Below are 243,793 nucleotides of genomic sequence, written 5' to 3' on the forward strand. Positions count from 1 at the left end.
CCACACCCATTTTGACACACTTTACTCAAACACAAAAAAAAAGTAATGGCAGTGAAAAATAAAAGCACTTTACCCTTCTTACCCCTTCTGTACATTGATTTATTGTCTCATTGTCTCTTGTCAGGTCCACATTGTTATAGTCACTGTCAGTCACTTTTTAGTATGGTAAATACTATAGTATTAAAGGGTTTTCTACAGGTTTTTAAAATTAGTACTAAAGGAACTCTGCTCAAATTGGAAAGGACAATCTCCTGTCCATCTGCCACCTCAACACTGTCTGCTCCACCTAATTTCTGGCCTCAGCAGCCAACGGCCAAATATGTGTGGAATACCACCATACTGTGACCAGACCACATATTGCCACAGATAGTGACTGAATAATATCACATTCAAGGGAGAAATAAGAAAAACGTGACATAGAGCCTTCTCAGACAGTAACCGGAACTCCCTTTTGTTCCCCCCATGGAAAACAGTAGCCTCAAAAGTAAAATATATTATGGCAGTGATATTGTCTACTAATTGGCCCCTACAGTAATTATGTCCCCCACTTGCCACTATAAAGCAATAATCCTTGTTCCTCATTCTAGACCCCATATAGTGATTATGTCACCCATCCAGGTCCCTTCCTGTAATAATTTCCTCAATTCTAGCCCCCTTCTTTAATAATGTCCCCTATCATGTAACAATTTGTTCCATTCTGGCCCCTTCTATAATAATGACCCCCATCATTTAACTACTTCCTACTTTCTGGCCCTCTTCTGTAATAATGATCCCCATCCTATAATATTCTTCATCTTGGATCACTTCCTGTAATGTCATCCATCCTGATCATTTTATGTTGTAATCTCCCTCATCCTAGTCCCCATATATCATCTATCCTGGTCCCCATATAATCCCCCATCATAGTCCCCACATAATTCTCCAGTCTGTGCCCCATATGCCCTCCTTTCTGCTCCCCATTAAATTTCCCATCCTTGTCCTCAATCCTGGTCCCCATTTAGTCTCCCATTATGGCCCGAATATATCCCCCATCCTGGTCCCCATACAATCCTCCATCCTGGTCCCAATATGTCCTCCTTGCGGGTCACCATATAATCTTCCATCCTTGTCCTCATATGTCCTCAATCCAGTCTCTATATGTCATCCATCATTGTCCCCCTACAATCCCCCATCCTGTTTTTCATATGTCCTCCAACCTGTTCCCCATATAATCCCCTTTCATGGTCCTCATATGTCCTCCATCCTGATCTCTAAGCATCCATGCTTGTCTCCATATAATCCCCCATCCCAATCCACATACAATCCTCCATCCTGGTCCCAATATGTCCTCCTTGTGGGTCCCCATATAATCTCCCATCCTTGTCCTTATATGCCCTCAATCCAGTCTCTATATGTCATCTATCCTTGTGTGACGCCCTGGGCAAGCCAGGGGTCACAGGTCATTGCACCAACACACCCTACACCCCAGTTAGGCACATCAAAGCTAACCAAAAATCCTTGTTGCCTTCCTCCAGAGGCTGATGTTCACACCAGGCGGTGGGCCAGGCGGTTGGCTCCGCCCACCGAGGAGTTCACAGCTCTGGAGGCGGGAAAACCCAGCAGTTGAGTAGAGGAGGTGAAAGTGAAAGGAAGTGAAGTGGAAGTGGTAAAGGAGGAGTAGGAGAAGTTGAAGGAAGGTGAAAGGTGACAGAAAGAAAGCCTGAAGAGAGTCCAGCTGTGTGCAGGACAGGGTCAGCAAGGTCAGCAACGGCGGTGACTGTCTGGAGGGGGACCGTTTGGAAGTTCCTGGAAGGACGGGTAGTGGCCCGGCGGTCTGGAGCAGTGTACCAAAGGACAGTCAGCACCAGGGCAGGGGCCTCTCGGACCCCGGCAAGGCTAGGAGTCGCCATAATTTGCCAAATCCGTCAGTGAAGGGGACGTAGATCCCCCAACAACCAAGTCCCGATTGAAGGCAACAGCCCAACCATTGTAGCAGAAACACCGCCACCGCCAGGGCACCAGTTTCTCAGGGCCAGCGCCTGCGGGCAAAGAGTAGAGCTCCTCCGGTCCAGCTTGAAGCCGGGGAGCGGGTTACCGGTGGGGACCCATCGCTACCAACACAGAAACAAAGGTGCAAGGAAAAGGGACATCACCGTCACCTACTGGGAGAGCAAGTGCAGCCTTCCGTGGGAACCGTCTTTCCAGCCGTGTGGTTTACCGTAAAACTGTGTCAACGTCTCAGGCTGAGTGAGTACCACAGTGCCGCAAGGCACAGCGCTGCCCCCGCGTCCCTGCGCCCACCAGGCCCTGCATCTCCCATCTCATCACCGGGCCCCGGGATCACCAACCCCTACCCACGGAGGGGCAACACAACACCTGGCTGCTCCGCATCACCATCCCCGGGATCCCCATATTGAGCAGCGGTGGTGAAATCACCACAACCGTGGGTGGCGTCACGGACAATAAACAATCCCCACACCCAACAAACCCCTTTCACTCACGGGCGAGGAGTGCCGCTCGAGAACCCCCGGGATCCGGCCTACAGCTCGAGCCACCACTGAGCAGCGGCCGCCGGACCCGAGCAGAAGGGGGTGAGCGTAGTGTGCTGACACCCTCCTCCCCGCCCGCGACAACTTGGCGTCACGAACAGGATCTTACCGCTCTGCCGTTTGGTAGAGGTGCGCCTTGTTACCGCCGGAGGTATCCGGCTGAAAAATTTCAGAAGTCGCCATCTTTGGCGCGAAAAGTTCCCGCTTGAGCGTCTTTTCGAGTAGCAGAGGCGCGAAGGCCAAAACCCCGCCCCGAGAGAGGAGTGGCCGGAAAGAGCTAAGGGGGACGCGATGGCGGCTGGCTGCATGTAGCTGCAGCTATAAAAGCAGGGACGCCAGGACTCTGCAGACATACCATTCCTGGAAGAAGAAGTCACCATGTGGATGCCGTCCCGCGACACCGTAGCCCCCGCGCCTGGAACCGTGGCGTGGGTGGAAATCCGGACCGCGCAGCTCTACCAACGGCTGCAGGTGAAGATGCAGCTCCTCATGGAGGAGTGGGAGGCCGATATGGCGGATGTTATAGCCACCATGCGGAGACGCGAGGAGGAAGTGGAGAAAGGGAGGGTGAGTGACCCACGCCCCTATGTCCCCGAGGGACCGGTCGCTGCGGCTGAGGGACCCGGTCCAAGCCCTCTCCCCCCGCTGCCTCCCTCGCCACCCGTCCCGGGGGCCGTGACCCTGCCATTAGGCCTGCTACCACCGCAACCGGTAGCAACACCCAGCGTCCCCGCCCAGGCGGGCCAACCTGTAGCCGGAGCCCGCAGTAAACCGGAGGTGTTGCCGTGGAAGATTCCGAAGGTTGAACCGGAGGCATCCCCTGAAACGTCCCCCGAGCCGGAGCCGATGACCCGCTCCGAGCCGAAGGCCCAGCAGCGGAAAGCCCCTATGCCCATCCCCCACACCTCGGCTGAGGTAGCGCCGGGTTGTTGCTGTAAGGCAGCGCCCAAGGCCAAGACACCGCGGGACACGCCGCCCAGATTCCTGACAGTGGGCAACGTCCAGAATGTCCCGCGGGGCCCGACCCGTGCACCGGAGCTCGCAGCAGCGCCGTATTGGGATAGGGAGCCGGTACCGCTGGGCCTGGAGATCGCTGAGAGGGAACGGAAGAAGGCCGAGCTGGTGGCCCGAGCTATCCGGGAGAAGGAGAATCTCCGCCAGGCCACGTTCCGTGTCCGAGGTCCGCTGTACGAGGGGCAGGTGAGGCGGTTTGATGTCCGCCGGGGCTACGGGTTTATCTATGAGCCGGGCCTAGAGGCCAAAGTGTTTGTAGCATGGCGGGATGTGAATGCCCACCTGCCTGAAGAGCATCCCGGCCGCAACCTAATGCCGGGAGACATCGTTCAGTATACCCGACACTGCGGAGAGAGGGGGTGGTTTGCCCTGGATGTGAAACTGCGGGGCAGCCAGGAGAGCAGAGTGAGTCCTGCACCCCCTCCCTCGGATGAAGCTGAAGGCCTGGAGTAGGGCAGCGGAGCACCGTTGTCCAGTCCCCGTTGGGACCACCAGGGAGTTTGTGTGAATTCCTGTTTAAAAGTTTGAAAAGTTGAAAATGATGAAAAATGATGATACCGAGTACTTGACCTGATTGACAAAAGTGATTTGCAACCGGCCGGAGTCGGCACCGTTGTCCCTGTGGGGACCGTTTAAAAAGTTTGCATGGGAACTATCCATGGACAAGCCCGTGAACTTGCAGGGCACCCACAAACGTTAAGTGGCTTGTAAATATGTTGTTTGCCGTTACCGTTTCCGCAATGCCGCCTCCGGAGAGGCAGGTTGGAGGGAGGGCCCTCAGCAGAGCAGGCTGGGGCCCAGCCACCAAAGGAACCGGTGGCTACCCTCTGGAGGGGAAAGACAGATCCCGCTCGGGTACCGTGTGCTGGACTGTGGGTCAAGGGGTGCTTCCTGGGCTTTAGGGGCAGCATCAGGGCCAGGTTGCTTGGGTGGGAGAGAGCGGAAACCGTAACCGTAAACCGTTATGAAACGTTAAAGTAATGTGCCTCCCGTTATGGGAAGAATTATTAAAAATGTATATATGTTACCGTTTACAATGTTATATTTTGCAGAAAAATAAAACCGGTGTTGGACGGGCAGCCCGCAGACGGTCTGCATTTTGCTAAGGGGGAATGTGACGCCCTGGGCAAGCCAGGGGTCACAGGTCATTGCACCAACACACCCTACGCCCCAGTTAGGCACATCAAAGCTAACCAAAAATCCTTGTTGCCTTCCTCCAGAGGCTGATGTTCACACCAGGGGGTGGGCCAGGCGGTTGGCTCCGCCCACCGAGGAGTTCACAGCTCTGGAGGCGGGAAAACCCAGCAGTTGAGTAGAGGAGGTGAAAGTGAAAGGAAGTGAAGTGGAAGTGGTAAAGGAGGAGTAGGAGAAGTTGAAGGAAGGTGAAAGGTGACAGAAAGAAAGCCTGAAGAGAGTCCAGCTGTGTGCAGGACAGGGTCAGCAAGGTCAGCAACGGCGGTGACTGTCTGGAGGGGGACCGTTTGGAAGTTCCTGGAAGGACCGCGGACGGGTAGTGGCCCGGCGGTCTGGAGCAGTGTACCAAAGGACAGTCAGCACCAGGGCAGGGGCCTCTCAGACCCCGGCAAGGCTAGGAGTCGCCATAATTTGCCAAATCCGTCAGTGAAGGGGACGTAGATCCCCCAACAACCAAGTCCCGATTGAAGGCAACAGCCCAACCATTGTAGCAGAAACACCGCCACCGCCAGGGCACCAGTTTCTCAGGGCCAGCGCCTGCGGGCAAAGAGTAGAGCTCCTCCGGTCCAGCTTGAAGCCGGGGAGCGGGTTACCGGTGGGGACCCATCGCTACCAACACAGAAACAAAGGTGCAAGGAAAAGGGACATCACCGTCACCTACTGGGAGAGCAAGTGCAGCCGTCCGTGGGAACCGTCTTTCCAGCCGTGTGGTTTACCGTAAAACTGTGTCAACGTCTCAGGCTGAGTGAGTACCACAGTGCCGCAAGGCACAGCGCTGCCCCCGCGTCCCTGCGCCCACCAGGCCCTGCATCTCCCATCTCATCACCGGGCCCCGGGATCACCAACCCCTACCCACGGAGGGGCAACACAACACCTGGCTGCTCCGCATCACCATCCCCGGGATCCCCATATTGCGCAGCGGTGGTGAAATCACCACAACCGTGGGTGGCGTCACGGACAATAAACAATCCCCACACCCAACAAACCCCTTTCACTCACGGGCGAGGAGTGCCGCTCGAGAACCCCCGTGATCCGGCCTACAGCTCGAGCCACCACTGAGCAGCGGCCGCCGGACCCGAGCAGAAGGGGGTGAGCGTAGTGTGCTGACACCCTCCTCCCCGCCCGCGACACTTGTCCCCATACAATCCCCCATCCTGGTCTTCATATGTCCTTTCAACCTGGTCCCCATATAAATCCCTTTTCTGGTCCTCATGTCTTCCATCCTGGTCCCCATGTAATCATCTAAATGTCATCCATCCTGGTCCACATATAATCCCCTTCCTGGTCATAACAAGTTATCCATCCTGGTCCCAATATAATCCCCCATATGTCATCTATCCTCTTCCCCATATAATCCCACATCCTGGTTGCCATATGTCATACCCCCTGGTCCCTGTTTAATCTCCCATCATAGTCCCCATATGTCAGCCTATCCTATACCCATTTGGCTGCTATTTTGTAAAAAAAATATATAAAAAAAGATTTATCTGACCTGTCCATGGTCCAGCAGCATCCTCTTTTTAATTTGGTAGTGCAGATGGGCTGACACGTGACAGTGATGTCATACGCCAGTTACGTGGGCACTGACGTCAGTTGCCGGCCTCTGACAGGCCAGCAGCTGACAACAGAGGCATGCATGGTGATGTCACCCTGTGAAAGGCCAGTGGCTATTTTAACTATTTAAGTGCAGGAAGTGTTTCCCTCACCACAATATATTTCAACTGAATGTGCCTCTGAGGACACACATTCAGTTGAAACTAGTGGGTGTCGAGAACCAGGTTAAGGTGCTGCTTCTTGCCGGTTCGGGAAACCAGCTGCAATTTTAACAATCCATTTTCCTGGACAGAACTGGGTGAATCCCACTCCTGCCTCTGTGGTGACTTAAAGCTGGTTACTCGATCTCCAGGATGAATAGACACACTTTCTGTGTGAGTGGGATAATTGTGCAAAAGAATATCACTACAATAAGAGACCGGTCTCTCCGCCGTTCACTTCAGCCAAGGAGTAAAATGTCCTGCATCCAGCACTGGTTGATGCACATAAGATTTTGTTACCACCAGTGTATATTAAATTGGGCCTTTTCGAAAAACTATGTAAAGACAATGGATAAAAATTCAAAAACATATAAGTATCTGTGTGATAAATTCCCAAGGCTGAGTGAAGAAAAGATAAGGAAGGAGCCTATATCAGACCTCGGATTCTTAAGCTTATTCATGATGAGGAGTTTCTCCGTTTGTTGCAGGGCAAAAAAAAAGGTTCCATGGGTAGCTTTCACATTAAAGTAACTAGTTTTTTGGGAAACTCAAGAGCAGATAACTATGAAGAGTTGGTGTAAAATTTCCTGAAAACATAAAAGGATCTTGGCTGTAACATGTCCTTAAAAATGAATTTCTTACATTCACATCTAGACTTATTTCCACCAAACTGTGAGCAGTGAGCGACGAGCACGATGAGAGATTTCCCCAAGATATTGCTGATATGGAGGAAAGATATGAAGGAAAATGGAACCACCAATGCTTGCAGATTACTGTTGGACAATTGAAAAAGGTGATCCTATGCAGTAGTAGAGCAATTTCTGTAACTTTATAATTTGCAATAGTGTTAAGACATGTTTTAGTTATTTGAATTCTTGCTGAGTTTCCTCTAAATAAATATCAGAAAATTGGCATAACAAAATATTCTGCATCTTTATATTTGCAAAAATAATAATGTTTCAAAGTACTGAAACTTTTATGCATTTATTATATGTATATAGAAAAAGGAAAACTCTTTGATATCTTAGCAACAAGAGCCAACTAAATATTTTCATTGTCAGATTTGAATTCACGAGGTCAAAATCAGTAAAAAGGTTTTCCATGAATAAAGGTCATTTTAGAGTTGATTTTAATCAATAGATCTTAAAATTATAATAATTTCCACAATTGGATATGTTAAAAAAAATGTTCCTGTACTGAGATACTCTTATAAATGTGTCCCACTCCCTGCTCTGTGCTGTGTAATGACCGTGTCTGACCATACAGGGACATGGTCTAATCATACCACAGCTCCTGGGCAGGGGAGGAAGCAAAAAAGTATAAAGATATTACAGCAGGGGATCATAGATGATTCTTTTTGTGACTTAAAACATTTCCATGCCTGTATTTAAAAATGTTTTACCTCAAAGAAAAAATAATCTGTGATCCCATGCTGTAATATCTGTATACTTTTTTTTACTTCTTCCCTTGTCCAGGAGATGTGGTAAGATCAGACCATGTTCCGTGCACAGTCAGACACGGCCATTACACAGTACATAGCAGAGACAGATATACAGTAACAAGCAAAAGGTTAACAATGTTTTTACCTTTTGACTTTCAGGCTTTATATCTCACCATCCACTATAGGTTTAAGCATGAAACTACCTTAATTTTATAGACAATCATCTTGCCTATCTGATACATAAATTTGACTTGCAACTATTTAGCATAAGATTAATTATTAAGATTCTTGTCATGTCACTGCATTGTTATTGTTTTGCTCCTGGAGTTTGAAAAATCTTTTCTTCCTGTATACTACAAATTACAACATGTTCTCACATTCCCTAATAGCTCAGTGTGTTATCAGGTTGATTCCTAAGCAAAAAGTCACTGATTTGAATCGAGGTGCAGCCATGAAGAAGATTTTGCAAGAAAAGAGGAATAGCATCATCCAGCTCATCGATAGCAGCCTCTTTGCTACGAAAATTGACAAACTGCATCACGTGGAAGCTATAACACAATACGAAATGAAGTCCGTCCATCCATTTAAAAGCAAAGACGTGAATGAACAGGCAAAATATTGGAGTCAACAAGTTGGCTCATCAGAAGGTCTATCAGTTCTAGAGCAACAAATATAGTAGTGGAGGTGGCCCATATGCTTCGTAATAGTAAGATCACAGATGTCCATGCAAGAACTATGTGATGCACAGTACAGAAGTCTGTAATGGTGGTCTGAAATAAGGTGAAGAAGCCTCAACATTAATATCATCATAAGAAGTATCTGTTCAAGGTTGCAAAAAAGTACGAAAAGTGGACAGTAGAAGATTGAAAATGGGTGATTTGGAGCGATGAGAAGAATGTCAATAGACTAAGCTCTGATGGGTACAAATAGGTTTGGAAAAAAAAAGGGGAGAAGGGGCTAACGGTTCAAGAAATTATATTTCAAGTTCAGTGGAGGAAGCCGGATGATATGGAGTTGTTTCAAAGGCGTTGGATACTTGACAGGGATCATTGGTTGTCTCCATGAGACCAGTTACTTTGTATACTCAAGTACTATGGGTATGAAAAAGACGACATAGTGTTCCAGTAGGACAATGACTCGAAGCATACGTCATGATTGACAAAGAAATGGTTCAATAACAATGAAATAGAGGTGCTGGATTGGCTCCCACAGTCTCTAGACCTCAACCCAATCAAAACTTGTGGGTAGAGTTGAATAAAAAGCTGAATACCCAAGTGAGTCAACCAGTATGCACCAACATTGGGATCATGTAGAAAGGACCTGGGATCAGATTTCGGTCGAGACATGCTTGAATGTGATTTAGAACATGCCCAAAAAGATTCAGGCAGTGTTGAAAGCCAAAGGTGGATTTACAAAATTCTAACAAAATAATAAAAACTAAAATTTAGATTTTTGGAAGCAAAACAGTAACAATGCAGTGACATTAACAAAATCTGCATAATTAATCATATGCAAATTAGTTGGAAATAAAATTTATGTATGAGATAGCCAAGGAGATTGTCTACAAAATGAAGGTAGTCTCACACTCAAAGTAGTAATAGGTGGTGAGATATGGAGTCTGAAAGTCAAACCCTTTTCCTTGTCACTGTATAAGATTACTTCAGCATAGGAACATTTTTTAACACATCCATTTGTGGAAATTATTACTATTGCCAGATCTCTTGATTATAATGAACATTGTTAATGGGATAACCCCTTTAAGAAATGGCTCATTTCATAACGAACCTGACAACTTTTGAGGTCACAGAGTCGACCGAAATTGCTTCAGAAAATGAAGTATTTATCCCCAAAAAGTACTGTAATTACACATTTTGTTATACACATGTTTATTTTCTTTTGTGTGTATTGAAAGAATACAAAAAAAGCAGAGGAAAAAAAGGCAAAGTTGACATAATTTCACATAAAACCCCCAAATGGACTGGACAACATTTTTGGCACCTTTCCAAAATTCTAGGTAATAACTTTGTTTCATGCATGTGATGCTCGGTTAAACTCACCTGTAGCAGGTAAGAGGTATGGGCAATATGAAAATCACACCTAAAGCCAGATAAAAAGAGGAGTTGACTCAATCTTTGCATTGTTTGTCTATGTGTGCCACACTAAGCATGGAGAACAGAAAGAGGAGAGGAGAACTGTCTGAGGAGTGGAGAGCAAAAATTGTTGAAAAATATCAAATATCAACAATCTCAAGGTCCATCTCCAGAGATCTTGATATTATTTTGTCCACTGTGTGCAACATAATAAAGACGTTTCCAACCCATGGCATTGTAGCTAATCTCCCTGGATGTGGACGACAGAGAAAAATTAATGAAAGGTTGCAGCGCAGGACAATCCAGATAGTGTATAAGCAGCCCCAATCAAGTTCCAAAGAAATTCAAGCTGTCTTGCAGACTCAGGGAGCATAAGTGTCAGTGCAAACTATCCATTGATATTTGAATGAAATGAAAGGAGACCCAGGAGGACCTCACTGCTGACACAAAGACATAAAAAAGCTAGATTGCAGTGTGCTAAAATGTACGTAAGTCAAAATCTTTCTGGGAAAGCATCTTATTGACAGATGAGACCAGGATAGAGCACATCATTCTACTGTTTACCGAAAATTGAATGAGGTCTAAAAAGAAGAGAACAGTACCTACAGTCAAATATGGTGGAAGTTCATTGATATTTTGGGGATGTTTTGCTGCCTCTGGCACTTGGTGCCTTGACCGTGTGCAAGGCATAATGAAATCTGAAAATGATTTTTGGTTGCAATGTAGTGCCCAGTGTCAGAAAGCTGTTATTGACTGGATGGAAACAAAGTGCTGGAGAGTTCTGAAGTGGCAGCAATGAGTTCTGAAATGGCGCCCTTCAAATATGAGAGACCTAGAGCAGTTTTGCAAAATTTCAGTTGAGAGGTGTAAGAAGCTTGTTAATGATTGTAGAAAGTGTTTAATTGCAGTTATTTATTCCAAAGGGTGTGCGACCATATATTAAGTTGAGGATACCAACAATTTTTGCCAGTCCACTTTTGGGGTTTTGTATGAAATTATGTCCAATTTGCCTTTTTTCCCCTCTGTTTTTTTGTTGCGTTTGTTTTGTTTTGTTTCTTGTTCCAGTACACACAAAGGAAATAAAGATTTGTATAACAAAAAAATGTGTAATTGCAATAATTTTCTCTGAGAAATACTTCATTTTCTAGAACAATTTAAAGGGCACCATCACTTTGGGTCATGACTGTATATAGAACAGTGATCAGCTGCTACAACTGATAGGAGGGCTGGCATTAGTGGGCTGGTGTTGGTAGTCGGAGGTCTAACCACTCTCCCAGGGCCCCCTTCCACAAAGAGGGCCGTCTGCTTCTGCTGTCTTACCCATGTATAAAATGAGCGAGTGAGCAGCTGCTTGTCAAACTGTGTCTTCAGTCTGCAGAATCAGGGAACGTACTGCGAGTGAAAGGCCAGTGCTGCACTAGTAGTGCGATGCCCATGCACGAGTATAGACAAAGGTACACTGCGGACCTATGCTACATCCCTGCTGATGATTGATGGAACTACAGTGTATTTGTGTAAACTGCATTGTACTAATGTGTATATATTCCCCCCTGTGTAGAACGGCCGGCTGCCACCAGAGGTCATGGGTCCCGGGTCCCTCAGAGAGAAGGGATGGGCTGGGAGATAACAGGGCAGGAAGAATTAATCAGGGTGGGACATCCCCAAGATAAGAGGAGATATAAGGATGGAGCTTTCCAGGCCAGGGCAGATAGGGAGATGCTGGTATAGACTGCAGAACAGAAAAGAGAGGTCCAGGAGGATCAGAAGAGCAGAGTGGAGTGCAAAAGGGTGAAGGTGAGAAAAGCAGGACAGAGACAAATCAGAAGGGAAAGAAAGAAAAGCAGCAAAGATACCAGAAGGGGCTCTTCTGCAGTGGGACGTAAGTCCAGTGTGTCATGGAGATGTAAAGGAGAAATTGGGGCGCCCCTTCCTTAGGCTGGCACCTGTTAGTACGTTTAGGAACGCAGTTGCAGAGGGAGGGCATAGGATCCGTCCGTCCAGCGCACCAGGACGCACGATCCACAGCTATGTTGAGGGAGTGGGTCCGAAATTTAAGGTTAAGTCGCCCAATTTTGTCCGTCCCTGCAGAGCCAAGCTGGATACTGAAGTTGACGTACCGGAAAGATGATGATGATGATGACAAGTCTGCTGTAAAGAGATGGAAATTGTCTGCCGGCAGGTTGCTAAGTAAATTTATGCAAGTATTACCGGGTGTCTGTCTCCTTCCTGACCGAGCGGGGCACAAGGCCCATAGAAGTGAACAGGACCCAGATGAACGGCAGCTGAAAGGTATCACCTCCACACCACTTACCACCCACACCACTCTGTTCCCCTTGTCTGTACTGTGTCAGGGTGGGTTGGGGTCCACTGCCCTTGCCCATGACTGCCCTTCTCCAGCACTTTACACTACTCTCAACCCGCAGATTTGATGTGCAGGGGTGAGGAGCACATCTCAGGCTCTTCTCATGGTATTGCATGGGTGCCGCACTGCCAGTGTTAGGCTGCCTGTACGTGATGCAGTTATGTGCATTCTTTTACATTTTTCTTTTCAATAATTGTGCAAAAACGATGTGGTTTTACTGGAAAAAAAATGAACCGCGGCTGCAACGTGTAATTACTGCATTAAACTCTGGTGTGCTTTCTGGTGTCTGATCACATTAAGCAGTACAACCACAATTTATGGTGGCCACAAAATGAAAAAAACCCTCCCATAAATAATAGTAATAAAAGCTCAAATTCATTGAAGGTCTTCTCCAGGCTAAATTTGCTGTTGCCAAGTGGATTGGATCCATTAAAAAACAAAACAAAATAAATCATAATCATCAGATGCCATCCATCTCAATCTAACGTGGACTGCTTTGTGATCTGCATTGGCACTGGAAGTGATTCACCATGGGCTGCAGCACTCATATGACCTGAAGACCTGACCGCTGCCGGCCATCACAGGCTACAGCAACACTGCGACTGGTCAACAGTGACACCATAATGTCTGGTGCCGCCACATTCCACAGAGTGAGTTGATACACACGGCACTTCTGGGGTGGTGCACAAGTAGAGTGGTACAAAACCATCTCAAGTAGACGTAGAAACTTGGCACTCAAGATCAATATGAACAGTGTTTTTTATTGTGAAGAACTTGTAGGACCAGCACAAGCACAAACATTTCAGTCAAAGACCTTAATCAGTGTGTGTGCAGACGGTCCTCAGAACGTATTGTAACGTTATAAGTTGGGTATGCTGCGGTATCCACTACTGTCTATGTGGCAGTTACGCCATTTGCCAAGTGCTATACTTTCTGAGGACCCCCTGCATGCACACCGATGAAGGTCTTTGACTGAAACGTCTGTGCTTGTGCTGGTCCTACAACTTCTTCACGATAAAAACCACTATTCACATTTATCTTGAGTGCCAAGTTTCTACATCTACATACCACAGAGTGACGTCCGTTGGATGCAGGTGGGTGACGGCAGATGTTAATAATTGATTTTGTTGTGTTTATTAACAAACATATTTAGCATGCGGGTTATAATGCAGTCCAAGGTTTGGGCCACGCTTTGCATTTTGCCTAGGGTCACAATTTACCTAAAACGTGCCTAATGCAAAAGAAGCAATGCACATGTCAACAGAGCTATGGCCATATACATTTTGGTGAAAATGTATTACTGAATGACTGCACAGACAACATGAAGTAGTTCTTTATAGATGTGTTGTCCTATTCCTTCCAAACCAAAACTGCTCACTTGCAAATCAGCACTGGCAGAAGACCAAGACTTTGTGCAACGTGCAGCTCCGGTCACTCCTCCCTGCTAGATACAATTAATAAAAAAATGTCTTTGGAGCTTTGTCTCTCTTTAAGAATTCATTCTGTATCTTGATCGTCATTCTGAATTTAATTACATTTTAAGTTTTAATGTGCTCCAAGATTTATTAAATTTAAATGCAGCAGGCATGTGTTCTGCAAGGCCTTGGTGGTGGTGTGTTGCCTTGCAGCTGTCAGATCTTGGCTTTGACTTTTGACCATGGGTAACATCTATAGATGAGTAGACCCGTGGATATTCAGGTTCCCCGAATTTGCATGCACTTGAAAAAAAATTGGTTTGGGAATGAAATTTAACCCCGGACAACGAACCCCATACAAGTCAATGGGGACCCAAATTTATTTGCTGAAAAATGGCCATAAAATGATAGTAGTAAAGGATAGGGGGCTGCAAAAGGAAGCAAAATGGGGATAACAGCATGCCAACTGCCCTGCAAACAAATGTGGTTAGGTAAATCACTTAAAGGGCTTCTGTCACCATTGCAAGTAAATGAAGGAATTACAAATTTTAAGTCACCACATACAGTAGAGATCAATTTCAGAGACAAGCAATTTTAAAAAAGGCCCTCACAGACTCTGTATTCCCAGTTCACCCACAGAGTCAAGACTGCCAGACTTCCACCACAGAGCAACAAGTTTACATTTTCCCTATGTAGTCTGCATTCCAGGTTCACCCACAGTCAAGATAGCCATAGTATAACCACAGAGCATACATTTAACATCTAGGCCCCAGCAGAGCCTCTTTACACAGTTGGCCCACACAGCCAAGATTGCCAGACTTCTGCCAGAGAAGGTTAACAAATAGCCCCTATGTAGCCTGTATTCCCAGGTCACCCACACACTCAAGATTGGAAAAGTTTAACCACAGAGTGTAAATTTAAAATCTAGGCCTCAACAGAGCCTCTTTAAACAGTTGCCCCACACCGGCACGATTGCCAGAATTTCTCCACAGAGCAACATGTTTAACCAATTTACTCAGTCCACCAACTAGACTTGCTACTGCCAGTCCCAGCCATTTAACCTTTAGGCACCTCCCCGATACTATTCACTGAGTGTCTAAGGGGCCCCAAACCATTTATTTTGAAAAAAAATCTTGTTCAAAGCAGGCAGACATACAACATCGGCAGAGTTTACCCATAAAGCAAAAATGTAACAAATAATGTCTCCTATATAGCCTGTATTCCCAGTTCACCCACACATTTACCCACACAGCCCAGATTGACAGCCACCAAATTTTATAAAAGACCCATAAACAGCCTCTTTAGGTTGACCCTCACAGCCAAGATTGCCTGAGATATACCCAGTGTTTAATGAGCCATGGAACTCCATCCAATGGAGTGGTCAAAAAACAAGTGATAGGTGCCTGACTTGTTGGGGTTCACATTGCTTTGTTTATTTTTAAGGTGGCGATGTGGAAAAAAGATGCTCATGGTTCTCTAGTGCCTAGTCTGCGCTTTCAGCAGGGCACCAATTCTGATACTGCATGTTTTACCCCACTGGACCAAATTTTCAGCTCCAATAGTGAATATTATAGCTGTTGCATTTAAAAAGCTCGTAGTTGAATTTGAGGTCGAGATGGCTGTCTGACGCAAGTCATCAGAAATGGCCATGTTTGTGGAATATTACTAGCAGTGCAAGAAGGCACACACGTCCCCACAGCCTTTATTAACAGAGTTGCCCCAGAGAGCATCAATTTTCAAAAAGGCCCTTACAAAGCCACAGGTGACCAACAGAGGCAAGATTGGAAGAGTTCCCCTACAGAGCAAGAATTTAAAAAAAAAAAAAAAAAAGCCGCAAGTTCCCCCTACGGAGCCTAATTTTCAGCTTCGGTTGCGTACAGTATATCTGCTGCAGTTAAAAAGCTCGAAGTTATATTTGGGATAAACTTGGAGGTACGCTAGCTAGACTTGCTACCACCTGTCCCAGCCACATAGCCTTTAGGCACCTCCCCGATACTATTCACTGATTGTCTTGGGGTCCCAAACCGTTTATTTTGAAAAAAGTATTGTTCAAATCAGGCAGACATCGAACATTGGCAGAGTTTACCTACAGAGCAACAACTTTTACAAGTAATGTCCCCTAAAGAGCCTGTATTCCCAGTTACTCACAGAGCCAAGATTGCCACCATGTTGGATAAATGCTGCCTCCTTGTAAGACGCACCATGGTGGGGTGACATGCTGCTGATGAATTGGTGCCCCATTGTGGCCATGATAACACTCTCTTTTAGTGTGGTGTTGGTGCAACAGCTGTGTTAACCACTTCCTCCTCTTCCAGTGCTTTGTTTTTCCACTGAGCCCTGCAATCTGCTGTAAACGTCATAAGTAGAACCTCTAACAGTGTGCACTTATATTCATGCATTTAACCATCCCGTTCTATTGGCTAAGGTAATGATGATACGTTGTCTTTGTAGCGTAGATCCGGCATGATAGGCACCTCCTAATCAGCACTGGTCAGGGTCCTGGCAACTTGCCGGTCATTTTGCAGGCACAAAAGCATGTATAGGCTCATGTGTGCGAGGCTGCCCAGAGGCAATGACAATCTGTCATCAATCACAGATGTGTAGACTGGGTCCTCTGTGTTTCTTCAGCTACATTGCAGTGATGCCACTGAGTACATTTCATTACCGCCCTGCATTGCAGACAGTTCCTCCTCCTCCGAAACTGTTCCCTGGCTGGAAAGTTGGGGAAATACCTGCTGTCGGGGTCAGGAACCCTATGTGGATGAGAGCCCTTATAAAGATGTCAATGTTACCTGTTCCTTCTGTCCCACTACCTTATCCATCATAGCCTGAAGTGTTTTTTAACCTCATAACGACGGCCGTACGACTTAAAGCGGCGGCAAAACAGGGTACTTATTCTGTTCCGCTGCTTTAAAGTGGCGGCCCAAAAAAACCCTGTAGCGCCCCCCAGCGATCGAAAATCTCGGTGGTTTCAGCTACCGGGGGTAGCTGAGACCCCCCCAGATTATGAATCGGGGTGTTTTTTTTGGACCCCGATCATGTGATCGGCGGTATACACCGTATACCGACAGTCACATAAAAAAAAAAGAAATGGCCGGTAAAACTGATTTCTTTTTCATCTGACATGATCAAACATGTCAGATGAGAAAGAAATCTAAATCCCTAGTGCCCCCAAAGCCCCCGGTACCAGAGAGTCCCCCCCCCACCCCTACCCCCCCTCCGGAGCAGTCAAAATGGCGCCGAAGCGCACAGAAAACTGCCGCCGCCGGCGGCTCTGCATTCATTTCCCTCCGATCTGAAATGATCAAACATTTCAGATCGAAGGGAAATGTCCTCCCCCTGACCCCTCCTCCGGTCCACCGGAGCCCTCTGGTCACCGGAGCCCCCTCCGGTTCTCCAGAGCCACCCCACCCTCCCCCCTCCGGAGCGTGGAAGATGGCGGCGTGCAGCGCACAGTGCGCTGCCGCATTCATTCTGCTATTTCTGCCGCATGTGACACGTCACATGCGACAGAAAGGTGTCCCCAGGTCCCGCTAGGTCACCCCCCCGTCACCCCACCCCCCCAGCCCCCGGTCTTACGTTACCTGTCTGGTGATCCGTCCCGCGATCACGCCGCCTCCTTCTTGAATGCTGGCGGCGCATGCGCAGACAGCGGCTGTCAGTTGGATCCCTGCAAGCAGGGACGCTGACGTCGCTGCTGCACAGGCTGCTCCACTGTGGACCGGGGAGAGTGAGTGAAGTAATCTGCAGCCACACTCCTCACATGGAGAGACTGCTGTTCCAGAAAATGGGGGGTACGTTCTGTGAGCGTGCCCCTCATATTCTGGAATGAGGTTACTGCAGGTCACTCTGCCCTAAGTTGGACCGGGGCAGTGTGAGTGCAGTATTCTCAGATTACTGCACCCACACTGCTCATGGAGAGCTTGCTCTTCCAGAAAATGGGGGATACATTCCCTGAACATGCCCCCCATATTCTAGAAGATCCAGAGTCGGCGTGGGACGTCCAAAATGGATTGCAGCGACCGGATTTCTTTATTTTCAATAAATTGGGGAAAGAGGAATGTTTCGGGGAGTGTTTTTTCAAATAAATTTTTTTTTTGTCTTTATTTTTTTCTATTACTGACTGGGTTAGTGATGTCGGGTATCTGTTCAGATGCCGTGACATCACTAACCCCAGGGCTTGATGCCAGGTGACATTACAGCTGGTATCAACCCCATATATTACCCCGTCTGCCACCGCACCAGGGCGCGGGATGAGCTGGGGCGAAGCGCCAGGATTGGCGCATCTAATGGATGCGCCACTTCTGGGGTGGCTGCGGCCTGCTATTTTTAGGCTGGGAAGAGTCCAATAACCATGGCTCTTCCCACCCTGAGAATACCAGACCTCAGCTGTCCGCTTCACCTTGGCTGGTGATCTAATTTGGGGGGGACCCCACGGTTTTTTTTTTTAAAAAAAACGCCTGGGGAGCCCTCCAAATTGATCACCAGACAAGGTGAAGCTGTCAGCTGTGGTTTGCAGGCTACAGCTGTCTGCTTTACCCTAGCTGGCTATCAAAAATAGGGGGGACCCCACGTCGTTTATTTTAATTATTAATTTTTTGGGGGGCTAAATACAAGGCTAGGCACTCTTTAGTGCCACATCAAAGGCACTAAAGGGCGCCAGCTTAGAATATGCAGGGGGTGGGACGTTATATATGTTTGACATCTATCCATTCATCCATTGTAGCATTTTAGGCTGTGCGCCCACAATCGGGATTTGCAGCATTTTGGGCGCAGAGTGTTTTCCCTGTATCCATAATGCTGCGTTGTGCAGTAGAAGCACAGTGGAAGGATTTTTAGAAATCCCATACCCAATGTGCTTGCCCAATGTGCTTCTTTTCTCCGCAGCACCTGTGGTGCAGCTTCCTGAGCCTCAGCATGTCAATTTATGCTGCGGAGACAAGAGTGTTCTCTGCAGGTGTTAGGGCCAGGTGGACGGGCAGACCCAGGAGGTGGATCCACTGGGCCGAACTCCTTGATGAAGGTAAGGGGTCCGGTAGCTGGAGCACTACGGGTAGCAGGACAGACCGTGCACAAGAGTAGAATGGAGAAGTCCCTGGGACCACGGAGTCACTGATGATAGTCCGGGTGACGGAGCTCAGGTTCGGAAGCCGAGATGTTGTCAGGCGGAGTCCGGAACCGATGGAGCGAGAGGACGGGTCACCACAGGGATCAGAGATGGAACGGACTGTCAGGATGGCAGATAGTCAGCGTTCGGGGTTCGAGATTCGGCAGGACCGGATGGCGAGGCAGGATCGGCTCTAGAAGAGAGAGAGGTGAGTATATCACAGGAACACAAGGAGACCTGACTCCTAGCTTGGGAAACACGAAGAACAGGCCCCGCCCACTTGGACACTAACCCCTTTTATACCCTGTACCTGTGTGCTCAATTTCCTGTCAGTGGACGCTGGCCCTTTAAGAAAGGGTCAATGACCGCGCGCGCGCCCTAACGCGCATGCGCGAGGCCCGGGTGCCAGAAGCCAGGGCAGGGAGCCGTGAGGAGAAAGCAGGAGAGCCGGGCTGGGGCTGAGTAGCCGACGGGCGCCGGGAGCGGGGACCAGGACGCCTGGGGACCGCAGGCAATGGAGGCTGGAGACCGGGGAGCGGCGGACGCCGGACAGAGGAACCGGGGAGCGACGCAGGGAAGCCGGGGAGCGTGGCAGGTGAGCCGGGAAGCAGAGCAGGGGACCCGGGGAGCGTGACAGTAGGTAGCATAGAGCTCCACAGCGGCCTGAACCCAAATCGTGGGCATGGGCAGCTGCGTTCTCCCATGGACAACACTCACATCTCTGCAGGAGGCTGACACTGTGTACTAGACGCCGTGTCGCTGGATCATGGCCACATAGCCTAAAAGTGAGACATTTGTTGCTACAGCAACATTTTTGTGAAGTACCTGTGGATTCAAACTGCTCACTATACACCTAGATAAAAGCCTTGAGGTGTCTTGTTTCCAGAATGGAGTCACTTGTGGGGGACCTCCACTGTTTAGGCACCTCAGGGGCTCTCCAAATGCAACCTGGTGTCCGCTATTGATTCCAGCCAATTTTGCAGTCCAATGGCACTCCTTCCCTTCCGAGCCCTGCCATGCGCCCAAACAGTTGATTTCCACCACATATAAGGTATCGCCAAACTCAGGAGAAATTGCACAATAAATGTTATGCTAAATTTTTTCCTTTTACTCTTGTAAAAAAAAAGCTACCTGGTTGAAATAACAATTTTGTGGTAAAATTGTATTTTTTTTTTTCATGGCTCAACGTTATAAACATCTGTGAAGCACCTGGGGGTTCAGGGTACTCACCAAACATCTAGATAAATTCCTTGAGGGGCCTAGTTTCCAAAATGGGGTCACTTGTGCGGGGTTTCTGCTGTTTAGGTACCTTAGGGGTCCTCCAAATGTGACATGGTGCCCGCAATCTTTTTCAGCCAAATTTCCTTTCCAAAATTCAAATATTGCTCCTTTCGTTCCAAGCCCTCCCATTTGTCAAAACAAAGGTTTCAGACCACATGATAGGTATCACCGCACTCATAAAAAAGTGGTTAACAAACCTTGAGGTCAAATTTTTGGAATTACCTCCTGAAAATGTGAGAAAATTGATGCTAAAGCAACATTTTTGAGAAAATTATTAAAATTTTCAATATGACAACGTAACGTTAACAAAATCTGTGAAGTACCTGTGGATCTAAAATGCTCACTATACCTTTAGATAGAAGCCTTGAGGGGTCTAGTTTCCAAAATGGTGTCACTTGTGAGGGGTTTCCTCTGTTTAGGTACCTTAGCGGACCTGTAAATGCAACATGGTGCCTGCAATCTATTTCAGCCAAATTTGCTTTCCAAAATTCAAATATTGCTCCTTCTGTTCCGAGCCCTCCCATTTGTCCAAACAGAGGTTTCTGACCAAATGTGGGGTATCAGCGCGCTCATAAGAAAGTGGGGAACAAGTTTTGGGGTCCATTTTGTTGTGTTATTTCTTCTAAAAGTGAATAAATTTGGGTTAGAGCAACATTTTTAGGTAAAATTTTATTTTTGCTTTTTTTCATTCTACATTGCTTTTATTCATGTGAAGCACCTGAAGGGTTAATAAACTTCTTGAATGTGGTTTTGAGTACTTTGGGGGGTGCAGTTTTTAGAATGGTGTCACTTTTGGGTATTTTCTGTCATCTAGGCCTATTGAAGTCACTTCAAATGTGATGTGGTCCCTAAAAAAATGGTTTTGTAAATTTTGATGTAAAAATGAGAAATCGCTGATAAACTTTGAACCCCTCTAACTTCCTAACAAAAAAAAATGTTGTTTCCAAAATTGTGCTGATGTAAAGTAAACAAGTGGGAAATGTTATTTATTAACTATTTTGTGTCACAGAAATCTCTGGTTTAACGGTATAAAAATTCAAAAGTTGAAAATTGCTAAATTTTCAAAATTTTTGCCAATATTCAATTTTTTTTCATAAATAAACACAAAAAATATTGTCCTAAATTTCGTACTAACATGAAGTCCAATATGTGACGAAAAAACAATCTCAGAATCACTGGGATCCGTTAAAGCGTTCCAGAGTTATAACCTCATGAAGTGACACTGGTCAGAATTGCAAAATTTGGTCTGGTCATTAAGGTGAAAATTAGCTCCGTCACTAAAGGGTTAAAGCAGGCACAAAAGCGGAATAGTAACTCTGATGATGGCGTTATCAGTGCTAGACATGTTGGTTGAGTATTCATAGCAGTGCAACATGGAATAGGTCATGCATGGAGGACCACTCAGTAATAGTGAAGGGATGTTCTTCTGAATTGTGAATCTGCAGTGTGTACTATCGCTAAAACTCCATTATTGCCTGCTGCTGACTGCACAGTCTCTCCAGCATATGTAAGGGGGAATTCTACCTTGTTGGTACGTTGTACATGAGGTGGTAAGAGGGAATGCAGAAGTGACTTTGTAGCGCAGATAGGCGAGTAGCAGCAGGGTGTGAATGACAAAAGTGCGCAGAGTTTGCCTGCACTTTCACCAGCAGCTCTGGCATATGTGGGTAATTTTTGAGGATGCTCTGCACCCACAAATTCGACACATGCGCTAGGCAAGAGATGTGCGTTAAAATGCCTGGGCCCAGAGCTCTGACAAAATTTCGCCCATTATTGCACACTACCAGGCCAGGCTTCAGGTTTAATGGCAACAGCCACTCACCTGTCTGTTGCTTGATCCTGGTTCACAGCTCCTGCACAGTATGGGATATGTCCCCCAGACAGATGACTTTCAGAGGAGCCTGCTGTTGTTTCCCCCAGGCTGTGCTGAAGTTGGTGGTACAGTTCTTGCTCTGACTTGATGAGGAGAAGGTGGAGGAAGAAGAGTAGGAGGAGGAGGCAACACTGACACAAACGTTTCCAGCAATCCTAAGTGCTGGTAGGACATGCGATGGAATGCCATCCACCTCTGGCCCAGCCGCCCCTTCATTTACATAGTGGACAGTTAGGGAGATATATAGTCCCTGCCCATGCTTACTAGTCCACGTATCTGTAATTATGTGGACCTTTCCACTGAAGGCATTGCGCGGTGCACAACGGATTTTGTCCACAACATGTGTGTGCAGGGCAAGGATGGAACACCTGGAAAAGTAGTGGTGGCTGAGAACAACGTATTGCTGAACAGCCACCGCCATCAGTTTTTTAAAACTGTCAGTCTCCCCCAGTTGAAATGGCAGCATTTCAAAGGCAAGCAATTTTGAAATTCTGTCATTCAGGGCCAGGGTAGGGAAGTATTTTCTCTTTCTATCAAGGGTTTCAGGGATGGAGAGCTGAACACTTCTATGGAACGGTGTGGAGATGGTAGGTGACGCTGGTGGTGGTGCTGTTGCTAGCATATCATGTGTTTGCGGGGGGCAGGTGGTCCTGGTGAATGTGAACAGGACGAAGAGGCTACTGCTGCAGCCGAATAGGGAACAGGAGGAGCCTCAGTTCTTTCCTGATTTCTCAGGAAACTACTCCACTGCTGCTTGTGCTTGGAAGCCAGATGACACATCATGCAGGTGGTGTTTTGGGTCAGAATCTGACAGCACATGATGCAAAGCACCCACCACTTGTCATCAGCATACTCCAGGAAGAAATGCCACGCCAGGGTGCTTTTTTGAACTGACTTAGGTATGAGGTTTTCTATGTGGCCAGTAACAGCTGACGTACTGGCTATGAGGCGGCTGCTGGGAACTTCGCTCCCTGATCCTTCTTTTGCTGTGGTGCTGTTTGGTCTGCATGAGCACCTACTCTTCCTCCAAACAGCTTATGTCAATAGCATGGCCTTTGCTCCAAGTGGGGACTAGCACCTCGTCATTCATGACATCATCTTCCACCCACTCCTTACCCGTGACCTCCTTGCCGGTCTGCACACTGCAGAAAGTTGCAGCAGATGGCACCTGTGTGTCATCATCCTCCCAATGTGGTCGGCTGACTATCAGTAGTAGCCCTCCCATGGACTCATCCTCCAACACAATAATAATAATACCTCCCTTCTATGAAGAACCACTGTACTCTCAGTAATCCCCAAACTCTGACAATGCTGATGGATATCCGTTATCAGGCGATCAACATAAAGGTTCTTCCAATTGACACAGAAATTAACCTCAGGACCATAACCGTTCCACTTAACCAGACATGCAGATGGCCCCTGGCATGCCTGGATCACAGAACTCACTCCACTTCACAAAACTTCTCCAGATCTACCTCAAGTCTGTCATGAGGACCAGGCATCCCCATAAAAAAATCTCTTCAGAAGGGAATAATGGAACGAGTTGTTGATTTTACAAACTACAGAAAGTTGAAGCTAAACCACTACTGGATTCTAAAGCTTAGTAATCCAGTAAGGACATACAAATTTGAGAGCAAATTTCATACAGGCCACTTTGAGTCGTAAATTTTTAGAGGACAACAACACAAACTCCTCCACCCTAAAGACAGGAGCCATTCTGTGTCTGTGACTAGCTTCTTTTTTGGGCCGATCACTAGGAATCAAAAGACCCTTTTTGACCTTCCAGGCTTTTATAACATGGGAAGAAAATTGTACCTCCTCTGGCACAGAAAACTGCAGACCACAAAAATTCACAAACACTGGACGAAAACTCCCATAATAAAAAAGGCGAGGTTACTGTAGCAGTGGAAATATGATTACCGTATTTAAAGCAAATTCAGCAACGGGTAAAAATTCCACCCAGTCTTTCTGATTAGATGAAATCTATCATCAACACCTCAAATATTGCTCTCTTTGTTCATCCTCTCAGTCTGCCCATTATTCTCGGACTGGTATCCTGAGAAAAATTACAACTTGATACCCTATCTAGAACAAAAGCTAGCCAAGAGCTGAACCTCTGTATCGGAAATAATATTTTTGGGAACATCATGCAGTCTAACAATATGAAAAATAAACAATGTAGCTAAACCCTTAGTAGTAGGCAATTTAGGAAGTGGGACCAAATTCATTTTCTTGCTAAAACAGTCCATTACCACCGGCACAATAGTATTACAGCAGGAACAAGATAAATCAGTGACAAAATCTATCGACAAGTGAGTCCAATGCTATGAATAAAGGCTATACAGAATCTCGTAAGGCAGGAGGTAACCCACTGGGACCTGACGAGAAGCTTTAGATCTGGCACAAACCCTGCATTTCTAAACATACTCATCTACGTCCTTACAAGCATTCTGCTACCAAAAGTACCCAGAAAAAGATCTCCAAGTGGCAGAAGAACTGTGATGCCCAGCCAAAATGGAATCATGCACCTCCTCAAGGTGATCCATTTGTAAAGATGGCAGAACATACAGTTTATTTACAAGTAAACCCTACGAGGCACTGTCCTATGCATCCTGAATGTGCTGTCTGATATCAATCCCCAGAGCACTCACCACCCCCTCACTAAGAATTTTAACAAGATTTTCATCCCTCAACTTTTGAACAAAATTGTGAGAGAAAGTGTGAGCTTTCATATTCTTAGATCTGGGCAATAGGTCACTGGGAAATCAAATTGAGCATAGAATTGAGCCCACCGGGTCTGTCTTGTGTTTAGACACTTAGCAGCATCATACTAGGTTTTTATGATCAGTAAAGACTGTTACCGTATGCCTAGCCCCCTAAAACCATTCCTTCAAGGTTCTCTTAGAACAGCAATAGCAATGTCTCAGTAAGAAAACCTTAACCAAGGAGCTGGGGCTCCAGACAAGCATCCATCCAGAAATATAGCCAGCATCGAGGCTGTGAGTAATGAGTATAAATCGTCCCTCCCAAAATGTGATTGGGCAAACCAAACAAGAAAGTGCACACACCTGAATAGAAGTGAAACACGAAGATAGAGAATAAGAAATAAGTACAAGAGGTTCTTCAACAGTTGGACAAACACAAAATAAGCTGTGGGAAACCGACCAACAGCCAGAAATCACCAGTACGAACCCCGGAGTGGAGACATGACAATTATCACTTATACGCTACATACGATTACTAACAGTTATCACACTCTACATCACAATACCAGGCATGACACAATACTTAAAAAAGATGTAGGATATTGTTCACATTACATGACAATAATGCAAGTGGGTAGGAACTCGACAGCCATAGTCCACCATTCTTACCCATCCATCGGGACAGAATAAATTGCGAAGAGTGTCTGTATATTTCTTCACCATAGCTCAACAATATTTTGGCCTTCACAGAATATTTAAACAAAGACAGTATTTCTAAATTACTGTGAGAGAATGCAGGACAAGGTCAGATTATTATTGTGGATTAATGTTAAAAAGTGGGAATATTTTTTTTATTTAAGGGGTCAGAACCATGTCGTTGCCAACCTATATCACGAAGAGACTATTGCCCTAATTCATTAAGACTGGTGTTTTACAGTACAAGCCAGTCTTGATTAAGGGGATTGAGGGAGTAAGAGGCACCTGATTCTTGAGGAGGTGCATGCCCCTTAATTAATTAGGCGCATCTTACAAGTAGTGTTTGCCAGAAATCTTACTCTATTCAGAGGTGAGGTTTGGATCGTCTCATCATGAATTAGATGGTTGGTGGCCCACCCATGGTTTTTCCTACTTTGACAGAGCTGGCCAGGACTGTAAATGCCAAAAGTTGCAACATATTTGTACAATTTAGCCACTTTTCAAACTGTACTAAGACCAGCTTTCTGGCATAAACACTTTATGAATCCTACCTATATTTCTGTCTCCCCAAACCTATTGGATATCAGCAAATGGGTGGGCCGTTAAAGTATGGTAGAAAACGTCAGATGGTGGTATACCTTTACTTGTTATTTGGCTAACTGGATCTCAGTGATACGTGTACAGTGGCATGCAAAAGTTTGAGCACCCCTGGTCAAGTTTACTGATATTCTGAACAATTAAGCAAGTTGAAGATGAAATTATCTGTAAAAGCCATAAAGTTAAGGATAACACATATTCTCTGCATTTTAGACAAAAAAAATATATATATATATATATATATATATATATATATATATATATATATATATATATATATATATATATATATATATACACATATATATATTTTACATTTTTAGATTCTCAACAAAAAATGAACTTGGCCAATGCAAAATATTGGGTACCCTGCATGGTTAGTACCCTGCAGCACCCCCTTTGGCAAGTATCAAAGCTTGTAAATGTTTTTTGTAGCCAGCCAAGAGTCTTTCAATTCTTGTTTGAGGGATTTTAATGCTTTCTTCCTTGGAAAAGTCTTCTTGTTCTGTAAGATTCCTGGGTCCTCTTGCATGCACTGCTCTTTTGCGGTCTAGCCACGGATTTTCAATGATGTTCAGATCAGGGGACTGTAAGGGCCATTTTAAAACCTTCAGCTTATACCTTTTGACATAGGCTAATGTGGATTTTGAATTGTGTTTAGGATCCCTATCCATTTGTAAAAGTCATCCTCTTTTCAACTTCAGCTTTTTTACAGATGGTGTTATGTTTGCTTGAAGAATTTGTTAAACTTTAATTGAATCCATTCTTCCCTCTACCCGTGAAATGTTCCCAGTGCCATTGGATAGAACACAACCCAAAGCATGATTAATCCACCCCCATGCTTAATGGTTGGCGAGATGTTCTTGTCATGACATTCTGTCTCCTTTATTTCCCAAACATTTGGTTTGATCATTGTGGCTAAGGAGTTCTATTTTAACCTCATTTAACACGACTTGTTTCCAAAATACATCACTCTTGTTTAGATGTTATTTTGCATACTTCTGATGCTAGATATTATCGGTTAGGACGCAGGAGAGGAATTCTTCAGATGACTCTTCCATGAAGGCCATTTTTCTGTAGGTGTCTCTGAACAGTAGAACAATGTACCACAACTCCAGAGTCGGCTAAATATTCCTGAAGGACTTTTGCAGTGAAGTGAAGGTTCTGATTTGCCACTCTAGCAATCCTATGAGCAGCTCTCACAGATATTTTGCTTGGTTTTCTAGACCTTATCCTGACCTCCACTGTTTCTGTAAGTGCCATTTCTGAATTACTTATCAAACTGAGGAAAGGGCAACTTGAAAACGCTTTGCTATTTTTTTCTAGCTTTCTTCTGCTTTGTGGGCCTTCACCATTTTGATTTTCAGAGTGCTAGGCAGCTGCTTTGAAAAACCCATGGCTGTTGTTTTATTTGCACAAGGTTAGAGGAAGATGGCTTTTTATAAAGCTGTGAAATTTGCATCACCTGCCCTTTCCTAACTATGAAAATGAACAAGCCACAAAGCTAACAGGCTAATTAAGGTCTGAAATAATAGTCAAAGTTATCTGAGCACACAAATCTCCAAGGGTGTTCACATTTTTGCATTGGCCCATTTTCATTTTTGTAGTTTTTAAAATGTTAAAGATGAAAATATTTTTTTTCGTTCTTACCTAAAATATAAAGGAAATGTGTCATCTTTAACTTTATGCCTTTTAGAGATCATTTCATTTTCAACTTGATTAACTGTTCACAATAACAGTAATTTTGACCAGTGGTGCTCAAACTTCTGCAAAGCGATGTATTTGGAGGAGATGTTTTTGACATTCTTTAAGAGTAGAATAGTTAAAAACAATGGCTTAGCAGATAACTGCTATGCAGTGGCATCTTCTTCTCTTTACGTCTACATTCGATTTTTTTCCATGAGTTCTATTATTGCCATTCCACTTTTAGGATGAATTACAGGTTTTTTTTGGATTATTCAAATGTAAGGAAACACTTCTGTAATATATATGACAATTAGCTCTCATATTTTAGCAATGGATCTCAGAGTTATTTGATGAGTGAACAAATTAACCTGCTGTCATCATCATCTATGGTATTAAACTGAAGGACAAATCTACCCCAGACCTTCATCTCTGCCCTGGGGCTGGAGGATACACTACTGAATATTATATAACCTGGATGGGAATGGCTTTAAATTATGAACACAGTAAATGTATAAAATTCATAAGTGAATGATATACAATGTCTTCAGCTTTAACTATGTGAATCGTTAATGTTTCTCCCTGTAATTTAAATGTCCCGACCTTTATAAATATTGTATACTATATGTATGGTATAATAGGAGGCATCATTGGCTATGCTCTTAATCATTCACTTATACATTGCAGCTCAATATTTTGCATTATATAAATAATATATAATATAATATTGGTCAGTACTTAGGTAATGGGCAGAGTAATGCCAATGTAGACATCAGCCAGTACAGGAATGCTGCTGACAAGTCTATATACTAGATACATATTTACACTCTTTAAATTCTCTGCTGTCAAAATGATTTAGATACCACTTCACAATAATCGACACAGCTGTAGGAAAACGCAAGGTCTTCTAATGCTGCAATACTGTCGCAAGCAGGTTTTTTGCAAGCATCGCCAACTGTCATGGTGGCGTCAGGATCTGTGGAAAGTACAGATCCTTGCACTCTGGATTCTAACTTCTCTGATGTCTGTGATTAGTGCAGGGAGACCAAGGCGTTGACCCACATACTTGTAGTTCATAAGCAGGCTAGCAAGAGTTAATCTCTGCTGGGCTGCTTGTTAATCTTCTTTGGTCACATGTTATGGGAGAGCCAGTCACATTGGCTCCCCTCCTATATATGCTGGCTTGACACATCCAGTAGAGCCAGCTATAGTTTATCTATAATAGTCTGGAGAGGTCTTTTGATCCAGACTTACTGGTGGTTTTAGTGCTTTATTGCTCTGAGGTTGTGGTGTTAACCTTTGTTGTCCTCTTGTTGCTGCCTTACTTCTCTTGCTTTTCTCCTTAGTTTCTTACTGTTTGTTCCTGTGAGTTTGCAATGTGACATAATTTTGGTTTTCCCCTATATGTCTAAATCTGTGTTGTCACACTCTTGCCCCTTCCTTCCCTTGGGGTGGGGGGGACAGAATATATCTGGTCAGGAGAATAACCAGACATGGGACTCAGGCATCTCCACCATTATGGCTAACCCTGAGGTTAGGGATAACCTAGGGTCCTCAAGCGTGAGGGACAGCATAGGAGCTCCTGTCCCTCACTATCCTGCAGTCACATTGTGACTCATCTCAATACTTGTTTTTACACTTTATACCCAAATTGGCTATAGATCCAAGAAATGTATTAATTTTTTTCACTTATATAGCGCCATTAATTCCACACTGCTTTACCTATCATCACTATCCTCACTTGGGCTCACAATTTAAATTACCTATCACTATAACTCCTTGCAGATGTTGTCCTTGGTGAGGTTTGAACCCAGGACATATTGATATAATAGATTATAAACTCATATTAACAAGACTTGTATGATATATATATATATATATATATATATATATATATATGCACAATTCACATGCACAATTCATTGGAACAATTTTGGCTTTTGGAAAAGTATCTTAACCCCTTCACAACCCATGACGGATCTATCCGTCATGGATCGTGTGAGGTTAATCCCTGCCCCCTGCCGTGGGCAGGTCGCAGCGATCCGCACACATATCAGCTGTTTCTAACAGCTGACATGTGCGCCTGCAAGTTGCAAGTGGAATCGCTTCCACCTGCAACTTTTAACCCCTTACATCTTGCTGCCAAAGTCTGGCAGCGAGATCTATATGCGCGCGGCCATTACTTTCACTTACTTCCGCCCCCACCGGAAGTCACGTGCGTGATCACGTGACTTTCGGTGGTTGCCATGGTATCACAGGGTCATGTGATGACGCCTGTAGGTAACATGAGTCACTTTCGGTTTTACTCAGCCAGGAGCTGAGTGAAGCAGAAAGTGAGCATATCTGCTGTTTACAGCTGTGTAGCTGTGATCAGCACATAGGGCAGAGCGATTGGATTGTTGATCCATATAGCCCCCTAGGTGGACCAGTAAAATAAAAAAAAGTAAAAAAAAGTTTTAAAAAATAAAAAAAACCCCTAAAAGTTCATATCACCCCCCTTCCACCCAATTGAAAATTAAAGGGTTAAAAAAAAATAATTATACACATATTTGGTATCGCCGTGTTCAGAAATGCCTGATCTATCAATATATAAAATCAATTAATCTTATTGGTAAATGGCGTAGCGGCTAAAATTACGTTTTTTGGTCGCCGCAAGTTTTACGCAAAATGCAATAACAGGCGATAAAAACGTAGCATCTGCGCAAAAATTGTACCGATTCGGGTTTCGGAAAATGGAGCAAAACGAACGCCACTTTTATTGGACAAGCTTGTGATTTTTTTTAAACCTCTTAGATACAAGTAAACCTATATATGTATGGTGTCTACAAACGCTCACCATATAATATAGAGAAAGCCTGGCTCTACTGCTATAAATATAGGTGTCAGTGTTCCGGGAATTCCAGTTTGCTTTTGAAGGATCTTGCCCTTTGGTAACATGGAGTTTTCTGTTCTGTTGCCCTACTTCCTGTTCATCTGTTTAAAAGCTCGCCCCTAAGCTTAGTCTAGTTGCTTGAGTATACTGCTTCCTGTCTACTCCTGCCCTGCTGCTCTTGGTTCCTGATTGTATTTGGATCCTGTTGAAAATACCCGACATCGGCTCTGGATTCCACCTGGTCTCATCAAGCTGTGCCCTCGCTGGTCACGGATTCCGTCTGCAGTCACTGGTCGGCGCTTCTGCCCGGTCCCTTCCAGTTCATATCCGCTCTAGGACTCACGTTCCACATCACGTACAGACATTTTTGGACTATAACCTGTTGCCCTTTCGTGTCCCGGCTGCTGCGCATTTAGGCCTTCTGGGGTGATCGCCAGACAGCCCCTGTATAGGGGTTCGCTCCTGGTGGCCTCCCTGGGGGAGTCCGGTGCGCGGTCCGAGGAGTTCCCCTTGCTCTGAACCTGGCAGGTATATACCGTGTTTATGTTCTTTTCTGTGTACATATTTATTGGTTGCATACTATAAAACTTGTTTGCACCAAGAACCTGTCTCTGGTTGTCATTGCCCTAACGCTATCAAAATCCTCAGTTCATACAATAGTATTACAATAGGTACTGTGGGGTAAATAAATATATCACAAAGAGCAAAACCCAAGCACTCAGAAAGAAAGGAGAATAATTTTTTGATGCAAGTGTTTTATTAACAACCGACAAACTGCAAAAGAGTGAACCCTGACATATAGCAACAACCAACGTATCGGTTATGACGCCTTTATCAAGGTAGTTGCTTAATATAGAGATGCCATGTCATACAGGTCAACTCGGATAACCGTCTTCATTGACGGTTGTCCGCGTTGACCCGTACGACATAGCATCTCTATATTAAGCAACTACCTTGATAAAGGTGTCATAACTAGAGATGAGCAAGCCTCTAAAGGCTCGAGTTTGGTTCGGTTTGTCGAACGGAGGCTGCGTTCAGGTTCGGCTCGACGAAACCGTTCGACGAACCTCTCGAACCCCATTGAAAACAATGGAAGGCAAACATAAACACATAAAAACACTTAGAAAACACCTTCAAAGGTGTCCAAAAGGTGAAAAACAACTCCCGAGACACCACAAATACATGGGAAAGTGACAAGGACATATACTCATGCGAAAACAAAACAGCTGGATGAGGAAATAGAGGAGGAGACACAGATATAGGCATGTCATGCCCTTCTAAAATCATGTAAAACACATCAAGGGTACTCCAAGCTGAGTCTCCCTTTTTTCCAAAAATTTGGCCCCACAGACACCACTTCAGTGGCATCACTTGTGCCCCAGTTGTACACTTCACAGGTAGATTTGCATCAAGCACATTCCAAAATACATCAGCCTTAACTGTCCCCAGGATGACACCGGGGTAGGTAGCAAAGTCTTTGCTGAACCATGACTTGTTCATCTTGGCTCATTTTTAAAAACACAGCAAGGGAACTCCAAGCAGAGTCTCCCTTTTTTCCAAAAATTGGGCCCCACAAACACTCACCCCTTCAGTGGCATCACTTGTGCCACAGTTGCAAACTGGATGTGTTGATTATTCCAAAATATGCCAGCCTTAACTGTCCCCAGGATGACACCGGGTTAGGTAGCAAAGTCTTTGCTGAACCATGACTTGTTCACCTTGGCTCATTTTTAAAAACCCAAAAAGGGGACTGGAAGCAGAATCTCCTTTTTTTTCCAAAAATTGGGCCCCATAGACACCCCTTCAGTGGCATCACTTGTGCCCCAGTTGCAAACTTGACAGGTAGATTTGCATCAAGCAAATTCCAAAATACGCGAGCCTTAACTGTCCCCAGGATGACACTGGGGTAGGTAGCAAAGTTTTTGCTGAACCATTACTTGTTCATCTTGGCTTGTTTTTAAAAACACAGTAAGGGAACTCCAAGCAGAGTCTACCTTTTTTCCAAAATTTGGGCCCCACAGACACCCCTTTAGTGGCATCACTTGTGCCCCAGTTGCAAACTTGACAGGTAGATTTGCATCAAGCACATTCCAAAATACGCCAGCCTTTACTCTACCCAGGATGACACAGGGGTAGTAAAGTCCTTGCGGATCCATGACTTGTTCATCTTGATGAACGTTAGTCTGTCCACATTGTCACTGCACAGACGCATGCGCTTATCTGTCAGCACACACCCAGCAGCACTGAAGACACGTTGTGAGACAACACTGGCTGCGGGACACGACAAGATCTCCAAGGCGTAAGTGGCGAGCTCAGGTCATTTTTCAAGATTGGAAGCCCAAAATGAGCAAGGCTCCAGTTGCAAACTCATGGCATCGATGGTCATTTGGAGATACTCCTGTATTATCCTCTCCAGTCATTGACTATGTGTCAGACTTCTTGTCTCTTGTGGCCTTGCATTGGATGGTCTAAAAAAAATTATGAAACGATTCCATAAAATTGCTGTTACCAGCACCAGATACGGTGTTGCTGTTACGGTTTGACTGATAATGACGAGACAGTCCCATGTTTGGCAAGTTACAACTGGGAGATTCACTCCGTGCACCACTGGTGTTTGGTGGAAAAGCCGAGCTAAGATTGAGTAACAGCGTCTGCTGATACTCCTGCATACGTGCGTCCCTTTCTATGGCTGGAATTATTTCTCCAAATTTGGATTTGTACCGGGGATCTAATAGTGTGGCAACCCAGTAGTCATCATCACTTCTAATTCGGTCAATCCGAGGGTCATGTTGTAGGTAGTGCAGCAAGAAGGCTCTCATCTGTCTTGCGTATCCATGCGGACCAAGTCCTCGCTGTGTTTGTGGCGGTGAGGTGATAACCGTGCTTTCTTCCTCTGACATGTCCCCCCAACCTCGTTCAACCGAAATTTGACCAAGGTCTCCCTCATCTGCTGAGTCTTCCTTGTCCATCGAGAGTTCGTCCTCCATTTCTTCCTGGGCTCCTGCACCTTCCTCAACAGTTTGGCTGCTAACATGTGCCCTTGTTAATCCCTATCCCCCACCGTCCCATGCCTGCCGCCTTGGTGATGCTGAACCTCTGGACTTTGTAGAAGTTGGTATCCCTTGCACATATGACTCCTCCTGTACTTCCTCCCCTTCCTCTTGTCCCACCACCTGACTCCTAATAGTGTTTAGCGTGTGCTCCAGCATGTAAATGACTGGAATTGTCATGCTGATAATGGCATTTTCAGTGCTAAACATATTCGTCGCCATGTCGAAACTGTGCAGAAGGGTGCATAGGTCCTTGATCTGAGACCACTCTAGCAGTGTGATCTGCCCCACCTCTGCATCTCGTTGGCCCAGGCTATACGTCATAACGTATTGAAGCAGGGCTCGGCGGTGCTGCCACAGTCGCTGCAACATGTGGAGAGTCGAATTCCAGCGTGTCGGCACATCGCATTTCAGGTGATGAACCGGCAGGCCAAAAGACTTCTGAAGCGATGCAAGTCGGTCAGCTGCGATGGTTGAACGGCGGAAGTGAGCAGAGAGTGACCATGCCCTGTGCAGAAGCCCATCTAGGCCGGGATAGTGGGTTAAAAATTGTTGGACAACAAGGTTCAACACGTGAGCCATACAAGGCATGTGTGTCATGTTGCTCCGGCAAAGGGCCGCACCCAGGTTTGCAGCATTGTTGCACACGGCCTTCCCTGGCTGCAGGTTGAATGGAGACAACCATTTACAAAACTCGCTCGCAAGAGCTGACCACAACTCCTCAGCTGTGTGACTCTTATTTCCAAGACATTTCAAGGTAAAGACCACCTGATGCCGTTGAGGTCTGCTGCCAGCATAATAAGGAGGTGTGCGGGATTCCTTGTGCGCAGTTACAATGCAGGTGGCCTGACCAGGCAGGCTTGGGGCGGAGGTGGAGGACCCAGACGAGGTTGAGGAGGCAGAAGCAGTGGAGGAACTGCTACATACAGAGGATTGACGCACAAGTCGTGGGGACGGCAAGACTTGTTCAGCAGACCCTTCTCCATCTCTCACCATAGTTACCCAGTGCCCAGTCAGCGACATGTAACGCCCCTGTCCATGCTTACTGGTCCAAGTATCGGTGGTGAAATGCACCCTGTCACACACTGAGTTTCTCAAGGAAGCGGTGATGTTCTCTGCGACATGCTGGTGTAGCGCAGGCACACCTTTCTTGGAGAAGTAGTGGCGACTGGGCATCTGGTACTGGGGCACTGCGACTGATATAAGGTCTAGAAAATCCTCTGTGTCCACCAGGCGGAAAGGCAGCATTTCGGTAGCCAATAGCTTACAGAGGGTGAAAGTCAACCTCTTAGCTTTGTCATGGCTCGGAGGAAATGGCCTTTTATTTGTCCACATCTAAGGGACAAGATATGGCTGGTGTTTGGAGTCGGTGTGGAGTAGGGTGTCCCTGGAAAACTGCAGGTCTGTGAGGAAAGTGCAGGCGGAGACATGATGTTGCCTTCATCCAAAGTTGGTGCTCTTGATGTCTGAGAGAGCTGTACACCGACACTTGTTTCACCTTCCAAAACAACTGACGACCTACCAAGAAAACTGCCTGTTGCGGTTAAAGAGGTGGAAGGTCTGCGTGGAAAAACATGTGTGACAGCTGTCCCCACAGTCATAGAGGATGAAGAGCGCGCGGATGCACTTGAAGGGGCAGACGGTGGTTGGCCCGCTCCGCTAGCCCGCATTGCATCACGGTGAGCTTCCCACTGGGACTTATGCTTGTTATTCATGTGACGATTCATGGAAGAAGTTGTTAAACTGGTGAGGTTATGGCCTCTACTTAAAGATTGGCTACAAATCTTACAGATCACATGATTTGGGAGATCCTTTGCGATGTCAAAAAAGGACCAGGCTAGGCAAGGCTTAGAGCCCATGCGACCTGCAGAGCCACCCCGACTTGTGGTCAGAGGCAGAGTTGTGGCTGAGGATGCAGTTGTTGACGTGCTTCCAGTACTTCGACTCTGTCCAGGAAGGCGCAAGGTAACTTCGTCGTCAGTCGCATCCTCCTCCACCGCCTCTGGTGACCTCCTCGAGTGCCTGACTGTGGGTTGACAGTAAGTGGGATCTAGAAATTCATCATCAAGCGTTGTGTTTGCACTCCCCTTGCCCTCAGACCAAACCTCAGTATGTTCCTCATTGTCTCCACTAACAGGTGTTACAGTTTGTGAATGAGGGTCTACATTATGCTCAGAAACTTGGTCATCAGGGCCTGAATCTAACTCACAAAGCTTCTGGGCATCAATGCAGACCATTTCCTGGTCTGTACTCACTGTAGCTTGGGAGCAGATCTCTGATTCTCAGGGTATAGTGTGACTGAACAGCTCTGCAGACTCAGCCATCTTTGTTGCACCATACTCTGCAGGGCGGGTGGAGACTTCAGAGCTGGGAGAAAGCAAGTGTGATTGGGGTGAGAACTCAGAGGACTGTTGTTTTTTATATGTTGAAGTTGAGGTGGAGGAGAGGCCACTTGTTGGAGTACTTGAGATTCATTCTAGCATGTTCTTTTTTTGTGCATCATCTACCTTTGTTACAGTTGTTCGGTTCCGTAAAAAAGGTAGCACATCTAATTGTCCATGGAAAGTAGTATACATCTTAGTTTTCCTGGAAGATGGCCTTTCTTCAGCAGATGTTACTGTAGCTTTGCCACCTCCCCCATGGACACAAACTTTTTTTCTTTTTCCAACACGCCTGTTCCCCTTTCCACCAGCATCTGTCCTTTTGAAACTCATTTTATTAGCAACAAGATTGGACACTTAAAATGTGGTAGCAAAAATGGAGAGGTGGTGTACAATGCAGAAGTGATCTAGCTTTATTGACAGCTGAAGAACCAACACTGAGTATCCCAGTCAATTTTAGTATGCCCCTAACAGTGGCAGCACAGTTTGCAATTAGAATTGCATAGCAAAAATGGACAGGTGTGTACCATGCACAGGTGCTGAACCGTGATTGCCAGCAAAAGAACACTGAGTTAGTATCCCAGTGAATTTTAGTATGCCCCTAACAGTGGCAGCACAGTTTGCAATTAGAATTGCGTAGCAAAAATGGACAGGTGTGTATCATGCAGAGGTGGTCTAGGTTTATTGACAGCTGAATAACCAACACTGAGTATCCCAGTCAATTTTAGTATGCCCCTAACAGTGGCAGCACAGTTTGCAATTAGAATTGCGTAGCAAAAATGGACAGGTGTGTACCATGCACAGGTGCTGTACCGTGATTGGCAGCAATGAACACTAAGGTAGTATCCCAGTCAATTTTAGTATGCCCCTAACAGTGGCAGCATAGTTTGCAATTAGAATTGCGTGGCAAAAATGGACAGGTGTGTACCATGCAGAGGTGGTCTAGCTTTATTGACAGCTGAATAACCAACACTGAGTATACCAGTAAATTTTAGTATGCCCCTAACAGTGGCAGCACAGCTTGCAATTAGAATTGCGTAGCAAAAATGGACAGGTGTGTACCATGCACAGGTGCTGTACCGTGATTGGCAGCAAAGGAACACTAAGGTAGTATCCCAGTCAATTTTAGTATGCCCCTAACAGTGGCAGCACAGTTTGCAATTAGAATAGCGTGGCAAAAATGGGCAGGTGGGTAGAATACACGGGTGCTGTGGGTCAGTGGACAGCAAAGGAACACTAAGTTAGTATTCCAGACACTTTTAGGATGGCAGAAAAAGTGTCAGCTCTTTGGGGAAATAAAATAGCGTGGCAAAAATGGGCAGGTGGGTAGAATGCACGGGTGCTGTGGGTCAGTGGACAGCAAAGGAAGCCTCACTTTCTATCCCTGCTAATGAAAAAATGGAGCAAGGAATTGCTTGAGCTGAGGTAGTCAGACGCTGTTATCTACAGCCCTACACAGCGTTTGCACGGACCTGCCTAGCAGCTATGGCTATGAACGCCTGTAAATCAGCCCTGAAAAGGGATGAAATAACCAGTAGTCCCTATTCCCTAAATCGCTGTTGCACTGTATCTCTATAGCGCACACAGCAGCAGCAGCAGCGGGAGCGGTGACTGTCACCCACATGAAGCAGACAGATAATGGCAGCAGCGTAGAAAATGGCCGTGTCTTATAAGGCAAGGACATGTGACATGCACAGCCTTGTCTGGAAAAAATCCACTTTGTAGTGTGTGTCTCTGTGATTTGCTGACAGCTTGGCCCGCCCCACTGAACGCACGGTTAGGAAAAAAAAAATGGCGATCGGCATTCTCTCAGCGCTCAGCAGCAATACTGATCTAAACCTCGTCTTTCCCGCACACTATACGCTGAATTTTGATAATAGCGTGATTCACACTATTACAGTGAAAAGCCAGCTAGTAACTAGCTAGGCTTTTTGTTGATCGAACCGTTCTGGAACGCTACTCGAACTGTCGAGCTTTTAGCAAAAGGCCCGAGTTCGTCGAGCCTCTCGAACACCCCCCAAAATTACTCGAACATGAAATTGGCGAACCTCGAGCCTCGAACATCGCTCATCTCTAGTCATAACCGAAACGTTGGTTGTTGCTATATGTCAGGGTTCACACTTTTGCAGATGGTCGGTTGTTAATAAAACACTTGCATCAAAAAATTATTCTCCTTTCTTTCTGAGTGCTTGGGTTTTGCTATTTGTGTTGTACAAACTCGCACCAACCTCAGGCATCACAACAACACATCAGTTTTACCATATAGTGAACATGGTGAATAAAATATCCCAAAAACTATTGTGTGATCACACTTTTTTTGCAATTCTTCCGCACTTGGAATTTTTTTGCTGTTTTCCAGTACAATATATGGTAAAACTTATGGTTTCATTTAAAAGTACAACTTGTCCTGCAAAAAACAAGCCCTTATATGGCAAGATTGACAGAAAAATAACAAAGTTACGACTCTCGGAAGAAGGGGAGCAAAAAAAAACGGAAAAACTTAAAGCGCCCGGGGCCGGAGGGGTAAAAGGGGTTGTCCCATAATTACAATTTACAGTGTCACCTATCCATAATGTAGGCAGCAAGTATGTTATAGCTGGCTGCACTGTGTACCATGTATAAATACAACATCATAATTCATAGTTTTAATGGGAACCTATCATGTAAAAAAAATGCTTTGAACCTCCAGATCATGGGGTTAATCTGCATATTAATTGCATTCTGATGCTGTGCTGGGAAGAAATGAACATAATTCCTTCTGGCAGTCATGGGCTTTCAGACATAGAGGTGCAACTTTAGTCACCACTGGGTACATAGTGAGCGACAGCTGTAACTGCTGACTGACAGCCGGCTCTGTACTGATGCAATTCTGGGTCGTCTGTCAGTCAGTGCCGGGGAGCGGTTACAGCTGCAGCTCACAATATACTGAGTTTTAAAGGAAACCACGGTGGCCATTGAAAGCCCGAGGTTTCCCGTAGGGATAAAGTTCATTTCCTCCCAGCAGCGAGGCTCTCAGTGCGGCGGCTGCACAACATCAGAGTGCAACTCACTTGCAGATTAAAACCATATCTGCAGGTTAAGGCTGCTTTCACACATGCGGCTTGAGCTGTGCGGCTCAATCCGGCTGTGCAAGCTATGCAACGGATGCGGTGAAAACACCGCATCCTTTGCATAAGTTTTTCCCATGCGGCCCGTCCGGTTTTTGCCGCTTGCGGCATGCTACTGAGCATGCGCAGTGGCAAAAATCGCATGTGGCGGCTGGATGCGGTATTTGCCGCATCGCGCCGCATCCGGCCGCCATAGGCATGCATTGAAAACTGCGCCGCATCGGTCGGATGCGGCGCGATGAGGTTTTTTTTGCTGCACGAAAAAACGTGCCAGGCAACGTTCCATCCGGCCGCCGCATCGGCTAAATCTGCCGCATGTGGCAAAAACCGGATGGAACGCAAGGCCATGCAGCACAATGCGGCACTAATTAAAGTCTATGCAGGAAAATCGCAACCGGCAGCAAAAAAAAAACGGTTGCGATTTTCCTGCAAAGTGCCGGAGTGTGCCGCATTGCAGAAACCGGAGGTGTGAAAGCAGCCTAACATTGCTCTTTTACATGATAGCTACCTTTTAAAGAGTTACCGTTTTCTTTTTTTATTTCCTAAATCAATAGTACACATGGAAATAAGTTACTGTAATAAATACACCTTGTCAGAGAAATCTGCTTGGTTTTTTGTTTTGGACTTATTCATTCTCAAATTTACAATTCCACTGGTAAAATCCATCTTCAATGAAAGCAGATTGTTACATTATTGAGATAAGGGACGGCAGTTGGTGCTCATAAAGCTCTATCTAGAGAGGAAGGGTGATGAGGGGCGGAGTTCTGCTTACAGCTCCTCCCTCTTCATTCCCCTTCCCTTTTGATAGAGCTTTATGAGCAGCAACTGGCCGCCGTCCCTTATCTCAGTAATGTTACAATATTCTGTCACTGAATATAGATTTTACCTATGAATTATAAATTCATGAGAACGAATGATCAGTCCAGGAAGAGAAAGAAGTAGATTTTTTTAATGAGATATATCCCACCATATATATATATATATATATATATATATATATATATATATATATATATATATATATATATATGTGTGTGTGTGTACTATTAATTTGTGAAATAAAAATTAAAATGACGATTATGCTTTCAGGTAGGAAGTCTACACAAGTCCATCCAGTCCAACCTATAACCCTAATGTGTTGATTTAGAGAAAGGCAAAAACCCCAGGAGGCAGATGCTAATTGCCCCCATATTAAGTGGAAATTTCCTTTCTGACTTCACATACGGCACTTAGGCTAGTTTCTATATTAACATGATTGTGTGGCGCCCCTAACCTGGTCAGGCACCACTGAGTACTGCACACATGCTGGGGCAGTACTTCCAGGTAATCCTAAAGGCTGGAATAGGGTGTGTACGCACAAACAGATAGTGACCAGGTCTCCCATACCTTGAAAGGGGACCCTTGGGCAGACTCAAGAGGGGGCTTGCCTCCACATCTCATCAAAGGGTGTAGTGGAGGGGCTGAGAGATAAGATTGCAGAGGCTGTCAGGAAAGAAGGGGAGTGAGCCAGTCTGGTAGCAGTGAGCGGCGGTTGCTAGGAGACGCAGGCGCGCGCACCACGCTAGTCAGACCCTGTACGTGTAGTAAATAAATAGGAATAACGTTTGGAACACCATTCTAAGTCCGAACTGGGTGAAAAAACGTGTAGTAGCTGTTAGCGGGGGAGAACAGTTACCAGCCAGTCAGTCAGAAAGACGCTGAGGGAGTCAGTCGGTCGAGTACAGGGACTACTGGTGACTAGGCACGCACGGGGAACAGGTCCCTAGAGTAGACGTCCATTTATTGATCTGCTAAACCTGCCGGTGAGGGGAACTACAAGTCCCTCACCAACCATCTAGAGTCCGAGCCTCAGCAGCAACGAGGGGGCCCATAAGGGGAATCGAGCCTGGAACCATCTCACTTGGTCCACGCTGCTGGCAAACGGGCTAAAAAGGGGAGAAAAGGCAGTAGCGGTACTTCAAGTCAGGGGTTATCCTAAACAAGAAGTGCTAGGAAGGCGAGTTAATGGTTACCCTTAGACCAGCCTAAAATATACCTGGTTTCACCTGGTTTAATCTCAGCATCGCCCGGGTACCTCACAAAACATCTAACAGTGAGTAAAGATCAGTTGCAAGACATTTTGGACTGAGACTGAGTTATTCTAGGACCTGTTGTTCTACACACCTGAGCCCCTGGGGCCAGCCTCACTCACGGGAGGCCACACCATCCGACTGCAGACCCCATCAGCCCCAAACGCTCGTTAAACCTGCAGTGGCGTCACCCATAACCCTGACCGCAAACCGTGAGTGGTGTCCCGATTATAATAAAAACAAACTTACCTGTTGCCAGAAATACCAAAGTGAAGACCCTGTGGCGTCCCTGAAGGTGAAGTGATGTCCCTGAGGCGACTACTGCAGGTGGGCTTCACATCTGGCATCACGAACAGGATCAAGGACTAGACCTGTGTAGACAGGTGACAGTGCGCCTCAGCGGTCCGATCGAAATATTTGAACCGCCGCCATTTTGTCACCGTTAAAAGCACGCGATTTTAAAAGCTGCAGTCCGTGCAGAAGAAAAGGTAACCGCCCACGAAGAGGAGTGGCTGACCCAGCATGGGAGGAACGCTCTGACACAGTGAAAGGAGAAGATGGGGGCGGATCTGTCCCTGGACTGCGGGGACGTCCCAGTCCTGTGGGAGGAAAACAACCAAAAACGAAACTAAGACAAAAGCGTGACCAGAACCTGATGAGCAACGTCAGAGACAAGATGGCGTCAGCGGAAGGTGACAACAAGGAGCCGGGATGGCCCAGGCCCATGACTGCAGAGGAGCTGGAGGAAGAAGTGGAAAGAATTGCTGACGGTATGGAAGAGCGGGGCAGGCGAGAGGTAGCCGCTTGGAAGAAGAAAATGATAATGGCAATTAGAAACCTGTGGTTGTTGGTGCAGCGAGGCCCGCCTGGAGGCGCTGCCCACGCTCAACTGGAGTCATCATCAGCAATAGCGACCCTGCTACGGGATGTCTCCAGCATGAATCTGAGTGAGTGCAAAACCACCCCTGTTCCACCTGGTATGCTGACCCCACCGTCATTGTCATCAGAAGCCGGTGTGATGCCTGATGCGATGTCTGATGCGATGTCTAGTGCGATGTCCGGTGCGATGCCCGATGCGATGTCTGGTGCGATGTCCGGTGCAATGCCCGATGCGATGTCTGGTGTGACCCCGATGCAACACCAGATGCGACACCCACAGCCAAACCAGACCAGGCCGCAACGCCTCCTGTCCCAGTTGCCCGACCAGAGGTGGTCACAGCGCCCCAGTCGCTGACTGGGGATCCAGCTCCTGCTCCCAGACCAGAGGTGGTCACAGCGCCCCAGTCGCTGACTGGGGATCCAGCTCCTACCCCCAGACCAGAGGTGGTCACAGCGCCCCGGTCGCTGACTGGGGAACCAGCACCTGCGCTCCGACCTGAAGCAGACAAAGAACTGGCTCGGCTAAAGAGAGAACTGAATGCTCTGTACCCAGCACACCTGGTGGAGAGATACCTGATCCACAAGCTGCCATCCCGACCTGAAGCAGTCACAGCACCCTCTCCGCTGGAGAGGGATTCATCGTCCTGCCTGGCTGCTGAAAGCTCATCCCCAGAGCTGCTACCCAGCTGACCGGAGGAGGATGCAGCACCCTCTGAGAGAGAGGGAAGCTAGGAGGCCGCGCTGCTGTTCCCCCAATGACCGGAAGAGGTTGCAGCACCTTCGACCAGGGAGGGAGAAGAGGTTCAGCCACCATCACTGCTGTTCCCCAGCCGACCGGAGGAGGTCGCAGCTCCCTCCGAGAGAGAGGGAGGCCAGGAGGCCACACTGTTGTTCCTCCATCGATCGGAGGGGGTCACAGCACCCCCTGCCAGGGAGGAAGAACAGGTTGCCTTATAGTCCTGGCATGTATGTTACCTGGTTGCCTGCTGATGACCAGGTGATGGTAATGCGGAGACCAGCCCGTAGAGAGCGTCGGCGAGTAAGAGCTATCTAAAATGTCTTTATAGAAAAAGTTTAGTTTAAAAATGTCTTTGTAATGACCAGTTGAGTAACGTTCAAGAGATTGTGCCCGCAAAAACTTTTGCGCGAAATGTTTGAGTATTTATTTCTTTAGCACCTGGTTATGTGCACTTTAAAAAAATGGACCACAGGCTATGAACTGGCTATAGCCACAAACTCTCGCATTGTAAAAAGTTACCTCAGTGGTACCAACCCTCAGAATGTGCCTGTTTATGGGGCATGGCTCTGCACCACCAGGGAGCACGCCTGTTTATGGGGCCTGCTCTCCAACACTAGGGGGCACGCCTGTTTATGGGGCCTGCTCTCCAACACAAGTAAGCTGGTACACCTGTTTATGGGGCCTACCCTACACCACCATCCTCAGGAGAGGAAGATTGGAGGAAAGGTCTGGGATACAGATGGCCCAGACCTGGTCACCAAAGGGACTGGTGACCTGCCTCCTGGAAGTTTCTGGGTGGGTCCAGGACTCGTGGGTGGTGGGTGGTGATGGAATGGTACCTGGTATGTTTTAAATGTAAATAACTCCCCTGTGTGGGAAAAGTTGTACTTAATTTTCTTGTCTTTGCAGCCCGAGGATGTGATGTTGATAACCAAGGGGGAATGTGGCACCCCTAACCTGGTCAGGCACCACTGAGTACTGCACACATGCTGGGGCAGTACTTCCAGGTAATCCTAAAGGCTGGAATAGGGTGTGTACGCAGAGACAAATAGCGACCAGGTCTCCCACACCTTGAGAGGGGACCCTTGGGCAGACTCAAGAGGGCGCTTGCCTCCACATCTCATCAAAGGGTGTAGTGGAGGGGCTGGGAGCTAAGATTGCAGAGGCTGTCAAGAAAGAAGGGGAGTGAGCCAGTCTGGTAGCAGTGAGCGGCAGTTGCTAGGAGACGCAGGCGCGCGCACACGCTAGTCAGACCCTGCATGTGTAGTTGCTGGTAGCGGGGGAGAACGGTTACCAGCCAGTCAGTCAGAAAGACGCTGAGGGAGTCAGTCGGTCGAGTGCGGGGACTCCTGGTGACTAGGCACGCATGGGGAACAGGGCCCTAGAGTAGACGTCCATTTATTAATCTTCTAAACCTGCCGGTGAAGGGAACTACAAGTCCCTCACCAACCATCTAGAATCCGAGCCTCAGCAGCAACGAGGGGGCCCATAAGGGGTATCGAGCCTGGAGCCATCTCCCTTGGTCCACGCTGCCGGCAAACGGGCCAAAAAGGGGAGAAAAGGCAGTAGCGACTTCCCTGGATGAATCCCACGGTAATTCAAGTCAGGGGTTATCCTAAACAAGAAGTGCTAGGAAGGCGAGTTAATGGTTACCCTTAGACCGGCCTAAAGGATACCTGGTTTCACCTGGTTTAATCTCAGCATCGCCCGGGTACCTCACAAAACATCTAACAGTGAGTAAAGATCAGTTGCAAGACATTTTGGACTGAGACTGAGTTATTCTGGGACCTTTTGTTCTACACACCCGAGCCCCTGGGGCCAGCCTCACTCACGGGAGGCCACACTATCCGACTGCAGACCCCATCAGCCCCAGACGCTCGTTAAACCTGCAGTGGCGGTCACCCATAACCCTGACCGCAAACTGTGAGTGGCATCACGATTATAATAAAAACTAACTTACCTGTTGCCAGAAATACCAAAGTGAAGACCCTGTGGCGTCCGTGAAGGTGGAGTGATGTCCCTGAGGCGACTACTGCAGGTGGGCTTCACAATTGCACTCTAGATAATTTTCTAAGCATGGCCATACAGTATGTAGAAGTTCATATCGCATTGGTTCATCAACACTAGAGTTACTTACACCAGTCTAGATGAAAAGTCCACTGGAATAAAATGGCATCTTTCAGTCTGCCCCATGTGCCAAAACCAAAAATCTGCCATCATTTCTGTTATAGTTTATGCCATTTTCTGACATAAACTTTAATGAGTTTGTAGGACCGTGCTTGACCACACTTCGTATAGGGAAGTGGTGTGGTGAGCACAAAAATGTGCAACTTTTATATGGTAGAAAACTGGAATAAATTACGTGACAAATTTCCCCCGTAATGTGTATTGTGATTCCTCTTTATATATAATACGGGTCATTATCTCGTTTTCTTGGTGGGTGTGATGGTTGTTATGATTCAGGGACCGGGGAGGATCAAATAATATGGAATCCCAAAAGGTAACAGAGTGGCTGGAAACTTAACGGACTGCAGACCTAAACCTGACACACAATTAACAGTAACCGTGGGGAGTGCCTACGATGACCTGGACACCTCGTCAAAGCTGTAGAACTAAATAATCTCACAGTTAGAAATTTAAGAAAGCTATTCTGCCTTGGAGTAGTCCCCAAATATAGATAGATAGCCCCCCACATGTAAAGGCTACGGGGATATAGAAAAACACAATACAAGGCCAGAAAAGACAGATTTCAGCAAAGGTGAGGCCCAAACTATCTTTATAGAAAAGGATAGGAAAGAGCAACTGTCTACAGCTGTAAAAACCCTAATAAATACCAGCACTACTGATATGGAAAAATCCTGAGGTCACACAACCTCTCCCCCACTGTACCAGCACTCAGATGTTACTGGAATCCAAAAAACACTAATACAGATGAGGGACTGAATAATACCAAGCATGACAAACACAAACCTTGCAGAATCATGGAGCTAAGTATACAGACACTCCCAGTAGGGAATGATCCCATTCCACCACAACTCCACACAGATAAATTAGGAATCATGCATAGTATCAAAGCAGAACAACAACAAAAGGTGGTAAACAAATAACAGAGGTACAAGACCACTTATCTGAGGGAAGTTCTGTAAGTGAGCAGAGCTGGTTGCAGACTGTCCTGGACAAACAGGAGCAATTGACCACTGGCATGTAACAAGAGAAAGCTACTAAGTTAAATAGTCATAGTGCGCATGTCAGGAGAGGTCTGGGCTGCGGCTTCCACCCGGCGGCAGAAATTGACCACGTGCTGTTTTCGTTGTCATGTGACAAGTGGAGCGCAGTGTGCGTCTCATAGCCGCCGGGCGGAAGTCACTTTTACACCTGACAGTTCCGGCCTCCCGACGAGGCACCGTATAGCACGGTCAGTGCAATTTACTCAATTAGGCAGCACTCTATTTAAAGACCATGGCCCTCCACCCTAACACACACCCCCTGAAGAAGTGGCAAAACACGTGTTGGGGTTGTAGGACGTGGATACCAGGTCTCTAGTAAGTAATATACTAGCAGTTTATCTATTGTGGTAGACATGTGGGCTTATAATTACCTAAGCAACTACCGTACTTTGCTATACCTAATGAACAAATGTAATAATGTTTTGCCACATGTCTATAGTACAATAGATATAACTGAGGAACCACAAGACCCATATTAGCACATAGCTCATAATATATAGCACTCTAAATCTGCTCTTTTGGTACACCCTTGTATGATGCATAAAAAATAGATGGAGGAATCGACAGACATGTGAATTGTTATGCAGATTTAAGTGAGGAACTACAAGTCCCACATTACCCTGCAATATAAGTATTCTAATTAGCGATTTGCTCCAATGATGAAATATGCACTATTAACATATTGTATGACTTGCAGCTATGATAATTGTTTATATTAACATCACAAATATACTTTGAAAAACTGTATAGAGGAGATTTAATACCTGTTTTATACTAGAAATTCATAGCCGCTATGATATGTACCCTATATATTTTATGAAGTGTTCTGAGACTAAATATTATGATGGGATAACAATTGTATGACCTTTTCTCCATGTCCTTGGGTACTATACTGTGGAATTATAATCAATTTTTAAAAATATTTTCAATAAAAAGTATTTTTTACTATTTTGATTTCTTGAGCTTCTATACCAACATCAGATTTTGGGTGATAAGTTAAATAGCCCAATCTGACCCTCATTGCCAGTCCTCTGCAGGTGTGTCGCTTCCATTCCACACATGAACTGCACTGCCAGCACTGACCACAAGAGGGAGCTCCAAACTGGAATACGTATTCACAACAGATGGTGTAACGTGGGGGGTTGTATATAATTTTATGTAGGTTTGTATTCTAGGTGTGGTGCTCTGTCCATTCTGTGTATGCCTTGTGTGTACCTTGTCCTGTTTGCAGATTAATCACCCCCTGCTGAACTTGTGTCCCTAAGTCTGGGGGAGGGGGGCCTGAGATCCACCTAAACTCTCTGCTTATCTGGGGGATTATTCTCTCTGGCTGAGAAAGACAAGAGAGAAGGAGTAAGATTGATCCTTTGAGGGAGAAGCTGCAGCTACAGGCAGCACCCCAGAGAGACTGTGAGAAACCCCAATTTCCCTGGAAAAGGACTGCTTGAGGATAGTCACTAACCTCTCGGGACATTTATTCCATTACTGCACTACTTTACCCTCTTTGTGGTGAATTATTTTATGGACCTTCTATTTTGCGTGGAATAAAGGCTTTTTGGATTATTCATCCATCTCTCGCCCTCTTGATTATGTGATATCGGAGAAGGACTCCGTGTCAGTGGGTATAATGCGTGCAATATTCCTGAGATGTAATATTAGCACTGCCACAATCTTCTATTTGTTAGCTTACAGTACATCAGCCGCTTCCTTACAAACACTTTCCATGTGGTGCTCTGCCAGACCACATACCTAATTATGTAGAGAACATCGGTTATTGGCATGTAATGTAATAAAGGGCATAATAATAGGTCTCACAAACCCATACAGTTCATTTCATGTGCATCATCCCATTATTGCTACGGTATTAGAGTATGAAATTGTAATTCCTTTGCAAGAAAAGAAAAAAATGAAGATCAACCCATGGCTATTAACCAGTTAAATCCTGCTGTCAATCTCTGACAGCAAGATTTAACAGGAGCAGTGGAGAGCGCATCATTCCCCTCTCCCATTGGTGTGCTCATGAAGTGATCGCGGGGAGCTGATGACTTGTCATGACTGTCTTTCATGATTGCCGTGACTGTTGTGATTTCTGCTATACATAGCAGTGCTGATGCACTGCACTGTATAGCAAAAGCGATCAAGTAATCTAAAGGAACAAGTAAATGCAAAGTGGAAAAAAAAGTTTTAAACATATGAAAAAAACCTTAAAATTTCATATAACCCCCCTTTTGCCCCATTGAAAATAAAACAATGAAAAAAACAAAACACATATTTTGTATCATTGCTTTCAGAAATGTCCAATCTATCAAAATATAAAATAAAAATTAATACAACTGGTAAACAGTGTAATGAAAAAGAAATTCAAAATACTAGAATTACATTTTTTGGTAGCTGCAACATTGCAATAAAATACAATAAGAGGTGATTAAATTAAAACTTCGCATCTATCCAAAAATGGTATCAGTAAAAACATCAGCTCAGTGCATAAAATATAAGCCCCAGCCGGAAAATAGAAAACATTACAGGTCTCGGAAAATGATGACAAAAGCAGACATTTTTGTATTTACAAATTTTCAGAATTCTTTTCACCACTTAATTAAAAAAAACAAACAACTATATACCGTATGTTTGGTATCTATGTGCTCCTACTGACCTTGAGAATCATTTTTCCGGCTTAGTTTTACTATATAGGGAACATGGTTAATAAAAAACCCGAACTTTTCTGGCAAAAAAACAAGTCCTCATCCAGCTATATGGGTTGAAAAATAAATAATGTTATGAATCTTGAAGGAAGGGGAGGAAGAAACAAAAATGGAAAAAAAAAAAAAACGGAAAATTGCGAGTTCACGAAGGGGTAAAAAAAGTATTTTATCTCAAAGAAATAATAATTTGCAATCACCGGGCTGTAATGTTTGTACACTCTTTTTCTCTTCCTCCCCAGCCAAAAGATGTGGTATGATCAGACCTTGTCCCTGTACAGTCAGACACAGCCATTACACAGTACACAGCAGGGGCACATATATAAGATTATCTCAGCATAGGAAAAAAAAATTAAACACATTCAATTGTGAAAATTATTATTATTACAAGATCTATTAATTAAAATGAACTTTGTTAATGGGACAAACCCTTTAAAACAGACGGTGAGGGAAGGGGTTAAAGAAAAATGGTATGTACATGCCATCAGAGTATAGTTAAGCAAATTAATGTGTTTCTTTGTTTATGAAGTTGGAAAACCCCTTTAATTTCTAGTATATTAGCATTGGTATAATTGCTACTTTCTCCTATTCCATCTGTTTGCTTTATTAGTCAGAGAAGGAGATCGTGACATAATCTCTTAATATTGTATTCCATTTTTCAGTACTTTTGTTAGTTTGGTTTTGTTGTAAATTTCTGATTGTGTTCATCTATGTTGTAATATACAGTAAATAAGTGCATCTGATCTTTATAATACACCTGTATATGTGGGGTAATATAAAAGTCAGAGAATTTGTTTTTCATAAAGTTACTAAAACTCATGGAAAGATATTTATAGTGAATAGTATTATTTACACAGGTCTTAAAAATGAACTTCACAAATCAGTAAATAATATCGATATATTTTGTATTTATATAAAGAAAATTCAAGTTAATACAAATTTAGCACTTAAATTATTTGCATAATGGCACCTAAAAAACCCTACAAGTCGATTGGCAAAAAAAAACTATCACAAGGAGGTTTTCACAAACATCGCTGACTGTCATGACATGACTGTTCTGACTACCCATCTGTTCCCCTCCTATATATGCTGGCTAGATCCTTTCTTCTATGCCAGCTATACTTTATCTAAGCTGGTCTGGTGGGGTGTTTTGATCCAGACAGAATCAGATTACCTCTGGTCAGGAGCATAGCCAGGTACGAGACTCAGGCATCTCTACCATTAGGGAATAATCCTGAGGTTAGGGATAGCCTAGGGGGACAGCATAGGCCCCTGTCTCTCACTATCCTATAGTCACATTGTGACAAAAACAATAAATATCTAATTTAGTAAACCTTACATGAAAATATAATAAACTGTTAAAAGTATGAATAAGGAAAGGCAAAAACAAAAAAGTATTCTGGCTGTCTTAAGAAGTGCATCAGAAAAAAAGTAATGGGGGGGCGTGGCCTAACTGCCGACAATGTAAGACATACGGTGCATCAGCTCCTGCTTTAAGATCCCCAAAAGCGACGATATTAGATGAATTCTACAAAACTTTTCTTCAAAAAAGAAGAAATGTGTACAATAGAAACAATTTATATAGTCTTTTTGTGAATTTTAGATTTTTTTTTTTACCCATCTTCAACTTCAGCTTCTAAAGAGAACTGTCATCTCTGCCATCTCCTCAGCAGTGAAACTCTGGGCCAAAAGATAAGTAAAACTTGTTAAACTACAAAAAGAAAACATCTGGACAATTAAATTTTCACTTTGAACATAATTAATCTCCTGAGCTAACCTATTTTGAAGTGGAGAAGTTTTCATATAATTTAGCGGCGGCCATATTGGGACTGTACTGCAATCTGTGGTGCTGAGTTTGTGAGTTTTAATTACAAATATTCCTATGCCTTCTCTGAATAAACTCTTCCCTGCCATATTTTATTACTAAGCTTGAAAATCTGATAACAAATCCGCCATTTTCACTACAGATCAGCAATTGCTCTATTGACAGGATTTATGTGGAGAAGGCATCTTCTTTATTAATATCAACACTATATATAAATCATCTGTAAACCAAGCACTTCAGAAGTTCTGTTAATCTCACACAGTTTATTAAATAAAACTAAATTTTACAGCATACAATGGCACAGATACCATGAGTAATCATTTAGTTGATATGGCAACCGAAGCTGTGTGAGAGGTTGGCGGCCATTTTGGATTCATTCCTGTCAGTAAAATAAATGAAATTATAAAGCGCCTAATATCTATGAAATAAATAGTAAATACTCTTACTAAGCAATTCACCTGGCTAATGAAAACATTCAGCCTTTTGTTCTACCTTGCGGATCTGCCCTGTACACACTGCTCCTGTTTCTGAAGAAGTCTACAACTTATAAAATACTTTATTAGTGATCTTTGCATTACTAGTCATTACCCAAATAGCGTAACCACGACTACACTACAGAGAGAGGTGAAGTGTAACCATCTAATCAGAGCCTTCATACAGGATTTCTAACAAAGCTGCTTTCTCTCAATTCAGAAATCACATTGCTTTCAATACAGCGGACTGTGTATACTATTAAATTTAAAAGGACACTTATATGTCTGAGTCTTTATTCTTATAATCTGCAGAGGACGAGAATTACAATTACATTAATGCCTATTTAAAGGAAAACCAGTTTTTTTTTGGTTTTTTTTTAAATACATATCATTTATACCAATCTTTTACCTGTTATAACTAGCTGAAGCATTGCTATACTATACTATATATGCTATGCTCTGGAGATTCAATTACTGACCAATAAGACTCGCAGATTATAAAATCTTATATTGTCACAACAAACAAGCAAGAAAGAATAAAGAGTCTACCCTTGAAAGAGACGTATATAAATGGAAATCAATCTTCCAACTAAACAGAAAAGAAAAGGTGAAAGGCAAATGAAAAACTCTGAATGGGATAACCCAATATTGCAACAGGGTCAGAACTACGAGACAGACTCTTCCTGCTCTAACGACAGCCCAGACAAACAAAGAATGAAATGGGACAACAGTGCTTCTCCCGAACCTTCAATTTTAGATACTGGATTCATCAATAGAGATAACCCAAACAACATGGATATAAACACACTTCAGAGTTTTTTTGAGAAATCATTTGCAAGCTTTAGAATTCAACTTAACAAGGATATGCATAAAGAGTTTACAGAAATAAAACAGACAATGGAACATTTCAATGCAAGGGTTGAAAAAAACGAATCAGACATAGCTGAATTAACAAAAGAAAACAAAGCAATTTCCAAAGAACAACTGGACATGAAAAGTCAGATCAAATATCTCAAAATAAAAATGGCGGATTTGGAGGACCGGAATAGAAGGAATAATTTTAAGATCAGAGGGATTCCAGAGAGTGTTAAACAAGAGGATCTGATGACCTATATTAAAAAAATCCTTCAGGCTACCTTACCCACAATTACAGATGCAGAGTTAACAATTGACAGGGCACACAGACTACCAAAACCGAAATTCTTATCAACAGAGGTACCAAGAGACACAATCTTAAGAGTCCACTTCTTCCACGTGAAAGAAGGTCTATTCAACTATTTAAAAGTCAATAAAACCTTACCTTCTCCCTACGAAAGACTGAGGTTATTTGCTGACCTTTCAAAGGAGACTTTAATTCAGAGGAAAAAATTTTCAGCAGTTACCCAGGCACTGAGAGAACTTAAAGTCCAATACAGATGGGGATTTCCAACAAAAGTGCTAATTTTTCATCAAAACAAGAATATCCCCATCAGTTCAGTAGAAGATGGATTAAATTTCATAAAGGAATTGAAGAAAAACCCGACTTAGTGATAGACTACTTTACGACTCGATGTTCAACAAAGAGGATCTTAATAGTCAGGAAGTTGCAGTTGACTTTCCCCCATAGGAGTAGCCTCTTGCAAGCCAAGAAGCAATACACTCCTTTAGTAATTTACTGTTCAAGAATACTTTGAATCCTACTGTTATTTTTTAGCGTTTAAGTTATTGGTTATGTACAACGATACCCATGACATTTTTATTTTTAACTCCTTTTTTCTCCCTACAGGAACATATGATTACAAAAAAGTTGGCTGTAAAATAATCAGATTGCAAGCCGTGTCTAAATGCATGTACGGAGTTTATACCCCAGCTTTTCATCTTATTAATGACACTTAAATTTGTTACTTACAATGTTAAAGGATTGAACTCACCCCAAAGGAGATTCTGGCTATGGAAATTCATTCAGGAAAACAATGTGGACGTAGTAGGCGTACAAGAAACAAAATTTGCCAAAGAGAATATTCCCAAACTTAATTTTAAAAACTATCCGCATTTATTTTTGTCTAGCAATGATAGGAAAAAAGCTGGCGTGTTAATTCTTATTAGAAACAGTGTCTCTTTTGAACTAATAGAACAAATTACAGGGAAGGATGGGAGATACATTATTTTAATTTGCAAGATTAATGATGTGACCTACACTCTTGTAAATTTGTACGCTCCAAACAAAAATCAGTTTCCTTTTTTAGACAAATTGTCTGTTGTGATAAGAGAAAAGCAACAAGGAGAACTATTGGTGTTTGGAGACTTTAATATGATTCCTAATGGTGTATTAGATACAACATCTAAGACTAGAATACTCCAGCCAACATTAGATAAATGGTTAGATAAAGAAGAACTAATGGACATCTTCAGGTGTATCAACACTTCTTCCAAGGAATTCACTTTCTACTCACATTCACATAAAACATACTCTAGAATAGACTTGATTTTATCCACTCTACATACTCTTAAAAAATTTACATCGATAGAAATTGGCGTTAGATCTTGGTCAGATCACGCACCAGTTTTCTTTGAGATTACTGAAAAATTCCCTTTTAACAACAACAGAATTTGGAGATGTAATTCTCACATATTTAGAAATCTTGAGTATAAGAAAGAGATAGAATCATCCTTAAAGCATTTTTTCTTAGATAACAATACCAATGATATTTCCACAAATACCTTGTGGACTGCTCACAAAGCATTTATTAGAGGTATTCTAATACAAATAAGCAAAAGAGAACGAAAGAAAAATTTAGAAAAGTTAAAAAATCTAACTGAAGAAATAAAACATCTTGAGCAAAGACAAATAAGAAAACCTAACACCATCTTGGAATCTAAACTCTTAGAATTGAGGATTAAGCTTAAATCCTGTTTAATTGAGGATTATAACAGAGTTATAAACTTCAGTAAAACTAATATGTATCATTCAAACAATAAGCCAACTAAATTTATGATGTCAAGGATAAAACAGCAAAGAGTTAGAAACAGAATTATAGCTGTAAACAATAAGCATGGTCAGCTATGCAAACATCCAAAAGATATTGCAGAGGCATTCGCTGACTACTACCATGACTTATATAATCTAAAAGACTGTACTTTACAAACGCAACCTTCGCAATCGTTAATTAATTCTTTTCTAGATAAAGTTAATTTACCTAAAATTGAAGAAAATGATTTAGAGGTTCTGAACAGGCCCATCACAAATAAAGAAATAGAGACCATTATTAAAAATTTAAAAAATGAAAAATCTCCTGGCCCCGATGGCCTAAATAATGAATATTACACAACATTTCAAAACATTTTAATACCCCACCTAACCAATCTTAATAATTATATATTATCATCAAATGATATTCCCGAGGAAATGTTAGGGGCAAATATAATTATGCTGTTGAAATCAAAGAAAGATCCTATGGACGTTTCGAACTATAGGCCAATTTCGCTTATAAATACGGACACGAAAATTATTTCAAAATTAATTGCAAATAGAATCCAAAATATAATCCCAGAAATAATTAATATGGACCAAGTTGGGTTTATCAAAAAGAGACAGGCTTCGGATGCTACTAGAAAACTGATCAATCTAATTGACCATATTAACAAAGAAAAAGTTCCTTCTCTGTTTCTTGCATTAGATGCAGAGAAGGCATTTGATAGAATCCATTGGGGCTACTTGGATGCAACTTTGGAAAAATTTGGATTCATAGGGCAAATTAAAAATCTCATATCCCTTCTTTACTCCAAACCCTCAGCTCAAATTTACGTTAATAATTATATTTCGAGAAAATTTCCTATTACTAATGGTACAAGACAGGGCTGCCCACTATCGCCACTTCTGTTCGCCTTACTTATGGAGCCTCTAGCAGAGTATATTAGAATGGAAAATAGAATTAAGGGAATTAATACTAATTGGAAACAGTATAAACTGACCCTTTATGCGGATGATATTATTTTATCAATCACAGATCCGTTAGAATCTCTAAGAAATATTGAAAAGGCCTTACAGGAATTTAATAATATCTCCTACTACAAAATTAATAAACTTAAGTCACAAATTCTTAGTTTCAATTTAGATGACAGCCTAAAAGATGCTATCAATAAAGAATTTAACTATTCCTGGGGGGAAGGTAGTGTACCTTATTTAGGTATATTGCTTTCTGATAATTTAAATAAAATTATACCCTCTAACATGAAACACCTTCTTGCTGCTCTGGACAATGTCCTGAAAGCTTTAAAAATAGAAAAGACCTCATGGTTTGGGAAAATATCATCATACAAAAGTATTATTTTGCCAAAAATTCTATATACCTTTAGATGTTTACCCCTTAATATCCCCAATAAGTGGTTAGGAAAAATTCAATCTCAATTACAAAAGTTTGTCTGGCAAAGCAAAAAGCCTAGAACCTCTAAAACCATACTATTTAAACACAAACTGAAAGGTGGCCTGGGTGTGCCTAATATACAATCCTATTACCTAAGCAACCTAGTAAAACAAACTCAGTTTACACTATTAGAGAACCTTGACAACAGTTGGATGTCTCTTGAAAAATCCACCACCTGGAATAAAAATAAAAAAGACTTACTCTTAGCTTATCTGCTTAGAACAAATAAAAAATTGCCAAGAAACCCAACTAATAATGCAGAGATAAAAGCTTGGAGAACTCTGCTAAACTGTTTATTAGCACAAAAGGTCTCGATGACAAGTTTAAAAAACATCTCGATAGATACTGTGGAACTGATGATACCAAGAATTAAATTATTAAATTGGAAAAGATGTGGTATACTTTTCCTTGACGATATTGTAAGTAATAAAGATATTATTCCTTTTGACATATTACTTATAAAATACAATCTACCAATATCAGAGAAATATAAATGGACTCGTATATGGGAGTTTCTGCAAGAAACACATCTTTTATCAAAAAAATTACCCACCATCATCATAGACTTACTAAACAACCCATTAAACATAGGTTTATGGAATACCAGAAACATATATTCAATTTTTAATGATGACTATACATTTAAGAAATTGAAATATATGGAATCTTGGGAAAAACAATTGAATACAACATTTCAATCTAACAAATGGAAATCTGCATTAACCTATACATACTCGATGTCTACCTGTATATCCATACAAGAATCTTATTATAAGATTCTGGTTGAGTGGTATTATACCCCACAAAAACTACATAGATTCTCTTCTCAAAATTCTGATTTGTGTTGGAGAGAATGTGGAGAGAGAGGTACTACCAGTCATATTTTTTGGAGTTGTCCAAAACTAAAGGAATTGTGGAGAGATACAGAAATTCTCCTCCATAATGTAACCTCATCTGAAATTAGTCTCTCTGCGGAATTAGTTCTGCTATCAATCGGGATAGATGAACTTAACTTAAATTATAGACATATTACCTGTCATATCATACAAGTGATTAAAAATCTCCTCGCTGCCAACTGGAGAAATACTAATATTCCATCTATACATGAAGTAATAGAAAGAATTTCCTCTCACAATCTTTACGAATTTAAGTTTGCTTTGAAAGATAGATTATATGATAAGTACTCGGTGAGATGGAATCTTTGGTCAAAGAAGTTCAATCCCAATCTTATTATATTAAATCCTTGAGTTAGTGTAGCTACTAGCTGTAAAAATGATTTAATTATATTCTCCGTCTTTTTATTCTAATAGTTACGTTTAGCAATTTATGTGTTAAGAGATTCAGTTTAAATTTTCAGCCAAAACTCTACTATAACTCTAGTTTACTTTTTTTTTTTTTTTTTTTTTTTTTTTTTTTTTTTTTTTTTTCTTTAATCATATAACCTTTCACTTTCCCCCCCCCTCTTTTTTTTTTTGTTTCCCCCCTTTCCCGTGCTCCACTTTTTCTATTTCAAAAATTGAATGTTAATTTAACTTTAGATTGTAATTTGACTAATTGTTGTTAAGTTTTACTGTGTGAACAATTTGTTTTGTTTGAACCAAAATTTTTTTAAAATAAAAAATGTAAACAGAAAAAAAGTAATTGTGTATAAGCATGTTTTATGTGCTTATGTTATATATGCTTCTGGATGTATGTGCTATGTATATGCATGTGTAAGTGTATATGATCATGCAATGTATTAAGGCTCAATTAGATGAGCTAATAATCAGAGAATAAGCTAATTGCCTGTCGACTATGAGCTCATCTAAACAGGCCAGCAACATTCGACAAGCAAGCCAATCAGTCATTCATCAGATGTGATGATTTTTAAGAAAGCTTATTATTGTTATCGGCAGCACAATTCCCTAATACAGTATGTGTGTATATGTAGAGGGTAGAGTTGCCCCTGTACTGTTTATGTTATGTATTTTATGTGTTATACCAATTGTATATGTTAATGTGTTAATTTGCTAGCTGGTGCAGGTTCCACTTGGTGTTTGGGCTGAGATACCAGCAAGATGGAAGAGCTAGGGTTAAAGGAGAAGTGACAGAATTGGAATTATTGTATACTTTTGCAGCTGCTGCATTGAAGGAAGTAATGAGGGTAGATACAATAATTTTGCCTTTTTCTAGACTAAATAACATTCATGAGTGTTTTTGCTTAGACATACTTGTGCAACACAGTACAGAAAATGTATTTGTGTCACCCAGGGAATAGGGTAATCTGTCCCGGCCAGTGTATAACTGGGGAAAGTCACTTTGGTGGCCGCTGCCTGGTCCCGTGTCTTGGGTGCTTTTTAATGGGGAGTATTTAGAGGGGAGATTAAAGTCATTTGTGTGACGTCATCTGCGGGTTGCCGTTAGGATTGTGGAACTGCCGCTGCTGAGTTGATTAGGCCCCAGGGCTGGTGGTGATGGCAGCTGTAGTGGTGGGCCATCCACACGTAGGGCTGAACCTGGGAGATGTATGATGGAGTAATAAGGGAGGCCACACCGTGGGTTGTAGTTAACAGTCTCTGCTCACTCTGGACCCTAGGACAGCTGGTTCATGGCCCTGTATTTCCAGTGCCAGTTGATGACTCGGTTGCTCTTTCCTCGGCACCCTCAGTGTGGTTGGGTCCCCATAGTGTGCAGCGTTTGGGGCCCGACTGTCCTTTTTTGTGGCAGTCTCCTTGTCTGTACGGTGGGCAGTGTGGACCCTGTAGGGCTGGTCTTTGTCCCGAACCCTGATCCTTGCTTTACTGCTGGTGCCCCCGGATCTGTGGGTCAGTGAGGTCTGTGAAGGTCCCCTCACTGTGCAGGTATTTGCCAGGCCATCTGAGACTGTTCCCTGACCTAGGGCCCTGTGACCCGTCGGTGCACTGGTCCCAGCGGTACTCAAGTGTACCTGCCCTGGCGACAACTCTCCTTTGCCCCTGGGCCACTGTTACACGACCCAGCTTTAGGCACGTCTTTCCACTTTCACTCACTACTACTGAACTGACGTCTGTAGACTGACTGCTGTCCCCTCCCCCCAGGTTGTCTAGTCCCCTGATCTGGCTCCGCCCTCTAGGTGGCCTCCCCTTGGGTCTGACTAACCAATTACCCCAGGTGTGGAGTGGTAACTAGGATTTTGGTGTGTCTAGGTGTTGCTGGCACTGGTGTTCCAGGTCCCTGGGGGGTAGGCCCTGCATCCTGGTGAGGATGTAGTTCCTAGTAGTGCCCTGAGTGGCTCAGGGGCGCTACATATTCACACCCAGCCCTAATGGAAATGTAAAAGTGCTTCCTGTTTACTGGTACGTGTACACACTGCAATTGTCATCCATGATTTTCATGGTAAAATAGGGCACCGCACCACACAAATTGAAGATGACATGTTTTTTGTGATTTTACCTTTTCTCCAAATTTCTGAAAGAATAAATTAAGTAAACATTGTGTGTACTGGGTTTAAAGAGGACCTGTCAGTTGCTCAAAACAATTGAGTTAATTACCTTATAAAAAAATCTGTGAGCTCCCCTGATTCTGCTGCTTTTTCAGTTTTGTGCTGTGTCGCTTTACTGCAGAAAAATTATAAGTTTTTTCTTCTGGAACACTCTGTGTGAAATCTCTGTTTGAGGTCCAACTGGGCGTTTCTTTAGAGTTTTTTTTGTGGGCATCCTCTCCCAGATGCTTTTATACATACCAGAATCACGGACATCCGCAGACCCATTATAATTAATGGGTCTGCGCACACAGTGATATTTCACTGACCATGTCTCCATGCGTCATACACGCATGTCTGTGATTGCCGCACAGAGACAAGTCAGTTTTTTTCTGGCATCACTGATGTCCCATAGACAACACTATGGTGTGATCCGAGAAACACGTACCAGAAAAAGACGGAGATTGAAAATAAAAAGCATTTTCAACTCACCCGGCTCCAGCGATGCTCTGTTCTGCCTCTGCTCTTTGCTTCTTCCTGTCCGGCTCATTATGGCATGCATATTCATGTATGCAGCCACAGCCAACCAAGAAGTAGCTGCAGAAGTGAGAGACTGCGGCAGCCGGATGCTGCAGAGCCAGAGATTTCAGCATCACACTTCAGCACCACGGACATCAGGAACTGGGACAGATGAGTATACGTCCATATGCAATCATGGAGTACTGATCACGTATCACGGACTGCACATGGACAACCCACGTGTGCTGTGAATCATGGCATTTGGAGGGACATAGGCGTTTTTAACACGTCAATGAAAAATGTCTGTTTTCCACTGACGTGTGAAACAGGCCTAAAAGTGGCTTTACACGCTACGATATCGCTAAAGCGATCTCGTTCGGGTCATGGAATTTGTGACGCACATCCGGCTACTTTAGCGATGTCGTTGTGTCTGACACCTATGAGCGATTTTGAATCGTCACAAAAACGTTCAAAATCGCTCATCGTGACATCACCGCCCCTTCCCAATTATCGTTGCTGCTGCTTGGACGATGTAGTTCGTCGTTCCTGCAGCAGCACACATCGCTACGTGTGACCGCGCAGGAACCAGGAACCTCACCTTACCTGCGGCTGCCGCCAATGAGGAAGGAAGGAGGTGGGCGAGATGTTACGTCCCGCTCATCTCCGCCCCTCCGCTTTGATTGGGCGGCCGCTTAGTGACGTCGCTGTGACGCCGAACGAACCGCCCCCTTAGAAAGGAGGCGGTTCGCCGGTCACAGTGACGTCGCTAGGCAGGTAAGTAGTGTGACGGGTCCGTGTGATTTTGTGCGCCACGGGCAACGATTTGCCTGTGTCGCACAAACGATGGGGGCTACGCACGCTAGCGATCTCGCTAGCGAGATCACAGCGTGTAAAGCCACCCTTAAGCCAGCTTTACACATTACGATTCTGCATACGATATCGGATGCGATCGTAACCGCCCCCATCGTATGTGCGGCACGTTCAATTTGGTGAATGTGCCGCACAGACGATTCACTCCCGTCACACATACTTACCCGTCCATATGACCTCGATGTGGGCGGCGAATGTCCACTTCCTGGAGTGGGAGGGACGTTTGGCATCACATCGACGTCACGCGGCAGCAGGCCAATAGAAGCGGAGGGGTGGAGATGAGCGGGACGTAAACATCCCACCCACTTCCTTCCTTCTGCATTGCTGGCCGGGTGCAACAGGATGCAGGTAAGATCTGTTCATCGTTCCCGGGGTGTCACACACTGCGATGTGTGCTACCCCGGGTACGATGAAAAACCCGAAGTGCAATTCATGAGGAATGAACGACGTGCGTGCGATGAACGTTTTACCGTTCATTCGCAATCGCACGTAGCTGTTACACACTACAATGTACCTTACGATGCCGGATGTGCGTCACTTACGACGTGACCCCGCCGACACATCGTAAGATATATTGTAGTGTGTAAAGCGGGCTTAAGACTGCTAGATCATCTGTCATGTTGTGACTGATAGTGTTTGAAAGGGAGGGTTAAAAGCACCTGCCCCTAAAGAAGACTCTGAAAAATGCCCAGTTGGACTGCAAACAGAGATTTCACATGCTGCACTCCAAATGCAACAATTGTGAATATCTCTGAAATGGAGCTAGGCATGTCAAAACTGAAAAGAGCAGCAGAATCAGGGGAGGTCATGGATTTTTACAAGGTTTTTGATTATTTTTTTTGAACATGTGACAGGTCCTCATTAACTGTGGTAATAAGTGTGCTAAACCAGTGGTTGTGAGACTCTTCTTTTGCATTTGTCTTTTAAGAAAACTAAGTGATAATTGGAGTGAGACAACTATGTGTGGGAAGTAAAATGATCAAAGCGACAGCACAATTTATATTTTTTTGTCATCAGCGACAAAGCTCCAGCTTAGATAATTTTCATTTTGCTTTTCTAAATCTACCCCACAGTCCAAGTGACAAATAACAGTGCTAATGTGCCGTACTCTCGGTCACAGAGTAGCTGTTTTCCTTCTTGAGTTGAAGAGCATTCAGCCATTTTCTGACACATGTGGTAAATGCAAGTAAAAGATGGAACATTTATTAATAATGGGGAAAATAATGAAACCTGAGATAAGCAGGTGAGCAAACGCAGCCGAAGAATAGTAATTAGTGATACATAGAAAAAGGATGAGAACTGCAATGTCGGTCATATGACAATTGTCTTTTGTTTCACATTTACACAGTCTGACAAACAGAAATTAATTCTATTTTTACTCTGATGCAGTAATCTTTAAATACAGCCCTGCCTTTATGTTCAAGCATCTGTATATAACAGCATAGTAGTGCTTAAAGAGACATGTCTGTAATGACATAACCACCCTACACACAGAATGGGACTCTAGATAGATGAAGGTAATGGAGGAGAGAATAACTTTCTCTTTCTCTCCGTACTGGACACCTAGTGTCTGTGCATGGACCACGAACATGGAGTTCTCAGGGAACTCGGTGTAACTGTTTGGAATTGGCCACCCGGAAAATTAAAGAAAGGAAAAAGAAAGAAAATAAGGAATAAAGTAGGAGCGATTTACTTACCGAGTCTCCCGCGTGGCTGTAACACTACTTCCAGGTCCGCTCATTAACCCTCATAGATATTCACTGCTTCCCCATGCCCACCGGCAATCCTAGTATCTGTGATTGGTTGCAGTCAGATCGCGCCCCCACCCTGTGAGACAGCATCTGTGATTGGTTGGAATCACACACGCTGTTTGCGTATCTAAAGTGGTGTAAAATAAATACAAAAAATTGTCATAGGGTGCACCCATACTAAAGCAGACGGCTACAGGCTGCAGCCCCCAGCCGTGTGCTTATCTTGTATGTGTATCAAATAAGAGGGATACTATTCGGCTTTTTTTTTTTTTTTTTTTAATGACTTAAATAGTTTTAAAAAGCAGCACGCGGTCCCCCCCAATTTTGGTACCCAGCCATGATAAAACCGACAGCTGTGGGCTGGTATTCTATATGCCACTGTATGTGTGTGTGTATATATATATATATATATATATATATATACACACACACACACACACACACACACATACAGTGGCATGTAGAATACCAGCTTACATTTTAAGTTGACATTTTCTGAGACTTTATTTTTCTATCCAAGAAGCTGTGTGAGGGATTAATTGTTGCACACTGAGATATATTTTTTAATTATACTATTTTGGGGTATACACAACATTTTGATTGCTATTTGTTGCATTTTTTAGTGACCAAAGAACACCAATTCTGGCACTTTGAGTTTTCTTTTTTTTTTTGCATTTAACTAATGATTTAAATAATTTTACATTTTGATAGAATGAACACTTTGAGGACATGACGACAAAAAATCTGTTTATTTTTTAAATGATTTATTTTTGAATGGGGAAAGGGGGTAATTTAAACTTTTCTACATTTTTTTAAACTTTAGTTTTCGTTTTAATTTGGCAGCCATGGGAGCCTTCAATGGGCCATCGGCTGCTACTGTAGCTCCCCGCGATCACTCCTGAGCCGGCTTCACACACTCTACAGCGACTGGACAAAATTATACGTCAAATGTCACTAAGATGTGTTTTAAAATGTGTTTATTGGTGCATTGTTTTAATTTTTTTTTTATTCATTACTGTTATGTGATTCATTTATCATGTGATTACAAGATTTCTCATATAATCACAAATTCTAATTAAAAAAATGCAAAATAACACACTTTTTTGCCAGTTATGAAATTAATGAATAGGTTATGTTTTTCTATTATGGAAAACAGCACTTATTAAGAGAAAAAAATATACCGTATCTACAGCATCTGCATTGCGTTAGTTGAAATTCCATATTCTCATATTGACCGCCATCACACACTTGTGACCTTCACTCACCCCCACCCCAAAAAACCCCACAAAAATGTGTTGCCGTTTTTTCTCCATAGAACGTTGTGTGTTAAAGCATTCTCAATTATTTAACACCTTCAATAAAAAAATAATAGCACAAACATGGGCTGGAGTTTACCTTTAGGCTTTTATTAAACAATTGTATAAAAAAAGGAACCTTTGGGGAGAATTATGTAAAATGCCCAAACTACCATAACCAGAACTTTAAAATATACATAATTTATTGCATACCCATTATAATAAATCATAGACCATAATGAAATGCTATATTATGGTAAATACAGTGGGGCACATTTAATTTAGAGGACTTTACAAGAATATATTATCAAGAAATTGGATATTTTTGAAATTAAGTTTTAATGTTAAATGCATTTTCTTTAAAGGGGCTGTCAACTACTTGGACAACTCTTTCTCATTCTCCCAAGTAAAATAATGACACCTTTTCTCACTTCCAGTGCCAGTCCCGCTCCAGCGATGATGGCAATGGCTCTCCTGGGACTCGCATGATTTTGTTATGTTAGGTAATCCCTGAGGCTACTACACTACACTATCCCCTCCTTCTGACATAATTGACATCTGAAGGAGATGACAATTGCAGCTTCTCTCTCAGTTCCTCCAGATGTCTGACTTGTCTGAAGGAGGGGGGCAGTGAAGTGGCCACTGATTGCCCTGGAAGAGTCAATGTCGATACCACTGAAACGACACCAGAGATAAGCATACGTGTTATTGTTTTACTTAAGAGAAACATAGTGATTGAGAGCGGGTTAGCAGAGTACTGGATACCCCTTTAAATCTTGGGCCATACTATTTTTTTTTCTTTTTATATCACACTCTATGTAAAAAATAAATAATAGAAATCTTGCTTTTTCACATTGGCCACTGGGGCTTTTTTTTAGATTCTAACTTCCTTTTGTTTCAGGAAACAACACATGTACATAGCAACAATGGTTAGAATCCAAAACTATCTTTTGCATTGAAGCATTTTATTAGCCTATGCAAAGATCATTGTGAATAGCAGAAGAGAAGTCATCTGTAATATCACCTATTGTGGATGGTGGATACTGTGTTATCAGCTGATTATAGAGGTGTTGCCTATCACAGTAATCCTTGCCTCTGATGATAAGGAGCCTGCTGAAAACTGTTTCTGAAAGGACAGGAAGTGTAAGTCTAAAAATGTAGTAGTGGCCAATGTAAAAATTAAAAGTCTACTCATTTTGAGTTTTTTTTAAATTAATATGGTGATATACTGTATATAATTTAAACAATATAATTTAAATAACAAAAATATTGCCAAAATAAAAAAAACCCACAAAAATCTGAATTAAACAATAAGTTATTTTCTCCTGTTTTCATTCGACCAGGCAGGAAAATGATCATTTAAATTTGTTCCACTGGCGCACATATTGTGATACATTTAGTGGATTTTCATAGAAATTGTAGACACTTTTGCCTTTATGACACCTATTGATTGTTTTACCCCTTTACTTCTGAGCAATTTTTTTGTGTGCACTTCCTCTTCTTACAAGACTATGGTAGATCAGAAACCTCTGTCACTTCAGCTCTATGCTCCACCACTCCCTCCTGCTTGACTAATGATAACTCCTTTGCCTTAAGCCACAGAGCATAGAGGTTGTCAATCAAGCAGGAGGAGGTGGTGGTGGGTGGAGAATAGAGCTGGAGTGACGGAGGCTTTGAATCTTCAACCTCATTTGCATATAAAATCAAAGTAGCGGAGTAATGGACTGGACTTGGAAAAATATTACAGGACTTGTTTTTGAAAAAGCTACATGCACATATAAATCGTTTGGGATCTGAAGTCCTCTGTCAAGTTGACTTTCTTATCATTATCTGTTATTAACAGATTGATTGTATTTTATTGCAATTTTTTTAGGCAACAAAAAAAATACAATTCTGGTGTTTTGATTTTTTTTCACATTAAGGCAATTAGCATTTAGATTAATCAATTTTATTTTTTGATAGATCTGAATTTTATTTACCAAATATCATTTTTTTATTTCTTTATTATTAAGGAAAAGGAGGTGATTCAATTTTTGATATATATTTTTAGTTTTGAAACTTTTATTATTCACTTAAATTTTTAGTCCCTTTAGGGCACTGGAACCTGCAATCTATATTTTACTGCTTGTTCTATATACTGCACTATCACTGTATTGCAGTATATATAAAAAAAGATGCTCTCCTATGAAGCCAAATTTTCATTTTATAAAAGTTTTATTTGATAGCACTATTAGTTGATAGAATTCTAAAAAAAAGCCAGCAATTTATTGTATTTAAAATGTGTTTATAATTATAATCATTAGAGGTATTTTTCTAAAAGACAGGATAATGTTAATAAAGATCTTAAGCCTGCTTTACACCTTACAATATCACATACGATATCGTATGCGATCGCACCCGCCCCCATCGTATGTGTGGCACTTTCAATTTGTTGACCGTGTCGCACAAACGATTAATTGCCGTCACACGTACTTACCTACCATACGACCTCGATGTGGGCGGCGAACATCCACTTCCTGGAGTGGGAGGGATGTTCGGCGTCACAGCAACGTCACACGGCAGCCGGCCAATAGAAGCGGAGGGGCGGAGATGAGCGGGACGTAAACATCCCGCCCACCTCCTTCCTTCCGCATAGCCGGCGGGAGCCACGCGACGCAGGTAAGCTGCAGTTCATCATTCCCGGGGTGTCACACACTGCGATATGTGCTGCCTCAGGAACATTGAACAACCAGACGTTCAATTTTTAGGTTTTGAACGACGTGTATGCGATCAACGTTTATTCGTTCAATCGCAATCGCACGTAGGTTTCACATACTACAATATCACTAACGATGCCGGATGTGCGTCACTTACGACATGACCCCGCCGACACATTGTTATATATATTGTAGCATGTAAAGCCCGCTTTAGTTATTTGAAACATACGTTCACGTGATATTTGAGAAGCACTGGTGTATATCCAAATTGAAAAACACCTTCGTAGGTTGTAGAGTCATAGCTTTTGACAACAACTTTTCCTTCCAACCATCGCAGATCCAGCAGGAATTTGGGGAGCGGACCTGCTGTCCTGGGACATCGAGGTTATTTCTTGTCTTCAACTGCATCTCTGTCCTCAAGAAACCGATACAGTAAACTACAGGGTGGGACATTTATATGGATACACCTAAATAAAATGGAAATCGTTGGTGATATCAACTTTCTGTTTGTGGCTCATTAGTATATGGGAGGGGGAAACGTTTCAAAAAGGGTGGTGACCATGGTGGCCATTTTGAAGTCAGCCATTTTGGATCCAATTTTATTTTTTCAAATGGGAAGAGGGTCATGTAACACATCAAACTTATTGAGAATTTCAGCAGAAAAAGAATGGTGTGCTTGGTTTTAACATAACTTTATTTGTTCATTAGTTATTTATAATTTTATGACACACTGATAGCAACACTGCAGAAGAAATGCTAGCACAGGCTTCTAGTATCCCTTGTTTCAGATGCTGAACATCTTGTATCTTCCCAGCACCACCACATTATGGGTGTCAGGTCCGAGCATTCTTACATGAACAATGTCCTGGAAAGTGGATTGGTCATCGTGGGCCAGTTGAATGGCCACCAAGGTTTCCCGATCTGACCCACTTAGACTTTTATCTTTGGGGTCATCTGAAGGCAATTGTCTATGCTGTGAAGATACAAGATGTGCAGCATCTGAAACAACAGATACTGGAAGTTGATATCACCAACCATTCCCATTTTATTTAGCTACATCAATATAAATTACCAACCCTGTATAATAGAGGGGCAAGGAGCCAACAAGTTCTTGCTTCCCCATACTTTCTAAGTAGTGCATGAAGATCCTGTAATTGCCTTTGGTTATGTTACCTGATAAAGGCATGTAACCTAAAGGTAGGTCTTTCAGAGAAAAGTTCAGTAACCCAGGATCAGAAAGCAGAGATTTGGTAGACAAGGGTGAAACTTGGGTGAGGAGTTACACATCATACTGTGTGTAAGGGGGGCTGTGAGGACATCATACTGTGTGTAAGGGGGGCTGTGGTGACATATGCCTGTGTGTCGTGATAGTTTACTATGGGGGTATTTTTTTTTGTAGGGAGCATTTTGGGGTCACCAAACTTCGTGGGTGGAATTTAGTGTGTGCATGGGACATCATATTGTGTATGGGGAATATACTGTGGGTATCATTGTACTATGTATGAAGGGTACTGTGGAGGCCATGAAAAAGGTACTATACTGAGTGGGAACACTAATGGGGTTCACTAGGAGCAATATTTCTGTGTGGGATCACATAAAAGACTGGGTAACGTTAGAGAAGTGGCTTAGCATAAAGCAGAGAGTTCCATGGTGCACTACACAGCATGTGTTCCTCGTTCCTGTCTTTCAAAGTTGGGAGTCATGCTCAACAGTGCCTTGACAGCCATGACAGTACCGTTACCAAATGGATCCCAAGGTATCCTGACAGACCACTGTATAATATAATTGTTATGTCAACGGTCAAGTATTTTAAATGTAGCACTGCAAAATTGTTAATGTAATCACAACTTTAAATGGATTTAGAAATAGAGAGACTGTAATCAATATTATTTTTTTCATTTATACACTTTCACAAGTTTTTAATTTTCATTTTTTTATTAAATAAATTTCCCCCATTCAGATCAAAATAGACTTTTGGGATACATTAATTTTAGATCAGTTTACTTCCTTGTGTAAGAGAGCTAAACAGCTAAAGGGGATATTCAAACCTAACATTTTTTATTTCCTTCACAAGCTATTTGGGGTCCTTCTTGATGAGTCACAGGCAAAATGTGGCCCGCAAACCACATGTGGTCCTTTGGCTGTTGTGGTGCAGTTTGTGAACCAGGACAGCTAAGGGCTTATGCAGGTCCCACTCCATGCGGTCATCCACCGCCCTGGCATTTCATACTGTGCATGGGGGCAGTGTGGGAACATCATACTGTGCATGGGGGCTGTGTGGGGACATCATACTGTGCATGGGGCTGTGTGGGGACATCACACTGTGCATTGGGGCTGTGTGGGGACATCACACTGTGCATGGGGCTGTGTGGGGACATCATACTGTGCATGTGGCCTGTGTGTGGACATCATACTGTGCATGGGGGCTGTGTGGGGACATCACACTGTGCATGGGGCTGTGTGGGGACATCATACTGTGCATGTGGCCTGTGTGTGGACATCATACTGTGCATGGGGGCTGTGTGGGGACATCATACTGTGCATGGGGGCTGTGTGGGGACATCATACTGTGCATGTGGCCTGTGTGTGGACATCATACTGTGCATGGGGGCTGTGTGGGGACATCATACTGTGCATGGGGGCTGTGTGGGGACATCATACTGTGCATGGGGGCTGTGTGGGGACATCATACTGTGCACGGGGGCAGTGTGGGGACATCATACTGTGCATGGGGTCTGTGTGGGGACATCATACTGTGCATGGGGCCCGTGTGGGGACATCATACTGTGCATGGGGCCTGTGTGGGGACATCATACTGTGCATGGGGGCTGTGTGGGGACATCATACTGTGCATGGGGCTTGTGTGGGGTAAAATCATAGTACGCATGAGGCCTGTGTGGTAACATCATTGTGAGTGGGAGCTGTGTAAGGACATTATTTTGAATGGGGGCTGTGTGGGGACATCATTCTGAACAGGGGCTGTGTGGGGACATCGTTTTGAATGGGGACATCATTCTGCATTGTGGATGTGTGAGGACATCATACCATGTATGGGGGCTGTATGGGGGACATCATACTGTGAATAGGGCCTGTGTCGGGACATCATTCTGCATGGGAGCTGTGTGGGGACATTATACTGTATAGGGAGATTTGTGGGAGGACCATACTGTTTGAGCGAACATCTTACTGTTTGAAGGGCTGTATGGTGATGTCATACTATGTGAGGACATTATACTGTATGGGGGACTATGGGGGTATCATATTGTGTTGGGATCAGTTGATCAAGATACAAGGACTGTATACCTGGAGGTAGGTGATTCACTGCTTTATATAAACTTCATAAAAAGCCATAAATGATATGGTTTTGATTCACTGTTGCAGATAAAAATAGAAGTTGCTATATGACTTATCATAACATGTATTAATAGTGGGAGTGAGTCACCATACTTAATTTGGCTCCATATTAAGAAAAATAAATATCATACGATAGTAATAAGCTGAATTAAGTTCATCCGGTTGGTGCGGCTCTCCATAACAGTCACAGGCTCTCATTTGGCCCTTAGAAAATGTAATTGCCCACCATTGTTCTAGACCCATTGACCCTCATTTCTAAACCCTTGACTAATCACATGATTAACAGTGTCACAGTGATCACAACATGGGTTACATTGTAAGATATCAAAGTACAATTACTTAGAGTGTGACCGTTGTTTTAATTTTTACTTCATAAATCAATAGTGCACATGAAAATAAGCAACCGTGTAATATTTCTTATCAGACAAATCTGCTTCTTTTTCTGCCAGAATTGATCAGTCATTATCAAAATTCTCAATTCTTGGGTAAAATCTGTTTTCAGTGAAGACTTTCCCATTACTGAGATAGGAGACGATAGCTGTTACTAATGACATGCTATGATGATGGGAGAAGGGAGGGGTTAGAGGCAGAGGGAGGCGCTAGAGCCAAAGGGAGGAGCTAATGATACGGGGAGGAGTTAGATGGATGAGCCAGAGTCAAAGGGAGGAGCTAGAGACAGAGGAAAGAGCTAGAGACAAGTGGAGGAGCTAGAGACAGAGGAAGGAGCTAGAGACAAGGGGAGGAGCTAGAGACAGAGGAAGGAGCTAGAGACAAGGGGAGGAGCTAGAGACAGAGGAAGGAGCTAGAGACAAGTGGAGGAGCTAGAGACAGAGGAAGGAGCTAGAGACAAGGGAAGGAGCTAGAGACAGAGCTCCGCCTTGTATTCTCTTTACATAGAATCTCATCAGTAACAGCCGTCATCTCCTATCTCAGTAATGGGAAAATCTTCACTGAAAACAGATTTTATCTCAGAATTGAAAATTGTGATAATGACAGATCAGAAGCAAATTTCCCTGATAAGATATATTACAAAGTAGCTTATTTTCATATGTCCTAATGATTTATGAATAAAAATTAAAATGATGCTTACACTTTAAGTAATGTATTTATCACTGAGTTAAGGACTGGCATTATAAATATTGTAGAATTGATAGTGGTGGCCACTATGGTTACATCTCAGATTTATTACAAGGTCTATTCCACGAGTAACTATTGATGGTTCACTGTGTCATTAGTCCCAATGATTTCTCCATTAGATTCTTGTTAAATGGCATCTGGAAATTTTCAAAGTCAACTTCATATGTAAATCGCTCCCTTTGTTGCACTCTCTTCCTTATCCGATCTGAAGTTGAGGGCTCAGTAATCCAAACCTTGATAGATATAACATTGTGTTAAGGAATAGCAGAGAGCAGAGATATATATATTCATCACATAGATAAGTTATCCAAAAATATACAAACAACATATTTTTAATTTTTGGACCCATCCAAGTAAAGGGGTTTTCTGAATCGAGGAAACCCGTCTTCCCCTGCTGTAGTTTGTTTTAAAGGGGTGGTTCACCCATATTTTTTATTTTCTAGATCGATATTATGTTGAGAAACAATGTTTCTCTCAAATACCTTAAATTGGCAATAGTGCCTGTGAGAGGCGCTATTGCAGACCACTGTTCCCCATTCCAGGCTTGGAACACGGCCCCCAACCCGATGCCACAACTTCAGCAAGTTCCGGAAAAACATTAAGGAACCAGAAAAAGTGGGGATATACGCCCAAGACAAATTAAAGGTAATTAATTTATCTGATACAATTCTTACCACACACCAGATAAATGTCTTGGAAAAAGGATTAACATTTGCTCCTACAGCTAAAATTGACCACTTTACACTGGTCAAAGATTTAGAACTATTTGCCAGAAAACTTAGATTTAAAAAATTCTTTTCATGTAATGATGATAAACACTTCTCCACTTTTAGGGAACAACAAGCATTGTCAGACCTTGAAACTCTGTTGGATGAACAGCAAGAACCAGATGATAGTATTGGAGCACGCTTTCCTACACATCTGCATGGTCGATCACAAGTGTTTCCCCCTCATGGCTTGAGTCCAAATGTGGACATTTTTGTCGAATTGGTAAGAAAAGATTTATGTTTGATTCCGGATAAAGTAATAAATCACAATTTGACATATAAGGAAAGAGTAGCAATCAAGGAATTAAAAAATATGAAAAATATAGTAATAAAACCAGCCGACAAAGGGGGAAACCTTGTGATTTGGCCTGTAGACATGTATGAGGGTGAGGCCATGCGGCAATTAAAGTCATCAGTTTGCTATAAAAAACTAGACAGTAACCCCACTGTACAATATAAAAAGATATTGGACGACATTATTGAAAGAGGCTTTAGGAATGGGACTATTTCAGCCAAGATGAGGGATGGGCTCATGACAGAATCTCCAAGAATACCAACCTTTTACATTACCCCAAAAGTCCATAAGAATAGAGACAACCCCCCGGGACGCCCTATAATATCTGGGATTGGGGGGTTAAATGAAAAAGTATGCAGATTTATAGACTTTTACCTCCAGGGATGTGTCGGGACCCTGCCTTCACATATCAGAGACACCACAGATATACTTAAGCGCCTCGACAGCATTCAATTAGATCCAGATATGATATTGGTTACATGTGATGTCGAGGCGCTATATACATCTATTGCCCACAACCATGGAACCACTGCATGTAAAACCTTTCTGCGGATGACAAATATGGACAATGAACTTATAGAATTTGTTATGGAATTGTTAAACTTTGTTTTGACCCATAACTATTTTATTTTTAAAGACCGTTACTACCTACAGCTCCGGGGAGTGGCAATGGGGGCGACTTGTGCGCCCTCATATGCCAACCTCTTCCTGGGGCTGTGGGAACGTGATGTGGTTCAGTCCGTAGAGGGGTTTGATGCAGTGGTTTCATGGTATAGATATATAGACGATGTCCTGTTTGTATGGCAGGGCTCTGAGGCATCCCTGGAGATGTTTTTGCAAAATTTGAATAGGAATGATTTAAATATTAAATTAACATCGAAATATGATTATTGGAGGGTGGAATTCTTGGATGTTCAAATCATGAGAAATGAGGAGGGACATATCATTACGGATGTATTTAGAAAGATGACGGCTACAAACACACTGCTGCATGCATCCTCTTCCCATCACCCTCAGACTATAAAAGCAGTACCCACAGGGCAATTTCTGCGGATGCGGAGAATATGCTCCAGAACAGGAGACTTTGAAAATCAAGCCTCACTTTTGAGTAGAAACTTGGCTGAAAGAGGATATAAACCCAAAAACATCAGAATGGAGTATATTAGAGCAGCCAAAAGTAATCGTGAAGTCCTTTTGACAACCCGACACAAAAACAGGGAGTTGCAACCTGTGAGATTTATCACAGAATTTAATAGCCGATGGCGTGATATCCAAACAGTTTTTCAAAAACATTGGCAGATACTTCTGGCGGATAATGATCTGGCCAGGCATTTGACATTGCATCCGTCAATGACCTGGCGCAGATCAAAAAATCTAAAAGACATATTGACCCGTAGTCACTATGTCCCTTCAATTAGCAACCCATTTAGCCAAAAGGGACCTAAGTGGGGATGTTTTAAATGTGGGAATTGCTCGGCATGTAGATATGTGCAAAGATGCACTACCTTTGAGAATACGGGAAATACAAAAAGCTATTCTATCACATTTAATATAACCTGTAAAACCGAAATGGTGATTTACCATGTAAGTTGTTCATGCAATATGATATATATTGGCATGACTACGAGACAGCTGAAGGTACGCACTCTGGAGCACATCCGAGACATTATTAATGCTAAAGGATGCAAAGATATAAAAGAACTAAAAACTATACCAAGGCATTTTTTTACCCACCATAAATGCAACCCCACTAGCTTTAAAGTAAAAGGTATCGATCATGTGAGTTTGGGAGCTAGGGGTGGAAACTATAAAAATGAACTTTTGAAAAAAGAAACTAAATGGATAGTGGTGCTTGACACTATGACCCCAAAGGGGCTGAACGAATCCTTGAGCTATAAGCCCTTCTTGCCTGTATAGCGCGAATTTTAGTAATATACACCTATTTCATTATACAGAATTTTAATTTTCCCTGTTCTTTTCCCTTTCTGTTTGCGTTCTAGTTTATAGCACGATAATGACAATGGACATTGACAATGAATAATTATTATTCGGAATACATGGATTCATCATATATGAAATATGAACAATAATATAACAATACAAGTTCTACATGAATGAAGAAAATTATGAAACAGCAATATCTGAGATAACTGTATTTATTACTTCATGAATGTTTTTCAGAATATGAGAACTTATATCTGCCTGTATATATGTATGATGCATACGAGGAGGATTTATGTGTTACAAGTAATATCATGTTCTGATATGAACAATGTTACTGTTCATATGAAAAAATATATGTTGATGATCCTTGCACAGAGTGTATATTTGTATGCAAAGATTTCTAAGTAAATGTTTAATGTTATTATTCAATGTCCATTATTATAACATAGGATTTATTATACATGATCCGATCCAGATACTAACCGTTCCGGAGGGACGCAATGGCTGGGTGCGCTGTGCAAATCCTGTGCGTGACTCGCTGACAGAGAGGGTTGACATGGAGACCGGATGATACATCCGGTCTTCCATGCCGGCTCCGTGTTATGCGTTCACTGGCCACATAACCGCGGTCATGTGACTGATGACGCGCTCGACTAGTGACTCGCGCGCATGATGCACATCACGCAGTCACGTGCGCCCAGATACCGGATGGGGATGGTGCACTTGGATGGCTCATCCGGCTTCCCATATGGATTTTATGTTACGCTGCATAACTCGCGGTCATGTGACGCATGACGCGCTTGAGGTGCGGCGTGCGCACAGGATGCGCGTCACCTAATTACATGTGTTGAGATGCCGGATGAGCTAAACCTGCACCTGGATCGAATTATGGGTGCTATATTAAGCAACTATAGCAAGCTTGGCACATACCTCCTGATGAAACCGGCAGTGCGGTGAAACGCGCGTCGAGGTTGGGGCAAGTGCAATCGGTGTTACTATACAGGACCTTCACTGTTCAATATGACTACAGGTAAATAGATCTATCCATGGGGGTTAAACTGTAGGTGGAGGCTATTGATGTGGGTAACTATGTCCATACATATCATATGATTAACTAGGTGGTATGGACTGACCTTTGATCATTGTGGCTACGAGGTGCATTTCCACTTAATGTAATAGATTCTATGGTAACCTATTCAATAGCAGCCATCAGAAAAATCTTTATATATACCCCAGGCCCTAGGTATTGATATTTCTATGTTGTCAGAAATACCTATTTATATATGTCCATTTATACATAGGACATTATTGTAGGCTAACTGGTCCAGTAAGTATAGTTATCACCGGATTTGCACTATCCCTTTTAGTGCGGTTATACATCCCTCCCAATATCCCAAATGTCATCCTAAAGTATAATGAATTTTATGTAATTTGCACGAGCACTATTTTGTAATAATAAATTTCTACTTGTTGAATATCAATATTTAGATTCCAGAGTCTTTTTATAGGTTGTCACTGTTCCCCATTGCCTGACCCCCGGGCTCAGTGACCTCGGGGATCCGGTGATGTGATGTCAAGTTTCAGATAACGTAACATCACCGCGGCCGGGCCCAGTCTTCCTGAGTCACTGGATTGTGGGTGGTGTGTCACCGCTTGTCACAGCCAAGCGTGTTTCCTGCTTGCAGTGCTCTGCTGTGAGGGAGGAGGGAGCAGATGGGCTGTGACGAGCGGTGAAACACCAAATCTGCAAGCAAAAAAAAAGTTACATGTTCACAGCTCTTCAGAGATCTCATAGATTGTGTTGGTTTCAGGATAGGCATGCAAATTTCTCAAAATGCATAAAGAAACGCACTGTGTGCACAGGCCCTAAAGCACAGTTTGCTTTAAAAAAAGCAAAACACAAACAAAAAAACAAACTATCAATTCACAAAGACCATAGGACATTTTGTCCAATTTTGTGTAAACCTAGTTTCTACTGGAAAAAAAAGTGGTCAGCAACATCATTGGGAATAAGGGGGACAAAATTGCCCTAGCTGTTGTTCACACTCATACCCAAGTGGGGCAACACTGGAAACTGGGAACCTTCATGAAATATGGATCCAAAAATGATAAAATGCAAAGTTCTCATACAAGACCTCATGGTGCAGTATCATTGTAAAAACTAGAAAATTCATTAGGGGCATGATCTTCCAACTTCTTAAAAAAATGATCGTTTGTATCACCGTAAGCCCTTACATCTGCAGGGAAATCTAAGGAGGATCCAGAATGATTTTCTATCAAGCAACCACTTGTATTTCTTGCAAAGTAACTACGAGAATCAAAGCATTGGTCTTTTCATACCGATGTTTGTCAGGTGGTATCCGGCCAACACTCAAAATCAATATATTGAAAATTTCCCAAATTCTACTCAATATAAAATACTCCAAAGTTCTAGGATTGTACCAGACCTCTTCCTCCTTCAGTAAAATAAATCAGGACCCTAACATACATATGGTTCAGTAGTTGAGCATTATAAAAACATAGATGTGTATGTTCACATGAAGTTTTTTTCAAGTGGAAACATTTGATATGGCTTTAACTTATACATTTTTTGGAAAGTTTTTTTGGTTTTTTTTAGACCTGATGTGGCTTGTCCATTTTATTCAATTTTCAAACCCTTTCTCCCCATAGTTTTTTTTAATGTTGCCTTTTAACTTGACAGTGTCAACTTTAGGGCATGCTCACACAAGCGTGAAAAACGGACGAGTGCAATGCGAGAAAATCTCACATTGCACTCGGACCAATGCTGTTCAGTGAAGGAGAGCAGACAGTCAGTTTTTCTCGCATTCAGATTCTGGATGCGAGAAAAGTCACAACATTCTGCGATTTTCTGCGAGAGCCGTATCACTCGCACCCATTCAAGTCAATGGGTGCGAGAGAAACATCGGACTGCACTCAGATGTTATCCCAGTGCAGTTTTATCTGGATTTTAGAGCAGATTGGCTTAACAATTCATGGAAAAAAACTTTTCTGAATATATTTTTTTGATTGCTTTTATATAGAGATTCTTGTCAGCCAAAATTAGGAGTAGGGCATAAATAGAGAAAAATATAATAGAATGTTCTACACCTTTCGTGTTTTGGGCCCAATTCTAGAATTGTTTCTAAGTAAATCTGATCTAGATGAGAAGGTTGTTTAATAGATATATATAAAGAAATGGTTTCAAAATGGCTTACCGTTTTTGGAACAAATGTTATGTCAACTTTATTGGTTTCTCCCAAAGTTATCAGATTATTTAGTTGAGAAATGGCACTCTTCTCCTTTCTTGGGAGTAGAAGCTCTGCCGGTGGAGTTGTCTGGCAATGATATAAAAATATTAGAATCAGATATAACTTATTTTAACACTAAAACTTTCACAAAACAAAATGCTTATCACTATGAATGGATCTTTATTCTCAAATATATGGAAGGTTTACTAGTAGTGTTGGGACTTACAAGACAATGAGGACCCTTGACGTGGGTTGCGAGCTTGTGTATTTTGGCCAACATAATAGCCAATACTTCATGTACTTTATACATCTTTTTATTTTTTTTTTGTTGCATATTCTTCATATTTTGCAGGTTGCCACTTGGTCAATTCGAGTTGGCTCTGGGTATGGGGTGTCTATACAGGGCTTCACACCTGATCTAATAGTATGGGCGTCACTAATAGGGTATAAGTTAGACACTGTGCACTATACTCATCTGTGCGACTGGCGCCCCATATTTATAATACTAGATAATCACCCCCTCCATGTATGTGTACACCCCCTCCTGCAGTGCATTAATATTATATCTTTTTGCTGATAAATACGGCTATCCTTTTTCTGTGATGTTTTTTGGATGACTACTTTACTAATGTGTACCAATTTGATCCATAGAGATGTATATGCCCTTATAACTTTATAGATCAATCTATCTGTATGAAATTATTTTATTTCTTGTCTGACTATTCGGTTTCGGAGTTGTCGCTGCACATTTCTGCTCCCTGGTTATGACTACTATTGGAACAGCAGTGCAGTTGCTATATGGAGACAGGATTCTCCTGTATCGGGGGCATTTTTCTTTTGTACTTCACTTATATTACCCATTGATCCCAATTTAGCAACTACAGAGACCTGTTGTTGGCAAACATGACAATATAATGGGGATAATACATGCAAAGAAAATCAATTTTCCGTTAATTAATTTACATTTTATTAATTATAGTAAAGTATCCGACAAATTAAAGGGAGTTTGTCAGCCAGCAGACCGTTCACACCAAATACAGCATCATGTAGAGGAAAAACTGTAATACAAATTGTACCTTTATGTCATGCAATGTTCGGTTCCAGACTCATTAGGTGTCACAGCGGCGTGAGGCTCTGTTCACACTGCAGAGCCTGACAGGCTACCTGATGTCTCCTAGTTGTTCAGCCAAAGCTGGGCGTCGGCTGTTTCATGTGCACTGCTCCTAGTCCTGCAGGAGTTAATTCCTGCTGACCTGGGAAACTCTGCTAGGAGCTCAGGGTGCTTATTACCAATCATAGCTGTCTCTTTCCTAAATAAGATTCTGGACCTTGCTACTCAGAGATGATAATAGCTTCAGCATAGCACCAGCAATTCTGGTCTTTGTGGAGATCCAGTCTGTAGTTGCTGATTTTGAGCGGTGTGGAAATTTTCCTGTTGCGTTTACTTCCTTCCATTGTCTTCGTTCTACCTTGTCCACATCGTTTGCGTGGGGTTGCGTTTCTGCCACACTCCAGGGGTGGAGGAGAGGGGAAATAGGTCAGGACTCAGACAGGAGTCAGGTTCACGCTGAGGGTTCAGACCTAGCTACCACCAAGCCTACCTCTGAGATAAGGGACAGTGCAGGGTCTCAAGTCTGAGGTTCAGCCCAGTGGCCCCTGTTCTGTCATTTCATACCCTGTGACACTTCAGTTTCCAAATCTGTTGCTGCATTTTCCAGATATTATTCTTTACTTAGGTATGCTAAATAGATGCTCAGTGCACCCTTGGCATGGTCAAGGAGTTCAGTGCTGCTTACTTGGCTTCAATCTATCACCACCCTCTTGTGCCTCCTGTAAGGCCAGAGCTGTAAACCAAGGTATAGTGGGCAGAAACAGACACAAAACAAGCAGATGGGGGAGGTACAACGAACTGCTTGGCCACACCCAGTTTGCACTGAATAAATCATTAGCTTATTTCAATAAAAAAATCATTTGTGGCAGACACAGCAACAGATTTGGACACTAAGGACCTGATTCCTCAAGGCTTTTTTGTCAGAAAATTTTGTAAAAAAATTTTTGGTTTGGTTGTGCAAAAATGTTCTGCCTTTTGGTATTTTTATTACATTTTCACCCAGCTCCGACAAAGCAGGTGGGATGGGGGCATGAGAACCCCAATTGTCAAATTCATGACTAGTTGTACTGTTCGCTACTCTATAAACCTTACGCACCCAGGGTAAGATTTGTGGCATGGCATACACAGTGGCACACTTCACATTGTGCCTTTTCTGATTGCCTCTTAATGAAATCAGGATCTGCGCTCTCCACTCTGCCCCTTCATGAAGATCCGCGTGAAAAACACCGTTTTTGATTAATTGGGCCTAAAAGTATAAATTGTTTTTAGTGCTTTGCCCCCTACAGGAGGTAGTGCTTGGTGTGAACAATCATTTTGCACTGACAGACTCCCTTTAAATTAAGTTGACCATCTAAAGCATGTAGAGACCTCCACCTCCTCACTTTCCCTCAAGAGATAATGTCGTGGAAGAAAACGATCGGGCACTATTAATTATGACTCTCAATCATTTTGTTTAAGCTACTAACAGGGATGTCTAGGAATTTTTATTCTAGCAGTAACACATTTTGCTCTCCCTACTGAATATGCTGGTATGCTCGGCCTAGCTGAGCATGAAGGTGTGTACGGGACTTACATAAGATACTGGTAGCTGTAAGAACTACAGAAAATAAACACAAGAACTATCCAAAAGGGTTCAAAATGTAACTGATTAAACATTAGTTTCTACCTCTTTCTTTGCGGATCCGACCTCTGGGGTTACGGGGGTTTGTGGCTTAGATATCGCTTTGGATTTGCCTTCCATTCTACCTTTTTTCTTGCCTCCTTTCTTGTCTTTTGGTTTTGGCAAGCTCTCCAGTTTGGCTTCAATCAAGTCAATGAGTCTATAATCGGCATACGCTTTTGCTACATCAAGAACATTTTGTCCTATGAACATGAAAGTATCACGTCGGGGATTATTACTAACTTATTACATGGTGAAGCTACTTATTCTTCATTTAGTCAGCACTCACAAAATATATGACATTTATAACCGCAAAATATATTATACAAAAAATTGCCCAAAAATTGTAGATGATGCTTTATTTTCTTAGAGCGATATTGTAATTTTCTACTGCAACTGAAAATTTCCAAAACAAAAAAATAATTTTGTCTGTCACTCGAATTTCTGATTTATGAACATTTGCCAAAGATTATGGAATTCCCCTTTGGACTCTTGGATATGCAGCCATTTTTATTTTTTTGTAATCACATCAATAAAAAGAATAAAAAGCTAAAACCAACAAAAAATGCTTGTCTCAGCATTTTCTGGGATTCATCAATTTTATTTTGTTTGTGTCAGGGCTTGTTTTTTGCTTGGCAAACCGTTCGTTTTTATTATTATCATTTTGAGGTACATACGACTTTCTAATATTGTCATCCACTTTTTTGATAAAATTGATCAAAAAATAGTGTTTTTACTATTATAAAGAGTGAAAAATGGGACAGAATTTTTTTTTTCAAAAATGGCTGTGTCCTGAAGGCCTGGACTCAAAACAGAAATATTTTAGCTACACTGATACATCCTACCAGGCAGGACAGCAAAGAGATCTGATGAATGTAGCTCACATATAAGACAACTGCAGAAAAGTCACTTTCAGACTAGTATAGTTTTTAGGCCAAGGCCACACGGTAATTACTGCGAGTGCTCGCATGACACTTGGCACACGATCGCAGCACAGCGGGAGCCGAGTGTCATGTGAATATCATGCGACTGTGGTCTGATCGTGCCATCAGAACATAGTTGCGGAGGGTAGGGCCAGCACTGCGGAGGGGAGGGATTTAGCTCCCTTTCTCCTCCATTGGCGGCTGATGCGAGAATAGCACTGCTCTCGCATTACACTGATGTAACGCAAGAGCAATGTAATGTTTCTCTCGCCCCATAGACTTGAATGGGTGCGAGTGGAACGGGATCGCATTCTACCTGCAGCATGCTGCAACTGTTTTCTTGGTCTGATTAAGGCTGAGAAAATAATCGTTCATGGGAGCTGCCCCATAGAGTAATATTGGTCCGAGTGGAATGCAATATTTTATGGCATTCCACTAGCACCGTTTTTCTCGCCGTGTGTCCAAGGCCTTAAGGCCGCTTTACACGCAACGACATCGCTAACGAGATGTCGTTTGTCGTTGGGGTCACGGATTTCGTGACGCACATCCTGCCTCGTTAGCGACGTCATTGCGTGTGAAACGCACGAACGACCGTTAACGATCAAAATTACTTACCTTATCGTTGATCGTTGACGCGTCATTCCATTCCCGATTATCGTTGCTGTTGCAGGACGCAGGTTGTTCGTCGTTCCTGCAGCAGCACACATTGCTACGTGTGACACCACAGGAACGAGGAACAACCTTGTACCTGCGGCCGCCCGCAATGAGGAAGGAAGGAAGTGGGCGGGATGTTCGTCCCGCTCATCTCCGCCCCTCCACTTCTATTGGGCGGCCGCTTAGTGACGTCATTGTGACGCCGAACGAACCGCTCCCTTAGAAAGGAGGCGGTTCGCCGGCCACAGCGTCGTCGCTAGGCAGGTAAGTATGTGTGATGGGTGTTAGTGATGTTGTGCGCCACAGGCAGCGATTTGCCCGTGATGCACAACCGACGGGGGCGGGTACGCTCGCTAGCGATATCGATAGCGATATCACAGTGTGTAAAGTGCCCTTTAGTCTCAGGATTTCCAGGGTCAACTTTTTTTAGTCTACAATCATGCAATATTTAAGAATACAAAAATCAGCCATGAAACCAGTGCAGTGCTACTGGTCTTTGTGATATGGCAGAAGCAGTGACTAAAGGCCGCTTTACACGCGGCGATTTATCGTGCGATTGCATGTGCGATCGCACCCGCTTCCATCGTTTGTGCTATACGGGCAATTTGTTGCCCGTGTCGCACAAAGTCGCTAAATCCCGTCACACGTACTTACCTTCCAAACGACCTTGCTGTGGGCGGCGAACATCCTCTTCCTGGAGGGGGAAGGACGTTCGGCGTCACCACGATGCCACACAGCAGCCGCCCAATAGAAGCAGAGGGGCGGAGATGAGTAGGACATAAACATTCCGCCCACCTCCTTCCTTCCACATTGCCGGCGGGACGCAGGTAAGCTGCAGTTCATCGTTCCCAGGGAGTCACACGTAGCGATGTGTGCTGCCTCGGGAACGATGAACAACCGGCGCGCAGAAGGACGTTCAATTTTTTGAATATTAGCGACATGTCAACGAGCAACGATAAGGTGAGTATTTTTGCTCATTCACAGTCACTCGTAGCTGTCACACGCTACGATATGTCAAACGATGCCGGATGTGCATCACTAACGACGTGACCCCGACGACATATCGTTTGATATATCGTAGCGTGTAACGGGCCCTTTAGTGGATACAGCACCACTGCAGCAATCATGGGAAAATGAAATTCTGTGCTATCAGCATGGTGGCTCAGTGGTTAGCACCGTTGCTTTGCAGCACTGGGGTCCTGAGTTCAAATCCAAATTGAGTTTGTATGTTTGTATGTTCTACCTGTGTTTGCGTGGGTTTCCTCCCACACTCTAAAGACATACAGATAGGGAATAGAGATATTGAGTCCCTGTGGGGACAATGATGATCATGTCTGTAAGGCTGTGCAATTAATAGCGCTATATAAGTGAGTAAAATAAATAAATAAATAAAACATTGCAATCCCAACTGAACACAGTGATTGGCTGCAGCAGTGATGTTGTCGTGACATCACCTTTGCTGCAGCACTAAAAACTTACCAAAAACTCATGTATTAAAACTAACTGTGCTCTCTGGTCCCTACTCCAAACACAAAGAGCTGATTGTTAGTGTTTTTGGGCCTCATCACAACTTTCTGCTTACTTGGGGCTGTAGTCTTGCGTATCGGCATCTTACTAAACCTTATCTACAGGCGTCTTCTCCCATTTACCTTTCTTGTTCACTGTCTGCACCCTTGCTCCGGATTTCATTAACATCTGAACGCAGTCCAGGCTTGCACTTTCCACTGCTCTCATGAGTGGCGTGGATCCATTCATGGCAACGGCATCTATCTTGGCTCCATATTGTAGCAGCAGTTGAGCAATGTCACTCTGGCCAGCATGACAAGCATGATGAAGCGGTGTCCACATGAAATTATCTCTTGTATTGACGTCAGCACTGGAAATACAAGAAAGATTTGTAGAATTTTATTGGAAGATATTACTTCTATTCAACAACAGAGATCTTCAAAACCATGGTGAACTAGTATATTAATAAATCGAAGTTTATCAATGTAAAATGAATAAGTTATAAGTTGCCAAAACCAAGACTTTGATAGAAGTCAATGGATAGAGAGCACATGCCCGGCGCCAGCCGCCTCTCCATTCCCAGTATGACATGGGGCCTTATTCTCTACAAGTGTGGGTCTCAGAGGTGGAGCCGAATGTGTATATGTGGGGAGCAGTCCGGTGAGATACATGTAGGCTGTACAAGCTACAGCAAATAAATATAGGAGTAATCAGGCCTAAAAACGTAAATTACAAAATGTCTTCTTTATCTTAGTTTGCAGGGGTTTGTGTATCAAGGCTATCGTCCATATACAGTGCCTACAAATAGTCTTCAACCCCCTGCAGATTTAGCAGGTTTGATAAGATGCAAATAAGTTAGAGCCTGCAAACTTCAAACAAGAGCAGGATTTATTAACAGATGCATAAATCTTACAAACCAACAAGTTATGTTAAATTAAATAAATTTTCAACATAAAAGTGTGGGTCAATTATTATTCAACCCCTAGGTTTAATATTTTGTGGAATAACCCTTGTTTGCAATTACAGCTAATAATCGTCTTTTATAAGACCTGATCAGGCCGGCACAGGTCTCTGGAGTTATCTTGGCCCACTCCTTCATGCAGATCTTCTCCAAGTTATCTAGGTTCTTTGGGTGTCTCATGTGGACTTTAATCTTGAGCTCCTTCCACAAGTTTTCAATTGGGTTAAGGTCAGGAGACTGACTAGGCCACTGCAACACCTTGATTTTTTCCCTCTTGAACCAGGCCTTGGTTTTCTTGGCTGTGTGCTTTGGGTCGTTGTCTTGTTGGAAGATGAAATGACGACCCATCTTAAGATCCTTGATGGAGGAGCGGAGGTTCTTGGCCAAAATCTCCAGGTAGGCCATGCTATCCATCTTCCCATGGATGCGGACCAGATGGCCAGGCCCCTTGGCTGAGAAACAGCCCCACAGCATGATGCTGCCACCACCATGCTTGACTGTAGGGATGGTATTCTTGGGGTCGTATGCAGTGCCATCCATTCTCCAAACGTCACGTGTGTGGTTGGCACCAAAGATCTCGATCTTGGTCTCATCAGACCAGAGAACCTTGAACCAGTCTGTCTCAGAGTCCTCCAAGTGATCATGAGCAAACTGTAGATGAGCCTTGACATGACGCTTTGAAAGTAAAGGTACCTTACGGGCTCGTCTGGAACGGAGACCATTGCGGTGGAGTACGTTACTTATGGTATTGACTGAAACCAATGTCCCCACTGCCATGAGATCTTCCCGGAGCTCCTTCCTTGTTGTCCTTGGGTTAGCCTTGACTCTTCGGACAAGCCTGGCCTCGGCACGGGTGGAAACTTTCAAAGGCTGTCCAGGCCGTGGAAGGATAACAGTAGTTCCATAAGCCTTCCACTTCCGGATGATGCTCCCAACAGTGGAGACAGGTAGGCCCAACTCCTTGGAAAGAGTTTGGTACCCCTTGCCAGCCTTGTGACCCTCCACGATCTTGTCTCTGATGGCCTTGGAATGCTCCTTTGTCTTTTGCATGTTGACCAAGTATGAGTGCTGTTCACAAGTTTGGGGAGGGTCTTAATTAGTCAGAAAAGGCTGGAAAAAGAGATAATTAATCCAAACATGTGAAGCTCATTGTTCTCTGTGTCTGAAATACTTCTTAATACTTTAGGGGAACCAAACAGAATTCTGGTGGTTTGAGGGGTTGAATAATAAATGACCCTCTGAATAAACTTTTCACAATTTAAAAAAAAAAAATAAAAAAAGAAATAACATTCTTTTTTGCTGCAGTGCATTTCCCACTTCCAGGCTGATCTACAGTCCAAATGTCACAATGCCAAGTTAATTCCGAATGTGTAAACCTGCTAAATCAGCAGGGGGGTTGAATACTACTTGTAGGCACTGTATATTAGATAGAAGATGGCCAAACTGTCACAAGCAGGTTTTTGCGGGCTTCACCAACTGTCAAGGTGGCGTCAGGATTTGTGGAGACTACAGATTCCTGGCACTCTGCTAACTTCCCTGATGTCTGTGATCAGTGCAGGGCACATTATCTGTATAGAGTTCTTGCAGCTTTCGCAATGACCATTAGAGCTGTGAAGACTCACACTTCCTGCTATTTACAAAACAATTTTCAACAGTTTCATTATCATCAGAGGCAGGATTAGACATTAGCTGTGTATAGACATAGTTATCACATCTATACACAGCTGATGATACAGGATCCACCATACAAAACAGGCAATGCAATATCTCTGCCTGATCTCCCTTCCTTCACAATCAGATTCCTATCACTGCAAAGGAGGAGGCCAGAGTCATTTTATTGCTGTTAATGTATGTTAAAATTCCCTGAAAAAACAGGAACTGTGAGGGTTAAATAGCCTCAGTGGCCAGTGTGAAGTTGCAAGATTATATAAATTAAAATTATATATATATATATATATATATATATATATAATTTTTTATTTCTTATTATTTTACATAAAAAAGCCTTTTTTAACACTAGGTAATTTTTTGCCAGTAGGATCAAACCTCCTAAGCTGCCTTTAATGACATACGAGCCATGGAACATCGAATAAAATGTTACCTTGATATCTGGGATCTGATGTCTTATTGTAAAGAAATCAACATTTTTATTAATATGTAAATAAGCTGTTCAGATCTATGGGTCGGACATAGATCTCCCTGAAAATCAATCTGAATCCAGAGCTTATTGTAAGTGAAAGGAGGAGTTACCAGTGTGTGACATGTAGATTAGAAAAGGAGACTGTCAGTCATTACATGTCTCACACTGATAATGTCATCTTTTATTTAAAATAAGTTCTTGTGGCAGATTATCAGCTCATTGATATATAAGCAGAACATGGATTTCTCTGGATTTTGGGTACCTTCACACTTAGCGATGCAGCAGCGATCCGACCAGCGATCTGACCTGGTCAGGATCGCTGCTGCATCGCTACATGGTCGCTGGTGAGCTGTCAAACAGGCAGATCTCACCAGCGACCAGTGAACAGCCCCCAGCCAGCAGCGACGTGCAAGCGACGCTGCGCTTGCACGGAGCCGCCGTCTGGAAGCTGCGGAGACTGGTAACTAAGGTAAACATCGGGTATGGTTACCCGATGTTTACATTAGTTACCAGTGTGAGCAGGGAGCAGGGAGCCGCGCACACTGAGCGCTGGCTCCTTGCTCTCCTAGCTACAGTACACATCGGGTTAATTAACCCGATGTGTAATGCAGCTACATGTGCAGAGAGCAGGGAGCCGCGCACACTGCTTAGCGCTGGCTCCTTGCTCTCCTAGCTGCTGTACACATCGGGTTAATTAACCCGATGTGTACAGCAGCTACATGTGCAGAGAGCCGGAGCCGGCAGCACAGGCAGCGTGAGAGCTGCAGAGGCTGGTAACTAAGGTAAATATCGGGTAACCACCTTGGTTACCCGATGTTTATCTTGGATACAGCTTACCTCAGCTGTCAGACGCCGGCTCCTGCTCCCTGCTCGCTTCATTTGTCGCTCTCTCGCTGTCACACACAGCGATCTGTGTGTCACAGCAGGAGAGCGGCTTTGAAGAAAACGAACCAGGGCTGTGTGTAACGAGCAGCGATCTCGCAGCAGGGGCCAGATCGCTGCTCAGTGTCACACACAGCGAGATCGCTAATGAGGTCACTGCTGCGTCACAAAAAGCGTGACTCAGCAGCGATCTCGGCAGCGAGCTCGCTGTGTGTGAAGCACCCCTAAGACATCGGATCGCAGATATCAAGATATGATTATATTCCACTTCCTATGACCTGCATGCCTATAGTGATGGCTTAGCAGGGCTGATCCTACTGATAGAATCTATTTAATACATTTAGGTAAGTCATGGAGCTCTCAAGAGACTTCTTAAAGATTTAGATTTCTAGTCATCATTAATTGATAGGAAATCTGCAGAATCTGACTTGTGAATTTTGTCTTTTAGCAGTAAGCTGGAATATAGAAATGCAGCTGCTCAGGAATCTCTTTCTTTAAGAGACTGTGAGAACATGTCAATCAAAATTGAAATAAGGTTGGAAAAGGAAATAATCGTCCTGAAAAAAGTTACCAGTAATATTCTGACTGTGCAGGAAGAGGTTAACAGCGCCTGTATAGGACCACGGATCTGTGTATAATTGTCAGGTTCTGACATCAGAACATCACCTTTATATAAATACTAGCTGTACTACCCGGCTTCGCCCAGGTTAATAACTGCTGTTAACAAAATAGAATGTATTAACATTCCCGGGATAGAATGTATAAATAGAATATATTAACGCCCGGGATAGTAACGGTCTCTCTGTTTCTCTCCCGTTCTCTGTCTGTTTCCCCCTCTGTATATATCTCTCTGTCTCTCTATCTTTGTCTGTCTGTCTCTTTCCCTGTCTGTCTCAATCTCTTTCCCTGTCTGTCTGTCTCTTTCCCTCTCTTTCCCTGTCTGTCTCTTTCCCTCTCTTTCCCTGTCTGTCTGTTTCCCTGTGTCTGTCTCTTTACCTGTCTGTGTCTGTCTCTTAACCTGTCTCTCTCTTTCCCTCTCTTTCCTTGTCAGTCTGTCTCTTTGTCTGTGTCTGTCTCTTTGTGTCTGTTTCTTACCCTGTCTATGTCTGTTTCTTACCCTGTCTATGTCTGTTTCTTACCCTGTCTGTGTCTGTCTCTTTCCCTGTCTGTGTCTGTCTCTTTCCCTGTCTGTGTCTGCCTCTTTCCCTGGCTGCATTGTGACACGGCAACATTCCATATAAGAGCGTGGCTGCGCATTCTTCTGAAGTTCTGGCTGTACTGTGGCTCCCAGCTCAATTCGCTTTATTGGAGGCAGGTTTTTTGGCGAATAACTGTAAAGAGCGGGGTTAAAATTTCCCCTCGAAACATAGCCTATGACGCTCTCGGGGTCCAGAAGTGTGAGTGTGCAAAATTTTGTGGCTGTATCTGCGACGGTGCGGATGCCAATCCCGGACATACACACACACACACACACACACACACACACACACACACACACACACACACACACACACACACACACACACACACACACACACACACATTCAGCTTTATATATTAGATTATTTACAGAAATGTCAGAGACAAACTTTCCATGGACAAATATAATAATTAAGATAAGGAATAAAAAATTTAATAAGACAATTAAAGCTGACACCTCTATATTAAAAGGGTGTTCTAACAAGAAGAGGTTATCACCTATCCACAGGACAGATAGTGGATATGAGCAAAACGATTCACAGGACGCTGGTCTGGCACCCATGTTGGTAGTGTGGACCGAAATCCTGCAACCTTCCTTTACCACGCTCAGTTGTCAGCATCCTGGGCACCTTTGCCATTTTCAAGGCCCTGCGACATTGTTATGGGCATTGTGCTACAAGTACCGACAAAGCAAGATCAGGGTCCTGTCAATCTATATTGCCAAACACTTAATAGGTGGTATCTTCTGTACCAGTGGGGGTCTGATTGCTAAGTCCCCAAATGATTGCCAAAACGGGGCACCTCTGTACTCCATGGAGCTGCAGAGCACATGCTTGACTGCTACCCCATTCATTCTCTATGGCACTGCCGGTGATAGTGTGACGCCCCTGACTATATCAGGGTGCCACAGGGGACTGCATCCTCTCTTTCTATGATGCAGGATCTACCCCCCCCATTGTTCCAGGTTCCTGAAAACTGGTATCACTCCGATCAGCACCACAAATCCCAACCACACCTCACATCATGACCATGTCAGACACACCAGTGGGTTGGTCTAGCTGGAAAAGGGCCACCCACCTAGGGGTCAGGCAAACTGGTGAGAGGGAAGGAAATCAGTTTGAGTTTGGAGTTGAGTAGTAGCCCTCCAAGAGTGAGGAGCTGGGAGTTGTAGCTCCCTGGAATGACCTAGGTTACGTTGCAGACAGTGGTCCGGGACCAGAGTAGTTGGAGACCCGGTCGCAGGGTATTGGAAAGGGGTGCCCTGACTTAGTTTTGGAGAACGGTCGGCACCAGAAAGTCCAGTAACTGGACCGCTACCAAGCACAGCGGGGTACAGGACCCTAGATCAGGGAAAAGCTTGAAGCACCTTGATAATTAACCTGGAGGACAGTCTATTTATGAACTTCCCCAAGAGCTCAGAGATCGAAGGCATCAGCACAACGAGGGGGATAGGGTTTTCCAGCTTATGCGACCCACTGAGATCCCAAGTGACAGCCATCGAGAGCATAGCTCCCCTACACATAGGGAGCGGGACCCTGACAGCTTCAGGCCAAAGGGTCACAAGAAGAACTAAAATTGTGCACGGAGGCAGGCTCCAGATGATTAAAGTGATACCGGTGGGAGCGGACACCTGGACGGGCTCCCCGCAGGTGCAGTGGTACCCAGAGACTTTGGTTTACTACAGTGTGTGAGTCTGCTTTATTGGCTGCATCTAACACCACAACAACCTGAGTGAGTACACTGCCCCCCTCCCTGCATCTTGCCTGTCCTGCAATCCTGCACAGCACCATCCACCATCCCTGCAGAGTCCCGGGGCCTCCCTACCTGCGGAGTTAACTGTCACCTAGCTGCCCCCACATCGTCTGCCCGGTACTCCCCTCGGCAGCGACGGTACTCCCTTATTACCGCACCCCGCAGGTGGCGTCATGTCACGAACTAATTCCCTGTAAATATCCCCTTTTCAATTGAGTGGACGCTGAGCCCCGGGTCCAGGGACCCTCGAGTTACAGCAACCCCGGATCCGAGCAGCTCGTCTGCTTAGGGGTGGTACAATAGCTGAGCAGAGCGCATCATCTCTGGCAGTCTCATGGAGAATGAATGGAGTGCCAGTCATACCTGCTTAGTGCCACTCTATTGAAATAAGTGACAGAAATCCCCGGTTCTGCCAATTACTGGCCGTCTATCTGCACAGTCACCAACCGATTGCCAGAATGGGGGACTAACAGAATATATCACTTATCTTGGAAATCGGTGATCATTTCTTACTGGAATGCTCCTGTGGAGGTGATCACATTGTCTTAGTAAAATACCTCTTTAAGGGTACTTTCACACTTGCGTTGTTTTGTTTTTGGCGCAATCCGCTGTCTTGGGAAACAGCGGAATCCGTTAACGGATTCCGCTGTTTCCCATAGACTTGCATTGATGACGGATTGTGCCAATAGTACCTGCGTTGCTCCCGTTGGCCGACGCTCCGTTGCTTCCGCCGAGCGGAAGCAACGCTGAATGTAACGTTAAATGCTTGCGTCAAAATGATGCCGACCAGCCGATTCCGTTGCTTCCGTTAAAATTTTCAATGTTTCCCTATGGTAGCGGATTCCGTTGCTAAGTGCTTAACAACGGAATCCGCTGCTGGATTCCGCTAATTTCTACTGCGCATGCTCAGAATGAATAAAATGAAAAAAGAAAAAAAACAGAGCCGACGCATTCCGTTAGACGGACGCCTAACGGACGCCAAACGGATGCAACGGTCCGTTATTTCACAGGAATCAGCTAACGGATTACTGTGAAATAACGGATCCGTTGCATCCGTTGACACCACAAAAATAACGGATGCGTCAAAACGACGCAGCAACGGACCCAGCGGATTTCGCCCAACGCAAGTATGAAACTAGCCTAAGGCAAAGCATATACATACGGTTCTATAAACCTAGAATGTGCTGTTTTGTGGGACAATGATAATAACCCTCTGAATATATTCAGTATAAGGGCAGAAAAATGCAAGAACCCAGAAGTCTCGAGGAAAGTCTGAAGGAACAATGATGAGCTGCTGAGCTGTCCCTTCTGCACACTGCAGCTGCCGGGGAGGTGCGGCTCTGCAGATGAATGATGCTCCACAGACTCAGCACAGCAGTGGTGCGCCCTCTGCTGGTAGCATATGTAATAGGACACAATTATGCCACATTTCTGCCATTGCCAAATACTTAGATATTATATACCGTATATAGATGTACACATACACATATATATATATATACAGTTAGGTCCAGAAATATTTGGACAGTGACACAAGTTTTGTTATTTTAGCTGTTTACAAAAACATGTTCAGAAATACAATTATATATATAATATGGGCTGAAAGTGCACACTCCCAGCTGCAATATGAGAGTTTTCACATCCAAATCGGAGAAAGGGTTTAGGAATCATAGCTCTGTAATGCATTGCCTCCTCTTTTTCAAGGGACCAAAAGTAATTGGACAAGGGACTCTAAGGGCTGCAATTAACTCTGAAGGCGTCTCCCTCATTAACCTGTAATCAATGAAGTAGTTAAAAGGTCTGGGGTTGATTACAGGTGTGTGGTTTTGCATTTGGAAGCTGTTGCTGTGACCAGACAACATGCGGTCTAAGGAACTCTCAATTGAGGTGAAGCAGAACATCCTGAGGCTGAAAAAAAGAAAAAATCCATCAGAGAGATAGCAGACATGCTTGGAGTAGCAAAATCAACAGTCGGGTACATTCTGAGAAAAAAGGAATTGACTTGTGAGCTCGGGAACTCAAAAAGGCCTGGGCGTCCACGGATGACAACAGTGGTGGATGATCGCCGCATACTTTCTTTGGTGAAGAAGAACCCGTTCACAACATCAACTGAAGTCCAGAACAGTCTCAGTGAAGTAGGTGTATCTGTCTCTAAGTCAACAGTAAAGAGAAGACTCCATGAAAGTAAATACAAAGGGTTCACATCTAGATGCAAACCATTCATCAATTCCAAAAATAGACAGGCCAGAGTTAAATTTGCTGAAAAACACCTCATGAAGCCAGCTCAGTTCTGGAAAAGTATTCTATGGACAGATGAGACCAAGATCAACCTGTACCAGAATGATGGGAAGAAAAAAGTTTGGAGAAGAAAGGGAACGGCACATGATCCAAGGCACACCACATCCTCTGTAAAACATGGTGGAGGCAACGTGATGGCATGGGCATGCATGGCTTTCAATGGCACTGGGTCACTTGTGTTTATTGATGACATAACAGCAGACAAGAGTAGCCGGATGAATTCTGAAGTGTACCGGGATATACTTTCAGCCCAGATTCAGCCAAATGCCGCAAAGTTGATCGGACGGCGCTTCATAGTACAGATGGACAATGACCCCAAGCATACAGCCAAAGCTACCCAGGAGTTCATGAGTGCAAATAAGTGGAACATTCTGCAATGGCCAAGTCAATCACCAGATCTTAACCCAATTGAGCATGCATTTCACTTGCTCAAATCCAGACTTAAGACGGAAAGACCCACAAACAAGCAAGACCTGAAGGCTGCGGCTGTAAAGGCCTGGCAAAGCATTAAGAAGGAGGAAACCCAGCGTTTGGTGATGTCCATGGGTTCCAGACTTAAGGCAGTGATTGCCTCCAAAGGATTCGCAACAAAATATTGAAAATAAAAATATTTTGTTTGGGTTTGGTTTATTTGTCCAATTACTTTTGACCTCCTAAAATGTGGAGTGTTTGTAAAGAAATGTGTACAATTCCTACAATTTCTATCAGATATTTTTGTTCAAACCTTCAAATTAAACGTTACAATCTGCACTTGAATTCTGTTGTAGAGATTTCATTTCAAATCCAATGTGGTGGCATGCAGAACCCAACTCGCGAAAATTGTGTCACTGTCCAAATATTTCTGGACCTAACTATATATATATATATATATATATATATATATATATATATATATATATATATATACACATGGTCAAGATTGTTGGTACCCCTCGTTTAATGAAAGAAAAACCCACAATGGTCACAGAAATAACTTGAATCTGACAAAAGTAATAATAAATAAAAAAAATCTATGAAAATGAACAAATGACAGTCAGACATTGCTTTTCTGCTTCCACAGAATTAAAAAAAAATAAAATTCATGAAACAGGCCTGGACAAAAATGATGGTACCCCTGAAAATAATGTGACAAAAGGAACATGTTAAATCAAGGTATGTTCACTAACTAGCATCACAGGTGTCTATAATCTTGTAATCAGTCAGTGGGCCTGTATATAGGGCTACAGACACTTACTGTGCTGTTTGGTGACATGATGTGTACCACACTCAATATGGACCGGAGGAAGCAAAGGAAAGAGTTGTCTCAGGAGATCAGAAAGAAAATTATAGACAAGCATGTTAAAGGTAAAGGTTAGAAGACCATCTCCAAGCAGCTTGATGTTCCTGTGACTACCGTTGCACATATTATTCAGAAATGTAAGGTCCATGGGACTGTAGCCAATATCCCTGGACCTGGCTGCAGGAGGAAAATTGATGACAAATGAAAGAGATGGATAATACGAATGGTAACAAAAGAGCCCAGAAAAACGTCTAAGGAGATTAAAGGTGAACTTCAAGCTCAAGAAACATCTGTGTTAGATAGCACCATCCGTCGTTGTTTGAGCCAAAGTGGATTTCATGGGAGACGACCAAGGAGGACACCATTGTTGAAAAAAAAAATCATAAAAAAGACACTGGATTTTGCCAAACTACATGTTGACAAGCCACAAAGCTTCTGGGAGAATGTCCTATGGACAGATGAGACAAAAATTTAACTTTTTGGCAAGGAACATCAGCTCTATGTTCACAGATGGAAAAATTAAGCATATCAAGAAAAGAATACTGTCCATACTGTGCAACAAGAAGGAAGCTCGGTTATGTTCTGGGGATGCTTTGCTGCATCAGGCACAGAGTTGTCATGCCGGCATACTAGAGATGTCGGCGTACTTCTGTACCTTGTGCAGTGTACCTGCTTCCCTCTTCTCTGCCGCCGCGTATAAGTGCAGTCCCAGGCTGTGTTTGTCAGTGAATGCCCATGTGAGGTGGTCGGCTCTACTTCCACCTAGGCTGCAGGCTCTTCACATGTTGTATGGGGTTTCCTGCTCTCCAGCCTAGGGACACACTTCCTCATCTTTTATAAGGAGATGTGCACACCTTGCTAAGGTGTTCCGAGCCTATTGCTGGGAGGCACCAGCTATTTAAGGCTACTCCCCCTGATAGGAGGTGGAGAGCATTTTGTATCATTTTGTTTGTGTTTTTGTATGTGTTCCTGAAGGGTTGGGGTCTTTTGCTCCTGAGTCCAGTATACTGGCAATCCCCCTGGACTCCTGCCTGGTCCTGTGTTTCTGAAGGGCTGGTGTCTTCTGATCCTGAGTCCAGTATACTGGCAATCCCCCTGGACTCCAGCCTATTCCTTTGTCCTGTTTTTGTGTTCCTGCCATGTGATGTACCCTGATATCATGCTGTGTGATGTACCTTGATATCCTGCTGTGATCTACCCTGATATCCTGCTGTGTTATGCTGTGTGATGTATCCGAAGTCCTTCCGTGGCCTGTGAATAAAGCCATGTTTTATTTAACCTGAAGTCTCCTGTAGTCCATGCCCGCGCCTGCACTTCCTTGTTGCAGTCCGTTCTTGCTGTACTCGATGTCCAGTGTCTGATGACCTCTGCTCGATGTCTGGAGCCTTACCCAATGTCTGGTGTTTGATGACTTCTGCTCAATGTCTGGAGCCTGACCCGATGTCCATGATCAATGCCTGTGGACGCATGCCTGACGTCCAACTCCTGGTCTCTTGTGGCTGATGTTTGCTCGTACTTACCTTACTCGTTCCTGTTCAGGTCCCTGCTCTGTGTTCTGCTTCCCCAGTCTGGCTGTCACCCTGGCCCGCTCAGCTGCCACAGTCCCAGTCTCTTGCCCTGGGAGTGGCACCTGCCGTCCCGCCATGTGGCGGGCGCTTAGTCAAGCCCTCCATCTGCTAAAGGGAAAGTCCAGATTCCCCCTGTGGTCCAGTGGGTTCATTCTAACCTTGGAAACTCGGTGTCTCCCCTGAATCCACTGGAGGTGAGGTCTTGACAAGGGTGTCTTGAATCTGTGCAGGGTACAATGAAATCTCAAGACTATCAAGGGATTCTAGAGAGAAATGTGCTGCCCAGTGTCAGAAAGCTTGGTCTGTCTCAGGTCATGGGTCTTGTAACAGGATAATGACCCAAAACACACAGCTAAAAACACCCAAGAATGGCTACAAAGAGTCCATATATTTCTCTTGCACAGGGACCCTTATCTGTCTGTGTCCCCCAATATATTGATCTCATAATATTAGATTCAAAATATGACTGTTGTGAATGAATGGTATAGAGAAGATATTAGAGAAGATACCCTAGTTCTCAGTAGGATCAACGTTACCCCTATGCTGGCTTCACATGATGTGTCTGCAGTGTAGCTTTGCATTGATTTTCTGAAATGAAAAGTGTTTTGTATTTTGGCAAAAAAAACAAGCAACTTTACAATTTACTTGTTATAATATATCTTCCCCATTGTCAAGAACAGGTTTTAAATTCTATTCTGTGCTGCTGATTGCCTTGGTTACCAGGCACCGCTGCAGTCCATCAACAGTGGCCGATTTTCTAAGCAACACAGTGCCCCTCTGATGCAAAGCTGCCTCGTATAGAAGCATTAGAAAGGGCAGAGTTCGGGCCAGTAGAGCAACCATGCTCTACATGCAAATTGAAAATCAATGAAGCGTACACCCCCACTCCCAGACACCAGGAAACCAGCTATCTTCCAAAAAACAGCTCTACTCTTGTCTAAAGGTTGTGTGTGGTACTGCAACTCAATTTACTTTAATACAGTCGAACTGTAATACTAGCCACAACCAATGGGCAGGTGTGGTACTGTTTGAGAAAGAAAAATGCCACTTTTTTTAACCCTGTACAGTCCCCATGATGGTCATTTGCAGTTTCTACTACATTTTGTGCTCTCAGCCTGATGTCTGTGGCTGTTGTATACATTGGCTTAACAGTACATATTACTAAAATAGTCCGGATCAGCCTATTACGTGCAGATAAATATTCATTTTTTTGGGCCACAGTTGAGCAAAATAAGATTATATGGACCCTGGCCCAGTAGCCACGTTGGTAATCAGTCAACACCAAACCAGAGCAGTGTGAACCTTCTCCTACCTGGCGGCATCCCCGGTGCCACTTCTGATTAGTAGACCCAACGACATGTCATCATTGTAGCATAACACACACATGACATCACATAAGACCTACTAATCAAACACAGGTATGTGATGAAGGATCAACTCCGAAATGTATTGTCAAATAAAGTAAGGTTTCCTCTCACACCTTGATCTGCAACTACTTGGGCATTTTTGTTCCAGAGGCGGCACCATTTTTGTGTCTGGTACTGCAACTCATCTATATTCAAGTAAATGTGGATAGGCTACAATGCCAAGCAGATCTTGTTGTCTAGGATCGTGCTTGTTTTGGAAAAATAAATTCTAATATAATTTTAATAAAATTCTAGACAACCCCTTTAATTAACATATTCCTAAATACAGTCATGTTAGTTTCTTTTGTACAAATATCTATCATGTAGCTGACAGATATGAATAAATCAAAATGGTGAAAAGCGAATTCTATTAAAATTTGTTAGCTGTGCGGAAATTATTTGTTAATCTGATTTACAACAAATCAATTCATTGCAAAGCCTTCAATTGCCCTGAAAAGATGTGTATTACAGTAAGAGGTCTCTTACGACTGTTTCCAACCACTTCTGTGCTCTTGAATGCAAACGTAGCCTCAGTAATGTCAAAGTGACCTTAACACATATGGCTACAAAAGGACGAATGGTTACTGTTTTTTACTGTAATGATTATTTACTGTTTTATGATTTTCTTTAACTTTATTTGTTGCAAAGTTGTGAGGTTCTTTCATTCAGATTCACCACAAAATGGCTGTTGCGTTCCCTAGCTAGGCTTTAATACTGGCTATGATAGTTCCTCCTGATTGGTTGTGCTATACTATGTGATAATGTGGCGCCCCAGCGGCTTCAGGCACCACAGGGTACAGCACCTCACCAGAGGTGCAGTATTCATCTTGGATACGGAGGAGGTCATCACCGGTAAACCACCAACAACACACCAACCAACACATAACACGGGACCTCTTCCATTGGGACTGGGCTAGGGTAGGTTCTGGGGTGGTCATCACGAAGTATGGGACCTTTCGCCCACTAGTTCAGGAACCCGGGAGGCGGGGCACCAAGAGGGGTAGTTGGGAGCCATCTCTCACATTAGTCAGTCGGTTCCAGACGCAGCAAGTACCAATTCGCACTCAGAAAAAGATAAGCAAAGACACAGAGATCAGGACCCGTGGTCTGGCGTTGGAGGCTCGACCCGGGTTCATAGGAAAGAAGGGGGATCCCAGGGTTCGCGGGGAATGCAGAAGGCACCCGTGACCCATTCCACGGCCCAGGAGCTGGAGGTGGAGGGACACCGACGAAAGGAGACGCGCCGAGGGAAACATCGGTCTCGACCTCCGAAGTATCCGGGTTCGGCTGAAGCCCATCTCAGCGTAGCTCGGTGCTCCAACGGCAAAGTGCTTCCAGTGAGTAAAGACCTTGAACCTCTGTATCGTCCCGTTACTGCCGACACTTCCAACATCGCGCCCCTTTGTCATAGGTGACTACTACTACCCCTTTCATCCTCCCTGGGGCACCTAGCTCTACCTGTGGAGAGCTGTAACACCCGAGCTGTGTCACGATCCACCCCAGCAAAGAGCGACTTCCCGCAGCGGCAGCTTATTGGCCGCACACCACAGGTGGCATCACGATCAACTACGCCCAACATCCCCGTCCCTAGCTTTATTGACACCGCTGGGGTCACGGAACCGGGCAAGGCCAGCGTGGGGACCCAGGAGAAGCACCGCGGCCCGGTGACGAGTAGCCCCCGACCCCGTGGGCGTGTCAATAAGATACCTGGAAGACATTATAATTATATCATAATGACTTTCGACTAATCTCCACACTAATCCGAACCTTCCACTCCCAGCTTTAAGACTTGTCCCGAGCTGCACAAATCCTCTGGAATACTCTACCCCAAGAAACTAGGATGAACTACAACTTACTCAGCTTCAGACGCTCCCTAAAAACACATCTTTTTAGGATGGCCTATCATACTCCCTAATCGAATTCAATTTACCTAGTTCCTCCACTATATCTCAGCACATAACTATCCATCAAACTTCATTGCACCCAAAGGCATCACAAAGATTGGCTGGTGACGGCTCATGCAGCCTTTATCTATCCCCCATTTCATTGAGATGACTGGATTGTCATTGTAAATAAGCACTTGTACCTTATCCTCCCCCCACCTCATTGTAGATTGTAAGGGAAGTCTTTATTTTTGCCCTAATTATTGTATTTTCAACTGTTAAGGCCATTTTACACACTGAGACTTTCTAGCGATCCCACCAGCGATCCCAACCTGGCCGGGATCGCTACAAAGTCTCTGGTGAGTCGCTGGTGAGCTGTCAAACAGGCATACCTGGCCAACGACGCAGCAGCGATAAGGACCTGCAGAACGACCTAGCTGGTCATTGGGGATGTGTCAAAGCAGCTATTTGAAAGGGAAGCCGCTAACGAAGTCGTTGTAACGGTGTCAAACACACCAATGCATGCTGTACAGCGGGAAACAAAGGACCAAAAAATGGTCCTGAAAGATTTGTAGCGATCAGCGACCTCACAGTGGGGGCCAGGTCGCTGATGCATTTCACACACTGCAATGTCGCTGGGGAGGTCGCTATTGTCACAAAACCAGTGACGTTACAGCAATGTCGTTAGCGATGTTGCAGTGTGTAAAGGGGCCTTTACTTGATTGTATATGAACCTCTGATTTGTAAAGCGGTGCAGAATATGTTGTGCTATAGAAATAAAGATTATTGTTGTTATTATTCTATAAAATTAATTCACTAATCTCTTGTGGGTTTTTTTTATTTTCATTAGCTTAAAAGAACAGAAATCTTACCCTTTTTCTAGAAGGAATTTGACAGCATCCATATTCCCGTAAGCACATGCAGATATTAGGGGGGTTTTATAAAAGATATCTTTCACATTCACTGATACACCCTCTTCAAAGGCTCTCTTCAGGGACTCAAAGTCTCCGGATTTTGCAGCAAAGTTTATATGAGTATACGCGTTTTCCAGGTCATCAATATACCAGCCAGTATCATCCGTCAGTGGGTTTTGGGGTGGGTGATCAGAATCAAATCGGTTGACATCAGTAACATTATGGAAAGATTTAATCATAAAATTAGGTGGTCCACCATCTTCTCTGCGGGAGATTAGGTGACTTGGCATTGTACATATTGGCATAGGTAATGTACGCTTCCCTTTTTTCCCTTTCTTCCCTTTCTTTCCTTTTTTCTTTTTTGGTCCATAGGAAGATAGTAAAAAAGCTTTTTGTAGGTACTTGGACCCCTTCAAAAACTCCTCCAGAATGATGTTCCCACTTCTACCTTTTTCGTGAAGGTGAACAATATTCTCCATTTGTTCTGTGGTCACTGGAGCCCCATTCTTTGTAAGGACTTCAACAAAATCTGCCTTAGAGATAGTTTCTTCACCTTTGTCCAAGGTGGCAAAAGATTCTCGAAGAGCCAACTGGTGCTCAAATGACCAATCGTGTAATGTAATGGCCCATGATGGGTTGGGATTTTTTACACTTGGCTTGGAGTATTTTTTAAATAGACGCATTGCTTTTCCTAGTTCCTTCATGGCAGCTTTGAATCCACCTTCTTTGGCAATGGCTTTAGGTGTTAAAGTTTTAATATTTTTCCAAGTAGGATCACAACCTGTTAAAAATATAATTAATGATTTATGAGCAAATTTTCAATGTTAGTTTTATTTTTTTATTATACATGAATATTGGATATCAAAAGCTTAAACTCTGTAGATGAAATGTTCCTCTATCATAATTACTCCTGTCCTAAATTTAGCGATTGAGTGTAAACGTAGATTAGAAAGACTGAAAATGTGCCAAAATGATCAAGGTAGCTTGAGCTGGATTATAAATATGGCTCACTTTTCTCTAACTTCACATCACCTCTTGGTTAGCTTTCTTTTCACCACTTTTTTACACCTAAATTTTGGAACAAATTGGACCATGCTGTTACTTTTTAAGCCATGCTCATTTCCAGGCAAGCCATGTCACTCCTCATAAACCCATGTCCCGTTATAGTAAAGCATAAACAGAAGTTTAAACACTGAATATATGTCTAAAGATAGATGTAACAATTTGTGAAAAAATGCTGCAAAATTTGGAAAGTTTTTCACAAAAGTGGAGGCACATTCAAAATAACAAATCTGTATTTTGTAAATGCTGTGCTCATTCTGAAACTCTATTAGTGTTGTGTGAAAAATATTACAATCTGAGAATCCTCAGTGGTTGATACCTTTCAACAGCTAGCTGAATAGATGAAAGGTATTAACCACTGAGGACTGAGAATTTTAATATTTTTCCCATCTACACTGTGATCTGGATAACGCCTTATTGCACTTGTTTGTCCCCACAGCTTTTTTCTCAGCATAAGAATAAAAGCAAACGCTCCAAAAAAGTGACTTTAACCCCTTCAGCCCCCAGCCTGTTTTCACCTTAAAGACCCGGCCATTTTTTGCAATTCTGACCAGTGTCACTTTGACAGGTTATAACTCTGGAACGCTTCAACGGATCCTGGCGATTCTGAGATTGTTTTTTCGTGACATATTGTACTTCATGTCAATGGTAAATTTAGGCCGATATTTTTTGCGTTTATGTGTGAAAAGTTTGGAAATTTGGCGAACATTTTGAAAATTTCGCAATTTTCAAAATTTGAAATTTTATGCCCATAAATCTGTGAGATATGTCACACAAAATAGTTACTACGTAACATTTCCCACTTGTCTACTTTACACCAGCGCAATTTTCGAAACAAATTTTTTTTCCGTTAGGAAGTTAGAAGGGGTCAAAGTTCATCAGCAATTTTTCATTTTTCCAACAAAATTTACAAAAAAAATATTTTAGGTACCACATCACATTTGGAGTGACTTTGAGAGGCCGAGGTGACAGAAAATACCCAAAAGTGACCCCATTCTAAAATCTGCACTCCTCACACTGCTCAAAACCACATCTAAGAAGTTTATTAACCCTTTAGGAGCTTTACAGCAACCAAAGCAATGTGGAAGGAAAAAATGAAAATTTTACTTTTTTACACAAAAATGTTACTTTAGCCATAAAATTTAGCATTTTCACAAGGGTATCAGGAAAAATGCACCATAAACTTAATTGTGCAATTTCTCCTGAGTACACCGATATCTCATATGTGGGGGAAATCAATTGTTTTGGCGCACGGCAAGGCTCGGAAGAGGAGCATCATTTGAATTTTTGAAAGCAAAATTGTCTGGAATAATTAGCAGATGTGATGTTGCGTTTGGAGACCCCCTGAGGTTCCTAAACAATGGAGCTCCCCCACAAGTGACCCCATTTTGGAAACTAGACCCCTCATGGAATTTATCTAGATGTTTATTGAGCACTTTGAACCTCTGGGGGCTTCACAAAAGTTAATAACTTTGAGCAATGAAAATAAAAAAAAAAAAAAAATTACCACGAAATTGTTACTTCAACCAGGTAGCTTTTTTTTTCACAAGGGTATCAGGAAAAATTGCAACATAAAATGTATTGTGCATTTTCTCCTGAGTACACAGATACCTCATATGTGGTGGAAATCAAATGTTTGGGCGCACAGCAGGGCTCGGAAGGCAAGGTGCGACAATTGACTTTTCAAACGCAAAATTGTCTGGAATCGTTAGTGGATGCCATGTTGTGTTTGGAGACCCCCTGAGGTGCCTAAACAATGGAGCTCCCCCACAAGTGACCCCATTTTGGAAACTAGACCCCTCATTGAATTTATCTAGATGTTTACTGAATACTTTGAACCCCTGGAGGCTTCACAAAAGTTAAGAACGTTCAGCCGTGAAAATATATATATTTTTTTTTTACCATGAAATTGTTATTTCAACCAGGTAGCTTTTTTTTCCACAAGGGTATCAGGAAAAAATGCACCATACAATGTATTGTGCAATTTCTCCTGAGTACACAGGTACCTCATATGTGGTGGAAAGTAATTGTCTGGGCACACAGCGTGGCTCAGAAGAGAAGGAGCGCCATTTCACAGCAAAATTGGTTGGAATTATTAGCGTACGCCATGTTGCGTTTGGAGACCCCCTGAGGTGCCTAAACAATGGAGCTCCCCCACAAGTGACCTCATTTTGGAAACTAAACCCCCATGGCATAAATCTACATGGGTAATGAGCACTTTGAACCCTCACGTGCTTCATACATTGAGGCATAAAAACAAAAAAGTACTTTTTTTTCCCACAAAATGTTATTTTAGGCTCCATTTTTTAATTTGTACAGGGGTAACAGGATAAAGTGGACTGCAAAATTTGTTGGGCAATTTGTTCTGAGTACGCTGATACCTCATATGTGGCAGAAAAACACTGTTTGGGCGCACGGCAGAACTCCAGAGGGAAGGAGCGTCATTTGACTTTTTAAATGGAAAATTAGCTGGAATCGTTAGCCGCACCATGTCGCGTTTGGAGATCCAACTGATATGCCCAAACAGTGGAGCTCCCCCACATGTGACCCCATGTTGGAAACTAGACCCCCCCCCCCCCCAATACAAAGAAATATTAGTTTGGCATAATAAAAAATAGAGACGTCAGTAAAAAAAAAAATATATATGCACCTGCAACTGACACTAAGGCAAGTGCCACACGTGAGAGCAATGCACAAATCTCGCATCGCATCACCCGACACAGCCGCACACTCCTGTCTGGAAGAGAGCGACCGTGCCGGATGATGCGGTGTGAGACTCGAGCATCGCTCTCATGTGTGGCACTGGGCTGACCCTTACAATATTCAGTAAAAAATACTGTAGTTGATGATTACTACAGTATAATTTTACTGGCCCTAAACTAAGTTTATTTGTATTTCTTTCTTAGTTTACAGAAAAAAAAATTAGGACGAACGCACAGATGTACTGCAAAAAGGGGGGGACTAGGTGGGATGGAAAAAAGATGGATGGAGGATAGAAGAGGGCGCAACGGATGCAGGAGCGGCGGAGGATGGGTGAGGGGCCACGGCGGAGGATTGGTGAGGGGGCACGTCGGAGGATGGGAGGGCGTGGCGGATGGAGGAGCGGTTGAGGATGGGTGCGGGCACAATGGATGCAGGAGTGGCGGAGGAAGGGGGGGGCGAGGGGAAGGGTGGAAGGGGAGTGGGAGGTGAGATTGGGGATAGCTACCTTACAGAATGGATCTAGGCAGCAGGATTGCAGCAGATCCGGGAGGGGGGAAGAGGGGGCAGAGGATTAAGGGGATGAGAGAGAGCAGGCAGCAGATAAGGGAGGGGGCAGAGGCTGATGGGGGAGTGAGGTGGCAGATGCAAGGGCGCAGAGGCTGATTGGGGAATGAGGTGGCAGATGCAGGGGCGCAGAGGCTGATGGGGGAGTGAGGTGGCTGATGCAGGGGCGGTGGAGCGGCAGATGCTGGGGCGGTGGAGCGGCAGATGGGGAGAGAGCAGTGACTGATGGGGAGAGGGGAGCGGCAGATGCTGGGGCGGTGGAGCGGCAGATGGGGAGAGAGCAGTGACTGATGGGGAGAGGGGAGCGGCAGATGCTGGGCGGTGGAGCAGCAGATGGGGCGAGAGCAGTGACTGATGGGGAGAGGGGAGCGGCAGATGCTGGGGCGGTGGAGCAGCAGATGGGGCGAGAGCAGTGACTGATGGGGAGGGGAGCGGCAGATGCTGGGGCGGTGGAGCAGCAGATGGGGCGACAGCAGTGACTGATGGGGAGAGGGGACGGCAGATGCTGGGCGGTGGAGCAGCAGATGGGGCGACAGCAGTGACTGATGGGGAGAGGGGACGGCAGATGCTGCGGCGGTGGAGCAGCAGATGGGGCGACAGCAGTGACTGATGGGGAGAGGGGACGGCAGATGCTGGGCGGTGGAGCAGCAGATGGGGCGACAGCAGTGACTGATGGGGAGAGGGGACGGCAGATGCTGGGCGGTGAGCAGCAGATGGGGCGACAGCAGTGACTGATGGGGAGAGGGGACGGCAGATGCTGGGGCGGTGGAGCGGCTGATGGGGAGACAGCAGTGACTGATGGGGAGAGGGGACGGCAGATGCTGGGCGGTGGAGCAGCAGATGGGGCGACAGCAGTGACTGATGGGGAGAGGGGACGGCAGATGCTGGGCGGTGAGCAGCAGATGGGGCGACAGCAGTGACTGATGGGGAGAGGGGACGGCAGATGCTGGGGCGGTGGAGCGGCTGATGGGGAGACAGCAGTGACTGATGGGGAGAGGGGACGGCAGATGCTGGGGCGGTGGAGCGGCTGATGGGGAGACAGCAGTGACTGATGGGGAGAGGGGACGGCAGATGCTGGGGCGGTGGAGCGGCTGATGGGGAGAGTGCAGCGGCCGCCGTGACGCTCTCCTCCTGCTGCGCCACCCCCTGCATCTGACGCCGCTTGCTCTTACTGCTGAGTAGCGGCGTCACATGCAGGGGCGCAGTGGGAGAGCAGGGGCGAAGCACATGGAGCAGGGCAGCGGTGGATCGGGGGCTGTGACTCACAGATGGGCGCCTGCAGGGATCGCTCTCCTCAGATTCCACGGAGGGAGAAGCTAAGGAGAGCGATCTCCTACAGCAAGCTCACCCGGTTCCAGAGGCACGGTGCTGCTTGGAGAAATCGGTCACAAGGCCGATCTCTCCAATCAGAGCTGGGGGCGGGTGCAGTAAAGCTCACTGAGCTCCAGCCAATGGCCAGTGCTGCAGCTGCACTGACATAGCTGGATTTCAATGCTTCAGCCATTTTCAATGGCTGAAACATAACACTGGCTGTGATTGGCTGACGAACGCCGTTCAGCCAATCACAGCCTCCGTAGGTCCGGGAAGGAGACACCACCCCTCCTGAGGTCAGGTACAAGTCCTCTCCTTCCCGAATCTACAGTTTTTTAAAACCGATCGCGGTGCCCGGTGCTCTGGTGCCGCGATTCCGCCATGACGGATCTAGCCGTCATGGGTCTTTAAGTACCAGGGCACCATGACGGCTAGATCCGTCAAAGGTCGTGAAGGGGTTAAACTTCCTCTGATTGTACCCTTTCAGGGTATAATTTATCAAAAGTTGTCGCTAATCCCCTTGCCTTCTACTGTCCACCATATGTCTACTTTACTAAATTCACAATTTTGCATGAAAACTGGAGAGTGCGGTCAACTTTTTATTGTATTCTAAAATAAAAGAGATCAGCATTCATATTTTTAATCTGCTCTGGCAAAATGAAAGCTGTGCTGTGATTAGTTTGATAACATATCTGGAGAAAAAGACATGATCTTCACATGCAAAATTCATACTTTGATCTAATGCCACTAGGAAGAAATATACAGTGACTTGCAAAACTATTCGACCCCTTTGAATTTTTCAATCTTTTCCCACATTTCAGACTTCAAACGTAAAGATAAAAAATGTTAATGTTATGGTTAAGAATCAACAACAAGTGGGACATAATTGTGAGGTTGAATGACATTTATTGCTTATTTTAAACTTTTCTAAAAAATAATAAACTGAAAAGTGGGGCGTGCAATATTATTCATCTCTTTTAAGTTAATACTTTGTAGCGCCACCTTTTGCTGCGATTACAGCTGCAAGTCGCTTGGGGTATATGTCTATCAGTTTTGCACATTGAGAGACTGAAATTCTCACCCATTCTTCTTTGTAAACAGCTGGAGCTGAGTGAGGTTGGATGGAGAGCGTTTGTGAACAGCAGTTTTCAGCTCTTTCCACAGATTCTCGATTGGATTCAGGTCTGGACTTTGAGTTGGCCATTCTAACACCTGGATACGTTTATTTGTGAACCATTCCATTGTAGATTTTGCTTTATGTTTGGGATCATTGTCTTGTTGGAAGACAAATCTCCGTCCCAGTCTCAGGTCTTTTGCAGACTCCAACAGGTTTTCTTCAAGAATGGTCCTGTATTTGACTCCATCCATCTTCCCATCAATTTTAACCATCTTCCCTGTCCCTACTGAAGAAAAGCAGGCCCAAACCATGATGCTGCCACCACCATGGTTGACAGTGGGGATGGTGTGTTGGTTTTGCGCCAAACATATCGTATGACATTGTGCCCAAAAGTTCGATTTTGGTTTCTTCTAACCAGACCACCTTCTTCCACATGTTTGGTGTGTCTCCCAGGTGGCTTGTGGCAAACTTTAAACAACACTTTTTATGGATAGCTTTGAGAAATGGCTTTCTTGTTGCCACTCTTCCATAAAGGCCAGATTTGTGCAGTGTACGACTGATTGTTGTCCTATGGACAGACTCTCCTACCTCAGCTGTAGATCTCTGCGGTTCATCCAGAGTGATCATGGGCCTCTTGGCTGCATCTCTGATCAGTCTTCACCTTGTTTGAGATGACATTTTTGAGGGACGGCCGGGTCTTGGTAGATTTGCAGTGGTATGATACTCCTTCCATTTCAATATGATCGCTTGCCCAGTGCTTCTTGGGATGTTTAAAGTTTTGGAGATCTTTTTGTAACCAAATCCGGTTTTATACTTCTCCACAACAGTATCACAGACCTGCCTGTTGTGTTCTTTCATTATATCATAATTTCTATATATGTATTATTCATTATTTTTACAATTTTATGTACACTACTGTATGTTAATGTCTTTTTATTTCACATTTATTCATCGTTCCTATAGATGTTTTTTATTATATCTAAATTTACAGGTACCTTTTTTTTGATGATATTAAGTTATTCATTATATTCATGATAGTACCATTTTATTTCCTTGTGGCTTTGTATTGTTGTTGATGTTTATGTGAATTTATACTATACCACTATATATTCATTACAAAACAAATCAATGATCTCAGGGAGACCAGCCAGAGAAAACACTGCCGGCAGCCAGCGAAGGCGCTCAACACAGTGAAATCCTAGGTGAATTGCCCCCTGAGAAGTATACAAATCAAAAAGGTTCGTGGAGCCTCTGTTAGGAGTCTCAACACAGAAAATAGCCAGATATCCCTGCAGGAAGGACCTAGCCAAGACCTTGGCTAGGTCCTTCCCGGAGGGATATCTGGCTATTTTCCTTGTTGAGACTCCTAGCAGAGGCTCCACGGACCTTCTTGATTTGCACACTATATATTCATTAGCTCAGTGTCAATACATACATTTGGTTTGTCATTCTCCTTTAAATTGCTGCCTAGCTATATCTATGACCGAGTGTAAGTGTGTGCTGAGCTTGTGCTGTCTTGCTGTGGTAGGGGTGAGGTGCTGCATCTCCAGGATTACTGGCACCATGACCCACAGTGGTCATATAACTGTATGTTGTAGCACTCTGCGCTGACACCTTCGTGCTGCATCATCCTAACAATGTCGTACTCAGCATCACCCAGTCTTCTGAGTGGAAGTAACAATGGAGCAGGTTTTCACTTCCCAAATGATGACGCACATAACATACCACATGCCCCCAATAACCTGTATCCATTTGTCTTCAATCAACTGGTCATTAAGCTAGCTAAAAACGTTCAGGTTATGCTTCCCCACACAAGGAGTAGGCTGTCCCTAGGTATTCATTGTAATTAATTTTCCACCTTGTTGCTCCTATCTACAATATGGTTATTTTGTCCCTTTAAATCTACATCATATTTGCATGATATTCAGCCATTTATCCTTTTTTTCATGTGCACTGACAATAGCCGCCAATCTGTTTGTTCTGGTATTCCATTACTCCAATGTATATTGCCTCTTTGTGTATATACTTACCAATATATATTTCTATGATTATTTTTTACTTTCCTTGTGAGTAGAGTTGAGCGGATTGCTAATAATCCGGGTCCGGCGGATCCGTCGCGGGTTGTCATAGAAGTCCGGATCCGATCCGGAATCCGGCCCATTGTAAGTCAATGGGGAGCGGATCCGGTGAGAGAGAGAGAGAGAGAGAGAGAGAGAGGGAGAGAGAGGGAGAGAGAGGGAGAGAGAGGGAGAGAGAGGGAGAGAGAGGGAGAGAGAGAGAGGAAAAAAAAAAACAACCCGAACCCGGATCGTGCAGCCGGATTTCCGGGTTCAGGTCGGACCCGGATCGGACGCTGAAGCCGCGCGGATCCGGGCTTTTACAGTAGTCAACACTACTTGTGAGGCATATGTTTTCTGTGGTGAAGAGCTTAGCCAGCCTTCTTTTAGCCCCTTTCTCTGTGCACTGTATATTATAATGTATTTAATATTAAAGGGAACCTGTCAGCAGAAATTTCCCCTAAAACCTAACAGATTCCCCCTCTGCAGCTCCTGGGCTGCATTCTAGAAAGGTCCCTGTTATTATTGGGCCCCCTTTCTGACCAAAAAAAAGAGTTTATAAAGAGGTACCTTTTTGGCTTCGGATTCTATAAATGGGACACGGGGGCGGGCAGCCTGATGGCCGTTATTCTGCCCCCTGGTCCTGTATGCCGCCCCCATCGCTGATTTCCATACTTTTGGACGCCGCCCACTGCTCCAGCCATCCCCGCGCATGCCCAGTGCCAGTCTCACGGGACTGAGCAGTGTGACCGCTGGTGACGTGTGCGCAGACAAGTGATTATGGGCGGGACTGTGACTGTTATCAGCAAGTAGCCGCCCATAATCTCGTGAGCGCGCAAACCTCTCCAGCGGTCACACTGTGCTCAGTGTAGATGCTAGACTGTATGGGCTACTTCCAGGGATGACGTCCCTTTGTCACGTGATAGTATTTTGAACACGCCCCTATCACGTGACAAAGGGACGTCATCCCTGGAAGCAGCCCATACAGTCTAGCATCTACACTGAGCACAGTGTGACCGCTGGAGAGGTTTGCGCGCTCACGAGATTATGGGCGGGTACTTGCTGATAACAGTCACAGTCCCGTCCATAATCACTTGTCTTCGCACACGTCACCAGCGGTCACACTGCTCAGTCCCGTGAGACTGGCACTGGGCATGCGCGGGGATGGCTGGAGCAGTGGGCGGCGTCCAAAAGTATGGAAATCAGCGATGGGGGCGGCATACAGGACCAGGGGGCAGAATAACGGCCATCAGGCTGCCCGCCCCCGTGTCCCATTTATAGAATCCGAAGCCAAAAAGGTACCGCTTTATAAACTCTTTTTTTTGGTCAGAAAGGGGGCACAATAATAATAGGGACCTTTCTAGAATGCAGCCCAGGAGCTGCAGAGGGGGAATCTGTTAGGTTTTAGGGGAAATTTCTGCTGACAGGTTCCCTTTAATTAGGTAATTCTAATTGTTATTACACATTTATATTTTCATTTATCAGTCCGGATAGTCCCTTATATTTAGTATAGGTGTACACACATTTGTAGCGTTGTCGGAGCATCTGTCCCTAGCCCATAATAAATTACTGATACATGCATAATGCATGTGGAAGGTTTTAGTATACTACTTATCAGCATGAATCTTGTTTAGTCATCGTGTAAGTATACCATGAATGTTCCCTTGTATATTATGTATAGAATACATTAGCTGGGAGAGTTTTCCAATATTTTGCGGAAAATAATACTTTCGATAATAACATTTTATTAATTACAACTCTGAGTATTAACCTCTATAGTACATGAAAAGTGACCTCTCATTCTATATTTTTGGTTTCGAATATATTTACTTTTCAAACTGATGTAAAACGGACACTACACATAATCTTCCATCACATGCATTGAATATAATCATACACACGGTGTTTAAATCAGAAAATTGAAATATAGTGGAAAATGTAATACAGGATTTGAAGTGGTATTCCCATCTCCAAGATCCCATCCCAATATGTAGTAGGTGTAATAATATTAGAAAATATCTCCAATTAGAAATATAGTATAGTTCTCCTGATATAGCCATGCCTCTTACCTCATGTGCAGGGCATTATAGTTTAAGTATCTATGGTTACGTCCATGCATATGTGAAGCCCCACAGGTGTTGTATCGGTGCATACCTTCAGGGACTCCACGTAGCTGGTGCTGGTCACAGGTAGGGAATCTTCAGTTTTGATCGTGACGCCACTCTCAGTATTGCGGTCAGTGGGGACCGCCACTGCAGGTTAGGGGACGCCTGGGGCTGATGGTGGGTGCAGTCGGATATAGTAGCCTCCTGAGAGTGAGGCAAGCCCCAGGGCCCGGTGTGGGTTTGTAGTACCACAGGTCGCAGAATGACTCAAACACAGTCCAAGAAGTCTTTTAACGTGTTTACTCACTGTTTGGAGGTCACGGTGAGATGCCCGGGCGACACTGTGATAACCAGGTGGAACCAGGAATTCCAGGAGGCCGTTCTGAGGGTAGCTGTCCACTCGCCTTCCTTGCACTCTTTCTGTTTTAGGAGGATCCTTTGCTTGAAGCGTAGTAGGACCCCTCCAGGGAAGCTGTTACCACCCTGCTCCCCTCTCTCTGGCTCGTCTGCCGGCAGCGTGGCCTTGGTGGGATGGCTTCTGGCCCTGTCCCCTTATGGGCCTGGTGTGCTGCTTGGCTCAAGCTCTGTGTAGTCGTGGTGAGGGCATGAAGTACCCCCCCCCACCTGTAGGTTAAGCAGCTCTGGATGATCTGCTGCCTGTACTGGGGACCTAGTTCCCCTTGTGTGCTCGGATACCGGGATCTCCGTACTCAGCCACCCCTCTTTCTCTGGATGCTCTTCAGGCCGACCCACAGTACTCCGTTCTCCTCCGCTTTCAGCTACAGCACTCCTCAGGACCTGTCTGCACGGGAGCTTCTCTGCTCCCCCTCCATACACTTCAACTTCTTCCTCTCGACTTCCCTCCTTCCTCTCTCTCTGCCCTGCTTCCTAGCAACCAGCCCCTGAACACACCCCTAGCTGGGAATTGAAAGTTAACTCCTTCTGGCTACCCAAGGGTCCCCTCTGGTGATGTGGGAGGCCTGGTCACTATATGTTTGTGTGTGCACCTCATCCTGGCCTTTGGAGATTACCTGGAAGCATTGCTCCCGCATGGGTGCAATACTCTGTGGTGCCTGACCAGGTCAGGGGCGCCACATTCCCCCTTAGTTATCATCAGCACGTCCTCGGGCTGCAAAGACAAGAGAAAGAAAAAAGGTAATTACAAACTTTTCCCACACAGGGGCAATTATTTACATTTAAACATGCCAGGTACCATTCCACCACCAACCACCCACATGTCCGAAACCCACCCAAAAACCTCCAGGAGGTAGGTCACCGGTCCTTTTGGTAACCAGGTCTGGGCCATCACATTCCCCAGACCTTTCCTCCAATCTTCCTCTCCTGAGGGGAGTGGTGTAAGGTAGGCCCCATAAACAGGCGTACCCGCTTCCGAGTGTTGGAGGGCAGGCCCCATAAACAGGCGTGCCCCCTTGTTGGTGCAGAGCCATGCCCCTCAACAGGCAGACCCTGTGGTTGGTACCAAGAAGGCAACTTTTTACAATGCAAAGTTTGTGGTTAAAGCCAGTTCATAACCAGTGGTCTAACATTTTAAGGAAGTCTCACAATAGTCCTTGTGGGCACATTTCGCTTAAACGTTGCTTAACTATAACAGGTTAAACATTACACTTTATACCGTCACTTTCAACTAAACTGTACTTTGTCTATAGCGTAATGGGAGCTGACCAAAGTTGCTGCGGGTTGATCTACGCAGTACTATACTGTCATCTGTCTGAGGTTGTGTCCTCCCACCCGATGTATGTGTCTCAATGTGAATTCTGGGTGTACTGGGTACTGATACCAATGCGTGGTTTTCTGCTTCAGCTACATTTGGCACTTCTAGGTTCTGAACAGGTGCTTCTAGGTCTCCTACTTCTCTAGATTGAGTGAATGTAATGACTGGAATAACAACTGCTCCATTGTATTGAGGCCAACTTGCTGGAAAATCTCCAAGCGCAGTATGGATCATCCTTTCTTTTGGTTCTTGAGCTGGCAAAGGGTTGGGAATTTCTTCAGGGATTCTTAGTTGTTCAGGACATTTCTTTAGGCGATCTCTAGAAACGACAGCTGTTGTTTTTCCTCCATCTTTGCTGATAAGGCATGTCTTTTCATTGCTAAGCGTTGATGGTAACACAGTATAGGGTTCTTCTTCCCAGTGATTGTCAAGTTTATGACGCCTTCTCTTTCCCTTGAGAACTATATCTCCTGGCATCAAAGGAACAGCAGGTGCTTTTCGATTGTAGGCCTTTTCTTGTTTCTCACGTTGCTGAGTCAGGCTTCGCTCCACACACTCTTGTACTTTCTTGTATTGGGCTTGGCGGTTGGAATCCCAATCAGCACCTTGTTGATGGTCTTCAGGGGTCTCAACTCCCATTTCCAGATCTACTGGCAATCTCCCTGGTCTGGCCCTCATCAGGTATGCCGGTGTGCAGTTCGTGGAACTCACAGGGATGTTGTTATACATGTCCACTAGATCGGGCAGCTTTTCCGGCCACTGACTTCGTTCTTCTAGTGGGAGCGTCTTCAGAAGATCGAGAATGATGTGGTTCATCTTCTCACACATGCCATTGGTCTGAGGATGGTAAGGCGTAGTACGGATCTTCTGGCAGCCGTATAGGTTACAAAACTCCTTAAACACTTCAGCTTCAAAGGCTGGTCCTTGGTCAGTGAGCACTTGATCTGGATAGCCATGTGGTCGACAGAAGTGTGTCTGGAAAGCTTTGGCTGCAGTTTGACCTGTCAAGTCCTTGACTGGTACTACCACCAGGAATCTGGAGTAGTGGTCAACCATAGTGAGAGCGTAGTTGTAGCCTTGTCTGCTGGGTGCCAACTTTACATGGTCCAGGGCCACGATCTCCAGGGGCCGTTTAGTTTGGATGGGCTGGAGTGGTGCTCTCTGGCGGTGCTGGTCTTTTCTTCTAAGATTGCAAGGCCCGCAGTTTCGACACCACTTCTCTAGGGCAGATCTCATGCCCACCCAGTAGAATCTTACTTTAAGTAGGGCCTCCAGTTTCTTCCAACCAAAGTGGCCTGCACCATTGTGATAGGCTTCTAGCACCATCCTTGTATCCTTCTGTGGTACAATCACTTGCCACACCTTCTCATGCGTCCTCGGGTCAATGATGCTCCTGTAAAGTTTGTCTTGATAGATGAATAATCGACCCCTCTCCTTCCATAGGTACTGTGCCTCAGGTGGGGCTCCTTTGTCAAGGCTGGCGCCAGGCTGGCTGATCAGTTTCTTTACCAAGCCCACCGCTGGATCATTTTCCTGGGTCTCCTTCCAGTTGTAATGAGGTAGTGGGTTCAGGGTCACCTCTTGGCGGTTGGCACGCGACTGCCGACACTGTTTTGCTCCATGGCGATGGAACGCTGGCAGCTCAATCTCTTCCAGATCATCTTCATCTTCACCCTCGTCTGCTAGGTGAGGCATCCTGGACAGAGCATCTGCGTTGCCGTTCTTGCGGCCAGCTCGATACTTGACAGTAAAGTCATAATTCGCCAGTCGGGCTACCCAACGCTGCTCCATGGCACCCAATTTAGCAGTATCCAAGTGGGTCAGGGGGTTGTTGTCCGTGAAGACAGTGAATTTGGTGGCTGCCAGGTAGTGTTTGAACCGCTCTGTGATAGCCCATACCATGGCCAGGAACTCTAGCTTGAATGAGCTATAATTCTCCGGGTTTCTTTCAGTAGGCCTGAGCTTCCTGCTGGCGTAAGCAATCACACGCTCTTTGCCTCCCTGCACCTGTGAAAGCACTGCTCCCAGTCCCACATTACTGGCATCTGTGTACAGTACGAATGGCAGACCGTAGTCAGGGTAGGCTAGGATCTCTTCACCCGTCAAGGCCCCTTTCATTTGTCTGAAGGAGTGTTCTTCTGCTTCTCCCCAGTGAAATGGCGGGCCGGAGATCTTTCCTTTCTTCTTTGGGTGGCCTACCAGGAGCTCTTGTAAAGGCGCTGCCATTGTCGTGTAGCCCTTGATGAACCTTCTGTAGTAGCCTACCAAGCCAAGGAACTGACGTACCTCCCGGACGGTAGTAGGTGTGGGCCATTCCTGGATGACTGTGACCTTCTCTGGGTCCGGTGCTACTCCTTCTGCACTGACCACGTGACCTAGGTACTGGACCTTTGGCTTCAGTAAATGGCACTTGGATGGTTTCAGCTTCATTCCATATCGGGATAGTGCTTCAAAGACTTCAGCCAGGTGTTTCAGGTGGTCCTCGTAGGTCTTGGAGTACACGATGACATCATCCAGGTAGAGCAGGACGGTTTCAAAGTTGAGGTGCCCTAGGCAGCATTCCATAAGCCTCTGGAAGGTCCCGGGGGCATTGCAGAGTCCAAATGGCATGCTGTTGAACTCACAGAGGCCCATTGGGGTGGTGAAGGCCGTCTTCTCCCGATCTTCTTCTGCTACAGATACTTGCCAGTAGCCACTAGTAAGATCTAGGGTAGAAAAGTAGTTAGAGGCTTTCAAGGCAGCGAGGGATTCCTCTATCCTTGGCAAAGGGTAGGCATCCTTGTGTGTTATCTGATTTATCCGTCTGTAATCCACACACATCCTCATCGTGCCATCCTTCTTCCTCACCAGGACCAGGGGAGCTGCCCAGGGGCTGCAACTGTCCCTTATGACTCCTGCCTCCTTCATGTCCTTCAGCATGTCCTTTGTGCGCTGGTAATGGGCTGGTGGAATAGGCCTATGTCTTTCCTTAATGGGAGGATGACTGCCTGTGGGTATGTGATGTTGCACCCCTTTGATCCTACCAAAGTCTAGTGGGTTCTTACTAAAGACCTGCTCGTATTCCTGCACGACCCTGTAAACCCCATGTTTCTGGTAGTCGGGTGTAGAGTCAGTCCCCACGTGTAGTTTCTGGCACCAGTCCTCTAACTGCTTTTGGGAGGTCTCGCCCTCTTTTGAGTCAGCTTGTGTCAGGGGACCTACAGGTGTTATGGCGTCATCTGAGCATGTAAACAGTTTGGCTATGGTAGCGTACCTTGGTAGTCTGGCTTCCTCCTCCCCACAGTTCAACACTCGTACAGGCACTCGTCCCTTGTGTACATCAACTACCCCCCTGGCTGTCAGAATCGTGGGCCAGTGGTCTGAATGAGTGGGCTCTAGTACAGCCTGGTAATCTTGTCCTCTGAGACCTACCGCTGCTCTACACCACATCATCATTTCACTCCGTGGGGGTATCACAATGGGGTTTGCATCCATCACCCGTACACTACCAATCTCACCGCCAGTCTGTTTTACCTGTTGCTTCCTCAGAATGATTCGGATCTCCTTTTGCAAGGCTCTTTGCGACCTGCCGTCAGCACCTTCAACAATCTGGTGAAGCAACAACAACACTTCCCCTAGGCAATTTTCTATGACATTAGTGCCTAAAATCATTTGCGGGTTCCTTTCTCTAACATCAGTGTCCACAACAATCAGTCCTTGTCCCTTCATTTCCTGCCTTCCCACCTTTATGGTTACCTCTTTGACCCCGATCTGGTCTATAGGTTGTCCGTTGGCAGCATAGATGGTGAGGGAGGGGTCCGGTGGTCGGAGATCGTCGTCCGACCAAAACCTACGATACAGGACATACGGGATCGTGGTTACCTGAGAGCCGGTGTCCAATAACGCCGGGGTAGGGATCCCGTCGAGGACGATGGACAGGACAGGACGTCCACCCACGTACTGATCACAGCAGCGACTTGGGCCTGATCTTCTTAATCCTGAGGACTGGCCCTCGGCCCCAGGTTTGACTCGTTTAAAGGACAGGCCCTTGCATAGTGACCTGCCTTCTGGCAACGACGACAGATGGGTTGTCCAGCTGAGTCATAGCGATCACTGCTCCTGCCTCGAGTTGGGGGACCCCTTCTCCTCCGCATCCAAGGGACGTCCTCTGGGTTGTCGGCTAGCAGGATCTGATGAGGGACTTTGGTCTCTGAGGGCAACTGCATTGCTTTCAGGATTTGTGCGACGTCCTTAGTGAGCTGCTGCACTTGGGAGGATAGCGTACTTATGGTCTCTGCTGGCGCGTTGAGTCCTTTTGCAGTCATCAGGGCCTGCGTGGAGGATTCCGCTCCTGCAGCCGTGGAACTGGCAGGGTCTGTGTCCACAGGGGGTTGGAGTGCTTTCACTGCCCGGTCTTTCAGAATGGCAAAGTCCACGTCGGGGTGTTCTAGGGACCACAGCTTCATCTGCTTCCCATCCTCAGGAGAGCGCAGGCCCCGCAGGAATTGTTCCTTCATCATCCGGTTTCCTTCCTGGTCACTGACAGGGTCCACCAGCTTGAGAGCCCGTAGTGCCGCCTGCAGCCTGAGGGCATAGTCTCTTATACTATCTTGGGGCTTCTGACGGCAGTGATAGAAGTCCGTTCTCAGCTCTCCCTCCGTGCGGTGTTCAAAAGCAGCTGCTAGTTTGGCAAAGATGGTCTCAACAGAGCTCCGGTCATCATTGGCCCAGGACTCAGCTTCCAATTCTGCTGCTCCAGTCAATTGTCCCAGCACCACAGCGGCCCTCTGTTTACCAGTCATCGCGTGCATGTCTAGCAAGGTGTTGATCTTTTTCTTAAACCCGGTCAGCGTGTCTATTTTACCGGCGTATTGAGGCAGCCATTGCGCCCCTGGGGCATACAACAAGGACACTGGCATTATGGGGGCGACCTCGGCCGGCGCAGCTGCGACCGCGGCACCGGCACCAGGCGCTGCGGCGTCCAGCGCGACAGGGGCTGGCATCGCTTGGGCTGCGTCGCCCTGACCAGGGGCATTACCTCCTGCAGCGTCCATTTTTCTTCAGAAATCCGCGCGCTCCCTTTCCACTTCCTGGGTCAGAACGCTCTCTGAATTGTGGGGATTCTGGGGCGGCCACACCTCTTCGTGGGCGGTGCTCTTCTCCCTCGCGCGGGCTGCAGCGCGCGCTTTTGAAGATGGCAATATGGCGGCGGTTCAATTTTTGCGGTCGGACCTCTGAGGCACACGGTCACCTGTCTGAACAGGTCTAGTCCTTATCCTGTTCGTGACGCCAGAAGCTGTGAAGCCCCGCTAGTATGTGTCGGTGCAGTACCTTCAGGGACTCCACGTGGATGGAACAGTCTGGTCACAGGTAGGGAACCTTCTTTTAGGATTGTCGTGACGCCACTCTCAGTATTGCGGTCAGCGGGGACCGCCACTGCAGATTAAGGGATGCCTGGGGCTGATGGTGGGTGCAGTCAGTATATTAGCCCCCTGAGAGTGAGGCAAGCCCCAGGCCCCGGTGTATGTGTGTGGGACCACAGGTCGCAGAATGACTCAAACACAGTCCAAGAAGTCTTTCAACGTGTTTACTCACTGTTTGGAGGTCACGGTGAGATGCCCGGGCGACACTGTGATAACCAGGTTGAACCAGGAATTCCAGGAGGCCGTTCTGAGGGTAGCTGTCCACTCGCCTTCCTTGCACTCTTTCTGTTTTAGGAGGATCCTTTGCTTGAAGCGTGGTAGGACCCCTCCAGGGAAGCTGTTACCACCCTGCTCCCCTCTCTCTGGCTCGTCTGCCGGCAGCGTGGCCTTGGTGGGATGGCTTCTGGCCCTGTCCCCTTATGGGCCTGGTGATTGCTGCTTGGCTCAAGCTCTGTGTAGTCGTGGTGAGGGCATGAAGTACCCCCCCCACCTGTAGGTTAAGCAGCTCTGGATGATCTGCTGCCTGTACTGGGGACCTAGTTCCCCTTGTGTGCTCGGATACCGGGATCTCCGTACTCAGCCACCCCTCTTTCTCTGGATGCTCTTCAGGCCGACCCACAGTACTCCGTTCTCCTCCGCTTTCAGCTACAGCACTCCTCAGGACCTGTCTGCACGGGAGCTTCTCTGCTCCCCCTCCATACACTTCAACTTCTTCCTCTCGACTTCCCTCCTTCCTCTCTCTCTGCCCTGCTTCCTAGCAACCAGCCCCTGAACACACCCCTAGCTGGGAATTGAAAGTTAACTCCTTCTGGCTACCCAAGGGTCCCCTCTGGTGATGTGGGAGGCCTGGTCACTATATGTTTGTGTGTGCACCTCATCCTGGCCTTTGGAGATTACCTGGAAGCATTGCTCCCGCATGGGTGCAATACTCTGTGGTGCCTGACCAGGTCAGGGGCGCCACACATACAGTGGTCGTAACCATAGATTCCTAAGCTGTAATGCCCTGCACATGAGGTAAGAGACATGGCTATATCAGGAGAACTATACTATATTTCTAATTGGAGGTATTTGTTATATTATTATTATTACACCTACTACATAATGGGATCGGATCTTGGAGATGGGAATACCCCTTTAAGCCTGGAAACCATATGGTTCATTTTCCACAAGGGACCATAAAAACTTGGACCATATGGATATAGCAAGAATCAGAATGTGGGTTATATCTTGCAGTAGAGAGTCATTCTGGACATGCAGACCCGGTCAGGTTTCAAAAGATGGGCAGATGGATATGTGCTATCCAAACTGAACAGCCATGTCTGCTATAGAGGGGTGGGATACAAGAAAATGAAGCGTTTACTCAACATAGTTGGATAAATTCGCAGGACTTTGGTCCATCGGCCAGGTCAGTATTCTGTAACCGCTGGATGCGAGGCTCCCAAATCTCTTACCTTCTAATCAAAAGCTATGACAGGGATCCCACAGCGTAGTAGATTTGAGGAGCTCCCGTTCAGCAGTCAGCGAACACATACCTGGCAGATGGACCAGAGTCCATAGAATCTATCCCCCCAAGTTTACTATTCATTGTACTTTCCCACTAATTATCTCACAGTCCATAGACCTGAAATTTGCTTAGTAAATGACAGGCGATCCTGGATTCCTGGGCACAGGATGGACATATAAAAAGATGATTTGAACAATTGAGAGGGGTTCACATGCTTGGGGTCAGCCAGGTCTGAGTCCCATCATTCTCCAGACAAACAGAAGAACATCAAGAAAATGAAAAACTAAAGGAATTTTCTCCTTTATATTTTATGGAAGGTGATTGGAAGATTGAATGAGTGGATATTGATTATCCCCTTAAACGTGCATTCACATGTATGTGACAGTGATCATTTAAATCTCTTTTCCGATTCCTGCATTTTAGCAGATTGGGTTTTAAATATTATTTGTGGCATTTATGATTGCAATTCTGCAGAAAATCTTCTTATGTAAATTAATAATTCAGGATCTATCATGATCTCATGCACAGCTGCAATTGCTTTAAGACAGGATTTTGTAAGCCACTCATTATATCTATACAAGATTTCCCATAGGAGCATGCATTTAAGTCTCCTAATAGTGGCATGCCACTCTCCACAAGGAGAAATCTTTCCCCTTAGATTCCTGTCTAAAGCGGGCTTTACACGCTACGATTTCGCTACAGCGATCTCGTTGGGGTCACGGATTTTGTGACGCACATCCGGCCGCTGTAGCGATGTCGTAGCGTGTGACTCCTAGGAGCGATTTTGGAACATTGCAAAAAGGTCCAAAATCGCTCCTCGTTGACATGGGGGTCCGCTGCCAGTTATCGCTGCTGTTGTTGGGGCGAAGTTGATCCTCGTCCCTGTGGCAGCACACAACGCTACGTGTGACGCCGCAGGAACGAGGATCATCTCCTTACCTGCCTCCGGCCACAATGCGGAAGGAAGGAGATGGGCAGGATGTTACGTCCCGCTCATCTCCGCCCCTCCGCTTACATTGGGCGGCCGTTTAGTGACGTCACTGTGACGCCAAACGGACCGCCCCCTTAGAAAGGAGGCGGTTCGCCGGTCACAGCGACGTTGCTAGGCAGGTAAGTATGTGTGATAGGGTGCGCGATTTTGTGCGCGACGGGCAGCGATATGCCCGTCGCGCACAAACGATGGGGGCGGGTCTCATGCTAGCGATATCGGGCCGGATATCGCAGGATGTAAAGCCACCCTTAGCCTCTCATATAGCCAAATCAGATCTCAGATCTCATTCTTTACACTGACGAGGGGCAATACCCCAAAACACCGTGTCTGCAAATTGAGTTTCTGGTTTGGCTTATAAGGAAAGTCATGTGGCAAGACTCATTAAAGGGTCGATATTGACTTTTAGGATTGATACTTCCAATAGGTGGCACTAGAGTTCAAGTCCTATTCCTCTCTGAAGAGGAAATTTGCATATAAGATAACAGACACATATATCAAAAAAAGAGAGAGAGAGACGTCCATCATCTCTGAATTTAAAGGGGTGGTTCAGTGCTTAGCTTTACAAGACACATTGATATAACGTTCAGAAACAAGGCTTCTCTCAAATACCTTGTGTTGGCAGTAGTGCCTGTGAGCGGCTCTATTGTGGTCCGCTCATCCCCATCATGTGACCCCCGGTATCCATGACCTCTGAGATCCGGTGATGTCACATCAACTTCCAGTTGACCTGATATCACCGCAGCCGACCCCAGTTTCCGTGAGTGATGGGCTGTGGGTGAAGTTTCCACGCACATCACAGCCCAGCATCACTCCTGCTTGTGGTACTTAGCAGTGAAGGAGAGAGTGCGCAAGATGCTGCGCTGTGATGAGCAATGAAACTCCGCCCACAGCCCGTCACTCACGGAGACTGGGGCCGGCCTCGGTGATCTCAGGTCAACTTGAAGTTGATGTGACATCACCGGATTTCAGAGGTCACGGAGTCGGGGGGATCACGTGATGGGGATGAGCGGACCGCAATAGCGCGGCTCAGAGGCAGAATGGACTACACAAGGTATTTGAGAGAAGCCTTGTATCTGAACGTTATATGGATTTGTCTAGTAAAGCTAAGTAGTGAACTACCCCTTTAATAGTCATTTGGTCGAAGCACATGGGCTTTATGGTATTGCAGTTTGAACTATAGGGCTGGATCTTTCTATTCCATGATGCACCAGCTGCCGCATGTCATGCTTGCCATTACCTACTATAACTAAAGCTGGTATGAGGAACATCTCTCTTTCAACACAATAAAAGGGTTTTCCACCAAACAGATCTAGGAATAATAATAAGTTCCACAATTGGATGTGTTTAAAAAATGTCACTTTGCTGAGATAATCTTATGAATGTGCCCCTGCCAAGTACTGTGTAATATCCGTGTCTGACCATAAAGGGACATGGTCTATCCATACAACATCTCCTGGGCTGGGGAGGAAGTAAAAATAGTATACAGATATTATAGCACGGGATTGTAAATGATTCTTTGATGGAGGAAAAACATTTTTTTAAAAACAGGAAGGGAAATGTTTTACCTCACAAAAAGAATCAGTTTTAATCACATGTTGTGCTATCTGTATACTCTCTTTTGCATCCTGCCCGACCCAGGACACTTGGTATGTTCATATCATGTCTCTGTATGGTCAGACATATCTATCACAGAATACATAGCAGGGACGCATATATTTAAATCATCCTCACAGTTAACTTTGTTAGTGGGAAAACCGCTTTAACCACTTCATGAGATATGATATAAGTTTAGGTTGCAGTCGGGAAGGGGGGTCCCGCAAAATGATGTAAATTTATGTAATGGAAATGATGCGGGCACAGGGGCTGTGCCAACACGGTTGCCGCCGGAATCTCAGCGTAATTTATAGCGGAGTTCCAGCTGTCACAGCCAAGGACGGTGCCCGCGCCACCCCTGGCTGTTTAAATGCAGCAATTCAATAATGATCGCAGCATGTAGATTCCCAAATATGGCGCTCCTTCCCTTCTGAGCTTGCACTGTTCCTCAAAAGTAATTCCCAATTACATGGAGGGTATTGGCACACTCAGAAATAATTATACAACAAACTCTGTGAACCATTTTTTTCTTATTAGCCCTTATAAAAATTAAAAACTTGAGGCTAAAACAACATTTTTGTGAAAAAATGTAATTATTTTTAATTTCACTACCCAATAGTTTAAATTTCAGTGGCACACCCTGTGGTGTTAATATGCTTAATGCACCCCTCAATTAATTCCTTGAGGGATTTAGTTTGTAAAATAGGGTCACATATGGGGTCTACTTTTCTGGCATGTCAAGGGCTGTGCAAATGTGACATGGAACCCCCAAACCATTACAACTAAATCTGAACTACAATATGGCGCTCCTTCTCTTCTGTGCTTTGAACTGTGGCTCAAAAGTAGCTGTAGAAATTGTGTAATAAATTGTATGTATGGTCCAATTTGTCCTATTAAACTTTTTCAAAGTTAGAACTTCGGGGCAATTGTAACATTTTAGTGGAAAAATGTTAATTTTTTTATTTTCACAGTCCAATGTTATATAATTCCAAGAATAACCAGAAGATTAAAATTGCTCACTTGTGGGGGTTTCTGCTGTTTTAGGGATCATCAATTGTAACATGGCATCCGCAATCTATTCCAGCCAAAATGAAGCTACAAAATTCAAATAGCACTCCTTCCTTTCCGAGCCTTACCGTACGCCCAAACAGTTGTTTTCCATACATAGGGTAACGGTGTACTCAGGACTAATTGCACAACAAATTGTATGATCCATTTTCTCCTTTTTTCCTTGTGAAAATGAAAAATTTGGGGTTGGATCAACATTTTTGTTGTAAAAGTTTATTTTTCCATTTTCATGACTTCACATTATAGATTTCTCTAAACACCTGGGGGTTCAAGGTGCTGACCACACCTCTAGATATATTCCTTGAGTGGTGTAGTTTCCAAAAGAGGGTCACTTGTGCAGTGTTTCCACTATTTAGGCACTTCAAGAGCTCTAGAAATGTGACATGGCATCTGCTATGTATTCCAAATAATTTGGGCTCAAAAATTTAAATATTGCACTTTCCCTTCTGAGCCCTGCCGTGTGCCCAAACAGTACTTTTTCACCACACATGGAGTTTCCCTGTACTCAGGAGAAATTTCACAACACATTATATAGTCCATTTTCTTCTGTTACCCTTGTGAAAATGAAAATATTTGGGGTTAAAGCTAAAGTTAAAATTTTTGTGGTAAAAAGGTATTTTTTCATTTTCATGGCTCAACATTATAAAATTCTGTGAAGCACCTGTGAGTTCAAGGTCTTCATCACAAATTTCTTGAGGGGTGTAGTTTCCAAAATGTGTTGAATTGTGGGAGGTTTCCACTATTTAGGCACATTAGGGGCTCTGTAAACATGACATGGCGGCCATCCGGTATCTATTCCAGCCAATTTTGTGCTCCCAAATTCAAATAGTGCTCCTCTGCTTCTGAGCCCCGCCGTGTGATCAAACAGTAGTTTTCCACCACATATGGGGTATCAGTGTACTCATGAGAAATTGCAGAACAAATTATGGGTGTCAGGTCCAAGCATTCCTACATGAACAGTGTCCTGGAAATTGGATTGGTCATCGTAGGCCAGTTGAATGGCCACCAAGATCTCCCGATCTGACCCCTTTAGACTTTTATCTTTGTGGTCATCTGAAGGCAACTGTCTATGCTGTGAAGATACAAGATGTGCAGTATCCGAAACAACGGATACTGGAAACCTGTGCTAGCATTTCTTCTGCAGTGTTGCTATTAGTGTGTCAAGTTTGGAAGAAGAGGGTTGCATTGACAATCCAACACAATGGGCAGCACTTTGAACACATTTTATAAGTGGTCATAAAATTGTAAATAACTAATGAACAAATAAAGTTACATTAAATCGAAGCACACCATTGTTTTCCTTGTGAAATTCTCAATACCTTTGATGTGTTACATGACCCTCTTCCCATTGGAAAAAATAAAGTTGGATCCAAAATAGTCGACTTCAAAATGGCCACCATGGTCACCACCCATCTTGAAAAGTTTCCTCCCTCACATATAATAATGAGCCACAAACAGGAAGTTGATATCACCAACGATTCCCATTTTATTTAGTGTATCTATATAAATGGCTGACCCTGTAGTTATGGATATCAGAATATTATGACACAAACCACATTTTATTTCTAAAAAGTTCTGAATTTTTAACCACTAAAATATTAAATTGTAATTGTACCGATCTGGATAATCATGTTGCCAGTTCTTTTGTAGTGCATAGTGCACATATACAAAACAATAAAAAAACAACGTGGAATTAAGTTTCTTTTTACTCCTTATCCAGTTCTATGGTAAAATGAATATTCAGCACTTAAGTCCTAAAAGAACAGAGTGATTTTATGGAGGTTACTGCAAGATATCTATTAAGTGATACAGATAGGACTGCATAAACTTGGTGACAAGATCTCTTTATTTCTTAAGTGAAGAGTTGCCACTTCTGTAGTCTATTGCTGCCGACCAAATCCCTTCGAACCTCCTACAAACTGATGCCCGTTGAGCCTCTGATTTGTAGCCCCGATGCAATGTCATTGTTGAATTGTGACGCATCCATACCATCGCGCTCGGCCTTCTAATCAGAAGACACTCTGGGGCTGCTGGCTGAAAGGAGGGGGTCACAGGGATCTGGTCAGCAGCCATGGACTACTGACGTGGCTACTATACCAGGGTCCTGTGAATCCTTTTGATAAAGTCATTATCGAAGAGAAAGATCATTTAGAGATTTTTAATACCTCTTTGCCCAAGGAACTTGCAGCAATCCACGAAACCACCGTTGGCTGCATGGTGAAGAGCTGTGTTCCCGTCCATTGCAATAATTCCCAGGTCTCCTTTGTATGCGGACAGCACCTTCAAGATCTACAAAAATAGAAGACGTTATTTTTGTAAAACAAGAAGTGTAGACTCATCATCCACAGACATTATCATCAGATGTAAAGGAGACACATGGCTCCATTTATTGATTATGTGGATCAGGTGCCTGATAAAGGAAGAGCAGCCGATCCTTCCACACTATATTATATTACACATGAGATGAGTGCACAGTTACAGATTACTGAGCCAGAAAATAATTAGATTTTTACATATATTTCAAGGGAATAAAATCAAGAAACACAAAGAAGTAAAAGCTGTAGAGTACCTCAAAAAATCCACCTTTAGCAGCAAAATGAACAGCATGATATCGCTGGTTATCAATAGCATTCACGTCCCCTCCTTTCTGTAATATGCAGCGGACAACTTCCAGAGCTCCTTCTCTTGATGCTTCCATCAAAGCTGTGCGACCAGTTTTCTAAATATAAACCATAGAACATTAATTTTATGTCATTTTAAAACCACACCATCATCAAAAATTGTCAGGATTACTAAATTGTGTATTTTTAAACTCATATTTCATTAAATATATATGCCTGTGTAGCACCCAGGGGGCAGGGGTCGTCAGGCACAAGGTGTCTCGTGCTTGCGTTACTCGTCACCAGGCCGGTGTGATGATCTCAGATGTTGCGGTGGCCTGCCTGCGGCTTCGTGCCCCGAGGTGTACACCAATAAGTAGGGAAGATGATGGGGTAGTAGTAGGATAAGTTGTCGTTACGCCACTACGCGGCCAGAGATTAGCCGCTGCTGCTGTCACTGCCCTCCGGGGCAGATGGTAGTAGCAGCAGAGATGGTGTCGCTTCCCACAGGTGGAGCAGGTCCCGGGGAGGATGATGAGGGAGGGGTGTGATGGCGAAGGCCTTTGGTGCTGAGGCATGGGGCGGAGACGCCAGTAATAAGAGTCCAAGTCAGATGCTGCGGTTCCAGGTGTCTTTACTCACTCTTTGTGCCGCTCGGCCAGATAGTACTCGTCGCCCGCTGTGATGGGCTCCGTCGAACCCGAATCCCTTCAGAGGTCAGTCCAGTTTGGTGCTCGGTGAGTTCCTTAATCCTAGAGCCATGTGTGTTGGAATCCCATGGCTTAAAGCTACTTGGGGACCCCAGTTTGTCTCGAGTAGTACTCTTGTCCCTATTTGCAGGTACCGCGGCTCCGCAATGGGTCCTGGTGCTGTCCAAGGCCCCGGATCCTATCTGGCACTGTGCTTTCAGGCTCTTTGTGGCCAGGGAAGCTTGAAACCTCTCTGTACTGGCAAATTCTGGAAAACCAACTTGGAGTGTGATCTTCCTTAGGGTCCTGGACCCTGCGTGGCATCGGTTCAGAGGGGGTGTTTAAGATCACACCTCGGCAACTGCAATAACAACTCCTCTGTCCCACCGGAGCACCGGTAAGGAACGTCTGCTCCTTTCCTCTCCTGCTGGAGAACTCCCAACCGTCGTGTTGACTCCTGACTCCCCATGGTGGCCGCTCCTCCTTCCACCCAAGTCCTAAGCTAGTGGATTGGGGCCCCTGTTGTGATGGCATCCTATAAATGCCACACTGTAGGTGACCCCTTTGATACCCGACCCTAGCCCAGTCCCCAGTGGGGAAGGGGCAACCTGGTGTGTATTTGAGTGGGAAAGTTGTGAAACCGGTAACGAGCTCCTCCGGATCCAGGTTGAGCACTGCACCTTAAATCAGGTGCAATACTCAGTGGCGACTGAAGCCTCAGGGGCACCACACCTGTGTCTGGTACAGCAGTTTATCCTGTGATCTGCCCTATTCACTTGCATGGGGCTGAACTGCAGGATCAGGCCCTAGCACGTATACATTTTCTCTGTTGTGACCCTAACAACAAAAGACGGTATTGCACCAAATGTTTTACTACCAGCTTTTCCAACTGGATACACATTGATGGAAAAATAATAGGCTACCAATACAAACTACTATGGTAGACAACCCCATTAGACTCTGTCAAATACAGTCATGGCCAAAAGTGTCGGCACCCCTTGAAATTGTTCCAGAAAATGACTTATTTCTCCCAAAAAATGCAAATACCTGTATTTATTTCCTTTGTGTGTACTTGATCAACACAAAAAAATTAGAGAAAAAAGGCAAATTATACATAATTTCATACAACCCAAACACAAAATTGTTGACGCGTAGATGCTAGAATGTATGGACTGGTTTCAGGTTACTCCAGCATCCAATCACAGATGCCCAATCTGTGACAGCGTCTGTGATTGTCTGTTATTTTCATAGTAAAATAAAACAACAACACAGAGAACATTTTTTTTTATTAAAAATAAAACAAAAAACATTTAGGACTCCATCTTTATTACTCAAAAAAAAACAACTCCGACTTAGTCCAAAGGCGGGCGAGCATCTTCAGCTCTGCTACATCTTACTTACAGGATCTTCTGTGACGTCATAGCCATGTGACCAGTCTGGTGTGAATGTTGTTACCTCGGGGGCTTGAGGACTTTCCGTGATGTCATAGCCATGTGACCAGTCTGTAACCCAATGTCTGTACAACATTCACACCAGACTGGTCACATGGTTATGACATCATGGAAGGTCCTGTAACCCGGAGGCACAGCAATGATTGCACACGGAAGCAGATGTGGCCGGGAGACAGCGGATGAGCGTGTCTGCAGGACGCGTCGCGGGACCTGTAAGTATATTGACAATTTTTATTATTAACTATATTCTTTATTTTACAGCCCCCTCCCGCCCCATCCCAAAACTGTAAAGTCCAAGTTCGGTGTTATCTCAGAACCCAAACTAGAACTTTACCAAACATTCGGGCGAGGCTCCCAAACACGAACATCGGGAGGTTCGCCCATCACTAGTCTTGAGAACAGAGGAGACCAAGATAGAGCTTTTTGGTAAAGTACAAGATTCTACTGTTTACCGAAGACAGGAAGAGGCTATAAAGAAAAGGACATGTTTTGCTACCTCTGGCACTGCGTGCCTTGACTCTGTGCAAGGCATCATACAATCTGACGATTACCAAAGGATTTTAGGTGGCAAGGAATGCCCAGAGTCAGAAAGCTGGTTTGTGTCCTAGGTCATGGGTCTTCCAGCAGGACAATGACCCCAAACATAGTTCAAGGAGCCCTCAGAAATGAATGGAAAAAAAGTGCTGGAGAGTTCTGAAGTGGCAGCAATTAGGCGGGCTTTGCACGCTGCGACATCGGTAACAATGTGTTACCGATGCTGCAGCGATAGTCCTGCCCCCGTCGCACGTGCAATATCTAGTGAAAGCTGCCGTAGCGATTATTATCGCTACGGCAGTTTCACATGCACTCACCTGCCGTGCGACGTCCCTCTGGCCGGCGACCCGCCTCCTTCCTAAGGGGGCGGGTCGTGCGGCGTCACAGCGACGTCACACGGCAGGCGGCCAATTGAAGTGGAGGGGCGGAGATGAGCAGGATGTAAACATCCCGCCCACCTCCGTCCTTCTCATTGCAGCCGGCGGCAGGTAAGGTGAAGTTCCTCGCTCCTGCGGCTTCATACACAGCGATGTGTGCTGCCGCAGGAGCGAGGAACAACATCGCACCTGTCGCTGCACCGGCATTATGGAAATGTCGGAGGCTGCAGCGATGATACGATAACGACGCTTTTGCGCTCGTTAATCGTATCAAAAAGGATTTGCACGTTGCGATATCGACTGCGACGCCGGATGTGCGTCACTTTCGATTTGACCCCATCGACATCGCACGTGCAATGTCGCAACGTGCAAAGCCGCCCTTTGTCCGGATTTAAATGGTGAGATCTTAAAATTGCTGTTGGGAGAAGTGCCCTTCAATTATAAGAAACCTTGAGTAGTTTGCAAAATATGAGTCGTCCAAAGCTCCAGTTGAGAGGTGTAAGACTCTTGTTGATGGTTATAGGAAACAATTGATTGCGGTTATTTATTCCAAAGGGTGTGTAACCAAATATTATGTTGAGGGTGCCAACAATTCTGTTCAGCCAATTTTTGTGGTTTTGTGTCAAATTATGTCTAATTTGTCTTTTTTTCCTCTGTTGTTTTGTCGTGTTGTTCCAATACACACAAAAGAAATAAACGTGTATAACAAAACATGTGTAATTGCAATAATTTTCTTGGAGAAATACTTCATTTTTTGTAATAATTTCAAGGGCGCCAACACTTTAGGCTATGACTGTATAAACATCATGATAATTCTTACCGGATTAAATGCATTGGGATTTGCTTCTTTCTCCAGCAATCTTAGACATATTTCTTTACAATCTCCAGCCTGTTCACATGCAGCCAGCAGCACCGGTATTCCGTCTGACGAGGTGTTGTTGACATCAGCTCCAGACGCTAACACTAATTGAAAGCAACGTAGATGTCTCTTGCTCGGTGAGATACAGTAAAACAAAATTCCTGCGGATTGAGGAAAATAGTTATTATAAAAGTAGAAGACATGGCTCATGCTGCATTTTCAGCAACAATAATGTAAGATAAGTACCATATTTTTTTCGGATTATAAGATGCACTTTTCCTCCCAAAAATTTGGGAGGAAAATGAGGGGTGCGTCTTAAAATCCGCATGTAGTTTACCGGATGGTGGTGAAGAGGGGTGAAAGGAGGCAGGGATAATGCTATGGGGTGTGCTGCCCACGCTGGTCTGTGCAGCGCTGTTCTGTGCATCGGGCGGTGCGGCTCAGCTCTGTGTGGGGCTGGTGACATGGCTCTGCTCTGTGTGGGGCTGTTCTGCTCTGTGCAGGGGCTGCTCTGCTTTGTTCTGCTCTGCGCAGAGCTGCTCTGTGCGGCGGGCAGTCATTCTGAAGATGTCGGTGGTCAGGGCTTCAAATAATGGCACCTAGAGTCAGCGAGTGCACAGATGGAGCTCTCAGCTCAAGCTCTTATCTGCGCACGCGCCGACTCCGGCTGCCATTATTTGAAGCAATGTTTGCTACGGCAGCTATCACAAGATATCGCAGCTGCGACGGGGGCGTGGACTATCGCGCTCAGCATCGCTACCATCGGCTTGCAATGTCGTAGTGTGCAAAGTACCCCTAAGATTATATGGTTTACTTTTTAGCAATTAAAAAATCTGGCAAAAAAGTGTACATATTATAGCATGAAGTCAGGTTCCTATGATCAAGAACGCTGACACTGCGTCAGTCCAGATTACTGAGAGGATTATACAGAACACAGTTCTCTCTCCTCCTGCCCAACACTGATCAGTCTGAATAGTGCAGGGCAGTAGAGGAGGCTGCCCTGCAGGATGTAGCAGAGCTGTGTCAGTGTTGATGTAGCAAAGCTGAGTCAGTGTTGATGTAGCAGATCTATGTTTTCATGTATCAGAGCTGTGTGTTGGTGTAGCAAACCTATGTGTTGATGTAACAGAACTGTGTGTGTGTCTGTATGTGTGTGTGTGCAATACATGCCACCGAGCTGCCTGTGTTGCAGAGTTGTGTGTATATATGCAGCAGAGCTGAGTGCGCATGTACTGTGCATGTAGCAGTGTTATTAATATACAGCACTGTGCAAAAGCTTTAGCCATGTGTGGGAAAAATGTTGCAAAGTGTGAATGCTTTCAGACAGAGGAGTTAATTTTATCAGTTGACGAAATGCAAAAGTGAATGAGCAACAGAAAAATCTAAATTAAAATCAATATTTGGTGTTATCTTACCTTCAAAACAGCATCAAAGCATCAGGTCTTTTAGGTACATTTACACACAGTTTTCTTTGAAGAAACTCAGGAAGGAGATTGATCAAAACATTTTAGAGAACTAACCACAGATCTTGGGTAAATTGTTCGTCTCCTCAACAGTCTTTGTTCTTCTTTGCTGCAGATGGTTCTTTTTACATTTGCTATATTTTTTGGGGTTTTTTGTTCTTCTTCAGAAAAAATTGGTAGTCAATCAGACTCCTCCATAATGGTATTAATCTTGACCAAATCTCCAAACATTGAAGGAATCTCCACTATGCTTGACTGTTACCTGCAGACACTCATTATTGTACCATTTTCCAGCTCTTTGACACACAGAGGGCCTTTTGGTACACTATTTACTCATATGTCTCAGCTCGTGACTGCCATTTTTTTTTGCACCCTGGTTACTAAGTTTTTGTACATAGTTGAGTCACTTGGCCTTCTTACCAGGTCAAAAATATGTTTTCTGCCACAATTCCTCCATGAAGACTATTTCTGGCTAGACTTCTCCAAACAGTAGATTGGTCTAGCTGTGTCCCACTGGTTACTGACAGTTCTCTGTTGATGGCACTGCTGAACATAATCTGAGTTTGAAGGGAAGTGAGCATGATGTGTCTTTCATCTGCTGCCCTAAATTTCCTTGTCCGACTGTCTACGATTCTCAATGTTGCCTATTTCTTGGTATCCTCAATACTAGCAGATACTTCGTCATATAATACCATCAGTAATGCATCTGATGGGCTCCAAATTTATTCTGCTGCAGGAGAACGAGCCCAAATATACCGTAAATGTAATTAAAAACTATCTTCAGCATAAAGAAGAACAAGGAGTCCTGGAAGTCCTGATATGGCCACTATAAAGCCCTGATCTCCTCACCATTGAGCCTTTCTGGGATTAAAAGCAGAGACAGAAGGATTGCACACACGTGCATCCTAAACAGATCTGTGGTTAGTTCTCCAAGACGTTTGGAACAATTGTGCTGTTCCTACCTGTTTTATATAAACTGTTACCTTTAATTTCATATCCCCTGTTATTTAATGTATGTTATTCATGCTTGTCCACCTACTGGTCAGGCCCTTCTGTTCTCCTGTTTCTTTTCTTGTGCAGCCCATGGGAGTGTCTACTGCCCTGTTTGTATCTCACTTCCTGGCATCCATTTTAGTTATCAACCAGTGTTCGTGAGAATCACATCTCCCTCATTTGAGCTACAGAAGGCAAAGTCTTTTGACCTCCAAAGTGGCTCCAGAGACAAGCATCACAAGACAACCACAGTGCCAGGTACTCGGACCACTGTACTTGTGCATGTCTTTAACTCATGGCGGAAAATAAACCACCCTTGTTCATCTCAGCGTGTGCACGTTTGAATCCATCAACTCTAGAGCGCTCTGGTCCTGTCTCTTCCACTCATTGGATACACAAAGGTAAGATTTCTCACAGCACTGCCTAACTACACACCTTCAATCGCCCTTAAGTGGAAACAGAACAACAATCTTCCTGCTGAGTTTGTTCAAAACTATGTGCAAGTGTATGTAGAATTGTTACTTTGATGATGTTTTGAAGGCAGTGACACCAAATATTGATTTGATTAGATTTCTACTTTGTCCATTCACTTCCAATTTTATTACCGTATTTTTCAGACTATAAGATGCACTTTTTTCCCCAAAATTTTGGGGGAAAGGGGGGGGGGTATCTTATAGTCCTATGGCTGCGGTGTGGTGGTGGTGGAGCAGGTGAAGGCGGGTGCGGTGGTGGTGGAGCGGATCATCAGAGGCAGGAGCAGGCTGTAGCAGCGTTACCCTGACCACGTGGGCCCGCTCATTTGATATGCACGCCCATCATCGCCACCCATCATCTCTCAACCCTGAAGCCGGCGCCGACAGATTGGCGGGATGATGGACAGGGAATGCGCACATACTAAAGAGCCGAACCGCGTGATCACCCCAGGCAACTACAGCCTGGAGTGATCATGTGCGGCTGTATTCACTGCCCCCCGTGCACCATCATCAGCGCGGGGGCAGTGAACAAGTACGGTATACTCACCGTTCCCCTGCAGCATCTTGGTGTCCTCCTGCCTGTGCCAGCTGATATGTGTAGAGAGCGGTGAGCACAGCGATGACATCATCACTGTACACGCGGCTCCACACAGGTCAGCGGCGCTGCTGCTAGCACACAGACAGGAAGCAAGCGATGCTGCGTGGAGTGAGGAGAGGTGAGTATACAGCGGGAGTCCTCCAGCCGTTACCGCAAATCCGTCTGCGGCTGAAGTGACCGCGAGATCCGCGGTGACTTCAGTCAGGTGATGTGCGGTGACAGCTGAAGTCACCGCAGATCCTGGGCGGCTCACTTCACTTGCAGCCTGACCCTCCCAGAGAGCGGTCGTGCTCTATGGCTGCTCTCTGTGATTGTCAGATGTAGTAGAGCTGGATGCGCCGTGGGACATCGTATGGATTACATCGGACCTGGGTCTTTTAGGGGTTAATAAAGTCGTGAAAGAGGGGTTTTTTGGTCTTTTATTTCAAATAAAGGATTTTATGTGTTTGTGTTTATTTACTTTCACTTACAGCTTAGTGGTGAAGGGGTGTCTCATAGACGCCTGCCATCACTAAGCTAGGACTTAGTGGCAGATATGGGCTGCTGCCATTAACTCCTTATTACCCTGATTGCCACCGAATCAGGGCAATCGGGATGAGCTGGGAAAAGTCCCAGGACTGTCGCATCTAATGAATGCAGCAATTCTGGGTGGCTGCTGACTGATATTTTTAGGCTTGGGGGGCTTCAAATAACGTGAGTCTCCGCAGCCTAAGAGTACCAGCCCTCAGCTGTGAGAATTTATCTTGTCTGGTTATCAAAATTGGAGCAACCGCACGTCGTTTGTTTATTTTAAATTACCCCCGTACAGTGTCAGCAGCAGATCCTCGTCCCATAACAGTGTGTCATGACCACATTTTTTACTTCAAAATTTTATTTTCCTATTTTCCTCCTCTAAAACTAGGGTGCGTCTTATCGTCCGGTGCGTCTTATAGTCCGAAAAATACAGTAACTGATAAAAAAAAAACTTTTAATGCTTCTACTTTTGAAAGCATTCTTACATTCATTATATTGACCTATGTATTTTTATACCTCTCACTTTCACTGTACTCGTCCCTCTCCTCTCTATAGACTATAATAGTGAGTTGGAACCTGATCCATCAGTGAGTGACATTCTGGCTTGTCTTGAGCAAGGTGGATTTTACCTGTAATTCTGAGTTAAGCAACAGAAGAAGAATCATATTTCTCTGTTCAGAAATATCACAGATTCTCATATTTCCTTGTATGATTGATTTATGCAAAGTATGTTAAAACTACTTTGATCATTTAAAGCCTGGAGGGTTATAGGTCATAGGGAGTTTACCTTAGTTGTGTAGAAGTGACCAAATTATTTAACATTGAATTACTCTCCCGTTCCTTCCATCTCAAAATTAAAACTTATCATAGAAGTGAAAAAATATATAAAAATGAAAAACATAAATGCATAGTTACTTTTAGATGGTGATGAGTTGGTGGTCCTCATGACCACTGCTGTTCTGCTAAAACTCTACCTGACTTTTATCATAACACATGGAAACAAATTTGTACTGAAAAAAAATCAGGTCCAAAGCTGAGAACTAATCTGTTGGAGGTTTAAAACCCATCATCAGCCCATTTTCAATATAGACATGTATGGAAAAGTTGTCTCATACCCTTACCACCTAAGCCAAGGACATCCATCATAATAGTTATTCACACACAGTCTGAACTAATCCATAATGTCAACATATCTTGTTCCCATTTAACTATATATCCAATTTAACAATGATAAAATTATGTAATAAAGTTTCTATAGAATTATAGGATGCAATATCAAAACAATGTTGGAAAACAATTACCTTTTCCTTCTTTATTCACAATGGTCATGTCAGCCTGAGCCTCCAGAAGAACCTCCAACACTAAGTCATGACCTAATTCTATAGCCTTCATAGCTGGTGTCCATCCCTTTAAGTCTTGCATATTAGGGTGAGCTCCAAGGGTAAGCAAGAATTGACACATATCCACATTATTAGCCACAGCGGCCACGTGTAGAACTCCGTCTCCATTTTTGGGTTCGGTGAGGTTTATAAGGTTTGGGACACCAAGTTTAGTGAGTTTTTCGATCTGTTCTTTGTCTTGTTGTCGGACGCACTGCAGAACTTTGTAGATCTGTAGAGTTTCTAGTCTTCCTTTTGCTACAGATGATTCTAATGCCATTTGTTGTACAATCTGGGGAGTATCTGTTGAAATAATTTACAACAATAAATATATTTTTCAGTAACACTACAACAAAAAACACTGTTCCTCACTTGTATTCACCAGAACCAGGGCGAGCTCCAGATTTCAGTGGGCCCCTTTAACACATACCATGATTAATGGTGCAGATATGGCAGAGGAATATAGGTATAATACAATGCCAAAGATTTCATTAACTTCTTATGTTACATAAGTAATATCTATTGTAAATTCTACAATACCATACAGCAGAGGGGAGTTATGCAACACTGTTACATCTCGTGGCTCTCCCGAGGCAAGGACTGAGGCAGTCTCCCATTCCTTGCCTGCCACGAGCACTCCTGCTCAGCAGCGCCGAAGGTCTGCCAGACTGCACAGTGTGCAGGAGATGCCTTCTCAGAGAGGCAGCAGAAGGGTGACACCTAGTGGTTCTCCTGTTGCAAGGAGTGAAGCGGTCTCCCATTCCTGGCCTGCCACAGACTCTCCTGCTCAGCGGCCCCGAAGGTCTGCGAGGCTGCGCAATGTGCAGAGGTTTACTGCTCAGGGAAGCAGTGAGATTCCCGTTATCTCTGCACATTGTGAGACCGAGGATCCCGCCTCTATTTCCCAGAGGCAGGAGGGTGAGCATGTGCAATGCGTGGTGGGTCCTGATTCGCTCACTGACGTCACACGGCTTGATGACAAGGCTGGTGACGTGGTCAATCCTGACTGGCCAGGCTGGGACGTCGTGGACCCTGATTGGGTCAAGTCCGTCATCTCCGCCTCGCGCCCGCCCTCGGGTGGAGCTGCACCTCCTTAAAAGCTCCCCCTGCCATCATGGCGGCGCGCGACCGTCCTTCTATGTTTGGATGTCTGGCAGCGTGCTGCCACGCCACTGCTCAGGCATTACTGTCTCTTGTGGGCTTGGCCCTTGCGGCTCCGGCAGTACCTCGTTTGCAGGCCGTGTTCCTGCCTTGCTGCTCCGGCAGTACCCCCGTCAACAGGCCGTGTTCCTGTCCCAGGTGAGCTCCTCAAGTCTCCATTGGACTCACCTGCTTATTGAAAGCACACGTGCGTGGGCACCTCTGTGCTACCCTCGTGCCATATTCTCGTGACTTCCACTGGCACACGTGCGTGGGCACCTCTGTGCTTCCCCGTGCAACAGGTACACCGAGACGTGAGATCTGTGCCATCCAACCCTCACGGGTTAGGGCAGATCGGTGTACATAGATCGTCTGTGACATTCCAGACGATCGCTAGCAGCAACCCGCTCACTCTTCACCCACCATAGCGGCGGTCCCTTACACCGCACAGTGGACCTTGACCGGCGGAAGCAGTCCATTTCCCATCTTGGCACGCTTCCCCGGGTCCCCCTCGTAACACAACACTACAGTGAAATGCCGGCAATTGCGTGGCGCAGGTGTGAGATTTCAGGACCACAACTAGAGGTCACTAGGACACTGTTATACTGATGGGAGACAGATTTCCTTTAATTTAAAAATACATACTCTGGGCAGCCGCCAGACATTACCGGGTCCCCTCACTCATTGGGCCCCATAGGAGTGGAGTTCCATGCCGTCATCAGCAGTACGCCCCTGAGCAAGCAAGACAGACACGCTGTCCCTGTTGGCGAGTAGACCCCCTTCATTTGTCCAGGGCCCTGGCAATTATCTGGGTGCGCTGGGTGGTGACGCCAGCACTGACCAGAACATAGGACTGATTTATTAAGACTGGTATAGCACATGCTCGCACTGCACCAGTCTTGACAGAGTACATGGCACTGGATTCATGCAGAGGTGCAAGTGCCTCAATGAATTTTGGTTCCTCTAGTAAGTGGTGTGCACCCATATTTTGGCAGAGTTGAGCTAAAGTGGCGTGAAATAGTCAGCAAAATTTTGAGCAAGTCCGAAATGCGCAAATATTTTGTGACTTCTCAAAGCTTTTACATCACTTTTGTTGTTAAGAGTCATCAGAAGAGTCCTAATGCCAAGAAAGACCTGGAATCAGCAGGTACAATTATTTCAAAGAAAATAATAAGTAATGCACTCAACCACCATGCCCTGTCTGGATGTTCACCACAGAAGACTCCATTGCTGAATAAGCATGTTCAAGCACATTTAAAGTTTGCTCAGTAACATTTAGACAAGTCTTTGAAATACTGGGGGAATATACAGTAGTCTGATCAAATTAGACCAAAATTAAACTCTTTGGATGCCATATTACAGACCATGTTTGGAGGCAAAAAGGCAAATCACCCCCAAAAAACCCTACCAAGAGTGAAGTTTGGAGGTGGGAACATCATGATGTGGGGCTGTTTTTCAGTACATGGCACTGTCAAACTTCATATAATTGAAGAAAGGATGAATGGACAAATTTACAGAGACATTCTTGATAAAAATCTACAACCATCTACCATAATGATGAAGATGAAACTGAGGGAGAACATTTCAACAAGACATTAATCCCAAACACACAGCCAAGGAAACTCTCAATTTGTATCAGGGAAACAAAATAAAGAATGGCCGAGGCAATCACCTGACCTGAATCCAATAGAAAATTTATGGAAGAAAATAAAGCTCAGAGTTCATAGAAGGCGCACACGGGACCTTCAGGCTGTGAAGAGTGTTTGTGTGGGAGAATGACCCAAAATCACACCTGAGCAATGCATGTGACTAGATCCTCTATAAAGGAGGCATCTTGAAGCTGTCATCAACAACAAATGTTTTTGTACAAAGTAATAATAAATTTCAGTAAACTTGTTTAATACTTTTTCCCTGTTTCATTTCTCATTATTACACATAACTTAATTTATGGACATCTATGGTTTGATTTCTTTGCCTGTGTATATTTGATGGGTTGTTACTGACATCTAGTGAGAAATGTCAATAGCATCTTCGGAAATACATTTACAGAACTGACTTGCTTTGGAGAGGTTAAACTCAATAGAAGTGTTACTTTTTCAGCACAACTGTCTGGTTCTATTGAACCTTTATGTGTGAAAAGAGTGATTTTAGTTATTTGCCCCTCCATAGGAGAGTGGGGCAAAAAGTCAATAACTTGAGTTAAACTAAATCTCTTGATAATATTGTTTCTCTTTTGAATCAATAGATATTGAGGGACTTTGTCATACCAGGAGCTTCTCTGTGACGTTCTTACAAATGGCAACCATTCTTTGTATTCAACAGCATTGTTTTCAGTCATTGATTGAAGAGTCAAAGTCTAAGGGTACCGTCACACTTTAGCGACGCAGCAGCGATCCCAACAGCGATCTGACCTGGTCAGGATCGCTGCTGCATCGCTACATGGTCGCTGGTGAGCTGTCAAACAGGCAGATCTCACCAGCGACCAGTGACCAGCCCCCAGCCAGCAGCGACGTGCAAGCGACGCTGCGCTTGCACGGAGCCGGCGTCTGGAAGCTGCGGACACTGGTAACTAAGGTAAACATCGGGTATGGTTACCCGATGTTTACCTTAGTTACCAGCGCACACCGCTTAGCTTAGCGTGCGCAGGGAGCAGGAGCCGACACTGGCAGCGTGAGAGCTGCGGAGGCTGGTAACGAAGGTAAATATCGGGTAACCACCTTGGTTACCCAATGTTTACCTTGGTTACAGCTTACCGCAGGCTGTCAGACGCCGGCTCCTGCTCCCTGCACATTCAGGATTGTTGCTCTCTCGCTGTCACACACAGCGATGTGTGCTTATCAGCGGGAGAGCAACAATAAAAAAACGAACCAGGGCTGTGTGTAACGAGCAGCGATCTCACAGCAGGGGCCAGATCGCTGCTCAGTGTCACACACAGCGAGATCGCTAATGAGGTCACTGCTGCGTCACAAAAACCGTGACTCAGCAGCGATCTCAGTAGCGATCTCGCTGTGTGTGAAGTACCCCTAATGGTGCCTAAGAGATATGAAGATATAACTGTAAAGGGGATTTTCAATGGAGTCCAAATGCTGGCCTGGGTCTCTCACAGGGGTTTTGCATTAACTACATTTGTCACATATCCACAGGTTAGGTGATAAATGTATGATCCTTGCACTATAACCCTTCCCAACCTAAAGATTGAGGGACCCAAAGTCCTCCACCTGAATGGAGTGCTAGGGTGTATGCACAAACACCACTCTGTTTACTTCTATGTGTCTGTGGGAGAGTGCACATGTGACTACTCTGCCTATGAAGTGAATAAGGCGGTAGTCACACAAGCATACTACTATTCTATTCACACAGAGAACTTTGAGAGCCCTGTACTCGGGATTTGTAGGAGTTCCAGTAGTCGGACGCCCAGCAGTTGTCACGGGGTATATGGAGATAGGACAGAGGCCCCTAGGCTGGCCCTTAGACTTGTGACCCCGCTCTGTCCTTTATCTGAAAGGTAGGTTTGATGGTAACCAGGTTCAATCCCCTAGTGTGACCCTAACTCCTGTCTGGACCCTGATCTTACTTTGTCTCTCCACCACCCTCGGGTCGGGATGGAAAACACTAAGACAAAACCCCATCAAATGACATGGACAAGGGAGAACGGAAACTCATACACATGGCACTCAAAACACACAGGAAAGGCAAGATGTTTACTGGGGGGGCAATGAAAAAGGGGAGGAAGTAAGGCACAACCGACGAACACTCACACCACTCAGAAGCGCAGCACAAATCACTATATACAGTAAAAGCACCAAGGCCGGGATCGCTGGAGTGAAAACTGAAGCTAACATCGGCACCTCCTGAAAGGAGACGGTGCATAAAATAGGGAAGCAACAGCTGCACTTGGCAATCAGCAACCTGAGCACTTAGGTCATACTCATCAGTCTGCAGGAATTAACTCCTGTAGAGCTGAAGACCAGTGAATTTGAACCAGCCGACACTCGGCTGAGGCTGAACAATCCAGAAGCCTCAGGTTGCCTGTCAGACTCATTAGTGTGAACAGAGTCTGACGCCATAGTGCCAGCAAGTGTGTGCAGAGCCGAACACCGCATGATAGCGTGGCGCCCTGGACAAGCCAGGGGCCACAGAGCACAACACCCACACACCCCACACTCCCAGTCAGGCACACCGAAGTCAGACACAAAACCCTTGTTGCCTTCCTCCAGGGGCTGATGTACACACCAGGGGGTGGGCCAGGCGGTTGGCCCCACCCACCGAGGAGTTCACAGTCCTGGAGGCGGGAAAAGTAAGGAGATCAGCTAGGGAAGTGAAAGTGGAAGGAAGGAAAGTGGCAGCTGAGCAGACTAAAGTTGGTCCGGGTGTGTGGCCTGGACAGAGCAGCAAGGTTGGCAGACGGTGGTGACCGTCTGCAGGAGTGGCCTATCAGAGCTTACCGTAACGACCGTGGATGGGCGGTGGCCTGGCAGTACCGGACCGGTACGCAAAGAGAAGCCAGCACCATCTGGCAGGGGCTTACGGACCCCGGCAAGGCTAGGAGTCGCTGTGAATTTGCCGAATTCGTTAGTGAAGGGAACCTACTGGGTTTCCCAGCAGCCAAGTCCCGACAGAAGGCAACAGTCCAACCAAGAGAGGGAGACACCGCCACCGCCAAGGCAACCGTTTCCCAGGGCCAGAGCCTGCGGGCAAAAGGGGCTCCTCCAGCCCATATCCAAGCTGGGGAGCGGGTTACCGGTGGGAACCCATTGGAACCATCTACCGTACATAGGTGCAGGGAAAGGCAGTCACCATCAACCTGCCGGGAGAAACAACACCGCAGCCATCTGTGGGACCCGTCCATGCAGCCGTGTGTTTTACGGAGAACTGTGTCCTCATCATTGGCTGAGTGAGTACCACCGTGCCGTGCGGCACAGCGCTGCCCCCGCGACCCTGCACCTCACCAGGCCCTGTAACCCACCTGTCATCCATCCCTACCCCCATCACCGGGCCCCGGGACAACCAACCCCCTACCCACGGAGGGGAGAACTAACAACAAGGTTTGCTCCCTGTCACCGCTCCCGGGATCCCCGTCTAGAGCAGCGGTGGTGTCACCAATATCACCGCAACCGTGGGTGGCATCACGGACAATAATCAAATCCCCACAATCAAAATCCCCTTTTCACTCACGGGCGAGGAGCGCCGTTCGAGTCCCCGGGATCCGGCCCACCGCTCGAGCCACAACCGAGCAGCGGCAGCAGCAGCAGCCGGACCCGAGCAGTGGGAGAGCGCAGCGTCCCCTCCTCCGCCCGCGACAACTTGGCGTCACGAACAGGATCCTACCGTTCTACCAACTGGTGGAAGTGCGCCCTGTGTAACCGCCGGAGGTGTCCGGCCGAAAAATTTGTGGAACCCGCCTTACCATGCCCAAACCAACGGCATGTGTGAAAAGATGAACCACCTGGTCCTGGGCCTCCTCAAGACGTTGCCGCTAGAAGAGCGGAACCTGTGGCCGGAGAAGCTACCTGACTTGGTCGATATGTACAACAATATCCCTTCCAGCTCAACGAAATGCACCCCAGCATACCTGATGAGGGTCCGCCCCGGCCGGCTACCGGTGGATCTGGACATGGGACTGGAAGCCCCAGAAGCACTTCCTTCGACAGCTGAATGGGACACTCGGCGGAGGGTGCAGTACCGACAGATTCAGGAATATGTTGAGAAGAACTTGAGTCGGAGTCGGGAACAACAGGAACAGCGCTTCAACCAGAAGGCGTCTGCTGGCCCTTTCCATCCGGGAGATGTAGTGCTGAAGCGCAAGAGGAGGACCCACAAGCTGGATGATCAATGGGAGCAAACCCCATATGTCATACAGCCCACAGGATGGGAAGATGGGAAGGCCTACCAGATCAGTCGTGACCAAGGGGGCCCGTTGGCCACGGTTTCCCGAGACCATCTAAAGAGGTGCCCACCAGCATTGAGGGCAGCGGCTGAAGCTCCGGTTCCTAGACCGGCGGAGAAGGCAAAAGAGGTAATCCACACCATGATGGGTGACTTTCCAGCGGACTGGCCTACACAGAATGGCGCGGTGATTCTTCCAGTGATACTGTTCCCACAACCCGTGGATGAGGAAGTGATGGAAGTGGTCAACCATGAGCCAGTGCCCAGGGATGAACCTGTACCCAGCTCCCCTATGCCTCCGCCTGCCCCACACGATAGCAGGGAAGAGGAACTGATTGCTCCCTCTGCCCCGCTGCCTGTCCCCACTGACACTGGACCCCGGAGGTCCACTCGTCCCAACCTAGGTAGACCCCCACTTAGGTATAGGGAAACTGTTCTTTAAAAAAGGGGAAAGAGTGTGTGTGTTAAGAGTGCTGTTAACAGTTTTGAAAATGAATAAAAAGAATAATTACCGGAGAAGATTCACCTGATTGTCAGCTTGATTAGAACCGGTCGTTGCTGGCAACTGGTCCCTGTTGGGACCCCCTTTATGCGTAGAAACTACTACGGACAAGCCCGAGAACTAGCAGGGCAACCACAAACTTGTGGCAAGTAAATAACGTTGTTGTGGCTTTCACCGTTACCGCCTCCGGAGAGGCAGATTGGAGGAAGGGCCCGCAGTGGAGCAGGCTGGGGCCCAGCCACCACCGGAACCGGTGGCAATCCTCTGGGGGTTTCAGGGGCTCCCCATGGACGTGGGTCCCCTGAAAAGGACAGAACCCGCTCGGGCAACTTGTGCAGGACTGGGGGTCAAGGGGTGCTGCCTGTTTGCTTAGGGGCAGCATCAGGGCCAGGTTGCTTGGGTCGGAGAGAGCGGAAGCCGTAACCGTTTGCAACGTTAAATAAGAGTACCTCCCGATGTGGGAAGATGTTATTTTAATTGTAATGTGTTACCGTTTTTCTATTTTTCAGTTTGTGAAAATAAAACCGGTGATGGACGGGCAGCCCGCGGACGGTCTGCATTTAACTAAGGGGGAATGTGGAGCCCTGGACAAGCCAGGGGCCACAGAGCACAACACCCACACACCCCACACTCCCGGTCAGGCACACCGAAGTCAGACACAAAATCCTTGTTGCCTTCCTCCAGGGGCTGATGTACACACCAGGGGGTGGGCCAGGCGGTTGGCCCCGCCCACCGAGGAGTTCACAGTTCTGCAGGCGGAAAAAGTAAGGAGATCAGCTAGGGAAGTGAAAGTGGAAGGAAGGAAAGTGGCAGCTGAGCAGACTAAAGTTGGTCCGGGTGTGTGGCCCGGACGGAGCAGCAAGGTTGGCAGACGGTGGTGACCGTCTGCAGAAGTGGCCTATCAGAGCTTACCGTAACGACCGTGGACGGGCGGTGGCCCGGCGGTACCGGACCGGTACGCAAAGAGAAGCCAGCACCATCTGGCAGGGGCTTACGGACCCCGGCAAGGCTAGGAGTCGCCGTGAATTTGCCGAGTTCGTTGAAGGGAACCTCCTGGGTTTCCCAGCGGCCAAGTCCCGACAGAAGGCAACAGTCCAACCAAGAGAGGGAGACACCGCCACCGCCAAGGCAACCGTTTCCCAGGGCCAGAGCCTGCGGGCAAAAGGGGCTCCTCCAGCCCATATCCAAGCTGGGGAGCGGGTTACCGGTGGGAACCCATTGGAACCATCTACCGTACATAGGTGCAGGGAAAGGCAGTCACCATCAACCTGCCGGGAGAAACAACACTGCAGCCGTCTGTGGGACCCGTCCATCCAGCCGTGTGTTTTACCGAGAACTGTGTCCTCATCATTGGCTGAGTGAGTACCACCGTGCCGTGCGGCACAGCGCTGACCCCGCGACCCTGCACCTCACCAAGCCCTGTAACCCGCCTGTCATCCATCCCTACCCCCATCACCGGGCCCCGGGACAACCAACCCCCTACCCACGGAGGGGAGAACTAACAACAAGGCTGCTCCCTGTCACCGCTCCCGGGATCCCCGTCTAGAGCAGCGGTGGTGTCACCAATATCACCACAACCGTGGGTGGCGTCACGGTGTCAGGTTTCCAGGTTTTCCAGTTCTCTTTTGAATGAGCTTGCCCTCGGTTAACATGGAGGTTACTGTTCTGTTGCCCTACTTCCTGTCCAGCTGCTTAAAAGGCCGCCTCTAAGCCTAGTCCAGTGCCTGAGTATACTGCTTGCTGTGTGCTCCTGCTTTGCTGCTGCTAATCCTGATTGCCTCTGGATCCTCCTAAAGACTACCGACCGACCGACTCTGGACCTTACCCGGTTTCTCTAAGCTGTGCCCGGATTCCGTCTGCCATCTTCGGTCAGCACTCTGCCCGGTTCTCTCTGGTTCGTAATCACTCTGGACAATCATTCCCTACGGACACTCCTGGACTTTTACCGCTTGCCCCTTGTGTCCCGGCTGCGGCGCATTTAGGCCTTCCGGGGTGATTGCCGGACAGTCCCTGTATAGGGGTTCGCTCTGGTGGTCTCCCTGGGGGAGTCCGGTGCGTGGCCCCGGGAATTCCCTTCGCTCCGTTTCGGAAAGGTATTTTGTGTATTTGTACTGCTGTGTTTTCCGTTGTGTATCTACCGTGGTTACATATTATAAAACATCTTGTACCAGGAACTCGTCTCTGATTGTCATTGCCCTACGCTATCGAAATCCTCAGAACATATATAAGTATTACTTTATACTCAGGCCATAGGAGGATTTCGCTGGGGCAATGACTGAGACACGAGTAGATCAGCTCTTCTCCATGATTAACTCCCTGCAGCAGGAGATGGAGGCGGTGCAGAATAAACTTAGAGATGTGGAGGCACAGCTGGGCCATGATCACCAGGTACTGGGGCCGGCTATACAGGATTTGCAAGTCAGAGTGGAGGCTCAGGAAGCCGTCCCCACTACGTCCGTATCAGCTGCCGGTATGCCTAGGTTACCCCCATTCCGTTTCAATGGTGATCGTAGTCAGTTCCGTGGATTTGTTAACCAATGTATACTGTTTTTCCATGTACATTCTGATTATTACCGTTCTGATCGGTCAAAGGTGTTATGTATCATCATGTTATTAACCTCACGAGCACTGGCTTGGGCTAATCCCATGATAGAGAATCGGGACATCCGTTTGAACCACCTGGATGACTTTCTGACCGCAATGGCGCAAATGTTTGATGATCCGAATCGCCGTGCTACCGCTGAATCGGCTCTCCTTTCCTTACGTCAGGGAAAGCGTTCTGTCGTTGAATACGCCACTGAGTTCAAGAGGTTAGTGGTAGACACCGACTGGGGAAACAATGCATTATTATCTGTTTTCAGAAAAGGTTTGTCCAGTACCATCAAGGACGAGTTAGCCCGTTCCGAATCTCCAGGGGATTTTGAACTGTTTGTCCAGCACTGTGTGCGCATTGATACTCGTTTGACGGAACGTAGACAGGAAAAATGGGCAGCTGTAAACCGTGTAAACAATATTGCGTTTCCTTCCAGAGAACCCGCTCTCAGGACGCCACGGGAGGCCGAGGACGTACCTATGCAAGTGGACTCTTTGCAAAAACGAGAGACCAACGAACGTCGTGAACACCGGCTCCGTGAGCGTTTGTGTTTCTATTGCGGTCAATCGGACCATTTCTTGATCGACTGCCCGAAACGTCCAAATCGCCCAAATAAGGTATTGGCAGCCATGGCCGAGTGTGACAACACGGATGCAGAGTCCGATATCTCTGAGGCAAGTGGACACTTGGATGCGGTATTTCCCTTGACTGTAATGTCTACCTCACCAAAGGACTCAGAGGGGAAATATACCCATTGCTTACTCCCCATTCAGATCCGTTGGGAGGGACAGCTAATTCCTACCTCTGCAATGATAGACTCCGGGGCAGGGGGAAATTTCATGGACTCTTCCTTTGCCAGGAAACACGGTATCCGGACTCAGCAAAGATCCTCACCGGTTACCATGGAGACGGTAGACGGATCTCCGTTAATCTCTGGACCAGTGGATCGGGAAACAGTACCGCTCGAATGCGTGATGAAGCCAGGTCAGCAGGGGACCCTTGTTTTCATGATAATTTCTTCTCCTCATTTTCCGATTATTTTAGGTATTCCGTGGCTACGGTCTACAAATCCGGTCATCGATTGGGAGACTAAGGAAATATCCTTCCCACCGCAGAGTGGTCCGACCATTTGTCCAGCCGTTCCGGTTCCAGTAACACCAAATACGGAGGGCACTGTACAGGTACCTGTTTTACCCCCGGTTTACCGTGACTTCGCTGATATATGCGACAAAAGAAAAGCCGATCAGCTTCCCCCGCATAGACCGTATGATTGCCCCATAGACTTACTCCCAGGGGCGGAGATTCCGTTTGGTCATGTCTACCCGTTGGCGGCACCTGAGCTAGAAGCACTAAAAGAGTATATTGATGAAAGCCTAGCCAAGGGATTTATTCGTCCATCTACCTCACCCGCAGGGGCACCCATCTTTTTCGTGAAAAAGAAGGAGGGGACTCTAAGACCCTGTATTGACTACCGGGAACTGAATAAGATAACTGTTACGGGGGGCTGTCTGATAATAACCGAAAGGAGTATCAGACAGTCAGGGTCCACCGTGCAAAGACTTTGCTGCAGACTATGGCAGAGTGCAATACCTCTGTTAACTCACAGAAAGATATAATAAGAAAGTAAAGCAATTCCTCCCTTACTTGGAGGGTGTGTGGAATGATCTCTGTTAATCACAGAGACAAAGGCAATGTGTGCGAAATGGCAACTACCTAGGTCCGCTCTTCTAGTGGTGCAAAAGAGACGAACAGCAGCGTAAGCCGCACAAAGCTCCTACCTGCGTTCGCTCCACTAGTGTGCGAGGACACGAACCACTAGATATGGCACCTGCCTAGGTCCGCTCTTCTAGTGGTGCAAAAGAGACGAACAGCAGCGTAAGCCGCACAAAGCTCCTACCTCTGTTCGCTCCCCTAGTGTGCGAGGATACGAACAACTGCCAGACGCAGTATAAGGAACGTTACCCTAGCGGCAACGTCCACCTACGAGTACAATCACAAGGCCCAGCCAGACCATGTGCCTCAGGCACCTGCCTATGTCCGCTCCCCTAAGAGGTAAGGATACGGACAGCAGCCGAAGCTGTAAGGTATAAGAACGCTACCCTGCCGGTAGCGCTCACCTAGCATAGACAGAGGAATGCCTAGAGGAACGCGCACAGAGCGTCTACTCATATGCATGAACCAAGAGGACTGAGCACCATGCGGCGTGTGTCAGGGTCTTATATAGACTCTGTGCCTCATCCAAGATGGAGGACACCAGAGCCAATCCGCTTCCAGAACGACAGGAGTGACGTCATGCTGGCCTATCACCGAGCAAGACGTCACAAGCACATGACCAGCGACCAATCGGCATAGAAGGTGTCAGAGACATGTGACCTCGTGTCAGCGATGATGTCACCCGCACATGTGCAATGGCTCCAAGATTGGACTTAGTCTCCGGCGCTCGCACATGTGCAGTAGCAAGAAATCTGGACTTAGTCTCCAGCGCTCGCACATGTGCAGTAGCAAGAAATCTGGACTTAGTCTCCAGCGCTCGCACATGTGCAGTAGCAAGAAATCTGGACTTAGTCTCCAGCGCTCGCACATGTGCAGTAGCAAGAAATCTGGACATAGTCTCCAGTGCTCGCAGCAACCGTAACAGTACCTCCCCCTCAAGGGCTCCCCTCCCGGCGACGCAGATAATCGGCAACTAAGTCGGGAGCATGGACAGCCTCCTCAGGCTCCCAAGAGCGATGTTCCGGGCCATAGCCCTCCCAATCTATCAAGAAGAACCTGCGCCCTCTAACCATCTTAGAACCAACTATGGCTCGTACCTCATAGCTAGAGCGAGAGGAATCAGAGGCAGGAGAGTGCACTTCACGAGCGTGAGGTAAAATAGCCGGCTTTAGCAGTGAGACATGGAATTTGTCATGAATCCTAAGATGGACAGGTAACTTCAATTGATAGACTACAGGATTTACCTGTCGAAGAACCTCATAAGGACCCAGGAAGCGAGGAGCAAATTTGACAGAGCTCACTCTAAGTCTCACGTGTTTTGCAGAGAGCCACACAAAGTCCCCTGGAGAAAAGACAGGAGCCGGGCGACGAAACCGATCGGACACCGTCTTCATACGGTCCTTAGCTGCTTGGATCGACTCTTGAGTCCGATCCCAAACCTCTCTGGCATTAGTTGCCCAGTCGGCCACAAGAGGAGAAGGTGCAGCAGCGGGAAACGGTACCGGTACCCTAGGGTGTTGCCCATTATTGAGTACGAACGGTGTCTGCCCAGTGGCCTCAGCCAGCGAATTGTTAAGGGCAAATTCTGCCCAGGGTAGGAGGGAGGACCAGTTATCGTGGTTCTCAGCAACAAAGTGTCGAAGGTATATAATCATAGATTGATTGGTACGTTCAACCAAACCATTAGTCTCCGGATGGTATGCCGAAGAGAGATTCAACTCAATTTGCAGAAGGCTACAAAGATCTCGCCAGAAACGGGAAGTAAATTGCGGGCCTCTATCACAAATGATACGATCTGGCATCCCGTGAAGCCTAAAGACATGCTTGAGGAATAGTTTGGCTAGTACCCTGGAAGATGGGATTCTCGATAACGGTACGAGATGAACCATCCGGGAGAAATGGTCCGTAATGACCCACACAAATCTATGTCCCTGTGAACATGGAAGATCACCCACAAAGTCCATGCCTACCACCTCCCATGGTCTATCTGGCACTGGTAAAGGATGCAAGAGTCCAGCCGGTCTCTGCCGTAATGGACGGTTGCGAGCACACGAGTAGCAGGAACCGACATATCTCTTGACGTGGCTGGCTAAGTGTGGCCACCAATACCACCTCTCCAGTAACTCTCGTGTCCGCCTAATACCAAAATGCCCACCCACCTTTGAGGTGTGGGCCCATGACAGTATATCATTCTGTCGATCAGGCGGAACAAATGTCTTGCCCGGTGGGATTTGGTCTAACGTCACAGGGGAGAGCGTATGAAAAACCCTGGAGGGAAGGATAAGACGAGGTTCGTCATTCTCTTCCTGGGTAGAAAGCATAGAGCGAGACAGGGCGTCTGCCTTGTTATTCTTACTCCCAGACAAATAGTTGATGGAGAAGTGAAAGCGGGAGAAAAACAAGGACCAGCGGGCTTGGCGAGGATTCAGACGCTGAGCGGTTTGTAAGTACGTCAGATTCTTATGGTCTGTATAGACCTGGAAAGGATGTTTCGCTCCTTCCAGCAAGTGACGCCACTCCTCCAAGGCTAATCTCAAGGCGAGCAGTTCCCTATCCCCAATGGTATAGTTTCTCTCTGCCGGTGAAAAGGTTTTAGCAAAGAAGAAACACGGCCTTTTTCTACCTGCACCGTTCTTTTGATACAAGACCGCACCAGCACCCACTGAAGAGGCATCAACCTCTAAGAGGAAGGGCTTACTCTCATCGGGTCTTTGAAGAACGGGAGCAGTTGAAAAGTGTCTTTTTACTGCCTCAAAAGCCTGAGATGTCTCAGTAGACCAGGCTTTGGGATTAGCACCTTTCTTAGTCAAGGCCACCAAAGGGGCCACCAAAGTAGAAAAATGGGGTATGAACTGCCTGTAATAATTTATAAATCCTAAGAAGCGTTGCACCGCCTTCAAGGAATGAGGTTCGGACCATTGCAGGACAGCAGAGAGCTTCGCAGGATCCATAGCCAGACCCTCTTGTGAGATAATGTAACCCAAAAAAGGCAATGAGGACTGCTCGAATACACATTTCTCGAGTTTAGCAAACAATGAGTGCTCCCTTAAACGGGAAAGGACACGAACGACATCCTGACGATGAGTCTCCAGATCAGGAGAAAAAATCAGGATGTCGTCCAGATACACCACTACTGAGGATAACAGTAAATCCCTGAACACATCATTTACGAAGTCCTGAAATACTGCGGGTGCATTACATAACCCAAAAGGCATGACAAGGTATTCATAGTGACCGTCTCGGGTGTTAAAAGCGGTCTTCCATTCGTCACCCTTTCGAATTCGTACCAAGTTATACGCACCCCGCAGATCCAACTTCGTAAAAACTTGAGCTCCTCTCAGTCTGTCAAAGAGCTCCGAAATTAAAGGTAATGGGTATTTGTTCTTTATTGTGATTGCGTTGAGACCCCTGTAATCTATGCAGGGACGCAAATCACCCTCTTTCTTCCGAACAAAGAAAAACCCAGCTCCCGCGGGAGAGACAGACTTACGAATGAACCCCTTCTCTAAGCTCTCTCTTATATAGGTCGACATGGCCTCCGACTCAGGTATCGACAGGGGGTAAACCCTGCCTTTAGGTGGAACCGAACCTGGGATAAGGTCTATGGCACAGTCATACGGCCTATGGGGTGGAAGAACCTCAGCACCCTGTTTGGAGAACACGTCAGCGAAATCAAAATAGGGTGTAGGTATGGGAGAGAGATCAGTTGATGCAACTGCAACGACCTTAGGTGGTAAGGGAAGACATCGGGACTGACATTTCGAACCCCAACTAATAATGCTGTCAGACTCCCAGTCAATGTGAGGAGCATGAGTCCGAAGCCATGGAAGACCCAGAAGGACGTCGTCTATACCCTCAGGCAAAACAAGAAAAGAAATCTCCTCTATGTGACCCTGAGACAGGGAAAGGCGCAAGGGAACTGTCCTCAATGTAATGGAGTCAGACAACATAGTTCCATTAACAACACGGACAGGAATAGGCGCCTCTAACATGATAGAGGGAATATTGTGTCCCTTTACAAATCCTGAGGACACAAAAATCCCGTCAGCTCCGGAATCCACAAAAGCCATAATAGGCCATGTATTCTCAGATAACGAGAGCTGACCTGAGATACAACACTTAGAGGGTGCAGAAGACGTCTCTAGTAACCCCCCTCTAATGGTTACTAGGCCAGGGAGTTTCCCTGACGACTAGGACACTTGTTGGCATAGTGCCCAGCCTGACGACATACGTAACATAGAGGAGGACCAGACTTGCGTAGTCTGGAGAACGTATGACCTAACTCCATAGGAGTGGGAGATGTTTCAGATGCTGAGGAAGATGGTAGTGGACTCTCAACAACTGGAATAGCCCGATGCTTAGGGCGTGAGGAAGAGACCTCGAGTCTACGTTCCTTATGGCGTACATCAATCCTCGTTGCTACTGTGATCAAGTCCTCCAGAGAAGCAGGGACTTCACGAGTAGCAAGGGCATCCTTGACATAGCCAGCCAACCCTCTCCAGAAGATAGGAATCAACACCTTCTCTGGCCAATCTAGTTCTGCCACCAGAGTTCTAAAAGCAATGGCATAAGAACTAGTGGATAACGAACCCTGAGATAGATCTAACAGTCTCAGGGCCGCATCATGGGTAACCTGCGGACCCATGAATACCGCCTTAAGAGCATCAAGAAAGTCTTGATGTCTCAGAGTAACCACATCAGAGCGCTCCCATAGGGGAGTCGCCCATTCTAAGGCTTTGTCCTGAAGTAAGGAGATGATAAAGCCTACTCTGGACCTCTCCGTAGAGAAGCGAGAAGAGTTAACCTCTAGGTGTATCTGACACTGACTAATGAAACCACGACATGATCTGGCATCGCCAGAATATCTGTTTGGTAGAGCAAGTCGAGGATCATGTGCAGATGTCACCATGGTCTGAGGTTTATCCTCTATACTCTTGAGCCGTGACTCAAGTACTTGTATGTAACGGTGTAACTGCTGATATTCTGCCATAACTGCCAGACCCTTGGCTCAGTCCTAATGTTACGGGGGGCTGTCTGATAATAACCGAAAGGAGTATCAGACAGTCAGGGTCCACCGTGCAAAGACTTTGCTGCAGACTATGGCAGAGTGCAATACCTCTGTTAACTCACAGAAAGATATAATAAGAAAGTAAAGCAATTCCTCCCTTACTTGGAGGGTGTGTGGAATGATCTCTGTTAATCACAGAGACAAAGGCAATGTGTGCGAAATGGCAACTACCTAGGTCCGCTCTTCTAGTGGTGCAAAAGAGACGAACAGCAGCGTAAGCCGCACAAAGCTCCTACCTGCGTTCGCTCCACTAGTGTGCGAGGACACGAACCACTAGATATGGCACCTGCCTAGGTCCGCTCTTCTAGTGGTGCAAAAGAGACGAACAGCAGCGTAAGCCGCACAAAGCTCCTACCTCTGTTCGCTCCCCTAGTGTGCGAGGATACGAACAACTGCCAGACGCAGTATAAGGAACGTTACCCTAGCGGCAACGTCCACCTACGAGTACAATCACAAGGCCCAGCCAGACCATGTGCCTCAGGCACCTGCCTATGTCCGCTCCCCTAAGAGGTAAGGATACGGACAGCAGCCGAAGCTGTAAGGTATAAGAACGCTACCCTGCCGGTAGCGCTCACCTAGCATAGACAGAGGAATGCCTAGAGGAACGCGCACAGAGCGTCTACTCATATGCATGAACCAAGAGGACTGAGCACCATGCGGCGTGTGTCAGGGTCTTATATAGACTCTGTGCCTCATCCAAGATGGAGGACACCAGAGCCAATCCGCTTCCAGAACGACAGGAGTGACGTCATGCTGGCCTATCACCGAGCAAGACGTCACAAGCACATGACCAGCGACCAATCGGCATAGAAGGTGTCAGAGACATGTGACCTCGTGTCAGCGATGATGTCACCCGCACATGTGCAATGGCTCCAAGATTGGACTTAGTCTCCGGCGCTCGCACATGTGCAGTAGCAAGAAATCTGGACTTAGTCTCCAGCGCTCGCACATGTGCAGTAGCAAGAAATCTGGACTTAGTCTCCAGCGCTCGCACATGTGCAGTAGCAAGAAATCTGGACATAGTCTCCAGTGCTCGCAGCAACCGTAACAATAACCATCCGGAACCGGTATCCGTTACCGTTGATTCCTGAGCTATTGGAGAGGGTCCAACAGGCAAAAATATTCACCAAATTAGACCTCCGTGGGGCATATAATCTGCTTCGTATACGTCCCGGAGACGAGTGGAAGACCGCGTTCCGATGTCGGTACGGACATTTTGAGTACCTAGTGATACCTTTTGGACTTTGTAACGCTCCCGCGGCATTTCAACATCTAGTTAACGATATTTTTAGGGATATCATGGACCAATTCATGGTGATCTATCTGGACGATATCCTAATCTTTTCTGATTCTCTACAGGACCACCAGGAGCACGTCAAGACCGTACTTACCCGTCTGAGGGAAAACCGCCTATACATAAAACTGGAGAAATGCGAGTTCCACTGCTCACAAATACAATTCTTAGGTTATGTCATCTCTCCTCAGGGACTGAACATGGAATCTAGCAAGATACAAGCCATTCTAGACTGGCCGGAACCGGGAAACATCAAAGAGGTACAACGCTTTGTCGGTTTTGCCAACTTTTACCGACGCTTTATCCGTAACTTTTCGGAGATTGTTCGTCCCATCACTCTGTTGACCAAGAAAGGACAGAAGTTTGTGTGGTCCGCCCAGGCCCAGGAAGCATTCCATCGTCTCAAGGTATGTTTTACCTCAGCGCCAATATTAGTACATCCGAATCCCGCACTTCCCTTTATCGTGGAGGTCGACGCTTCCGACTATGCATTAGGGGCCATTCTTTCTCAAAGGACCGGGGACAAGAGTCTCTTGCATCCGTGTGCCTTCTTTTCCCGCCGGTTGTCCCCTGCAGAAAGGAACTATGACATTGCGGACAAGGAATTATTGGCGATTATTTCCGCTTTCAAGGAATGGAGACACCACTTACAGGGAGCCGCGCAGCAAGTGATAGTACTCACAGATCATCGTAATCTGGAATTTCTTAAGTCTGCCAGGTGCCTGTCTCCACGGCAAGCCCGTTGGAGCCTATTTCTTAACCAATTCAATTTTATCGTTACATACCGTCCAGGTTCACGTAATGGGAAAGCCGATGCCTTGTCCCGAATCCACGCCGTGGACTCCGTACCTGGAACCCCGTCTCAGACCGTGTTATCGGATGCCAATTTCGTTGGAGTAATCCAGGACCAGGACTTGTGGAAGGACATCAAGCTGGCCTATGATGGTGACGTATTTCTTGCTGCCCCCCCGAATGATGTAACACTTGTTCTTCGGAATGGTGTGTGGTTGAGAGAGCGACGCATTTATGTCCCGGAGGCCGTAAGACTTCGGGTTCTCAAGTTGGTCCATGACTCCGTGTTGGCTGGTCATAGGGGGGTACAGAAGACGCAGGAATTTCTGAGCCGTTTCTTCTGGTGGCCTACCTGTTTAAAGGATGTGAAGGACTATGTCCACTCATGTGTGGTTTGTGCCCGGTGCAAGGTCCCTCGTGTGGCTCCTACGGGACTCCTCCAACCGTTACCCGTGCCATCTCGCCCTTGGGGGTCTATCTCCATGGATTTTATTGTGGAGTTGCCAGTCTCAGGCGGGCACAATACCATTTTAGTGGTGGTGGATCGATTGACTAAAGCGGCTCACTTCATTCCGTGTACCGGTCTTCCCTCAGCCGCAGAGACAGTGGATTTGGTTATCCAGAACGTATTCCGATTGCATGGGGTACCAGACGAGATCATCTCTGACCGGGGCGTGCAGTTCACGTCTAGATTCTGGAAGGGGTTTTGTACGGCACTCCAGATTGATGTCTGTTTGTCTTCTGCATACCATCCTCAGACAAATGGGCAAACCGAACGGACGAATCAAACCCTGGAACAATACCTTCGTTGTTATGTCAGCCATCTCCAAGACGATTGGTTGAAGATGCTTCCGTTGGCGGAATTCTAATATAACAACACTCAGAGCAGCTCCACTAAGGTAACGCCCTTTTTCGCTAACCTGGGTTACCATCCGACTGTTTTGCCTAGGTCACCGGTTGCGGTTTCGGTGCCAGCGGTGGAGGACAGATTGACAGAACTACGACAAAATCTGGAGGTTCTAAAGGACACTGTGGCTATGGCCCAGGAGCGTTACAAGAGGTCGGCAGACACTCACCGGAAACCGGTACAAGGTAGGGGACTCTGTATGGTTATCCACCAAAAACCTGAGATTGGGTGTTCCTTCGCAGAAGCTGGGTCAAAAATTCATCGGTCCGTTCAAGATCACTGGGATCGTGAGCCCTGTTGCCTGTCGGCTACGGTTACCGCACCATCTAAAGGTACACCCGGTCTTTCATGTGTCTCTCCTCAAACCCGTTTCCCCTAATACGTTTCATGGTCGTGTTGTGCCCCCTCCTCCGCCTGTGAAGGTCGACGGCGAGGAGCAGTTCGTGGTTGAGGACATTATTGACTCCCGGCTCCATCGTCGTCGGCTCCAGTATCTGGTACGTTGGCAGGGGTACGCCCCCGAGGACGATTCCTGGGAACCGGTGGGTAACATTCGGGCACCCCGGAAGATTGCCCAGTTTCATCGACGTTTCCCGGACAAGCCAGGCCCTGATCCGTCCTGAGGCCGTCTCTGGGGGGGGGAGTAATGTCAGGTTTCCAGGTTTTCCAGTTCTCTTTTGAATGAGCTTGCCCTCGGTTAACATGGAGGTTACTGTTCTGTTGCCCTACTTCCTGTCCAGCTGCTTAAAAGGCCGCCTCTAAGCCTAGTCCAGTGCCTGAGTATACTGCTTGCTGTGTGCTCCTGCTTTGCTGCTGCTAATACTGATTGCCTCTGGATCCTCCTAAAGACTACCGACCGACCGACTCTGGACCTTACCCGGTTTCTCTAAGCTGTGCCCGGATTCCGTCTGCCATCTTCGGTCAGCACTCTGCCCGGTTCTCTCTGGTTCGTAATCACTCTGGACAATCATTCCGTACGGACACTCCTGGACTTTTACCGCTTGCCCCTTGTGTCCCGGCTGCGGCGCATTTAGGCCTTCCGGGGTGATTGCCGGACAGTCCCTGTATAGGGGTTCGCTCTGGTGGTCTCCCTGGGGGAGTCCGGTGCGTGGCCCCGGGAATTCCCTTCGCTCCGTTTCGGAAAGGTATTTTGTGTATTTGTACTGCTGTGTTTTCCGTTGTGTATCTACCGTGGTTACATATTATAAAACATCTTGTACCAGGAACTCGTCTCTGATTGTCATTGCCCTACGCTATCGAAATCCTCAGAACATATATAAGTATTACTCACGGACAATAATCAAATCCCCACAATCAAAATCCCCTTTTCACTCACGGGCGAGGAGCGCCGCTCGAGTCCCCGGGATCCGGCCCACCGCTCGAGCCACCACCGAGCAGCGGCAGCAGCAGCAGCCGGACCCGAGCAGTGGGAGAGCGCAGCGTCCCCTCCTCCGCCCGCGACAATAGCAGTCAAACATTCATCAACTATCCTGTGAATAGGTGATGCACTAAATAAAGAGTATCCTTTTTCAACATAACTAGCTACTTCAACATAACTCACTACTTAAAGGGAACCAACCAGCAGGTTTTTCACATATTGAATACAGGCAGTGCCATACTGGTGCTTGGGTGCTGATTCAAGTCATACCTTTAGTTTAGTGATTCAATGCTTGATTGCCGAAAAATCCTATCCTTATCAAACCTTCAGAAATGATGTCATTGGTGCAGTGGCTTAAGGGCCTAGTCTCAGGAATTCTTCTACCTCCTGACTTGCCTCTTCTTTATTTAAATTTTGCGACGCCATTGGCGCTGTTGGTTGTGCATGAACATTGCTAGTGTGTCTAGCGTGTTAGTGTATCTTTGGAGATAACTATGAATGGCGGTGGCGCATGCGTTTATGAAAAAATATTCAATCTGTACATGTGCTGCCGCCGTTCATATTAATCTCTGCAGTGTCTTCAATAAAATGGCGCCGGAATTGGCACATGCGCAAACCGAGATCTGTGGCGCCATTTTATTGAAGACACTGTGGAGACTAATATGAGAGGCGGCAGCATATGCGCAGATTGAATTTTTTTTCATAAGCCCATGCGCTGCCGCTGGTCATAGTTATCTCCACAAAGTCAGCAGTAAAATGGCGCAGGAGATCGCAGTATGCGCATGTGCCCATCCCAGCACCATTTTATTGAAGAAAACGTCACACTGAAATTTAAATAAAGAGGACGTAAGCCAGGAAGAGGAAGCATTCTTGAAGATCGGGAGTCCTGCCCCGATGCTCAAGCCACTGCACCGATGACATCATTTCTGAAGGTCTGATAAAGGATTTTTCAGCAATCAAGCATCAAATCTCTAAACTAAGGGTATGACTTGAATCAGCACCCTAGCGTCAGTATGGCACTGCCTTTACTTTATATAAGAAAACCTGCTGGTTGGTTCCCTTTAGATAAAAAAAATAAATGACACCAAATTTGACCAAAACTATGATAAAAGTATCAGAATTTTGTCTGTATTTGCACCACATAAAATGTCATGCATGCTTTGCTGCACACTTATGTACATTTGCTGTGGCCTACGCCAAAAGTAGCGCTACTTTCCATTGCGGTGGATGACATCCTCCAACGGGGCCTGGGGGCACTCATTACCGGGCCGCGGCTCTGGTCTGTCTGGGAAGATGTCACGGCGACAGGGCCCGGTTCCATGATTGCGGCAGTGTCGTTAATAAGAGAGATGATGATGATGGGGATTATTTACAGGGGATGATGTTGTGACGCCACCTGTGGTATGCGGCAAGATATGTGCCGTGGCTGCAATTCAGTTCCCTTGGGGTCGGTGGTGACGCAGCTGCGTTGGTATAGCTCTCCATAGATAGAGCTGGGCCCCAGGGCTGTTGTTGGGAGTAGTAGCCTATGATGGCGGGGTGCAGGCCCAGAGGCGCAGGGAATAACCGGACAACACAGAAATGCAGTCACAAGGTTTTTACTCACAGTTAAGAGTTCCAGATTAACACGTCCGAGCGGTCAAATGCTGCCCTTGGAGTGCCAAGTTCCGCCGTGATGGGCCCCAGCCAATCCCGGATATTTCGGAGGCACAACCCTTCTGTGTTCCTTTCCTGGTCGTCTTCCTGCACTGACCTTTTCCGCTTGTCCGGCGCCTACACACACAGAGCCCTGAGCCGGTGTCCACGGACCCTATCGGGTGACTTGAATCTCTATCCCTTGGCCCTATGTGGTCACCTTTTCACTGGATGTGTGTTAATGTGGCTTCGGCACTTGCAGTAACCTCAGCCTCCGGTTGGCTAGCTGAGCCTTGTAGTTTTCCAATAGTTGAGGGGCCGGTCCGCTTCTGCAGCAAAGTCCCTCCACTCCGGTATGCAGTTTGTGGAACGAGGTCACGGGTGCATGGTGCACTTCCCGTGGGCTCTTGGACTCCTTCTCTCTTGTGCCTGGGCCGAGCTGCTGCAGCTCCAGACCACAGGTCTTCACTCCTCCGCTCCTACTTCCTGACTGAGTAACTTTCCACAGTGTTCTCCCACTAACTAAACTCCACCTCCAAACTGGCTTAGGGGACGGTGCTTCTACTGAAGGAGAGCTATACCATAGCTTAGTTCTTAGTTGCACTAGGTCGTTACCATGGCCTGATGGAGTTTTGCTAAATAAGAGTGTATCTGTGTTTGTGTGTACACTGATTTGTGACCTCCTCCTTACCTGGGAATGGGATACTACACCTCTGGCTGAGGTGCAGTACCTCTATGGCGACTGGAGCCTCAGGGTCGTCACATGGATACCACATGCTTTCACCTGCGTTCATTCCCACGCAGCCCACAGAAATTCCAAGCGAGAGCCCTTGAGAGCACAGCTCCACTACCAACAAGTAGGGAGCGGGGGCCCGGACAGCTTTACGACAACGGGCCACCAGAACACTTTTAATTTGTGCACGGAGGCAGGCTCTGGACCACCTGGCAGTACTATAGGGGACAGATACCCGGACGGGCTCCCCCAAGAGGGCAGCGGTACCCAGAAACTTGGTTTACTTTGTTGTCAGAGTCTGCTTTGCGGCCGCAGCATCACCAACACCTGAGTGAGTACATGGTCCTTCCCTGCTTCCAATCTGCACCACGCTCCCCTACACCTCCACCATCCAGAGTCCCGGGGCCTCCCCTACCCGTGGAGGGAACGTCATCTGGCTGCCCCACTCCATCTCCCTCGGGTACTCCCATCAGCAGCGGCAGTACTCCCCTTACCGCGAACCACGGATGGCATCACGAACTCTTATCCCCTGTAAATAGTCCCCTTTACATTTGAGTGGCCGCAAGCCCCCGGGTCCAGAGACCCTTGAGCCACATCAACCCCCGGATCCGAGCGGTTCGACCGCTGCAGAACGGCACATATACATTTCATTGCAGACTCTTATAATAAAGTTTTGATAAATGAAGCTATGATTACATTTATTAGGCCAAACCAGGAAAACTGCTTGCTGAATATAACTGAGGGAAATTGTGCAAGAATGGTCATTGCTAAGAAACAACAGACAACCTGGCGCCATAGGACTGGCCCCGGGAAGCATGGCAGCATATTCCTCTCCAAGTAAGAAACATTCAGTCTAAATACTATGCAAACGTGGGAAATTACATATTACAGAGAAAGACAAGGAAATCAAGTCTACATGCAGAGCTACTGAGGTCTAGTAAGGTGAGGACGCAGAAATATAATGCTGCGCCATATGTTCAACACTGATAGGAGGAGGGAGGATTTTAACAAAGGACCTATGTCTGCATATAATGCTTTAACACTTTAATACAATGATAAACAGTGTAAAGAGAACCAACCACCAGGATTTTGTGATATGAACTACAGGCAGTGCCATGTTGGCACTAAGGGGTACTTTGCACACTGCGACATCGCTAGCCGATTGTAGTCCCCGCCCCCGTCGCACATGCGATCTCTTGTGATAGCTGCCGTAGCAAACAATATCGCTACGGCAGCTTCACACGCACTTACCTGCCCTGCGACGTCATGCGGCGTCACAGCGACGTCAGACGGCAGGTGGCCAATAGAAGCGGAGGGGCGGAGATGAGCGGGACGTAAACATCCCGCCCACCTCCTTCCTTCCTCATTGCCGGTGGAGGCAGGTAAGGAATAGTTCCTCGCTCCTGCGGCTTCACACACAGCGATGTGTGCTGCCGCAGGAACGAGGAACAACATCGTACCTGTTGCTGCAGCCAAATTAAGGACATGACCGACACTACACAGATTATACAATTTCGACGCTTTTGCAATCGTTAATCGTAACAAAAAGGATTTACATACTCCGATCTCGACAACGACGCCGGATGTGCGTCACTTTCGATTTGACCCCAACGATATCGCAGCTGCGATGTCGTAGTGTGTAAAGTACCCCTTAGATGCTGAATTCAGGCATACCTTTTGTAGAAAGGTCGGATGCTTGGTTGATGAAATATCTTTAATCAAAGTTGCAGAAATGCCCTGCACTTTGATTGATGGGTGCCTTTGTGGGTTAGGCCCTCGGCGTTTAGTCCTCCTCCAGTGTCCTCCTGGCTTGCCCCCTTTTCTTTATTTGGATATTACACCGCGCCGCCATTACTGTTGTTGAAGGTGCATGTGCATTGCCACAGTAATTCTGTTGTCATTAAAATGGCGCCAGAGTCTGCACATGCGCATACTATGATCTCTGACACCATTTTATTGAAGAAACTGTTGTGAAGGCTATGAGAGGCATTGGCGCATGCGCAGTTTTGTTTTCTTTTACATCTGTGCTCGCGCCCCTGCCACTCATAGTTTTCACCGCAATGTCTTCAATAAAATTGTGCCGTGATCGTAGTACGCGTAGGGGCCAGAATTACTGTGGCAATGTGCACGCGCCCCAAGAACAGTAATGGCAGCGCAGTGCAATGTTCAAATAAAAGGGGATGCTGGAGGAGGAATAAACGTAGAGGTCCCGACCCACAAGGGCCCACACCCGTTGCACCCATCAATCAAAATGCAGTGCATTTCTGTAACTTTGATGAAAGATATTTCTCCAACCAAGCATCCTATCTTTCTAAAACAGGTATGACTGCATTCATCATCTTACTGCCCATATGGCAATGCCTTTACTTCATATCACTAATTTCTGGTTGTTGGTCCTCTTTAACAATAGGTAAATTAGATCATGGGGGCCTCACATTGAAGGGTTGTTTAGATAATCTTTAGGAACATACTGCTCCCCAGGCTCATGACTTCTTGAGGAGCGGTGTGCTTTTGCTTTGCAGACAGTTTTGGACCAGCTGCATCCTTGCACCACTGGCCTGAAATGTCTGCTCTCCGAGGCAGCTTTGATTCCAGAGCATAGGATGAGTCTGGCTAAACTTGGGAGCTAACAGTGCGCTTCAGTGATCCCAGCTTGCTTCAGAGCAGCGCTTACAAGCTCTATTGGAAAAGCTTGCAAGCACAGCTGATTGACCGCAATGCTGGCTGATAGTTCAGGCAATGAGCCATAGACAATACAATTTTTGATAACTGAGAGGTTTTTTAAGCCAATTGCAAACTTTCTTTTTTTTACAAGCACTTTTCCATTTTACCAACTAAGGGCCGTGAGACGACCCCTTTACTGACTACATACATTATGAAGATAAAATAGTATTTATTGGTAGGCTCCAAGACTTGGACTCCCGAGTCGTAGGGTTCCATAACTGCTGGATCATTTTGACTTTGCACAGTCTCATATAGTTCATGAAATGAAAACACATGTCAGAGATCAATAAAGGGAATCTGTTGGTAGAATCAACCCTTCTAAGCCATCTATATGAGCACGCAGCCCATAGAAAGTTGAAAGTTGAATAAAATGATACCTTGATATTGGTGATTCGATGTTTTATTCCAGAGTGATCTACATGTGTTGTCAATATGTAAATGAACTGCTAGGATCTATGGTCCGGACACAGATCTTCTCGATATTTTGCCTCCAGAGCCCATTTTAAATGAATGGGGGAAATACCAATGTGAGACTTGTAGATCAGGAAAACAGACTGTCAGTCATTACATGTCTCACACTGATAGTGCACGCTTTCATTTAAAATAAGCTCCGGAGGCAGATACTCAGGGAGATCTATGTTCGGCCCACAGATTTTAACAGCCCATTTACTTATTAAGTAAAACATGGATTTCTCTGGAATGAAACGTCAGATCACGGAAATCAAGATACTATTTTATTAAACTGTAAATGACCTGCATTCTAATATAGAAGCTTAGGGTGATTGATCCTACTGACAGATTCCTTGAATTATGTTTACAACATAAATAAAACAATTAACTTTTGACAATTGCATTCTTTCCCACAACCACCAGGTGGTGCCACTATATAAGTAATAAAGGTGTTTCCACAGTTTATAACAGGACATGTGTACAAAACTTTCCAACCCAGCAGCATTCGTGTATTCGTATATATGTATATACTGCTAAATTTCCTGTCTAACCAGTCCTTTCTGATGTTTGTCACCAAAACCAAAATCCATGTTTTAAAAAAGTATTTATAAGCTCCATTTTTCTTAGGCTAATAAGGCCCTTGACTAGTCGTTGGGGGTATTAGTTTCACCAGACCAGTATTAGTTTCACCAGACCAGTCACGCCCTCTGAGGGCGTGATAACATGATTTGCAAGAGTCAGCATCATGGCGAGCTACTGGAAATCTTGTGCATGCATATGGTTCTATTCAGCAGCGTCACTGAAGCTAGGTCTACGCTTCCTGGCTTTAGAGGCACACTGCATGTTCTGCCTTCCACATTTAATGTTTCATTATTGTTCATTTGCTGTAAACTAATGTTTTATTTGCTAGGTTATACTTTGGCTCCCTCGTGTGACCACGTTTAGTAGCACCAGTCTTGTATTTAATGATTCTTTTCTCCTCCTCCTTGCGGTGCATTCTGGGTAGGAAGCCTCATTTTCTGCTGTCTCATACATACAACGATCACTTATATCCAGCTTGGATCTCACAGGTTTGACCAATTCTCAAGCTAGAAGTCACTTTTCAAAGCTATAACCTGCTTGACCCACATAGCTCGCTCATTCAAGGACACTGGAACTTGTGACACAAAAAGACGTAGCGGTTGGTACCATCGTAAAAAACCCGAAACATTACTCAGACCAAATTCTACCTTCAGAGGACAAGGATGGTGACATGACTGATGCCAGACGGGGAGTGTTCTGCCTTCCGCATTCAATCTGTTTCCATTATTGGTCATTTGCTATAAACTAATGTTTTATTTGCTAGGCTGTACTTTGGCTCCCTCTTGTGACCAAGTTTAGTAGCACCAGCCTTGTATTTAATTTCTTTCTCCTCCTCCTTGCGGTGCATTCTGAGTAGGAAGTCTCATTTCCTTCTGGATCATAAGCTAAGGCAGTCTCCATCTTATCCCTCTTGTGAAAGCATCACTGATAAGGAGTTCTACATTTATTGCCTTCTGAAGCTCAGGACTTTTGCTCTATTTAGTTATCTGCATCTACCAAGTTAGAATTAATCTGTTTGTACATTTGTATGTATATCGTCACATTTCTGTATGAATGTACCCTGTTATATTATGCACGTACTGATTGTACATACTTTACTGTTTCTAGTTTCACCAATCCAATACATTTACCTACGTTTAATAAATGCACAGACTTCAAGCAACAGTCTAATTATTGAGCAATGGTGAATAAGGTTTATCTGCCTGTCAAACTATATAGGCCCCAGGGCATGTGTAGGAAGGAGACAGAACACTGCGCATGACCGGAAGCGCAGAAGATGGCTGTTCTTTGGCTCCTTTTTTTGTACGTGAGCCATCTTCTGTATTTCTGCTGTGGCTTGATAATGTGGAGCGGGCCGAATAGTTTGGGGAAATTGATGCCCCATCAACTAGTCAAAAGCCTTATTACCGTAAGAAAAATGAAGCTTAGAAACACTTTTTTCAAACATGGATATAAGTGACTAACATTATAAAGGGCTGGGTAGACAGGGAATTAAGCAATACATATACAAATGCTGCTCGGTTGGAGGGCATAAGGGACATGACAGGTTCCCTTTAATGGAATTGAACCAGAACATGTTTCAATGAATGCCAAAACGCCTATGTATTTAGATGATGTACATATTATATAGTATATCACATGAGTGAGTACATGCAAGTCCTTGTGTGGATTACGTTGCAACTGTGTGTTTGAGGTTAATAAAGGGATGAAAGAGGATAGGTTTTTTGTATTTTATTTCAAACTAGCTGTAGTACCTGGGCATTGCCCAGGATAGTAACTGTCTCTCTGTCTGTCTCCCATCTTCGTCTGTTTGTGTCTCTCTGTCTGTCTCTGTCTGTTTGTCTGTCTCTGTCTGTTTGTCTGTCTCTGTCCATCTGTCTCTCTCTGTTTGTCTCTGTCTGTCTATTTGTCTGTCTCTGTCTGTCTGTCTCTGTCTGTCTCGGTGTCTGTCTGTGTGTGTCTGTTTCTGTCTGTCTCTTTCTGTCTGTGTCTGTCTCTGTCCTTCTGTCTCTGTCTTTTTGTCTGTCTCTGTCCGTCTGTGTCTGCCTGTTTCTGTCTTTCTCTGTCTCTGTGTGTGTCACTGTGAGTCTGTTTCTGTCTCTGTCTGTCTCTGTCTCTCTCTCTGTTTCTGTCTGTCACTGTCTGTCACCGTATGTCTGTTTCTGTCTCTGTCTGTGTGTCTGTCTGTCTCTGTCTCTCTCTCTGTCTGTCTCTTTCCCTGTCTATCTCTGTGTGTGTATCTGTCCCTTTGTCTGTCTCTGTCTGTCTATGTGTTTGTCTCTATCCATGTGTGTCTCTCTCTATCCATGTCTGTCTGTCTGTGTCTATCTCTCTGTCTGTATCTATCTCTCTGTCTGTCTCTGTATTAGTCTGTCTTTATCTCTGTGTCTGTCTGTCTGTCTTTATCTCTGTGTCTGTCTGTCAGTTTCTTTCCCAGTCTGTCTTTTTCCCCATCTGTCACTTTCCCCGTCTGTCTCTTTCCTTGTCTGTCTCTTTCCTTGTCTGTCTCTTTCCTTGTCTGTCTCTTTCCTTGTCTGTCTCTTTCCTTGTCTGTCTCTTTCCTTGTCTGTCTCTTTCCTTGTCTGTCTCTTTCCTTGTCTGTCTCTTTCCTTGTCTGTCTCTTTCCTCGTCTGTCTCTTTCCTCGTCTGTCTCTTTCCTCGTCTGTCTCTTTCCTCGTCTGTCTCTTTCCTCGTCTGTCTCTTTCCTCGTCTGTCTCTTTCCTCGTCTGTCTCTTTCCTCGTCTGTCTCTTTCCTCGTCTGTCTCTTTCCTCGTCTGTCTCTTTCCTCGTCTGTCTCTTTCCTCGTCTGTTTTGTTCCACGTCTCTTTCCCTGTCTGTCTCTTTCCCTGTCTGTCTCTTTCCCTGTCTGTCTCTTTCCCTGTCTGTCTCTTTCCCTGTCTGTCTCTTTCCCTGTCTGTCTCTTTCCCTGTCTGTCTCTTTCCCTGTCTGTCTCTTTCCCTGTCTGTCTCTTTCCCTGTCTGTCTCTTTCCCTGTCTGTCTCTTTCCCTGTCTGTCTCTTTCCCTGTCTGTCTCTTTCCTTGTCTGTCTCTTTCCTTGTCTGTCTCTTTCCTTGTCTGTCTCTTTCCTCGTCTGTTTTGTTCCACGTCTCTTTCCCAGTCTGTCTCTTTCCCAGTCTGTCTCTTTCCCTGTCTGTCTCTTTCCCTGTCTGTCTCTTTCCCTGTCTGTCTCTTTCCCTGTCTGTCTCTTTCCCTGTCTGTCTCTTTCCCTGTCTGTCTCTTTCCCTGTCTGTCTCTTTCCTTGTCTGTCTCTTTCCTTATCTTTTTCTTTGTCTCTGTCTCTTTCTCTGTTTTTGTCTCTTTCCCTGTCTCTTTCCTTGTCTCTGTCTCTTTCCCTGTCTATTTCCCTGTCTGTGTCTTTCCCCATCTGTCTTTTTCCCTGTCTGTCTCTTTCCTTGTCTCTGTCTCTTTCCCTGTCTATTTCCCTGTCTGTGTCTTTCCCCATCTGTCTTTTTCCCTGTCTGTCTCTTTCCCCGTCTGTCACTGTCTCTTTCCCTGTCTCTTTCCTTGTCTCTTTCCCTGTCTCTTTCCTTGTCTCTTTCCTTGTCTCTTTCCTTGTCTCTTTCCTTGTCTCTTTCCTTGTCTCTTTCCTTGTCTGTCTTTTTCCCTGTCTGTCTGTCTCTGTCTTTTTCTCTGTTTCTTTTCCTGTCTGCCTGTCTCTTTCCTTGTCTGTCTGTGTCTGTCTGCCTCTGTCTGCCTCTTTGACTGCCTGTCTGTCTCTCTCTGTCTCTTTCCCTGTCTGTCCTCTCTTTCCCTGTCTCCCTCTCTCTGTCTCTCTCTGTCTGTCTTTTTCCCCGTCTGTCTCTGTCTCTTTCCCTGTCTCTTTCCTTGTCTGTCTCTTTGCTTATCTTTTTACTTGTCTCTGTCTCTTTCCCTGTTTTTGTCTCTTTCCCTGTCTCTTTCCCTGTCTCCCTCTCTCTGTCTCTCTCTGTCTTTTTCTGTCTCTCTCTATCCATCTCCCCACCAACATCTTAAAATTATTTATTTATTTTTACACCAATATAGACACACACACACACACACACACAGCGTTTGTGATTGCAAGCAGTCAGACAACGGCAACCAATCATAGCTGCTGGAATTGCCAGTGGCAGGAGAAGCAGTGCATATGCATGAGGTTAATGAGCGGCCTCGGAAGTAGCGTTACAGCTGCATGTACTGCATATACTGGTAAGTATAATGCACCTGCTCTAATCCCCTAGCCCCTCTACCGCCATTTTAAAGATATGGGGATTGGCATCCGGACAGACATCCAGGGCTAATTCCGGGCATGAAGCAGGTGTTTTAAAACATTCGGTTGGACTGCCAATCCAAGGTATCTGTGGGTTCGCCCTTCACTAGTCAGGAGGTGATGCAGCTGGGGTTTAGTACTCTAAATATGCTTACTATAAAAAAAAATCATCACTTTCGGTATTAGGTAGTTAAATGACTTATACTGTACATGACCATTATGACTCTATCAGCAGCACTGTAACCAGGGCAGTACACCTTCCTTTACTATACATTTATAGGTGTACTGTCCTGGCTTCATTTATCCAATATTCATGTGTCCACTGCTAATGAATTCAATGGATATTTGTCATCAATTTCAGTGTGAGCTGTGTAATTTTCCTTTTAGGCGATATGTGAACGCTGTGATTTTTGACGGGTTTTTTTACGCATTTTTTTTGTGCAGTTGTGTTGTCAGCAAGTTCTGACTTTTGACTTCTCAGCAAAGCCTATGAGAATTCAAAATTGCTGTGCGCACAATGCAGGTTTTTTTCTACATTTTATTTGTCAAAACAGTGTGCTCCCACGATCAGCTTTTGGTGCATTTCTGACCTATTATGTAAATTAAGTTATTTCCAGTTTTTCATTGTATTTCTGAGCGCTTTTTTTTACATACATTTTTATAGCGTTTTTGACGCTGCTGTTTTTGCCTCTTGTTGGTATGTTATGTTTTCTATAAAGCTACTTTGTATTTGATAATTACTGGTATTTGGCTTTGAAAAAACTTTATTGATATACTTATGTGTGGATTACAGGCGTTTTTGATTAGTTTCCGCTGCAGAAACGTATTAAATACAGAGAGGTTTTTACCTGATATTTTCTGTATTTAATGCAAATCTATGAGAAAAATCAGCACAGAAGGCTCAGGAAGAGAAAGTGACAGGCTGCAGATTCGAAGCACAAACTGCAGGTCAGTTTACAGTGCATAGAAAAAGAAGCACGGTGGGCAGGAGGCAGGAGATTTCTATACATTCAATCCACTTTGCTGGAATTGTAAGACGCCGCGTTTTAGACACAGCGAAAATACAGTAAAAAACTAACCAAAAGCTCTATGTAGAAACGTAGATTAAGGCTATGTGCACGTTGCATCTTTGTGGTGACCACAAAGATGCATGGTTTTGGCCCCAAAAAAACGCACCCTCGGCAAAAACGCTACATCTTCTGACGTGCACAGCAGGCGCCATAGAACATGACTGCCCGCTGTGAGCTCCATACAACTAAAGTGAGCCGCGTGGTCAGCGGTGACTTCACTCGGGTGATTTGCTGTCACAGGTGGAGGACTCCAGCTGTGACTGCATATCACCTGAGTGACGTCACCGCTGATCGTGCAGCTCACTTCAGTCACTCAGTTGATTTCCTGTCACAGGTGGAGGACTCCAGCTGTGGCTGCGGTTAATCTGAGTGGTGTCACCGCTGACCGCGTGACTCACATCAGTTGTTGCGTGGGCTCGCAGTGGACAGTCATGTTATATGGCGCTCGCTGTAAGCTTTAGACATAGCAGTGGTGGAAGCGTCATGGGACCTCATGTGGATTACGTTGGACCTGCAGGGGTGTTTAGGGGTTCATAAAGTGGTGAAAGAGGGTGCTTTCTTGTCTATTATTTCAAATGCAGGATTTTTTTCATCTTTGTGTTTATTTACTTTCACTTACAGATTAGTGATGGGAGGGGTCTTATAGACGCCTGCCATCACTAATTTAGGACTTAGTGGCTGTTGTGGGCTGTCATTAACGTCCTCATTGCCTCGATTGCCACCGCATCAGGGCAATCGGGAAGAGCTGGGTAAAGTGGCGAGACTGTCGCATCTAATGGATTCGGCAATTCCAGGTAGCAGCTGGCTGATATTTTTAGGTTGGAGGGCACTCAATAAACCATGGGTATCCTCAGCCTGAGAATACCAGCCTTCAGCTGTTGGGCTTTACCTGTGCTGGTATCATAATATGGGGGGATCCTACGCCAATTTATTTATTTATTTTACTGTACGATATAGACGCACCCACCAGCGTCTGTGACTAGAAGCCTCAGACACGCTGTCACTCAAGCTGGGGACTCATCTGGCTGCAACCAATCACAGCTGCCGGTGACCGGGAGAAGCAGTGAACATGTATGAGCCTAATGAGCGGCCGGGAAGAAGAATGAGAGGCAGCGGGACCCTGGTGATCGGTGAGTATGAAGCGCTTACTCCTACCCCTTTGCTCCAGATTGTGATACCCAGCATCTGGCCAGATACCAGGGATCAATAGCCCGCCACCCTGAGTCAGCGGGGCATTGATCTGCCAGACCTTCAAAACGCAGGGACAAAACGCAAAAATAATTGACCTGCTGCATCTTTGTGGTCACCACAAAGATGCAGCCAAAAAAACTGTAACGTGCGCATAGCAAAAATGAAATCTCATAGACTTTGCTGGGGAAGGAAATAGATGCAGTTTTGGGACCAAAACTGCACCTGAAAAAACGCAAAAAAATGTGGAAAAAAACGCAGCGTGCACACAAGGCCTAAAAGGAAAAAAAGGCAAAATAGGCTTCTAGCTGTATATCCCCCTCTTATGATTTTTTATAGAATTACTATTTTAAACCCCAGTCTTCACATCGGCCGCACAGCAGGTGCATTTTCAATGGCCAACATATGTCCATATATCAGCAAGCAAGTAGGCCTGTGCATTGGGGGCCTGGCCTGTGCTTTCGGGGTGCAACCACCTGTGTATTGGGGGGTCCCTGCCTGTGTGTGGCACCCCTGAGGCTTCAGTCACCACAGGGCACTGCACCTGACTCAAGGTGCAGTGGTGAACCCAGAGCTAGAGGAGGTCGGTACCGGTTCCACTTACACAACTCATACACACAATCAGGTTGCCCTCCTTTACCGTGGACCGGGTTAGGTTTGAGTCAAAAGGGGTCGCCAGCATGATTGGGTCTTTAGGATACCACCACACCTGGGATTATCAATCCACTAGTGGCAAAATCTGAGACGGGAGGAGCAACCACCAGGGGGAGCTAGGAGCAACACAACAGCGAGTTCTCCATCAGGAGAGGAAGAGAGCAGAAGAGTTTTACCAGTGGCTCTGGTGGGACGCATGAGTCAATACGGTCGCCGAAGGGAGAGCTTTATTGTTCCCTCAGGACCGACGCAGTGCACAGTGCAGAATCCTAAGGTGGATTATACTTTAAGTGGTCTACCAAAATCTGAAGGCTAGGGGGATTGCACGTCCTTCTGGCCGCCACATTTCCATAGCACAGTGCCAGATAGGATCCTGGGTCATGTTCCAAGGCAGGCCTCACAACGGACCCACGGCACCTGCATACAGGCAGGGAATAAGACACTTTTCAAAACCCGGGTCCCCAAGAGCTTCAGGCCATGGGGATGCAACATCAAACGTAAGGAGGAAGCGCCCACCATTCACTGTACCAGTTCTGACCTCTAAAGGATGTTCGACGGGGCCCATCACAGCGGGTGACCGGTACCTCCCGGGCGAGCGGCATAACTGTGAGTAAAAACACATGGTACCGCAGAGACTGTGTCCACCTGTCATTCCCGGTGCCGGCGCCCCACGCCTCGGCGCCCGACATCACTACTCCCCTCATCATCCTCCCTGGGGCCCACTCCACCTGTGGGGAGCAGAAATACCTTAGCTTCTACTAGTATCTGCCCCGGAGGACAGCGACAGCAGCGGTAGATAATTGCCTGGCTGCATACCGCATGTGGCGTCATGAAATCAACATCCATCACCCATTCCACTCCGTGAACACCTTGGGGTCACAAAACCAGGCAGGGTCACCCATGACATCTCCTGACCCTCACCGGCCCGGTGATGAGTATCTCCTCCGACCCCCTCGGGTGCTCCATGTGCATTGGGGGGCCTGGCCTGTGCATTGTGGTGCAACCATTTGTGCATTGGGGGGGCCCTGTCTGTGCATTGGGGTGGCCTGGCCTGTGCATTAGGGGTGCAACCACCTGTGCAGTGGGGGTGCAACCACCTGTGCATTGGAGGCCCCTGCTTGTGCATTGGGATGCCTTGCCTGTGCATTTGGGGGTGCTGCTTGTGCATTGGGGGGCCTTGTGCATTGGGGGGCCCCTGCCGGTGGATTAAGGGGGCCCTGCCTGTCATCTGTAAATTTCTCCCATCATTTGCCATATAGGTATTCAAATTTTGAGAAGAGATGCATTGAGAAGAGTTCTGTGTTGTACACGGCAGTGTCTAAAGAGGAAGCTATTCTTGCAGAGACATTTCAGCATGCCAGTGGTGAGGAGACTTTAAGCCACAATGCTCCTTTGGGAAATATGCAAATTATCTCTTAAGTGAGGAAATAGTCAAACTCTAGTACCACCTATTGGAAGCAGCAATCCTAAAAATCAAAAGTGACTCTTTAACGAACCTTGTCATATGACTTAGATCATATGACAGGTTCGTTAAAGGGTCACTTTTGACTTTTAGGATTGCTGCTTCCAATAGGTGGTACTAGAGTTTGACTATTTCCTCACTTAAGGCCTCTTTCACACGTTTGTGAAAATCACGCACGTTTTTCACGGACATGTCAAAGGTGCGTATTGTCCTCCGTGAGCCGTGTTTATGGCACACGTGTGTTCTCCGTGATAACACACGGAGAACGGGAACTTTCTGCTCACCTGTCCCTGGCGTTGCTGTCTGTGGTGCTGATCTTCGGTCTCCGGTCCTGCCGACTCCCCGCTGCTGCTGCTTCCGGTCCGCAGTGAAGTGAATATGCAATGAATATCATGAGCGGCGGTCGGCAGCAAGTGACAGCAGTGGCAGAGACAGGAGGGCTGGAGAAGGGGAGTAAAGTTTTGTTATTTTTTTCTCAGACACGTGTGTTTTCTCCGGTGTGTGTCACAAGGAACACATCCATGTGGTCTGTTTGCGTTCCGTGTGACACTTGTGATGCCGGAAAAAAACGGACATGTCTACGTGTTGAGCACATGGACACACGTATGCTCCACACGTACACACGGTCCATGGCAGAACACGCACGTGAGCGCAGACCCTTTGATTTTAATGGGTCTACGTGTGCCCGTGTCTCCAGTACGTGAGGAAACGGACCAAACACGTACCGGAGACACGGACGTGTGAAAGAAGCCTAAGAGACAATTTACGTACACGGCAGGAGCTCACAGGTAATTACTGCAATTGGATCTCATGTTAATCACAACAGATTTACCTTTATGATGCTGTTGTGAGCAGTGACCATAGCACCTAAGCTGTTAGACAGGACGGAGCCATCTGTTACACCTTTTGGGTTGTGCAGAGCAATCATGGGAACCTTGTAGAGTGTTTAATGGCAGCCGTGTGTCATGGAGGGGGCCTAATTTGGACTTTGGCAAAGGGGCCTCCGGATTTCTCTGTACGCTCCTGCCAGGTTTCCGATAGTTCAAATATTTTTTTTTCATAATGACAATCAATGAGATTTTTAAGGCTAGGCTCTTATAGATACAGGACTTCTGTGGGCTCTAACAGGGTTCCTGGATTCTGACCCCCTCTGGGCGGAGAGCCCTGTATGTGTGCCCCTCGGCTGGCAGCGGGGGTCTTATCATAGCGGATCAGCAGTGGGCAGTATTGGAGGGTATCTGTGTGCCCGGTATGGTGGTCCCCAGTCTGCACTATGAGGTCACGGCTGTGATGTCATCGTATGATCATGTGATGCTTCTTCAGACCTGGCGGTTTGGTAATTGGCTTTGGCGCTGGCCCTCGAGGTGGATTTAGCGCCATTCACATGACGGTTATCACAGATCATTATACCGTTATTATGTCGTGTTACAATATGGCGGCACAGCGACATCACCGTGGGATGGAAATAGCCAGGAGAGTCTTGGACTCATTTATTGACCCCCATAAGATCAGTGCTGGGTGATGATTCACTGTGTCCAGTGTCTGCCATTTATCATGTCTATAGAGAAATCTAAAGTCCCTGGAATCAGCGGCTTCTCCCCATCACGAGTCCCTGCTGTGCCTCCATTATGTCAGGCCGTTACCTGCAGGTGGTCGCTGCTCCCCGGCCTCCTCCGGTCCCGCCTCAACACGCCGGAGACAGAGCTGCATTCCAGCAGCCGGAGCGGAGTGTGGAAGGACGCGGAGAGCCGTCTCTATAGCAACCGCGATACACTGTGCGGCTCCTACTGATAGACTGAGCATGCGCGGGCTGATAGACGGCTGGCGCATGCGCTGACGCTGTGTCAATAGGTTGGTACAGTGACGGTCAGAGTGCCCGGTGCCCAGAGCTTCAGGCTCGGAGAAGCCGCAGCCTGTGTCCTGACAGCAGTTCAGGGTTGTCATGGAGATGTGGCATTTTTGATTAAGGCTCCAGTTATGTGCCATCGCCAGATATATTTTGATTCTTCAGCTTGTCATGTCTTTACACTTTTGCAACCATTTTTATTGCTAAAGAAAAAAAAATATTGCAAATCATCATGATTAGTGATGAGCGGGCACTGCCATGCTCAGGAGCTAACTAATGATGTGCGGGCACTGCCATGTCCGGGTGCTAATTAGTGATAAGTGGGGACTGCCTTCCTAGGGTACTAATTAGTGATGTGCGGGCGCTGCCATGCCTGAATGCTAATTAGTGATGAGCGGGCACTGCCATGCCCGGGTGCTAATTAGTGATAAGTGGGGACTGCCTTCCTAGGGTACTAATTAGTGATGTGCGGGCGCTGCCATGCCTGAATGCTAATTAGTGATGAGCGGGCACTGCCATGCTCAGGCGCTAACTAGTGATGTGTGGGCACTGCCATGTTCGGGTGCTAACTAGTGAACGAGCACTGCCATCCTTGGGTGCTAATTAGTGATGAGTGGGCACTGCCTTGCTTGGGTGCTAATTAGTGATGAGCGGGCACTGCTGTGCTTGAGCGGGCACTGCCATGCTCGAGAGCTAACTAGTGATGTGCAGGCACTACTATGTTCGGGTGCTAATGCCATGGTGGCTGGAGCTGCTTCTCTTTGGTGCAGCTGTGATGTTTGGTGATATTGATCATGTTGCGTCTCACAACTACTTTTCCATGTTAAGGCCACTTTACACACAGCGACATCGCTAGCGATGTCACTGCCAATCGCACCCGCCCCCGTCGTTTGTGCGTCACGGGCAAATCGCTGCTCGTGGCGCACAACAGCGTTAGTCCCCGTCACACATACCTGCCTAGCGACGTCGCTGCGGCCGGCGAACAGCCTCTTTTCTAAGGGGGGTGGTTAGTGCGCCATCACAGCGACTTCAAACGGCAGGCAGCCAATAGAAGCGGAGGAGCGGAGAGCAGCCAAAGGAAAGACATGCCCACCTCGTTGCCGGAGGACGCAGGTACGGTGTTGTTCGTCATTCCTGGGGTGTCACATGTAGCGATGTGTACTGCCTCAGGAGCGACGAACAACCTGCGTCCTGCACCAGCAACAATATTTGGTATTAGAACGACGTGTCAACGATCGACTAGGTGAGTATTTTTGATCGTTAGCGGTCGTTCGTACGTTTCATGTGCAACGACGGCGCTAACGAGGCTGGATGTGCGTCACGAATTCCGTGACCCCCAACGACATCTCGTTAGCGATATCGTTGCGTGTAAAGCCCCCTTTAATGTCGGTCTTGAGCTCCGTCAACTCAAGTTTTGCAAAGCATATAAATCATATAGAAGACACTGAACTGCTGAATGTACATCACATAGGAGACACAGAGACTGCTGTATATACATTACATAGGAGATGCTGGGACTGATGTATATACATCACTGAAGACGCTGGGGGCATAGTCATCACACATGAGAAACTGAGACTGCTTTACATACATCACATAGGAGACACTGAGACTGCTATATATACACACTATATAGGGGTCGCAGGGACTGCTGTAAATGCATTACATAGGAGACAAACATCACATAGGAGATGCTGGGACTGCTGTATGTACATCACAGGAGACGCTTGGGACATATTTATCACACATTATTGGTGTCAGGTCCGAGCATTCCGAACATGAGCGGTGTTCTGGTAAGTGGATTGGTCATTGTAGGCCAGTTGAATGGCCACCAAGGTCTCCTGACCTGACCCCCTTAGATTTTTATCTTTGGGGTCATCTGAAGGCAATTGTTGATGCTGTGAAGATACAAGATGTGCAGCATCTGAAACAACGGATACTGGAAGCCTGTGCTAGCATTTCTCCTGCGGTGTTGCTATCAGTGTGTCAAGAGTGGGAAGAGGTTTGCATTGACAATCCAACACAATGGACAGCACTTTGAATACAGTTTATAAATGGTCATAAAATTGTAAATAACTAATGAACGAATAAAGTTATGTTAAAACTAAGCACACCATTGTTTTTCTTGTGAAATTCTCAATAAGTTTGATGTGTTACATGACCCTCTTTCCATTGGAAAAAATAAAGTTGGATCCAAAATGACCGACTTCAAAATGGCCGCCATGATCACCACCCATCTTGAAAAGTTCCCCAACCCATATACTAATGAGCCACAAACAGGAAGTTGATATCACCAACCATTCCCATTTTATTTAGGTGTACCCATATAAATGGCCCACCCTGTACTTTACTGCAGGTGTCACTGGGGAAGCTGGAGCATGTACATCACTCAGGAGGCTGGGGCCATATACATCAAAGGGGAGGCTGGAGCATGTACATCACTTAGGAGGCTGGGGCCATATACATCAAAGGGGAGGCTGGAGCATGTACATCACTTAGGAGGCTGGGGGCATAGACAACACTGAGGATGGTTGAGAGGCATAAACAGCACTAGGGGCATAGACATCAGTGGGGAGGATTACACATCACTGGGGGACACTAACATCACTGAGGGACACGGACATCATTGGGGGATGCTGGGGTAGTTCTCTCTTCATCTTTGAGAAGGGAGTGCATTAACTCTGTCCGCAAAGTACGTCTTCTCGCTAGCACTGGCCTGCCTGAGGACACAATTCTTCAATGCATGTGCACACTGTGTGCTCGCAGAGCAGTTGGGGGTTTAAAGGGGCCGGCAGCTGCATTTTGCCCGCTGTCGGCCCAAGCACCGTGGTCTCGGGGGTGCAGAAAAAGTCATCACGTTTGTAAATATGCAATCAAAATATCAAATAAATTAATTCAGTTGATAAACAATGTCACAAGAAAACAATCAAAATTACAGAATTGCAGGTTTTTAGCCGCTGCAACAACAGAAAAAAATGTATTAGCATTGTATACACCCCAAAATAATATCAATAAAGACATCAGACATTTTTTTTTTATATTTCCGATTGAGTTCTTTATACTCCTGAAATGCTACTCAACCTTCAAGGTTTTAAAATGTTCTAGGTTTTTGTCTTATTATGTTATGTACTATATATGTATTACTATACACTGTATAGTACACTATACACTATACTGTATTAAACCACAATGATTTCTTTTCCTAGGATATTTCATTCCCAGAAGGTATAAGCTTTCTACTGTACTCTAGTAATATACCTTTACACATGCCCTATTTACATTCAGTGCCCACAGCTACCAGGACACGATCCCAGTCTACAAGACTAAGGCGGGCTTTGCACGTTGCGACATCGCAAGCCGATGCTGCGATGTCGCACGCGATAGTCCCCGCCCCCGTCGCAGGTACGATATCTTGTGATAGCTGGCGTAGCGAACATTATCGCTACGCCAGCTTCACATGCACTCACCTGCCCTGCGACCGTCGCTCTGGCCGGCAACCCACCTCCTTCCTAAGGGGGCGGGTCGTGCGGCGTCATAGCGACGTCACACGGCAGGCGGCCAATAGCGGCGGAGGGGCAGAGATGAGCAGGATGTAAACATCCCGCCCACCTCCTTCCTTCTGCATAGCCGCCGGCGGCAGGTAAGGAGATGTTCCTCGCTCCTGCGGCTTTACACACAGCGGTGTGTGCTGCCGCAGGAACGAGTAACAACATCGTACCTGTCGCGGCAGCGTAATTATGAAAAAGTCAGAGCCTGCACCGATGATACGACAACGACGCTTTTGCGCTCGTTAATCGTATCATCTAGGATTTACACACAACGATGTCAAAAGTGACACCGGATGTGCGTCACTTTCGATTTGACCCCACCAATATCGCACTTGCGATGTTGCAACGTGCAAAGCCGCCCTAAGCTTTTCCCGTAATCTAGTGGATGTAGCTAAGGCTCCATGTTTTTACATTTCCTTTTTGAAACGTTTTCTTGAATATTACTTTGAAACTTATCATATTATGATCGTACCTGTAGATCTTATATTGTATATGGTCTAGTTGACAGGTCCAGATCCAGCAGATTATTTCTCTTGGTTGGTCTTGATTGTGGAGAAGAACTTGCAGCTTTTATCACAACCAGAAGACTATAGGGGGCTTTACACACTACTATATCGTTAATGAATTATCGTCGGGGTCACGTCGTTAGTGACGCACATCCGGCGTCATTAACGATATCGCAGCGTGTGACACTTATGTGTGACCTAAAACGATCGCAAAAGTGGCCAAAATCGTTTGCTGTGGAGAGGTCGTCCTAAAACCAAAAATCATTCTCTTCTAATTAGCGATGTTGTTCCTCGTTCCTGCGGCAGCTCACATCGCTGTGTGTGACACCGCAGGAGCGAGGAACATCTCCTTACCTGCCTCCACCAGCAATGCGGAAGGAAGGAGGTGGGCGGGATGTTTATGTCCTGCTCATATCCGCCCCTCCGCTTCTATTGGATGCCGGCCGTGTGACATCGCAGTGACTCCGCACAAACCGCCCCCTTAGAAAGGAGGCGGATCGCCGGCTAGAGCGACGTCGCAGGACAGGTAAGTTCGTGTGACGGGGGTAAGCGAGGTTGTGCTGCACAGGCAGCGATTTGCCCGTGTCGCACAACCGACGGGGGCGGGTACGATCGCAGCGTGTAAAGCCCGCTTATGTCCCATTGAATATCTGGATAGTTAAAATCCCCCATAATAAGGACTCTTATTATTTGCAGAATTTTCTATTTGTTGCAGCATTTCACCCTCTACTTGTTCAGCTATATTAGGAAGCTTGTAGAAAACTCCAATTTGCAGCTATCCATCATTGCCATCGCTATGTATATTTACCTATACTAACTCTACATTATCACAGCACCCCCCAATATTGTCATTGAGCACAGGTTTTAAGTTGGATTGAGCATAAATACACATCCCTCCACCCTTTTTTTATTTTTCCTATCCTTTCCGAATGTGGTGTAACCCTCTACGTTTGTCACCCAGTCATGGTTCTCATACAGCCATATCGATCACATAGTAATCTGTAGCTGACATAAATGTCTCCAATTCTTTCCTCTTGTTTGCCAGACGTCTTGCATTCATCACCAGACACTTATTATTACTTTTAGTACATTTATTACTCCTCATCACCTCCCTTCTTTCCTTGTTAGTTACAGCCCACTCTGAATCCTCATTGGCACCTAGTGTCTCCCACTCTCTGCTCTATCTCTCCCCTTTTTTGCACAACCACCGTACCCCCCCCTTACCCTCCAAAATCCTGGTTTTAAAGTTCCTCCATGCATCTGACGATATTGTCCCCCATCACAGCTGCACCCTCCCCATTGAGGTCCAGCCTGTCCCTATCAAAGAGCCTGTAGCCAACAGTGAAGTTATCCTAGTTCTCCATGAACCCAAATCCGTCCTTCCTGTACCAAATTCTAAGCCACATAGTCCTCTAATGATAATCTGTTGATAAAACACTGATTTTATTGAAACAGAAACAGCGCAGTGACAGCTGGAATTTGGCCCTCATTAAGCTGCTTTCAGATTAAATACTAAAAAAAACTGCTGACAGATTTTCATTAAAGGGAATCTGTCATCACGTTTTTGAAACCTAATCTGAGAGCAGCATAACGTAGGGACAAAGAGTCTGATTCCCGCGGTGTTTCACTTACTTAGTTTTGATAAAAATCACTGTCTAATCAGCAGTAGATTATCACACAGGACTACTTCGCGTGCTGCCAAGTAGTCCAGCATATTTACGAGCTCTGTATAACTGCTAGATCTGCAGCAGAGAAAACATTGATTTTATCAAAATGACAGCAAAGAGCTCAGTAAGTGACACATCGCTGGAATCAGGGTCTCTGTCTGTACATCACGCTGCTTTCAGATACATAGCAAAAACCTGCTGACAGATTCCCTTTAAGTAAAAGCTATTCATTTTTCATTAAAAAAGAAAACTAACAAAATATAATATTACTTGTTTCAACTTGTACAGTTTGTATTTTTCGGGAGACCTACAGGGATATTCTGCATGGATTTTGTAAATATCTCCAATCTAAGTAATCAGAAATGAAATCAGTGATATTGAAGTCCAAGTTTTGGGATGTCATGTTTATTGCTAAAAAGGTGTACAAATCTAAAAACGCAACTACCCCGCCCCCATATGACACTGCTGATCAGGTCCTTATCTGCTCCACAACGGGGTTCAGGTCCAATACAAAGGAAAGACACCGTTCCCATCTCTGTCCCAAACCACACATCTGCTGCAGCGGCGAGGAGCTCCAGCCAAACCCAATCTTCCTTTACAATTCATTTTAAGGCCATCCAGCTTTTCTTGCTGCCAAAAGTAGAATTTTATCAAAAAGAGATGTGGGAAGCCACAAATATAGGTACAAAGTTAATTTTTCTGCAAATCTGGCAACTAGATAACGAGGTTGAGGTGTCGGCGATGTCAGAGCGTCTATGATGGCGTCCACAACCTCATAGCTCTTCCTGCTGCCGCCTTCCAGTTGCTTGCTTACAAGGCTTGCGGTCCGTTCTATGGATTCTCGGCTGCAGATCTCCTTTATCTCTGCTGACAGCGAGTTCCAGATTTTTTCGGCATCGCCTGGAGGTTGGATATTTGTCGCTGGAGCATAATTTCCAGGCTCGATAATACATACCTACAAGAAGACATAACAATAAGAGGATTATAATAGCTCTACAAGGTTTGTGAGTCCGAGTTTTTACAAAGGGTTGTCTGGTAAACGCAAGCTATCCATTATCCGCAGGATAGGAGATTTCTGTCCATCCACTATGACCCACACCGATCGGCAAAACTGGGGATTTTCATCCTCGATGAGACACTTTTAAGGGCACTTTACATGCTGCGATATCGCTATCGATATCGCTAGCGAGCGTACCCACCCCCGTCAGTTGTGCATCACGGGCAAATCGCTGCCTGTGGCACACAACATCGCTTACACCTGTCACACGGACTTACCTTCCCTGCAACGTCGCTGTGGCCGGCGAACTGCCTCCTTTCTAAGGGGGCGGTTTGTGCGGAGTCACAGCGACGTCACACGGCAGCCATCCAATAGAAGCGTAGGGGCGGAGATGAGCGGGCGGAATATCCCGCCCACCTCCTTCCTTCCTCATTGCCGGTGGACGCAGGTAAGGAGATATTCGTCGCTCCTGCGGTGTCACACATAGCGATGTGTGATGCCGCAGGAACGACGAACAACCAGCGGCATGCACCACCAACGATATTATGAAAAGGAGCGACGTGTCAACGATCAACGATTTTTGATGTTTTTGCGATCGTTAATCGTTGCTCCTAGGTGTCACACGCTGCGATGTCGCTAATGACGCCGGATGTGCCTCACAAACACCGTGACCCCGACGATATATCGTTAGCGATGTCGCAGCGTGTAAAGCACCCTTTATTCTTGTTAAAAAACTGCAGATCAGAGGCCTGATTGCAACTCTTAATTCTCTATGGGGCCATTGTAAAATATTGTGTGCAGTGCTCGGCAGACCCATAGGGAATAATCTGGCGGCGGAGCATGTTCACTGCCCTCCATTTTAATGGTTATAAATGCTCTCCGTTCTTTCTGATTTCTTGTGGCTCCCAATGGTTCGACCCCCCTGATCATTATACTATCACTTATTGTATAGATAAGTGATAATTTGTTTTTACTGCACAACCCCTTTAACCCCTTCACCCCCGGCTGATTTTATGTTTGTTTTTGTTTTTTTCGAGAGCTGTAACTTTTTTATTTTTCTGTCAATCTTGCCATATGAGGGCTTTATTTTTTTTTGGGATAAGTTGTACTTTTAAATGAAACCATAAGTTTTACCATATAGTGTAAAAAAAAAAACTGTAAACAAAATTCCAAGTGTGGAAAAGTTGCAAAAAAAGTGTGATTGCATGATTGTTTTTGGGATATTTTATTTACTGTGTTTACTATATGGTAAAACTGATATGTGGGTGTGATTCCTTATGTTGGTCCGAGTTTGTGGATACCAAACATGTATAGGTTTACTTGTATCTAAGGAGTTAAAAAAAATTTTGGAAGTTTGTCCGAAAAAAGTGGCGCACTTTTAGCGCCATATTCTGTGACCCGTAACATTCTCATTTTTCAGAATCTATGGCTCAGATATGCCTTATTTATTACATTTCAAGCTGACATTTTTAATTACATCATTTTGCGCAGATGCTACGTTTTGATCGCCTGTTATTGCATTTTGCGTAAAATTTGCTGCAACCAAAAAACGTTATTTTGGTGTTTGGAATATTTTTGCCGCTACACTGTTTACCAATCAGATTAATTGATTATTTATATTTTGAAATTTTGATAGATCGGGCATTTCTGAACGTGGCGATAATAAATGTGTGTATATATTATTTTTTTTTAACCCTTTAAATTTTGAATGGGGTGACTTGAACTTATGTTTTTTTTATTTTTCTTAATTTTTAAAACTTTTTTTCCCCTTTTTTTATGTTACTAGTTCCCCTAGGGGACTATAAGGATCAGCAGGATGATCGCTCATTCCTTTCGGTTGATCACAGCTACACAGCTATGATCACCAGAAATGCTCATGTCTTGTAACAGGCAGCACTCGTCCGGCCGAAACAGGAAGAGAGTCATGTGAGCTACAGGAGTCATCACATGACCCTGTGCTACCATGGCAACCACCGGCTCACAGTGATCACATCACAGCGCCGCCAATGGGGCTGGGTAAGTGAAGATTTACCGTGGTGGGGATTTGAATAGCGATGTGACATTTTGACATCACGATTTAAGGGGTTAACAGGCACAGGTGGATCGCGGATCCACTCATGCCTGTGAGGCACAAATGTCAGCTGTTCAAATCAGCTGACATGTGTGCGGATCACTTGCAGCAGCTGCAGGTGATTACACTATGACCTCTTAGGACGTACCGTTATGGCCTGAAGTCATTAAGGAGTTAAGTTTAGAGGTTACTTTTATGCTTCAAGAGCTTCAATACTAGATACTAGTTATAATATAATAGTGTTAGGGCTCATATATGCTGGCAGGCAATCTGTATAACATTTCTAGAATTGGCCCATATACTGTAGCTACTGCCCTGCTGTGCAGTGTCTGCCATCATTTTGATTGGCATTAGTCTGACTCCATTCACACAGATACATGTGATGCACAGTGTCCGGCTTACAGCCTATTGAAGATGCACATACTAATAGATCAGGAGTTGCCCAGCACTATATACAGTTGTACTCAAAAGTTTACAGTATGTACATGGAGCACCCCACAGGGCCTTGGGGAATACTCCTCACCGAGCTGGTGAAGGGTCAGGGGGATGTCACGGGTGGCCCTGCCCGGTTTCATGACCCTGAGGTGTCCACAGAAAGGGGATGGATGGTGGGATGATTATGTTGGAGGTGTTGAGGATGTTGGGAGTAGTAGTTTTCTCGTGACGCCACCTGCGGTATGCAGCCAGGGATTAGCCACCGCTGCGGTCGCTGTCGTCTGGGGTGGGTGGTGTCGCAGCTAGGATAGTTCAGCTTCCCACAGGTGAAGCTAGGCCCCAGGGAGGATAATGGAGGGAGCACTGGCTGTTGTCGCCGAAGCGCAGGGTGACGGCGATGGCAATGAAGGGACGGACACAGTAATCGCGGTTCCAGGTCTTTACTCACTGTCCGTGGATTGCCCGGAGGTGCAGGTCTCCGCTGTGATGGGCTCCAGCCGATCCCGGATAAGTCAGAGGTAGCCACTGGTGTTTGAAAGTGTCCTTTCCCAAGGGATGCCCCTTCAGAAGTGAGGAACCCAGGCTAAGCTTCCCGCCCCATGCCTCAGGTACGAAGAAGAAAGAAGAAAGTGGTATCGTGTCGCCAGGACTGTAGTCCCAACTTGACTGAAGATTGTGTCCAGGTTGCTCCTACTTCTACTCCAAGTGGTGCTCGCCCACCAGGTGGATGTCCTAGTGACCGGGAAAGTCCCATGCCTCGTGATGGCCACCCCCTGCCTACCATAGTCCAGTCCCCAGTGAGAAGGCACCTAAGCTGTAAGTAAGGTGGAATGTGGAAACACCGATGATTAACCCCTTCTTCATCCAAGATGAATACTGCACCTTAAGTGACGTGCAGTACCCTGTAGCGACTGAAGCCGCAGGGGCGCCACACACACACACTGATTACAAGCAAACAGGTCACAGGGGAGGATGTTACCTTTATTAGCCATTCAAACCCATTTGTGTCAACGTCTGTGCATGTTATCAGACAAAAATCACCTTTGTATGTGAACGTTTGATCAGGGTCATTTGGATGTTTTTGGTTGTCATTATGATTTAAAAAAATAAAACACAGTAGTTTGACAATAAACGGCTTCTCCCAACCACTAACCATGAGTGGAAAAAAAGATTTTGTGTTATCATTCATATTCTCTGAAAAAAGGCCAAGAAAGCAAAAAATCTGCCGGGCATGTAAACTTTTGAGCACAACTATAAGTACACCCCACAGGACAGACACCTCAGTTCTCTCAATCAGCACTAAAGGGCCTGGCTGCATCCTGCATAAAAAAATGGAAAAAAAAATACAATATGTTAATAATGGTATGAGCATCATCAGTAGGCTGTAAGCCGGACACTGTGCATCATACATACCTTTGTGACTGGCACCATATGCAAACTTCATCTGTGTGCATGTCTAATACCAGCAACCACCTCCTCCATGAATTGATAAGGGCCCACTCACACTTGCGCTATTTTGACGCAAACGGAATCCGTCAGTAATCTAGTACAGTTCATTTATTTACAGTGGAAGCGCGACATCGTGTGGACACAAGCGGGTACTGCATGACACACACACGTGCCATAGTAACGCGCTTCCACTGTAAATAAATGAACTGTACTACATTACTGACGGATTCCGTTTGCGTCAAAATAGCGCAAGTGTGAGTGGGCCCTAAGTTGTAAGTCATTGTTTTCCCAGTCTCTTGCACCTGTGTTTTCCCCACATATATCATGTGGGCTACTGCATCCGGCTAGTGCATTGGTAATCTGATCTTCTGTTGGTAATGGCTGTATTTTTAAATTAATCCATAAGTTTTACCATATAGTGTACTGGAAACTGCAAAAAAAAATCAAAGTGTGGAAAAATTGCAAAAAAAAAATTGCGATTGCATAATAGTTTTTGGGATATTTTATTCACCATGTTTACTATATGGTAACACTGATGTGTTAGTATGATTACTTAGGTCGGTACGAGCTCGTAGACACCAAACATGTATAGGTTTACTTTTATCTAAGGCTCCTTTCAGATTGCGTTCTTTCAGATTTTTCCACATATACGTTTTCTGCAGACGGACACCCGAACGTAGTGGACTACGTTCGGCTGTCCGTCTGCAGAAAACATATATGTGCAAAAATGGCACAAAACAGAGCACACGCTAACACAGTGTGCTCCATTACAGTGAATGGCCCTGCCGGGCGCATGCATCCGGAATACGCTTTTCAGAGTGGGGGAGGGGCGGTAAGGACGGATGCTCCATCGGGATCTGTGAACGTAGGGAAAAACGCAATCTGAAAGGAGCCTAAGGGGTTAAAAAAAATTCAGACGTTTGTTCAAAAAAAGTGGTGCACTTTTTGCGCTATTTTCCGTGACCTGTAGCGTTTTCATTTTTTGGGATCTGTGGATCAGTGAGCGCTTATTTTTTGCGTCTGAAGTTAACGTTTTAATAGTACCATTTTTGCGCAGATACTACGTTTTGATCGCCTGTTATTGCATTTTGAGCAAAATGTGAGGCAACCAAAAAACTTAATTTTGGTGTTTTAATTTTTTTTTTGCCACTACGCTGTTTACCGATCAGATTAATTGATTTTATATTTTGAAAAATCGGGCATTTTTGAATGCGGCAATACCAAATGTGTGTATATTTCCTTGAATAAGGCTCTACTAGCTGAAACATGTCGGATTTCTCTTAATGTGTCCCCCCTCACTGTTTTGATGATGGATCTTTTTTAATAGAACCTCAATAAATATTTTTAACCTTCTTTGAAGTGCTGGAGATAATACCAAAATGTGTGTATATTTTTTAAAAATTTTTATTAGATTTTAAATAACAAGTACATTAAATATAATGTTTAGCACAGTATTGATCCAACATTCCCATCCCCCCGCGTGCGACCTTCTGTTTATTATAATTGTTATTACGAAATTGGATTGCGTCCACTAAGAATTTCAAGTAAGTACGATGGTGTGTTCTCGAATTGAGACTTGAGCCTATCTTTAATAATGTTATTTTTATTTTTTTAAACCTTTAATTTTCAATGGGGCAAATAGGGGGTGATTTGAACTTTTAGGTTTTTTCATTTTTTAAAACTTTTTTTCTTTACTTTTTTTTATTTTACTAGTCTCCTTAGGGGACTATAAGGATCAGCAGTCTGATCGCTCATTCATTTCTGGTGATCACAGCTACACAGTTGTGATCACCAGAAATACTCACCTCTTGTTACTGGTAGCACTTGGCCAGGTGAAACAGGAAGTGACTCATGATAGCGCTATCATGACAACCATCGGCTCGCAGTAATTATACCTATATAGGTTAGGATGAACCGTTATGGCCCACGGTCATTAAGGGGTTAAAACATAACAGTCAATTTAATTTTTATCTAATAATAATGTAGAGCAAGTGATTTTAAGAAACTTTCAAATATACTTTAGAAATCAAATCAGGGAGTATATCTTTCAAAAAACATCTCAAAGATGTCCCCCCAGATTGTTTTTAAACCAGACAGACGTTTGTTGTCAGGGAAAATCCGTCTTCAGCTCCACACTCTGAATTTGATATTTAGGCTGGGGGGGCGCCCCAATAAGAATGGATCACCCCAGCCTGAGAATACCAGTCTCCAGCTGTCTGCTTGATCATGGATGGGTTTCAAAATTGGGGGGGCCCGCACGCCGGGTGTTTTTAAATTATTTATTTAAATCATTTAAAAAAGCCGCATGCGGTTCCTCTTATTTTGATACACAGCCAGGATAAGTGCATGGCTGGTGGCTTTATGCTTTATCTTTGCTGGGTATCATAATATGGGGGAACCCTAAGCCAATTTTTTAATGCATTTAATTTTACACCATAGGTTACAGTCAGGCACGCTGTCACACAGGGCGGGGGCGCGTCTGACTGCAACCAATCAGAGATGTGGGGATTGCCAGTGGGCGGGGGAAGCAGTGCATATGCATAAAGAATAGTGAGCGGCCCCAGAAGCAGTGTACAGCCGCGCGATAGACTTGGTAAGTGTAACGTGCCTGGTTTCCCCTTTTTTGCTTATTTTTCCTTTTTAATTACTTGAGTTGCTGGACCCGGATTGTCATCCCGAGTTCCTGAGAACTCCGGGCATGGGTTCGGTACTTTTGAACCAGCTTGGATATGGATATTTACAGTCTGGGTCCGCCCATCACTAGAATTTAGCAAATTGGAGAGAGAAAGGGCAGAAAATTAAGAACCAAGAGGGTTCATAAGTATGAGTCACTATATGAGCTATCTTATATTACACTTGGAGGCGTATTTGGTATTTTATGTCTCATCTTTAAGTTACTTTTTACTTGGGTGGAGTGGAGAGATGTTCTTGTAGACATGGTGAAGCATACATCAGGCGGAATCCTATACTCATCTTGGTTGTATGTTGGTTTTAGTTTACCTCTGCTACTAAATAATGAAAAGCAGAAATACAAGAGTCTTACCTGCACCCCAAATTGCTTCATTTCTAGTCGGAGGCAATCACAGAATTTCTCCACCCCAGCTTTGCTCATTGAATAAATGCTATTGAGCATACCTATATATGCATTTGTGCTTGATAAAAATACCATACGCCCTGAAATTATATAACACATTAACATGAAAATATAATAATAATAATGAAGCAGAACAGATAAACAAAGGCTGGAGGATATACATTATATATACACAGTATGTATTATACACACACATGATGAGTCCAAATTTGAGATCTTTGGATCCAACCACCGTGTCTTTGTAGAAAAGGTGAACGGAGGGACTCTACATGGCTGGTTCCCATCATGAAGCATGGAGGAGGAGGTGTGATGGTGTGGGGGGGCTTTGCTGGTGACACTGTTGGGGATTTATTCAAAATTGAAGGCATACAGAACCAGCATGGCTACCACAGCATCTTACAGCAACATGTTATTCCATCCGGTTTGCGTTTAGTTGGACCATCATTTATTTTTCAACAGGACAATGACCTCAAACACACCTCCAGGCTGTGTAAGGGCTATTTGACTAAGAAGGAGAGTGATGGGGTGCTATGCCAGATGATCTGGCCTCCACAGTCACCAGACCTGAACCCAATCGAGATAGTTTGGGGTGAGCTGGACCGCAGAGTGAAGGCAAAAGGGCCAATAAGTGCTAAGCATCTCTGGGAACTCCTTCAAGACTGTTGGAAGACCATTTCCGGTGACTACCTCTTGAAACTCATCAAGAGAATGCCAAGAGTGTGCAAAGCGGTAATGAAAGCAAAAGGTGGCTACTTTGAAGAACCTAGAATATAAGACATATTTTCAGTTGTTTCACACTTTAAGTATTTCATTCCACATGTTTTAATTCATAGTTTTGATGCCTTCAATGTGAATCTACAATTTTCAGAGTACTGAAAATAAAGAAAAATGTTTGAATGAGGTGTGTCCAAACTTTTGGTCTGTACTAATGTATATTATATATTATATTATATTATATATATATATATAAACGTTGCACCTCGCAACTTGGGGGGTTTTACTCGCTTGCAGCAATGCAGGGTAGCTTAGGCATACACAGGCAAGACAGTCTTTCTCAAAATGCAGCAGTTTAGTAACCAACATAAACTGCACTTCCAAAACACTATGAAGCCTCTCCTGGCTTAAAGGATAAGGTAAACTAAACACCTTCACATACCGTGGGCTTCAAGTCCATTTAAATGTCCATAGTGAAGGTGGAACATGAGTAAGACTATGTGTCGAAACGCGTAGTTCGATGGGGTCTCTATAACCTGTAATCCCTTGTATTTTTCTGCTGACCGCTTTGTACATTATCTTTTTAATGGATTTTCATGAATAAATGCCGATGATTTTAAAAATCTACACTCTGAGGACTGCGCTGGACTTCTTTTTCCTACATAGTGAAGGTATGGCTGTCTCCCCGGAGACACGGATTTCTGGTCAGTCTTTGTAGCGGACCGCCCGCTCAGGTTTGGACACGACGAGTGTCAGCGTGGAGCTCCCTCAGCCTCCACACACTCAGTTCCAGAAGGTTGAAGGCAACCCACGCTTTCTTAGGCAGGTTCCTTCCAGAGGCTCCAACCTCTCTGAGAATAGCAGCCTCTTTACCTGCCTGAGGCTGCTCCTCATGCAGTGCTTCTCATACACTGTTCCAAAACACACACTGACTCCATGTGCCAAACAAGCTAATTAAGACCTGTGTCAGACACACCCATAGGCAAGGGTATGTGGATGGCCAGTCCCACCCATCTCTTAGCCATCCGTAATCCTGGCCCATTTAAAACTATAGAAAATGTCTGTGGCACTACTGTGTCGCCCTGGACAAGCCAGGGGCCACAGGTAACAACACCACCACACCCCGCACTCCCTGCAGGCACATCAAGGTCAGATACAAAACCCTTGTTGCCCTCCCCAGGGGCTGATGTCCACACCAGGGGGTGGAGCCAGGTGGTTGGTCTCCACCCACCAAGGAGTTCACAGTCCTGGAGGAGGGAAGACAGGCAGTTAGAGTGAAGCTAGGAAAGTGAAGGAGTGAGGAGTTAGAGTTTGGAGGAGGAAGTGAGAGGAGCAAGTGTGAGGAGAAAAGTGACAGCAGAAGAGCCTGAAGTTGGTCCGGGTGTGTGACCCGGACGGAGCAGCAAGGTTGGCAGATGGTGGTGACCGTCTGCAGTGGAGGCCGATTGGAGTCTGCCGTAAGGACCGTGGACGGGTGGTGACCCGGCGGTACCGGACCGGCATACAAAGAGAAGTCAGCACCATTGGCAGGGGCCTTTCGGATCCCGGCAAGGCTTGGAGTCGCCGTGAATTTGCCAAATCCGTTAGTGAAGGGGACCTCCGGGTTTCCAAACAGCCAAGTCCCGCTAGAAGGCAACCGTCCAACCGTGAAGGGGAGACACCGCCACCGCCAAGGGCAACCGTTTCCCAGGGCCAGCGCTTGCGGGCAAAAGGGGCTCCTCCGGCCCACATCCAGGTCGGGGAGCGGGTTACCGGTGGGAACCCATCGGAATCAACATAGAACTTAGGTGCAGGGAGAGACAGTCATCACTAACCTGCAGGGAACAACAACACCGCAGCCGTCCGAAGGACCCGTCCATCCAGTCGCTTATTTTACCGTGAATTGTGTCATCATCATTGGGCTGAGTGAGTACCTCCGTGCCGTGCGGCACAGCGCTGCCCCTGCGACCCTGCACCTCATCAGGCCCCGCAACCCGCCTGTCATCCATTCCTACCCCATCACCGGGCCCCGGGACAACCAACCCCCTACCCACGGAGGGGAGGATTAACAACCAAAGCTGCTCCCTGTCACCGCTCCCGGGATCCCCGTTCAGAGCAGCGGTGGTGTCCACACAATCACCACAACCGTGGGTGGCGTCACGGACAATATCCCCAAAACCAAACCACCCCTTTTCACTCACAGGCGAGGAGCGCCGCTCGAGACCCCGGGATCCGGCCCATCGCTCAAGCCACCGAGAAGCAGCGTCCGCAGCAGCCGCGGCAGCCGGACCCGAGCAGTGGGAGAGCGCAGCGTCCCCTCCTCCGCCCGCGACAACTTGGCGTCACGAACAGGATCTTACCGCTCTGCCGTTGGGTAGAGGTGCGCCTTGTTACCGCCGGAGGTGTCCGGCCAGAAAATTTCAGAAGCCGCCATCTTTGGCGCGAAGAGTTCTCGATCGAGCGTCTCCTCGAGTAGTGGAGGCGCGAAAGCCAAAACCCCGCCCCGATAGAGGAGGAGCCGGAAAGAGGCTAAGGGGGACGAAATGGCGACTGGTCGCATGTAGCCGCGGGTATACAGATAGGGACGCCGGGACCCCACGATCCGCTGACCCCTGCAAAGAATGTCCGCTCCACCTAGCTATGCAGAGGCTACCGAGCCGGTTCCCGGGACAGCGGCATGGCTGAGGGCCCGAACGGCAGGGATCTGCCGACACTACCGGAGCCAGATCTGTAGACTGATGGAGCAGTGGACCGCGGAGGTGGAGGAGGCAGCTGCAGTTGCACGGGTGTATGGAATGGAGGCCATGATGGAGGAGCTGGTGAGTGACCCACGCCCCTGTGTCCCCGAGGGACCGGCCGTTGCGGCTGAGGGACCCAGTCTACCCCATGCCGCCTCCGTCCTCCTTGCCCGTGCACCGCGCTGCGCCTGGCCCGTCGGGCGTACACCCCTTCGTAACAGTGGCCGAGAGAGTGGCGAGCCTGGAAGTTTCAGCAGCTGGCGGCAACCCGCCTGGCGCAGGGACGGACGATAGTGATTCCGGGCCTGACACCGAGCCCGTTTCGGAAGAAGATGAAGGAGTCGTCGCTCTGCATGGCATGGAGGCCACATACATCCCCCGGAGTGGAAATAACGGGTATCGGGTGGCCCTTCCTCACCGCGCTTGCTATGCGCTGGAGGGGCTGGTGCCCGTGTTCTTCCACCCAGAGCCGGGTGGGGAGGACGAAAGTGCACAGTAAGGGCAGCGGAATGCCGTTGTCGCCGTCCCCGTTGGGACCACCTATATGTGTTTAAAGTTTTGAAAGTTTTGACAAATGAAAATGAGTGATCAACCGAAGTTCATCTGATTGTCATGCTGATTTGCACCGTTTGTTGCCGGCAGCTGGTCCCCGTTGGGACCCCCTTAACCTTGCATAGAAACTTCTATGAACATGCCTGAGAACTTGCAGGGCAACCACAAACTTGTGGAATGTAAATAAAAAAGGTTTTGGCTTTACCGTTACCGCCTCCGGAGAGGCAGATTGGAGGGAGGGCCCGCAGTGGAGCAGGCTGGGGCCCAGCCACCACCGGAACCGGTGGCTACCCTCTGGGGGTTCCAGGGGCTCCCCATGGACGTGGGTCCCCTGGAAAGGACAGATCCCGCTCGGGTAACTTGGTGCAGGACTGGGGTTAAGGGGTGCTGCCCGTTTTCTTAGGGGCAGCATCAGGGCCAGGTTGCTTGGGTGGGTGAGAGCGGAAGCCGTACCGTTTACAGCAATGTTTAAGTAAGAGTACCTCCCGATGTGGGAAGATGTTATTATACTTGTATGTCTGTTACCGTTTTATCTTTTCATATTTTCCAGTTGGTGAAAATAAAACCGGTGATGGACGGGCAGCCCGAGGACGGTCTGCATTTTGCTAAGGGGGAATGTGTCGCCCTGGACAAGCCAGGGGCCACAGGTAACAACACCACCACACCCCACACTCCCTGCAGGCACATCAAGGTCAGATACAAAACCCTTGTTGCCCTCCCCAGGGGCTGATGTCCACACCAGGGGGTGGAGCCAGGCGGTTGGTCTCCACCCACCAAGGAGTTCACAGTCCTGGAGGAGGGAAAACAGGCAGTTAGAGTGAAGCTAGGAAAGTGAAGGAGTGAGGAGTTAGAGTTTGAAGGAGGAAGTGAGAGGAGCAAGTGTGAGGAGAAAAGTGACAGGAGAAGAGCCTAAAGTTGGTGCGGGTGTGTGGCCCGGACGGAGCAGCAAGGTTGGCAGACAGTGGTGACCGTCTGCAGTGGAGGCCGATTGGAGTCTGCCGTAAGGACCGTGGACGGGTGGTGACCCGGCGGTACCGGACCGGCATACAAAGAGAAGCCAGCACCATTGGCAGGGGCCTTTCGGATCCTGGCAAGGCTTGGAGTCGCCGTGAATTTGCCAAATCCGTTAGTGAAGGGGACCTCCGAGTTTCCAAACAGCCAAGTCCCGATAGAAGGCAACCATCCAACCGTGAAGGGGAGACACCGCCACCGCCAAGGGCAACCGTTTCCCAGGGCCAGCGCCTGCGGGCAAAAGGGGCTCCTCCGGCCCACATCCAGGTCGGGGAGCGGGTTACCGGTGGGAACCCATCAGAATCAACATAGAACTTAGGTGCAGGGAGAGACAGTCATCACTAACCTGCAGGGAACAACAACACCGCAGCCGTCCAAGGGACCCGTCCATCCAGCCGCTTGTTTTACCGTGAATTGTGTCATCATCATTGGGCTGAGTGAGTACCTCTGTGCCGTGTGACACAGCGCTGCTCCTGCGACCCTGCACCTCATCAGGCCCCGCAACCCGCCTGTCATCCATTCCTACCCCATCACCGGGCCCCGGGACAACCAACCCCCTACCCACGGAGGGGAGGATTAACAACCAAAGCTGCTCCCTGTCACCGCTCCCGGGATCCCCGTTCAGAGCAGCGGTGGTGTCCACACAATCACCACAACCGTGGGTGGCGTCACGGACAATATCCCCAAAACCAAACCACCCCTTTTCACTCACGGGCGAGGAGCGCCGCTCGAGTCCCCGGGATCCGGCCCATCGCTCGAGCCACCGAGCAGCAGTGGCCGCAGCAGCAGCCGGACCCGAGCAGTGGGAGAGCGCAGCGCCCCCTCCTCCGCCCGCGACACTACAAGTACCAGAAAGAAATCCCAGGATCACACCATTTCCGTGGTACATACCTGTCATTCCCAATATAACCGGTTGCCTTGTCACAATATATTATATATATATATATATATATATATATATATATATATATATATATATATATATATATATATATATATATATATATATATATATATATATATACATACACAGTGCCTACAAGTAGTCTTCAACCCCCTGCAGATTTAGCAGGTTTGATAAGATGCAAATAAGTTAGAGCCTGCAAACTTCAAACAAGAGCAGGATTTATTAACAGATGCATAAATCTTACAAACCAACAAGTTATGTTGCTCAGTTAAATTTTAATAAATTTTCAACATAAAAGTGTGGGTCAATTATTATTCAACCCCTAGGTTTAATATTTTGTGGAATAACCCTTGTTTGCAATTACAGCTAATAATCGTCTTTTATAAGACCTGATCAGGCCGGCACAGGTCTCTGGAGATATCTTGGCCCACTCCTCCATGCAGATCTTCTCCAAGTTATCTAGGTTCTTTGGGTGTCTCATGTGGACTTTAATCTTGAGCTCTTTCCACAAGTTTTCAATTCGGTTAAGGTCAGAAGACTGACTAGGCCACTGCAACACCTTGATTTTTTCCCTTTTGAACCAGGCCTTGGTTTTCTTGGCTGTGTGCTTTGGGTCGTTGTCTTGTTGGAAGATGAAATGACGACCCATCTTAAGATCCTTGATGGAGGAGCGGAGGTTCTTGGCCAAAATCTCCAGGTAGGCCGTGCTATCCATCTTCCCATGGATGCGGACCAGATGGCCAGGCCCCTTGGCTGAGAAACAGCCCCACAGCATGATGCTGCCACCACCATGCTTGACTGTAGGGATGGTATTCTTGGGGTCGTATGCAGTGCCATCCAGTCTCTAAACGTCACGTGTGTGGTTGGCACCAAAGATCTCGATCTTGGTCTCATCAGACCAGAGAACCTTGAACCAGTCTGTCTCAGAGTCCTCCAAGTGATCATGAGCAAACTGTAGACGAGCCTTGACATGACGCTTTGAAAGTAAAAGGTACCTTACGGGCTCGTCTGGAACGGAGACCATTGCGGTGGAGTACGTTACTTATGGTATTGACTGAAACCAATGTCCCCACTGCCATGAGATCTTCCCGGAGCTCCTTCCTTGTTGTCCTTGGGTTAGCCTTGACTCTTCGGACAAGCCTGGCCTCGGCACGGGTGGAAACTTTCAAAGGCTGTCCAGGCCGTGGAAGGCTAACAGTAGTTCCATAAGCCTTCCACTTCCGGATGATGCTCCCAACAGTGGAGACAGGTAGGCCCAACTCCTTGGAAAGGGTTTTGTACCCCTTGCCAGCCTTGTGACCCTCCACGATCTTGTCTCTGATGGCCTTGGAATGCTCCTTTGTCTTTCCCATGTTGACCAAGTATGAGTGCTGTTCACAAGTTTGGGGAGGGTCTTAATTAGTCAGAAAAGGCTGGAAAAAGAGATAATTAATCCAAACATGTGAAGCTCATTGTTCTTTGTGCCTGAAATACTTCTTAATACTTTAGGGGAACCAAACAGAATTCTTGTGGTTTGAGGGGTTGAATAATAAATGACCCTCTGGATAAACTTTTCACAATTTAAAAAAAAAAAAATAAAAAAAGAAATAACATTCTTTTTTGCTGCAGTGCATTTCACACTTCCAGGCTGATCTACAGTCCAAATGTCACAATGCCAAGTTAATTCCGAATGCGTAAACCTGCTAAATCTGCAGGGGGTTGAATACTACTTGTAGGCACTGTATATTTATATATATATATATATATATATATATATATATATATATATATATATATATATATATATATATATATATATATATATATATATATTATATATAAATAAATATGTATATATATATATATATATATATATATATATGCAAAAAGAAGGGGAGCCAGCACTGCCTATGAGTGGCATGCAACAATGAGAAAGTAAAAAGTGTAATATTCACAAATTCATTCCTACTGTGACAGTTCAATGAGATTTTTGGCACATAATTGATCAATGATTTGAGCCCCCCTGCCCCGTCACGGCAAATCTCTATAAGGGGGGTCCCTACACTATATTTATAATTTATATACGTACCCTAAGGTCTCGTGTAATGCACAGGACCGTATAAGAACATCACCTACCTGAGAAGTGTCAGAACCGCTCCCATGCTGCAAGGGCTGACAACTGCGAGTAAAAGGGCAGTCCAGGTGCCAGCGTGTGTGGCAGAACCACACACACCAGCACAATGTCAGAACTGACCCCCACAGTGCCAGACCAGCAAACATGGATGAAGGGCGGAACAGCCCCAGGCAGGTGGTGCTTAAGTAATAATGCCTATGGAACAGGAGGCGGTGGCTGTGTGTGAACAGGCACCAACATAAATTTTGATGGTAACAGAAGGAATTTGCAAACCACACTGGGTGTGCACGGCAAGGTGGCGGTCAACCACCGACCATCTAAAACGCAAAAAGGAGGGGAGCCAGCACTGCCTATGAGTGTGTATATATATATATATATATATATATATATATATATATTATATATATATATATGCATATTTTATATACTTTTTGTAGAAACATACACTGAACAAAAATATAAACAGAACACTTTTGTTTTTGCTCCTGCTTTTGATGAGCTGAACTCAAAGATCCAAGACTTATTCTTTCAAATATTGTTCACAAATTTGTCAAAATCTGTGTTAGGCCGGTTTCACACATCTGGCTTTTTGCCGGTTTGCCGGATTCGGCGCACGCCAGTACAGTGTATACAGTACAATAGCAGAGCGACAAGCGCCGGTCACATGCTGTCATGTGAACGGAGCATGTAACTCGGAAGTTGCGGCGCTGCCATTGTAGTGCACTGTACTGGCGTGCGCCGAATCCGGCAAACTGGCGAAAAGCCGGATGTGTGAAACCGGCCTTAGTGAGCACTTCTCCTTTGCTGAGATAATCCACCTACCTCACAGGTGTGGCATATTAAGATGCTGATTAGACAGCATGACTATTACACAGGTGTGCCTTAGGCTGGCCACAATAAAAGGCCATTCTAACATGTGCAGTTTTACAGTATAAGGCCGGTGTCACACTTGTGAGTGCCTGACGTGTATCTCTCGCGCAGGGTGGTTAAAAATCAATGTTTTTAAAAAAAAAAAAAAAAAAAATCGGATTTTTTTTATTTAAATCGGATTTTTTTCAATAAACTGCTTTTTGAGGAAAATATTTTACCATCCAAAGGTTCTTCCACCATGAGATAAAGCTGAGTTGTTTAACTCAGTAGAATAAAGGCTGTATATGTGTAACATTCACAATGCCATGCTCTTCCAGAGGTTTCTGTAGGATTAGTGGGCAGTTTCTCTCCTATATTATCACAGACGCTCGCTTTACTTATGCAGTTCTCAAAACTGAATTTGACTCCGCAGAGGTCCCAGCCTCTTCTTCACGGCAAAAATATTACAACATGAACAGAGTTGAGAAAAAGACCTTAATCCTATTGTTCTACAAACCTATGAATACAGAATCAACCCCTTCAGTGCCAAGTCCAAGAAGTTAGACAATATGTTTCTGATTGTTTGGAGTGGAATAGATCTGCACAACACAAGAAGAATGTGAATCTAAGTGTGAGGAGGAGGAAGGGCAAGCAGACAAGAAAATGAAAGTGAAACTTTGAGCACAATACTGCAGAATAGCCACAGACAGACAAGTCTGGATCTGTTTGTGTGTACGATCTGAGGTTTATTACATTCTTTCCTTATAATGGCAGCAGGCCGTAAAAGAGACCCAGTTTGGGAATATTTTAATGAAGCTCCTTCGCCTATCGGTAAGGCAGGCATGCGTGCAAAATGCAAACGATGCAACAAAGAGATGCAAGGCCTGGTGGCGCGAATGAGGCAACATCATGAGAAGTGCGGTGATGAAGATGACCAAAGAAACACTTCTGAACAGGCAGGATCTTCAGGTTGGTAAACATTTTCATTGAATCCTATTTCTAAAGACTGAACTGTCATGTGTGAGAAAAATTATATTTCTTATTATTACTGCTTGTTACTGTCATTTGGTACAGTTATGAAGAAGAACAAATATTCCTTTTGGGGCAGGGGCAGTGATGTGTTGTGTACAGTAAGCAGGAATCGTATAATAAACAAAATAACAGCATTGACTTTTTTTGTTTAGGGGAATTCATGGATTCTGGAAACTATCCACCTCCAAGATCACCATCATCCTGTTCTACAGTTTCAGAGTTATCCATCCAGGATAGTGCTTCATTAGCAGCAGCAGCATCATCATCAGACACCCACAGCCACATATCACCATCACCCAAAAGGAAGAAAAAGCCTTTACCTCCTGGAACCACCATAGATAGGTTTGTGATAAGAACTAGCAGATTAGAAAAAGAGTTGATTGATGAAAAAATTGCCCAGTTTATTTATGCAACGAACTCTTCTTTCCGTCTGACTGAGAACCCACATTTCATTAATATGGTTCAGTCACTGAGCCCAGGATACAGTCCACCCAGCAGAGCTGATGTTGCAGGGAAACTGCTGGATCAAGTGTATGACAGAGAAATGGAGCAATGTGCAACAGCTCTGGAGGGTAAAATTGTTAACCTAAGTATTGATGGGTGGAGTAATGTCCACAATGATCCTATTGTATGTGCTTGTATAACAACAGAAGAAGGTAAAGTCTTCCTTGCACAAACAACTGATACGTCAGGAAATGCACACACAGCAGAATACTTACAAGAAGTGGCAGTAAAAGCTATAACGACATGTGAACAAAAATTCAAATGTCTAGTACGCAGTTTGGTCACTGACAATGCTGCAAACGTATCCAAGATGAGAAGAGATTTAGAAGAGGAGGGAGGGAATACAAAGCTGCTAATAACATATGGTTGCAGTGCTCATTTGCTGCACCTCTTAGCCAAAGACGTAAGTGTTTCAGAAATAAAGGCTAATGTTGTTGAAATTGCTAAATGCTTCCGTAATAATCATTTTGCTGCAGCAGCTCTGAAAAGGATGGGTGGAACCAAGCTAACGCTCCCACAAGATGTTAGATGGAACTCTGTGGTGGACTGTTTTGAGCAGTATATCAAAAACTAGCCTATTCTGATGACACTTTGTGAAGAAAATCGAGATAAAATAGATGGCACTGTCACGGCCAAAATCCTCAACATTGGGCTTAAGAGAAATGTTGAACATATGCTGAGCTTCCTGAAACCCATCTCTCAAGCTTTAAACAAAATACAGAAAAATAGCTGTTTTATTGCGGATGCTGTTGAAATTTGGAAGGAACTGAGTGAACACTTAAAAACAGAACTACACATGGACAGAATTAAATTACAAGCAGTAAACAAACGAATGGGACAAGCACTGACTCCAGCTCATTTTTTGGCAAATATTGTCAATATCCAATATCAGGGTCAAAACCTAAGTGCTGAGGAAGAGGAGTTAGCTATGACATGGGTATCCAGCAATCATCCATCTTTAATGCCAACTATAATGAACTTCAGAGCTAAGGGGGAACCATTCAAGAAATATATGTTTGCTGAAGATATTTTAAGGAAGGTCAAACCAGTAAACTGCTGGAAGTCACTTAAGCGCTTGGATTTAGTGACTGTTCAAGTAATGATTTCACTTTTAACAGCAGTAGCTTCTTCTGCAGGCGTTGAAAGAATATTCTCTTCCTTTGGACTCATTCATTCTAAATTGAGAAATCGGTTGGGACCCAATAAAGCAGGAAAGCTTGTTTTTCTTTTCCAGATTATGAATAGGAACAAAGAAGAAGATGATGATGAAGATGACGACAAGTGAGCTACAGAGGACAGCAGGGACAGTAGTATTTAAGTTTTTCATGTGTCGGCTGGGCTGACAGTCTAAGTTTGAATGATTAACCCATTAAACTGGGGAGAAAAAAGTAATATAAAAAGTGATTCTAAAAATCTTCATCTACTTGCATGTTAAAGTAGCAAGAACTAGTTTAGGTAGAAACTTTGATTTAAATCACTGATTTAAATCAAGCCTTACTGACTAGTGATTTAAATCGTGATTTAAATCAGTTAGATTTAAATCAAATCCACCCTGAGATTCTCGCGCGAGTCTCGCGTGGCATCATCCGACCCGGATTCACACTCTCCTCACAAGAGCGAGTCGGTTGCATGCATCGCTATGCAGCTGAGACACTCTTGTCCATAGAGTGTGAGTCCAGGCCAGGTGATGCCACGCGAGACTCACGCGAGATACACACAAAGCACTCACAAGTGTGACACCGGCCTTAGGGACTCTGGGGGGATCGGGGGTATAAAAAAACAAAACATAACAGTCAGTGTCTGGTATGACCATTACTTGCCTCATGATGTGCTACACATCTCCTTCACATAAAGCTGATCAGCTTGTTGACTGTGCCTGTGGATTATTGGTCAACTCCTATTCAATGTCTGTGAGTATTGCTGAATATTGGCAGGAACTTAAACGCTGTGTCATATATGCCAATCCAGAGCATCCCAAACATGCTCATGGACGCCTCCGGAAGAAGGCACTGCACTGAAATGCGCGTTGGGGTTGTAGCACTGGTCCTAATATAGGTACTATGATTTAATCTTTGCCGATTCTTACACTTTACTAATTCAAGCTACTACCAACTACACAATGTGGACTGCATACCTTAGTGCTGCTGGTTAGCACTCGTTATATTACTAAAAGCACTTGCCTTGTGATTTACTGACTGTACTATTACAAGCACCGTTCTTGTGCTTTACTGCTCGTGCTGCCATTTTTTTATATTATGGACTGGCCACTTTGTTGATAGTGTTATGATATTAATTTCAATCTAGTGACAGTGATGCTACTGCTATTATACTGATTTCTATTCATTATTTATCCTCTATATATTGTGCACTTGTCCCTTTATAGCTATGTTCTAGGAATTGGTAAAACTGCTTTTATTATATATATATATTATTAGTTTCTATGTTGTGCATAAGTTTACTATTATTTAATATTGTGTAGCGGTCACAGTTTTACATACAATTATTGTTTTGATCATCCCTGTGTCTTGTACGGAGGGCCACCTTGTGGCCATTTGTGATACATTTTCATTTTTCTTGTATTTTAATTAAATCAATAAGTTACATTTTATATCGATTTCGGTCTTCAATGCACATTTTTTCTTATGTAAGTTCAATGAGTGACATGTCCGGTGAGTACAACTATATCAGAAAACTGACCAGCAGCATCCACAAATGTGAACAGGCGCCAAAGGAAAAAACAACATAACTACAAAAGCATATCCAGTGGCACTCAGTGATATAAGGATACATTGGCATTGCATTACTGCTATACGACTATTGGAGAAAGGGCAAAAATACATAGCTAATGTGAAAAATGAGTAAAAGGACATCAGCATTGCATAACTGCTTTGGAAATGTTGACATAAAAATATTATTAGCTTATGTATTGGCCAATCCATGTGAGCCCGAAACCAGTGGCTAGGTGATCTCTTTATATAGGGAAACTAACTGTAAATCTGCATGTCTGGGCAGAAAGGTCCCTGGCTAAATACGATGGAGGACACAGACATGCAGATTTTTAATCGCACATAGAGGCATTTATAGTTATATTCCTGTATATGTACATATGCTTATAAGTGTATGTGCGTGTCTGTGGGTGCATGGGCTGCACTGAGACTCTTTCACCCGGGGCCCACAAAAACCCAGGGACAGCTCTACACCTGTGCAATTGTGGTGCCCCTGAGGCTTCAGTAGCTACAGGGTATTGCATCTCACTGAAGGTGCAGTACTCATCCCGGGTAAGGAAGAGGTTAATCGCTGGTGTTTCTCACATTCACAAACCACACACAGTTAGGTGCTTTCTCACTTGGATTGATCTAGGGTAGACAGGGGGGTGGCCATCATGAGGCATGGAACTTTCCCGGTCACTAGGACAACCACCTGGGGGGCGGGCACCACTTGGGGAAAAGGAAGGAGCATCTTCACACTTGGGCAGTTATCCCCGTGCACAGCTTGGGGTGAGGAGCAAGGTCAGGACTACGGTCCAGGCATCACTTTACACTTCTGGGAGCACTACAAGGCCTGGGGCTTGGAGCAGGCAGCACAACCCGGGCTCTCAACAACTACTGGGGATTCCAGGGTCTGCGGAGAGTGCAGGAAACCCTCGCAGCCCATTCCACATTCCATCCATGGGATTGGAGGGACCCCGACCAGAAAGGACACACAGTGGGAACACCGGTGGTGATCTTCGAATTATCCGGGATCAGCTGAGGCCCATCACGGCAGAAACCGGCACTCCGTGGACAGCTAATGGGCAGTGAGTAAAAACCTTGAACCGCAACTACTGAGTCAACCCTGCGCTTCGGCGCCAACGACGACTACAACCACCCTCATCCTCCCCTGGGGCTTCACTCTACCTGTGCGGAGCAGAATCCCACGGTACTTCAAGTCAGGGGTTATCCGAAACAAGAAGTGCTAGGAAGGCGAGTTAACGGTTACCCTTAGACCGGCCTAAAGGATAACTGGTTTCTCCTGGTTTAATCTCAGCATCACCCGGGCACCTCACAAAACATCTAAGGCCCGTTTCACACGTCAGTGAAAAACAGTGACGTTTTTCACTGGCGTGTAAAACACGCACATGTCCCTGCGTGTGCCGTGAATCACGGCACACGTGGGTTGTCTAAGTGCAATCCGGGCTCCGTTATCCGTGGTCCGTGATTGCACTTAGAAATCAATTCATCTGCGCCCGCTCCCGCTGTCCATGGTGCTGATCGCTCCCGCGACGCAGCATCCGGCCGGCGGTGACCCCCGCAGCAGCTGCTTCCGGGTCGGCTGTGTCGCGCATAATGAATATGCGCGACAGTAATCAGCCGGCTTAGAAGCAGCAGGGAGAACGGGCTGCAGAGGACATCGCTGAGTTAAAATGTTTATTATTTTAAATGCACGTTTTTTTCTGGCACGTGTTTCACGGACCACACCACTGCGTGGTCCGTGGAACATCAGTGATGCCAAAAAAAAATGGACATGTCTCCGTGCAACAATCACGCACACGCGGGTACGCTGCACGGAGACACGTGCAGTGAAAAATCACTGACGTGTGAGCAGACCCATTGATTATAATGGGTCTGCGTATGTCAGTGATTCTGGTACGTTTAAAAAAAAGCACAAACGTACCAGAATCACTGACGTGTGAAAGGGGCCTTAAAGTGAGTAAAAACAAGTTTAAAGACTTTCCAGACTGAGACCGAGTTATTCTGGGACCTGTTGTGCTACACACCCGAGCCCCTGGGGCCAGCCTCACTCACGGGAGGCCATACCATCCGACTGCAGACTCCATCAGCCCCAGACGATCGTTAAATCTGCAGTGGCGGTCACCCATAACCCTGACCACAAACCGTGAGTGGCGTCAAGACCCTCACCCTCACTATATATTATATATCTATATATATATATCTATATATATATATATATATATATATTATATATATATATATATATATATATATATAGATATATATATATATCTATCTATCTCTATATATATATATATATATACAGTTAGGTCCAGAAATATTTGGACAGTGACACAAGTTTTGTTATTTTAGCTGTTTACAAAAACATGTTCAGAAATACAATTATATATATAATATGGGCTGAAAGTGCACACTCCCAGCTGCAATATAAGAGTTTTCACATCCAAATCGGAGAAAGGGTTTAGGAATCATAGCTCTGTAATGCATAGCCTCCTCTTTTTCAAGGGACCAAAAGTAATTGGACAAGGGACTCTAAGGGCTGCAATTAACTCTGAAGGCGTCTCCCTCGTTAACCTGTAATCAATGAAGTAGTTAAAAGGTCTCGGGTTGATTACAGGTGTGTGGTTTTGCATTTGGAAGCTGTTGCTGTGACCAGACAACATGCGGTCTAAGGAACTCTCAATTGAGGTGAAGCAGAACATCCTGAGGCTGAAAAAAAAGAAAAAATCCATCAGAGAGATAGCAGACATGCTTGGAGTAGCAAAATCAACAGTCGGGTACATTCTGAGGAAAAAGGAATTGACTGGTGAGCTTGGGAACTCAAAAAGGCCTGGGCGTCCACGGATGACAACAGTGGTGGATGATCGCCGCATACTTTCTTTGGTGAAGAAGAACCCGTTCACAACATCAACTGAAGTCCAGAACACTCTCAGTGAAGTAGGTGTATCTGTCTCTAAGTCATCAGTAAAGAGAAGACTCCATGAAAGTAAATACAAAGGGTTCACATCTAGATGCAAACCATTCATCAATTCCAAAAATAGACAGGCCAGAGTTAAATTTGCTGAAAAACACCTCATGAAGCCAGCTCAGTTCTGGAAAAGTATTCTATGGACAGATGAGACAAAGATCAACCTGTACCAGAATGATGGAAAGAAAAAAGTTTGGAGAAGAAAGGGAACGGCACATGATTCAAGGCACACCACATCCTCTGTAAAACATGGTGGAGGTAACGTGATGGCATGGGCATGCATGGCTTTCAATGGCACTGGGTCACTTGTGTTTATTGATGACATAACAGCAGACAAGAGTAGCCGGATGAATTCTGAAGTATACCGGGATATACTTTCAGCCCAGATTCAGCCAAATGCCGCAAAGTTGATCGGACGGCGCTTCATAGTAAAGATGGACAATGACCCCAAGCATACAGCCAAAGCTACCCAGGAGTTCATGAGTGCAAAAAAGTGGAACCTTCTGCAATGGCCAAGTCAATCACCAGATCTTAACCCAATTGAGCATGCATTTCACTTGCTCAAATCCAGACTTAAGACGGAAAGACCCACAAACAAGCAAGACCTGAAGGCTGCGGCTGTAAAGGCCTGGCAAAGCATTAAGAAGGAGGAAACCCAGCGTTTGGTGATGTCCATGGGTTCCAGACTTAAGGCAGTGATTGCCTCCAAAGGATTTGCAACAAAATATTGAAAATAAAAATATTTTGTTTGGGTTTGGTTTATTTGTCCAATTACTTTTGACCTCCTAAAATGTGGAGTGTTTGTAAAGAAATGTGTACAATTCCTACAATTTCTATCAGATATTTTTGTTCAAACCTTCAAATTAAACGTTACAATCTGCACTTGAATTCTGTTGTAGAGGTTTCATTTCAAATCCAATGTGGTGGCATGCAGAGCCCAACTCGCGAAAATTGTGTCACTGTCCAAATATTTCTGGACCTAACTGTATATATATATATATATATATATATATATATATATATATATATATATATATATATATATATAGATATATATATATACATATAGATATATATATATATAGATATATATATATATATATATATATATATATCTACATATATATATATATATATAGATATATAAAAAAACACCGACATACCTGTTGCCAGAGATGACCAAGTGAAGACCCTGTGGCATCCCTGAAGGTGGAGCAATGTCCCTGAGGCAACTGCTGCAGGTGGGCGACACATATATATATACTACAGAGTCCAGGGGAGGTGGGGGCAGCTCTGGAGTGCTGCTGGGGACTGGTGAAAGTTGCAGGAGGCAGCGTTAGATCTCCTGCTCCCGCTCATATAAAATGCACTGCCGCTGTCCATCACCGTGGTGCTGAAACCGCACCGCAGTGATGGGCTGGGGCAGCGGCGCATATTATATGTGCCTGCGCCCCCTTTGATGGCACATGACCCCCCTGTGTTAGATATGGCCCCCATGCTGCTGCCCATAGTAAAATAAAAAACTCTTTATTTACCTCCTACAGCGTGTCTCCCCGGTCTCCCTGCTGCCACTGTGATCAGGCACGCAGAGATGATATCACTCTGAAATATTTGCAGCGAGTTTTTTTCTGACTGAGCACTCCGCCCTATAAACCAGGCTGTGTTCACAATCCTTATACCAGGAGTCCTAGCTGCCCAGACATGGAGGTTAGTCCAGATAGTGGCATTTCAAGTTAGATGTTTAGTCTAGCTGCCCAGACAAGGATGTTTTTAACCTAGATAGTGGCATTTTAGTTAGGGACCCGGAATATTGAGATTTACCTTGCCATTTGGTGTCCGGGCTTACATGCATTGGCCAATTCATAAACTAAAAATCTCATTCTTTCATATAGCAGTAATGCAGTACCAGAGTTCCCTTATACATTGATGGCATTTAGTGTGCGGCTGTATCCATTTTGTATTTGCTAGGTTTTTTCAGCTGGCACTTATACACACTTGTAGGATGTGCAGGTCAGTCTTTTGAAATATTTATAATCAGGTGCGTCTTATAAAGCGAAAAATATGGTATAAGTTTTTGGCACTTATATCTTTATACAGGATGGAGCCATGCCTTTTAATGTAGGCCTTGTATATTGGAGTTCCCGTGTGGTGCACATATATAGTGCTGGGCAGCCAAGTCTAGTCTAATAGTATGGACGTCATCAATAGGCTGTAAGCCAAACACTGTGCATCTATATGTGTGAACGGCGCCCCATACAAGCCATTTGTGTGCAATTTTAAGTCTAAGCATTCACCCTCACCATGGAGTGGCAGTGTGTGAGTGGTTGCTCCATCACCTGTTGTCTTCATCTTTATTAAGGGGTTTTGCTCCATCCTGTGAGTGCACTTGTTTCTGTGGCCTGAGCAGGTAAACTTTGTTGCCAGTGTATGAAACAGGAAAGCCAGCACATAATGTGCACTGCACTAAAATTCCAAACTGTGCTTTTTATTAAAACTAGAGATTTTTGGCAAAAAATTGCAATCTTTTGAGCTACCCCACCACGACACAGCAAATCTCTATGGGGCAGTCCTACTCTAACATATTCTATTTAAAGGGAACCTATCACCACTTTTTTGGCGTATAGGCTGCGGCCACCGCCACCGGGCTCTTACATACAGCATTCTAACATGCTGTATATAAGAGCCCAGGCCGCTGTGAGAACATAAAAAACACTTTATAATACTTGCCTAACGGTCGCGCGGTTGGCCATATGGGCGTCTCCATTGTCCGGTGCCGGCACCGCCTCTTTTGGCCATCATTGTTCTCCTCTAGCCACAGTGCATGACGCGTTCGACGTCATACACACTCGCTGGCATTCAGGTCCTGAGCAGGTGCACTTTGATCTGCCCTGAGCAGGGCAGATCCAAGTATTGTAGTGTGCATGCGCAGGACCGGCGAGTGTGTATGACGTACAGGCGTCATGCACACAGGCTTCAGAAAGAGGACGAAGATGGCCGAAAGAGGAGGTGCCGGCACCGGAGAACGGAGACGCCCATATGGCCAACCGCGCGACCGTTAGGTAAGTATTATAAAGTGTTTCTGTTCTCACAGCGGCCTGGGCTCTTATATACAGCATGTTAAAATGCTGTATATAAGAAAAAACAAAAAGCCAGCACCAAATGTGCACTTCAGCACTAAACATTCCAAACTGTACTTATTATAAAAAATTTTTTTGAGATTTTTGGCAAAAAATTGCAATTTCTTGAGCTGCCTCGCCACGTCACGGCAAATCTCATTAGAGGCAGTCCTACACTAAAATATTTTTATAAAATGTGCCATACGGCCTCACATATGAATAGTAGAACTGCTCTCAGCAGCACTCACCTGGTCTATTTCAATCCCGTACCCATGACTGAGTCATGGCTGTGGGCGGGACAGGTCCAAGCAAATGCTGCATGAAGTAAATAGCCTGTGGACAAAGCCTGATGACTCAATGTGAACAGTCACTAACCGCCAAAATCTAGACAGATGGAATACATCCCAAATTGGGGTGCATAGCAAGGTGGAGGTCAACCACCGACCAATTCAATGAAGAAAAAACAAAAAGCCAGCACCAAATGTGCACTTCAGCACTAAACATTCCAAACTGTACTTATTATAAAAAAATTTTTTGAGATTTTTGGCAAAAAATTGCAATTTCTTGAGCTGCCTCGCCACGTCACGGCAAATCTCATTAGAGGCAGTCCTACACTAAAATATTTTTATAAAATGTGCCATACGGCCTCACATATGAATAGTAGAACTGCTCTCAGCAGCACTCACCTGGTCTATTTCAATCCCGTACCCATGACTGAGTCATGGCTGTGGGCGGGACAGGTCCAAGCAAATGCTGCATGAAGTAAATAGCCTGTGGACAAAGCCTGATGACTCAATGTGAACAGTCACTAACCGCCAAAATCTAGACAGATGGAATACATCCCAAATTGGGGTGCATAGCAAGGTGGAGGTCAACCACCGACCAATTCAATGAAGAAAAAACAAAAAGCCAGCACCAAATGTGCACTTCAGCACTAAACATTCCAAACTGTACTTATTATAAAAAAAATTTTTGAGATTTTTGGCAAAAAATTGCAATTTTGCCAAAAATTGCCAAAAATCTCAAAATTTTTATAATAAGTACAGTTTGGAATGTTTAGTGCTGAAGTGCACATTTGGTGCTGGCTTTTTGTTTTTTCTTCATTGAATTGGTCGGTGGTTGACCTCCACCTTGCTGTGCACCCCAATTTGGGATGTGTTCCATCTGTCTAGATTTTGGCGGTTGGTGACTGTTCACATTGAGTCATCAGGCTTTGTCCACAGGCTATTTACTTCATGCAGCATTTGCTTGGACCTGTCCCGCCCACAGCCATGACTCAGTCATGGGTACGGGATTGAAATAGACCAGGTGAGTGCTGCTGAGAGCAGTTCTACTATTCATATGTGAGGCCGTATGGCACATTTTATAAAAATATTTTAGTGTAGGACTGCCTCTAATGAGATTTGCCGTGACGTGGCGAGGCAGCTCAAGAAATTGCAATTTTTTGCCAAAAATCTCAAAATTTTTATAATAAGTACAGTTTGGAATGTTTAGTGCTGAAGTGCACATTTGGTGCTGGCTTTTTGTTTTTTCTTCATTGAATTGGTCGGTGGTTGACCTCCACCTTGCTGTGCACCCCAATTTGGGATGTGTTCCATCTGTCTAGATTTTGGCGGTTGGTGACTGTTCACATTAAGTCATCAGGCTTTGTCCACAGGCTATTTACTTCATGCAGCATTTGCTTGGACCTGTCCCGCCCACAGCCATGACTCAGTCATGGGTACGGGATTGAAATAGACCAGGTGAGTGCTGCTAAGAGCAGTTCTATTATTCATATGTGAGGCCGTATGGCACATTTTATAAAAATATTTTAGTGTAGGACTGCCTCTAATGAGATTTGCCGTGACGTGGTGAGGCAGCTCAAGAAATTGCAATTTTTTGCCAAAAATCTCAAAATTTTTATAATAAGTACAGTTTGGAATGTTTAGTGCTGAAGTGCACATTTGGTGCTGGCTTTTTGTTTTTGCTGTATATAAGAGCCCGGTGGTGGTGGCCGCAGCTTATACGCCAAAAAAGTGGTGACAGGTTCCCTTTAAAATGTGCCATACGGCCTCACATATTTAAAAAAGTAGAACTGTTTAAAGCAGCACTTACTTGATGCTTTTGAGTCCCGTACCCATGACTGAATCATGGCTGTGGGCGGGACAGGCCCAAGCAATTCCTTCTTGAATTAAATAGCCTGTGGACAGGGCTTGATGGCTGAATGTAAACAGCCACCAATTGCCAAAATCAGACAGATGGACTGTACAATGTCTTAGAAACTCCCAAAGTACAAACTGACATCTGGAAGTGTATACTCATGTATTAGGCAATGTTTTCCCTAGTAAATGATCATTATAGACTCCTGCTTAGAAAGTCACTGTTCTTTATATTCCCTGGAAAGTGCAACCCACAGCAACAAAACGCCTCAGGCGGCAACCACATCCTTGTTACCAAGAACGGAGACAGTAATTAGGATTTCTTGTTACAACTAATCCGATCTATTAAGCCATTTTATTTTCTAGTACGGATCTCACCTTTATTTTTCCTGATAAGTGGAGCAAAAGCCAGGGTTGTCCTGATGCCTCCCAACAGGTTGACGTCAAGTACTTTTTGGTATTTTTCTATTGTTAGCCATTCGACCATTCCCCACATGGATATACCAGCATTGTTCACAAGTCCCCATAGCCCTGTAATGAAGAACAGAAAAATAATGCCTTTTATCAACACAGTAAAGTAGTAACCACAAATCCGGTCAAATACTTAGTGCCTTGAAAAAATATTCTTACGCTGTGAATTTTTTAACATTTATTCACATAATACCCACAAATTTTATTAGGATTTTATGTGATATGCCAACACTAAAGGATGCTTTACACGCTGTCGAGCTCGATAGCGATAGCTGGCAATGTCGTGTAGCTAGCGATGTCGTGCGTGATAGCACCCGTCCCCATCGTTCGTGCGACATTTGGTGCTCGCTGCCGTAACAAACATTATAGCTACGGCAGCGTCACACACACATACCTTTGCAGCGATGTTGCTGTGACTGCCGAACAATCCCTCCTTCAAGGGGGAGGTGCGTTTGGCGTCACTAAGCGGCCGCCCAATAGCAGAGGAGGGGCGGAGATGAGCGGCCATAACATCCCGCCCACCTCCTTCCTTCCTCATTGCCGGTGGACGCAGGTAAGGAGATATTCGTCGTTCCTGCGGTGTCACACATAGCGATGTGTGACACCGCAGGAACAACAAAACGTTGTACCTGTGACAGCAGCGATATTAAGGAAAGGAGCGACGTGTCAACGGTCACCGTTTTTGAACAATTTTGCGATCGCTGGTCGTCGCTCCTTGGTGTCACACGCTGCGATGTCGCTACCGGCACTGGATGTGCGTCACTAACGACGAGACCCCGACGATATATCGGTAGCAACGTCGCAGCGTGTAAAGCAGCCTTAAGTCGTAAATATTTATGATGTGTAAAGAATATGATACATGGTTTTCTAAATATTTGAATACTATAACATTGAAAATTGTGACATGCATTGCACTCAGTCAATGCTTTGTAGGACCTTTTGATGCAATTACTTCTTCACGTTATTCGGTGTATATCTCTACCAGCTTTGCACATCTAGAGGTTGAAATGTTTGCCCATTTTTCTCGGCAAAATAGCTTTAGGTCAGTAAGGTTGGATGGAGGTGTCTGTAAACAACAGTTTTCAAGGCTTGCCACAGATTCTCAATGTAATTAGGTCGGTACTGTGACTGGGCGGTTCACACACATGAATAAGCTTTGTTCTAAACCATGCAATGTAGCTCTGGCAGGATGTTTAGGTTCATTGTCCTGCTGGAAGGTGAACCTATGCCACAAACAAGTCTTTTGCAGCCTCTAACAAGTTTTCCTCCAGGATTGCCCTGTATTTAGCGCCATCCATTTTCCCATCAACTATGACCAGCTTTCCTGTCCCTGCTGAAGAAAAGCCTCCCCAAAGCATGATGCTACCACCACTATGTTTGATGGTGGGGAAGGAGTTTTCCGCCACGCATAATGTTTTGCTTTTAGTACCAAAAATTCTACTTTGGTCTCATCGAACCAGAGCACCTCTTACGATATGCTAGCTGTGTACCCTATATGGCTTTTTTGAAAATGCACAAGGGGCTTTTTATGGCTTGCTTTAAAAAATGGGTTTTTTTCATGCTATTCTTCCACAAAGGCTACATTTGTGAAGCAGAAGACTAATAGTTGTTTTGTGGAGAGTTTTTCTATATGAGCTATAGATATCTACAGCTCCTCCAGAGTGACCTGGGTCTCTTGGCTACTTTTAAGTAGTGCGCTCCTTGTTTGGGATGTCAATTTAGATGGATGGCCAAGTCTTCGTAAATTTGCAGTTGTGCTTTACTCCTTCCATTTTTGGATAATTGATTCAACAGTGCTCCATGAGCTGTCCAGAGCGTGAGCTATTTTTTGTTACCTAACCCTGCTTTATTCATCTCCACAACTTTATCCCAGACCTGTCTGGTGTGTTCCTTGGTTTTCATGATGGTGTTTGATCCCCAATTTTCTCAAACAAACCACTTACGCCTTCACTTAACATCTGTAGTTATACTGAACATAAATTACATACAAGGGACTCAATTTACTAATTAGGTGATTTCTGCTTGGCAATTGATCATTCAAGATTTTAATTTAGGGGTATCACACTATATGGGGCTGAATACAAATGCTCGTCACAATTTTCAAATTTATAGTTTAAAAATATTTAAAAACCCATGTATCATTTCCTTTACAATTCACAAAGGACTTGGAACTCTGTGTTGGTATATCACATAAAATCCCAGTAATATACAGTTACAGTCGTGAGTGTAACATGAAAAAATGTGGAAAAGTATAAGGGGTATGAATACTAATTTCATTGAAGACACTATAGCTCTTCCTTACTTATGTCTAGTATAAAATGTTACATCGGTTTAGGGATGTGCCATTTTGTGATGTTTTTGGGATGGATAGATATTCCAATGTTGATTTGGATTATCAATAGAGACTATTGTGTTGTTAAGAATTATTTGGGTAAAATGTGTAAGAGCACATTTATACATACATATGACCAATGTTTGTCCAGTCAGATGAAAAGTGGTGTGTAAATGCCCACATGGTCTGTCTGAAATCTGTTTCTTATGCTATAGAATTATTATTAATAATAAAAAATAAATAATATTTATTATTTTATATAGCACTATCAATTCCACAGCACTTTACATACATTGGCATCCCTTTCCCCATTGGGGCTCACAATCTAAATTCCCTAGCAGTATGTTTTTAGAGTGTGGAGGGAAACCGAAGAACCCGGAGAAAACCCATGCAAACACGGGGAGAACATACAAACTCCTTGCAGATGTTGTCCTTGGTGGGATTTGAACCCAGGACCCCAGCGCTGCAAGACTGCAGTGCTAACCACTGAGCCACCGTGCCATGCTTAAAGCACCACTCCAGTGTTGAATTGTTTTTATTTTACTGGCCAGAATGGCATCACTAAGCTCTATTCTCTGCCCGTAGTAAAGTACTTACCAGCCACCGACTTCGATCTAGTCCCATTCTTGTGACCACAGCTCATGACTGACCAAAGTTGCAGCTAATATTCACCAGCTCTCTATGTAAGTCTATGAGAGCCTTGTTCTGGCCCTCATAGGTTTACAGGGAGAAGTGATTTCCGGTCTGCTCAGCAATCACCGGCAGGTCACAAGCTACAGTAGACGACTAGAGCAGCCCCAGAACAGAAGAAGATGGTAGATGCAAGTATTCTACTACATGCAGGGAACATACATAAATTAAATAAAATGCTAGAATGGTACTATAAAGATCTTATAAACAGAATGATTGTAGCATGTATTCAGATATCTGTCAGCTCCAATGTAAGAAATAGGAACGTTTTATCTTAGGATGATTACAACAGATGGAGAAGGTAATATCTGTTGGTGTCAATGGTGACCTCAGGCCAAGATTGGTCCCATAAGTCAAAAATCTTTGTGTGAAAATTGATCTTAACACTTCAAATCAAATCAAATCAAATAAGCTTTATTGGCAGGACCAAATACAAATTAGTTTTGCCAAAGTAAGTGTACATTAGGGACTGGGACTGTGGGGATGGTGGGTGGGGACTGTAGGAAGGATGGATGGGGCACATCCAGGGTGGCGACACATCTAGGGTGGGTGTGGCGCCCCAGGATCTGGTCGCCACAACAGCATTGCCCCTCCAAAGGGTTAATGCTGAGCCTGGAGGTAATTGGGAGGTCTATTGGCCAGTAAGTTTAACATCCAACGCAGTTTCTCCCTCAGGCCAGCAGGGGGAGCTCTGAACCTGGAGTTCCAGGGAGCATTCCTTAAGTCTGACCTGAGGGAGGAGTTAGTGTTCAGTCTGTGTAGAGAGAGCAGAGAGAGCAGACGCAGAGTAGTGCTGTCCTGCGGACTGGGGCCTGGAGCTGGAGTAGCTTGGCCCAGTGAAGCAGGAGGAGCAGAGAGGCACAGAAGAGACTCAGACATCGGAGTCTGTGGTTGCCAGGGTGTAAAATCCTTCCCTGGTAGCCGAATCCGGAGGGCAGGAGAGCTGCAAGCCCCCTGGCCCAGAAGCAATCTGAAGGTACAGCTGCATCACCAGGGCCCGGTGTAGACTCCAGCAGAGAAGCACCAGAGAGGGCCTGCGCAGCCTACCACACAGAAAAAGGGACGAACCACAGGTCCCAGCAGCAAGAGGGCCATTGCCAATCCAGAGAGCAGGGTCCTATAACAGTAAGGAAAGAACAGGAGTAGGCCTCATACTCATCTGGCCAAAAAGATACCTCAGTTACTTCCAGGCCGGCCGGATCCCTCTACCACCTGTAACGGTCTCCCAGGACTAACCGTTTGCCAAGTAAAAGAGGAGAAGGTAAAGGGACTACTGTTTGTGCCTGTTTCTTTCACTGCCTGTTGGCCCTGCACCGTATTATTCACACAACATCACACCATAGACTCTCACGAGCACCAACTGTTGCCCCGGGGTACCGCTCCACCTGTGGGGAGCAGGACCATCCAAGCTGCCATACCATCAGCCCCGGAGGCCCCATACAGCAGTGGCGGCTTAATAGCCGCAAACCACAGGTGGCGTCACGACAACCATAAACTTTATTCACCAGCCATATTTAATTGACACCCACCAGGGCCACGGAGTCGGGTACCGCCACCACTGACGACCCCCGAACTAGTCCGGCCCGGCACCGGGTGTCCCATAGCCCTGGGGTGGGTGAGTCATGGGAGCTATGGAAGTCCATGGCTTATGATGGGGCATATCCAGGGTGGGGACTGTAGGAAGGCACTTTATGCCCTGAGTTGTGGCCTGAGTTACAGTTTGTACCACAAAACTGTGCCGTATCACACACACCATATATTTATAGAATATATAATATTTATTCATTTATATAGTGCTATTGATTCCACAGCCCTTTATATACATTGGCAACACTGTCCCCATTGGGGCTCACAACCTAGAGTCCATAAATTTATGTCTTTGGAGTGTGGGAGGAAACCGAAGAACCCGGAGGAAACCCACGCGACAACAGAGAGAACATACAAACTCTTTGCAGAATTTGTCCTTGGTGGGATTTGAACCCAGGCCCAGAGCACTGCAGTGCTAACCACTGAGCCACCGTGCCTCCCACCATAGTGCTACTTCTTAGCTTAAGGTTATCCTCGGGAATAGTGAAAACCTTCTGGACTCCCAGAATAGTCAGCAAATCTCCCTGGCATTTTCAAACCTGCCTGAAGACTCCTGGAAAACAGATATTTTGGGAAGTTTCTTCATTAAGGTAGACAGAGCCGCCTGGCACACAGAGGGGGTGTGACTAGGAAAGGGTAAGGGCTATGAAAGGCATGAGTTGATGGGACTCTATTTGTATTGTGCCATTTTGAAAGCTGAATATGAACAGATGGCAAGTATCTTTAGAAGATGAAGACACAACCGCAGCACACTGCATCTCTTCAAGCTGCTGCACTTCTTTTTATGAAGACTCAGCTGCACTCAATAGGCAATAACTGCAGTCTGTCTGGCCTCATTATACAAATTATTTCTGATTTATGTGGTAAGAATCCCAAAAGACAAAATAACAAAAAGGAGACAGTTGCACTCTGCAGTGTTAAGATATGTGTAACAATGAATGTGGGAATATAGACATGCAACTGCTATGAAAAACATGTAAAAATTGAGATATGGCCAATTTAACGTGAGCCCAACAGCCAACTGCGAGGTGACCTCTTTTTATTAGGCCCCTGCCTACTCTAATGCCTCTCTTTGGGTTAAATAAAAACAAACCCTCTAATTGATGGGCGAACAGGAACCTGCAAATGAAGAATTAAAATTGCCTAAAGGCCCCGTCACACACAGAGATAAATCTTTGGCAGATCTGTGGTTGCAGTGAAATCATGGACATATTGTTCCATTCGTACACAGCCACAAACCTTGCACTGATTGTCCACAATTTCACTGCAACCACAGATCTGCCACAGAGTTACCTCTGTGTGTGACAGGGCCTTAAAGCTGAAGAGCAGGAGTGCTTAATCAGAAGACATGACCGAATAATCAAAGAAAAAGGCTGATGACACCAGTCTTTTTCTTTGATTACACTTTATTGAGAGGCAGTACCCCCTTACTACTTGCAATCACTCCGGATCCTTTTCAGCTCTACTCACACCATATAAACGTGTACATCTCTCCATGTTCCTTATACTGCCCCTGGAAAAAGCGCCTCTTGCGAAACGATCGTTGGGAGACCCCCCTCCCACCCACTGCGACCTCATACCATCATAGGTAATTATTGGGAACTTTGTACATCTACTTTGCTGGTTTATAATGTACTATTCATGGACTCTTTCACTCTTTACTTCCTTACCCTGTGTCTTATCTATTTGACTCCTATACAATTTATCAGTCAGTATACGTTTTAACTACAAGATTAACCCTTACTGGCCTTTTTACCTTGCTTGCATGTGTATTCATTGTGTGGATTGGACATTTTATTATATTATAGACACATACTCAGTCTTTCACCCTTGCTGTATGTCCACCCCAGCCACATGCTTTTAATATACACATGCCAGTTTTCCCGTTATCTTGAGTACACACTCATTTCTATATGGAATTAGTTCCCATCTTAAGACAATTTTACTTGTGAAATTTTTACCAGTTTCCCCTGTTCTCAGCCCCCACATTTGTGCTAATCACTGGTTTTTAATATCATCACCAGCTTTCCCCTGTTGCCATATTTAAAGATTCATAGGTGGTCGTGCTGTCCTGGGAGGGGGGGCCCTTACCTTCTTTTCCGGTCTTAATCTGTGCAGTTTATTAGGCAAATCTTTGCTCTCTTTGTCCTTGTATCTGATCTTAAGTATTTTACAGTTTGTTACTATTTTTTCACATTTAATAAAATATTTAAATATTTCACTTCCAATTTCTTGGTTTTGTTCTTTCTTTTCTCCTCTTTTAAACATGTTTCTTGAAGAAAATACCCACTTGGGTACCACTAAATAGTTGTCCCCTAGTGTATCATTCCAATTGTTATGGCCCCTTTTGCATTATGTCTATTGCACCTTTTATAGTATGCACCAGTTCTGCATTTCCCAGTCTTAGGCCAGAGTCACACTTGTGAGAGACTCGTGCAAGTCTTGCATCACATCACCCAACATGGCCTGCAGCTCTACGGACAGGAGCGTCTCAGCTGCAAAGAAATACATGCAGCCGACCCGCTCCTGTCAGGAGAGTGCGTGGCCATGCCGGGTGAAGCGATGTGAGACTCGCGCGAGTCTCTCACAAGTGTGACTCCAGCTTTAGGCTGTGTCCGCACTTTGCGTTTCCACCTGCGTTTCAGCTGCTTTTTAGGTCAGTTTTGAACTGCAGCGTTTTCATGCCAAAAAACATGCGTTTTGATTTTCCATAATAGTCTATGGAAAATGTTGATTTTCTGTCCCCACTCAAAACGCTGCGTTTAATTTGCATATTTTGTAGCAAAAACCATGCGTTCAAATAAGCAGCATGTCAGTTGTTTTTGCCATTTCTGCTGCGTTTTGATAACATTGAAGTCAATGAGAAGTATCAAAAAGCAGCAAACATCAAAATTCCTGCGTTTTACCTGCTTTTTAGATGCAGAAACTGATGCTTTATTGCTTGATTTAGATGCTTTTCAGACATTAAAATAATGGAATAATATGTCCCTTTACACACACACAGTCAGACAAATTAATGAAAATTAGGATTTTATTGTTATTTTAGCAATAAATATTATAAAACCGCTCTAATTTCATGAAATAAAACTATTTTCTTAATTAATTCAAAAATTATATATGTTGTGCTTTTTTTTCTGTTTTTTCAGTCTGTTTGACTATTTAATCTTTATTTAGCAGTGTCTTGATGTTCAAAACGCATCTGTCAAATACGCATGAGCTTTTAGCGCTAATTTAAGGAAAAAGGCAACTTTGGCTAAATCAATTAATTCCAAAATGTGCGTTTAGAAATGCAACTAGGACGACGCAAAGTGCGGACATAGCCTAAAACTTCAGCAGAGCAGCTAGCTCCAAAGTATACTGACAGCAACTCATCCAACCAGAACCCTGTTGTTTAGCGAGAAGGAACAAATTCCTCCTGGGTATCTGGTTTGGCTGGTATGAGTAACTGAATATTCATGCAGAACACAATGTTTCCATGTTGGGGGTGATATTATCTTTGTAAACAGATTGAAGGTGCATTTACACGGCATTATTATTATGAACTAGCTTTCCTATGGAACCTTCTTTTCACAACAATCAAGCAGTATAAACAGGCTGCCGATCGCTCATTTATTAGATGACATGATCATTTGGTTTGCTCAAAAGATCATCTTTTTTGGCAGCGCATCATCCTGTGTAAACAAAATGCCATCCTATATGTATTTATTGATCTATACAGTGCACATCTGAATAACTCCTAACTGGAAAATATTTGCCAATTAGTGTTATTTTAATGCCATAAAATCTGTAAATTTAAAAATGCCTTAAAAAGGGAACCTGTCACCAGATTTGTCCCCTATAAGCTGCGGCCACCATCAGTAAGTTATATACAGCATTCCAGAATACTGTATATAAAAGACCAGGCTGCTCTATATAACGTAAAAACAGCTGTTATTATACTCACCTACGATGGCGTCCCGTCCAAGGGGCTTCTCTGGTCTTGGTCTGGCACCTCCTATCTTCTTGCGATCGCCGTCCTCCTTCCCTGCTCCATGTGGATGATGCGTCCTACGTCATTCACACAGAGGCCTCCATTGCGCTCCTGCACACACGCACTTTTCTCTGTCCTGCTGAGGGCAGATTAAAGTATTGTAGTGCACATGTATGTGTCGCGGGCGGAGGAGGGGACGCCGCGCTCTCCCACTGCTCGGGTCCGGCTGCCGCTGCGGCTGCTGCGGCCTGCCGCTGCTCGGTGGCTCGAGCGATGGGCCGGATCCCGGGGACTCGAGCAGCGCTCCTCGCCCATGAGTGAAAAGGGGAATTGGTGTTTTGGGATAGTTTATTGTCCGTGACGCCACCCACGGTTGTGGTGATTTGTTAACACCACCGCTGCTCTGTATGGGAAGCCTGGGAGTGATGGTATGGAGCAGCCAGTTGTTGTGTTGCCCCTCCGTGGGTAGGGGTTGGTGATCCCGGGGCCCAGTGGTGGGGTGTTGGAGGGTGGACAGGCGGGCTATGGGGCCTGTGGAGGTGCAGGGGCGCAGGGGCAGCACTGTGCCGCACGGCATGGAGGTACTCACTCAGCCAGTAAACACGACACAATTCTCGGTAAACAAACGGCTGGCTGGACGGGTCCCTCGGACGGTTCACGGTGCTGATGTTCCCTGCAGTTAGCGGTGACGGTCTCTTCCCTGCACCTATGAGTCTCTTTGGTAGCGATGGGTTCCCACCGGTTACGCACTCCTCGGCTTCAAGCTTGGCCGAAGGAGCTCTACTCTTGCCCGCAGGCGCTGGCCCTGGGAAACTGGTGCCTTGGCGGTGGTGGTGTCTCCCCTTATCGGTTGGACTGTAGCCTTCAATCGGGACTTGGTTGTTAGGAGACAGACGTCCCCTTCACTGACGGATTTGGCAAATTATGGCGACTCCTAGCCTTGCTGGGATCCGAAAGGCCCCTGCCCTGGTGCTGACTGTTCTTCGTATACTGCTCCGGTACCGCCGGGTCACCACCCGTCCGCGGTCCTTCCAGCAACCTCCGAGCAGTCCCCCTGCAGACTATCACTGTCGTCTGCTGACCTTGCTGTCACAATCCGGGGCACACACCCGGACCAACTTCAGGCTTTACTACTCTCACTTTTTCTGTCCCTTCAGCTTTTTTCCTTAGCTCCACTACTACTCCCTCCTACTTCCTCCTCCTAAAACTGAACTCTATCTGCCTGGTTTCCCGCCTCCAGGGCTGTGAACTCCTCGGTGGGCGGAGCCAACCGCCTGGCCCACCCCCTGGTGTGAACATCAGCCCCTGGAGGAAGGCAACAAGGATTTTGGGTTAGCTTGGTGTTCCTGCAGAGAATGTGGGGTGCATGTGATGCTGTGACCTGTGACCCCTGGCTTGCCCAGGGCGTCACATTCCCCCTTAGCAAAACGCAGACCGTCCTCAGGCTGCCCGTCCAACATCGGTTTTATTTTCCTTTTTGTTTTTCTGAAAAAGATATGAAAAAACGGTAACATATTTACAAATTATGACATGATCCCACATCGGGAGGCATATTTCTTAAACGGTTTCAAACGATGTACGGTTACGGTTTCCGCTCTCTCCCACCCAAGCAACCTGGCCCTGATGCTGCCCCTAAAACCCAGGCAGCACCCCTTGACCCCAGTCCAGCACAAGTCACCCGAGCGGAATCTGTCCTTCCCCTCCAGATGGTAGCCGCCGGTTCCTGTGGTGGCTGGGCCCCAGCCTGCTCTGCTGTGGGCCCTCCCTCCAACCTGCCTCTCCGGAGGCGGCAATTGCGGAAACGGTAACGGTAACACAACTTATTTACATGCCACTAACGTTTGTGGTTGCCCTGCAAGTTCACGGGCTTGTCCATGAGCAGTTCCTCATGCAAACTCTTTTCAAACGGTCCCCACGGGGACAACGGTGCCAGCCACGGCCGGTTGCAAATCACGGTTAATCAGATGACTGTTCGGTTCCATTTACTTATCATTTTTCAACAAACTTTTAAACAAACACAATGGTGGTCCCAACGGGGACGGTGCAACGGTGCTCCGCTGCCTTTACTCAGAGTATCCGGCTTCATCTGAGGGAGGGGGTGCAGAACTCACTCGGCTCTCCTGGCTGCCCCTCAGTTTTGCATCTAGGGCGAACCACCCCCTCTCTCCACAGTGGCGGGTATACTGCACGATGTCACCCGGCATCAGGTTACGGCCGGGATGCTCCTCAGGCAGGTGGGCATTCACATCCCGCCGGGCTATAAACACTTCGGCCTCCAGGCCCGGTTCATATATAAACCCATAGCCCCGGCGGACATCAAACCGCCTCACCTGCCCTTCGTACAGCGGCCCCCGGACACGGAACGTTGCCTGATGGAGACTCTCTTTTTCCCGGATTGCACGGGCCACCAGTTCCGCTTTCTTCCTCTCCCTCTCACCGATCTCCAGGCCCAACGGTACCGGCTCCCTGTCCCAGTACGGCGCTGCTGCGAGCTCCGGCGCACGGGTCGGGCCCCGCAAGACATGTTGGATATTGCCCACTGCTGGTACTCTGGGCGACAGGTCCCGCGGTGACGTGGCCTTAGACGCTGCCTTGCATCGGCAACCCGGCGCAACCTCAGCCGAGGTGTGGGGGATGGGCACAGGGGCTTTCCGCAGTTGGGCCTTCGGCACGGAGCGGGTCATCGGCTCCGGCTCGGGGACTTTCTCGGAAGACGCCTCCGGTTCGGTTTTCGGAGCCTTCAGGGCAACACCTCCGGTTGACTACGGGCTCCGGCTACAGGTCGGCCCGCCTGGGCGAGCATGCTGGGTATCGCCACCGGTTGTGGTGGTAGCGGGCCTAATGGCGGGGTCACGGCTTTCGAGACGGGTGGCGAGGGAGGCAGCGGGGGGAGAGGGCTTGGACCGGGTCCCGCAGCCGCGATGACCGGCCCTTCAAGGGCATCGGGGCGTGGGTCACTCACCCTCCCTTCCTCCGCTTCCTCCTCGCGTCTCCGCACGGTCGCTATGACGTCCGCCATGTCGGTCTCCCACTCCTCCATGAGGAGCTGCATCTTAACCTGCAGCCGTTGGTAGAGCTGCGCGGTCCGGATCTCCACCCACGCCGCAGTTCCAGGCGCGGGGGCTACGGTGTTGCGGGACGGCATCCACATGCTGCTGGCGGCTTCTCCCAGGAACAAGATGTCCGCAGAGTCCTGGCGTCCCTGCTTTTATAGCTGCGTTCACATGCAGCCAGCCGCCATCGCGTCCCCCTTAGCCTCTTTCCGGCCCCTCCTCTATCGGGGCGGGGTTTTGACCTTCGCGCCTCTACTACTCGAGAAGACGCTCGAGCGGGAACTTTTCGCGCCAAAGATGGCGACTTCTGAAATTTTTCAGCCGGATTCCTCCGGCGGTCACAAGGCGCACCTCTACCCAACGGCAGAGCGGTAAGATCCTGTTCGTGACGCCAAGTTGTCGCGGGCGGAGGAGGGGACGTCGCGCTCTCCCACTGCTCGGGTCCGGCTGCCGCTGCGGCCTGCCGCTGCTCGGTGGCTCGAGCGATGGGCCGGATCCCGGGGACTCGAGCGGCGCTCCTCGCCCGTGAATGAAAAGGGGAATTAGTGTTTTGGGATAGTTTATTGTCCGTGACACCACCCACGGTTGTGGTGATTTGTTAACACCACCACTGCTCTGTATGGGAAGCCCGGGAGTGATGGTATGGAGCAGTCAGTTGTTGTGTTGCCCCTCCGTGGGTAGGGGTTGGTGATCCCGGGGCCCAGTGGTGGGGTGTTGGATGGTGGACAGGCGGGCTATGGGGCCTGTGGAGGTGCAGGGGCGCAGGGGCAGCGCTGTGCCGCACGGCACGGAGGTACTCACTCAGCCAGTAAACACGACACAATTCTCGGTAAACAAACGGCTGGTTGGACGGGTCCCTCGGACGGTTCACGGTGCTGATGTTCCCTGCAGTTAGCGGTGACTGTCTCTTCCCTGCACTTATGAAAGTCTCTTTGGTAGCGATGGGTTCCCACCGGTTACCCACTCCTCGGCTTCAAGCTGGGCCGAAGGAGCTCTACTCTTGCCCGCAGGCGCTGGCCCTGGGAAACTGGTGCCTTGGCGGTGGCGGTGTCTCCCCTTATCGGTCGGACTGTTGCCTTCAATCGGGACTTGGTTGTTAGGAGACAGACGTCCCCTTCACTGACGGATTTGGCAAATTATGGCGACTCCTAGCCTTGCCGGGATCCGAAAGGCCCCTGCCCTGGTGCTGACTGTTCTTCGTATACTGCTCCGGTACCGCCGGGTCACCACCCGTCCGCGGTCCTTCCAGCAACCTCCGAGCAGTCCCCCTGCAGACTATCACCGCCGTCTGCTGACCTTGCTGTCACAGTCCGGGGCACACACCCGGACCAACTTCAGGCTTTACTACTCTCACTTTTTCTGTCCCTTCAGCTTTTTTCCTTAGCTCCACTACTACTCCCTTCTACTTCCTCCTCCTAAAACTGAACTCTATCTGCCTGGTTTCCCGCCTCCAGGGCTGTGAACTCCTCGGTGGGCGGAGCCAACCGCCTGGCCCACCCCCTGGTTTTGAACATCAGCCCCTGGAGGAAGGCAACAAGGATTTTGGGTTAGCTTGGTGTTCCTGCAGGGAATGTGGGGTGCATGTGTCGCGGGCGGGGAGGAGGGTGTCAGCACACCGCGCTCACCCCTTCTGCTCGGGTCCGGCTGCTCAGTGGTGGCTCGAGCCGTAGGCCGGATCCCGGGGGCTTCCTCGAGCGGCACTCCTCGCCCGTGAGTGAAAGGGGGGTTGTTTGGGGTGTTGGGATAATGTCCGTGACGCCACCCACGGTTGTGGTGATGTGTAGCACCACCGCTGCTCAATGCGGGGATCCCGGGGATGGTGATGGGGAGCAGCCAGGTGTTGTGTTGCCCCTCCGTGGGTAGGGGTTGGTGATCCCGGGGCCCGGTGATGGCTTGGGAGGTGCAGGGCCTGGTGGGCGCAGGGACGCGGGGACAGCGCTGTGCCTTGCGGCACTGTGGTACTCACTCAGCCTGAGACGTGGACACAGTTTGTACGGTAAACCAAACGGCTGGTAGGACGGTCCCACAGACGGCTGCTTTGCTTTCCCGGTAGGTGACGGTGATGTCCCTCTTCCTTGCACCTGTATGTACGGTTGGTTGCGATGGGTCCCCACCGGTAACCCGCTCCCCGGCTTCAAGCTGGGCCGGAGGAGCACTACACTTTGCCCGCAGGCGCTGGCCCTCAGAGACTGGTGCCCTGGCGGTGGCGGTGCCTCTGTTGTACGGGTTGGGCTGTTGCCTTCTATCGGGACTTGGTTGTTGGGGGAATCTACGTCCCCTTCACTGACGGATTCGGCAAATTTGGCGACTCCTAGCCTTGCCGGGGTCCGAGAGGCCCCTGCCCTGGTGCTGACTGTCTTTCGGAACACTGCTCCAGACCACCGGGCACACAGCCAACGGGGTCCTTCCAGGAACTTCCAAACGGTCCCCCTCCAGACAGTCACCGCCGTCGCTGACCTTGCTGTTCTGGCCCTACACAAAGCTGGGCTCTCAGGCTTGCACACTCTCTGCTCTGTCACCACTTCTTGCTTTCCTCCTTTTCCACTTTTCTTTCCTTCACTTTCACTTCTCTGTTGTTTACTCTAGCCCTACCCGGGCTACTCTGCTGTTGACACAGGCTCACCCTGGGCTCATCTGCCTGACACTTCCTGCCTCCAGAGCTGTGAGCTCCTTGGTGGGCGGAGCCAACCGCCTGGCCCACCCCCTGGTGTGCATCATCAGACTCCTGGAGGAAGGCAACAAGGATTTTTGGTTCAGCTTAGGTGTGCCTACCTGGGATGTGGGGTGTGGTGGTGTGTGATCTGTGTCCCCTGGCTTGCCCAGGGCGACACACATGTATGTAATGTTGTGACCTGTGACCCCTGGCTTGCCCAGGGCGTCACATATGGGCAGTCTTTGATCTTTCCCCAAGCCTGCGTATTACAGTACTTTGCTCTGCCTGCAGCAGGGCAGAAAGAAGTATGTGTGCGCAGCAGCGTAGTGGAGGCCTCTGTGTGGATGACGTAGGACGTGTCAGCCACATGGAGGAGGGAAGGAGGATGGCGATTATAATAAGATAGGGGGCACTGGACCGAGACCAGAGACGCCCATCGCACCCGAGCGCCACAGAGGTGTGTAAAATAAAAAAAAAAAATTATGTTACACAGATCGGCCAAAGATTTGCAGCAAATGTGGAAATTCTGCAAGTTAAAAACGCACCCGTATTTTTGGTGCAGAATCACATAAAAAAAAAAAAACGCATGTAATCTGCACCTGAGTATATCGAAATTTTGTCATATGCAAATATTGGGACTTATAAAAAATAAAACATGCTGTGGATGTTGGCAGGAATTTCACCGTTTGAAATGCACAGGAGAAAAGCCTGCACCTTTTTCTACATCTTATTCATATTGGTATCACTGCAGGACATCACTAGCAGATCATCTGCAGTAAATACGTTCTGTGGGAACGTCACCTAAGGGCATGTTCACACTCTAGATTTGTTGTAGACAGGCTTGGACTGGCCCACAGGAGAGCAGGAGAATCCTCTGGTGGGCCTCTTTGCAATACAATGTCACTAAGGCTGTGTGCGCACTTTGCGTTTTTTCATGCGTTTCCGCAGTGTTTTGAACTGCAGAGTTTTAATGCCAAAATGCATGCGTTTGGATTTCCAAGCAAGGTCTATGGGAATTTGGGATTTCTTGTGCGCACGATGCTGTTAAAAACTCAGCATTTCAGTTGCAGAAAATTTGGCAAAAACTCAGCGTTTAAAGAAGCAGCATGTCAATTGTTTTTGCCATTTTGGCAGCGTTTTGCTAATGTGACGCCCTGGACTAGCCAGGGGGTCACAGGCACAACATCACACACACCCCTTTCCCGGACAGGTGACATCAGTCACACAAAAACCCTTGTTGCCACCCTCCAAGGTCTGATGTCCACACCAGGTGGGGCGGAGCCAGGCGGTTGGCCCCACCCACCGAGGAGTTCACATGCCTGGAGGCGGGAAAAACACAACAGTTCGGTTAAGTACAGTTCAGATCAATTCAGTACAGCGGAGTGGAGTTGAGTGGAGTGAGGAGAGGAGAAAAGACACGCACCGGCGGACCTGAAACCAGGCCTGCCAGTGGAACTGCTAGGTGTCTGGGTCGGAGCCCAGGCACCTCCAGCAAGGTCGACAGATGGTGGTGGCCGTCTGCAGGAGTTGGCAGCACGGTCGGTGGAACAGTAAGACCGGGGTCGGGCGGTGGCCCGCCGGTACCGAGCCGATTGGGAGCCAAGCACCAGGCAGGGTACTCATACCATGACTAGGCTAGAAACCGCCCTGATAGTCAAATTCACCGATTGCGGTCTGGACCTCAGGGGTTCATTGCCACCCAAGTCCCGATTTAAGGCAACAGCCCAACCTTCCAGGATAAGTGCCACCGCCAAAGGCAAGAGATCCAAAGGGCCAGCGTCTGCGGGCAACCGGGCTCCTACGACACTTACACGCCGGGGAGTGGACTACCAGTGTCCAGGCACAGGAGTCAACATCTACATAACACAGGTGCAGGGAAACGACAGCCATCACCAACCCGTCCAGGGAGAACACTGCAGCCGGCTGCGGGCCCCGTCCATTCTGCCATTTGGTTTACCAGAGACTCCAGTATCTTGTGTAAGAGTGAGTACACCAGCGCCTTCGGGCCGCGCACCGCACTGCACCGCACCTGCGTCCAGTACGCCCACGCTCCCTCGCCTCAGCACCCTTCCCCCGGGCCCCCGGGACCATCGCCCCTGCCCACGGAGGGGTTAACACCGAGTTGCATAACACCGTCCCCGGGAGGCCTAGTCAATGGCAGCGGTGGTGCCCACCATGCAATCACCACAACCTGTGGGTGGCGTCACGAACTTTACCTATTCCACCAAACCCCTGCGTGCACCGCCACTACCCCCACCCCTTTCAGAGCGACGTGACCCCCGGGTCCGTGAGAGGCTCGAGCCACCACCCGCAGTACACGAGCACGGATCCGAGTGGCTCAGCGGCCGCAGCCGAGGCTGCGGGGCGCTACACTAGCATTGGAGTCAATGGAAGTTTCAAAACGAATCCTAAATCAAAATCCCTGCGTTTTACATGCTTTTTAGATGCAGAAAGCATGCTTTTTAGACAAAATAAGCGCATGCGTTTTGGACATTATATTAAGTGCATGATATGTCCCTTTACAGACACACATAGTCCGACAATTTAATTAATGAAAATCCATAATTTAACGTTATTTTATACATAAATGTTAGAACACAGTTATTTTAATAATATAATCTATTTTGTGTATGATTTTAATCATGATATTTGTTATCATTTTTTTCATAGTGTTTGAATGTTTAAACTTTATTTAGCATTGTATTTGTAGTCAAAACGCATCTGACTTTAAGCAATGAAAAAGCATGTAAATCGCGGTAAAAACATGGCTAAAATGCGGTAAAAACGCAAGCGTATTTATAGCGTTTTTGTGGTCACAACCAAATTTGACAAAGACAATTTCTGCCAGAGGATGCGTTTAGAACTGGAAGTAACTCAACGCAAAGTGCGGACATAGCCTAACACCTCCCCCCCGCCCACCAACATGATCAGTACACTTGTTTCATTATGTTTAGACAATGGATGCATCTCATCAGTCATTTTACAAACTACCCAGTTATATTATTATATAGAAGCATAGGTAAATTTGTGAATGTAATATTTGCATGTAGTTGATCGGTGGACCCCCAGAGTCAGTTAGGCCTGGGACACACGAGCATTTAATGCGATTGCATCACATGACACTCGGCTCTTGCTCTGCTGGAGTGTAAGCCAAGTGTTATGCCACTCTGATGCGATCCTGCAATCGCAGCACAGCCGGGGAGGAGAGGGCGTGTGCTGTGGAGGAGAAGGAGGGATTAATCTCCCTATATCCTCCATTGTCAGCTGATGCGTATATCGCACTGTTCTCCAGTGTAATGCGAGTGCAGTGCGATGTTTCTCTCGCACCCATAGACTTGTATGAGTGCGAAAGAAAATAAATCATATTCCACCTGCAGCATGCTGCGATTGTTTTTTCGGTCCAATTAGGGCTGAGAAAAAAAAAATGCTCATGGGAGTTGCCACATAAAGTACTATGGGTATAAGTGGAATGTGATTTTTTTATCGCATTCCACTCGCCATGTGTCCTTAGCCTTAGAGGTGGGCCCCTGCTGCCCCATTCTGACACTGGTAGTAGAAATGTCACTTGTTGTCCTAGTCATCTGTTTGGGATTTTACAGCAGAATTTATCCTTTGCAAAGAATAGGGTGAAATGTGCAGATTACCTACCGCATCTACAATGGAATCTGTGGCAGTATTGACTATCATTGCAGATTTTGCTGCAGCATTTGTCTTTGATGAAGGTCCTGTGCCTGTACCCATACTGGCCATCATATATTGTTTAGTATCTGATTTTATTTATTTAACATTTCTGATTGCAGATCTTTTTCTACTTTTTGTGCAGGATTGTGTTGGCAGCCATCTTGTCTGAGCTGCTGCTCTGAGTAGTGGTTAAACATTTGCTCTACAGCAGCCACATGAATATGAGAACCTTAAGCAGGCTTTACACGCTACGAAATCGCTAGCAATTGCTAGCGATATCGAGCGTGTAAGTACCCGCCCCCGTCGTGTGTGCGATATCGTGTGTTCGCTGCCATAGCGAACATTATCGCTACCGCAGCGTCACATGCACTTACCTGGTCGGCGGCGTCGCTGTGACTGCCGAACAATCCCTCCCTCAAGGTGAAGGGACGTTCGGCATCACAGCTACGTCACCGCGACGTCACTAAGCGGCCGGCCAATCAAAGCGGAGGGGCGGAGATGAGCGGGACGTAACATCCCGCCCACCTCCTTCCTTCCGCATTGCGGCCGGTAAGGAGACGTTCCTCGCTCCTGCGGTGTCACACATAGCGATGTGTGCTGCCGCAGGAGCGACGAACAACATCGATAATCAACCATTACCGATTTTTGGTTTTGGAACGACCTCTCCATGGTGAACGATTTTCACCATTTTTGAGGTCGCTGGTAAGTGTCACACGCTGCGATACTAATGACGCCGGATGTGCGTCACTAACAATGTGACCCCGACGATAAAACATTAACGATATCATAGCGTGTAAAGCCCCCTTTTGTCTAAAAACTATTTTTTAACTTTGTTGGGGGAATTGTTTTTTTTTTCTGCAACCTGGCAGAGGTCACCGTGCCTATTTATTTCTTGTTGTGGATCCGGCATTATCTACATCCAGTCTTAGGCCAGTTTTACGTGTCGGTCATTCAGGGTCTGAGTACAAACCGCTATGTTGGAACGGCTGCAGGTCTTTTAAGTGGTTTTGATGTGAATTTTATTTTAGCACACCTGGAGAAAAATACATGAATTGCACATCCCAAAATCACACTTTGATCTAATGCCCCTAGGCATTAAAAATTAAATAAAAAAACCAAGGAGAAAATTGTAGAAAAAAATACCCTGACTATAAATAAATAAATTGCAAGTGCTTAATAAACAGGGTACTTAGTATATACATTTTTGCAAAAAGGTAAGAAGCCATCCCACCTTGTCACGGTGTACCCATCTGAGACAGTCCCTAACCTACTAAAGTTAAAAACATATTCTGTACCTGACTTGTGTCATGTCAAAACTTCAATATGGATGGTAAAGTGGTTAGCTGGGTCCCAGATTAAGCACTTGCAAGTTTATTAAGCACTTGCAATTTATTTATTTATAGTCAGGGTATTTTTTCTACAATTTTCTCCTTGTTTTTTTTTTAGTCTTGAGGCTGCAATTCACATGCTTGTAATTAAAAATTAAATATCTGAACATGAGGTTCTTGGTTTAACATACATACATTTAACATAGCTTCATACAGTCTGATCAGAATGTTAAACCAAGAACCTCATGTTCAGATATTTAATTTTCGCCTAGCGGCTTTAGATCAAAGTCTGATTTTGGGATGTGTGGTTCATGTCTAATTCTCTAGGTGTGGAATTTTATTTTAGATTCTGCTTTAAAATTCACAGCAACAACCCAATATAAACAGACCCTAATGCTCAAGGACCAGTGGAAAACTGCAAGATTTCAGGAATTTCTTTAAGTGGGTATTCTCTAATTCCTAAATTGCTTTAAATGGAATTTGTTAACAGGTTTTTGCTATGTAATCTGGGAGCAGAATAATGTAAGGGAAGAGAGCCTGATTTCAGTGATGTATCCCTTACTGTACTGTTTGGTGCAGCTTTGATAAAATCTGTTTTCTCTGCTGTACATGCAGCAGTGCTATGACTGCTGAGCTTTGTATAACCCCACTCCCACCCGTGATTGGTATCTTCCTGTGTACATTGTCAGCAATCTGCCAATCAATGCTGGGGTATGGGTTACACAGGTTAGCTGGACTAACTGGCATGTGAAACATAATCCTCAAATGATAATCTCCTGCAGATAAAACACTGAAAGTATTGAAACTACAACAAGCGGCTGAGCAAGTGACATCTCTGGAATCAGGCTCTCGGCCCTTACTTTATGCTGCTCTGAGTTTAAAGAGTGAAAACCTGCTGTAAGATTCCCTCTAATTAGTGAGACAGCATGAAAATAAGCAAGTTTGCAACTAATCTTGCTTTCTCTATCTGCTGTAATCCTATTGATATAACAGATTTTACTTTTATACTGTATAGCTGGTTTCCATGGGACTTGGCTTCCAGACATTGGCCAAGATTGTGCAGTAGTTACCTCAGTCAGCGCTCTGCAGCCCATTCATTTTTATACAGCAGTTACCTGTCACTCAAGGAGGAGAGCCTGCCCTGCTAGAAACCAGTAAGGAGTCTGTAAGGAGACTGTGTAGCTCTGAGCTGCTCAAGAGACAACTTGAGAATACCACTCTAACATAGATAATGATATTGAAAATAATAATAAAAAAAAATTCAAAAAGTCTTAAATCTTTAACATAAAAACAATATGTAAATGAAATATAATTTTCTGACTATGTCTTTGGGTATGTTCATACTGAGTCTTTCTATTTTTTTCAAATCAAAAAAGGTCTGTGGAGCCTCTGTTAGGAGTCTCGACACGGAAAGTAGCCAGATATCCCTCCGGGAAGGACTTAGCCAAGAAGTGGCTCTTTTTAGGAGACCACCATAGCCATCATATTAAGTGGCCCTTTTAGTCAATATCCAGCTCTTGACGAGTTTAAAGATATGACAAGGGAAATACCAAGGCCAGGTATCCATCCACAGACAGCTGTTTCGGGGTATTGCCCCTCATCAGTGTGGAGTAGGATTCTGGCCAGGTGGGAGCAATGCCTAGTAGACCAGCAAGACAAAACATTCACTGATCTCGGGGAGACCAGCCAGAGAAAACACTGCTGACAGCCAGCGAAGGTACTCAACACAGTGACATCCCAGGTGCATACTTCCCAGGGGGCAATACACCTAGGATTTCACTGTGTTGAGCGCCTTCGCTGGCTGCCGGCAGTGTTTTCTCAGGCTGGTCTCCCTGAGATCAGTGATTTTGTCTTTCTATTTTTTCAGCAGGTCTACACGTAAGAATGCTAGAAAAACTGCCAACAAAATGTTAGAATGTTCCTACTGATTTATATTCAAAAACAATATTCTTTATGTATGTTCAGGCTTTTCAATGTTTTTTTAACCACTTCAGATGTTTGTCACTAGGAAAATGCACAATACGTTACAACACAAGTCAATAGGAAGGTTAAAAAGACATACAGAGGTCACCCTTGCATCTTTCTACACCTTTGAGTCACAGATTCTGGTGATGTCAGAGGCAGAATCCCCCCCCCCCGGTAAAATAACACCGGCTGTCATATCACGTGATTGCTGCAGACAATTAGTGGCCGCTTCAGACGTATTATCCACCACCTTCAGACGTATTACCTCCCCCCCTTTAAGATGTATTACCTACATCAGGGGGAGGTGAGCGAGCAGTAGCGCTTTCTCCGGCTGTATTTGATTTGTCCAAAGGAGGGGAGTGAGAAGCCGGCGCTGATTAGTTGTAAGGATCACGTAACATAATGTCACACAAGCCCTGGGAGAGGCAGTACTGACACTGCTGAAAGGGCGCTGGCACCTATGGGAGCATAAGTGTTATTACTTTACAAGGGGGAAACATTGGGATTGAGAAGGGTTTGTCCAAGTACTGGACAACACTTTTCGGGATTGCAAAACTCCAGAGAATAGTTGTTTCCATAGAAAATATTCACTGCTCAAAAAATAGTGTGAAAAAACCCTGACCTGCGGTGTGTGTTTCAAATGCACAAATGTCAGTTGTTGAATTTAATGTGCAAATTTTCCGCAAGGAAGTGCATTAGATGAAAAAAAATCCGCAAGTAAAAACCACACATGTGGTTTGATTGTTTCTGCTGCAGAAATGAATTAAAATAGCATGTAATCCTTAGATATCAAGAAGTATCAGTCACAAGACATACCAAAAAGAGCGCATCAAACATGCCATAAAAATGCAAGTAAACAAAAAAAAAAGCACTGAAAAACACTTAAAAAATGCAAGTAATCTAATTTACATAGTAGGGGTGGAAATGCTGCAATGGTTCTGCTACATTAAAAATCACCACTAATCTCATCATGGGAACGTAGCCTTAGAGAATGTTCACAGTTTGTTTTTTTTTAAGTGGATTTTGAAGCAGATATACTTCAAAATCCACATTAAAAGGGAACCTGTCACAACTTTTTCGGCCTATAAACTGCAGCCACCACCACCGGGCTCTTATATACAGCATTCTAACATGCTGAATATAAGAGCCCAGGCCGCTGTGAGAACATAAAAAACACTTTATAATACTTACCTAACGGTCGCGCGGTTGGCCATATAGGCGTCTCCGGTGCCGGCGCTGCCACTTTTGGCCATCTTTGTTCTCCTTGTCTAGCCGAGGTGCATGACGCGTCCAACGTCATACACACTCGCCGGCATTCAGGTCCCGAACAGGACCGGCGAGTGTGTATGATGTAGACGCGTCGTGCACACAGGCTTCAGAAAGAGGTCAAAGATGGCCGAAAGAGGGAGGAGCCGGCACCGGAGAACGGAGACGCCCATATGGCCACCGCAGTGACCGTTAGGTAAGTATTATAAAGTGTTTTTTATGTTCTCACAGCGGCCTGGGCTCTTATATACAGCATGTTAGAATGCTGTATATAAGAGCCCGGTGGTGGTGGCCGCAGCTTATACGCCAAAAAAGTGGTGACAGGTTCCCTTTAAGGCCACATGTGCACATTGAGTTTTTACCTCAGAATTTGTAGCCAAAACCAGGAGTGGAACAGTCAGATGAAACGTATAATAGAAACACGGGCACCACTGCTGTATTTTTTCTTGGTTTTGGCTACACATACTGAGGTAAAATAACTCACCAAATACTCAGTGTGCGACCGTGGCCTAAGAGCTGCCTCAAATACTCTGTTATTGATTTCAACAGGAAATCCACATTGCTGTTCATACAGTGAGGTTTTTTTTGAGCGTTTTTATTTTTCTGAGGTTTTTTGAACTCTCGATCAGTGCAAAAAAAAAAAAAATAAGCAACACAAAAGCATGCAAAATGTGTGAAAATGAAAACCGTGACAAAGAAGGGCAGTGAGCCCCATAGGGGTGAATGGACCCCATGACGATCGGGAGGGTGCAAGGTTAGGAAAGGGTTAATAGGTTTGCATGGGATGGGGGATGTGTGGGAGTACAGGATTGGTAGTAGGGAGCTGTAAGGGGATTGGGGGGGAGCAAGGAAGGGGTGGGGTGTTGGGAGAGGTATAAGAGAGGGGGGTGTGCTGTTTACCTCCCCTTTCGTCGATTGATCTTTGTGTCCCAGGACGTAGTGCTGCTGCTGCTTCCTGCCATGGCTGCCCTTGCTGAACTCCTGGAGATGGTGCGGGGGGCATCCGAGGTCATGGGAGTGGATGCCCTGAGGCAGCAGCTGGCAGCGGTCTGTGGGGCTGGAGCGGCGCCGCCTGCTGTTCCAGCGCCCGGGCCGTGGCTACGTGCTCGGCGGGCGTGACCGCCGGAGCGCTACTCCCCCAGCTGGAGGGGGAGAATCAGATCAAGGAGCCCCTGCGGGGACCCTCCGGAGCAGCGGCGGAGCCCTCCAACTAACCTAGGGGAGCAGCCGGCCACCGGGAGGAATCCGCGACGGAGATCCCGTGGGTCGGGGGTGGGCGGAGCCTCTGCGAGGCCCACTTCCGGTCCGCGGCCTGCGCAGCACCAGACCGGAGCATGGATGACGGCAGCCCCCAGTGATGTGCCGGCTGGGGGTGGCGCTCGGCGTGCCGGATTGCCGGAGGAGACTCCCTGCAGGCCGCAGGGGAGAGCAACAGGACGGGGGACGGGAGCGGATGTGAGCGGCGAGGTCAGGAGATCGGAGGAGGGGTACGGTGGCCCGCAGGCACAGAGGAGATCGGTAGTCACGGTCCCCCCCGGCGAGGAGCGTGCTGGGGGTGGGTCCCGGCGAGGTGCAAGCTCGGCACGGCCTTCCGGCAGTCGGCAGGGAGGGAGCCCACTGAGGACGACAGGAGAAGGGGCGGCGCGGCAGGATATCACGATTACAGCGGGAAGAGACGGCGGCAGGGCGCCACGGCGGGAGAAAAGGAAGAGGTCAAGCAGGAGTCGCCCGGACGAGCGGGGTGCGGTGACCGTGGGGGTCGACGGCCGCCAGGTGCGGGCTGTCCCCTCGCTGGTCCCCCCTGAGGATTTCGGCAGCGCATCAGACTCCAGCGAGGAAGAAGGAGCAGCGGCAGGTCGGACGGAGCGGCAGCTGGAAGATCGTGGCACGGCTGTTCCGGCGTCGACTCAACGGCAGCCTGGTGAGCAGACAACAGAAATGTTACATGCTGTGGGTAGCGCGGGCGAGGGCGGGGGTTCCGTCGCGGGACGCGTTGCGCTGGGGGCGAGTGCGGTCGGGCAGTCTGGTTTACCGGGTCCAGAGTTTTGGGGGCAGCTTTTGGGGGTGTTGCAGGGGTTGTCTGCGGAAAGGGGTAGTCGGACTGGGCCTGGGGCTCCGGTGGGGGCGTGGGTGGGCCCCACGGAGGTGGTGCGGACAGAAGCGCCGGTGCGCGATGTTGCGGCGGGGGACACGACCTCGGCGGCAGGTACGGGACAGGAGGCTGGTGGGGCGGCTTCCGTGGGTGCGAGTAAGGAGGCGGAAAATGAAAAAGAAAAGGAGGATGACGTAGTGCGTTTGGATGATAGGGCACGGAGTGAAATTTATGTGTGCTTTGAAGGGCAGTTAGGGGGTTCATTTAAAAAAGGAGGTGAGGGAAAAGATTTGGAAGGGGGAGTATGTGGAAATTTTTTCCCTGCTTCCCTTGGAAAAGTTTAATTTGGATAAGGTGAAACCTAGTGATACAAAAAAGGAGAAGGAGGATGAGGAAAAACGGCGGTATAGGTTGATCCCGAGGACGTTTACCAATTGGTTGCAGGCCTTTGCTATCTTAGCCAGTGTGATAGGGGAAAAGGAGCCGGAGCATTGTTCCGCCCTATTTGGATATATGGACGCGATAGGGGAAGCGTATAGAGTATACGGCGGTTTGGGGTGGTTGAGATATGATGAGCAGTTCCGGCAGCGGAAGGCTCTGCGGCCGGGAGTCCAGTGGGGCCACAAGGATATTTCTTTGTGGATGCGGTTAATGACGGCGCCGGCTCAGCCCTTTCGAGGGGGTGCCGGGAGCCCGGGTGCGAGTGGCGGGTCCTCGGCTGGACAGAAAAAGGGAGCTTGTTGGCAGTATAACGAGGGACAGTGTAAGTTCGGGGCCTCTTGTCGGTTCAGACACGAGTGTTCCGGATGTGGAGGGTCCCACCCTCTGGCCAGGTGCTTCAAGAAAGGCAAAGGAAAGGCGGGGGAGGGGTCTGGAAAAAGGGAGGACGCCAGTGAGGGTAGAGGCGATGCTTCCCTATTTAAGTAGATACCCGGATGTGCGGGCGGCGGAGTTGTTGGAACGTGGTTTTACAGATGGCTTTCGGATTCCGTTTGAATCTGAGGCGCCGGTGTTTCGCCCGGGAAACTTGCGGTCCGCAAAAGAACATCCGGCGGTGGTGAAGGAAAAGCTGCAGAAGGAGGTGGAGTTGGGGAGGATGGCGGGCCCATTCCAGGACCCGCCATTCTCTAATTTACGGATTTCCCCCCTTGGGGTGGTACCTAAGAAGGAGCCGAACAAATTTCGGCTCATTCATCATTTATCTTATCCGGCGGGATTGTCGGTGAATGATGGGATATCACCGGAATTGTCGGCGGTATGTTATGTATCGTTCGATAGGGCCTTGGAGCTGGTAAGGGTAGCGGGGCGGGGGGCCCTGATGGCAAAGGCGGATGTGGAAGCAGCTTTTCGTTTACTCCCGGTGCATCTGGAGAGCTTTCATCTCTTAGGGTGTATGTGGGATGGTGAATACTATGTGGATCGTTGCCTGCCGATGGGCTGTTCCATTTCGTGTGCTTATTTTGAGGCATTCAGTACGTTTGTGGAATGGGTAGTCAAGGAGGTGGCAGGAGTCCATTCAGTGATTCACTATCTGGATGACTTCTTTTGCGTGGGTCCGGCGGGCTCTTCGGTTTGCTCCTTGTTGTTGTTTACGTTAGAGCGGATCGCGCGGAGCCTGGGTATTCCGTTGGCAAAAGACAAAACAGAAGGGCCGGTGACGGTATTATGTTTCTTAGGTATCGAAATTGATACACTGGCAATGGAATGCCGGTTGCCGGAGGGAAAGCTGTTGGATTTGAAGGCGTCGGTGCGGTTTTTGTCTCAGGCCAAGAAGGTGCGGTTGCGCGAGTTGCAGTCAGTGCTCGGAAAATTGAATTTCGCTTGTCGCATTATGCCGATGGGGCGGATATTTAATAGGAGACTGGCGAGCGCAACCGCAGGGGTAAAAGCTCCAAATCACTTTGTCAGAGTGACAAAAATGATGAAAGGGGATTTGTTGGTGTGGGAGGAGTTCTTGGACCGGTACAACGGTCGGACCCTTTGGATGAGCGAGGCGGTGTCCAATAGCCAGCTGGAATTGTACACGGATGCGGCTGGGGCGACAGGTTTTGGAGCAATTTTTCAAACGCGCTGGTGTGTGGGAAAGTGGCCGCGGCGGTGGGTGGAAGCAGGTTTGGTGAGGAATTTGGCGCTGTTGGAATTGTTTCCCATTATTGTGGCGGTGGAGTTGTGGGGCCCTGTTTTTGCTGGAAGGAGGGTTTGCATGCATTGTGACAACATGGCGGTGGTGCATTCCATCAACGCACTGTCGGCAAAATCCCCGCCGGTTGTGGGGTATTTAAGGCATCTAGTGTTGCGTTGTTTGGAGTTAAACATTTGCGTGGTGGCTCGGCATGTGCCTGGGATTCGCAACGAGGTGGCTGATGCGCTATCACGGTTTCAGTTTTGCAGGTTCAGGAAGCTGGTGCCGGAAGCGGACGCGGAGGGGGAACCTTGCCCGAACTGGCTGTGGGACCTGGCATCGGTGTAGCTTTTGAGGGAATTCGGAGATCGGTGTCTGAGGCTACTTGGTGCCGATATCAGGCGGTGTGGCAGGAATGGGCAGAGTTGGAAAGTGGGGAGTTCATGGAGTCGGGTTACCAGGGTCGAGTGTTGGGGGGTACTGATGTTAATAAGTGGGGATTTTTCGGAAGGCAGGTCTGTTTCGGTGATTGGTTGCAAGTTGGCGGCGTTGGCCTTTTTGTTTCAGATGCAAGGGGTTCGGGACGCGACTAAGGATTTTCTGGTGCGACAGGCGATGAAGGGTTTTCGAAAAGGGGCTCAGTCGCGTGACTGTAGGCGGCCGGTGTCATTGCCATTGTTGGTGCGTTTGGTGGGGTGTTTAGGGGAGTTGTGTTCGTCTCCTTATGAGCGGGTGTTGTTCTCGGTAGCTTTTGTACTGGCGTTTTTTGGGGCCTTTCGTATTGGCGAATTGGTCAGCCCGACTAAGCAAGCGATGGGTGGTTTGCTGTTGGGTGATGTGATGCTGGGGGAGGATAGAGTGGAATGTCGGCTTCGTTTTTCTAAGACGGATCAGAGGGGCCGGGGGCGCTTAGTAGTGTTGTACGCTTTACCGGGGCACCAGTTGTGCCCAGTGTTACATGTGTCAGAGTTTTTAAAGGTGCGCGGCGGTTACCCGGGTGTTTTTCTTAGGCATACGGACGGATTGGCTTTGTCGCGGTATCAATTCAATGCGGTGCTGAAGATGGCTCTAGCAAGGGTGGGGGAGGAGCCACGTGAGTACGGGTCTCACTCCTTCCGGATTGGGGCGGCAACGGAGGCCGCCAGGTGGGGTTTGAGTAAGGATTGTATCCGGCGGATTGGGAGGTGGGAGTCTTCCAGGTTCCGTTTGTACATTAGGCCTCACTTGGTCAGGTGATGGTCAGGGGTGGGGGATTCAAGGTTGGTGTTAGATGCCGGTTTGTGGGCAATTTCTTGTGCTGTTGCTGTTTTTATTCGTGGTCTTTGTATTTTATTGGTCCATGCCTTGTGTGGATCCTCGGGCACTCCTATGTGTATTGGGGAGCGTTGCGGGCGGATGTGCGGCGTGACGGTCGGCAGCTCGGAGTGTCGGTGTCGGAAGCTCGAGTAAAGTGGCTCGGAATTCGGGGCATGACCTGGGGTAGGGTGCGCCCTGAGGTGGCTTATTATAGCCGTATGGATCGTGTCCCTGATGTGTTAATTTTACATGTGGGAGGGAACGATTTGGGAGTAAGGTCGGCGAGGGAATTGAAAAGGGATATAAAGCTGGACCTGTTACATTTGTGGAGGGCGTTCCCGGGCATAGTTATCGTTTGGTCGGACATTATAGCTCGGACGCAGTGGCGTTTTGGGAGGTCGGTGGACCGTATTAATAGGGCTCGGAGCAAGCTGAACCGGGCTATTGGCAGGTTTGTGGCGAGAAATGGTGGGTTGGTGGTGCGGCATAGAGAATTGGAGGAGTCCACGGAGCAGTATCTAAGGAGAGATGGGGTTCACCTGACTGATGTGGGTCTGGATTTATGGATGTTGGGTTTGAGGGATGGCCTAGAGCAAGCACTGGGGGTGTGGGGGGCCCGGGCCAAGTAAGGGTGTCACTTGGCCGGCCTGTGGCGGGGTGATAGGTCCGTCTGAGAGGTTGGGAGTACCGACAGTCGGCTTGTTGGTACGAAGTCGCTCAAGGGGAGTGGCTTCGGAGTGGATGGGAACTTGTGGGCGGAGGTCCCGCAGGTTCTGGGTAGGGGTAATTAACGATGGAACGTTGTTACCCCTCACCTCGGGCCGGGTGGTCACGGCCGAGGTGGTCCTCTGGGCCGGTTTGGAGGTTACGGCCGGGGGGTTAGGAATGATGGTTTGCCTCTCGGACGGATCTATCGGTGTTTCTGGTTATACGGGTATATATGTATAAGGTTAAGTTTAACAATTGAGTGGCATGTTGGGCCACAAGTTTGGTATACATATATACGGTAAAATAAAACTGTGGCCATTCCTGCAATAAAGTCGTGGTTCTCGTCTTCATTTAGGTAGATATGGTACGGGGGGTGTGTTTTACAGGATAACCTGCTTATCCCTTATAGATGCGTCAAGTGATTTAGAGGTGAGAAGGGGGTTTTTGCCTCAAAAACATGTTGAATTTGTGCACCTTAAAAAAACTGTGCATGAATATACCCTATTCATGGCACCATAGGTTAAAATGATTATGTATGGTATCCGTGAAAAAAACTGATACCACACATATACGTACCACACATATATGTGCCACACATATACGTGCCACACATATACGTGCCACACATATACGTGCCACACGGAAGTCTGAATGAAGCCTAAGGCTGGACTCACACATTGTGTTCAGAACGCGATGCACAGACAAGCTGTAGGTCTCCTGACCAAAACTTAAAGGGTTATTCCCAGCACCAAGATCCTGTCCCAATATGTAGTAGGTGTAATAATAAAAATATTCGCAAATACCTCCAATTAGCAATATAGTATAGTTCTTCTGATGTAGCCATGTCTCTTATCTCATATGCAGGGCATTACAGCTGAGGTATCTATGGTTACGACCACAAATAACTGAGTATATGAGTGTTCGTAACCATGGAAACCTAAGTTACAATACCCGGCATACACATGAGGTAAGAGACAATAGCTAATCAAAAGAACTATACTTCATTTCTAATTAGAGGATTTTGCTAATATTATTATTACACCTACTACACATTGGGATAGGATTTGGGGATTTGAAATAACCCTTTAAAAGCCTCATATGTGATGCTGTCGAATTCAGAACAAGAGACCCGTGTCCGTTCTGTGCATCACACTCCATATGTGTGAATCCAGACTTAAACGGAATCTGTCACCAGGTTTTTGCCACCTAATCTGAGAGCAGCATAATGTAGGAGCAGAGATGCTGATTCCTGCAATGTGTCACTTACTGGGCTGCTTAGTGTAGTTTTGATAAAATCACTGATTAATCAGCAGTAGATTATCATTAGAGGACTACTTGGTGTACTGCAGCAGAGAAAACATTGATTTTATCAAAATCACATCAAACAACTCAGTAAGTGACACATCACTGGAATCAGGATCTCTGCTTCTACATTATGCTGCTCTGAGATGGCGGAGCAAAAACCTGGTGACAGATTCCCTTTAAGCTCTATGTAATACTTTAAAAAATAATTAGAAACCTTCTTACCTTTCTCAGGGAGGTTTTCCTTCACATACTGCTTCACCTTTTCCACCTCCTCATCTTTGGTCACGTCTAGCCTGATGACTTTCACCTGCCCAGGGGATGAATGGTTTATCAGAGCCTGGGCTCCCTCTCCATCAGGAAACAGGCAAGCAGCGAAGACCGTGAATCCCATTTCAAGCAGCCTGAGTGCCAGCAGGTTTCCAAAGCCTGAGTCACAGCCGGTGATGAGCACCGCTCTTCCCCGAGCATCGAAGAATACATCTTTGTGTCTCAGCTTTGTATAGATTAATGTCGCCAACAGTCCTAAGAGAAATATATATACAAGGGTCTGTGTGACCAGGCAGCAAGAGCATAACCAAGGGATGGAAACCATCGCTCCAGCTTCAGTGTGCACTAATAAGATTAGGGTGTTCAGTCTCAGTCAGCTCCAGAGGAAACCACTCCCTCCCCTTTCACAGGTCACACTCCATTGCATCACATTGTGGGGAAACTGGAAACACCAGTATTTTGTGGTTTAGAGCAAACCCGTTCTATATTGTGTATTCTCAAAAATGGAATTCTGACTCATAAATAGAGATATTCACTTTTAGGCCTAGGGCCCATGAACGTAAGAATCGGATGAATACAATGCGAGAAAATCTTGACCAATGTCAGTCAATGAGACAGAGCAGATCAGATATTTTTTTTCTCATCCAGATGTAGCATGTGTAAATCGGATGAGCCTCGCCAATACAACTCATTGAGTGCAAGGAAAAAAGACGAACGGCACACGGACCATCCATACGCCGTCTGTTTTTTACGGATATATTACCATTCTGTAGCATAGATCACTGTAAATGATCCTGTAAATGATTGTAGAATAATAGTTGCTGAGAAAAAAAAAGCATTGCATACAAATGTCATATGGACGCTAGGAAAGAAAAAAAATCCCTAACTCGCATGATGTATGTAGCGCCCCACGGGGCAGGTGGTTAACCTACTCGTTGCCGGGCAGTCGTGGGTCGGGTCAGGTGTGGTCACGGGTGGCCTTGCCCAGTTCCGTTGCCCCAAAGTGTGGCGCCCCAGGACCTGGTCGCCACAACAGCATTGCCCCTCCAAAGGGTTAATGCTGAGCCTGGAGGTAATTGGGAGGGCTATTGGCCAGTAAGTTCAACATCCAACGCAGTTTCTCCCTCAGGCCAGCAGGGGGAGCTCTGAACCTGGAGTTCCAGGGAGCATTCCTCAAGTCTGACCTGAGGGAGGAGTTAGTGTTCAGTCTGTGAGGAGAGAGCGAGAGAGCAGACACAGAGTGTGCAGTCTGGTGAACTGGGGCTGGAGCTGGTTAGCTCAGTCCAGGGAGGCCAGAGCTGCAGAGAGGCAAAGAAGTAGACTTGGACATCGGAGTCTGTGGCCACCAGGGCCTAAAATATTCCCTGGTAGCTGAATCCGAAGGGCAGGAGAGCTGCAAGCACCTGGCCCATAAACAACCTGAAGGTACAGCTGCATCACCAGGGCCCGGTGTGGACTCCAGCAGAGAAGCACCAGCGAGGGCCTGTGCAGCCTACCACACAGGGAGAGGGACGTATCATCGGTCCCAGCAGCAAGAGGGCCATTGCTAATCCAGAGTGCAGGGCCCTATAACAGCAAAGAAAGAACAGGAGTAGGCCTCATACTCATCTGGCCAAAAAGATACCTCAGTTACTTTCAGGCTGGCCGGAGCCCTCGACCACCTGTAACGGCCTCCCAGGACTGGACTGTTCTCAAAGTGAAAGAGGAGAAGGTATAGAGACTACTGTTTGTGACTGTTTCTTTCACTGCCTGTCGGCCCTGCACCGTATCATTCACACCAACATCACCATAGACACTTACAAGCACCAACTGTTGCCCCGGGGCACCGCTCCACCTGTGGGGAGCAGTACCACCATTGCTGCCATTCCATCACCCCGGAGGCCTCATACAGCAGCGGCGGCTTAGTAGCCGCAAACCACAGGTGGCGTCACGAAAATTATAAACTTTAACAATCACCCCCACTGAAGCCATCTTAATTGACCCCACCAGGGTACGGAGTCGGGCCCAGCCACCACTAACGACCCCCGGAGTAGTCCGGCCCGGCACCGGGTGTCCCATAGCCCTGGGGTGGGCGAGTCAAAAGCATACAGTAAATAGTGGGGGAGAGTTTGTTGTGACGCCACCTGTGGTATGCGGCCAGGGAGTAGCCACCGCTGCAGGGTTCCTCACCGGGGCAGGTGTTATGGCAGTCAGGATGGTGTCGCTCCCCACAGGTGGAGCGGGCCCCAGCTGGATGATGAGGGTTTTAATGGCTGTTGGCACCTAAGCGCTGGGCGACGGCGCCAGTAAGGACGAGGCAACACAGTCTCTGCGGGTTCAGGGTGTAGTTTACTCAGAACTTCAGCTGCCAGCCCGGTCGCACTGGTCACTGCCGTGATGGGCTCCGTTCAATCCCAGATCTGGTAAGGGGCAACCACCAGTGTTTTGAGAGAGAAGGAGAGAGAGACCTAGTTCTATAGTGTCCCTCTCAGCAGGTAGGTACCCTAGCTGAGCTCCCACTCCAAGCCCCGGGCCTAATAAAGTCCAAGTTTTGCAGAGATGTCTTCTCTTGGTCCTGACGGGTCTGTTCTTGTTATGAGTGTATTGCGCCTATTTCTACTCCCAGGTGGAACCCGCCCACCAGGTGGCTGGCTTCAGTGACCGGGTAAGTCCCATGATCGTGATGGCCACCCCCCTGCCTACCCTGAGCCATCCCACCCTGTGTGAAAGCTCCTAAGCTGCATGTAGTGTGTGAATGTGGAACACCGGCGATTAACCCCCTCTTACCTGAGATAGATGTGACGCCCTGGCCTATCAGGTCGTCACAGGGTATTGCGCAATCTGCCCTTCTTCACAGTATCCACATCCTCCTTGGTTACGGGTCCCTGACCTTTGGTGTTGCTAAGAACAAGCTAATCAAAATCCTAGGAACACTCTGCACCACACCCACCAGACACACCAATGGGTAGCCCGAAGGGAATAGGGCCGCCCACTTGGGGGGATGGTAAGGGAGGGTCAGGAGAGTCTGTTGAGAGAGGGGTAGCGTTGGAGGAGGTTGGGAGCAGGGCTCCTGGAGACTACTAGGTGGCAGACGTTGGTCTGGGCCTGGTAGGAGCTGGAACCCCAGTCGCAGGGGATCGTGACAAGGGGCACGGAACTGCCGAGGAGGGCAGCCGGCGGCCTTGTGCCATCCCCGGGCAGGGGCCAGGGCAAGACGGGGTACGTGGACCCTAGGCCGGGAAGTAGCTTCAAGCGTCCTGGTAATTCACCCGACGAGGACGGGGCCTTCAAGATCCGTTCTCCACCCGCTCCAAAATCGGGGTACTAGCGCAACGAGGGGGATAGAACTTTTCCAATCCGCAGTCCAGAAAATCCAAAGCGTGAACCCTGAGAGCAAGCTCACCCAGTTAGCCACACTAGTGAGCGGGACCCGACTAGTTTTACACTACAGGGGCTAATCAGTAGAAAGGTGCCAAGGAAAAGGTCACAGGCTAACAAGGAACACCAACAGGCACAGGATCCAGGCGTGCTCCCTCCCTGCTACAACGGTGCTCAGAACTTTGGTTTACAATTTGTTGGTGTCAGCGTTATTGGACTGAGTGAGTACGCAGTGACCCTTACCTCCCTAACGGTATCCCTCCGCCAGCATCACCAAGCCCCGGGGCATTCCCCTACCCACGGAGGGGTTAAACACCTGGCTCCCATCCCATCGCCACCAGGTGCTCCCAACGGCAGCGGTGGTATTCCACCTTACCACACACCGTGGGTGGCGTCACAAACTTTCAATATACAGTCCCCTGTAAATGCCCCCCTTTTTTGTTTTGAGTGGCCGCACGACCCCCGGGTCCGGAAAACCCCTCGAGCCACCGCGGATTCGGATCCGAGCAGTCCCGGCTGCTGACACAGGGGCCACTCGTGTGACTCCAGCCTTACAAATATAATCAGCCATGTGGAATTTTCTCGCTCAAGCTCTGTCAGCGTCATTTATTAAAGGGGTTGTTCAAATATTCATAAAGCCAAATGTAATAACAAATACCAAGCTTCCAATTGTAATCTAAAAAAATGAAATTACAGAACAGATAAACACTATAAGGGAACCCTCACTTTCTAGCAGCACTTCAGGTATAGACAGGCATTGTGTTGCTGTCAAACAAGGTAAGGTTTATTAAACATCATGACTAGTCATGGGCAGACTTGCAGATATCTGGGATTGTGGGTTTTATCAGATTTAAAAAAAAAACAACCCTGGCTCAGAACTGATCCCAGATATCGACCCGGACGCCACTCCCCATATAAGTCTAGGGGGACCCAAATCATGTGCTTTAAAATGGAGGTAAAAAGGGGTAGGGGGATTAGGGCAAGTGCGTTATACTTACTGAGTCTCCCACAAGGCTGTAACACTGCTTCCGGGACGCACATTAATCTTACTCATATGCACTGCTTCACCCGCCCACCAGCAGTCCAGGCATCTGTGATTGGTTGTGCCAGCATGTCTGACTGCTTTAAATCACACATGCTGTGTGTGTCCCTATATTGGTGTAAACAAAAAAAAATTGGCGTAGGGTCCCCCCATATTATGGTACCCAGCACAAATAAAGCAGATGACTACAGCTTCCAACCGTGTGCTTATCTTGGCTGTATATCATAATAAGAGGGACCCCATGCAGCATTTTTTTTTTTAAATTATTTTAATAAATAATTTTAAAAAAAAGGTGTGCGGTCTCCCCCCAATTTTTATTCCAAACCATGATAGAGCCAATAGCTGGGGGCTCTTATTCTCAGTGTGGGGAGACCCATGGTTATTGGGCCCCTCCAGCCTAAAAATAGCAGCCTGCACCCACTCAGGATTTTTGCATCATTGCGGTGGCAATCAGGGTAATAAGGGGTTAATGACAATTCACAGCTACCACTAACTCCTAGATTAGTAATGGGGAGGGTCTATGAGACCCCCATTTCTAATCTGTAAGTGAAAAGAAATATACAAACACCGAAAAAATCCTTTATTTGAAATAAAATACTAAAAAACCCCTCTCTCCCCTTTATTAACCCCCTTAACTAACCAAAACACCCAGTTTTGACGTAATCTACATGAGGTCTCACGATGATTCCAGCTACAGCTTTACTACTGCTACATTACTGAAGACACAGTACGCGTGCATAGGACATGACTGCACGCTGTGGGCCTCAGGCAGAGAATGATTGAGTATCAGCGATGAGCGGTGACATCACTCAGTTTATTTCTGGTCACAGCTGGTGGTTCCCACAGTTCTTAATCTGTGACCTGACCTCAGGTGACCTCATTAAACTAAGTGACCTCACCTCAAGTGAGGTCACTGAGTTCACAGACCTGCATCTCCTGGCAGGAAACCGCATTTTTTTGCCAAGAGATGAAGATTTGTTGCTGAAATGTCTGCACCAGATTTCTGCACAATTTGCACCTCCTTGCAGAAAACTGCACTGAAATGGCGTCAAAACCATTTTAGTGCATTTTTTTGCCAAGAGATGCAGATTTGGTGCTTTAATTAATACATCATATTCCTGCACCAAATCTGCACTTCCAGGCAAAAAAAAGCATCAAAACCACATCTTAACCCCTTAACAACCCATGGTGTATTGGGTACGTCATGGATCGTGTGAGGTTAATCCCCGCCCCATGCCATGGGCAGGCCGCAGCGATCCGCGCACATATTAGCTGTTTTCAACAGCTGACGTGTGCCTGCTAGTCGTGGGTGGAATCGCTTCCACCCGCGACTATTAACCCCTTACATCTCGCTGCCAAAATCTAGCAGAGAGATGTATCTGCGTGCCGCCATTATGCTGACTTACCCCGCCCCCATCGGCAGTCACATGACACGATCACGTGACTTCCGGTGGTTGCCATGGTAGCACAGGGTCATGTGATGACGGCTGTAGCTAACATGAGTCATTTACTCTCAATGCCAGAATACTGCCGGCATTGAAAGTAAAGCAGCATTTCTGCAGATCTTAG

The 243,793-nt window shown here is 46.0% G+C and overlaps 2 protein-coding genes across 2 annotated transcripts; both read right to left on the reverse strand.

Moving 5' to 3' along the window:
* Positions 1 to 70,446: 70,446 nt before the first annotated feature.
* Positions 70,447 to 171,859, reverse strand: ANKEF1 (ankyrin repeat and EF-hand domain containing 1). Its single transcript, XM_075338071.1, has 10 exons — positions 171,717 to 171,859; positions 133,977 to 134,357; positions 128,597 to 128,796; positions 124,695 to 124,844; positions 124,291 to 124,414; positions 98,875 to 99,697; positions 82,777 to 83,003; positions 79,557 to 79,753; positions 76,747 to 76,866; positions 70,447 to 70,758 (listed from the first exon to the last, which is right to left on the reverse strand). Exons 1-10 carry the CDS (start codon positions 171,781 to 171,783, stop codon positions 70,609 to 70,611), a joined length of 2,439 nt encoding a protein of 812 aa, XP_075194186.1. The 5' UTR covers positions 171,784 to 171,859; the 3' UTR covers positions 70,447 to 70,608.
* A 6,179-nt stretch (positions 171,860 to 178,038) lies between these two features.
* On the reverse strand, positions 178,039 to 238,207 carry LOC142295003 (retinol dehydrogenase 7-like). The gene is made up of 4 exons (XM_075338072.1): positions 237,781 to 238,207; positions 207,418 to 207,570; positions 185,636 to 185,766; positions 178,039 to 178,595 (listed from the first exon to the last, which is right to left on the reverse strand). Exons 1-4 carry the CDS (start codon positions 238,148 to 238,150, stop codon positions 178,248 to 178,250), a joined length of 1,002 nt encoding a protein of 333 aa, XP_075194187.1. The 5' UTR covers positions 238,151 to 238,207; the 3' UTR covers positions 178,039 to 178,247.
* Positions 238,208 to 243,793: the final 5,586 nt, after the last annotated feature.

This window comes from Anomaloglossus baeobatrachus, chromosome 3 (genome assembly GCF_048569485.1).
Source record: "Anomaloglossus baeobatrachus isolate aAnoBae1 chromosome 3, aAnoBae1.hap1, whole genome shotgun sequence".
In the NCBI taxonomy this organism is placed as follows: Eukaryota; Metazoa; Chordata; class Amphibia; order Anura; family Aromobatidae; genus Anomaloglossus; species Anomaloglossus baeobatrachus.

What these genes read in the sequence shown, in the direction of transcription:
- ANKEF1 (XM_075338071.1), bottom strand. Translation starts at nt 171,783, where the DNA reads ATGCAGCTCTGTCTCCGGCGTGTTGAGGCGGGACCGGAGGAGGCCGGG. An exon ending in TGTGAATAAAGAAGGAAAAG is followed by an intron (nt 128,797 to 133,976) that starts GTAATTGTTTTC and finishes CTCAATCCGCAG; the next exon opens with GAATTTTGTTTTACTGTATC. An exon ending in GCAGACAGTGAACAAGAAAG is followed by an intron (nt 79,754 to 82,776) that starts GTAAATGGGAGA and finishes TCATGTTCATAG; the next exon opens with GACAAAATGTTCTTGATGTA.
- LOC142295003 (XM_075338072.1), bottom strand. Translation starts at nt 238,150, where the DNA reads ATGGTTTCCATCCCTTGGTTATGCTCTTGCTGCCTGGTCACACAGACC. An exon ending in ACTTATCAGGAAAAATAAAG is followed by an intron (nt 185,767 to 207,417) that starts GTGAGATCCGTA and finishes ATATAATTTCAG; the next exon opens with GGCGTATGGTATTTTTATCA. An exon ending in TGAAGCAATTTGGGGTGCAG is followed by an intron (nt 178,596 to 185,635) that starts GTAAGACTCTTG and finishes GTCTTCTTGTAG; the next exon opens with GTATGTATTATCGAGCCTGG.